The 217,691-nt window shown below is 37.5% G+C and overlaps 27 protein-coding genes and 2 long non-coding RNA genes across 58 annotated transcripts; 17 read left to right on the plus strand and 12 right to left on the minus strand.

Annotated features, from left to right (window-relative positions):
• Positions 1-2,561: 2,561 nt before the first annotated feature.
• Positions 2,562-4,374, plus strand: LOC139108715 (phosducin-like protein). Of its 2 annotated transcripts, none has more exons than XM_070667229.1 (4): positions 2,562-2,946; positions 3,110-3,374; positions 3,461-3,875; positions 3,946-4,374. In XM_070667229.1, the coding sequence occupies exons 2-4, from the start codon at positions 3,165-3,167 to the stop codon at positions 4,170-4,172; spliced, it is 852 nt and encodes a 283-aa protein (XP_070523330.1). In that variant the 5' UTR covers positions 2,562-2,946; positions 3,110-3,164; the 3' UTR covers positions 4,173-4,374. The 2 variants fall into 2 exon arrangements, with proteins under 2 accessions (XP_070523330.1, XP_070523331.1); XM_070667230.1 differs by having other exon boundaries at positions 2,587-2,673.
• Positions 4,363-6,029, minus strand: LOC139108709 (uncharacterized). The gene is made up of 4 exons (XM_070667218.1): positions 5,842-6,029; positions 5,611-5,691; positions 4,965-5,436; positions 4,363-4,902 (listed from the first exon to the last, which is right to left on the minus strand). Exons 1-4 carry the CDS (start codon positions 5,858-5,860, stop codon positions 4,383-4,385), a joined length of 1,092 nt encoding a protein of 363 aa, XP_070523319.1. The 5' UTR covers positions 5,861-6,029; the 3' UTR covers positions 4,363-4,382.
• A 120-nt stretch (positions 6,030-6,149) lies between these two features.
• On the minus strand, positions 6,150-9,287 carry LOC139108704 (synaptic vesicle glycoprotein 2C-like). The gene is made up of 11 exons (XM_070667207.1): positions 9,146-9,287; positions 8,848-8,904; positions 8,511-8,672; positions 8,248-8,410; positions 7,984-8,105; positions 7,674-7,912; positions 7,360-7,586; positions 7,071-7,288; positions 6,734-6,893; positions 6,534-6,661; positions 6,150-6,332 (listed from the first exon to the last, which is right to left on the minus strand). The coding sequence occupies exons 1-11, from the start codon at positions 9,147-9,149 to the stop codon at positions 6,277-6,279; spliced, it is 1,536 nt and encodes a 511-aa protein (XP_070523308.1). The 5' UTR covers positions 9,150-9,287; the 3' UTR covers positions 6,150-6,276.
• Positions 9,288-13,133: 3,846 nt separating this feature from the next.
• Lovit (loss of visual transmission) lies at positions 13,134-18,429 on the plus strand. Of its 3 annotated transcripts, none has more exons than XM_070667197.1 (10): positions 13,134-13,217; positions 13,502-13,662; positions 15,236-15,597; positions 15,659-15,991; positions 16,115-16,377; positions 16,537-16,794; positions 16,921-17,171; positions 17,246-17,359; positions 17,559-17,948; positions 18,034-18,429. In XM_070667197.1, the coding sequence occupies exons 4-10, from the start codon at positions 15,792-15,794 to the stop codon at positions 18,427-18,429; spliced, it is 1,872 nt and encodes a 623-aa protein (XP_070523298.1). In that variant the 5' UTR covers positions 13,134-13,217; positions 13,502-13,662; positions 15,236-15,597; positions 15,659-15,791. The 3 variants fall into 3 exon arrangements, with proteins under 3 accessions (XP_070523298.1, XP_070523296.1, XP_070523297.1); XM_070667195.1 differs by having other exon boundaries at positions 15,236-15,417; XM_070667196.1 differs by lacking the exon at positions 13,134-13,217 and adding an exon at positions 13,232-13,380 and having other exon boundaries at positions 15,236-15,417.
• A 266-nt stretch (positions 18,430-18,695) lies between these two features.
• On the minus strand, positions 18,696-23,897 carry LOC139108691 (tetratricopeptide repeat protein 21B). Of its 3 annotated transcripts, XM_070667184.1 has the most exons (11): positions 23,718-23,897; positions 23,543-23,645; positions 22,263-23,457; positions 21,917-22,171; positions 21,064-21,785; positions 20,651-20,967; positions 20,253-20,587; positions 19,982-20,189; positions 19,597-19,922; positions 19,028-19,421; positions 18,696-18,934 (listed from the first exon to the last, which is right to left on the minus strand). In XM_070667184.1, the coding sequence occupies exons 3-11, from the start codon at positions 23,406-23,408 to the stop codon at positions 18,696-18,698; spliced, it is 3,942 nt and encodes a 1,313-aa protein (XP_070523285.1). In that variant the 5' UTR covers positions 23,409-23,457; positions 23,543-23,645; positions 23,718-23,897. The 3 variants fall into 3 exon arrangements, with proteins under 3 accessions (XP_070523285.1, XP_070523286.1, XP_070523287.1); XM_070667185.1 differs by having other exon boundaries at positions 22,263-23,452; positions 23,543-23,897; XM_070667186.1 differs by having other exon boundaries at positions 19,597-19,910; positions 23,543-23,897.
• Positions 23,898-24,108: 211 nt separating this feature from the next.
• Positions 24,109-26,015, plus strand: LOC139108714 (JNK1/MAPK8-associated membrane protein). The gene is made up of 3 exons (XM_070667228.1): positions 24,109-25,070; positions 25,159-25,328; positions 25,394-26,015. Exons 1-3 carry the CDS (start codon positions 24,625-24,627, stop codon positions 25,684-25,686), a joined length of 909 nt encoding a protein of 302 aa, XP_070523329.1. The 5' UTR covers positions 24,109-24,624; the 3' UTR covers positions 25,687-26,015.
• Positions 26,002-30,146, minus strand: Cd98hc (CD98 heavy chain). The gene is made up of 9 exons (XM_070667199.1): positions 29,921-30,146; positions 28,767-29,142; positions 28,421-28,674; positions 28,221-28,346; positions 27,910-28,136; positions 27,658-27,838; positions 27,316-27,542; positions 26,526-26,675; positions 26,002-26,444 (listed from the first exon to the last, which is right to left on the minus strand). Exons 1-9 carry the CDS (start codon positions 30,044-30,046, stop codon positions 26,366-26,368), a joined length of 1,746 nt encoding a protein of 581 aa, XP_070523300.1. The 5' UTR covers positions 30,047-30,146; the 3' UTR covers positions 26,002-26,365.
• A 199-nt stretch (positions 30,147-30,345) lies between these two features.
• LOC139108703 (RING-type E3 ubiquitin-protein ligase PPIL2) lies at positions 30,346-33,330 on the plus strand. The gene is made up of 9 exons (XM_070667205.1): positions 30,346-30,524; positions 30,631-31,000; positions 31,106-31,271; positions 31,352-31,506; positions 31,581-31,704; positions 31,811-31,959; positions 32,084-32,235; positions 32,318-32,650; positions 32,735-33,330. Exons 1-9 carry the CDS (start codon positions 30,493-30,495, stop codon positions 32,826-32,828), a joined length of 1,575 nt encoding a protein of 524 aa, XP_070523306.1. The 5' UTR covers positions 30,346-30,492; the 3' UTR covers positions 32,829-33,330.
• A 298-nt stretch (positions 33,331-33,628) lies between these two features.
• On the plus strand, positions 33,629-52,021 carry Pax (paxillin). 5 transcript variants are annotated; one of them, XM_070667201.1, is made up of 11 exons: positions 33,629-33,807; positions 38,053-38,230; positions 41,519-41,682; positions 46,169-46,346; positions 46,515-46,647; positions 46,917-47,118; positions 48,646-48,936; positions 49,029-49,202; positions 49,564-49,794; positions 51,310-51,430; positions 51,509-52,021. In XM_070667201.1, exons 2-11 carry the CDS (start codon positions 38,143-38,145, stop codon positions 51,652-51,654), a joined length of 1,728 nt encoding a protein of 575 aa, XP_070523302.1. In that variant the 5' UTR covers positions 33,629-33,807; positions 38,053-38,142; the 3' UTR covers positions 51,655-52,021. The 5 variants fall into 5 exon arrangements, with proteins under 5 accessions (XP_070523302.1, XP_070523304.1, XP_070523301.1 ...); XM_070667202.1 differs by lacking the exons at positions 33,629-33,807; positions 38,053-38,230 and adding exons at positions 38,751-39,752; positions 40,118-40,405; XM_070667203.1 differs by lacking the exon at positions 38,053-38,230.
• A 484-nt stretch (positions 52,022-52,505) lies between these two features.
• Xbp1 (X box binding protein 1) lies at positions 52,506-55,993 on the minus strand. Its single transcript, XM_070667226.1, has 3 exons — positions 55,372-55,993; positions 54,318-54,851; positions 52,506-53,985 (listed from the first exon to the last, which is right to left on the minus strand). Exons 1-3 carry the CDS (start codon positions 55,644-55,646, stop codon positions 53,883-53,885), a joined length of 912 nt encoding a protein of 303 aa, XP_070523327.1. The 5' UTR covers positions 55,647-55,993; the 3' UTR covers positions 52,506-53,882.
• A 103-nt stretch (positions 55,994-56,096) lies between these two features.
• On the plus strand, positions 56,097-59,142 carry LOC139108695 (ATP-binding cassette sub-family F member 1). Its single transcript, XM_070667192.1, has 5 exons — positions 56,097-56,951; positions 57,118-57,343; positions 57,468-58,113; positions 58,206-58,384; positions 58,458-59,142. The coding sequence occupies exons 1-5, from the start codon at positions 56,557-56,559 to the stop codon at positions 58,950-58,952; spliced, it is 1,941 nt and encodes a 646-aa protein (XP_070523293.1). The 5' UTR covers positions 56,097-56,556; the 3' UTR covers positions 58,953-59,142.
• A 341-nt stretch (positions 59,143-59,483) lies between these two features.
• LOC139108717 (calcyclin-binding protein) lies at positions 59,484-61,398 on the plus strand. Its single transcript, XM_070667232.1, has 2 exons — positions 59,484-59,799; positions 60,083-61,398. The coding sequence occupies exons 1-2, from the start codon at positions 59,779-59,781 to the stop codon at positions 60,737-60,739; spliced, it is 678 nt and encodes a 225-aa protein (XP_070523333.1). The 5' UTR covers positions 59,484-59,778; the 3' UTR covers positions 60,740-61,398.
• On the minus strand, positions 61,388-67,477 carry Agpat1 (1-Acylglycerol-3-phosphate O-acyltransferase 1). Its single transcript, XM_070667231.1, has 4 exons — positions 67,218-67,477; positions 65,223-65,538; positions 64,968-65,133; positions 61,388-64,791 (listed from the first exon to the last, which is right to left on the minus strand). Exons 1-4 carry the CDS (start codon positions 67,400-67,402, stop codon positions 64,640-64,642), a joined length of 819 nt encoding a protein of 272 aa, XP_070523332.1. The 5' UTR covers positions 67,403-67,477; the 3' UTR covers positions 61,388-64,639.
• A 170-nt stretch (positions 67,478-67,647) lies between these two features.
• On the plus strand, positions 67,648-69,159 carry LOC139108724 (uncharacterized). Of its 2 annotated transcripts, none has more exons than XR_011546711.1 (3): positions 67,648-67,763; positions 68,075-68,202; positions 68,908-69,159. It is a non-coding gene; the product is annotated as an uncharacterized lncRNA (long non-coding RNA). The 2 variants fall into 2 exon arrangements; XR_011546712.1 differs by lacking the exon at positions 68,908-69,159 and adding an exon at positions 68,302-68,868.
• On the minus strand, positions 67,949-78,934 carry LOC139108723 (uncharacterized). 3 transcript variants are annotated; one of them, XR_011546710.1, is made up of 6 exons: positions 78,852-78,934; positions 70,053-70,304; positions 69,151-69,273; positions 68,731-68,868; positions 68,435-68,592; positions 67,949-68,029 (listed from the first exon to the last, which is right to left on the minus strand). It is a non-coding gene; the product is annotated as an uncharacterized lncRNA (long non-coding RNA). The 3 variants fall into 3 exon arrangements; XR_011546709.1 differs by lacking the exon at positions 78,852-78,934 and adding an exon at positions 70,548-70,631; XR_011546708.1 differs by lacking the exon at positions 78,852-78,934 and having other exon boundaries at positions 70,053-70,324.
• Positions 70,527-81,153, plus strand: LOC139108689 (uncharacterized). Of its 2 annotated transcripts, none has more exons than XM_070667178.1 (12): positions 70,527-70,666; positions 71,448-72,738; positions 72,870-73,090; positions 73,173-73,311; positions 73,411-73,632; positions 73,762-73,866; positions 76,619-78,356; positions 78,420-78,536; positions 78,629-78,824; positions 78,948-79,122; positions 79,336-80,488; positions 80,589-81,153. In XM_070667178.1, exons 2-11 carry the CDS (start codon positions 71,455-71,457, stop codon positions 79,396-79,398), a joined length of 4,260 nt encoding a protein of 1,419 aa, XP_070523279.1. In that variant the 5' UTR covers positions 70,527-70,666; positions 71,448-71,454; the 3' UTR covers positions 79,399-80,488; positions 80,589-81,153. The 2 variants fall into 2 exon arrangements, with proteins under 2 accessions (XP_070523279.1, XP_070523278.1); XM_070667177.1 differs by lacking the exon at positions 70,527-70,666 and adding an exon at positions 70,742-70,848.
• Positions 81,154-81,204: 51 nt separating this feature from the next.
• Positions 81,205-175,810, plus strand: LOC139108705 (uncharacterized). 4 transcript variants are annotated; one of them, XM_070667209.1, is made up of 14 exons: positions 81,205-81,345; positions 85,839-86,527; positions 86,962-87,044; positions 87,139-87,203; positions 87,488-87,537; positions 145,797-146,038; positions 146,165-146,211; positions 160,554-161,393; positions 164,916-165,059; positions 165,510-165,671; positions 166,324-166,500; positions 167,962-168,219; positions 171,208-171,464; positions 172,013-175,810. In XM_070667209.1, the coding sequence occupies exons 8-14, from the start codon at positions 161,111-161,113 to the stop codon at positions 172,247-172,249; spliced, it is 1,518 nt and encodes a 505-aa protein (XP_070523310.1). In that variant the 5' UTR covers positions 81,205-81,345; positions 85,839-86,527; positions 86,962-87,044; positions 87,139-87,203; positions 87,488-87,537; positions 145,797-146,038; positions 146,165-146,211; positions 160,554-161,110; the 3' UTR covers positions 172,250-175,810. The 4 variants fall into 4 exon arrangements, with proteins under 4 accessions (XP_070523310.1, XP_070523309.1, XP_070523311.1 ...); XM_070667208.1 differs by having other exon boundaries at positions 86,962-87,203; XM_070667210.1 differs by having other exon boundaries at positions 86,962-87,203; positions 167,962-168,102.
• Fmrfar (FMRFamide Receptor) lies at positions 81,951-120,244 on the minus strand. Of its 4 annotated transcripts, none has more exons than XM_070667212.1 (5): positions 118,016-120,244; positions 94,938-95,368; positions 91,442-91,710; positions 91,173-91,362; positions 81,951-85,397 (listed from the first exon to the last, which is right to left on the minus strand). In XM_070667212.1, the coding sequence occupies exons 2-5, from the start codon at positions 95,244-95,246 to the stop codon at positions 84,789-84,791; spliced, it is 1,377 nt and encodes a 458-aa protein (XP_070523313.1). In that variant the 5' UTR covers positions 95,247-95,368; positions 118,016-120,244; the 3' UTR covers positions 81,951-84,788. The 4 variants fall into 4 exon arrangements, with proteins under 4 accessions (XP_070523313.1, XP_070523315.1, XP_070523316.1 ...); XM_070667214.1 differs by having other exon boundaries at positions 118,004-120,244; XM_070667215.1 differs by having other exon boundaries at positions 81,951-85,379; positions 118,016-120,243.
• LOC139108708 (uncharacterized) lies at positions 96,223-145,134 on the plus strand. Of its 2 annotated transcripts, none has more exons than XM_070667216.1 (2): positions 96,223-96,923; positions 136,108-145,134. In XM_070667216.1, the coding sequence occupies exon 2, from the start codon at positions 136,151-136,153 to the stop codon at positions 137,270-137,272; it is 1,122 nt and encodes a 373-aa protein (XP_070523317.1). In that variant the 5' UTR covers positions 96,223-96,923; positions 136,108-136,150; the 3' UTR covers positions 137,273-145,134. The 2 variants fall into 2 exon arrangements, with proteins under 2 accessions (XP_070523317.1, XP_070523318.1); XM_070667217.1 differs by having other exon boundaries at positions 96,223-96,806.
• Positions 146,532-151,614, minus strand: LOC139108722 (putative gustatory receptor 28a). Its single transcript, XM_070667238.1, has 6 exons — positions 151,049-151,614; positions 150,449-150,856; positions 149,834-150,091; positions 149,575-149,643; positions 149,265-149,357; positions 146,532-147,757 (listed from the first exon to the last, which is right to left on the minus strand). Exons 1-6 carry the CDS (start codon positions 151,352-151,354, stop codon positions 147,707-147,709), a joined length of 1,185 nt encoding a protein of 394 aa, XP_070523339.1. The 5' UTR covers positions 151,355-151,614; the 3' UTR covers positions 146,532-147,706.
• On the minus strand, positions 157,910-159,842 carry LOC139108719 (thymidylate kinase). Its single transcript, XM_070667234.1, has 2 exons — positions 159,460-159,842; positions 157,910-159,169 (listed from the first exon to the last, which is right to left on the minus strand). The coding sequence occupies exons 1-2, from the start codon at positions 159,584-159,586 to the stop codon at positions 158,670-158,672; spliced, it is 627 nt and encodes a 208-aa protein (XP_070523335.1). The 5' UTR covers positions 159,587-159,842; the 3' UTR covers positions 157,910-158,669.
• A 187-nt stretch (positions 175,811-175,997) lies between the features above and the next one.
• Positions 175,998-178,109, plus strand: LOC139108721 (uncharacterized). The gene is made up of 3 exons (XM_070667237.1): positions 175,998-177,049; positions 177,314-177,840; positions 177,923-178,109. Exons 1-3 carry the CDS (start codon positions 176,359-176,361, stop codon positions 178,010-178,012), a joined length of 1,308 nt encoding a protein of 435 aa, XP_070523338.1. The 5' UTR covers positions 175,998-176,358; the 3' UTR covers positions 178,013-178,109.
• LOC139108696 (heat shock 70 kDa protein cognate 4) lies at positions 178,090-181,945 on the minus strand. 2 transcript variants are annotated; one of them, XM_070667193.1, is made up of 4 exons: positions 181,794-181,945; positions 181,145-181,390; positions 178,850-180,094; positions 178,090-178,756 (listed from the first exon to the last, which is right to left on the minus strand). In XM_070667193.1, exons 2-4 carry the CDS (start codon positions 181,347-181,349, stop codon positions 178,284-178,286), a joined length of 1,923 nt encoding a protein of 640 aa, XP_070523294.1. In that variant the 5' UTR covers positions 181,350-181,390; positions 181,794-181,945; the 3' UTR covers positions 178,090-178,283. The 2 variants fall into 2 exon arrangements, with proteins under 2 accessions (XP_070523294.1, XP_070523295.1); XM_070667194.1 differs by lacking the exon at positions 181,794-181,945 and having other exon boundaries at positions 181,145-181,787.
• A 590-nt stretch (positions 181,946-182,535) lies between these two features.
• Positions 182,536-187,327, plus strand: LOC139108693 (HEAT repeat-containing protein 6). 2 transcript variants are annotated; one of them, XM_070667187.1, is made up of 12 exons: positions 182,607-183,174; positions 183,268-183,516; positions 183,588-183,818; positions 183,899-184,724; positions 184,797-185,086; positions 185,168-185,509; positions 185,649-185,896; positions 185,978-186,197; positions 186,333-186,410; positions 186,492-186,698; positions 186,796-186,912; positions 186,999-187,327. In XM_070667187.1, exons 1-12 carry the CDS (start codon positions 182,998-183,000, stop codon positions 187,170-187,172), a joined length of 3,159 nt encoding a protein of 1,052 aa, XP_070523288.1. In that variant the 5' UTR covers positions 182,607-182,997; the 3' UTR covers positions 187,173-187,327. The 2 variants fall into 2 exon arrangements, with proteins under 2 accessions (XP_070523289.1, XP_070523288.1); XM_070667188.1 differs by lacking the exon at positions 186,999-187,327 and having other exon boundaries at positions 182,536-183,174; positions 186,779-186,892.
• On the minus strand, positions 187,324-188,811 carry LOC139108718 (PRKR-interacting protein 1 homolog). The gene is made up of 3 exons (XM_070667233.1): positions 188,588-188,811; positions 188,149-188,328; positions 187,324-188,078 (listed from the first exon to the last, which is right to left on the minus strand). Exons 1-3 carry the CDS (start codon positions 188,684-188,686, stop codon positions 187,704-187,706), a joined length of 654 nt encoding a protein of 217 aa, XP_070523334.1. The 5' UTR covers positions 188,687-188,811; the 3' UTR covers positions 187,324-187,703.
• Positions 188,812-188,986: 175 nt separating this feature from the next.
• LOC139108720 (uncharacterized) lies at positions 188,987-190,366 on the plus strand. The gene is made up of 3 exons (XM_070667236.1): positions 188,987-189,198; positions 189,402-189,667; positions 189,801-190,366. The coding sequence occupies exons 2-3, from the start codon at positions 189,423-189,425 to the stop codon at positions 190,096-190,098; spliced, it is 543 nt and encodes a 180-aa protein (XP_070523337.1). The 5' UTR covers positions 188,987-189,198; positions 189,402-189,422; the 3' UTR covers positions 190,099-190,366.
• Positions 190,367-191,255: 889 nt separating this feature from the next.
• Positions 191,256-194,693, plus strand: LOC139108711 (E3 ubiquitin-protein ligase MARCHF8). 4 transcript variants are annotated; one of them, XM_070667222.1, is made up of 6 exons: positions 191,256-191,692; positions 192,404-192,697; positions 193,294-193,385; positions 193,507-193,687; positions 193,766-194,031; positions 194,102-194,693. In XM_070667222.1, the coding sequence occupies exons 2-6, from the start codon at positions 192,581-192,583 to the stop codon at positions 194,361-194,363; spliced, it is 918 nt and encodes a 305-aa protein (XP_070523323.1). In that variant the 5' UTR covers positions 191,256-191,692; positions 192,404-192,580; the 3' UTR covers positions 194,364-194,693. The 4 variants fall into 4 exon arrangements, with proteins under 4 accessions (XP_070523323.1, XP_070523325.1, XP_070523324.1 ...); XM_070667224.1 differs by having other exon boundaries at positions 193,313-193,385; XM_070667223.1 differs by having other exon boundaries at positions 191,256-191,688.
• Positions 194,694-195,068: 375 nt separating this feature from the next.
• Mbd-r2 (MBD-R2) lies at positions 195,069-203,752 on the plus strand. Of its 5 annotated transcripts, none has more exons than XM_070667183.1 (17): positions 195,069-195,207; positions 196,918-197,413; positions 197,623-197,757; positions 197,878-197,904; positions 198,648-198,748; positions 198,910-198,995; positions 199,184-199,583; positions 199,679-199,793; positions 199,859-200,151; positions 200,493-201,215; positions 201,330-201,512; positions 201,633-201,713; positions 201,899-202,184; positions 202,270-202,407; positions 202,491-202,888; positions 202,997-203,248; positions 203,326-203,752. In XM_070667183.1, the coding sequence occupies exons 2-17, from the start codon at positions 196,929-196,931 to the stop codon at positions 203,448-203,450; spliced, it is 3,828 nt and encodes a 1,275-aa protein (XP_070523284.1). In that variant the 5' UTR covers positions 195,069-195,207; positions 196,918-196,928; the 3' UTR covers positions 203,451-203,752. The 5 variants fall into 5 exon arrangements, with proteins under 5 accessions (XP_070523284.1, XP_070523280.1, XP_070523282.1 ...); XM_070667179.1 differs by lacking the exon at positions 195,069-195,207 and adding an exon at positions 195,237-195,776; XM_070667181.1 differs by lacking the exon at positions 195,069-195,207 and adding an exon at positions 195,238-195,776 and having other exon boundaries at positions 201,330-201,461.
• Positions 203,753-204,070: 318 nt separating this feature from the next.
• Ctps (CTP synthase) lies at positions 204,071-208,303 on the plus strand. The gene is made up of 11 exons (XM_070667198.1): positions 204,071-204,309; positions 205,526-205,696; positions 205,777-205,862; positions 206,000-206,131; positions 206,215-206,379; positions 206,476-206,763; positions 206,855-206,943; positions 207,019-207,317; positions 207,412-207,519; positions 207,632-207,847; positions 207,940-208,303. Exons 1-11 carry the CDS (start codon positions 204,144-204,146, stop codon positions 208,029-208,031), a joined length of 1,812 nt encoding a protein of 603 aa, XP_070523299.1. The 5' UTR covers positions 204,071-204,143; the 3' UTR covers positions 208,032-208,303.
• The last annotated feature ends 9,388 nt before the right edge of the window (positions 208,304-217,691 follow it).

Below are 217,691 nucleotides of genomic sequence, written 5' to 3' on the forward strand. Positions count from 1 at the left end.
AATTAATATTCTTTAACAACTATCTCTTGATTATGCTAAGAAAGTGATAATGTCAATAAAGCGCAAACAAAATATATGACATACGTGATATTTTAATAAGATACTGTTGAATAACTACCGTGCTTTTAATCGAAGCATGTTCCTGATAACGCATGTATAAATAATATAAAGTATTTAACGTTATAAATTAAAACTTTTAAATTTAATATATATTCTTTACTACATTTCACATGAAAGCATTCACAGAGGCGTCTTTCTGTAAAAATCAATACTGTGGAGGTGTTGAAAGTAAAGAAAAAAAAAAAATTTATACGATTGGAAAACGCAAAATCGAACGCTAAGCACAGCTGCATCGTAAAGATAAGATAAGAAGTCTCGTGACGAAAATGAATGTAAAATTAGGGTATCGTCGTTAATACCTTTTAGTGTTTGATAAATTATTTTATAACACCAAATATATGTTACAAGGTGCATACATATTGCATTTAATTATTTACTAAATATCAATAAATTATTATTAGAAGAGCGCGATCTAAAAATTAAATATATTCAAATTTTAATATGTTGCATGCGGTATAAAAACGTTTACCTTGTAAATAATTAAAAGAATAGTTAAACTGCTGTTGTCAAATTAAGTAAATTTAAACCTTCTTTTTTTGTCGTCATAAAAACATCAAAAAACAAGTCGTAATTTATGCATTTGAACTTTTCTTAGGTCACTACATGTATATTTCTAGAGTTATCTATAAGATATCTTAAACTATAGAACAAGTCAATTTTTTTTTTGTAATCTTTTATAAATTATAAATAACTTTTGGAATTTTCCGGTGATTGTCACTTAAACGATTCAAATAATACATTCAAATGCACTCAAATAAAATAAATACTTATAAATGTAATTCAACTATCAATCGATTGACTTCTGCAACGTCATTTTAAACAAGTACGCTTAGCTGGAGCACGTTTATTCAATTGCTATCGATTAATAGAATCGAGTGCGTACACGTGCCAATATGCATTTCTCTAGCAGCAATGTGAAAGATATTGATCTCTTACTTCTAAAACTGGCGACGCCACATTACAAAAATTAAATTGAATCAGCTGTTCGCACATCATTAATTAGCATCGGCTGCAAGTTTCACTGCGTTCATACGGTTGCATTCCTAAATTTATTACAGTTCACGATAACGGAAAGAGGTCAGAAGATAAAACGGAACCCCCCAGCGAATCTAAAGATCATAATTTCGTAACGGATCGGTATTGCGTCTGAGTAGCGTTTATCCATTGATAAAGCGGCAATTATCGTCACGAATTGATTTTAAAGTTCCAAAACAATGAGTTGTGCAGAAAGTTGACCGGTCTATAACACTTCATCCTCGCATACGCATAATGTAATTATAAACATTCAATGGCGTTTGCGTCGCGCTAAATGATTAAAGAATGCTTTATCTAACTGTCACCGACACATCGTACTTACTGCATGTATTCAATTTGCATGTAACACCACACCATCGACCAGTTATTGACCCTTGAACGACAATTGGCCGATGCATCGCCCGAGTGTCGATCAGTGACTGCCGGACTAAATAAGCGAGTCGAATAAAAATGAACCGGATGTTTCGTATTACAACGAAGGGTCTAAAAGAATGTTCTGTCCAGCGATTGTGCTTATCAGTTCCTTTTCAAACATTGTTACGCAAGATGATTCATTGGCCTTTAAAGATCTATTCGACTCCCTACCTGAAACTTTCCACTTTGAAAGATAAGATAAATAAAAAGGGTTCGGAAATATATCTTATCCCGTCTCTATGAAATTCGAGTGAATTAAGAACTCGCGCGAGGCACGTAATGCAAAATTAGAAGAGCGAAACGGAGTCGCGCATTCATGCGGTTCGAACAATATACGCGAAATAATATTAACTCTATGAGTCAACTTAACAACTTGCGCTGAATGAAGATGACTTTAACTTGGCGTGGAAACACTATTTATACGTGCAGTGCATTATGCAACAAGTAGGAACATTTCGAGACGGTCTATTTACCCTGGAGCTAACCAGATGCAGATAAGTTATATACGTATATATACGTACATCTAATTGTCTTTCTGTGACTAACTTTACCACCTTTCAGCTGTTTCTTATTGTTCCGCCCATTATCGATTCGAGTGCTCATGACGATTTAATAATCCACCCAAACAGTTCGATTAAAATGCTTGATACTCGGGTCAGGATTGCAAAGGAAAAATAATAGATTAATAAACGACTCTGCATTTTTTTCATTTACTTCGACAAAGATTTAAAAGCCATTGATGTGACAAACTTATATTTGATTGCGACAAATTAAAGCCACTTGTCGATCAATTAATTGTTTAAACAAATTTCAACAAATTATTTATAGATTGTAAATTTTTCGCGGAAAAACTGTTGCTTATTGTACATTAGATTTTTATCAATTTTTTAAACCTGATAAATGTTTTAATTTATTTATTATTTATATAAAACTTTATTTTCTGAAATTGTTCGAATTTCTGTGAAACCGACAGTTAGCAGGTTGCGTTTTATCGACAAGAACTTGGACGAAGTTCCGCTATCGAACGTTAGTCGTCGTCGTGTCGACATTGTTATTATTAGGAAAATCGTACACAAGACGCCTGTAGATTTTTAGATTCTTTTTGTGAGTGCCAGGAAGTGTCTTTAAATCACTGTCACCACCGAAAAATATTAGCCAAACAAAATCGAAACGGAAATAATACTAAGAGCATATTAACTTAATGAGTGGAACACAATAAGAGTCTTCTTCCGAATTTTCTGTAACATATAAATACATGCAGCACGCAATTAAAAATTAGATTATTATATTAATTAATGTATGTTCTGGGAGAAGATCTCGAAGATCCGTACTACGCGAGTACCCAATTATATTTGTTGAAATTGTTTTTTTAATTCTGTAAGTTTGATGTCTTAAGAAATATATTTTTTTAATTGCACTACAAGCATTAACTAAGCTACTGATCGTGTATCTGATTATTGCCAATCACAAGACACTTCGTAAATGTATTAGTTTAAGGTATTAATTAATATTTATGATATTCTTTCTTTGTTACTTTAAGATCGAGGAACACATCTTAATTATTGCCGTGTAACCGACTCTCCAACTTTACGATCATGTCGACGTTGGAGGACAAAATTTTGGGAGAGAAATTGCACTACTACTGCAGCAGTTCTAGCGAAGATGAAGGGAATGATTCTGGCGAATCTGATAAAGAATGCGACAATGATGTGAAATATACCGATAATACGGCACGATATACCACGCCTTCGTATTCGGAATGGGACGGGACTTCTAGCAATACAGGACCTAAAGGCGTCATAAAAGTATAATAATTATATATCTATATTTCGAAATAATTATTACTTTTTATTTTTAATTTATTAATGTTAATTTAAATTATTATTAAAAGGATTGGCAACGATACAAGCAGCTAGAAGCCGAAAAGCGAGAAATGCAAGAAAAAGAAAAGCTGCAATTGATTAAGAAATTGAGTTTAACATGCCGCAGTGCTTTAGACGAAGAGAAAGAGAAACTGACCGAAACTGATCCGGAATTGGCGGATTTACTAACCGATGAATTTCTTCTAGAATATCAGAAACAAAGAATGAAAGAAATGTTCGCGAAAACGAAGAAACTTCACTTCGGAAAAGTTATCGATTTAGAAAATACAGATCAGTTTCTACAAGCCATTGATGAAGAAGACAAATCTGTGATTGTCGTCCTTCATATCTACGAAGATAATGCGGCTGGTTGCGAAGCTATGAATGGATGCTTAATATCTCTCGCGGAAGAATATCCTCACGTAAAATTTTGTAGAATCCTAGGTGTGTATAATTATTAAAAATGCACGGTGGTATTTTTTTACAATATATTTTGTTATTATTTCTCTTTCAGGTTCAATTGCAGGTCTCAGTAAACAGTTTAAAAAGTATGGTGTACCAACATTGTTAATATATAGAAACGGACAAGTAATAGGCAACTTTGTCCACATTACGGATCAATTAGGTGTTGATTTTTATTCGTCGGATGTGGAAACATTTCTTACCGAGCATGGGATTTTGGCTGACAAAAATTGCATACCGCTTATCGTTACGAAAAATAAAAATGGAAATTCCGAATAAGAATTATTCCATTTAAGACAATCCATTAATGTACTTTAATAAATCGAAATGACTTACTACAACTTACGCTATACACATTTATCAAATATTTATCAGATAATCAAATATAGAATATAAAGCAATTAAAAATACTTACTTAAATTAGACATATACATGTATGTATTTATATTATTTTAATTATTAAATTCTCCAATTACAACAATATATGTTCTATTTTATCTGGTCCAAAATGTACTTTTTTTTCTTTATCGCGTTGCAAAACTGTGAATACGTTATTAAAACCTGATCATATTCTGTATTCTTTAAATTATCATACAGCTTTTTTAAGTCTTCTTTTTGACGAATTTCATTCGTAACTATTTTTAACTTTTCTTCGACTGATTGATTTAATATTTTAAAGGCATCAATGGTGGTTGAGGTTTCTCTAAACATTCTAATTGTACAAGAAAGCTTTGTTATCTTTGCTTGTAACTCGGCAACTTGCGCCTGTAGTAACAAGTATCCTGTTTTTTCTAAATATGTTCTGCTCATAATCTCATATTTCAATTTATTCCATTTCTCAATTAAATTTATATATTTCAACAAGTCACTTTCATATTGCAGAATTAAATCGTCAATCTTATTCTTCCATTGTACTGCTGGAATGTTGCAATATTCCAAGAATTTGTTTTGCATCTTGATTTCACTATTCTTTGCTACTTCACTGGTATTTCCTCCTAAGGCTTCATATCTAATAACAAACATTAATATTATTTAATTGATAAAATCTTTTTTATATATTGACTTACTCACTTTATTATCATATCATGTATCATTTCTCGTAAAATTGTCTCAATACAACATTTTATTTCCAGTTTTTCATCAGCATTCAAGTCACAAGAAGGTAAATTAACAATTCCCAAAAGCACCAGCTTATCCTGCATATGATTACTTGAAGAAAGATGCATATACTTATCCAATTTGTGAAGCAAAAGCAAGGTTTGTAATTTACTAACTGTGCTCTTAGATAAAATATCTTTATCATTCAAGGATGCTTTCTTTATGCATTGATAAACAATATTAGCTTTAATATGTTCACTTATATTTTTTTCACATAACACCAGAGAGCTTATTGTTTTCTCAATTATACTTGTTTCCTGAGATATTGCAGTTCTGGTGCTATTTTTTATAGCACTGGAATGACTCTCTAAAAAACTATGTGACAAATCCACTCTGCCAATTAACCTACTACTCGAGTGAGAGTTTGCCGGAATACTGGAAATATCTAAAAAGTATTAAAATATAAGTTTGTAACATAGTATATGTAGAATTTTGTGTACATACCTAACATATAAATATGTAGACTTTAGGCAAACATAAAGTTTACTAATTAAATACTTTTTTTTTTAATTACATATGCTTTAATATAACTTTTTATAAATTAAAGTATATTACTTACCCGATATTTGATCGTGAAAGTCGTTAAAACGATTCATCTTGTTATTAAAAAATGTATTACTATTAAGATGTCTTGACGTTTCTATTGAAGAACGTAATAGTTCAAATAATAAGTAAAATAATAATTAAATTTGTTTCAGAATATGTTTTTAGTTGTGCGGTAATAGTTTTTGACTGTTTTGCACATACATTCAAAATAAATGTGTCGAGTTATAACCTATAAATTACTGACCGTTTAGACAGGAACACATATATGGAATAAGGGCCCATCAGTCATGGAACCGAAAAATAACATAGATATGACCGGTATTCATAGACGGTTCTTATATTTAAATTGTCATAAGTACAGTCTTCTTTTGTTTCTTGAAATAGAAACCGATTATGAATACCGGCGTAAGATGTGTGGCTAGGCCATATATGTATAGTATTATATATGTTGCTACTTCGGTTACCGTTAAAAAATTGTAATATGCCGTATAAATTCCGACTTGGCTACGCTCTGCGCATCACTTTCAGAAATAAGGTATGAAGATTGGCGTGTTATTTTTTTCCTTAAGAAATAAATTTATTAATAAATATAACAAGTTTTGTGAGAACAGAGAGAGTGGTCCACGGGACAGATTCTTTAGATCGTCCGAGCAAAATCGCGAGAAGTCTTCTCTCTTTGCTAATCCAAGGTCTCCTTTCCGGTCTTCGGCAACAGAAACGAGAGAAAACCGCAAGCTGAAAATCGACGATGTATCGCTGTATTTGTGTGAATTAATAAACCACACAATTAAATAATAACTACGGTAAATAGATAAAGTAATATAACTATTGCCTTTGATTCGTATTCGTAGAACACAAACGGCAATCAATTAATTTTTTTAGAAAAATAAAATCAGAGAAAATAAAATATTAATTGTTACTTCGCAAAGATCTTACCGAAGAGAAAAGCGGCGAACAATATGATGGGGATCACGCAGGCTAAATCTATGAGATAACCAAACACCAGGTTGCCAATCAAGGCACCTAGACGACCCATTGTCAGAGACAGAGCCGCGGCCATCACTCTGTAACGTGGTATCCAGATTAGCGAACCTCGAAATGGAAAAGCTGAAAGAGTTTAGTTTCAATTTGCTCACCTGAGATTCGTCGGAAACATGTCGACGATCACGCAGTAAACTAGAGAGATCCCGAGGGATGTGAGGGCTTCAAATACGCACGAGAGCACCAGATTCTGCGTCGAATTCACCACGTAATAAAAGCCCACCGTTACCGCGCCGGAGACCACCAGTGACACGACTAAAAGCGTACCATGAAGCGTTTAATTTTAATCGAAAACTAGCTGTGTAAGATTATTAGATTATGAATATTTAAATCTAAATAAACGTTTAGAGATCTAATTAAATTTTATATCGATAGAGCTTAATCTAGCTTTATTGTAATATATATTTTCAGATATCAAACGTCATCACTCACTCAAGAAGAACTTGGCACCCAGTTTATGTACGAAGAGGGGTAAAATGATTGAGCCAGGAATGCACGCGAGGCCAATGTATACGGTATGTAGATAAACGGAGGGTGCGATTATCGTGTCGCATCCGTAAGGGTCGAAGGAAGTGGTGTTGTCCGGTAGAGCAGACACTATGCACACCGACGTGGTATCACCAGGATTTTCATGCTCGAACTGTTCAAATCTGTCGAATACAATAGAAGCTGGGATTTAATTAGCACTAAATATATTTTATTGATCATTGACGAAATCTACCTGGTAAATAATTCCGGAAACCAGACCATCAGAGTATAATAGCTGCTGGTGAGTCCAAATTGAATAGCACAAGCGAGTGCGGTGTTACGCAAATAAGGCGGCTTGCACAATGCACTCGTCAAATCACGAATTTCAGCGAATAAGACTTTCAGATCTTTCCGCTTGTGCAGCTTAAGCGACCTAGTGCTTTTGTCCTGATGCTTTGTTTTTTCTTGCAAGCATTTTACCTAGAAATAAAAAACGTAATATAAAGTATGTAGAATAATTGTTTTTCATCAATTCTAGATCGGAAGAAAACATTAAACTAATTCTACCGGATACGTTTCTGGATCGGCACCAGTGTTTCTCGAGTAAATCCACTTGAACACTTCAAGAGCGGCATCGGTTTCGCCGCACTCTAACAGAAACTTCGGACTCTCAGGGAAAGCAAATAGCCACAGGCCGAGCATGAGTGATGGTAGAGCACAGAGCGCGACGAAGAGATTCCAAGATTTGAAGTAGAACGTCTCGCTCGTTATAAGGAAGTCCATGGGGATGATTAGCCATGCAATCACTGGAAATTACTTTAACGTGGATTTCGATTTCTTGGACTTGCGCTTCTTAAAGAAAAAGGAAATAACTTACGTGGTAAAACTATTACGCCGACCGTCCAGAACATTTCCATCCAGCAAAGAATGCGTTCGCGGAATTTCGTGGGCTGAAATTCACCGAGATATGGAAAGCAGATGCCCATGGCGCCGGTTACACTGTAATTATTAAAAATTTATTTAAATTAATATTAAAATTACATATGTGTATAAATGCTTTATATTTCTTTTATGTATTATCTACATGCGAGCATAAAATTAATTTTATTCTTTTTATTAGAATTTATCATGTCATACTTACGCAAAACCGTTGAAAAACCGGAAGACCAGAAACACCCAAAAATACTGAACAAACGAAGATATGATGCCCACGATGCCGTCCATTAACAGCGTAGCTATCAACACGATTTTTCTACCTTTCGTGTCAGCCAGGCATCCCCATATATACGATCCAATCAACATACCTGCAAAAGTATTTCAATAGTAAGTAAAAGTAAATCAGTATAAATTATTTTTGTTATAAATAAAATTGGCGGCGAGAAATAAAAAATGAGAAAGAAATACCTAGCATGGGAGAGGCAGTCAACCAGCCCTTTGCAGTAGAATCCATCTCTAGATCGCATTGCGCTGCCGGAAGTACGAACGAAAGTATCGTCACGCCGATTGCCGTATCCATATAAATTAAGCCGCAGACGGTCAACAGCATGTAATGAAACCGTCCAAAACCTAACACATAATTATAGATAATCGTAGTTTTTTAAAAATTTGATATATTTTTTAATAACGCTTGTGAATTATTATCAGACTTTTAAAACTTGGAATAAAATTACAGGATTAATTAATAGTTAGACACTTAGTTTTTTATATTAAATTTTAGACGTTTGTTTTACAAAAATCTTACCTGTTACGGTGATTGCATGCTCGAAGTCGGCTCCTCCGTCTGCCAGGAAATCGAGTCCTATAATTAAAAATGAAAAAAGATGTGAATAACTTTAAATTGAATTATCTTATGTTTTTAATTATAATTGAAATAGAAGTTATTTAAAAATATAATTACGAGATTTAACAAATTTTACAAAAGTCAAAATTAAATATTTGTTTATTTAATAATTAAATATTGTATTATTTATGTCACAATTTATATTTATGATATAATATGAATTTTATTACATTTTTTAAATAGGATAAATAAAATTTACCCATGGTCGCCGCTTAAATCGCTGGACGTTCTACAGATTCTCGCTCGTCGAAACTTCTCCTTCGTGGACGTCCCGTCGCAGTGCTGCCGCTTCCTGGTGATGCTCCTGCAGTTGCCACGATGTTGTCTTTGTCGAGGGCGACGCCCTGCGTTCATTGGTGAATAGTGAACACTAAAAATGGTATCCTGTCGGTGTCGTTACCGTGAATTTCACCCCTAATATGGGCTACCACCTCTAGGAAATATAGATCAGCTTACAACGATGTCAGTATTTACGAAGATCCTCTCTTTGTAAAGTTTTTGTCTCTGCGAAAAAAAAAGTGTACGGTCGATTAACAGCCACTTCGCGCGGTCGCGATCGGCCGAATGATCATGGACCATGAGTAGCATGTCGCACCTTGACTTCCGGAGTAAGCCTGAAGCTGATTTGAGATAAGATATCATCCGCCTCCGCAAGAAGAGGGGTTAATGAGAAGCCTTAGGAAGCTTTTTCTTAAAATGATAAAATACGCGAAAGAAAAAGTAAAACCTGTTTAAAATTATGTAAAAGAAGACTAGTAATCAAAATTTAAAAAAAAGGGAAAAGCTGACACAGTCAAATGGTAAGAAACGATAAGAAATTTTAGCATATCTAATAAGACTAATTAAAATTCAATATAATTAAACTAAATGTTAATTTAATATTAATTTTTATTTTAGTTATTTTAAATATATTATGTTTATCGATGATTCACGTCTTTAAGAATTAATTATTATTCAAGCTGAAGAGTTTGAATAAAGATCGAAGTTATACTTTGATAAACTTTCTATTGCATAATATATCAGTCAGTTTTTAATTGGTATTATAAAATATATTTTTCAATAATTTGCATATTTTCTTCTGATAAATTTTTTTTCTTTATTTTTGACAATAATTTTTAAATGCATTTGTGATAAACATGTATATCTAATGCAGAATGATTGCTATATTTATGACGTGAACTCGCAAACACGTAATTTATGATCCAAACACGCGGAAGTTGACGAGCACATCACTTATTTGATCGTTATTATTTCGTCGCAATTTCACGAGATAACGTCCCTTTATGAAATTGTGTCATGTGCGCAATATTTTATTACGTCACTAATTTGCTCGAGTTTTAGTCACGATAAGAGATAAGAGATCTACAGCATCACATGCTACCTAAAGTTGTCTGTCACGTTAATTTATTATTGCATATATGAATTATGAATATATTATTTATCAATCACATTAATAAATCCGCGGAGAATATTTTCTACTTTTTCCCGCCGTGCAATAAATTTGTTATTCATTTTTACTTTGAATCGTCCGTCTTTACTATTTTCTAAGCTTTTCCAAAACTGTAAACTTTAAGAATAATGTAAAATACATTGGTAAAATTAATTTCTTGATTTTATCCATTAACTCTCATATAGGTGTACTAATTATTCATATATTTTTCACAGGTCTAACGTTCTGTGCAGTACATTTTATCGCTGTACCAAGAGGACTATCATCTGAAAATCTGAAGTTAATTTCTTGTGGTTAAATACAGAAGATCCCTGATTTCAAGAATTAATGAGACTCTTCAAGATACGTCATAGAAAATCAGTGATGTCAAAGATATGTCATATCTCACATTGGGATTTGAAAAACCGTCATGAATATTCGAGAACGATAACGTGAACATTCACGAGCGATATAGAAAACGATTCAAAGGAAACGATACTCTACAATCTTACAGGTAATTTCATGAAATATTTAATGAAGTGATAGTAAAAGATTATTACACGAAATCTTATGTTTTATATAATTATAGGTAATTTTATTGTTGCACACGTTTTTCACGATTGGCACTGCAATTAAATATTATAGAATTATCAGAGCTTTACGAATTAAATCTTATAGATTAATAAAAATTCATTTTCAAGCTTTTTCAGTCAAATTAGAATATTACAACGTAATTAAAAAAAAATTATCTTTTAAGATGAAAAAGAGCTCACGGCAACAATTTTGCCTTACTGTAAGTTTGTTTTCGATTTTACTTTGCAAATATGACAGACCTTTTGCATCAACCTGATACCTTAATCATAACACATATCTCAAAGATATTTGTAATATCACGTTTAAAAAACGTGACCCGTCTTATCATAAAAACGCCATCGCGATGTTAAAAGGTCGTAAAACGCAGCTTGCGACTTTCTTAATTTCGACGTATTATTTGTTTCTGTCACGTGTTTTTTTTTTTTTTTTCTTGACAAACAGAATCGGTACGAACAGTATTATCTGGCAATCGACGACGGCCAATAGGGAAGTAATGGAAGCGGCCTACTTGTGTCTATTCATCACCCAGGTGATTAATCTTATGTTTTCTTGGAATTTTCCACGTGATAAGACCAATATGGAAACAGCGATTTGTTACCGTTACTCATCTCGTAAGTAAAAAATAATTGTAGGCACTTCCACGTTCTAAAAAGCAAAGGCGTCAGCGATTGCGTGACAAGATCAGTTCAATGTGCAACATATCTTTTATATAAATGATAACGCTCTACACTTGACCGGAACAAAATTTTACGTACGTAAATAACTGTCTAATCAAATCGGCAAGAAAGTTTCACAAATAAATTTAATCAAAATAATCTCACTTTAATTGTAGGAATTGAATTATTATCAGTTAAAATAAATTATATTATATATTCGTTATCGAACAAGTACGCGTTCTTTTGTGTTTAGAGTCGAACAGGTCGGTTAATTGTCGCTACCGATTGCGTACGATAAACTTACACCGACCTGCTCGCTTAATGAGATTCGACGTCCTCCCGATTTAAGTAAAAGGTGTCACCGAAAATGTAACGAGTTGTTGTTTACGAGATTAAAAAGGATAAACTGTCAATAATAAAGTAACTCAAGAATAAGAAATAAAGAAGTACGCGCGTTAAAGTTATATTTAAAATTTTTTTTTTCTATATAATTAAAAATGAGTCATATAGTTGTTATTTTATTATTCTATACATTGTTTAATTCAAAATCAGTATCTCAAAAAGATTTGGGGTTTAAAATAAAAATAAATTAAATCTTTGCTTAAAAGATAACAGAATAATTTTTTCTTAGCGTTATTGCTTAGCATATATGCCTTAGTGCGTTATTATTTTAATAGTATTATAAATTTAATTCTAAATAATTTATTTAATTTGTAATTAACCATAGCTCTTTTTACTTAATATTTTTTCTAAATTATAATCTTATAGACAAAACCATTTAAGCTATCTTATTTAAAAAAACAACATATTGAATATCTGTGTTTATGTACATTTTAAAATGTCTAATAATAATTATATTTGTAGGTATTTATAAAGCATCATTCTCAAGTTATGTTCATTATCGATAAATGGATATTGAGATTATAATCGTCTGTGTTGTCTAGATTTAATCGATTACGAAAGCCAATAACACGACGAGAACTCCTTTATTCGAGAATAATCCGATGAGTTCTGTCGTTCACTAATTGTACGATGATGTAATGCCGGGAAAACACAAAGTGGAATCGCAGTTATCAAAATCATTATCTTCGCAAGAAAGGATTCATTTGATTGTTGACATTAAATATTAAAGACGATTTTTAATCCGATCGAAAAAATTGCTGCTTCTCGATTTATCAGTTCGTTTGGTAAGTGATCAGTGTCATATTTCTTTTGACGATCTTTCAAATGTCTCTGATATCAAGAGACGTTGCGTAGTTACTTTTGATACTCTCTTAAAAACATTCTTAGCGATTTTTACTTTTAATTTAACAATATTTTAAAGAATTTGAATTATTATCTGCATGGCTATTATCGTGGAATTGTATTGTCTGGTAGAATGTTGATTAATTTTTTTTAATACGTTTATGATTAAATGTATAATTATAGTTTTTATCCAAATTTTATTATAAAATATTATAAAAAGTAAAAATAATGAACGGATACATTTCTCACCTTTCTCGGAAAGATGACGATGAAGAAAGGCCAGAGGTCGTCACGTTAAAGTACAACGTAAGCTGTTTGGGATCGGGAAGCGCAATATGTTTTCGAAGGTAAGAGCGGCTTCGACATTCACCACTTTCGGTGGCCGCGACCCTAACTGCCTTGAGTACGAAGCGATATTTACAATTAGACGAATATGGGCCAATAGCAGTAGGAATGCGCAGGGTCGACAATTGATTCTTTAGCGCCACAATAGATTCCTGAATGAGAAACGTACTAATTAATCACATTACATCATTAAATCTCTTGTTAATGAATCAATAAATACATAGTTAAAATATGATTATGGTACATTTTAATAAAATAGATAATACATTTTAATTATTATTTTCAGGGAGGATCTCTTAAAAATATCCGATGTGCTTTCTCGCAACAGCCCTGTGGAAGCGATTGGCGCGTACCGGGACACTCGGGATGCCTTAATTAGAACGAGTAAGGTACGATCGGCAACTATTAATTGCAACATTATTCACGTCGGCCAAATCGACACGACAGGTATTTCGATATGTGTACGCTTGTAAAGCACATCCTCCATTTGTTTCATTGAGACCGATCACGTTGAACTTTCCGACTCTCGATTAAACTCTTTGAAAATCATCTGACGACGTTTCGTCTCTTTGGAATCTCCGGATCTCGCTTCAGCCTTGACTTTCCATGATTTCTGTCATGATAAATCTCGTTGATACTTTTCCGTCGGTAGCCCATCAGAGATAACGCGTCCCCTCGAGTATTTAACACCGTTGACGATAACAACGGCGCGTCGACGACAATGAATATTGATCCCTCGCGGTTTAAAAGCGCGTGGAAAATAGCACCGTGTGCTAACGAAGCACTCCTCTGACGCGCGGACTCGCGGACGTAATTTCCTGCGAGGAAATTGTATCCTGCCGCACTCGTCTGTGTTCTTTTAAAAGACCGGGCGAGGGTGGTTTCAATCGGCTTCGCTCCGTCCTTCTAAGAAATAAACTCACATCTCGAACTGTATTACTTCCGAGAACAGAAAACGTGGATTGATTTTAGAAAATTATTTTGAAAATCTGTGGGGAGGAAACGTTGAAAGTCTAGGAATGAATTTTGCAAGAAAGAAAACGAGATCTTTATCGGTTTGAATTATAAAGCTTCTTTCGTGTACTCATATTGAGTGTTACGTGACATTAACTTGGTTTCAACATCTCAATTAGAATTAAAAAAAAAAATTAGAAATAAATTTTGAGAGAGTTAAATTATGTATGACATTAAAATTGCCGTAACTTACTAAATTTGAAGGATTTTTTTGAAGGTACGTAAAAGTTAAAGAAACAATTTGGAAGCTTACGAAGATTTAGTTTTATAGCGACGTTTTGCGCTCTAAGTAGAATTTAGGAGCCTAACACTGTTAAAGCTTCGCCCGAGGTATCGAATGTCAGCAGCCATGAAGACCTACAACGTGCGAAGCTTTCGTTGCGTGAACGGCCTTGGTCGAAGTTGCGTATTAGGCATAAACGATGTGTGTGATCGATACTGCGCCCCTATAAAACTCATTTATTTCCTTTTTTGTACCATCGTAATTTATTTAACGAGGGTGAGATACAGCAAGAAGGAAGGAAACGGAGAGGAAATAAATAGACCACCATGTTTGCTCGATTTGCTGAGACGTATCTACCGTTATACGCGGTAATCGGATTGTATGTACCGAGAAAGAACGAGAGAGAGGTTCCACCCCTTATTGGACATTGCGTAAACCTCCCGCTGTTACTATGAAGAAAAATGCAACAGCAAAGTCCAACAAATCTCAGATTTACTCGTCGAGACAAAATGATCACTCGTACTATACATTGGCGAGAAATCTTTCCCTTATTCAATTAGGAAAAAATTGTTTTAATATTTTTAACATTTTGGTTTAATAGTTTTAACATTTAATAATTTCTAGGTAATTTTTTATCAATTAAATCAATTTTGTGAAACTTGAGAGTTGCAAATTACATAAACATTAATCTACAGATTTTGTAAAAATTTTCTTAAGATTTTTTTAATTTTTTTATTTGAATGATTTATCTTGCCACATCTAACTAGAATTATTTTGTAATAGGTATACGAGAAGCTCATTTCGATGAGTGGAGAAACAGCAAGTCTCGCGAGAGACTCCTGAGATTGCGCGGGTATTTCTCGAGCTTTCGTCTGTGCTCGTTCCCGCGGCGAGCTTGCAGCGAGGGTCAGTCGTCCGTCGTCCGTCTGCGTCCGCGCTTTCTCACGATGTGGCCTTGTGGACGTGTAAATCATTCATATTGCTACCAAATTCAGCTAATAATCTAGAAATTAAAATCGAGAGTTTTTGTGCCGTCTCTTGTTCTTTAATTATTTAACAGACGATGTAACGCAATAAATAATGAAATATTTTCTAATTTAAAAAATCAATCTCATACATTGTGAAATATATAACACAATAAAATGGTTAGTCGTTATAAAGAATTAAAATCATATTTTGCAAATAATAGCAATATTTTTTTTACAGTTGGCAGTTATAATAGTCAACGAGGAAAAAGAAATTTGATCAGTGACACCTTTTAAACAATAATGCATCTTAAAATACTTAAGTATCTTACCGTTATATCACTCACTCTGTGTCGCAAAAAATAGAGTTGACCATGGTGGACAAACTACATGAATATGAGGGACTAATGGGAAGAATTCACGGGGTTCGTGATACTATTAAAGAGCGATGGAACGTGTGGAAAGAATGGAAAAACGGTTTGAATCTGGATCAAGGCTTAGAAGGATTGAAGCAGCACTTGCGCGGACCGCCCAAATTAGAGCGCACTTTGGACGATTATTCCCACATCTACAGGTGAAAAATTGCGCATAAGTTTCAATTTTAAATATTGATATTGTCAATTTATTTTTTTAAAGTATTTTACAATTTAATATTATACTAGATTAATTTATTTTATTTGTTTTTAACTAATCTTAGGAAGAAAAGCCGTGCCGAACTAGTAAGAGTGTCAGCGGCTGTAATGGGAATAGAGTTCTCGTACGCGGCAGAAACCGCTTTCGTCTCGCCGACGCTTCTTAAGATCGGTGTTGATCACCAGCACATGACATTAGTGTGGGCGTTAAGTCCCCTTGTCGGTTTTTTCGTGACGCCCATCCTTGGCAGCATGAGCGATCGCTGTAGACTCAAGTACGGCAGAAGACGACCCTTCATCTTCTTGTTAGCTCTCGGAGTTTTCATAGGCAAGCCGCGGATTTTATCACATTTCGTCATTTTACTTTATCAGTAATACTTTTCGCTTTTTAAAGAATTATTTACCGTTTTGTTAAAAGACGTTTCAGATGTTTTTATGACGTTATTTGAACGTCGAAAGATGACTAAAATTTTCGCCTTTTTTACAGGACTCATTTTGGTACCAAACGGTGAACATATTGGCTACATTTTTGGCGATGTGTCATTTCACACGAATGAAACAATCCCGCTTGGACATCGCACAACGGCGAAACTACCCGAAAAGGTAACACTTGAACCTATTGAAAGGGCTTCCTCGCACTCTTGGGGCATCTTTTTCACTATACTTGGCACAGTGTTGCTCGACTTCGACGCCGATGCCTGTCAGAGTCCGGCAAGGGCATATCTTCTCGATGTCACTGTACCTGGTAAATATCTAGATGTTTTTCAAGGCCGTATAAATTCCGTTTGAATCAAAATTTAATTAAAACTTGATTTAGTTTTAATTAACTCTAAGCAAATTTTCTGTTTGATTAACTTTAAGATATTTACAGAGGATCATGCCAAAGGTCTAAGCACATTCACCATAATGGCAGGTTTAGGAGGCTTTATGGGTTACGGTTTGGGTGGCATTAATTGGGATGCTACATCTCTCGGTATTATGCTGGGCGGACATGTTCACGCAACATTCACTTTCATTACGATTATTTTCGTCATATGTGTTATGTATACCATTACTAGCTTTAAGGAAATCCCTCTCGAATTGCTCGAACGAGATCAGTATCGAAAAATAGATGAGTCGAAGGTGAAGACAAAGATTGCTTCTATATAATACTTTCATTATTAATTTTATTTTAATAAAATTATTGTTGCGTTTAGGTTCAAGAAACCCAAGAAACAGAAAAACAAAATGAGTGTGAAAAAATTATTCCGGAATCAAAAATGTACGGCGCGCTCGATACTGAACATGAAACAGATTCTTTGCAAACGGAAGTAAGCTTAAACATTATTGCTATCTCTAAATTTAATCATATATAATTTTTTTACATGGCATTATTTGGGGAAAAAGGGGAGGGAATATTTTATACTTCAAAAAGTAAAAAAAATTTTTGAGGTTAATAAAATTTTTATTCTTTGATAAAAAAATATAAACATTTTTGCAAAATTATTAAGTAATAAATTTTTACTCCAGACGCAACCATCCGACCATCCCGAAGAATCAATTTCCGAAGCCACCCACGTCAATTACGGCTTTGACGATATCGAAAGTGAAACAAACCACAAGGCAACTCTTAAAGAATATCTGCTGTCTATCGTTTATATGCCGCGTAGTCTTCGTCTGGTGTGTTTAACAAATTTATTCTGTTGGATGGCACATGTATGCTATTCCCTATATTTTACGGATTTTGTGGGCGAGGCGGTGTTCGGCGGAAATCCACGGGCACCCTCAGACACTAATGAACGGCAACTCTACGAGGAGGGCGTGCGATTCGGATGCTGGGGCATGTCCATGTACTCGCTCTCTTGTTCGTGCTACTCACTGATCATCGAGAAGTTAATTCAGCGTTTCCGAGCGCGTAAAGTAAGTCTTGTTATATTTGATAATTAATATTAATATGTAATAGATATTCACGTTTATATATTTCAATATTTCTGTGTATATCCAGGTTTACATTTATGGGCTGCTCTTCTACAGTGCGGGCATGCTTCTAATGGCTTTAACGAAACATCCATTCGGCGTAATTATCTTCTCGTGGACCGCTGGTGTTATGTACTCTACGCTGTTTACCATGCCCTATTTGCTTGTGGCACATTATCATGCATCCTCAACCTTTGCCTTGACAACCGAAGGCGACGCGGTTTCTGGTGGTTTTGTACGCGGTCTAGGAACCGACGTTGCCATCGTATCTTCCATGGTATTCCTCGCCCAATTTTTGTTATCCTGCTGTCTGGGCACGATCGTCAGCCTCACAGGTAGTACCACAGCAGTGGTTTATGTCGCTAGTATTTTAGCAATGTGCGGTGCGGCCTCAGCCACACGTATTATGTACCTGGACCTGTAAATCTCGCTGGTCGATCAATCAAAATTTTAACTATAATCGCGTCTCAATAACTATTTATAAAACAATTTTAGAAAAAATTAAAATCATTATTATAAATTGCTAAATGTTTTAAAGATATACTATACAGATTAAATAATTATTTAAATATTTATTCGCTAAAAAACTAATGTACAATATCTTCATTAATTGAAAGTGGACGGATATGTATACAATATATAACGTAACAATTGATCAATATACGCTCAAGCTAAACTAATTCGGACGGTTTATGTGCGAAGATTGTTGATACATTTTTCCAAAATGTCTTTCCTGATCCTCGGATAATCGGAATTTAATTTTAGCACTTCGTTACACGCTTCGATCGCGTCGGCATAAGTTTTCGCCTTCAAACAGCAATAAGCCAGCTTATAACCGACTGACATTTTTGTTTTGCCGCCGCATTTCCAAGCCTGACCGTATCTCGCAGCCGCCTCGCGATAATTCTGATCTTTCTCGGCGATGTAGCCTGAAATTTGCAATAGAATTTTATAATTAAGATAAAAATGCCATTTACAAATTTTTTTATGTATTAATCTATAATTTTTAATCGTAATCTAACCAGATAGCTCGTGGGCTCGCACACAAGTAGCGTTATGTTGCAGCACTCGTTTTAACAACTCGTTCGCTAGTTCGTACTTGCTAGATTGCACATAAATATCCGCCAGCAACAGCCAACAACGCTCCAAGTATTCAGCATCCTCGAATGTCCAAACGTTTTTGCTAACGCGCTTCAAGTGATTCCGAGCGCGTGGAGTTTGCTTCAACAAGATATGTGCAGTAGCCATACCGAGAGCGGGTCCTACATGATCTCTTAAAGCATCCTGACTAGCCAAAGCAGTACAGTCTTGCAGAGCTTTCTCGATATTAGATTTCTGTTTAGTGGCTAATAAAAAGAAGTTGCTGAGCAGCTTATGAGTTAGTTCTTCGTGAGGACTGCCCTTAGGATTCAATTCCTACATTAATATATGTTTTATTTAAATACTTATTTATTCATTCTTCAAATAATTTTTAATTAAAATAATTTGATAAAAACTTATAAATTTTTTTTTTACAAATATAAGTAATTAAAAAATTGGATTAAATATATTTGTTGTAAGTAGTAAAAGATGATATTAATATTAAATGTACCTGAAGTAATCGATAAGCTGTTCTCAAAGCCATTGTCCTTGAATCCTGATATTCGGCGTCTTCATCATTGAAGGCCTCGTTTGACAAAGTAGTGTCGTCATCGGGGTCCAGACAGATTTCGATCATATTATAGATCGCCTGTTGACCCCACTCCGGATCGCGTCGTGCAAAGTTAAAATTCCGAAGAGCAGAATTCAATTTGCCCGTTCTCCAATCCAACAATCCGGCGCAGTAATAGAAGCCAGCTTCGACGTTTCCACTACCCATTGCGACTTGTGCACGCTGCAACCACTCGTCAAGATCGTCCATAGCGCCTACGACGTGAACTATGTCAATTTTGTATAAAAATATTTCAAACAAATAAGAAATTTGAAAAATGTAAAACCTGTTCTACGTGATACTTCTATTAATCTTGCCAGAGCGGTCCAATAAGTCGGTTGGCGTATCAGCAACTGTCGAAAATGAAATGCTGCAGTTTCGAAGTCCACTTTCCGGAATGCAAGATCTGCCATCATCACGGATGCAGCTTCGTTGTTAGGATCCGCATTCAACAAAATGGAACAATTTTGCGCACATCGATCTAAGTTGTTCATCTGTTAAATACATATTTACATTTATACAGGTATATAAAAAATTAATAATTATTATTATATTACCTGCATGTACAATTTCGCCAAAGAAAGTAAGGCATTCACGTCCGTTGGCTTATGAGCCAATGCCTCCTTATAATATACAATGGCTTCATCGTAATTGCGTAAAGTCGACGCATAATCAGCCATTGTTAGACAGATATTCGCTAACATATGCTTATGATCCGCGATGTCTGGTGAAACAGCCAGACGTTGTATATATCTATGTTGATTCTCTTTAGCTTCCTTTAAAGTTAGCAATGCTCCTCTAATGTTTCCCGATTTCTCCCGCACTTTGGCGAGTAGCAGCAACTCTTGTCCTCGCATTTCCAAGCTCAGGATGTCAGATTCGCCTCGCTTGTCTAAATATAAAAAATAAAATAAAATTTTATACGTAACATTAATTATAATATTAGCATATTTACCTTGCAACTCTTGCACTAAAGTGACTTCCGCCTTATCGTATTGTTTCATCTTCATATATAATTTTGCCAAATCTAATTTTAAAACAGCGCAATTATCTTGCTTTACCATATCTTTGTAATAACTGATTGCTTTCGCGTATTGATGCGCTTTGACAAGTGCCTTGCCCATTTTATTTGCGATGTCTGCCTTGTTAATCGGATTTTGCGAAAGTGCTTGCTCGTACGCCTCTATCGCTCTTTCGGGTTCCTGTATAGACATATAAGCGTTACCTAACATACTGTACGTCTTCGGTCCAGGACAATGCTCCACTAATTCTCTGAAAAGCATATATTAACGATATTTAACAACAATCTTCATCTCATTTACGTGAAAAATAATTTAAAATAAAATTGATAAAGATTTAATTTCTTACCTAAAACATTTTGCGAATGCCTGACGATCTTTTCTATAGTTTAAATTAATTTCAGCCAATCGAGTATGTGCCTGCAAATAATACGGTTGCTTTGGATGGATATTCTGTAAACAACTAATAGCATTTTCCAGTTCTCCTATGTCCAAATAAACCTCAGCAGTACCAATGGTGATTCTTCCAAGTTCAGGAGTGCCGGCGAGATTTATTTTCGCCTCGTCGACGAGCGCTAATGCCTCAGCAAACCGTCTTCCCTTACTATATGCCGCAATCAGCTCTAGATACAATGTCGCTCGATCTGATGTAGACATATCGGACTTTCTGTTTACGTTACCAGTCAATCCTGCCAGCGACATGGCTGTCTGGCAGCTCTTGATGCAATTCTGCAAATCACCAGCCTCTCGTTGCACCATGCCGATGATAAGATGATAAACTGGCTCGTCTCGAATTTTAAAATTGTAGCTCAGGCCAACCTCCAGGCTCTGCGAAGCAAGCTGATATTTTCCTTGGTATGCCAAGATTTGAGCCATTGTGAGATGAGCCTGTGCATTGGACGGTTCAACCGAGTCCAACAATTTCCTGAGTAAAACCAACGCACCCTCGTAGTCGCCGCTTTGCATTCTGGCCTTGCTGAGTAATAATAAAGCTATGCTAAAACCTGGACAGGCCTCCACTAACTGTTCTAACAAGCGAACACTCGGCTCCTTCTCCGTTACGATACCCAGCTTAAAAAATAAAACAGAATTAAACAAAGTTGATATAATTTTGTACTTCCGATATTATAATCTATTTATACATATATTTAATAATTATAAAATTTATTTGTTAATATGGACTTTCTTAAAAAAATAGTTACCTCATCGCTCATCGGAGACTTGTTTAGAGAATACATCAGACGCTGTTTCACAATTTCGAGGCATAAATCTGGTTTAAGCTCGCTGAGGTATTCGTAACCATAACGAAGTCCCTCGCAACTTTTCAATAAAACATTTGCCGCCGCGTCCAGATAACTAAGTGCCTTAGTGCTATTTTCCTTAAAAAATATTTTTGCAGATACGAACAATAGCTGCACATTTGTTGAATTCGGCTGTATTTCCATCATGATTTCCACCTATAAAATAATACGAGCACTCAATTAATCACTTTAATTAATTAAAAAATTCTCTAGAAGAATATACATATTTTTAAATATTTTTACTTACTTGTTGTCGTGCCTGATCCAGATCTTCCGCAGATCCTTCCAGCAACTGGCAGCGCGCTAGTCCCAAGAGCGCTGCAAAAGAAGACGGATCCGCGCGAATGGTATTCTTGTACCACCGCTCGGCGTCTTTGACGTTGCCCAGCGCAACGTACAAATCACCCAATTCCGTCATCAGTTCTGCACTGCTCGAAGTAGTCGCTTGCAGCATCTTTTCCGCTGATCGCGCCAACTCTAACAAAATCCCGTGATCCTGGAACGCGATACTGGAGAACAATCGCAAATTTTCAATCAACAGATACATGTTTTTTGGTTCAACAAGCAACAAGTTACGCAAAAACAGCTGTAATTGCGGTAAACCTTCGCTGGGATTGCCATCTCTGCACAAAGCCACGACCGAACTCGCTTTGATAGCATCCAAGTTATTTGACTCGATAGAGAGAATCCTGTTCACCATCTCCAGCACCTGTTCCCAATCCTTTGCTGCCAAAAGGCATTTCATTTTTTCTATTAATGGAAACGATTGCTTGGGGTAACGTACAATCAAGGAATTTAACATCATAATGGCTCCTGGGTAATCGCCGATGCGTTGTTTTATCTCCGCAGAGCCTAGTAACGCGTTTAAATTTCTCGGCTCTTCTTTTAAAACTAAATCAAAGGAATTTTCTGTCTTTGAGGTGTCTGATCGTAGACTGAGCTCCAGCCATCCCTTTACAAGTAAAACATTAATATTTGTCGGTTTCATTTTGCAAGCGCGGTCCACATACTCCTTAGCCTTGTCCGTTCTACGAGAGAGAAGTAACACTGACGCTGCTAGGCATAACGCGATACAGGATGCTTTCCTACGCTCCTCTCGAATCCTGTTCTCCATTTGAGTCATGGTGCTTCTTTCCACATCGTTATCGGCCAGAGCTACATTTTGTACAAGCAATGCCGGCAGTAAAAAATCCGCGTAGCTCAGTAAACTAGAGCTCTCTTTAATGGCTTCATGACTTTTGCCAACAAGAATATGTGCCAGGCAGAATAGCAGTTTCAGTCGCTCACTATTTGGATAAGCATCGCGTGCTTGTTTAGCGTGAGTCAACATGCCATTGTAATAATGCTGTCGGCAATGCCACTCGATCAAAGCTACGTGCTCCGCTTCATCCATTTTTACCTTTTCTTGTACCTTCTATCGCACTGGAATTTTTAAACCTATCCTAGAATAAAATATAATTTTTTTTTTTAATCTCATGTATACGTTTATCATTACGTACTTTTTATTATGTCATACACTGTACTTACGTTCACATTGTTCGGCTCCGAAAATGTCAGATTATATCCTCATGTTACGTTCAAAAATTGATCGTTGACATTTATGAAATTTTTTTGCTTATCTCGACGTATCCTGAATAAGATAATTTCCATTTATTCATACAATTTTTTACATACATATTGCCGATTGTACCGAAATAATTACGCGAGAACGACGAAAGCGAGACGAATAGGTTATATGTTTACAATTCCGTTGCCGTGGCAACTGGCACTCATTTGGCTCACATGGAACTTTAATTTTTACTCGTATAAATTTTTTTTTGCCACTAAACTTTATGGTTTTTCTTCTCAAAAAGTTAATTAATGTATTAATTTTCCGTGCACTGCGTTATAAATAAGTTTATTTAATTTTGAGTCGTACTACTGTCATTTTATTGACAGAGAAATGTGCATTTTGCGTGATAATCGCTCGTATGTAGTACCACAGTGTACCAGCAGATTCCGTCCTTTTCGCAAAAACTGACGGCAGCTGAATAGATGAAGAAATTGGGTTATGTTACAGTTGGATTATTCAAGAAAGTAGAGAATGATTAAAGTTAACACAATTTTATAAAAAGATCTTAATAATATAATATAAAGTGCAAGATCAAAACAAGCTATGTAATCTAAATAAAGTGCGTAAAGTGAACATTTTTATTGTTAAATGGAGGTACATAAAAATGAGAACACTTGACAGTACATGTTTGTGCTATTTAAATAAGGACAAGAAATTAATTTTATTATTTAGCATCTAGAAAGATTCTCTGATTAGCAAATAAAGATTATTTCGTAAATAAAAATTAATGAATAGTAGATGAAAGACGAATATATAAAATTTAAAATAGAAGAAAGAAGGTCTTAACCTTTATTTTCTGTTACTCGTAATATTTAATTTTGACGAAGTAAAAAAAAAAAAAAAATGAAAACAATAAGTATGTAGCATGAAAGCAGATGGAAAAAAAGAATAAAACAGAATTGCATAAAGATTCATAAAAGAACCTATTAAAATTATGTTGAAAACTTCGTTTTATCGGATGTTTTGAAAAGCTTTCTCAAAAAAGCAGTGTTACGCCATGAATACACTTGCACGGTGTCCAGGATTATACTGTGGGAGAGAACTGCTCGCAGATGGAAATTGGAGCGATTGTGGGGCTTGTCCGCGTGGTTTTCGTACCAACGCGTCGTCGGCATGCGAGCCCTGTGAGGACACTCCAATACCTTATGACTGGCTTTACCTAGGCTTCATGGCTTTATTAGCCTTAGTTCTACACTGGTTCTGCATTGATATGATTGCAATGCGCCGTAATATTCCTAAAGAAGTGATTGCCCTTCATCTGTCTGCATTATTTGAAGTAATCTTGGCATCTCTCATAGTTCTGCAATTAACAGATCCTATTGGATCATTCAATATTAGGTCTTGCAGAGCAAAAAATTTGTCAGATTGGTATACACTGTTGCATAATCCAAACCCAAATTATGAAGCCACCTTACACTGCACTCAAGAAGCAGTTTATCCATTGTTAGTATTATATAATAATACAAAGCTTTTAAAAATTGCAATATGTATACTATACATCTTTATTTTACATGGCTTTATAATTTTGCAGATACACCATGGTTTTTGTCTTCTATGGGTTAGGAATAATCCTTATGTTATTAATAAGACCACTAATAGCCAAGAAATTTTTGCCAAAGCAAGGCAAATTTTCGATTTATGCAGCGTTGTATTTTTATCCAATTCTTGCATTACTTCATGCCGTGGGAGGAGGTCTAATATGTACGTCGCATATATTCTTTAAATGCCACATGCTGATTGCTAATTGTATATTTTTATTTTTACAGATTACTCCTTTCCTTATATTACTATTATCTTGTCGGTGATCTCGAATGCGGCACATTTCGCGTTTAAATTAAACCAAACGGTAAAATCATTGCTCTTTAGCTCTATCTCGGACATAAAAAATGTAATAGTAATTTTGGGCCATTGGTTGTTGCACGGATACGGTATAATAGCAGTTGCGACTCTTCGCGAAATCAGCATCCATCCTGCAATGTTGGTCTTAGTTGTGTTACCTGCTCTATTTTATATTATAACTGCAAGATTTACCGATCCACACAAACTCCATATCGAATAAATCTTTCGACTAAATTTCATGTACGCTGAAAGACAGATATGACGACGCAACTAGTGAACGTGATTTTATTATAACGTGTTGTGCGTAGAATTACACATGTACCGCACGTATATACCGCGCCGGCCGGTTTGCCGATGACTGATTTCTCCCCCGTTATCTTACTCCCTTCTTCTGCCGCCTAGGGTTACGTACGATAGCCGCCGTCGCCGCAGAAAACGTCATATCTGCCTTTCGGTGTACATACAGTCTTTAAGATTAATATATTTCGACTGTGTATTGTCTAAGGAAAGCATCAGGAATAAATAACAAACTGAATTTAATGCTTGCTACATATATGCATTAATTTTTACTACATATACATTGAGACACACTTCTTTTTTGCTATACCAATACAATGTATGTACGTAAGTATACAGTATACATGATTAAAAAAAACTTTTTTTTCATACTTTGTTTCAATCTACGAACAAGATGATAAATGTATTTAAATAAATACACATAATTTCATATTTTTACAACTTTGAGTTTCTATGATTGCTATTACTTCGAATTTTAACAATGCAATTATAATTTTCAATTGTTTAAACAAAGCTTGATTTCCGCGAGTTTTGTATATTGAAGCAAAAAAGCACAATCGTATATAACCGATTGCTTTCACGATTGAGTCTTTCTAGACTGATTATGACTCTTTCGGGACAAATGTTAAAACCAGTGTGCTCTTTGGTGATATGGGCACAGCATTAGATGGTAATTTTGTTCTGTAAAAATGAAAAAGTTTCGATATTAAGTTACATTATTGAACATAAAACAGAAATTTTTATAAATTTGAAAATCCTTACTTTATTACTTCCTGGTCTTGCTTATAGTTTGGACTATGCGCAACTACATTGATTTCTTCCGATATCCGCGGTATTCCGGATAGATTTATAGTGGCTTGTTCCGTTCCTGTCTGATATGCCACAAGATATCCGGGATTGCCGCTTTTTAGCCTAAAAATTCAATTTACATATGTATTAATATATTTTAAAATTTTAATTAAGTATACTGCAAAACATTTTATAACTGTACAAATGTAAATTATATATAGCTGTTGGTTTTATTGCATACGGTTTTTATAACAAAACTAATCACGTTATATTAATACATTAACTCACCAACTCCTGTTACATATATTGAAGCGTGAAAAAGGGAAAATCAATTTTTGATTAGTTTATTGTATTTATTATATGCAAAACTTTAATATTTTATTGTAAAACCGTACAAGATGCAAATTAAATGATAGATGTGTGCCAAAAGTACCGTGAGAAAATACAGAATAAGATATTTGACTCGGCACAAAGTCACAATTGCGTGCGTAAGAATGAAAGAAATTATTCAATTAAAATCTATTAACTTCTTCAGTCATGTATATAAAGATAGTATATTGTTGATCTGTCTTAAATCAGATTATTTAGTTACAAACAATAAAAGTAATAATTTAAACGATTAATTTTCGAAATTATTTAATCGATAATTAATTGTTAATAATATACTGTGCCAATTTGTTAAACAACGCTTTTAAGAATGGTTTACGAGTAATATTAATCTCTAAAAAAATTATTTCTTTTTTTAAAAAATTACAAGACTCACCTCGCGTACACGAAGACAGTCCCGTTTACGATTCGGAGAGTCGTATTTCCATAAAGGAATGTTAGACTATTTCGAGCACTGGATAAGGTTGCAAATGCATCTTTCGCGGACGTGACATCCTCTAATCGTAAAATTGGTGTACCTGGTAGTAACATAGTCATCAGTACGATACTATCAGCGTTGTCTTTAGGCATTCGTTGCCTTAAAGAACGTTGTTTGCCATTCACCTAAAATTAATATAGAAATATATACAATATTATTTATAAAAGTAAGAATTACAATTTATTTAATTATAACGACTAGAGCAATTATAAAATCACGTAACAAAATTATTATACTTACGTTCCACGCAGGCCAGGGCGTAACAGCAAGCCATTGCGATATACTTCTACGCAAATCCGTCGCGTTTATGTTTGCATTGGCTGTCGTAAGAAAATGTGAACTCTGTGGTAAATCAATCGTTGTCTTATCGTTATAAACTTGCAAGATATCCGCGCCAATGTCATCTTGTAAAGTAAACAGCCTGTAAATAAAAAAAAAACGTCAGTTGATTCATGCTAATAGCATGCAAAGCTGCGATAAAAAAAAACATACCCTTTGCCAGCAGTTTCGTTGCGAACTATTTCTTGCCATATTGATAATACTGCAGCATTCTCCGAACGATCGCGCGTGTGAACGTGTACTAACGATTGGTAATTGCTTGACTCAACGGGAAGAATGCTTCTGGATTCATCATGTAAATCTGGATCCTCTGTTAGATACTGTGTGTTTGCCAATCGAAAACCGCTAATACCTAGTTTCAGCCAGTGAGTCAAAATATCCTTAAATAGCAAATAAGAGAATAAGATATGAATCAAGGCGGGATAAATCGGTCGGTTAAATTTAAAGGTGTAAAAAAAACCTACTCCGAATTCTTTCACCACTGCCGGGTTGTTGTAATTCAAATCGGGCTGCGACTTATTAAACTGATGAAGATAATACTGGCCCCTTTGCTCATTCCATTCCCATGCGGATCCACCATACGTGCTTAACTGTGAGAATTAAATTCATATACATCACCTTTTTGAAATTAGAAAATTATTTGTTGTAAGCAAGAATAACTAACCCAATTATTCGGAGGACTTGGTCTTCCTTTTCCACCATCTGTGCTGGTTATTCCATCAGCCCAGACATAATAGGACGTGAAAGGATCTTTCTTTTCTACAGACTGTTTAAACCATGGATGATCTACAGAAGAATAATTGGGATCCAATTCTAAAAAGATTTGTTGGCTCTTTTCCTGTGCTGCTTTAATGAAATTTTCCAAATTACTGGTATTTCCTAAATGTTCTTTGATGGCTTTAAAATCTACAGCCCCTCCTGTTGTAAACAAAAATTTTATTACAAATATCTATTATAATTAACATAATGTATCTTAAAAAAATTAATGTGTGACATTTGAGTTTGCATACCATTTGCACTTTCTTTTACCAAGGATGAAAGAGATATAGCACTGATATGTTGATTTTTCAATTCATCCAATATAGGTATTCGAGTTTCTAAATCAATAGTAATATCTGAGACATCCAATTCAACAATGGCACTCTCTTCCCATAATTTTTTAGGCTCAGGAGCAGAGCACTTTGGTGCCATTACTATAATGGCTATGGCACCACCCAACATAGCCAACCAAATCAACCAGAAAACGACAAATAAGGCCCATCTCAATCTCACCCAAAATGGATCATTTGCAAATTTCATCAGTTCTTCTTTTCCCATTCCAGAAAGCACTTCCTTTACTATCTCAATATCAATTTTAGCATCACCATTCTCTGAGATAAATTTTACCTATTAAAAAAGCATACATTCTAAAATAATTTGGTATATATAATACATATATTTATTTGGTATAAATATACATATGTTGGCTTATTAAAAAAAAAAATTGTTAATATATATTGCCATAAAACAATAAAAAATAAAATGTATATATTAATATTTCTGTTCACTGCATATTTGGCAGACATATTTTAGAATGAGTTAAAAGCCTTAAGTTACATAAATGATGCAATTTTCATGACACTTACATACTCCCTATTTAATTTAATAATAATTCACGATGTCGTGATTACAATATAATATTATTTCGCTACAGTTAAAAAAAATTTGATACAAAAATCGCGTTAAAATAATTCAGACTGTTAATCTATGAAAGCGTATAGTACAAAAGCTTCGGTCATTGTTCGTTCGAGACGATCGATCGTTTCAACGGCTTCAATAGCGAGAGAGGCGTGTCCATCGTGTATGTATAAATTGCCAAAAAATAAAATAAGATCTTCCATTATTCCGTCACGAAGTGACGTTTACAATTTAATCACGATTGCTCATAATAAGCTAGCAAAAAAATAATTAAATTTTTAAGTTTAATTTTGCGTGGGATCGCAAATAACCGAGCTTAACAAATCTAGATAAAAAAAAAAAATGTATATAACATTCAGTCTTCCCTACTCGAGTCCCGTATGGAAAAAAAAAGAAAAGAAATATTGCAGACTTGTCCGAGAAAAATCTGGCTATGCGAGTTCGGGATCTCGAAATTAAAGTTGAGAATTTATAAAAAGAATCTCACCTCGGTGGTCTTCTCATCCTTCTGGTCCTTTAGGTCTTTCTCGATTGCGATCTTCGCAGCGCTATCCTCTTTAAGCATTCGCTCCTGTGCATCCTGATCCAAATCCTCGCCGTTCTGCTTACCCATGATAACGATAACGGTGTTGGGATCGTTGACTTTAATCGTTACGTTCCGTAGCAAAGATGCAACCTCCTTTACTGACTTAAACGTAACTGCATATGGCCTTATGGCAATATGGCTGCGTAGCAACGATAGCGAACCGACCCGAACGCCTAAGCGTCAGAGCGGTACTTTTCTCAATTAAACGACAAACAAATGGAGTATCATGTTATAGCGATTGGTTTTGCCATGTTTGTTCAATTCAACATGAACCAATAGAAAGACAGAAGGTTGTAACAAGGTATAACAAGACAGTATTTCTTTATAAATGACTATTCGATGGATAAACCGTGAAACTGCGAGGCGAGACTCTCGTATCAAACATTCGGGAGATATACACTTCGTTTAGCTATTCATTCATTTATTTCCTACAATATTTTCTTGTTTAAAGCGTTTAATAGTGTTATTTCAAAATGGGGAAACGCCAGCATCAAAAGGATAAGATGTAAGTTGCATTATTATTTGCATAACCATTAAATGATTAAATTTATTAAAGTAGACTGTACTTTAAGATCTCTTGCCTTTTCTGACAAGCTTCTCTGTGCTTTCAGGTATTTAACATACACAGAGTGGACAACGTTATATGGTGGAAGAAAATCTGGGACAAATCTGGAAACAAGTGAAGAAAAGACATTTAGACGGTTGCCATATGATCATTGTTGCTTGTCTCTACAGCCTTTTGAACATCCTTATTGTGATCCACAAGGCAATGTCTTTGAACTAGAAGCTATTTTACAATACATAAAGCAGTATAAGCATAATCCTGTAACAGGAAAACCATTAGATGCAAAAAGCTTAATCAAATTGAATTTTTACAAGAATAAAGAAGATGAATATCAATGTCCTGTTCTTTTTAAATTGTTTACAAAACATTCACATATTGTTGCCATCAAAACTACAGGGAATGTACTTTCTTATGAGGTAAGTGTATAAAATATTAATTTTTATTAATTTATTTTACTATAAATAGTAATATTATATATATATATATTTTTTTTTTTACTCAAAAACAAATAATTTTTTTAGGCTGTTGAACAGTTAAATATAAAAACTGGAAATTGGAAAGATTTAATGAATGATGAACCATTTACACGCAAGGATATTATTACAATTCAGGATCCAAGTGATGCAATGAAATTCAATTTATCCACATTTCATCACATTAAAAATAATATAAGAGTTGAAGATGAAGGTAAGCTTTATAATTGTACAAATATTTGTTTTGTGGTTTTCTACTTTTGCAAATTATATTATTTATATAATTTTTTTCAGAGACTGTGAAAGAAAGAAATAATCCAAATGCAAAATTAAAAACTGTATCAGTGGAGACCAAGGAGATTCTGGCGGAATTGGAGAAAAATTATAAACCGACGAAAAGTGAAAAAGATGAGACTTCATCTATGCAGAAAGCTGACAAATTTAATGCGGTTTGTATTCTATTTATAAAAAGCTAATGAATATGACATAAGTAACATTATTTATTTATATTCTTACTATTTAGGCACATTATTCTACTGGTGCGGTTGCTGCGGGATTTACTTCAACAGTAATGCCAGCAGAGACTACTCATCAAGCAGCTATAATCTCGGAAGATTTGGTGCGGTATGAAAGAGTTAAGAAGAAAGGTATGTTAACATGGCTGCTTATGTCGCTTGAATTAATGAAAATTGAAATAATTCTTATAATTTCCTTATTTATTAATTTATTTAATTTTTTTTTTTTTTTACTTAGGATACGTAAGATTATTCACAAATTTTGGAGCTTTGAATCTTGAGTTACACTGCGATCTGGTTCCAAAAACCTGCGAAAATTTCATAAAGCACTCCCAGAATGGTTATTACGATGGCACGAAGTTCCATAGATCGATACGTAATTTTATGGCAAGTACATTAAATACGAAAGTTTAATTCAAATGCATTAAAAAATATTAAATTAGCACATTCTTAATTTTTTTTGTTTTAATTTCTTTATTTTGTGTACAATTAAAGTATTTTTTTTCTACAGATTCAAGGCGGTGATCCGACCAACACAGGCAACGGCGGGAAGTCTATTTGGGGTAAACCGTTTGAGGATGAATTTAAACCGAATTTGATTCATCAAGGCAGAGGAATTTTGTCCATGGCGAACTCTGGTCCAAACACTAACGGATCTCAGTTGTAAGTTTAAAGATGAAATAAAAAACTTACATTTTGCATAATTACTTTGTGACTTTTTTAAATAAATTTATTATTATTTTAGTTTCATCACATTTCGATCATGCAGACATCTCGATCGCAAACATACAGTCTTCGGGAAGATTGTCGGAGGGCTTGACACATTGAATGCGATGGAGAGAGTAGAAGTGGATAATAAAGATCGACCAATTGAAGATATAATTGTACAAAGTGTCCAAGTCTTTGTGGATCCTTTTCAGGAAGCTGACGATCAGCTGGCTACGGAACGAGTCGTCGAAGCAGAACGATTGGCTCAAGAAGCAAGCCAGAATAGATCGACAGATAAAACAGACAAGAATGACACACAGAAAATCTATCGATCGGGTATAGGCAAATATGTAAAACTAGAACAGAAAAAGTAAGAACTTTTACATTTTTTTGCGAATTAAAATTTATTAACTACTTTATTTGTTTAATTCCACGTTTTAATTAAATTTTTTAGATTGGATAAATGGGATGGAAACGCAGAGCCTGCTACGAAAAAGAAAAAGGTTAAATCCAAAATGTATGGAGATTTTTCTTCCTTCACCTTCTAATAAGTTATTGAAAAATTTCTTTTAATAAATGTACAAATAATAATTTAGTTTATTGAAATAGAAATGAGTACAAATGATATTATATTTCAATGAAATAGAATATCATTTGTATATAGGTAAAGCTAATTCTGACGGGTGTACAATCCAAAAAAAAAATTAAAAGCGTAAAAATATGTAAAAATTATACATAAGAAATAAAAATTTATAGCGTATATTTAAGAATATGAATATTATTCTCAATATTCAATTTTAAGTTTTAATCTAGTACTAGACATATCGAGATGATGCGGATTAAATGTTCGATAAATTTCTGTGCATCAACCTATATTGAATCAAGTTGAGTTTCTTGGTGCAAATAAAGTTACTCAACGTGTTTAATTTGTAACAAGAAGCTACCGAGAATAAGATTAATTTTTTCTTAATTTTTTATTCAACTAATTTCATAAATAATTAATTTTTTTGTTTATTTTTAGCTTACTCCACCTTAGTTCAAATCCATTATTATTACAGTAGAATATTTGTCCATATTACTGTCCACACTTATTTAAATAAACCATAAAGGAAAACTAGCACAAATACATTTAAAGAAATATAACAATTAGATTAAACTATTATAGCTAATCGGTTAAAAATATCTTTTATTTATTTGTGCTAGCTTTTTTAACATTTATTTAAATGCAGTGGCACAGTAATATGGACAATTACTTTATGTTATTTATGTTATTATAATTTTACAGAAAAATTACTGAGTTTTGCTCGGGGCTCCACGGCGTTTAGAGAGACCTCTGTCCGGTCGAAGACCGGAGGCTCCGGAGCCTCCATGTTTGACGTTTGCCGTGTGACGAGTCGGAGCAAAGTTGACCATCGTGCGACGGAAAGGCCGCGTTTTTTCGGCGACCAGTTCGCGAGAACGGCTGAGATCGCGGAGTTTCGTCGTGCAGAGACCGCGTCCTCCCGGCTCGCATCATGGACGATCTGGGTGAGTAAAACTACCGGAAAATCCCGGTCGAGTGCCGAGTTAACCTCCCGTAGGCGCGCCTGTCATAAGGACGACGCGACGCAGGGATGCTGCGAAACGTCGGTCCACGACGTTTGCAATCGCGTGAAACGACACTCGTGCTCGCCTAAACGCTGGACGTGCTTTCGTCGAGCGAAACACGCTCCTTCTTTGCGCGCGCCAAATGCAAATGCTGGAAACGAGATTACGTTTTCTCCCTCCGGTTTTTTCTTTTTTTTTATCGAGGATATCCGCAGTATCGGCGCATTCTTTTACATTCGTCGGACAGGAACGTTGATACTCATTAGCGTGCGAGCGCGCATTTGGCACCGTTACGTTGTCATCGGGAACATTGACAGCTCGAAACGCGCTTCCAATTTTGTTCGCCAAGTAGCGGTGTTGTTTTGTCTCACAGTCAATGTGTCGCTGCGTATACTGTCTTTCGATAATAAATGAATTTTAGGCAGGTTTAAATTGACGGCAAGGCTAAAATTTTTATATTACTTTCTTCTTTTTTTATCTGAAGAACAGATATATTTGTATCGTGGAAATAGGTATTCTCTATTATTGCTCATTTAGAACTGTAGTAAATTATATTTTTGCGCGTACGTTATTGCTCGCAATTAGTTAAATGGCTAAATAGGTAATTAACGAGTTTTATTCTAGAAAAAGCAGTATTTATTCGCGTGAATGGGGAGGAAAGTCGCGAAAGGCTGGAGGGGCACGGTCGCGATCGCGACTATTATCTTGGATTCCTATATGGTGAGAAGGTCTTGTTGCATCAGTGTTATGCCAGCTGTACATTAGCTTGTCACGTACTCGTTATGGTGCCGCGGCTCAGTGCGTTTACGTCTGAATATCTCGGAAAGGACATTAAGTTTTCAAACTTCGGTGACGCGAGCTATCATATGTCAAAAAAAATCTCGGATAAGCGGAAGAACTTCACGCCGATAACGCGGTACCTTGATAACGATAGCAATGTCAGCATACGGTGGATCGATAGGCCGCACTCGATAGCCGAGATATGTTTATTCTTATAATATTACTCCGCCATGAATAAATAGATTTTAATCTCGAGATTCGGTGTCTCTGAAAGCTGCGGGATCATATCGCGTACCGGGTTTCTCTTCCAGTTTTGCTCTTCGTCTCGATTCTTGCCTCTCGCGGCGTCGCGACGTCTCTCGTCTTTCTCCCTATGTCCACATTTGTCTTCCTTTCGCTGTCCAGTTTTCCCCTCTCTCTTATCTATCTATTTATTTGACTGACTTTTCTTAGCCGCGTCTCCTTTCTCCCTATCCGTTTCACCTCGCGTTACCTCCTCTTCCCTCCAGCGTGACGTTTTCTTTTCTATGAAAGCGGAGACAGCGGCGGGAACGAAAGAGGCCAAAAGAGACACTCCGTGACACTGGGGCGCGGGTGAGCGCCGGAAATATCCCCGCGCGTGGACGAACGTGTTCCTCGTCTTGCTCTTATTCGCCGGGATTCACCAAGCCGGCGGCACCGTCACCGAAGACCCGCAGCGTCGACGTCCGCGGTGCTCGTGGCAGTCACGACAAATTTTCCCGTCCCGGCGCGCCTTCTCCGCGACACGTCGGCGTGTCAATCTCGTTACTCCGCGACTCGCGCTTCCGCGAGAGATAGAATTGCATCGTTCGCGACTCCCAATTCCGGGATTAATCCACCGCGAAGACTTCTCGCTTCCGTGAAATCGTATAATCCCGATTGCTCTCCTAAGTGTTGTCCGATCTGGGTTGTTTTTCGTTCTTTCTTTCTCTCTCTTTCTCTCTCGCTTTTTTTTTTTTTTTTTTTTTTTTTTAATTAGCTTTAGTTGTCGTTTATTTGCGTTAATGAAGAAACGCGTTTCTTAAGTCGCAACTAAAGGAAAAGCCGCGACAGATATTCGCCCACCGTGCGAAGTGTGAAAAGGTCGCCACCCTCCGCGAGGTTCTCAACGAACAATCGAGCAGAATCGTGCTATTGACGTCGCATTATCGCAATTCGTAGATTCACTTGAAGAAAGCTCTGCGAGGTGATCCGAGTGAAATTTATGCGGTGTTTAAAATTAGTCTTGCGGTCCACTTGGACCTCACTAACACAGTTAAGGGTGTAGCTCTTCCGCTAAACCGTCGAGTAAATCATTTCGCTCAACACAGTGCTTCGGGACGCTTTATTCCTTCCTCGCGTTCTTATTTCTAAATACCCCGGAGTTCGTTGACCGGCTCGTGGTCGTAAAGGCTAATTAAAAAAAAATTATTCTAATCTCACGCACGGTCTTACGCGAATGAGAAATAAAAGTAGACGAAGCCACTCGCTGTTCACTTGTGACTTGTGACTTTGGGAAAGCTGCTCTCCCTATCGTGTTAACCCGTTAAATTAGCGTCAATTCACCGTCACGCGGCAACGAGCACCGTAATTAACTTCTCCCCCCCCCCGGGTTGCGGGAGGGACGCAGAACTTATGTCATCGTTTACTGGACAATCGCCACGTGAGTGAACACGTGCACGCGTACGCACGCGCATCTAATTCTTCCTACGCAAGCATAGAGCAAGAATGGCAATGGATAGGACGATGTACGGCAAAATGGAGCCAGGTGATATTTATCAGCCCTACAGGATCACTGTGAAGAAGGGCTTGCCTCCTGGATGTAAGTTTCTCAAACCTCGCACTCGTTCCGCAATAGCAATTTTCCTCCTCCCACCCCCCGCGAAAATAACTTCACGCTTTAATTGTAATACTACTAGTTGACTTTCCGTCTAAATAAACAGCTAAAAGACTACGTTGCTGTGAGCTTAGAATTAAAATGATCAACGAATAGAATTATAATATGATTTATTAATACTTCACTTTACGTTGCCAAGAAGGGGACGAATAGAATTATACTCGGCGGTGAAATATTGTGATTCGAGTCAAACTAAGTATCTTTTAATAACCGGGATATAAAAAAAAAATGGTACACGTATAACGCGACGTAAAAGAGCCAGTTTTTAAATGATTTGCACGCCGGAGAATATTATCTGCAACGCGGATAGATTACGTTCACCGCTTATCTCAGGCGTGATGCAATTAGACGTCCGGAGTATCTATCGACGTGGTGGTTTTCTCGATTGATCGGCTATCCGATCTCTTTAACGATCGATCACGCGAACGTCATACGAATTCAAGGTGAGCGCGAATGCGTAGGCTTCTCCTCTTCCTCGATTACTCCTCGGGGGATCCGCACCTCCATATGAGGTCAGGCTCGCGTGGTTTTCACCTACGCTTGCCTACCCGCGCTACAAATATGTACGAAGGCGCGATAAAAGAATCGCGCTCACTCAGGCCGGTTTAGATACCACGCGATACCAGTTATCAAGTAGCCGGTAAAACAAAAAAAAGAAATTAAAATTTTATTTGAGAGAAAAGGACCCGCCGTCGTTCGCGAGCACTTGGCAATGAACGTCTTTCGTAAAAAAAAAACAAAAAAAAAAACCCCTGGACTTTTCGATAGCTTCTTCTTGTTCCCGGTTCGTATATTCGGTTGGTCTGCACTAAACTCGTGTCGTTGGCGATAGAGTGGGAGGAATGAGATGATCTCACGTAACAGAAGTTTCGTAAGTGCGGCAATCGCAACAACAAGCACGTGGTGCCAGTTCCTCCTGGTCCTGCCAGACATTCGCAGTCCATCGATCATCCCACCGTCATCCTCGCGAATCATCTCGTTACGCTCTGCATTCGCGCACGTGCCCGCGTTGCTCCACGTGTCCAGTTTTAGTAGTACGGGTCGTCGATGATGAGTGGAGTCTGATAAAGCTAGACGCGAGCCTATTTCGTTCATCTGCGTCCGCGGCTCTTTGACCTCGCGACGATAAAGTCTCATTCGTTTAGAAGAAAATTACTCTAGCGTCGTTGTTTCGTTGTCGTTGCCGCGCTACTTCGTTCTTCATTGCAGGTGTAATCGAAGTATCGAGCGAGAGTTTAAACGCGTTAATTATACGATCCGCGAAAATCAGATCCGCGACTAGTCTGGAGCAAGATTAAGTGTCCAGCTGAAGAGAACGAATCTAGCTAGTTCTGCTCTAATTTGAGGTTTATTTTTACCTCGCTGCCGGCACAAGTTAGAGCACAACACTGACGCCGTGGTGGATTTAGTTCGCGCGTGATTTACAGAGAATCCAGACCGGGGACCGCGGTTATCGTTGTCGATAACGAACGGTGGATATTTTTAGCGAAATCTTTTTACCTGTTTAGATCTCGGCACCGCCGTCCTTACCTCCGTCCCTCTCCCGTCGTTTCGTAGAAGAAGTGCCGAGTGCGTGAGATTCTAAAAAGCACGGAAAAATGACGGACGTGATAAGGCCCGTTTCGCCGATTTCGCCGATTCGCCTGGCAACGATTCGCCGTCACGCGCGATGGGAACAATACGTTAGTAAGTACTGAGAAATTGACCCTAATTAAATTCTAATTCCGAGATTCCGCGCGTCCTCTTATTATCTAAACGCGACTTGTCAACAGTTCTCTTCAACATTTCTCTCTCTTACACATCCGCAGCCTCTTTTAATTTATCTTCCTCTGAATAATATAAATATTGTACAACGATTTGCAAAAATTAAGCCCGTCTTCCGTCACGTCGCTGCTGGTTTCGATCCGTCGGTATATTTTCCAAATAGTAAAGATTCAGAAATTTCAAAAATCAGCGTTCCTCGGATATCATTTCTTCTTCCGACATCTCGGCGTGCAGGTTCTGGTTCGCCTCTTAAAATAAATTAATTGATTTCTTTTTCGTTTCGCCGAGTTTCGCGTTAAACGTTACGCATCTGGCTGCGATTAGCCTAGCGAGTAAGTTCAAATTGATGGGAATTTGTGCTGCGGAAGAGTAATGAGGGGGGGAGGGGAAGCGGGAGCATCAATGATACATTTAACGCTGCGAGTTCCCTGTCCTCGCGGTTTTACGCAAGAGTCGCGCCGTCGTGCGTTACGCGCGATATTGATGTCCGGCTCGCGGTATGAATCAGCCGTGCAAAATAGATCTCGATAAGCTCGGCAGGCTCCGTGCCCAGCGCTCAAGTCCCATTCAGACGATTACCCAAGTCGTTCTCGCGAGGCGCAAAAAAAGAACGCGTTAGCGGAGAGCAAAACCTAGTCATATCGCGCGTCCAACACGCCTGGGGAAGTATGCGCTGATGTATTTAAACCAGTCGATTCGATTTTAAACAATTATTCTACTATTATTTTCTAAGATTTGCATATACCTGGCGTACATCATTAGCTGTGTTCGTCAGAGAAACTACATTTGCAACAATCGTAAAACTTGTGGATCTAATAGGCGTTTTTAGGTTCAGTAAATATTAAGAACATACGCCGATTGGATTCGCAATTTTTACAACAGCTGTGAAGTAGCTTTTCTTACCGAACTTGGACATCGTCGTGTTGAAGAAAAAAAAAAAGCGACGTGGAGAAATGATTTCTCCGGTTCTTGCCTTTGCGACTCGGAAAAGATGCTCGCGTTCTGGATCGAGATCTAAGAAGTAGCGAACGGGCTCGCGGGCCTCGATGGATCGTGCAAGAATGCCCCACTACGGTCTTAATGCCTGCTTAATGTCCTTCCTCCTCCAATCTTGCTCTTTCCTCTAGCCCGTGACTCGTGGTATCGCTTTCCTGCGCACTTCAATGACAATCAGTCGACGTTCCCGTGTGCGTCGTGTCGTTCGCACGCGTGTACCTATCTCGTTAAACACGTGTTGCTCTTCGGGAGTGCGTAAAAAGACCCAGGCGAGATCGTGAAAATTGTCGCGAGGCAAACGCACGAACGAGGAAAAATTTTAATTTTTATAGGCACTTTTCGAGATTTTTTTATTTATTTTTTTTTTAATTTTTTACGCGAAAATTACGGTACGATACTTGTATTTTAATGATTCTTATATTCGTTCGTACTTTTTATAATCCAAAAGGTAAACGATAACGAGACAGCGTCAACAACAATAATTGCAATCCAAGAATGTGTACACAATTGGCGCGATACGCGTTGAAACTCATGATAAATTTGATTAAGCTCGATAAACACTTTGCTGCTCTTATCAGCGTCTACAACGTGACGCCTAGAACGTCACAGTTAGCTTTGTTTCCTCACATTTCTTCTTCGGGGAATTAACTCACCGCTGTATTTCCAAGCTTAACGTTTCAGACGTTGTGTACTCATTCTTCCAGATTTCGAATTCTTTCGCTGGTTACGCCGTGAAACCTCCCATGCGAGTTTTTAAAGATTATTCTTCTCTTACATTTTTTACGCTTTTTTTAAATATATTTTTTCTTATAGTTACTCGATTGCTCAAACGGCGAGGACTCGCCGACGTCTCGGCCGCTCGTGAGAAAGAACCGCGTTGGGCTTCGTGAATTTTTCTTTCACTCGCGAATTCGCCGGCTCCTCGACTTTCGCGCTCTCTTCGCATTTTTGCGCGAGGTTCAACGTTCCTGAAATAGTGGGTGTGTCGGGTTCATCTCTCGCGGTCCGGTCTCGTCATGGAGACGACACGTGTAACCGAGGAGGAAAGCCTGTACCAGGTGTACAGCCACGAGAGAGCGTCCAACAACCTCGTTACTCTCGGTAAACGCATATTTTCTTGATAGTTAGACTCGAATGACGAGTTAGTCTTAGCGGGAGAAAACGAGTCGGCGGGGTCCGAAAGAAGTGCCCCGTCTCTCGAGTCGCTTAAGGAATTCTCTTCTCTTGTAAATGGAGAAAGTTCGGGCGAGACAAATCTTTTACCGTCGATGTGCCGCGCACAAAAAGTCCCGCTGTAAACGCAATTCGCGAAACGACGTGAATTTACAACAATGGGAATTCACGGCCTCCTTCGACCCATGTCGTAACGGACTTCACACGCCGGCTAGTGACTGATGAATGTTCTCGTTCGAGTATTTTTTTTTTTTTTTACATCAACTTTCCGCGAATTTTTCTCCGTGTAATCGGTATAAAAATATGTCATTAACTTAATTGAGACATAAATTGTATATTCGTCGAGAGCGCATTGTTTCTATTGCTTGGGTTAACTTCATATTCACATTCGCACGAATTATACAATGTTATATAATGTTAGAATGTTTGGCGGGCAAATAAGCTTTTCAAATTTTAAGTTAAATAAATTTAACGCGCGGTGGCAATCACGAGCCTCAAGGACGATAGTGAAGCGGTTGGGCATGGCGTCATCGCGAAACAATGTCGGGACATTTCCTTTTTTATATACAGCAGCTCGAAATTAAATAAGTGAACCTGATTGACCTAATAACGCAATATTATTTCGTGGAATAGTCTCAATCTTTATTAACTTATACGAAAATGGTTGATAGAAATTAGGAATTCTTTACATAAGAAATTAAATAATCCAATCTATTAACATTTTCGTTAAATATATCTGCAATGTTAAATTTCCCTTAATCGTGAATGTCGATATTAAAATATAAAACGTAACAATTCTGTTAATTATTCATACGTCAATCGCAAGAGACGGAGAAACCTGTTGCAAGAATCTATAGATTCAGCACATTCTTTTAAACAAAAATAAGCATCGACTCGAAATCGTAGAAGCGCCTTGATAAATGCAGATAAATTTCGAGGCGGCGTGAAACAATTTAATTTTTTTACGAAATAAATTTAAATAATTCGCTTGATCTGCCTGCAATTTTAATAACAAAACTAATCAATTCACTGTCTTTTTAGATGCGCTGCTGGCGGACCTACAGAATACCGTGTCGTCGGAAGGAACTCACGTCGGCGGAGGTAACGCGACACCCGGTTACGGATCGCTGAATGGTGCTCGCATCCACACAACCGCCGGTTATAGATCCTACGACAATCAAACATCGCCGCTGTCGTCGCAATCGGTATGTTCAGCCTTGCGATCGCGATCGGCATATTGCCTAGCCTTGCGATCGCAATTAGAGCACTAATAGACTGATGAGGACGCGGCCTCTCGCGCCCACATTCGTCTAATTCCAGAGATTTACATCGAAAAGCCTCTAGGCTCTGCATGTTCGATTATCTGCGAGCTGATCACGTAACGTGACGATCTGCGTCTTCTGCATCTTGCTGATCCGGCATGCAACATACAGACATGTTCCTTCGACTCAGATCAACCTTCAATATGTTATATTTTAAATCAAGTTAAAAGGCGGGTATTTTTATTCGGTAATTAAAATTTGTAGGACTCATATTGATAGTTGAGGGATAATGTCGCGACGTTGCGAGAACATTTTTGATGATAAGACAAGTACGGTGCTTCGCTGTAGTTTATCGATGAGCCGGGGAAGCTCGACCTGTTGCTGTTGAAACGTTGCTGAAGTCGTGGACGTGGTTCGCCAGATGGAGCCAAGTGGTCCGATAGCGGCTATTCTAAATCTTCGTGATTACCGCGAAGTATGAGCTGCCAACGCGACGCGACGTCAATGCCAAAGGCGTTTAATTAATTTTAATATACGCGCGATGCGAAAGGAAAGGAGATTCGCCTCGACAGAATTGACAATTGAGATCACGTTTTTTATCAAGCAATTAATATATCTTCGCTGCGCCGTAATTTTTATGTACCCCGCAACATGTAGGGCACTTCGAATGCTATACAAAATTAACTCTTTGGCACTAACGCCGCTTTGCGATTCCAGTCTACAAAACGTCTCGAAATAGAGCGATCCATCGTCATGGTCGCGAAAACGTGACACAGGGAGAATCCATAAATAAACGTCTTCGGCAACGGTTAATAACTGTCGATACGATATTTTGAGGACATCAGCGATAGTTCCGTCGATGTCTTTTGATCGTCCGTGGCTGGCTTTCACGGTCACAAATATCATTAATATGGACATTCGGGATCTAGATTAAGACTAACGTCTTTTTAGGATTTTTTTTTTTTTTTCTTACCAATGTGTATGTCAAGAGGTCTAAAGGGAAGTGTTAGAATGAATAGAAAGGAAGTGTTTAGAATTGTCGAGTCTATATTTTACGTGAATTTCCAACAATGCAGCATTATTGTTGAAGCACAATGTACGCAAGGCGCTTAATGTACTCGTCGGGTTGTTAATTTTATTTCATCCGGTCGCTATTTTCCCGCGCGCATTTTGCAGCTATGTAATATTACGTGGTATTACGCAATAATTTAATCAGCGGACGATCCGTGAATTATTTTTAGACCGCGACCGCTTAAATTTGTTTAGGCGCGGAACTGTTCGTATTACAATCGTGAAAATAGACCGCCAAAGATGTTGAAAGGGCCAAACTCGTGACGAGTAGAATTTCGATATCTTTCGAGCGTTAAACGCCGCTTGTTTTGAGAGGAGAAAAAAAAAAAGAGAAACTTTCCAGAGAGTCATAAAACACGCTCAGGAATAACTGTGACGCAATGACGGGGTTAAAATTAGAATCAATATCGCGTTTAAAATTGACTGTCCGAAGCATCTCTACGACGGTAACGCATCGGCGGAAAACGTGCGCGGCAAACGCGAAAATTGTCTATCGAAAGAGATTGTTGACTTACTTCTACACACTTGATTTTTATTCAAGAAGAAATTACGCGAAGACAAACGTTATAATTAAATTTAATTCGTTTGTTGTGAAGTAGAAAAAAAAATTGAGCTTTAACTGTCGCACAATTTTAGAAATCAACTTTAATTATAATTTTATTTGATGAACAACTGATAAATTTTTATTTTACACATAAATAATGAGCGTGAAATAACGTGAAATTTAAATTAAAATGTCGTGCAACACGATGTTACAGATAATATTCTGTGCGTAAAAAAAAGTTATACGGAACCAATGCGTAGTCGCGAGTTTTCCGCGACAAGAACATTCCCATCTGTTACATTCCCTGCCGATTTTATTGATTCTCGCTCGGCCTAGGACAAAGTAGCTTCTATTATTCATGATCTGCGGACTTGCACCGTGCTCCGGTTGTAAAATTTGCGATCGAACGCGGTCGAGCCGAGGCTATATACATATGCGTCGTTTCTCGCTGAATTACATTTTACGCGCAATAAAAAAGACAAAAGAAATAAATCCCCTGTATCCATCTTTAGCCCGGGAGCTCTGCCGCGACGAGTCGTGAGCTGCGTATTCATGAGTAAACATACGTGTTTTTACTCGCTTTTATCATTTTTTAACATTTTCTGTAAAGATAAAAAGCTCGCGTCTGTTAAAAGTGTTATCGAGGTGGAAGCAAATCGATTCCGATGTATTTTACAGTAGAAGCCTACGAAGTCTACGAGCTCTAGAACCATTTCTAGTTCTGCTTTTAGCTCGCTTTTATTTTTAATCGAGGAAAAACCCGTCATTATTTTTTTTAGATTGGAAAATATTATTTATTCACGTGACGTTTAATACCTTTTTTTTTTTTTTTAATTATTATTTATATATTATAGTAACAAATTGTATACTTTTGGAGCAATCACCTTTTTACATTTAAATTTGCGTTATGAAACTCGAGAAGAAAAAATTTACTCTGAAAGGAAAGAGCCTCGAGCATTAATTCACTTGTTTTACAACTGATGAGTTATGGAGCAGTTAAGAAATTTCCGACAGTTGTCTCCGCTGCATTTAACAAATCGCATTTGCATAAATCTTGCCCCGTTCACATTACTCTTCTCGGTACGTGTCGTTGCGGCGTCGATCTGTCATCAACTTTGTACTACAGTTGTCATTTTTGGATGTGACGCGATCACAAGCTTCGATACAGTCCGAGACCTATTTTTGCGTTGGCCAAGTAGACGAAATTATCAGTTAGCTTCGTACGTACACGATACGTACACGAAGTTTTAATGCAGTTTTATTGCAATCTATAAGTTCAAAATTTTTACAAAAAAAATTTCCAATAATTATTAGCGAAATAATTTTCTATTAATAATTATTGTTCTGTTAAAAATATCACGTGATATTTTTTATCGATAATTTAATAGTTACATCACGTGCGTATCGCGCGATGAATTCTGCTGACGCTGCATCGCGTTAATAATGATATCGTCGCCAAAATTTTCACGCTAAGCGTTGATACTCTGACATGTTTCTGCTGGCTTACCGCAGGATATATTTTTAGGCTGACAACTCAGCGTGTAACCTAGTTTCTGTCCAGCAGGATGCGCCATAATGCTGCTTTATTGCAAAAAGAAAAAGAAATAAAAAAAATATATATATATATTATAGTCGCACGGTAGTTCGGTAGTAAATCTCGTTTTTGTTCGCTTTCCAGAAATTTTATTGCAATTTGTCTATTATTTTTGGATGTTATTTGAAAGATCGTAATTTATTTGATATACAAGATTTTTCGAAAGCTGCTTGTTTCTGTATTACGATATACGATCTTAGAAAAGATTGAAAAATACATGTCGAAATTTAAATATAAATGTTTCAGTTGCAGCGAATTTATCGTACAAGAAAGATGTGGGAATCTAATCTCATATGTTTGAAATATAAATTAGATAACTGATATCTCACGCACTGGCAGTAATAATTATCAATGTCTCTCGGTTTAATAACCGGGCGAAATTAACCTGCATAAGTTGGCGATTTATTTTTATCAGGGAGATTATTGGAGGCTAATCTTAATTGCGCTACTTTCGTCACGCATCATTTACGAATCCTCTTCAGACTCGTAAGAACAGCAATTTATCGTTACGGTTACTTGCGTCTTGCATTTGGCTATTGATCAGCCTGACGTCAAGCGCCAGACTTAATTTTGATAAACAAATTCCCGACTCGACTTCTCGCGAGTTTCCAACTTTGCAATTGGAACGCTTTTGATTTTCTTATTAAAACGTAATATCTTTAATAGAATTAAATAAAACCCTTAACAGATTGAATTATAATTTATATTAACGAAATATCTCATTTACCGTCAAACGTCGATCGTTTTTAAGTAGAATTGAATCGATCGGGGATTTATTTTTAGGATACTTTACTATCGCAGTTAAAAGGAATCTAAAATTGACTCTGTCGGGACTAAAAACGCATGTTGTCCTGAACGTCGACGTCCCACACGCGCTGCATAATGATTCAAGTGACATCACGGTTCTAAATAATAATGCATTTTGCGGAAACTTGGCAGACCATTGCTGTTTGTCGATTAACAAGCCAAGAGCGCTTGGATAAACGCAGGAAGTCGCGCAATTGTCAACTTCGTTCGATACCGCTTATCCGAAAAAAGCTCTCTTAATTATTGCATTAATATTTTCAACTGCTTCATAATATTTTAATATTTCAGAACTTAATTTAAATTTTTAGGGCTCAAAATTAATAGAAATATCCTGCGCTTTTATATCCTTTGACGGATATATTTATAATGCGTGCTTTTAATCGCTTTATCGTGGCTTTTCCCGAATGTTGTAGCCTACTTATCAGAATCGCGAGGCGATAGAGGAAACCATGGGTAAAACTGGCGGCGCGTCTTACACCCAGCCCAGCACCGGGAACAAGATGCCTTCCCTCAATAACAATCTTTCCGAGCTGGACACCCTTCTGCAAGACTTGAGCAACGCGCGCTATAATGCCCACTATCAAGAACGAGGTTAATTATTTATACTTTTAATACTTATCCGAATGGTCAATTTCTTTCTTTCAAGAGTCGAGCTCTTTCTCGAACTTTTTCTTTTCGCGTGCCGCTAAACTTTTGACGAGAGATCAGAAACGGTTATGTAGAAGCTCTTCATCGTATACAATTGCTCAATAATTATAGACAGCCGCGCGTCCATGACAGGAGTAAACGGGGGTGCGACCAGCCCCATGCTTCGTTCTCCGAGTAGCATGTCAGCCTCTCGACCCACCGTCGACTCGTTGCTCGAGGAGCTAAGCACCGCAGTGCCTAATGGGTGAGCTTTTTATGTGTGCGCAAATTAATCTCGAAACGATATTAGAGCTGCATCTCGACCGAGCTGCTTTCGAACATTTAATTCATGCGGGTAATTGATTATTTCGGTGAGTTTACTTCTCGACGATAAACGTTCGATTATTCATGCCGTCGTAAAAAAAAAAAAAAAAAAAAAAATTGAACTCACCAACGATTGATACGGGGCTCTCGGTCCTCAAATAATTCGTATTTGATAAAACGAATTGTTATCCCTGCATCTCTCTCGAGCAGAGACTACCCCGCCGATGGAAAGGTGAGAGTCACCATACAAGAGACATCGACAGAGATACAGCCGGTCTACGACGGCTATCCCTCCAGCCAGCATGGTTCGCTGAGTCGAACCGAAGTTCACAGGAGTTACCCTAACGGTCATACCGCGAGTAACGCTACCAAGGAGCTGGATGACCTAATGGCTTCGCTTTCCGAATTTAAGGTATTCATTCATCTATCATTTAATCACATAATTGCGATACATAACGCGATTGACCCTTGCGGTGCGGCCGATATTTTTCGCGCTATTAATTGATTAATATATGTCACTTCTGAAAAAAAAAATTTAGAAATATTAAATAGCTTTTTTGGTGTTCATAAAGTTTTCAGCCTTTGTTCGTAGTCAATGAGCATGAGGAAATAAACTAGAATTTGTTGCTGGCTGAAAACTGAATGGACTCTTTTACGCATTTTTTTATGTTTAAACTCGTCGAAAGAGTTAGCGCGAATTGCTTTTCGTTTGCATTGTGTATATAACTATATAACACTCTGAAAGTAACATTCAAACATCTAGAAGATCTGTCTATCATTTCAAGACGTCTCTCCAATGTGTAGCGTGCGTTTCCTTTCCTCTAAAATTCTATATGCACACATATAAATGTATGCAACTAAAATCGTTCTATATTTGAGTAATCTGATAGGCAAACGGTCAAGGATACGCAATGTTTGCTTTCATTGCGCTTTTCATAGCCGGTGTGCTTCATAGCAGGCATTAGTTTGAGATGAGATTTTGAGCAAAACGAAAGTACGTATAAATTAAGTTATTAACATGAGTTTTCCAGTCCACCGTACGTAAACTCGTATGTAGCCGGGCGAAGAAAAAGGTACACCGGCTGTTTTACTGTCCCCCGACCGTTTGGCGGTTTGATTTACCGCGAAATCGGAAAACACCGGTGTGTTAAATCGACTCCTGCCCATTCTTGGTTCCCCTCGCTACGAAAATAACCACCTCGCCAGTACCGTGAGACTCCCGCTTACCAGAGTTGCGCTAGATATTCTTTCCCAACGTTCTCCCTCGTTTTCCGCGGTGGCAAAAGAAGGGAGACCAAAAAGACGAAGGCACGGAGAGGTGGGTCGGCACGATCCATTGGAATACCGGATCCGAAGCTTTCGACCAGTCTGCAAGCTCGCCCGTGGCGATCGACATCTCTTACTCCACCTCATCTATCTCGCCCGTGGGTCTTAATTTCTCTTCGCTCAACACCTCGCCGACCGGCACCCTTGACATTCCAACCTGACCCTTTGATTTTACCTTGCCCGTCAAATCAGCCACGCGATATTCAACCTTGGGCAGTTTTATCTCAATCACTCTTATTTACTCCAACGACTCCACACACGCACCTACGGATACAGACACGTGCGCGTTTGATTGATTAATTGATACAGATTCGAAAGAAATATACGGGAAATTATAGTCTTTTTTTTTTTTTTCGGGGGTTTTAGTGCGACGAGTGTAAATATGTTAGCTTTTTGACAATTTAAGACTGTTGAAATCTCGGGGAAAAAATTTAAGAAAGTATTTTTTATACTTAAATAATAGAATATCGAAGAAAAAATTTTTTTTTTTTTAATTTCTTTAATTCGGCTTAATCTATTCAACCATACGATTGAGATCGAATCGCACATTGGATTTAATTCCTATTTTTTAGATAAAGAATTGTCACTGAGATTTTTGCGCGTATCTTTACAGATTAATAGCGGCACTCATCAACATCAGACGATAACCGACTCTCCATACGCGAAGCCTAACAAGGCCACCAAGAGCTCGCAAAGTCCTTTGCCCGCTGAGGGCACGCAAACTCGCGTTCACATCACCGAGACTCACACGACCCATCTTTATCATCCAGGAGAAAGCCAACCTCTTAAACAGAATCAGTTAGATTCTATGCTTGGTAATCTCCAGGCCGACATGAGCCGCCAAGGAGTCAACACGACCCAGAAGGGATGCTGCAGCGCCTGCGAGAAACCCATCGTAGGCCAGGTAGCCCTCAGCCGTAGCTTAATTTCTGAAAATTAATTTATTTGAAATAATTTGATGATCTTCCTTAACTTAATAATGTTCTTGCTGCACAGGTGATCACGGCTTTAGGCAAGACATGGCATCCGGAACATTTCACATGCACCCATTGCAACCAGGAGTTGGGCACGCGAAATTTCTTTGAAAGAGAAGGTCATCCTTATTGCGAGACAGATTATCATAATTTGTTCTCGCCTCGTTGCGCTTATTGCAACGGGCCTATTCTTGATGTAAGGATCGCGACACTTTTGAGGGAAAGATTATAGGTCTCGTAGAGCTTTAAATGCTATCGAAATGAAGAATATCTCATAAAAAAACTTTTAATATTAAAAACTAATATAAATATCTGGTTTTCTCTTAAATTTTTTATTCTTTGGCATTAATCAGATATAAATTTAATATTCTTTAATATTTTTTTAGCTTAATAATATTTAATATTCTTTAAAGATATAAATTAAATATTCTTTAATTAAATTTTCAGAATAACAAATTATATATTTTAATTTAATAAAACTATATTCTTTCCCCAAATGTTTGAAGTATTTTATTTCGTAAGTTTGCTTGCGGATAGAAAAAACCGTTTTCTTCCAGAAATGCGTGACCGCCCTGGAGAAGACTTGGCATACCGAACACTTCTTCTGTGCTCAGTGCGGTAAGCAATTTGGCGAGGAGGGCTTCCACGAACGGGACGGTAAGCCATACTGTCGCGAAGACTATTTCGACATGTTTGCACCCAAGTGCGGCGGCTGTAACCGCGCTATCATGGAGAATTATATATCTGCGCTCAACAGTCAGTGGCATCCAGATTGCTTTGTCTGCAGGGTAAGTATTACGATCGTAAAATTTATTTGTCTTATTATCAAATTTTACTTTCAGCGTGAATTTCACGTCGTCGGCAGCATCGTCGTTTCCTTCATGCGTGCTATTTTAAATTCCTAAAAAATCGCCAAAAACAAATGTAAAAATGCAGTCAGACACGTTAAACTTTGACAATTACAGGATTGCAAGAAACCGGTTTCCGGGAAATCTTTCTATGCGATGGAGGGGAAGCCGGTGTGCCCCAAGTGTGTCGGGGTGGACGACGACGAAGAAGAGGAAGAGCAAGAGGCGTAAGGACGCTGGTCGATCCAATCGTCTCATGTTGTCGCGTCAATACCTCATGCTGAATTTCTTTGATATTATCGCCCAGTCACCCCCGTACGATATGCCCCTTGTATGCCCTCCGGCTCTATCAATGCGGAGCCAGCCCCTATTTAATTCCCCAACAGGTGATATAGCTTCGCACTGAGGATGATCGATAACGCAGAAACGCCGACTGTTCAAATTCACCATCGTCTCGATTCCGCATCGCAAAATACACACGTTAGAAATGCACTTTCCACGCACATCGGACACAATACCTCCCGCATTACAGGGCATACTTTCGGCAAGCACAAGTACGAGCTAGCTGCTTTAGTTTTCAAGCTCGCGCCTTGACATTGCACTGAGTTCTTGACAATGGAAATGAATTCTGTTGAGCAACGCGAATTAGTACTGTTGTGAAAAGTAAAGAAATAAACCGTTCCTCTCTGACCCCACTTCCATCTCCTTAAAAAAAAAAAAAAAAACCCCCAAAACAAAAAAATAAACACACACAACACTATGAGAGCGTCTAGGCTCACTTACACACACAGCGACTCGGAGACGCTGGGTCTTGTGACAATAGACGTGGAGAAAAGCCAAGCTGAATGCTATGAATGACGATTCCATCGTCACAAATGGATGTTTTAATTTTGTAGACTGTATAGTATAGCAGATGAATCGAAATGACTTTAAGAAGTTACCTTAGAAAATCTAAAACGATTAATTTCTTTCGATCGAAATGTTTTCGATCTTGTATTAAAGATTTTTTTATGATTAATTGTAATAGATAAATATATGGATATAAATGCTCCTTGTATATTAAGGGAGCTGATTAAGCTAGTCGAAAAATTTACATATTAATAATTCGATTTTTCTGAAAATGCTATACATTTTACCATTACTAATTGAAAAACAGTGTCTTAAAAATGACGATCTATAGTCATTTTTTATAATATTTAAACTCGTACAATTCTCGGATTTTTTTTTTTATTTCAATCAAGGTTGAAATATGAAACAAGAAATAATCGGATGTTTTTCAATTACTATTTTCTTGTAATTTTGAAGTTTATTTTATTTAAGTAATTTTTAAACATTTTTTCTTAATGACCTATCGTGGATTCCGTTATTTTATAAAAAAAATTGCAATTTTTTATTGTATATTAAATCTTTGATTTCTTTATATTTTTAAACACGTTTATGTTGTTTATTTTACAGGATTGCAGACAGAAGTTTCAGGGAGGCTCCTTTTTCGATCACGAAGGGTTGCCGTATTGCGAGACGCATTATCATGCCAAGAGAGGATCCTTGTGTGCAGGCTGTCACAAACCTATTACCGGTAAACATTATTAGATTTTTAAAAATTAGATTTTTAATAAAATTTTAATACATCTTGATTGCACATTACCTTTCACAGGTCGCTGCATAACAGCAATGTTCCGCAAATTCCACCCCGAGCACTTCGTATGTGCGTTTTGCTTAAAGCAATTGAACAAAGGCACGTTCAAAGAACAAAACGACAAGCCTTACTGCCACGGCTGTTTCGAAAAACTGTTTGGATAAATAATTCCCATTTTTGGAATTACTTTTTGTAACGTGACGAAACGAGAGAGATAATTGTTCCTCTCGGCGATATTTTATTACTCTTGACAAGATACGTATACGGCGTAAACACTTACTTCGATTGTCTGTATTAAAACACGAAACGAGGACTTACATTGCCTAAAGCCTTTTAGAATTTTTTTTTAATATTAACTAACGAATGATAATAATAAAATAAAAAAAAATTCTAAAGTTACATCTGAATAGACATAAATACATTTCCAATTTTAATTTCTCATTCTTCGATTAGTATCAAATAAATATTAATAAAGGATTAATTTACGAGTTTAATCGAAATATATACTTTCTTTTTTTTTTTCAAGTAAAATTTTCATCTTAAAAAATTAAGACACGCAACTTCTAATATGTACAGATTTCACAAATTGTTTTATTTAACTATTTAATTTTACGTAGTAAATTACATGGTAAAATGCACACGTTTCTCGAACTGTTTAGTTTGAGTTTGTCATGCCATTTGAAAATATGAAAAGGGTGCTATAGTTATTAATAATTTGTCGATAATATCTAGTAACATTTGTACAATCTTATAATTGCCGCGAAATAGCTCCTTAATGAATGCTCTTCCCGTTAGAAATATTTCATATATTTATAAAATATTTAAATAGTATTAATACAATAGTAAGTTTCTTCACATTATTACACAGTGCTAAATTTACACATGCTATCGTATCGCATCTTGTTGTACGAAGTAAGTGATTGAAAAAATTGTAAAAAATACGTAAGTTAAATTTGCGTCAATATGTGCAATGACGCTTTAGTAGCGTACGAAGTTGGAAAATGAAAGATATGTGTACGTATGTCATTAGCATGACCTCATTTAATTCTGTTGCACAGCGAAAATTGAAAAATCAATATACAGTATGTATAGACATGTATACATTAATAATAAAATTTCTTAAATAGGCGTCTGTGTAGGTGAATACGTGAAAAAAATGCATCAACTGTAGCTATGGAAAACTACTTGCGTATCTTTTTACAACATCAAATAAATTTAACAGAGTTTATAATTTTGTATATGCTTATAAAAATATATTCTTATAGCTAAAATTACTGGTATTAATGTTTTAATTTTGCAAGAAATTTGACATAACTAATGTCAATTAAGTTAGATAATATACATATGATAATGTGCTGTTATTTATTTGCAATGTTTAAAGCTCGCAACAAAAAGAAAACCAATTTATCTCGTTATAAATGCCTGAACCTAATTTTAATTTTAAATAACTAAAGCCTCTTGAATTATACTCTGTATATAATCATTATTTTAATAACAAAAGAATTCGATTGTTACAGATATAAATAATGCATATATTAAGAGTGAACTTAAGTACATAATTTTTTACAAAGTATTTACATAATTTTTATTCTGTCAAAAATTATATATTTTATTCAAATATATCATTATAAAACTAAATTACTCAATATTAATAAAAAAAAAGTACGAGAGTTTAGTCAATTTGCACGTTTCTGTCGAAAATTAATAATTCGTATGTCATATTAAAATAATTTTTAAAAGCCAGTTTCTCCTTTTCTTTTTAGCATTCTATGTTCATTTGACTTATTCCCCCTATTACAAACGTAACGGTTCAATATCAATCTGGCGCTTGCCTCAGCGGCACGCCTTATCCGAAACTGTCAGCCCAACGTCGGAAACAGCTCGGTGAAGCTCTCAGGCCAGAGGTCGAACAAGGCATCCGACACATGTGATTGTGGAGAATCATGGGACTCATATCCACCGTCCGACGAATTGGCACAGTCCAGGTGTTTTGCCGAAAAGATGCCGTAATTGTCGATGTCGCTTTTAGCAGGTGACATGGAATTGGTATACGTCGGCGAAAATTGCGTCGGGCAGGGCAAGTTAATGTCTGAGAAAGGAACTGTGAGATGCATGGCTTCGTCCGCAACCTGACTGACGACGTTGTTCTCGGTGCTGACCACCTCCTGCACGCACTCTTGAATCCCCACGTCGCCGTCATTTTCCTCACCCGGATACATAATAGTAATGGAATTAGTGGTTTCGTCATATGTACCGTAAATAGTGTCAAGATCTGACGCAGTCTCTGATTCCTGTTTAATTTCTGTCTCCATTTTGATAGATTCTGTGCTTTTTGTGTCGCAATCTGCAAGAAACCAATTAGATGTATCTTGCGGACACGAGGACGTAGGGTTTATGCCTCCACTGGCTCTATTGGTTTCCACATTTTCTGATGTCTGCCCCACCAATGCTTCTGTATAGTCAGATTTTTTAACGGGAGCTTCGTTGACGGACACCTGTGGAATGGAGCGCAATCGGCAGGTCATTAAAGGAGAACGACTAAATTATGAGGACGCGCGATTGCAGAGAAAATGAATAAAATATTCGGATTTTCTCAAAAGATTAGAATTTTCATCCACATCGCTTATGTAAGAATTCTGTTTTACTCCGGAATATTTCATCCATTTCTGCATCATATTCAATTTACAACATGTAAGTGTAGAGCAAATAAATTTAAAAAAAAATTGTTACTCGTTATTTGTGTAAAAGAAATAATGAAGAAAGTGCGTGAGAAATAGAAAACGTATTGCGAAACGAGGTGCTACAGACTGCAACTCTCAAAACTCACTTGTTCATTTGATCTATGAGGATTTGCCTCAGCCTCTGGGCTGACTTCTCGTAGGAGGCTCTCCGCCAGCTCTTCGAATCGTTCGGCGTCGGCGCTTTGGAAAGCGCTGAACAGCTCTTCAAAAGGAAGTAGAGGGTCAGAAATTTCAGTAACACGGTTGCTCGTGGTGTCCGTATCGGGCGCAATGCCGACTGTGCTGTCCCACCCTGCAGCAGAGGGTCATTGGGGGATACTGCAGATCCCAGCGAAGGTACAGCACCGTCGACACGAGTCCGACAAGTCGAGCAAATTGGTTGTTCCTGATCAGTGAGTGTGTTTCTCACTGCATCTCTCTCGTTTCTGAGCCTCTTATTCTCATTTAATAGCCATTCGTTCTGCGACGTCAACAGTTCGTTTTGTGACCTGAGCATTGTGCACTCCTGTGTAATCAGCTGATTCTTTTCCTTCTGTGTCTTTACCGTCTCCTCCAGCTCGTCCAATCTAGCCTTCTTGCGGTCCCGTGAAGTTTGAGCGGCCACACGATTTTTCAGTTTTCTGTCAAACAAACAAATCACCGTTAAATCCAGTAAAAAAAAAAAATTAAATAAATAAGCATAGTTAATTATTTTAATTCCAAACATAATTACAAAATCAGTACAATAATCAAAGTTAAAAAAAAAATTAAGATTTAATTTTTAATTCAATATTCAATTTTTTTTAATTGTTATTTAAAATAAAATTTAGATAAAATAATATTATAACGATTCCATTAAAAACTTTATTTTTTACTGCATGATGTAACATCGTTCCTTCTTTCATTACATCTTCGAGAAGCAATTTGTTTTTTCAAAAAAAAAAAAAAAGGCGAGACAGCTGTAGCAATATTACAATATTGCTTGTAACAATTACTCCGCCGACTTATCATTCGAAAAACATTGATAATCGGGTTTGTCGACACACGCAACAATTACATCATGCGATTGTGTTTACGTCAATGAGTCATCGGCGTGACACATGACAAGCTCGTAGTTTATCGTACGATAGGTAGTCCCCGTGAATTGGAATTTTCACTTACTTGCGCTGCAATTTTTCCTCCCAAGTGAGGTGGTCTAAACGTCGTTTCTTTCCGCGCGCACGGGTGTCCACGGGTTCAAGGAACGTCGTTACGTCGTGGTCGTCCTCCTCGCCGGAGACAGCAGCCGCCTTTCTGCCGTCCATTCTCGCCTTGTCCACCAGGATTGACGTAGTGAAATTGAGCTTCGACAGCGCGCTGCGCGACGAATCGCTCTTCGGGATTGCCTTCGACACTCCCTTAGGCAGCGTGATGATGACACTCTTCACGGAGCTCATAGTCCGCCATGCGATGCGACGCGGGGCGTCCCACTTTTTTGATGTCAAGTCTTGGCTTTTTTATACCGTGATCGTCTCTGACGTCCTCGCTCGAAACAGTCCGAATCTGTCTCGAGATTCTCAGATCCTGATATCCTAAGTAGGGCTGAAACCAAGTCGCACCCGGACGCTACCACCCAACGCGAGCGGCAGAGTTGACAATACTGACAGAACCGCGAACGGGTGACTGACGCAACAAACCGATTCTTGGGTACGCTTGAGTGCCGTGCGTCAAAGGACGTGTTGCCTTGGGATTGGACATGCATGAGGTACCCACACGCCAACCACCGTCGAACTGACTCTCCACTCCACCGTCGCTATCATTTCTTGAGTGTGATTTCACCGCTCGTAGCGGATTTTTTCGAAATTAAATTTTGTTAGTTTTTAAAACATCTGCTACGAGCCCGCCACCGGTCGGTTTTTTAGATCAAAATTAAATAAAATAAAGATAAAATATGGTAATACAAAATAAAAATATGATTAATTAAAGCAAAATTAAATAAAATTGAATAAAATACATGTAAACTATGTATGGTTAAACGATAAATCATACATTTTTAAATAAAATAAAATTAAGTTACGATAAAATACGCAAAATAAGATAAAAATTAAATTAAGTAAAATAAAAATGGAATTTATTGAATATTAACACGCCAGAGTACACAATCTAACTCGACTCTGACTCGACTCTGACGTCTCTGACTGACCCGATTTTAACTCTCGATGGATTAGTCACGGTCGTCACGTTTGCCATCTTCGCTGGATGTGCTGCGCACGCGGAAAAAGTGAGGTTAAATTAAGGGTTGAGGCGTGCGAGCAGCTGGCAAACGTACGTACAAGGCCGCTGTGGTGACGGACTTTGGCGTCAGCGATGTCGAGCAAGAGAAACAAGAACATGAGCAATGACACGGTCGAAAATGGAGCGGCCGATGACGTTGCTACCAAGATCGCGGATGTCGAGATCAACGAGGAAACCCCGAGCAAGAAGCTCACGCACAAGGAGAAAAAGAAGCTGAAAAAGCAGCAGGAGTATGAGCGCACAATGGAGATGCTGACAAGGGCGGGCGGTCAGGGCCACAGTGAACTCGAGTCGAATTTTACGATATCGCAAAGCCAGACGCAGCAGCGCGGTAACCAGCAGCTGGAGAATGCAGTTGACATCAAGGTGGAAAACTTCAGCATAGCAGCCAAGGGCAAGGAACTCTTCACCAATGCCAGCCTGCTCATAGCGCAGGGCAGGCGATACGGTCTCGTAGGACCGAATGGGTACGTTTTTGTAAAGCATCCGTCGTTTGAATAAATCATACTACCGCTCCTACATACGATCAGTTCGAGAAAACGTGTTACAAATAGCAATACGAACGTCAGCTTTCCCTCACAGATGTCTGCAATGAGTGGACTTTTATTTTGTAATACTCTTTTTTTATTTTAGCCATGGCAAGACAACTTTGCTTCGTCATATAGCCAAGAAAGCATTTAATATTCCACCTTCGATAGATGTTCTTTACTGTGAACAAGAAGTTATAGCGGATGACACTCCCGCTGTGGAAGTGGTGCTCAATGCTGATGTAAAGTGCAAAGAGCTTCAAAACGAATGCAAGAAGTTAGAAGAATTAACGGAACAGGGAGATACATCGGTACAGAACAGATTGCAAGAGGTAATTATTTTTATATTTATTTTTATATCTTTGCTTTATTATAAATTTTTTTCTTTTTTTTTTTTTAATATTTTAAAACTTATTTTTTAATTTATTTAAAGTATATATTGTACATTTTTTTCAGGTATATGACGAGTTAAAAGCCATCGGTGCGGATTCGGCGGAACCACGAGCCAGGCGGATTCTCGCTGGTTTAGGATTCAATCGTGCGATGCAAAATCGCGCAACAAAAAACTTTTCTGGCGGCTGGCGAATGCGAGTTTCGCTCGCAAGAGCACTCTTCTTGGAACCCACGTTACTGCTATTAGATGAGCCCACCAATCATTTAGATTTAAATGCAGTAATTTGGTTGGATAATTACTTACAAGGTTGGAAGAAGACTCTATTAGTTGTATCGCATGACCAGAGCTTCTTGGATAACGTATGCACAGATGTAATACATCTGGATCAGCAAAAGCTGTTTTACTACAAGGGAAATTATAGCATGTTTAAAAAAATGTACGTGCAGAAAAGAAAAGAAATGATAAAGGCATACGAGAAACAGGAAAAGCGTCTGAAAGATCTTAAAGCATCTGGTCAAAGTAAAAAGCAGGCCGAGAAGAAGCAAAAAGAAGCGCTTACGAGGAAGCAAGAAAAGAATCGAACAAAGATGCAGAAACAGGAAGAGGACACCGGACCTACAGAATTGTTACAGAAACCGAGGGAATACATAGTGAAATTTAGTTTTCCAGATCCACCGCCGTTGCAGCCTCCCATTCTCGGTCTTCAAAGTATGTAACTAGCTCTACTACGGAATATTCTGTTTTTAATATTTAATTATTCATTAAATATTAAATATTATTGTACATTAAATTTCTTGCAGACGTGTCATTCGGGTACGAAGGACAGAAACCGTTGTTCATCGACGCGGACTTCGGTATAGACTTGAGTTCCCGAGTAGCAATATTAGGTCCCAACGGCGTTGGCAAATCTACCTTTCTGAAATTATTAATGGGCGACATAACGCCTCAAACGGGAGAAATTACAAAGAATCACCGATTAGTAAGTGTGGGATCGTATATATTAAACATTAAACCCGTATAATTTCTTATTTAACTTATTTTATGTTTTACAGAGAATAGGAAGGTTCGACCAGCATTCTGGCGAGCATTTAACTGCCGAAGAGACGCCGGCGGAATATTTAATGCGACTTTTTGATCTTCCATACGAAAAGGCACGCAAGCAGCTGGGCACTTTTGGACTGAGTTCTCACGCGCACACTATCAAGATGAAGGATCTATCGGGCGGACAAAAGGCGCGCGTTGCGATGGCCGAGCTCTGTCTAAACGCGCCGGACGTGCTGATTTTGGACGAGCCGACGAATAATCTGGACATAGAATCCATTGACGCGCTAGCAGACGCCATCAACGAGTACAAGGGCGGTGTTATCATTGTCTCGCACGACGAACGGCTGATTCGAGACACGGAATGCTGCCTCTATGTGATCGAGAGTCAACAGATTAATGCTATCGACGGCGATTTCGACGACTACAGGAAAGAGCTACTCGAGAGCCTGGGAGAGGTCATCAATAATCCTAGCATAGCCGCGAATGCTGCCGTTTTACAATGATCGTCGACCAATTAGCGTAATTGACGCCTTGGTGGCCTGTAATAATGTTAATGCGATCTTTGGATCGCGACTGAAGCCTTCATTTAGGACGCCCGCTTGTCCTAAACCGCCAGATCCGAGTTTTGTATTATAAATATCATGCAGCCGAGTGTAAAAAAAAAAATAATAAATTGTTAACATCAGATTTAAATCAGTTATAATTTTTTAAATCCCTTCTTTTTTAATTTCATTAATACAAGACTGAATTATCTGATTATTAATTGTTTAACTGCTTTGCAATGTAATTTTTTTTTTTTTTATTAATAGTTTATTTGTTACCGACAAACTTTTCGTGCCTCTTTTTTTCTGCCTAATTACATATTTATTTTATAAAAAGTAATGCAGTTGCAAATGACAATATGAAGCACGTAATAAGTACTTTTCTAACATTTTTTTTAGAATAAATCGTATATATGTATGTGTAATAATTGGGTCTAAGGCGTTAACACGCATGTCTCTCCCTCAGCTGCACTTCCTGCACCTTTCTAACCTTTTTCCTTGTCTTTCCAATTCAAATTATACATTTCTGGCGCAGCTACAGAGAACATCTGAAGTACCCACGTCGCCAGCAGCCAGCGGTGTATGTATGTACACTACATCTCTACGATAATCCCGCTAGAAACTACTAGAAACATTCTGAAATATTGAAGCGATTGCATGGTCCACTCTTCAACTTCTTACAGCTTACAGTGAATTTTGGTCCACTGCGCTAGCAACAATCGTTGTGGCTTGGTATCGTAAAAATTCGTGAGACTGTATTAAATTCGGTAACGCTGTGAGATCAACAATGGCAACGAAAGCCGACGAGGTATAATATTTATCGTTATTATCAGCTTTCAGCTACATCTTTCTATATTTTATACACGTAACGCATGAGTGTCGACTTGACGCTTAAATTTTGGAGTAAAAAAAATATTAGAATAATTTGTTACAAAATATAAGTATAAAAGTTACTTTAAAAAAGTCTATTGCAAATTAAAATTTCGTATAAGATAGTAAGAAAAAAAAAGAGAAAGAAAAAATTCTGCAAATTAATTTCTTTGCTGAATTAAATATTTTATTAGGTAACCATTTGCTATCATTTTTCACAGATGAGATTAGACATAGAGGAACTTAACAGGCTACTTGAACAAGCCAGCAGACAACGAAGTAAAGATATATTAACGTTGGAAATTAGAAAACTGCAGACAGAATTAGCAAAGTTAGAAGAACAGAAAGATACACCTGCAAAGACAACAGCTGCCACACAAGCTCAGAAGTGTTATGAGGTGAAATTAAATAACTATGGATGGAACCAGACAAACACAACAATGAAGATTTATATAACATTAAACAATGTTCATCAGCTACCTAAAGAATCTATCGTTTGTAATTTTACAGAGAAATCTCTGGACCTCCGCGTATTTGGCTTAGAAAACAAAATTTACCACTTTCCAATCAATAATTTGTGTGCAGAAATTGATACTGATAAAAGTAACTTTAAAGTAAAAACTGATATGATCGTCGTATCTCTGGCAAAGAAGGTTGCCAAAGACTGGTCGCACGTCACGTTGGTAGAGAAGAGGATCAAGGATGCGAAATCACCGTCCATGCCCGAACTAGGCGAGGACAATGATCCCGGCGCTAGTTTGATGAATCTCATGAAGAAGATGTATCAAGACGGCGACGACGAAATGAAGAAAACCATAGCAAAAGCCTGGACCGAGAGCCAAGAGAAACAGAGAAATGGATCGACGTTGGACTCGTAATTTTAATATCAATTTAGTTATAATCTAAATCAGAGCTGTATAAGTAGTAAATACTTTGATAATCAATGACTAGATAATAACGATTATAAGTAATTGTAATCGTAATGATGAAATTTTTATAGCTCTGATCTAAATATGTTCCACGTATTTTTTTTTTTTTTTTTAATACGTTAAATTGTAATATAAATTTTAGAGTAAAGATACAAAAGATAAAAGTGTAGAGAGTCGTACATCCATTCTTTGCTGTAAAAAAATAAGCGACATTAATTAATTAGACATAATAATTAGAACAACTGTAAGTTGTTCTAAAATGGATAAAAACAGTTTTTTTAATAAATTTGCATTCTATGTTGCGCATTTATAATTAAAATATTGTAAATTAATAAGAATATTCATTTAAGTTTTACTTATTAATGTTAAAAACTATGTTTTAATATCATTTTTAATTGAAAAAAGTGTTTATAAAATAAATTATAATTGCAAATATTTTAATAAGAACTTGTTCAATGATGCATGTTCACATAGTTACATCGCTGCCGTAACACTCATATTGACATACTGGAATAATAAACGTGCTACTAATATTCGTATTTTAAAATATATCTACATTGAGTTCCATTGAAGGAACAAATTAAACGACACACCGCGATTAATTAAAATCAGGTATCTTTATTATTTACTCCTGCACTTTGCAAACCATTCTTAAACATACATGGTGATCATTTGAAATCGACATAGTATACAAAACGTTCTCGGTAAGTCCGACCAGTTGGATATTGCCTTACAGTAAGCAAATAAAGGTTTCGTATGACCTAGACTTCGTTGAATCCTGTTAGCTTAACGTTCATTAAGTGTTCGAATACCACGGTCAATAAATTTTATATTAACATTACATCATGACAAATGCACAGCCCAAGTACAAAATTCTTTAAAATAATAAGCTACGCTACGTTTGCATAACGTTGTTACTCGCAAAACAATATACTTGCAGTTAAAACAAAATTCAACTCTAACTCCTGCCTGATGATACATTGTATATCGTGAAGGCTGGTTTCGTCTGCAAATTGGCACTAAGAGACGACAAATCTTTGGTAAACGACATTCTCGTTAAATACAGCGTCTTTAAGATATATCTAAGTAATTATCAATTAATCGCAAATACTTCTCGCATATCTGCAATCGTTGCATAATTAAACGGTACATATTGACGGGGGTTTGTTAATGACTTATGCTATTCTCGAGAAGAAGGATAGACGTCGTGACGTAGACTCGAAAAGAAAAAGTTTTTTCAAGTTTTAAACTGCAAAAACTTTGCTCCAAATCCTCTATTTATTCACGCACGAAATACCATTCAATTACGCTAGAAATTGTATATTAAACGCAGCGTTCAACAGCATACGATTGAAAATTGTGCGCTTTCTTTTTATTAATCAGGAAGATAATACTAACGCGACCGATTCGAAAGCGTTCCGTTTACTCAATTGCAACTATATCCTCGATTAACACTTAGTCTTGAAATTCAAAATTCAAAAATCTTTCGGAAATTACGTTCCGGATATCAGTGTCGCAATGCTTTTAACACTATCAAAACGATTTTTTCGAAGTGATATCCGGCAAACGAGATTGTACGCTGAAAGGCAGATATTGCGACGGCAGCTAACGAACGTGACTTTATTATAACGTCGTGTGCGTCGAGTTTCACATGTTTCGCGTGTATATACCACGCCGGCTGGTTTGCCGATGACTAATTTCTCCCCCGTTATCTTACTCCTTGCATCCACCGCCTAGGATTACGTACGCTAGCCGCTGTCGCCGCAGAAAACGCCACATCTGCCCTTCGGTGTACATTTCGATTCACATTTTAGACATGATATAAAAAATATTCTTGCAGTTTAATCAGTATGACGAATACCTCGTAATATAGTAACACATAATAGCTGAAACGAGAAGAGTATACGGTCTTAGTCTATAAAAGTGATATTTAAAGAAATATATGTTTCGTTACACGAGCCGTTTATAACATATTACTTTCAAGCTTTTTTAAAACTCAAATGCATCCATTTAAAAGGTACGGCTGGTGAAGTTCAACTCTCAGCTAAATGGCTTAATAAAAACGGCTGCGGCATCGTTCGCATTATGCTAAGACTATTGTTGCGAGAAAAATGACATCTGATGCACAACATAAACGCGGTGCGGAAATCACGCAAATAATTGTATCATTATCATCATCGTTGCACATGAGATAGCTAAAACTAATGGATTTTATAAGTTTAAGCAAACGCTTTTGTAATGTCTTTGTTATAATAGAAATCAGACGTACGCTGAGAAATCCTAACAATGGTTCTTGGAAGAAAAATTCAAGCGCAGTTTGCGTCACGGTTTTGTCGCTAACAATTAAATTTTCTTTGGTACCTGATACCACTGATTTCGTTAAAACGTTAATAAATAAATTATTAGCGAAAAACCGTCACGTAAAGTACTTTAAACTGAACACAATTTGGAAAAGCGACAGAAGGTATTGCCTTAATATAAAATATCGTATTTTGTTCATATTACGAGTATAAGAAACTCGAGACAAGATGTTTTTACGAGAAAGTGCAATAGAACATTTGAAAAATACCCAAGGATTAAAGTTTAATGGAAAAAAATGACTAAGTGCCGATTACGACCGTTTTATCGCAATCACGATTAAAGCTGCGTTTACACTTATACTTATATTAGTCTTATACGGGTCATTGCATACAATTGGAAACTCGTTTTTTCCTTGTTTTATCAATTATTTACTAATCGTCTGCAATGAACCATATACGACTAATCGTATAAGTGTATGCGCAGACTTAGTTTTAAATAAAAATGTTTGTATGCGTAACATGAATATAAAGTGCTTCAGATACAAAAAATCTTGATACAATATCACTCGATTAAAATGCTACTTCTCTCTTTATCGCAATTATGAATAGTTATCGATTGATTATAATGACAAAAGTCGATACAGTAAAGAATTCACCTTGAACGTCAAAACTTCCTCCTTCTTTTGGGAAATTAAAACGCACGTCGCCTATAATTAATCATATGCACCTTAATCTCGTTACAGACAGTTGCATGGAAACGAGTGGAAGCATAAAATAGACGGGTGTAAGGGAATGTACAAGCGTATCTTACGTATAGCAAAATATACCTAATGGAATTTAGTGGTACAAACCGTTAAGTATAAACGTTAACAATGTTTCCATAATTTATGCAAAAATGCATTCTAACGAATCATATTTACATTCGTAACTCTACGAAAAGTCATGATACATATATATATATCGAAAGTTTACTTCCTTTTCTCGTCGCACCGATGCTAACGAGTACACCACGTACTCTGCTTAAGCAACGTCGTAAAATTATATCTACTCAATTAAGAGAATATTTAACTCTTCAACAATGCAACTTTTCCGACTGCGTACTCGTTTTACTATAATTTTTTTTTTCGTTTAAACCGCCAATTGTTAAATTAAAATGTTAATTTTTCGCGGCAATCAAATCAAACTTTTGCAAACAATATACTTGCACACTAATAATAATATCACTCAACTTAATTAGGTATACCGAAGAGCCGTCTACATTCTTGCGCGATTCGTCGCCATATAACAAATAAAAAAATTAAAAAAGACGGGAAGAATGTAGACGGACGTCGCTATTTCTAAAATTTGACGCTATTTGACCCCTCTGAGCTGGAGAGATAATTAAAGTACAAATTAAGGTGTTAAATAACAACGCAATGAAAAAAATCATTAGCTAATTGGACGCATAGTCTTTGATTCCTTCGCGGAGACTTATTCGCTAGTATCCTTGTAAAGAAGTAAGTTACGCACTCGTCCGTTAGAGTCTAATGATGACCGTTCAAAGTACGTCTTACCGGACAGGAAGGGACAATTGGATTTCACGACTTGTCGCGTGGAACACTTCGCTCATGGCGCTTCGTGTTTTCTCCATCAATTCCTCCACATCGTTCGTGTTGAGTCCTTCCGTTGAGATGGGCGGCAATGTTGTCACGAGAATGCGTCCTTTAATTAAGTTAACTATATTAAGCCATCTTTAACAATGTTCCGTAATTTTCGAGCAATCAAAAAGCCTGTTTTTGCAAATTGCTTTTTCTTAGAAATTATTTTATATTATTGTGATACTTATTATTAATATCGAGTTGTCGAATTAGGTACTTTCAGTAACTTGGCACACTCACCAGAATCAAATCTCTTTTCTTCCGCGGACAAGAAGTAATAAGAGGAGAATACAACTGGTAGTATAGGTAGCTGCGACCTGATTGCAACGTGGAAGGCACCCTTCTTAAATGGATGTATCTCGCCGGTGTTGTGTCTGGTACCCTCAGGAAATATCCACAGCTTAATCTGCAAATTAATATATTTCGTATATAAAAGAATATGAAAGAAAACGAGCGATTTGTGACAAAGAGGACCTAATATTCTCTTCCCTTTACCTTCTTCTCCGTGATCTCTTTCGTGGCGGCATTGAGGGCTGATCGCGCTTTCTCGGAGTTCATTCTGTCGATAAAGATCAGGCCGCAAAGCCAGGCGGCCAGGCCAACCGGCCACGCATAAAAAATTTCTTTTTTCGCGACGACAGTACACTTGTCCATCACCGGCCAAAAGTCAAACATGCCTAGGATGTCTAGTGAACTCTGGTGATTCGCCACGATGATGCAGGCTCGGTTTTTCTCCAAGTGTTCCTTTCCGCGCAATTCCCATCGCAGGCCCAGTAGAGTACTGATATGGTGGCATAGTGTCGACGCTAGTCTAAAAATAATGAAAGAAATGAAAAATAAAAAAGAGCATAAAAACAAAAAATATTTGAAAGGTTATTTGATGAATAACTAGCAATTCTTGTTTCTTCACAACTTTTTACGTAAGTTGTACACCTACTTGTGCTAAAAAATGCTTCAGAATGTGGACAAAACACTTTCTTTTTTTTTTTAAATAAAAAAACAAGTCCAGGTTCTAATTTAAATACAAACTGTTTTATTTGGTCGCTTTCTTTTATTCTTTCGACCTTTTAAAATTAAGTGTTTTTTTTTTAATTAAAAAAAAAATTGCGTTAGTATTTTAGAGCATTTAAAATAATAAACGAGTTACAAGAGAAAAACGAATATTCTTCAATAACTAGTTAGCCCTCTTTTATGATTTATTTTTGTAATATTGCGACGTATGTTTCTTTGCCTTTGTTCTCTTCCTAAATTTAATCTCACAGTCGGCGCGAGATTAAAGCGATAAAAATGCTTTTCGGGAACTTTGAACCGTTTACATGACGTTCTTTAGATTTACTATTGAGTTAAAATTTTGTAGAACTTTGTTCTATAAATTGTGTATTCGTCTTATATTAAGATCGTTGATTCATATGACTTACAAAGAGAAGACGGAGAAAATCACTTATAAAAAAATAGACGCAATTATTTTAATTTAATTATAATTAAAAATTAATTGAAATAATTTAATAATCCGAAAATTTTGTGTTAACATTAAAAAAAAATTGGTTACGTTATTCCCTTTATTTTAAATAAATGCAGGAAGCTCGACAAGAAAAATTTGTTTTAATAAATTCAACATTAAATTAGCCATAAATACAGCTATTAATTATTTTTTCTCTTTCGTTTTCATTAAAAAATATTAATATTGTATAAAAATGTTAACACAATAAACAAATAAAAATAATGATGCTTATGATAGCCAATGTTCCATCAAAATTTAAATGTCAGGATGCCGCAGTATCACGTAGCTTTCGAAAATAATTTAACAATTACTCCATTTAATTAATAATTACTACGATTGTTGATATATACAAATCCCGGTGATATTTAAATTGAACGCTGACATTTGACTTATAAAGTGGTAAACGGATATTACTATATTTAGAACCTTGATGGTTAGCAAATATCCAATGTCAACGAGCTAAATATAGGAATAGTTATTATCGGGATGGCCGGTCCCCGTTACCACAGCATCCCTCAATAATTAGTTTTCACAGGGTGAAATCCGCCGCGCCGGCACCGACGTAAGTGTTACTTGATCCGTGCACATTTATCATATTATTCTGACGGAGAGCCGTCATTGTTATGGGAAGCGACTCATTTTCTCCCATACGACATGGCCCGACGAGCTCAATCCTCCCTGCGTGTCCCCCTCCGGCCCCCGGAATTGTCGGTGCTCGTGATCGGTGCCCGCGGCAACAGCCACAAACACCGCCGGCACCATCACCGCCACCACCACCATTATCATCGCCACCCACCGAATAAGCCAGCCGGTCAATAAATTCCCGTAGCCGTCCCGGCGGTGGTCTCCATCGCGACGCACGTCAAGCCTCCGGAAAGGCCAAACGTGCGGAGGCGCCGGAGGTTGACTGGGACCTTTAAAGACCCAAAGAGAGAATCGAGCCAAAGCGCGATGTGCGGCGACATAACAATATTGATCGGTCTACTAACAGGAAATTCTTGACGTTGCCGGGTCGCAGCGAGAGTACGGGCATCACCAGGATTGCGTTCACCATCACAATGCCGTAGTACATGAGGAACTTGAAGTAGTAGCGGAAGGTGCGGCTGGTCTCGTATAGGAACGGCAACACGAGGATGAAGCCGACGAGAATTACCTCGAAACACGATGGAGCCATGTTCCGTGCACGGGAGAATACGGGCTTTTTTTTTCTATTCTTTTCTTTTCTTTTTCTTTTTTTTTTTTTTTCTTTCTTCTGCGACGATTACGCTCACGCGATTTTAACGCGGACTACCGGGTCCGTCGGCCGAGACCCCGACCGCGACGTACGCGAACACCACCGGGTGTCCCCTTGGAGCTGCCAGAGTGTGGCGACGTGACACGCTGCTGCGCAAACGAGCACTGCCGTCGTCATCCGGCGTCGAACATTAAACGCAGCCGCGCCGTTTCATAAAGGGGGAGCCCGAGAAGAGAGACCCTTGGTCGTTCTACCCCCTACTAACCCGCAACTCCCGGCACCCCCGGGCCTAACGACAAAGGTGAACGTGAATCCGAGTTATCACTTTTCATGAATTTTTTCTTATGCGAGTATTGTTCTATTGTATAAGTTTTTTTCACTTAGATGCCAATTAACCGCAAAGCAATTTTACAATGTACTGTAACATTGCTTTCTCTTTTTGCGCAAATATGTTAATGCACTTTTAATAAACTATAATTTCAATACTTACCGCCAACAAATTGATCGTAACACTAGTTTGATTGAACTCCAGGTTTCGATCACATTTGGCGACCAATTCAGATAAACCTGGAAAACAGAACGTTAATTACCTGTTATACAAACATTTTTCAGATGACTGTATGCAAAACGTTCGCGACGATCAATCGCGATCACAGCTGTATTACATGAAACGATTACGAAACTCTTTATCGGTCAAATATTTCGAAGACAATACATACGATAATAAGATACTCAGAAAGGTAAGATACTCGTAACTATACTTGGTACATAATCTAATAAAAAAATGTTGGTTCTATTTTTATCAATTTTTATAAGTGCATATTACTTTTTTATTACAGTTTACGTTATCATTAACTATCATTACATACAAATATTTATTACTTATTATCAAATGCAAACTCGATCGCGATTTTGAAGTCGAAGTTTGTAATAACGATTTTAATAAATATAAATTACATAAGAGATACTTACTGATGCGAGAAAATCTGAATAGAAAGTAGTTTTTTTTTTTTTCAAATATTATAAACCCAACTGTTGTCGATGATGTGAAGTGTGCATTCTAAGGTGAAGTATAATCTTTCTCGTATAAATTATGAAGATTAAAAGAAACGAGTCTACTCTGCAATTATCTAAAAAAAACAATTACGTTAGAATTTTTCTAAATTCAATTTCTTATTAAGAAAATGTAAGTATCATTATCTATGTAAAAATATTTAAATTTATTATTTTTAAACTTTTTTCAAACATGTTTTTTTATTGTTACTTACCAATATATTCATCTTGACTGCATTATTATCGATGTGTCATCATTGCACTTTGTTAAAAAATCCAAGGACTATTAATGATCATGCTTATCAGATATGAAAACTAACATTTCTAGCTTATCATCAATCTTATCAGACTTCCTGAAATACATAATAACTGATTAAAACACGTTATTTCAGATATTATGAAATATATCTATGGGGCCCAAAATACCTCGCTTTTAAAATAATATTAACTAAAAATATAAATAAACTTTAAATGGTATAATTCAAAAAATTGTAGGCTACACAAGGTGAAACCACTTGCCTGATAAAGAAATTAAGTCTTTATGTAAAGGACATTTTATTTATAATTACAATTACGACAAATGCGGTACGAAAAATTGGAAATTTGTAGAAATTCTTTATTATATGTATACTTACCACACTAAAATATTATATGTTATGTGCCGAGTCTGTAAAATCGATATAAAAGAAGCCCAACATGTTTCAGAATACCAGCAGGGAAACCCTTTATTCACTGCGTAAAATTCGCTCATAAATTGTCTGTGAAAAGAAAGAAGACCGACACTAATAGTTTCATATGCGATTATCTAAAAAAAAAATTGTTTTTACATTGTTCTAAAACGTTCCACGCTGTACTCGTCAATGTCGAGTGCAATTACTTTAAAACATCCTAAAGTAATATTTATGTAGCAAAAAATTTGGTAATTTTTTATATTTTTTTCTATTTAATTTGCTATCGATAATTTACAATAAGTAACAAGCGAAATTCTTTTGGAATTCTCTATATTAGAAGAATCCTCTATTCTCGTTATTTATTCTGTAATATTTGTATGTAAAAAAATATATACACTGTGAAGGCTTATCAGAGCAAGTCTAAAGTACAGGTTTCTAAATATAATGACTATTGATTAAATAAATAAAATGAAGCTCAACGCCTACAATTTTTATCGTTATGTAGAATCTCGTCAGAAAATAGGTTGGATTTCACGGTCGGTTTAACAATAAGAACAATTTAAGCCTGCTTAATTTTCTAAAAAAAAATATATATATATATAAAATCGAATGAGTTAATATTATAATTAAGTATTAGAAAGCAATGAATAAATTTTATTTATTAAAAAATTTTAAATAAAATATAAAAATTGTTCTCAATATTTTTTTTGCATTTGAATTATTTTATATCGCGTCGCAGCAACGTGTAGAAATTGTTTTACCTTTACCGCGACTAAAGTAACGCATACCTTTCGCGTATGTGTAATGCTATTGGAAATTCAAACCTTTTGTGGAAAAGTAAAAATACAGCGATTAATCAACACTACCATATAAAATCTGACGACCGTCCAGCGTGGATTCGGATTGACCTTCGCCCTTATGCACGTCGTCATTTTTAGTCGAACGTAATTGTATTTTGAACACCGATTCTTAAAGGTTTGCTTTCTTCAACTGTACCGGGCGCATTTGTCTAGAGGTTATCCTTTTCACGTTGCGTTAAAAGAAGAGATTGGAAGAGAAAAAGAGAATAAGACACGCAACCTCTGAGCTGGCGTGGCTGATCCGCTGATCCGTTGGCGCTGAAAGAACAAACTTAATGTAGAAAGACGAAACCCGAGATAAGAGGAAAAAATAAAAGTAAACCATAACAATTAATAGCGATAGATAGGCGGAACTGCTGAGTTGGTTCTGCATCTCTCGTCGTCGTGCATTCAAAAGTGTCAAACCACCTTTGTTCTTATTGCGTCTAAGTCATGAATAGTAGGAGATAGACCATTTCGTCGGGTTCACGAAGTTTACAGCCGATTCGAAACAATACATACCCGTCCTCTTCCGCAACGAGACGCAGGATTGCGCAAGACTCGGCTGTTTTTATAACAGAAAACAATTGTGAAAGACTAAGGACTTAGCATTCGCATGAGCGCCATATCGCGTTTTTAAGGTAAAGCATAATCGCAGGAAAAACATTGGATTGGCTGCTGAGACTCGGAAATTGCCGGAGCCATCCGGCAGTCCACGAGATCACAGTAAAGTAGTGAATCAGAGAGAGTTCAGAGTTAGTCTCAATCGCCTTGATACTCGTCGGTGTATCTTGTACTATTAGGAAGCAGATTAATTTTATTGGTAAGGCCTACAGGTGAAACCCTCGTGATCATTTCTTGCTCGCAGTCGCAGGGTCCTTTTTTACTTTGCGGAATTTGGGAACATCGCTTTATCTACCGGCTTAACCTATTTTCTGCGTAGCAACGTGTATTCGAGCTAGGAAAGAAAAAAAAAATATATATAGTCCACGTGCCGTCTTAGTTTCTAAACTTACTGAGAATAGCCAGACTTAATAAAAGAGTTAATTAAAATATTAATAAATAAAATATAAAAATAAAATAGAATTAATTTTAAAAAAATTAATAGACTATAAATTTTGCATGTCGACTTATTTTTATTAATTATTGCTTTGCCTCGTTTCTTTTATGAAGTACTTTTTGTTATTATTAAAAATTTTATTAAAAACTTTTCTAAGCTCTTATGAAAATTTGACAAAAGTTTTACTGATATATAGTAAACAGGATTCTATAGGATAGTAAACTAATAAGCATTTTTACATTTGTATAGTTAGTAAATTTCTTGTTCTAAAATTATATTAAGTACAACACCTTTTTTTTATGTTTTAAATAATTTAAATTTAATGTTATAATGGATAATTATAATAAAATTTTTTTTTACAGGTTAAAAATGACGAGAGAAAGAATAAATTTAGAAGAGGTAAAACTGATCTTACTCTCCTTATTGGTATCCAAGCGAGACCCTATGACAATACACCTTCTAGAGAAAGATTATTATGACATAGAAAAAAAATGTATACCGTATCGTGAATTTGGCTATTCCAATTTATTAAGCTTTCTCGAAAGTATGCCAGATCATTTTATTGTTAAGAATGAAAACAACAATTACTATGTGCAAGGAATTACACAAAAGAGCAAACATGTGAGCTCATTAGTAGCTCGGCAGAAGACAACCAATAACAAAAGATTTAGCTCACCTCGTTTATTTAAGACACCAGTTAATCATTTTCGTTCGAAATCACAGTTTAAGATATCATCTGAATTATTATATGACCTTATACAATTTATTAGTGAACATCCAAACGGTGTGAGTCTGCAAAAAATAGTAATGCTTGTACGGCAAAAATCACCACACACTGATGTTTCCATTCTGGAATTAAAGGCACAACTGCATGCGGTATCGCATAAGTTGTTTATAATTGAAGATACAATTTATCCAAACGAAGTATCGGTTTTGCCATCGAGAAACTTAAAGTCTCCTTCACCGTCGAGAAACTTAAAATCATCTTCACCGTCTAGAAACTTAAGATCACCTTTGACAACGAGAAACTCAAAGCCATTTTCAACCGCGCAAACATGCCCTGCTGGAACTGAGGATTATGATTATCTTGAGTATTTTAGTGAAGATAACGACTATGTTGATTATGTTAATCAATACCAAAGATATGTAGAAGAAAATGAGAAATCCACAACCAACTTTGCACAGTGTGCAAATTGGGAAAGGACCGACATGCTTAATCATAACAATGTGAATAGTGAAGATTCTACCATGATTAATAATAGGAACGTTAAAATTAAGTCACTCGATTTTGGGCAAATAATAAACGATAGGATAAAGTCACGATTAGAGAAATTGATGCAAAAATATTCTAATGGCATTTTATGTGCCGATCTGCCTAATCTGTACTTGGAGGAGTACAAGTTACCCCTGAGATACGCCGAGTTAGGTTTTTCTAGTGTACTCGAACTCACGTCTCACTTGCCAAATATTTTTTACGTAGCACCAACCAATGAGACTGACTTTATGTTACTAAGTGCAGACAAGAGGCCAGTAATTTCAAAGATTGAACCTATCAACATAACTTCGCTTAATCAATGTAATGAGTATAGTACAACAATGCAACTCGAAAACAGTAGTTCCAATAATGCCGAAAAGCCGCTTCCATTAAATATTGTACGTAAAAAATTATTTTTTTTAATTAAATGTTAATTAAATAATTTTTTTCTCATAAAAACTGCTAGAAAAATATTTACTAATTTTAATGCGACTTAATGATTTAATTATAAAAATTTATGTATTTGCAGTCTTCTTCTGTTGCTCAAGTCTTTGCTCCCAACGATGTAATGAATTATAATGATATCATCGGAAAAATATCGGTGACTGAATTAGTACAACAACATCAGAATAAAGATAACAAAGACATTTTTTTAGAAGGATATATTGTTGACGTGTTTCATTTAAACTTTTTTTGGATACATCTCCGAGAAAATAAAAAACTTTGTAGTGTAATGATGCAAGAACTATCGTAAGTATATAAGCAGTTGACTAATTTTTGCAATATTTTATATTCTAGCAGGAAAAATTAATTAAAAATTTTTTTCTTTCAGCGAGTTCTATAATTCTAATCGTAGTATGTATACCATTCCAAAGATAGCTTTAAAAAAAGACTTGAATTGTGCATGTATATATGGAAAGACGTGGCATCGAGCAATTATTAAGAATGTAAAACCAGATTTCAGAGTAACGGTTAGTATAAATGTAATATAAATAACCATGAGAAATAATAAAATAATTTTATAATTTGTAAAAAATTATTTTGATATATAATAATTATTTTTTCAACAGGTATTTTTTTACGATTTCGGTACTCTGAAAACGTATGCTCCCGAAGACGTATATTATTTGCACAAAAAATTTTGCAAGTTACCTGCTCAAGCAATACCTTGTACATTAAATAATATTAAACCAATTGTTGGCAATCGCTGGAAAAGAAGCGTAATTGAACAATTTCTCGATAAGATTGCCGACACTCTTTTAATTATATCTGTAATAGATATTGATCCTATGGTAAGATTGATTTCTTTATTTTTCAAAAATTAAACGTACATTTGTATTAAAAAAAATTTTAACATTAAATTATGTAAATTAATGTTATAAAATCACAAAATTTAATAAATTATTTAATTATTTTGATAGCACAACTCTATGATAGTGGATTTAATCGATACAAATGACGAAGATGTGGATGTGTGTATAAACAGCTGGTTAGTGCAGGAGAGACTAGCGCAATATGGTAAAACGGTGGGTATTACTGAATTAAAACATTATATGAGTTGCAATACTATTAAATTATCTGTGCCTATTTGGGAAATGCAGAGTGAAAGCGCAGTCCACAAAAACCTACGACATAGAAAACAAACGCATGATAAAAACACACACATATCCGAAAGCAAAGACATCGAAAACAAAATTGATAGATCTTTACATAACGTTCCGAAAAACAAAAGAGTGCTTTTAATGATGTTAAGGAATAAATCATCGAATGCTAAATCTTTGCACGTTAAATCTACATCTGCTAATTCTCTAGATGTTAAATGTTTAGATGATAAGCCTCTAGATACTACGTCTCAAGATACTAAGTCGCAATCGGAAGATTATTCGCCAAATAAAGAGTTGAAAACGTCAGATAGGAAATCTTTATTATTAGAAAAATTAAAAAAGTTAAAACGTCGGCAATCTACTTCTAACTTTAGCTTGTCCACATCCGACGAAAATAACAGTGAAAATAATACAAACGTGAATTCAAATAGGAAAGTAGAATCGCAGAATAACGGTGAAGATTGTAATCAAAACTTTCTAATGAATTTCAATGCGAGAAATTCTGATGACGAGTACGATACTAAACAAGATTTTGGGACATTTAGAAGTTTGTATGGTGGACATGGTTTCATGGAACCCCTTGATTGGTCAAAGATAAGAGACGAGCCTAATGCTCCTCACAGAGAAATTGTTGCAATGTCTAATAATTTAGATATATCAATTAGGGAATGTCAGAACGATGAAGAAGATAAATCAATATCGCACGATCGGAAAACTGAGGTATTCGGTAAACAATATTTTCTAAGCGTGGCCGGATTAGAAGAGGAAAGGTTTGTTCCTGAAAATAATATATATTATAACAATGAAAGTACATCTGATTTTATAAAAACGTTAAAAGACAAAACAAAACCTACTCATTTTGTTAAAGTAATGTTTAAACCACACAATATATTTGAAACGTTACATGATAATACAAATTCTGAAGATACATCAAATTTTAATAAGAGTATGGTTGATCAAAATGACGTAACTTTTTTACAGGAAATGGATCAAAAAGTAGACATAAATAATGAAAGGCACGAAACTAGAACCAATCAAAAAACGGAGAACAGAGATTCTAATACAAATTCGAAATCTATTACTTTTGATGCATCAGATAATATTAATAGAGAAAAGCCCGAACGTAATGTAAATATATCTGATATAAGTAACCAAATGTTCAATCTTAAATTCAAAACAATATTAGATAAGCTGAAGAGCAGAAAAATGAATTCCACTTCCGTTAACTTAAGCGAATCTTCTAGTAGTGATCTTATACCGTTGACGTCTCATTCTTCCACCAATTATTCCAGCGATATCTTATCCAGCTCATTAGATGAACATTCTAACGAATCTAATACTATGAACATAAATAATTGCAAAGAAATACCTCATTTAAATAAAGAACTCAACTCAACATCCGAGACGCCTAAAACTTTATCGGCAGATGAATTATATAATAATTTCGACGAAGCAAGAAATTCCATTGTTGGTTCTAATTTTGATGATGTAAAACAGTGTCAATTAAATCTGTCTTCGGAAGCTGAGTCTATTACGTCTTGTAATGTTGTTGATACGAAATTGCGTCAGTTGAGCGAGCTTTCCAATTCTGATTCTACTGCTTCATTTTCTAACGTTGATAATTCCGAATGTAAATTGAATACGACTCAGATAACATTGAATACTTCAAAATTCAAATTGCAACATATATTAAGAATTGCACAAAATATAGAAGATAATGTTAAACTGGATTCTGACGATCAAAGTTCTGATCGAGAAAGCTTAACAAATGATCAGCATGACCAAAATACGGGAGATAATGAATCTGTCATATCCGATTGTATGTCCGAAAAATGTAGTTTGAATAATGACGTGGACGAGTCTAAAATTCAAGTTTTTGACGACTGTGATATAGACTCTGATGCGAGTACGTGGGATGGTGTTTGCGCTACTGATGGTTTTTCTTTTTCCGATCAATCTAGTGAAGTAATGGAAAAATAATGAATCTTAAATAATAAGTTTAAAAATTTACTATTGTTACGAGAGAATCTTACATGCCACACAATCGGAAAAGTATCTTTTTTATTTTATTTTTTTCTTAAAAAAATGCGTTTTTGAATACTTTTTTATTGTAATAATTACAGGCATGTGTGAATAATAATAATTATATTCGAGACATTAATGAAGTATTATATAATTGTTAAAATTAATGTCATAATGTTGAACGATATATTTTTATGTTTCTAATGTTCTTAAAATGTTATTAATTATTTTTTTTTTTAGTAATATGGATATACAATGATATATACTGGTCACAATTGATACATAATTGTCTATGTAATTTTTTATTGTATATTAAGATATTAGCTCAGTTTAATTTTGGGAAAAATTAGAACCTTATGTGTTTCCGTAATATGTTTTATGTATCACTGTAGTCATTTTATCACACTGTAACAAATAAATTGAAATATATAAAACTATACGTGTGAAATTATTGCATTAGTTAACACAAAAACACTATGATCTCATAAAGTGAAAATTTTTCCCGTAATGATATCTAATTAAATCGATTGCTGTTTTTATCAGATGTTGAAAAATTGATATGCGAACATTAACTTATATTTCTCTAAAATTATTTTGATTTATGACATATATCACTTTATCTGATCTTTTTCTTTTTGCTTTTATTACTCAGGCTCCCGTCGATATGGCGAGTTTAATGAAGTATGTGGTAAACAGTGCAAATCAATTACCAATATATTGCTACGCAGAAGAGAACTTGATGCCTGAAAACTGTTGTAAAGCGACATTGAAAGAGGAGACAGCACCTTTGGTTACCATAGGACCAACGATTATGCACTATGAAAATCCTCAGCAAATGCCAGTGAAACCACCGCCAGGATTTGCTCCCATTGTCGAACAACATATTTCGTCAAATTTATCAAATAACACAAATTACATCGCTAGTTCAAACAAATTTTCTTTTACGGATTTGCCAAACGCTAAAGAGCCAGCCTTTAATGACGTGAAAATGACGACAAACCCGTTTCTCACTGACCAACAGTTTATTCCTAACGACAAACCGGTTGCTGAAGAGACGTACATGTCAGTTTGGAATGAGAACAAGAAATTACACACTACGATAAATGACATCTTATACGATTTGTTACACCATTCAAGACTTGCATTAGAGGAGCAGACTCATCTAAATAAAAGTTTGCAGATTATAAATGAGGTTTTAATGGAACAAAAAGCCGAATGTTTGATTACCATGAAAGGATCGAAGCCTGAAAACGAAATAACGACAAATGATGCTGCTTCCGCACAAAAAACATTTAATTTTAACAGTGAAGATTTCGCTAAGCGAGACCTTAGTATAAATACTTTTGCGACGTCGAATCCATTTAACGTGAATGCCCAAGCGGCAGATAATAGACCGCAGAATAATGCCACATTTTCTACCTACGGCTCGGACAATTTTGCTACCAAATCCAGCTGGGATCAATCTGACAAGCTTAATTCGCATTTGCAAATGTCTTCAACGACTTCAACACGCTTACCTGCGCCTTCGCCGTTTGTCAATGACATATCTTCAACTAATATCTTTTTTCCAAGTATCAATCGCGGAAACTCTGTAACGTCGATGCCTTCGTCGGATCTAACGAATACTAATATCTTCCAGACTTATTCGAATTGTCTCGAAAATATGACTCATCAGTTTGCCAATATGCTTAAGGACACAAATCCTTTTAAATATTCTGTAACCAAACCAGTGCAAGAGGCGCCAAAAGAACAAACGTCTCGTAGCTATAATGCGAGTATCTTACCGTACGTTTCGGCTAATAGTAATCCACACAACGTTCCAAATACCGAAACTACTAATGTTCACACAAAAACCAATTACACGCCAGTGGGACATGCCGGTGAAAATTATACCACGAAAATTGTATACGAATCCGGCCCGGTAATGTATAATACTCAGCAGAAACGAGTGGACGTAAATGCGAAGCAAAATGCATGCAATAACAATCTCGAAAACATTCAGAGCACTCAGTCCTTCGAATTAGGACAGGATAAGAAACTGACGTCGCAGCCTGCGAATAATATTGCTACTTCGTATACACAGCACAAAGTAACAAATCAAATGACGAAGGACAGCTCACAAGTTAACGAGAATTATATCACTAAGCAGCCAACACTTTACACTCAAGCCTCGCAACCGATAGTAAATAACGAATCGATTTATTATCAACAAAACAGTAACGCGAACAGTTTGCAATCTGTATTTTGGAATCTACATTTTTTAAATCCACCTACGTCAGAATATTGGACCCCCAATTTAAAGCCGAATAACATTCCACTATTAAATCGTAATGAAAACGTTGCATTTGGCACACCGACTACTGCATTTCGTCAAGATTGGAACTTTGATGGTAAGAACTCCATATTTCGAGAAATAAACCAGTCGCCTAATTCAAGCAATTTTATATTTGAAGGTAATCACGATAAAGAAAAATCAGTGGAACAAAAAGAAATGTATTCAAGCTCACAAAACAACCATTGGAATCCACCCGTTCAAAAAAAGGATGATTCTTTTATATTTAAAAAAATTGGTATGACACTTTTGTATATTTAACTAACCACGAAACATTTATCTTTCGACATTATATGTATATAGACTTAATTATTGATAATTTTTTCACAGATTCAGTTAAAAGTGTTACATTTATATTCAATATCGAAGATACTGGTTGGATGCTGACAAACGAGTTTGTACAAACTTTTACGAATTTCAAACTGGAATCTGTTTTATTTGCTTTGCTGGACAGGTTGAATATAAACGGTGTCTTCAAAGAAATCATGAGATCTGACTATCCAATGCAATTTTTACAATTAGACAGGTAAACTTGCAATTTTTTAATACTTACAATTATCATCTGCAGTCCCGACGACATAGTTCGAACTCTTAAAATTCATTCTTCATTCTTGTCAGTATTATTTATCCATAAATATCTTTATTCCAGATATCCTCTAATCGTTCCTCGTGACTCTGACAGGCGGATTATTTCCCTTCATTTGATTTCGTTGCAAAGCGCATTAATATTGCTGCACAAACTGAAAATAGTTTCACGTGAGGAGATAGAAAATGCATTCAAAAAGAATGAGTTTTTGGACGGCTCTGTTCTCTCCACTTTATGGGTGAGTTTTATTTGTAGTAGATTTTAATCAAATCGTAAGAATACAAATTATTATTTATTATAATGCACGCTTATATACGGAAATAAAAAATAATTTGAAAGGTATCTCTTTGTTACCGAACTAAATATTGAGTTTATTAATGAAAAATTTATAGAAATACTTTGTACTTAAATATATGAAACTTTCAATTAATTAATTTCTTTTATTTTTTAGACGTTGATCGTTGCTTACCGCGATTTGAGACGATGGATTAATATATACTCAAGTTATACATGAATGTTTGAACTTTATAATTTTCCTTTGACAAATACTCAAATTATTTTTAACGTCTTTTACTAGTATTTCATTTGATAGTTTGTCATTTTTTTTTATAAGAAATTACTATTAATTATAGAGAATAATGTAAAAATATATATATTTTTCTTTGATTTTTTATTTACTTTTTTCATGTTTATACGTAGCAAAGAAGAGCTATTTTTATGTTACCATTTAACGTCATTGCTGCTTTATACTTTAACTTGTGACACTAAATATTAATTTAAAATATTTAGTTGAAAATATGACGAGAGAGAAAAAGGAACTATTTGAATTTAGTGCGTAAATAAAAGCAATTATATTTTTTTTTTTTGCTGTATATTTTTCTTATGTAATTGATCATATAGTATTAAAGAAAAGGCTTAGTTCAGTGCAAAAGCAATTCAATTCTACATCTAATTATTTTTGTTTTTAGATAGGCACACACTTTTTAATTTTATTTGATTACTTTTGATAAATAATCAGTTATTAATTAGATTAGTTATACTTTTGGACCAAAGCCTTAAATAATAATTAAAATGATTGTAATTAAATAATGAGATATTTTTGTAATTAAATTGAAAGATATTTTTATAATTGCTGTTTGATTACAAAGTTTGTAAAAGGATACATAATATGTGCTTTGATATGATGGAAATAAAGGTACAAATGTATATTTTGTTAAAGAAAAAAGACTTACGATATGATTACATCTGCATACGTTCACGATCAAACATTGAATAGCTCAACAAAATTTCAGAGATTGTGAGTATAACAGTAGAGTCGAATTGTTCGACATATCTCGCGACCTACTCTCGATATGTCGAACGTGCATGTTCGCGAAAACTCCACGCATGCGCCGCGACTTCCGGAGATTGCATGTGCTCTGACTCCACTAACGGATTACTGCGGGTTATTGCGTACAACGTTCTATTACTTTCTACGACTTCTCCGTGGGATTTTCGTACTTTGAGATCAAGTTGTCCACTGTGTAACAATGGCCGAGGACGGGAAGCAATTAACAGGTTTGGCGAAACACTTTAACAGCCAAACTATGTACGGCCGGGCAAACGTGAGTAACTTAACCTTGAAACTTGTTAAATGATGCTCGGGTATTTCTTTGCTTAGACGTCTACGAATGGATTTTTTAAAGTCCACTACTTACTTTTTAGGTTACGAAGGCGACGTTAGCCAGTGTAGGACTGATCGCCTTGTACTTTATGACGAGATCGAAAAGTAAGAAGAGCTCGTAGCTTCTGAACGAGGTTGCAGTTGCAGTCGCATTATGTAATAACTATACACATGCCGTACAATATCTATAATATTCTTTAAATAAATGTAGTCGAAAGGTTCCTTAATCTCTTATTCCATATACAATTGCTTGTTAAAAATGTAACGTGTGATGCATATCATAATATTTCTGGTTGGTTTGATGTTCATTAATTATTTCAAGTGATTGAAATTACAGTAGAGAAGGAGTATTAAATTATTCAAATGTGCTTTGGCAGCAATAGTAATGTTTCTGTCTCACATTTACATAAGAATTTTGAGATAATTTTTGGTTATGTAGTTCATGTTTGATTACTTGAAACAACTAAAATTGTAATAAATTAAAGAAAATATAATAGAAAGATAAGTGAGATACATTTAATTTCTGTACAGGGAATAAATAACTTGTAGTTTACGCATTGATTGTGTGAATTAATTTTATGTACAATAAAGTTGATTTAAAGCACATTTGAGTGATAAGTATGGCGTACATTTACATGATTTGTATTTTCAGTTGATTAGATTGTAAAGAGGGCAACTAGTAGAGAACTACGTGAAAACAACAGATTTGTACAGTGTGCTTTAACAGCAATGGAAGAGATTGGCTGGAATAAATTCAAGAATCACAATTTTGATGCAATAACAGAAGATCTAGAATCGGTAAATCTCAGGTTTTTATTTAATTCTTTTATTTGAATTTTTTTCTATTTTGTCAAATATTATATGCACAAAGAGAAACACAAGGCTTTGATAACAATGGAAAAATTTTGGTTAGATTTTAGCATAAGTTGTATATTATTATCTTTATTTTCAGCCATTGTTTAGTATTAATTAATGATTTCTGTATCATATTTACAAGAGAATGTTGGAGATAGTAGTAGGATATGATTAATAGCAAGATGAACTTGTATAATATTTATCCAGATCATATGTATTAAGTATAGGAGTGTGTATATATATTTGCAGTGGACTCGATTGAATCTCCATGACTAGAATGGCGAATCTCTTTTGTCGTATAATTACGAGAGCGTTTTGTTTCCCTCTGTACTTAAATCTAGTTGCTTCTCCTTTCTCTTCAACAAGAGTATACTCAGGAGTCGTTAAAATTTAAAGTTAATTCTACAATATCTTATCCAGTATTTTTATCTTATTATATATTACATATAACTAGACATTAAATTATAAATTGAACAGTCTGTCATTATATTTTCTTACTAAGTCTTAAAAAGTTGTACACAAGCTGCAAATAATTCATTTCTGCATCGAAAAAAAAAAAAATAAAAAGATATTCTAAATAAATTAGTGAATAAGAAATATATTTACAATTTTCACATTAACATCTAGTTTTTAACGATTCCTGATTTTTAAAATATATCTGCTCGCGTTTATATGATAAATTTATTTTTTTGGTGCGAATATCACGCATTAATTATTATATTATCAACATAATTTAGAAAGCTAACTCTTTGATTTATAATTTTGTAACCTTATTTACACTAGCGTTAAAAATAGGTACATTTTTTTAGTTTGGATATATAGTTAACAGTTCTGACGGTCTTTTTAAAGTTTCTTCATATTCTTTTTATTTTACCTCAGTATTGTTCTTTATTTTAAATTTATACACATAATCGAAAGAAAATATGTACAGTATACACATCGTTGTTTCGTTTTATAAGAATAATTTTTTTTAATGTTCCTTGTTTGCTTAAAAAAATATAAAAAATTGAGTTGCTCTTTCGTTTTATTAAATATTTACGACATTTGATCAAGTACATAATTGATTTAATTAATTTCGAATTTTATTTGAAAACATTTACAAAATTATAAAACAAAGAGAGTTTATTTTTAAATAATTTTTTTACTTTATGATCCAAATAATGAAAACATGCTTTGTACGTTGATAAATGTCAGTTAAGATTGATCAGTATGTAAGTTTCAAAGATCAATAGTTCGAGAATGCAAGCTACGGATTTTTGTAGAGAGGACAAAAGTTCTCCTTAGGGAAATGTTGCGCTATTGGTTCCTGTACTTTTGACTTTGAAATTCGATTTATTTCCTTCGGGGAGCTTAGTACGTGACTGACATGTCGGAAGTTCGAGAAACGTTTCTCAATTCGCCAACAGTCTGCAATGAGTTTTAACTTCCGTCATGATTTTCAATTTAAACTTTTTGTTGGCTTATCATTCAAGATTATTGATCAAGTTTTATATTTTTACGTAAAATATCAAATATGCTTAGACAAATTTAAGCATTGAACAAATTGAATTGAATTAAATAAATGTAGGATTATAAGAAAGCAAATTATGAGAAGAAACGATTAATTGTAAGAGTATTTCATGGCAGAGAGTTAAAGAATTTGTTTGAAAAAACTAAAATTTAGCTTTTCAAATACTTAGTTGTGATTAAAATTTTTTATTTTTGAAGAAACTTTATATGGCTCGGAGAGGGTAATGTGAGCTTCAAGAAAATATGTATCTTGTTTAAATTCTTATCAAAAGTATAAATAGTCTACTTATATATACACTTGCTTTGAAACATAGCTATATGAATTATTCATAAGATTTTTTATTCTTTTTTTTTTTATTTTAAGAATTAGGATGAAATAAGATTTAATATCGAAATGGAATTATAATTTGGTAGTGATTTTTGCTCTCTTGCGAGAGTCTCATTCCTATTTTAATAAATATATGTATATGCGTAGATTAATTCCTTACACATAGAAAAATTTAAGTCTACTGTTATTAGACATTTAGTACATTTGTTAAGGTATTTAATACTAAAAACGAAAAACTTGTATTGAAAGATAAGAGATTTCTTGAAACAAAAATTTTTCCAATTGTCCTCATAATGTATTTGTTAAAAATGTAGAACTGTGGTATGAATTTTTGTTTTTAAGTTATTAGTACATATCTATTATGAGTTTTTTTTTTTTGCACGATATAATATTAGATTTGATATTTTATTTAACACATTACCTAACGCTTTTATCACGATAAAGAGAAGTCTCTTTTCATCAATCCAAGAATGTATCCTTAGATTAATGTAATCTATCAAGTTAATACCGCTACATGTCTTTGATAAATAACAAGGAAACTTACGTTCGAGGATCACGGCAACACTACGTAGGATAAACCCTCAAATGGAATCTCTGGATTAGGGCAATGCGATATGCTTTTCAATAATCAAAATTTTGAAAAGCCTCTTAGCTTTTTTTTTTAACTATTCTGACTTTTTTTTCTTACTTATATTCCGAGATATAAATAAAAAAAAATGTATAGAGTGCCCAAGATAGTGCCATTTGAGGGTTGACGTGATCCAGCGACTGCTTAAAACTATTAGATGTTACCCATTTATCAGCTTATTTCTCTAATATTCGACTAGAACGTTCTGAAGCAAGATAGAACTTTCGGAGAAAGATCATTGTTGTAAAATATTTGGTCTTTCTGAGCTCTTCCGCGGCAAAAAATGCGAGAACTGTTATATCTTTAACGATTCTCTTCCCTATATCGAAGTCGCGTCATCCCGCAGGATTACAGTATTCGTAAGAATTGGTCTGAGCTCTTCTCAAGGGTACAATAATATCGATTGTCCACTGCAGCGCTGAATCGTCCCGTCTTGTTTTTCCTATCGCCTTTCCATCTATTCTGATATTCAAGGCGTCGTAACTGTTAACTATAAAAACCGTATGCCGCGGGAATACATACGGAATTATCGTTTATATCGATTGTCCGTGTTGTTTGCCGATCGTTCGTTTCCTTTATTTTTATTCCGACTTTATCCTCTCTGATTTCCGGATTGTCTTGACATTCAGCTAAAATTCTCAGCAGGATTTCTAGAAAAGTAGGAAAAAAAAGAAAAAAAAAAAAGAAAGATAATTGCATTGACTTTCATAAAATAATCTGCCTATTCGTTCGGCTTCTTCCAAACGTCTTCTTGCTTCAATTTCGACTAGATAATATCCTAGAAACATTCAGAAAAATATTCGTTATATATCTTTTACGTCGCTTTGGTCCGTTTGGCATTCTTTTGATATTTCAACAGAGCTCTTCGATCACACGTCTAATTCTCAGTTAGTTTACTTAGAAAATGCAACGAGCGATTTTCTATAGCGTCGAGTCGTCGTTTTTCTTTCTCATTAAGCTGTTGCGACCGCTCGACGCTTTCGATATCACACTCGGGGTTCGCGCTGGGTTTTTTCCCGGATAATAAACGCGGGAGCCAGGACTGCTGGACTTTAGGCTCTGCCTGGTGCTTCCGTTCGACACGTGCATGTTGTTGTTCCAGGTGGTGGTGTTGGCACGGTTCAGGTGGCCGTGCCTGACCGAATTCCTCAGCTCGATGTTCGTCGTGTTAGTGATAACCGACTCGTCGTAGGTTTGAAATTCCGGGCTGTCCCTGCCGGGCACGAACAGCCTGGACGAGCAGAAGAGCTTGAGGAATATCCTCTTGAACTTCCGCCCGAAGATGACGTAGATGATGAAGTTGATGCTGCTGTTGATGGTCACCAGAAGATTGCCGGTTTGGACCATCCACTCTGGCGGGTCCGCGATGAAGGTCTCGTACGCGTTCGAGACCATCGGCATGATGTTGCAGATCAGGAACACGACCACGACGAACAGGAGCATCGTCGCCAGGCCGATCTCGCGACGTTGGTGACGCGAGAGCTGCTGCAAGTCCCTGTTCGCCTTTCGAACCTGAAAGCCAACATGCGTCTAATAACTATTATTACGAGATAAATCCTCATCTTCGTACGTTGTACGGGGAAACAGGAAAAAATTATTTATATTAAGCTGTAGCATTGATTAATCGGCGAGCACCGTGAGGTGTCCGCTAGGAATTTACAATATATTTAACTGCGACATGTTGAAAATAATAAATGTAACATTCGATGTATGATTTGATTTATAGCGCGTTAAATTTTCGTCATTAGCGAAAGTCGACGAACAAATGCAACAGATGGCACTACGTGCCGCGTTGCGACGGTGGCGACTGTACCCCTTTCCCCGCCATTTCGTCGCTAGCCGATGAACAACGCGACGTATATAATAGTTCATATAAATTCTGAATGTATCAGTGGAAGTATTGTACAGAATATTCGCAATGTAATTTCTTTTATAACGTGCTAAGTTTTTTGTGTTTTGCGATTAATGCAGGTTCGCACGGAGGGAGACGACCGACCAGGCAGGGTACGTACGCGTGATTCGGAATTCTGATGGCTTTTGTTTCCGTCCTATCCTCATTCCAATCCCGACAGCTGAGTCAGTTGGAGTCAGCTGAGTGCGTCGAACATCTTAGGAAGCAGAGCTCCTCATGCAAGGACGGAAAATAAGTCGTATCTCACGAACAGAGCCTCCGACCGACTTTAATTACTTTCCGCGATTAACGATCTAATCGCGAAGGGTACTTGCGAACATCGTTCATTCCTTCAAACGTAATTTATACGTACGTGTATTTATTCGCACGTTTGCTGCGCCGACAGCAGCTAGCGAGCGTAACTTTAAAGTCGTGTGCGTCGAGTTTTACATGTGCCCGCATACGTGTACCGCGCCGGCCGGTTGCCGATGACAGATTTCCCCTCGTTATCTCGTCCTCTGCCTTTGCCGTCTAGGATTACGTACGATAGCCGCTGTCGCCGCAGAAAACGCCATGTCTGTTCTTCGGGGTACACTAGTCGCCGTCGTCGAAGCAAACTTTATTTCTGCCTACTGGTGTATGTATGAGACTTGACGTGGACGAGAGCGACCTGCGTATCGAGTGCATTATACGGAGATGTATCCCGGCGTGACGTGACTTCCCCGATAGATGCTCTGGACGCGGAGAGAACCTCCCAAAAGTTATTAAAGTAAGTTCTATTTCTATTTCCGCGTTAATTATATGCGCATTTTTGAGGCTGCGGTCGTCATTCGCGAGCAATTAATTTCGGCCTTCGTCGATCAAGCTCCGAGCAAGTCGGAGCTCGAATATAATATCAATATAATATTCGGAAACAGTCTTTGCACAACGCGGTGCGTAGTGCGCGAGAGAGACAGAGATCGCGCGGGATAGAAAGAGATAGCTGCGTAAGTGTGGCGCGCGGTGTTCACGCGGCTAGCAGCCATCATGGTACGATGACGTCTTGATCATCGATCAAGCGCGCATTTCACGCATGTAGAGCAGGACGCGTAGTCAGGACAGATAGTTACGCGACTTATTCACGGTGTGCGTGTGCCGAAAAATAGCATACATTTACTGATCTGTAAGTATTACGACTAATCACAAACTTGCTTTGTGTTTCAGATAAGACTCGAGAAGAAAAACGAAGGTGCCGTCTTCGCCGACGTTTAATAAACGAACCACAGCTAGTTCGTTGGTTATGTATCGTGAGTGTCGTCTATAGTCGCGCGATTATAATTCAATATCCGCGTTTTTCGCGAGTGACTTGTGTGTTTTAATGGAGCGGATTCTTCATTCCAGCCCGACATTTCGAGAGGAGGAGGAGGCCTCGGAAAGGCATCCTGCTTCGGCGGAGCAACGTTCCGGTAAGGATTATTTTATATTCTCATTAAATTAAAATTTTTCTTTGCCAGATACTAGAATCGCTTTGTTTTATCGCTAACAATTAATAATAATAGAGCTCAAAGTTAGTAAAAAAATATTAATCTTGAAGAATTAAAATTTTTAGATGTTTTGTTCTGATAATATATAGCTTTGCTTTAAATTGTTTAATTGAAAAATAAATTTACTTGTAAAAAAAAAAAAAAAAAAACAGTCAACATTATTTCAAACGTTCCTCCAATTTAAATTTTCGCTTTGTTTGTTGCAGAATCATCCTGGTTGCGTTGCTGTAAAACTCCGCCGCTGCGCATCGAACCGGTGAGTTAAAAAAAATTTTTTACCGCATATTATACAATTCCTCATGAATCGACATTGTCGAGGAAGAGCACAACATATATGTGCAATGCGAATAAAATAATGCATAAGAATTTGCGCGTAACGGTTGATATTTTTGATGATGATTATTACGCCGCTTTTGCTTGTGAAATAAGCAATTATATCGGCGATTGCTTTTACTTAAATTAAATTAAATTAATTTAATAATTTGACGTTATTTTTTCGGGCATTATTAATATTGTCCCATCGTGCGACATAACGTTCATTTATTATGGTCATAAAAAAGACCATCTTTCTACATTTATTTTTCTTCGACACTAAATATTTCATCGCCTTTAGTATGAACAACTAAACCTCCGCTGAGAAGTATGCATTTAATGAGAGTAACCGGCGTTCTTTTAACGAGAATTACGATAGAGGAATACATTTATTTACTTGTCTCGCGAGGCTAATAATACGGAATTGCCGTATTATAAGTTCCGCAAAACTTTCGGGGCAGTTCCCTGACATTCAATTCCCTGGTGTCGTTTGACGGTATAATACGGTGACGAGTAGAAGGCCATGTTGATTCTCGGGTATAAAAGAAGAAAATCGATCGGCGCCTCAGAGAGAACGCGACTAATTACAGAGCCGATGAAGAGTTAATGAGCGGGATCCTGTTTTGTTGAGACGCGACGGAACAAGCAACGCAATTTCTCACGCAAACAGGGGAACTGCTGCGAAAGTTGAGACGAAAAACGCGATAGCCTTTTAAATTACTGAATTAAATTCGAGCTTTAACTAGACAAAGCCGAATATTTGCCGAAATTCGAAACGCCGTTGATTCAAAGTGAAATTCGGGTGGGCGATAAAAAAATTTCGAGAACAATGAAGTGTTTTGTATAGGTATAACTTAGCGCAAGTGCGAAACTTTATTTTTTTTCACTGCTTATCTTATCGTAGAAAACTACGCTTTTAGAAAGAACTTTTTATTTGATATTTTCTACGTGAAACTGTCGACGTACTTGTATTCGTCGTTATTAGAATGTTACTTGGCACCGGGATTTTCGCGATCATGTTCTCTGCAAAAGTGGGATGCGAGCGGGTCGCGAACAAGGGCGTTCGATTTGCGCAAAACTCTGAGCTTTGCATCCGCCGCGTATATTTCACGTTTGCATTTTCCCTCCCGGCGTTCCCATTCCGCGACTTCCAAAAATCGCCGTGCTCCGGGGAGCTACGCGGTAAGAAAGCGCTGAATAGACGCCAGACAGGTCGCGATATTTTACTACCGACCAAACAGGGCGGAACGTAAAAGAAGAACGCCCGGGATTCTCGCGGACGAGAATGATTAATCTCGGGATTTCGGCTCCGGATCCTCGGGATCGCGGCAACTTTCGACCGTACCGTAACAACGGCGCGCGGCTTATTCGAAATATCTCGCTGGGCAGATTGGAGAACCGTGGGATAAAAATACAACGGCACGCACGTTTCGACGGTGCTCGCATGACGATTGACGTGAAACGAGTAGGCACTGTTTGTGACACGTAATTTATAAGGTGATGGTGCGCGCGGTTCATAGAACAATCTCCATATTAATTATTTTCACAATATACCCCGACACATCAAACATAGTTTAAACCGTGCGGAAAGCTGTGCATGAAGGTACAACAGTTGCATTATGCCAGACGTCAGAATTAATTTGCCAAAATCGATAATAATTGCGTAACTGTAATAAACTGAAATGATTTCGAACGAGATTTAGATATGGTTTGCGTTGTGTACGACGCATTACTGTCACAACGAATTTCGATTTTTATTAAGCGATTAAATCAATTAACCACGCTGATAACACAAAAATAAAATAAGAGTAGGTACGTGAACATTTTTTGCATATACAATATTACAACTGTAGGAATAGATACTTTAAGTCGTAACGAATATCTTTAGCTGATGCGAACGTAAGCATTTATTTCGGCTCTTATTCTTTGTCAAAGTGTTAAGTCACGTCTGTCACTTGTAGAGTGGACGACTAGTGAGCTGTCTTGATCTTACAGATAATTATTTTAGAATATACTGCCGAGGGAACGTAAAAAGAAAAGAAAAAAAAACGTAATTTAACGCATCGTGAATTTAAAAATACCAGATTAAAAAAAAAAAAATTGCGAGCAAGTAGTTTTTATATTTAATTAATATAGTATATTAAAATCTGCTCATGGAGATTATTTTGCACGTGTTTGTCCCTTTCCTTCGATTGACGAAGTTGTTCGTTATGTACGCGTCTTGTCGCACTCAGCCGCGGTTTCTCAACGAGAAGAGAAACGCCGAGAGACCGCAACTTCGGAAGTAAGAATTTCGAGACGAGATTAAATGGCTTCCTTCCTTTGCCGCATGAGCATTCTCATCGGAAACGCGCTTTCACTCGCGGAAGTTATCCCGCGGAATATGTTGCTGGAAATCTCATCCTGATCCTGGAATTAAGAGCGAAGTTTGCAGACGCTAAAGTTTCACGATAAGAGAAAGCTGAAAATAGTTGTCTTTCGACGATCGGTGCTTTGTAATTGTAGAACCCTCTCGGTTGCGCGAGAAATCCAATTTGACCCTCATGGTTTAATCTTATCGCGCGGACGTTATATGCTCCGACATTATTTGAAAATAACATTGTACATGTCATTAAAAAAAAAAAAAGAAAAAGATAAGATAAAATAAATTGATTTCTATTCTACAAAAGTAATTTAAAGTTGCAAGGATGCAAGTCCTATAGTATTACGTTATCGTCGATAAAATTAAATCGCGAAAACTGCTTCGCGATATTTAACGCATGCCTTCGGTTCGAAATGTTTCACGTATTTTACCAAAGAAAAAGAAACGGGAGAAGGATGATATTGCTTGTGTCTGCAGCTGCAGTCGCGGTCCGTACAAGTGGCACGTGTGAGGCCAGCCATCCGTGAATTTCGCTGCCCTTATACGTGCCCGCGAATTCTAAGCATGTGCACGTATATCAAAGAGACTTATATACTCGGAGTAACTTTATTGGTTTCGCCGCCCGGGCTTATTATTCGTGCTTTTATGTCACGGCCGTTACGAGAACTTACTGCGGTATTAGCCTGACCACTTTCTCCAATGTCCGCCTCTTTGTCATGACTTATTGCGATTTTTCTAAAAAGAAATTTTAATAAAACGGGAGCGGGGCATCCTCGAAACGTTACTTCTATCGCTTCTATCTCTATACTGCTGACAAGCTGTTCAATACTTCACGTTTAATCCGGCTCGTGTTTTATTTTGGGTTTTGTCAACGTTTGTTTTTTTTTTTTTCGCCGCGTTTCCAATTCCAAATTTGATAATCACAGGCGACGTTCTTGCACAATGAAATAATAGACTGTTTTTTTTTATCCTAATGGTTTTTACCAGTTTATAATTACAATTTCAATGCATCTTTTTGTCACGCCTCCGTGCAAGTTTACATCCGGAGCGAATTAAATTGAAAATAAAATTTAGACACGTGCAAAATAATTCCCTACTTTTTTTTCTCTCTCTCTCACGAGGTACAGTACTGTTCCATAAAATTCAGTCGTCGCGCATATTGTACGGAATATTTTCCGGATATTTGACAACGTTGAGCTTTAACTTGTGTTACTCACCCGTCGGTAAATGGCCGTGTTAAAAATCACCAATACGACGAACGGAATCATGTAGTAGACGAAGAAGTACATCCAGTGAATGTAGAGAGTAACGTAATATACATTACTTCTTAATTCGGTTGGGTCGACGCAGTATATCGTGATGTTATACTCCCAGTGCTTCTCGCTGTACACCTCGATTTCCCAGAATCTAAATGAACGGTTTTACATTTATATTTGAAGGCTACAAATTGAAAGAAAGCACGAGCGACGTTAGATCGGTTACCCACTTAGGTAGATTGTAAATGAAGGCGACGATCACTATGACCAGCACCGCAACTTGAGCGCGTCCGTAAGTGCAGAACGATCTGGCTTTTAGCGGGTGGCAGACCGCGATGTATCTTTCTAAAGTCACCGTTAACGTCAGATACACCGTCACGAATTGCGCGATGCAAGCCAGCGGGTACAGGTATTTGATAGTTTTCGGGTAGATGATGAACTTGTACAGGAACAGGGCGCCTGAGTACGTGTAGATCGCCGGTAATCCGTAGATTAGTATCTGCAATGCATAATTTATGGATGTAATAATGTATACTAGGTATATACGTGTTATCCCGGGGTGTTATCTTGCCTCGAGTCCGGTCCCGATATAAAAAATGTCTACCGAATTCGAACGTAAATATCCGTCTCGGTTCCGTTAGTTGAGTACTGATTTGTGAAATATTAAAAATATCATTTATACCAGCTTTATTAAAACTAATTGCTTTTCTTTTTTATTAAATTTTTTTTCGCTGAAGAATTTTTATAATATAACTCACATTTTTATGTGATTGTTATTTATTGCAAGATGCAATTATTTTCATTTAGTGTTTTTGCGCCGGTGACGTTTGGTAAATGAATACGTAAATAGGTTGTTAGGAAGACGGAACACGAAGTCGGGAGAGTTCGGCGTCGAATAATTAATTAATAGCTGGGTTGGTTCGCGTAATGTCGCCTCGAGAGGGTTGACGGGATCCTGATCTTCATCCCGTCTCTTTTAAACCGGAAGATCTTGTTTACCGTGACTGCGTTAGTCTTGACTGCATTCGCGAAAATGCGAAACCGCGTAATATGTGGTGACTTATTTACATAAGCTCGACATGTGATCCGTATTATACTGCGACATTCTGGCAGGCCATGCGGTGACAGTAATTCTTTTCTCCCGGCGCGAATTAATATTGACAGGGTTACAAGGATGACGTAAAATTACATTATATAAAAACTCGATTTGCAATACCCGCTTTTCGTTGTATCCTTTGTTATTACAAGAAATTAGGATTTCCAATGAAAATTGGTTCTACTCGCGATATGAAATATTTTAGACTTTTATCACGAAATTCATTTAGTTTTCTTTATTAAATTTTTTTTTTTGAATTTTTGCACGTAGGCTATATCTTTTTAAATACGCGTGTGTATTTAATCATGGTTAACTACATCGTAATTTAATTTATCTTTAGCTAGAGACGGGATATACTATTTTTTTAGGAGACAATTTTAAAATTGAAATTTTTCGTATTTGACAATGCAAATTACAGAATTTTCCGTGATTGTTTCTTCAACGTTCATCGTGGCACGATCTCTTTTTTAACGTTTTGCTTCGGATTTATATAAAATTCGCTCAGTCGCGTAGATTGAGGTAAAAATGTTGTGGCACAGATAAAGATATAAATTACATGTTTAGAAAAATAGCTGAAATTATACGAGATGAACCCGGAAAGCGTGCTACTGGGCTATATTAAAGAGAATTTATTTTAATGAAAAGCTGAGCTATGTTGAAAATTTACGACTGCGTGAAACATAGGATTAAAGGTAAAATTAAAACGAGAGGTCTGCAACTGATTTCTACGACAAGGTATTCTGATCGGTGGCGAGTTTTACGAAAATTGAATTTCGATAATTAACACACGTTATCAGGCGTCATTAATCTTTTCGGGTCCTTAATAACTTCGTATGGCGCGGCAGAGATTAATTAATTGTCAAATTCGTATAACGAAGGCGGGTACTGTAGTTTTTGTATTTTTACTAACTGGTCGGTAAAAGGAATTAGTGTAAAGAATGTTAGAATTATTTAAAATAACCGAATAATAATTAAACTTACGAAATTAAATTTCTTAATAATAAACTTTGATAACGAACAAATTAATTTTGAGTTCGATATCTTAATTATATCTTTTGGCTTAATTTTTTCATTTTTTTTAAGTTATAAAGAAATTTATATTACTATGTTTATCATTCTGCAAATATTTTAATATTTAATATTGAGCTCGAAGATAATTCTTGAATGAAATTTCTATTAAAACAAAATGAAGAATATTTTGCAGTACGTTTCTAATTTTATTCACGGCATATTTTTTTATTTATAATTTCGTAACTATATGAACGTTGAAATAAACGTCACGTCGCTGTCCCGCTACTTTTTTTTTATCGCGCTTCCGGCATAACTCGGGAAATATCCCGTAAATTTGACAAAAAGGATTAAATGTGTTATATTAAATATTTAACGTATCGCTTTCAACGTGAGCAAGCCCGATTGTTTTAAGAGTCATTTTTAATAAAAGATAACGGTAACACGACGTCGCGATAAGCGTTTCGAAATGTACTGTTCTCAATGGGTTCGGGAACGACGCGACAGTGGGTGTTTTTCCTTTTTTTTTTTTTTAATTTTATCTGGTGCACATGATTGATTGGTAGTGGCCGAACGCGACGACGGTAAACGCTCGGTCATCCGATGGCAATTACGAGGCGTTCCGCGATCCTATTGAAAATCGTTTCTGGTCATGTGTGCCAATTAAACATTGATTTTCCGTTCGGCTGGTCGCAACGCGTCACACGCGGCAAACGAAATCGTGAAGAGAAAAATCGAGGTGTCTTTAAGTCATGCCAAATAAATATAAATATTCAAGAAGCGAGTACGCCTGAACGCGTATTATTTTTAATTGAATTTCATAAATAAATTTTGTGGGTATACATATGAAATATTCATTGCGTCGAAAACGTAAGAAGCCCCATTTTGATTTTACGTGTAACTGCATCCCGACGGCGAATAAATGATATTTAAACTTTCGCCTTGTTATTTCTCTCGAAAAGATTTCAGCGGTATTTTTCGGATGAATAATTAAAAAAATATTTTGACGAGTACGTGGGACGTTAATCTGCCTGATATACAAATGATACAAATTAATCCCGTGTGAAGTCTTTTATTTAACAAAGTGTTCTTTAAAGGCTTTTAAGAAAAACATTAATTTTGGTACAAGAAAAACTCTTTTATATTATTTCTCCGTAATAAGGGCGAAAAGTAGTTCGGCCGGCCCACTCAAGTGGCTGTTAACTTTGACCGTTTCTTTTACATTAAACGTGTAATATTCTGCAGCATTTTACGATACCCGTGCAATAATTTTACTGTGTAAAATAAAATTTAACTTTGCATTAAGGCGAATTCATAAAAATATTCACGGAGGTTAAACGTAATATCAGCACGGTTTTTTTAACGTAATTTTCAATTTCTTTAAAGTGCCAGGAAATAAAGCGTTCAAAAATTACAATTTTTTTTGCACTTATTAATTACTTTCGTTCTTTGAAGATAAATTCTTTTGGCTTTTTAAAATACGCCTTTTACACTTTGGTCATTTTTGTCTTCTAATTTTAAAATCGAAACATATGTTAGATTATTTTTTTTTTTGGCGTAAAAAAAAGTATTTTAAAAAATAATAATAAAATAAAGAAATAAAATAATTAAGAGGGACTTACCGCAATGACGATCAGTGCTGTGTCACATCTGGCCAGTCCAATTAGTAGGTAATTGATAGACGATTTCATTTGCGGCCGCGACAGAATAATCATCGAGATCGTATTGCCGAAAATTCCAAAGAGACCGATTAGGTTGACCAGTATACCGTAAATAATAAAGTCAGGCAGTCCGGGATTAACTTGCTGCATGCATCCGAAGGGCTTGTCGTCTGCACTGTTACTGAGATTGCTCAAGTTTCCCATGAATCCCCCAGCATCGTAATAAGTAGAAACGACCGTCGCCGTTGTCGTCGTCGAGCTTATTTCCATCGTTCACCAATTTTCTATCGCGTCCTGATTCTGTACCGTCCTTCGATTTTGTCTCACGTTACCATCTTCACCCTCGCAAGCTCCTTCAATTTTGGTCGAGTCTTCGCATTCTTCGAATTCACCTGCAAATTGATCAGATTTTTTATTATCAATCACTTGACTAGCAATCTGCGAAGCGGGAGAGAGAAAGAGAAAATTTAGTTAGATGTAGACTTTTAAAAAAGCAATTTTAAATGGTTATCTATCATCGTTTTTTATTATTACTTTTAACGATATTTATTGATAACAATAAAGGATATTATTAGTAACGTCAGCGATAATAGATTAAAAATTATTTCAGAAAATATTTGCACATTTAAGAATTAAAAGCAAATACATATTTCAGACTTCTGAAAATTTGTTTTGCTAAAAAGACGTGGATGTGATATACGCTAACGTATGCCATTCCTTTCGAATAGATTGCTTGAATCTCGAGATGTATTTCTGTTCCTACACATATGCGAAGACTTTGTTACTTAGATTTCCGATTTTCTCTCTCTTTCCGATCGGTTTCGTTTCTGTTAGGAAAGTAGGAGGAAAAAAGTTTGCTCGCTTCGGTCAAGATATCCGCGTCTGAAAGCTCGAGATCGCTAAAGTTTCTTTCGTGAAGGGCTGCAAGCTGTTTCGATGAACAAAAAGAAGTAACGAACCCTCGCGTTTGTTAACAAATGTCGACGACTCGTGCTCGCGTTGTTTTTTGGAGAATCGGAAAGCGAGCCAAGGTACCATAACGTCACTCCTCCCCGCTCGATTTATTTTGTCTTGTACTTTATTCCCAATCGTGTTCCGCGGAGAGAATCGGATCGGCTTTGTCGTTTTCCGCACGGAAAGCTCCGCGTAGATGCTTTTACGATGTATCGCTGTTTTACGGCGAACCGCGAGCCGCTTTGCCATCCGAAACCTTCGTGGTAGCGACTTCAATGACAGTAATCTGCGAGCTGAAAAGAAGGAAACATAGTTAGATGTTTTAAAAAGCAATTGCGTCTTCACGAACCTTCCTTTTTCACAAATTAACAGAGAGATTTATTTAAGCTGTTGTTAGAACAATGAGTTTGTCTAATAATATGAATAGCGAAATCACGAGCGGCGATCGCTCGTGATGTAAAAACATTTCCGGAAATATATATTATTAACATTATTTTCCATATTACTTTTACTATCTTTCTCAACGTTGTCCGTTTTCTATCATTTTAAGTTCTATTTTAGCGAGTGCGAGTTTATTATTACCGCCGGGGATAAAGGCGGGCAAACCATGTAGTTGCTCGATTATTAATCGCTCGCCGCAACGTTTACACGTGAATTTTCGCACATACCGGACTTGTTTGCAAACAGACATGCCCCGTGTTTATCGAGCCACGTAGACAGCGCGCGTTATAGAAAATCGACAAGGAATATCGTTAAAGCTTCCTCGCGTTCAGTGTATATCGAAATCCCCGACCTAGCTAGCTCGCGCCTTAGTGTTCCAATTATTGAGAGAGCCCTCGCTGCATCTCGCCCGAGCCCTTAACCTGCTATCAAAAGGTGCGTCTCCGTATCAACTGAATAGCCCACGTAAATTCGACGTCGATTAAAACGCGATTACGAAAACTTCGCGATTTTCTCGTAATTATCTTCGGTCCCGGTTGGAAAAGGTTAAACGTAAGTATTGAGCATTATCGAACGGCCGAAATAAATTGCCTCGTCGATTACACCGCGCTTACGCAAAGTAATTTATTTTTCTTTCTCGTTCCCTCTCTCCCGTGCTTTTTTTTTTAATTATTTTCGTAATTATATTCGTTATTTTCGTGGACGTTTGAACCGTTCGGCAAGTCCGCGGATATTGTATACATATAGATCGTAGATAGTAGACAAAAGCCGCTTACAAATACGAGCCGATTACTTCTTTTTCTGAGCTCGGCGATCGTAACGTGGTCACACGGCTTGGGTTAATGACGTTAAACGCGTAATTAAACGCTCGCTTCGAACACGTGTCCCGCGGTAATTTGTTAGACGCGCGTTTTACGCGTAATCACGGGGATAAAATTGCAAGACGCGAATCTCATTTTCAACGATCGTGACGGATTCGACGGGAGTGCGATTATGCGGTTCGCGACGCGTGCATTTACGCCCGTGTACGCGCCGCAGGTGTACACGTGCACGCAAGGGCGTCAAGGCGCACCTAGCGCACGGTACCGGTCCCATTGTCGGAGCGATTGATCTCGTCGGCGACGGGCACGTCCGCTCGATGCAGTCCTGCATGCGACGCAGCTGCATATCGGCAATTGCGGTCCACCCTACGTACTCGATTTCTGCACCACCGAATCGCGCACGGTTACGCTTCTCCGTCCTTCCGATCAAGCCCCGTTTCAATTTGCAACAACGTCCGTTTGCGAAAGGAACGGGTTAACAGAAACCTCTGTAAGGACGGCGAAACCTAAGCGAAAATTTTAAGCGAGCTAATTAATTAATTGATTTTATATAAAGATAGCACTCACAGGCATGTACTTTCGCGTTGTTTTTATGTGTTAAGCCAGTATTTTTCACATCGCTTTGATTAATCATTATTCAAATAATTTTTTAATTAATTTAAATGGGAATATTGAGAAACTTTTAATTGACTCCTTATACGGTTGCAAATTATCACAAAGGCAGGGCCTCTCCGTTCGCAAGAATAAATATTTTTTTGACGTTTGGACAGAATTCGATGATCAATCTCGCGGATATTGTCTGTAATCCGGGTATTTGACGTTCGGATCACGCCGACTTTGGAATTCAGGATCCAAACAAACAGCCTGGTTGTAAATTACTTGGGGCGCTGTTCGTGTGTCACTTAAAGATAAAAACCAATTTGGTCGGACTGATCCGCTCTCGCCGGGTGGCCGACGAGATTCTCGTAGATCAACTTATTTTTAAACGTTTCTCGCCGCGCGTACGCACATTAGACGTGCGAGGGGGAAAAAAAAAAAAAAAAAAGAAGCGATCTTGCAAAGTCGGCATCTTTCTCGCCGTCGTGCGTCGTCGGGAAATCGGGCTATCCTCATCTGCCTTTCGGTTTTGGCACGTGTCGACGTCTAGGAACGCCGAGATGGCTGGCCACCTCTCTGATAACGTTGCGTAATAGCGATATTTGCGCGCATCCAAACAGAAACGCGTGTAATTCGCACTTCGCACGGAACATCATCGCGCATGCTACCGTTTACACAGTAAAAAAAAAAATTTTGTGCTAAATTTAAACGCGTTTCACACGTCCCAACTTATCCACACGAATTTTTGTGTTAATTTAACGTAAGACCCACGTTAAAAAGGAAGACAAAAAAATTACGAGTAATTAACGCAAAATTACCACACAACTGCGTTAAAACTTTAACGTTAAACTTTCCGCGGAGAAAAATCTTAACGCAAATGCAAAATGTTTTTTTACCGTGCACGCTAAGACTTAAACGTGACGATTAAAAATAAATATATACCGTATTATTTTCATTCTCCGTGCGTAATATTCTTTTTAATTTAATATTATTAATATGTAATAATTGAATTTAATTGCGTATAACAAAAATTAAATAAAATAAGTAAAATTAAATATTATAGTAGTTACAATTTAGTTATATAAATTTTTATTTGTACGTTATTTTTTTTTTTTTTTCTATTTCTCGTGCACATTTACGAGAAGGAAGTAACAACGATATGTTCAACGACTATCTTAATCTCCGACATTTGTCCCTTCGGGCTAACACTACCGCATTTTTAGTGTAAGGTATTGCCAAGTCCCTTTCTCTCATTTCAAGACATTGTCGTAAGCTGGGCACAAACAGCACAATATGTGTTTTCCTCTTTATAAGAAAAAATCTCGTACTTGGTCTAACTTGTCTTTGACAAGACAAGCTCATTTAAATAACTTTTCGGGTCGCGTTTTGTCCTAGAATTTTTTTATTTTGATTTGTTTCTTTTTTCTTTTTTTTTTTTTTTGCTGCAGTACTATCAGAAGTGACATTTTGCCCTTTCGTGAAATCACTCTTCTTCGAACGAAACATCCTTTATGTAATGATATTGGAAGAACGATTTATACATACGTACAGTACATAACATATGTATGGCAAGAACCAAAATGATATTTCTGTATGAGGAAACTTTTAGATTACATCTTTTCGCTTCTCTCTTCGAACCGCAGCATTCGATGTAATTTTCTAACGGCAATTTGTACATTCTCGTATTTTTAGAAAGTTAGAATGCTCCGCAGATTTGTCCTTCCGTCTTTATTCCGAAATAAAATTACTCGGCCGGAAGTAAAGTCGCGTTGCATAACCAAAGGTAATCGTTCAAATGGTAACGAAATTTCCCTTTGAGACGGTATTTATTTTTGAAAAGGGTAATAAAATTTAAAAGCTGTTAGCTTGATTGTGCAAACGCTTCGTGTATCACACGTGATAATTAAATAAAATTAAATTAAATAAATTTAATTTTCTCCCGATACAGCCGAGCTCTAAAAATATCATCGGTGTGTACAATTGTATTGAAATACTTGTCTTTAAATTAATTTTTCCCGGGCGAGCAATGGATAAAGCTGCGAGAGATGCTAAGATACCCGCGTCCTGAATTCATTTCAAGGCTGATTTACAGGGAGCGTAAGTTAACGCGAAACATATCCCGCCGCAATTTGCGGCTCACGAGAGATGCATTTTTGTTTCGGGCGTGTCGCAGATTAATTCGGGGCTTTATTATTGCGGTAACGTATCCTTCTTTTTCTCTTTCGCCTCGTTAAGCACGAACTCCATGGTCGCGACTGGCAATCGCGATTTTTCGGCCGAGAAAATACGCTCGGGAGAACAACGACCGGCAATATATTCCTCCTGTTCTTTCACCGCGTAGCGTAACGTATTACTCTTGCTTTCCGTCCATTTTATTTCAATCGGGAGCAAAGTGGCGAGCCGAAATGTCAGGGGGCTCGTTAAAAATTGGCGCGTATACTCGTCGCGCGAGAACTTTTATTTATCAAGTGGGTTGCGCCGGTGTTACGCTCAGTTTCGTTGCCCCGCAAAGTGGAGCGGTCAGGAAATGAGATGGGATTAGTGTCAGTTGTAGGTAATAACGTTGAAGCGTGAACGAAGCAGTTGGTACCGACGTTACCGCTGCGGACATTACGGAAGAAAACGCAGTGTTTCCGCCCGGAATCCTATTCTGCTTCGCGTATTTGCATAATTACGTGACTCCCGTTCGCTGCGAGGCTGCACCGAAACGGCATCAATCTTGCCGTCGAGGCCGCGATCGTCTCTGAAATGGGATCGCGTTTCCCCGCCTCGTTACTCGGGACGAACAGAGAGGCTTCTCCACGTTGAGAGAAAAATTTAACATCGGCTGTAACCCAGTGACATTTTTTAAACCATAACTAAAGTTGATTCGACTGTTTCCACAGCCATAATCGTTGAGTAAACTGCGCTCATTCGTTAAAAATATCAGAAAATTATAGTTGAACTCAAAAGTATATTTTTCCCTGAAAGTAAAGAATAATTTCAACCAACGACGCGAATGTAGCGAAATTAAAAAAAATGCTTTTTGTAGTTTTATACCGTATAACAAATCAACGTGACAGTGTCTGTATATATTATACATTATAGATTATAAATTTTTTTTTTTTTTCTGGCGCGATGAGATACAGTAAAATGATGGAAAAGATTTATTGTGAGGGTGATAAGATTAACGCACCCACGTAGATTTACTTCAACCATTTGCATGGTCGTTAATCCTCGATTAGTCACACGAGAGGCAACCGGACGCTAATTACACTCGATATAATTTGCTAGCCGGGTGATTTTTTAAGACCATTTAGAAAAAAAAAAAAAATTATTACTTTATTTCTTCTCGAACTGCCTTACGAAGCACCGCGTTAAATCAAGTTCCTAATCCGCGTGGATTTTACTTGAATTCTCCTGGAATGTGCGCTCTATTTTTATTTTTAATTATTTTCCCGCGATTTTAATCAACCGGTAAATGATGGATGAATATTCTTACGTGGAAGCACTATTTTCTCAATGCTAGCCCCACCTACGCGTTAAATCAATTCATCATTTGTTATAATTACAAACCAGACATCTCTATCGCAACCAGCGACATTATTTTCGCGTTTTACACTTACCGCGTCTGATTGTTCTTACGAATGACCTGTTTCGGAGACAGTCGGAGGATAGTCATTTTTCAAAAACGTACACACGTCATTACCTTTCCAAATACACTTTTTTGGATATCTTTCGGTAAATTCATATTTCTCAATATTAATTTAATTTTTTTTTTTTCTGTTACAATTATTATTCTACAAATATAAAATATGAGATTCAAATTTCACCGAACGTTTTAACGAGACATTCCGACGAGCGTCTAGGGTTTGTTTTAATAAGTGTTATATGCTTTTGCACTTGAATAAATGTGTCAACATAGGCTGATCGCAAACACGTGTAGAAATTATTGAAACTCCATACGTTTCGAATTGATCATCACTGCTTTTGTGAAAGTCGTTTGTTACGAAATTGGCGGGTGGGCCACAAGGGAGCCTAAGATTGCGACAGTCCTACTGAGGGCTGCTTTTATTAATACGTTCTAATCACCCTCTATTCATACTGAAGTCAAATACACGGATTCATTAGGAGCGTCGACGTGTCGATGGACAATTTGATAAGATATTATCTCGCTTATTATTAATCTGATATGGACCTGATAATTTGCTCGGTTATATCAGCCAATCACGATTGAAGTATAAATTACATATCAGATACGATCAGATACGAAATTTATTTGTAATTAAAATTACACGGAAACACGAGGAAATATTTATTAACGTCTAATAAGATATTTAGAAAAGATATAAATTTTTATCAACATATATTTTAAATTTATTTAATTTTCGTATAATAATTAACAAAGAATAATATCTTTTTTTGGGACAAAAGAAGTGATTAAAATTTTCACTTCAGAATTTACAAATATTTTTCAAAAATAGAAATAATTTTTTTTTAAATATATTAATATCAACTTTGAATTTTATACGATATTGTAAGTTATAGCTTTAGTGAAAATAAAACGTTTGGCGCGTGGAAAACGTACAGAGTTTCTCTTGTAATATTATTATCGTCGGGCAATAGAAAATTCTTTCTATGTAGAAAGAGTGTGTACTTTGTATCAGCGACATGCGCGTTCACTCTTTGAGATCAATGTTTCCAACTATTGAGCTAGAGTATTGGTACTAACTATTGAAAGCATTCATTCGAGCGTAAATGTGGGCCGATAATTTAATATTATTATGTTCACGAGAAGTGGCGGCAATATTTGGACAACCTTCGTGGATTTACGTGAAATCGCTATTCCATTTGGGTCGGACAGGAAAATAAATGTACGTACAGGAAAACTCCATTCACCCGCTAAAATTTCAAGTCGGTCGATTTAAATTGAAGCCTCGAGCAACGGCTGAGAGGAATTAAACGAAACATATTTCTTTATTTATCATTATTCGCTAATCACATCGTTTTAGTTGATAAGCCGAGTAACTTAACAATAAGTGCTCTAATTAAAGAAGCCGGTAACTTTACTGTGATATTCATTTCGCGATTATTCAGATAGGGAAGTAAAGACTGATGGGAATTCGCTTTAAGAGTCAAGCGGAAAGGGCCTATCGTCGGTTCGGTAAAATGGTCAGCTGTCGCTTTCGTTACTGCCAACTCTCTAAAAATATGAGTAGCCTCTCTCTCTGCCGCGGTTGCTCTGAGTCAACTATAGGAACTCCTCGGCTAATTTTAACCGCCGAACACTGTCCGCCGAATGCTTGTTCGTCGCGAATCCGTCGCGAGCTTTGCGAGACCGCGCGTAGCCCTCGGGCGCTTTCGCGATACGCGGAGTGGACCACGCTCGAAAGTTTGCGATTCCCCACCGCACCCGTTTTCTCCCCGAAGAAAACGCAAGTTTCGGTCGTGGAAAATTAAGTTTGAATTAAGCCGGGGCTGGCACAAAAGAACCGGGAGTGGGGGGAAAAAAACAGTTTATTATTTGTTCCTGCATTTACTTAAACACATTGAGAGAAGTTTTATCCAATATCCTTGGCTGGGGCATTTCAATTGGAGAGTTTCAAGAACACCTTGAAAGCACCGTCGGTATAATGCACCGTGTAAGCGCAAAGAAAGTCTTTTCGTAAGATAAACTAATTTGGAAAGAGTTTGGGGAGGGAGTGAATCGTAACTTTTAATTGAAATAAGTTTTCTTTTGTAATCGATTGTCGTGTCGCGGGAAAACAGAGGAGTCGATCTGATCTTGATTGATGTCGATTCCGGTTGTAAACTCCCGCCAGAAAGGAGACGGATCGTTCGGCGAATGCAAAACCGATCTGTCCGATCCGATGCGGGGGATTCGGCAACGAAACTGGAGCGCGGGTATTAAATATAAAGACGAGAAATTAAGTAGTCGTCTAATGGCTCGATTAGCCTCTCCCTTTCTCGTTTCTCCGTGCGTGCAGTTGCTTGGCGCGAAATTAATGGCCAAGGAGATTAAGGTTCTTTTCTTTTTTTTTTTCTTTTTTTTTCTTTCGTTTTAACAGCCTTTTTATCTCGTTAACGCGCAGTATTTGTGAAGTGTTTTCCCGCAATATAAACTCTTTTTAAGTGGAGTCCAAGCGGTGCCAGGCCGAGTGTTTACCGAGCGGAAAATCAAGTGTCTCGGCGCCGTGGAAGGAAGTTATTTCTTAATAAATCGTAAAATAGAGAGATATAGGTCATACGCAGAGTAAACACAGAATATGTCTTGCAGTTTTTTTTTTTTTCAACGAAGGCGAAAGTACACATTCCATTTTCTGATTCATGCAATTTCCGTGTAATATCTATTCACGTCGTTTTTATATTATAGGACTAGAAAAAACGTCACGTATTTATCTATTAATAATCATTATAATAAAATTACGTATAGTTACCCGTAGAAAATAAGAAGTATGAATAAACTTTGTATACCGTACAATTTATAATTTTTTAAATTTAAATATCAAAAGCTCTCACAAAAAAAAATTATAACCTTTTTTTTTATTAGCTTAGCAAAGGGGAATTCATTATTGTAGATAGAATGTAGATCGGATAGGGATGGAGATATATTTGTTCCGAGTGATTGCATCTCGACAAACCTCAATTTTTTTCTCGTTGATTTCTTACCCATCCCATTTTCTCTAAATAAGTGCCGTGCCCTGCTATCTCCATCCTTTGTGAGATAATGGGATTATAGTACGAAAGATTACCGGTCATACAAACAGCTCGAGAAATGGGCTTTGCGTGACGTCAGTCGGCGAAACAACCGCCGTTTATTTCGTAACGCACCGTCGTACTGGCGATTGCCACCGCTCATTTGATAACTCGATGATTGAAGGGTCTTACGCATAATTTGATAAGCCTTTTTTTAGCGATTTAAATTAATCTTAATAAACAAGTCAGGTGACGCAAAAGGAAATTAATTTAAATGAAAAATTGACTCGAGATAAATTAATTTTTATCATACGTATAAACGACGCTTTGGGGCTTTTATAAAATTCTAGATTATTGCTGGAAGACTATGGATCGTTGTGTTCGCATTATAAATTTCTACGAGGCAATTTTGCGAATGCAGTAAATTTTTTCCAGCTAGTTGGTTAAATTTGTCGTGACACAAGTCGTGACTAGGAATACGGAAATGAAATTGGTCTGGGAAACCAATCGGCGATTAGTGTGGGAGTTCGAAGGATTTGTATTATAATGTGGCTCTCATGATCACTGAATTAATGATTAATGGTTTTCGCAGATGAGAACTATCGCGAGAGAAAGAATAAGAGCGAGAGATTTAAATTGCGTAACTCAATCAATGACACGGAGATAAAAATGATTTATCTTTATGTTTGAGAAATGATATTTTTCAGAAACGTACTTTCTATCGTGATAAAGAACATGAGGAAAAATTAGGTTCCTCGCTTAGATGTAAACTTGCAGTTGGTGAATTTTTATAAGGAAATTAGTTTGTTTGATAAGAAGTTTAACGTACACTTTATTTAATTAACATCTGTCCTAAAAATTAAGAAAGTCGGCTCCGAAATTATCTCACTCTTTATCGTCTTCTTGCTCGAGTTTGTGTCACCTTTGCACGTCGCAGACTCGTAATTTGGATAATGGTGTTTTTACGACGAATTAAAACGACGTGTTCTTTCCATTGCAACCATCGAGGCCAGTTTGCAAATGCAATTTGTAAGCGGAAACAACGAGACTTGCGGATAATATAAACTTCTTTTACGAGAAAGAAATGTTTTTGAGAGAATTATTAGATTATTTTGAGATAAATATTTTTTTCATTTAAAACTCATCGATTTAGATCGAGATTATTAAATCAGATATTTTATATCGGCGTGAAGTTATTTGACTGTTAAAGAAGGTATTTGTTCCGTTAATCTTCTCCGTTTCCGAGATTTTCTTCCACGCCTACTTACATTTCCTCTGCAACTTATGTTAGATATCTATCTTATCTTGTTAGTGAGTGCGGCAAGACGAATTTCTTACAGTCGAAGCGTAAAGAATACATATTTTCGAGAGAAGCGGAATCGCCAGCGGGGATTTTCTTCAAGGATGTATTGATCTTGAGAAAGTCTTTCAAAGTATTTATTAAAACTATAAGACCAACTTTTGCGGAGTAGGACCATGTACTGCGAATGAAACCGAAAAATTTGAACAATTAAAAAAAAAGATTGTAAAAAAACAATTTGCGGTATTGATAACATTTAATTTTTCTTATTAGTATGTAAAAATATTATTTATTATTTATTAGTTTTGATATAATATATATTATAGTGATTTATATTTTAAAAAGTAAGCTATTTAAAGACCTCAGTGGAAAAATTCGTCTTTCATTCGAAAAATGTAGTCTTTTCTACCTTGCAAATCTGATTTGTTCCGACTTACGGTTATGCGTTTACGTGAGTCTTTGTTTTCATATGTAGGTTCGTAATGAACATTCTTTTTCTCGTAATGTTTCAAACGAAACCTTTATCTCGCATCCTCCAAACGAAATAATAACTATCTCGATAAAACCATGCAAGTTCCGAGTAGAACGCCACCGCTACTGTTCGTCCTTTCAGTTAGGATTTCTCGAGATTTTCACCGGCAGATTGGAGATCGAGCAATTTAAGTTCTCAACGACGCCTCTGTATAATTTATCGTTTTGAACTTTTGAACTTAATTGAAGTTAAACTCGCGATTTCACCGCGGTTTTCCACGTAAAGAGACATGACAATTTCGGTATCACTTGTGAAAATCAGTGTTAATTTTTCGGGTTTTGGGGGTTTTTTTATTTTATTTTTTTTTATTATTAAAGTAATATGTTCTTAAATGAAGCAACAGTCTTTTTAGTCCGAGCTGGTTGTTATTAATATAGGAAAAGGTGTTTTAATTAAATTAAACGCACAGATTTTTTCGTTATTTCTAGTTTTCGAGTTGTATTTTCTTTGTTGTTTTATATTTTTTAGGCCCATAAACAATGTTAGGAGATAGAACAATTTGATTTTCATTTCTGTTAGAACGAACCTATTAGCTATGCAGATTTTAAGCCCAACACCAAATGGCATAGAGATTGAGTTATCCATATCACCAATAAGGAATCTCTCTAAATTGGACTCGTCTATTACGGATATAGCATTTCGAATTGAGATTTTGAGATATATTAGGCATCAAATACTATCGCTAGGTTTCATCGTAATTAGATTGTTATTTATATCTATAAAATAATTATTCGGCGAATTTTTCGCAGCGCCCTTTATCAAGAACAGAATATTTGCTTCAATAATTATATTATTTTTATTAAAATACTTTACATTTTGTCACTTCATGACATTAAAATGTTCTATTAAAATCGACGAAAAATTGATATAATTTTCATTTTGCATAACAATTCATTCATGTACTCGAATAATTATATTTTAGAGGAATTTGAACGAATTTCCAGCGGAATGTTGCGTCGGTAGGACGAAAACTACTATCATTTGTTCGTAAATCTAGAAAAATACTGTAGCGAGTAGCCATTATAAGAGCTAGTTTGCATAATATATACCAATATCCGCGATGCAAACAGGCGAGTATCTGCAAACACCGACGGTAAAAATTAAAAATTCAGGATCAATCAAGATTTTCGTTATCTTTCGCATAGGGATGCTTTCCTCTCGGCTATAAATGGAACACGGAGTTAACCTAAAGAGAATTCGCTTGCAAACTCGGTTTGTTTGCAATTTTAAGATGCGCATTTTTGAAATCACGAACGTAAATAGATAATTGGAGCTTATCGCGGGCTCGAGGGGAACTTCCGGCGAACGGAAATTTTAATACAAAAGCAAAATAAAAATTCAATGCCTCAAATTAAAACGGTCGTGGAAAGAAAAATATCTCGGAAGTGAGCGAGAGATAATGACTCTTATTAACCATTTACATTTTTTCCGCTCTCATATTTATAGTCTCATCTAACTTAGAAATTGAGTTTACGGCAAAGGATTGTTCCCGCGTCTGTATCTGATGACCACATTTTCCAGATGATGAGCACTCACTATGTAGAATTCGCATTTGTGAAGACGTAATATTATATCTATAGTATATATGTATATATAATAGCTGTCTGTATCACCGTAAAGACGAGTGAAATCCCCGGCGAAAGAAACGCACGAGTTATGATAGATAATATTTCTTTATCTCATACGCTTTATGCGCAAGTCGGATTAACCGTGGATAAAAACGGAGAAAAAGCGATTTTGCATTTGTAAAGTCTATACAAATCTCTCACATCCTTCTCAAACAAAATAAAAAAAAAATGTATATAGTATATAATTTTGCAAACTTTAAAGCATTTATTTTGTAGCGGCTTAGTAAGTATTCATTGCGCTTGACGACACGTCTAATTAGCTTTTCCTCGCGAAGTAAAAATTATTTGTTTCTTCCTCTAAATTACTGTTTCCGTTAAACTCTTACGGTTAGACGGGCGGCGTAAAAGCCCCGGAACGAGCAGGTTAACGGTCGCAATCTTGCTTGAAACGACGATGAATAATTTACGTGGCGCGGATGCTCGTTTGTGTTTTCGGCTGCGGTGACGCTACTTTAGCATTTAATCAAGCGAGAAAGCGCATTTTATCAGCAGCGCTCCGGCATTGTGCGCTGAGCGGCCTTATTCTTCCCTTAATCAACAGAAGACGTCGTTCTACTTATCTTTGCTTACTGCGATAGGTGCACGTCGCGCGTCAGACTTCTATACGAACAATACCGTCTTACGTTTCGCGATAAGAGCAACGTAGGGCAAAAGGGGATGAAAGGGCATAAACGTGCTCAAGATCCGCGGAGTTTCCTCGTTTTATAAAACGCGTTCATTTGAGCATAAAAGTATTGATACCGTTGTTATTACATTAGCATTTTTTCATTTACTACACGCTCCTTACAACGCAAATAGCGGCATTAAAGTTACAAAATGAATTAGATCCGCCGTCTCAGTTTATGCCAAATTTAATTGAACACCTTCATACATACATACATACCGTTAGCCGAGAGAATCTGATGTGCGAAAGACTTATTTGCGACCTCGATTTACGGCCTGGAAAATTCAAATTTAGAATGCAACGTTTCCACTTGCGACAGGAGGGAAGAAGTTCCTTTCAGTTGGCGGAAGGCGACGCGATCGTTACCTCGTTAGAATATTGTGATAGTGGATTGTATGGGAAGGGCTTTTAACTCCGGTCGGCTGTGAGAAACCGTGGCGCAAACCGCGATGCAAACCGCGCACCTCGGGGTGACATACGCGGCGATCAGACCGTTAACATCGCGAGGACCATTCATAGAGAACGACCGGAGGAGTATCGGGGGGTACTATGTGAAACGCGAGATAGTATGCAAGTGTAGCCCAGTTTACAGCAGTAACGTATTCCACTTCCAGATTTACGAGCGCCAGTCACGGTAGCTCACCGCAATCAGGACTGCATAAATCCGATGAAACGTTGATATTCTCATCGATTCGAATTAAGCGACTCGAAATCACCCGGCGTTGGAATTTTCATTTGATAAAAAAAAAAACTACGATATTTAATAGCCTTGACGCGTTTAATTTACAGAAGCGCGCGCTATATTTCTCATCGTTATCGCCGGGATTAGATTTAGCCTCCGAGCGTAAATTTCCAAACGCCGAGTGAAATCTTGCGGCTTGAAATTAGGATAATAGTGCATCAGTTATTGATATACAAGCGGGAATCTGCTTGCCGCTGGTTTATGAACCGCAAACTAGCCAGAAAGCGCAATAATTAAATGCGATTTGATAACGTAGACTCGTCCGGATTTGGTTCCCAGTCTAATTTATCCGATCTAATTTGTGTATAATATGTCAAAATTTAGATTTAAAATTATTTTGTGATTTTATTATTATTAGCTATTTGTTATCTGTGCCATCAAACGGTAATTAAAGTTTAGCCGCAGAAGTTTTACAACAAATTTATTGTTCAAAGCTTACAGTTCTGAATTATCGGACGTTCCCGTTGACCATATAACTTTTTTTTCCTTTTTTTTTCATTTATTTCATTTGCATATAACCACCGGGGAACTACAATTCATTTCTTTGTCCAAATTTACGAAAGGGAGCGACCCATCTATCTTTCCGGAAGTTTATTTTTACGTGTGAAACAAAGCCGGATATAATCTGACGTGCTTCTGGCGTTACAAAACTTCACGTCTATCTTGCCGCCGAGATAAAAGCGATGCATTTAGAGATTAATTCTTTTTGCAGAAATATTTTTTCGCCGGAACACCGTCACGAAACGGAATAATCTGGTTTCGCATGCATTTTATCTGCCGCGACGTACTGCGCCTTCTGCCTCGGTTATCGTTCATAATTTTTTTCGCCGGCCACACTTCTATTTTACAACGAAGAACGTCTTCTCGTATTCAAACGATAACAATTCTTGAGCACCGTTCTTGAGGCGCAATAGTGTGTGAAATTGTTCTCACTATATAAATGATAAGACGGTTGATTGCATCCCATTTTCCCCCGCGGACCGGCCATTTTCTCGACCATAAAAGTTCACCGGGCGATAGAGTGGGTGGGCAATGCGTTTACATTTTTTTTTTTCTTTTTTCTTTTTGATTGCGTCTATAACGCACAATGATTTTTCAGACGAATCGTTGCGTTCACCGAGTAATAAATTACACGTCAAAATGTTGTATAAGACAATTATTTACATGAGCATTTGTTTAAATTTAACAAAAGTAGCTGTAATTTAAAGTAGAATACCCTTTGAATCTCGCAAGTACAATAAAAAATGAACTATTAAACAAACTTTAAAAGAAAAAAAAAAAACACCTTACTCTCTTTCGTATTCCTCCTACTGTTGGAAAGTTTCTCGCAGGTGGAATTTTCCGTGCGATTCCTTCGTATTCATTATGTGCCGAATTAAATTATGTACGCAGCATTCATTTGCATTCTTCTTTGATAATTTCTAAACTCGTCATCTTAAACTTTACCCTAACACAATTCTAACAGAGTTATCTTTTTGGCTCGATACTTCCAACATAAATGTTGAAGAACAATCTGCATAAATGTTTGAGATTTTGGAACTTGTGATCATTAGCGTTGCAAATCTATATGAAAGTTTCTGAATTGCATTTAATTTTATATAAATAACGATAAATGTAATTTTAAGCGGCTCATATTTAAAATATTTGCTCGCGCTTTGCTTTCTAGCGTTAAAAATTTACAAACTGCTTTTAATAATGGAGCAAATAGAATATAATACATTTTATATTAATTCAGAACTATGAAACTTTGTAATAAAAAAAAAAAAGAAAGTCGATCGTTTGATAACAATTCGTCGGTTATGAAGCTTGTATGCATAGCGGCCCTGAATCATATACCCCCTTGTTGGTATCTGATATCCTTTATCCGCCGTCGCTTTTCTGAAAAATAGAAAAATCGAACGTGTTTGATAGATCCCGGGGAATAGACGAAAAAGAAAGAAGTTGATCGGTGAAAGGTTCGCTTCATAAAAAATATTACATCGAACGGTATTTTTTTTTGCTTTTGTTTAAATCTCAATTAAATCGCCGTTTCCCGGCGTTGTAATCGCGCATTCGCGCACTCATGTTCTCTCCATATAAATTCAGAAGTTTGACGGAAATCATTTGTCAGTGTCGGTGACGTATCTTTTACTCCGTAATTTTTTTTCTTCTTCTCCCCTCTCCCCCGCCCCCTCGCAGCAACTATTCTCTCTTCCACGTGAATTTTTCCGCGGACTGGTGATTTTTTAAATCGCTCGTATATCATTATGAATAGTAGCGGGAAAGCTCGATGCGACCTCGACAAGCTTCCAACTGCGAAAAGCTCTCTCCTGATTTGCATGCGCATAGTGACCATGAGATCTCAGTATTCTGGATATAGAATATAAAACAGTGATTTGCATATTAAACACTTTTCTGCAAATTTGAAACGTTTACAATTTTGAAAAATTTTAAGAACGCGCTTTAACAGATGTACGGTCGAACAGATCGACTTTCTTGCCCCAACGTGTCTCGTTTTTGCTCAACGCTCGTTTAGTCGATGGCGTATCGTACTTGAGCAATAGTTCGATATGAAAAAACAATGATATATATATCAGTATTGTAATTAGCATTGTTTAAGAAGAGAAAACTGCGAACGATCTTGTCTCCATGATTAATGAGCTGCGGAGTTTAATGAAAGTGTTTATGTTCTTTCGGTATAGACGAGGATTTAATGCAAAAATAATGAAAAATACGAAAGTGATATACGACGCGTGATTAAAGATAATAACGAGACAAAAATATTAATACGTTTCTCATTTTATTTCTTTGTGATAACTTTCGTTGTAAACTCGTCTCAATCACGGTCGGTTGTTTTTAAATTGTACGCGAACGAAAAACACGATGGTCAAAAGGAAGCCCGAAAGTATTTTGCATGTCTGAAAATCCTATCGATACGTACTTAATGGCTTTCATATGAACTGTTCTGTACAATTTTTAATTAAATTCAAATTTAATAAATTTTGTTCTGACTCGAATCAACGAAAAACGAGAACATCCCGTTTGAACTGCAATATCACGCTATTGTCTACGTTCCTATAACACACATGTCTATTTATAAATTTGACCAGCGCGAATAATACTTTTTATAAAATTCGATTTTTTACCTATGTCCTTTGGTAAACAAAAATTAATAATTACACTTTTGCTGCGTAAGTAACATAATTCCAACGTTAATTAAAAAAGGAACTAGCGTCGAAGTTGTTTTTATGTCGCGACGGACAACAAAACTCGAGGCAGGCGTAGCTTCGTAGAAATTGTTATTTTGTTTCCTCGCAGGTATTTATTTTAATTCGCGTATTTGCATTTTTATGAGGGAAAGAGCATGCGAATTTTTGCAAAAATTCACTGCCGACAGAAGCGCAATTAGTATAATCGTGAAGCGTAATACACTCCGGCGTGTTAACAAGGTCGGTTCAACGGGATTATCCGCGTTACGCGCAAAAAGACCTCTTTTTTTTATTGATATGTACCTATATTCGCGTGTGATCTTGCGGCGGATTCGCATTTGATGCCGGACACTTCGTAATGTGCCGGGTGATCGAGATAATCGGACTTTACCGGCGCGTGTTACAATGCGTTTGCATTAACGCACCCGGGTGGTACACGCTGCCGTGCTTTGCCGACGCTGTTTCACTGCGATTATCTTTCAGGCAAAAGCACGTTTAACGCGTATCAAAGAGACTACGAGGTGAATTATTAAAATCAATACACACGGGGATTTGCGAGAATATGTTCATACAGTATATAGGCCGATTTTGGAATATTGCAGCTTTGTGGTACATTGCGTATACTTCGGCAAATATGCCTGCGGGTCTATTTCGCGATATTTTAATAAATCGGAATCCTTCCGCGTTTAAAGGGTAAACGATCGCGTCCGCGTCTCGCTCCCTTATCTATTCTTTCAGTTGCGAATAATGTAACGAAATTAATTATCTCTCCTGCCGTTCGTTATAACGTTATCGGGACTCGCGCGTTTTCAGATGACGATGCACGTAGTGACATGAAAAATTTATTGCGCCATCGAGATATATGCGCGATGACGGTAAAACTCAATTATTTCATTGTGAAAACGCGCGCATCATGCGCGCGTATGGAGATAAACGCACATGAAAAGTTATTAGCGATAACTGGGAAACACGGCGATGTTTATCGATTCGTTTCCGATTTTATTCGAGTAAATGAATTGTTTATATCATTTTTAGAATTATGCTCAGTGAGTTATTTTTGTTAATGGGCAGTATTTCCCTTAAAAAAAACAGGTTATAGATTTTAATATTAAAATAAAAATTAAAATTAAAAATTAAAAATGATGATGACAATTTGTAAAGTACAACTTATAAGTGGATTCAACCTACCATCGGAAAAGGTTAATATTAATTACGGGCATAAATTACTGCAACTATTTCGAGCGTTTTGCGGCAGTCCTTCATTTAGTTTCCACTGTACTTGAAATAACGCACCATTATAAATAGGAAATTATATTTTCGTAACATTCGCTGATTATTAGATTATCTCGAAGTAAAATTAAAATAAATACGAAACGGTGGATGTTAGTTTACTTGCGAAGATTGATCGAAATTGCAAAAATAACAATTTTTAGAACTCGTGTAAAATAGTTTGATTAAATTTTACTGGAAAACTTTTAATCTGTTTTTTTTTTATTTTTTTTTTAGATTTTTTTTGTTTGTTCTAGATATTATTACTCATATCCTTATTGTAAAGTACTTTAGGATTTTTTTTTGTTATCTTTGATTGAATTAGGTCGACGCTTTTTTGAAAAGTTGCGAGCTCTGGAAAATCATTTTTCTTTGTTTTTACATTTAAATTAATTGCGGTAATTACTTGAACGGTGTTGTATGTAAATGCTGGTGGCGAATTACAAATTTTAGATTCGCGAGGGATATGTTCCTCTCAACTGTTTGAACTGTACGCCAAAGATATTCACCGAGTAATTCACCAAATTACGTAAACGCGCAATGAATAAATTTAAGCACGATCGTTGCGGTGAAAGCTCTTCGATGGTGCAATTGAAAGTTTCTTTGATTGAAGTACGTTTCTGCAACAATTCGCTCTCGCGAAGAATTAGTGACCGTCGTCTTTATCGAGTCCGATGCAACAGTTAATTTTGCGAAGCGCATTTTCGACCGTAGAAATAATCAAACCGATCATTACCGCGCAATGACTTTGACCATCTTCAACATTTATTAGAAATTACATCTAATTGAAATTGTATTTTCATAGTAAAAGTTTCGGGGGAAGAAAACCAATTTCGTAATTAATTAAAACTTTCCCTTTGATCTGTTTTAAAGGATTCGAGAAACTTTAACGCGCCGACGTCGTGTTAACTTTGTAACTCATTGTTAGCTAAATAATTCGATATAATATTCGAGTTAATTATATGTGTCGCAAAACTTTCGTCTTGGAGCGATTGTGCTCGCGAGAAAGTCGGGATAAAGGTCAGTCGGTGATTGCCAGATGATTCCGAGCGAAAGCCTAAGCTTCTCCAAGATATTCGCGAGCAGCAATCTTTTGTGTAGTTCAACAATCTTTGAAGTGTTCTCGTAGATGATTACTAACCGCGGAAGTCAGATTAAGAGGATTGCTCTAGTTTACATGTTTCCTTTGTTTCTAAGACGTTACAAAGGGAACGGGGCGAAGTGGCTTTCGATCGGAGAGAAGGGAGAAGCGCAAGAAAGACAGCAAAGTAGGGAGAAAAAGGTTTCCCTTGTGCCTTATAACGGGGTGAGATTTATAATCACGGATGTCGCTCCGGGGAACGATCGTAAAATGATTTTCATCGAGAGATCGATTTGTTACTCGTAAAATATCTCGTTTTGTGCGTCGACGAGCCGGAAAAAAAGAGAACTGTATGCGACGCGTGCGTTTCATTTCTAAAATGTCGTGTTAAAAACAGATTTATTGTGCTTCGAAATTTAGTATCAATATCCTGGGCCAGAACTAAACGGATATTTCTTTCGCGAGTCCGCACTTCCTCTGCGAAAGCATTGTTGGAAAATCAACGGTCAAATAAATTTTGTTTTATCACGTTACGCACGTTTTATTGTTTCGCGTATCTAATGTGCCCGGCGAAGCGCGTTTTCGAGATGACACGCCACGGTTTTTCATTATTTTGTTGTTCAATTAGCCACGGAAAGAAAATGAAAGCGGCCAGGTGTGTGATAAAGTGGACAAGTGAATTAATTCGCGCACTAGTTCACTGTCGTTTTAATGCAACAAAACAACCCCTCGTGTTGTCGCGTCCGAAATAAACAGTTAAATAAATAGCAATTAAAACGTATAAATCACCGTAAATGGCGATTGATTAAACTCGGCGGCTGCTACTTTCTGACACTTCCCTCCGCGCCATTATTCGTTTCGACTCGCGAAAGAAGCGCGAGAAAAACCACACGCGGCAGATATGTAATACTTAAAATAACCCAGACCATTGCTTGAGGGTTAATTAAAGCTCCAACGATGCACTTAGGTTTATCGATCCGATCATAAATATCGGTTGCATGAATGCTTCGGTCTTATTTGTACTGTAGCCGGCTATTTATATGGTAACTAGTCCGTGTCTCTCTCTCTCTCTCGCTGAAACTTAATAATCTAAAAGGGCCCACACGCAGTATAGGCATTATGAGCAATGAGACCTTAGAGATGTTGCTTTATTAGTGTCCCTAACATCCAAGTCGGACCATTGTCGATTATTTATGATCTAATTTACACCGTTAAATTGATCGATGGGCACACGAAGTACTTGGAGTAAACTAGTTCTATGATCGTGACATATTAAACTGTCATTTTTTTTTTATTCTTTTTACCGGACGTTTCGAATTTAAGACTCGGATTGAAGCCCGACACTTTGATTCTTTAGACGTGCTCGTTAATATTGAAATCAAACGTCAACGCTTGGTGATAATGAATTAAATTTAGTTAACTACGTTGATTTCAATTCGCGATACCGAACGACTTGCATTTGCGGTGGAACGTAATTTCATTTCGATGATTGTGGCCGGCTCTTTGATCAGATATTCAAGACCATGCCGTTTATACGAATGCTTCGTTACTTGTGTAATTTATCATTGTGTGCTTCTCTTGGCTTTCTCTTTTAACATTTGCCTCCTACCGTCATTCGGTTTATTACGCGATACGATCGGAATACATAAGTTCATACATGGAAATCATCGGTCTCTTTATCGTAATCGTAATTTATCACTCTGCTTGCTTTCGCCATTTTTCCCGCATCATAATTCAATCGTGCTCGCGACGTTTATTTCCCGAATTTTTCCTCATTACATCGTGCAGCTCGAAATCGCAATAAATCTCCTGAAAAGTTGCAGATTTTTGCGATCGCCCATTTTTCCGGGAAAGGTTATTCGAAGAGAACGTTTCTTCCACGTCACTTTTTCGTTACAGTTGCAATAACTGGCGCTATATTTAGATTCAATATCTCGCTTCATTATGTTGCACAAGCAAATATGAAATTGCGATAAAAATGCATTGAGTGTTCACGCATTTTGTAAAAATAGCAATAAGATTGAATTATAAATCCAATTTTCTTTAACATTTCGATGTGATTTGTTTGCTATTTATAAATTTAATATAACAAGTCAATGTAAATTAATTTTAGATTTAATATCAGAAGAGTTATTTTTCTAAATAGAGTCGCATAATTACATTTTTTTTTTTTGCATATTAATCGTGATTGCTTTGTGATTATTTTCATTTAAATATAACATATGCAAAATAATCGATATGAATATAATGTTACGCAAATAAGTTTTTTTTACACGCATATTGTACATACGTCACAATATTTTCACGAGAAAAACAAAGTTACGGATCGACAACTTGACAAGTGCTGTGTTAGAAAGGGTGACGTGAAAGAAACAGATGTTTGAGATGAGCTGCTTGTTTCGGCGTAAATTCTGATTTTCTACGAAATCCACAGATGACTCCTTACACATTATATTATATATATATATAGAGTGTCCTTAACGATAGACATCACATTACTCGTTAACCGTAGATTGCCGACGTCAAAATAATAATTCTAACGCGAAAATATTGAGGCTATTAATTCTTGAACGAGAGAAAAAAAATATTCGAATTTGATCTGTTAACTTTTCCATTAAGTTTTAATCACTTAGGAACATTTTAAAGGCCTTTTCACGGTGACGCTCAGTTTGACAAGCAACAATTAAAATTCATGTTTGTTTTATTTCTTTGAAAACTATAAGTCGCTAGATACCGCGATGATAGTAATTTCCAATTTATCGTACGGAAACGCGTCACGCGAATTATCAAAATATCCGTGTGAAACATGTCACGGACAAGTGACACGACAATAATATGCAGATATGTGAAATTAATTGTTGATCATTATTATGCGGTATAATTATTTCTACAGAGTTGACTGAATTGTGAAAGAGCTTTCCTTTGCGAATCATCTCAGGTGATACGGTGCAATTAATAAGGCGACTCGAAACACTTGTAAGGTGTCGGGTATTAAATTTTAATAAATAAATTATGAATCCGATGGCGCGTCTTGTTGCTCGTTTATAAAATTGCTGTCCCTGTTCACGAAACTATTAATAGCCGAATGTCACGTACGCGACGAAAGGGACGCGAGATCTCGATTGAGGGTTTCACCTGCATAATCACCTGTCGTTAGTCTCCTCGTCGATCATGCGACACTCGAACTCCATCGTCGCGTCATCTGGCATTCTCATTACCGTGAGTCGCGTGCCTGTCCGCTCGAGCATGAGAAATCAGATGTGTGTGCCTTACATCACTCCCACGACATCGAACTTAATCATAACTTTGTCCATCAAGGACAGGAAGAGATATATCGCGACACTGGCTGAGCCGAAAATTTGAGGAACGTCTCGCAAATTCCGTCCTCGATTATAGCGTTGATTTTTGTTCGTCGATGAGTCACTAGCTTTCTTCGAAGAGGGTTCCTCCGCGTTCCGATATTGTCCACAAACACGCCAATCACCGATCTGTATCACTTAATTCTATAACATTAGTTAGTCATCGCGCTTCGACAGTGAGTCATATACTTCCAGAATCTGTATTGATTTAATTCAGATCTACGATTGTACATACATTTCGAATCGATGAATGAACGAACTGATCTCGGTTTGTAAAAAAAAGTCCCAAAGTTTCGCTTAGTTTTAAATATTAATTTTTTTTTTTTTTTTTGCGAAAAAACTTTTTAATTAACTTATTTCTTCATTGTTGTATAGCGTAATCCACCTTAATGAAAAAAAAGAAAAAGATTTAATAATCCGAGGATTCTTGCAATTCTAAGAAAGGTTAAGCTTTAATTCTCAAAGAAGTTCCGAGTTTATCGTCTTTTAATTTAGGTGTCTCCGAGATACTGGTTCATTAATACACTTATTTCTTCCCGAATAAAGTACTGTTTTTACAGGAAAGAAAAAGGTGCGCGTTTGTCCGCGAAAGATACTTGTGGTTTCTTCAGGTTTTTCACTTGAAAAAGCTTTTGGGTTGATTCCTTTTTGGATTTCTTTCCTCAAAGTGTCTTCCTGGTAGTTATCATTTTCCGTCATTAACTTCCTTTTTCTTTATTGAAGAAATTAAAATAGCTTTACTGCTGAATAAGTAAGTGTACTAATAAGTCGATTTGCGTTGGTTGATGCCACTGATTTACGGTGGTCCTTATTCAATAACAATTGCGGTGGCTTTTATTAAATTCGCGTTAAATTAAATTACAGTTCGCGTCGCCTCTGGTAAAACCTAATAAAATTCTCAAGACTCTATTAATAGCACTTAATCCCCACGTTGCTTTATTTATTCTGTTAATAACCCCGCGGTTGTTAATGGTATTAACAATCCAAAGTTTGATCGAGATTGATTTCCACTTGCTGCTAATTTCGTAAGCGCACGTACATAAGCTCGAGTATGGTTACCGGTCATTAATAGTTTCGAACCATTATTAATCCCACTGTCATCAATCTCCTCGGCAGACAGGACCACTGATAATTAACCATTCAGAGAACACCACGCCGGTTATCAATCATATTAAATTCGTTAACGCGTCGTTGTTACATTATTCAAATCTGGCGAGCCTGCTCATTTATAACGTACGCTACGCGCTTCAATCGTTTATTAACAACGCCACCACTGAAACCTAGCGGTCTCTCTTGCGACAATTTATGCTTGGCTCTCATCATTCGCTTATTAGCCCTCGTTCATCAACTCCGTACACGTTAATGAGTTCGCCGTGATCGGCTCTCGGTTTACATGACGAGCACTGACGATTCGGATTTAAGATGTTTTAACGACGCACTGTTCATTAAATACTAAGCTCCTTTAAGAACGCGAGAGTCCGGTTTTTTTTGTGACGCTTACACGCGGCTTTTCGGAACTTTTCGCGCACTGTTCTCTGTAAAAGCTCCGGTCCGCGGTTCGCGGCACGATCTTGCCGCTTCGACGGGAGACGCAAAAGCAACAAGCGGTTTCGAGGCGCTCTCGCGGCGCACTGAAGTGCGTCTGGCCAGCCGGGAGAAGAGGATCGTCAGCGTCGCGACGCGCCGCGTCGCCTAGCGCCGTTACGGAACGGTCGCGAGTGCGCGACGAGAGTGACCCTGGCAGTGAGTGCCGCCTGCGCACTCACGTCCGGGTTGTTCCGGTCCTCTCGTCTTCGGTTGCTTTCTTTCCTCTCGATCACCAGCCCTCCGTTGCCCCCTTTACCCTTTGGGGTATCGCGCGACTTAAGCTCCGTCGAAAGCCACCCCCGTGCCCCTATCTCTTACGTTCGTACGTCCACGCGCGTCCGCCGTCCCATTCGTCTGGCTCGATCCCTGCTCTGTTCGTGCACACACTCTCAAAACGCGTCACAGCGCGATACAGTCTAAACTGAAAGAACGCAAACAGAAGCTATATTGGCGATTGACTCGGAAAATCTGTACAATAAGACACGAAGTCTATCTAGCAATGTTAGAATTTTTTTTAATTTTATTTTTTGCTGCGTTTTTTTTAGTATTTATTTGTGTATTTTTTTCCTCGCGGTTTTGCTTAAAAAGGGAGATGATAAGAATAATTAAAAAAGTTGGATAGATCAATTAAAGGAATTTATGACTAACATGAATCTGTAGGTATATGTCGGCGAATAAAACCGAGAAAAATACGTTCGCGTAATGATTTTATTCTGATAAATTTAAAATATTTGCAATATATTACACACAGAAAATTTCGTGAAAGACATTTTGTAACACTTTTATTATTCGAAAAATTCAATATTTAAAAAAAAATAGAAAATATGCTCAGCGTTATTTTTAACTTGCGCTTTTTTCGCCAAAGCGATACTGTTTTCTACACAGCTTTTTGTCGTTTTTCCGCCTTCCTCGTTTTGGTATCGTGCGTTCTCGCATTTTCTCTTTCAGCATTTTTTGGGCGCTCGTATTTCCACTTGTTGAAGTTTATTATACGAGCGCCAAGATACATCCCGCTTCAATGTATCCTTTTTACGATCAGTCCAATTTCGTTTGTTCTTCCCTTTGTCTTCTTATATGATACATCTTGGACGAGATACGTCGAGGTGATTTTTTTTTTTCTATTGCGTACAATTGTCCTTTCAATTTTGATTTTTTTTTTTTTTCCTTTCTTTAAAATCTTAATTTGTATAAACGAAAATATGTATTTAAAAAACAAATAGTAAATTAAAAAAATGCAATTAAATGAAGAAAATTAACGAATTAAACAATATACAAAGTATTAAACAAAAGTAATAACGATCGAAAATTTTACATTTATTATTTGGGCTACAAATAATGCGGCGGGATCGCTTTAAACGCGACTTGTTTTGGGAATTGTATCGAAAGTTTTATATAAGATTTTACACGTGTTTTCACCCGCATGCATTATTTATTACAAACTGATAAAGCAGCAATTTATGGCCCCTTTTGATCACGCACGCTCATACTTATTCCGACAAACTTTGACCCAGAATAACAAATAGATTTCTCCTCCTTCACGTTCTACCTTTCGTGTCCATCAATATGATAAACCATCTCTCAGAGGGCATGATGTAACGATTATCTTTACACGGCCCCGCTACAGCCACGAATTTATCCGCGCGTAAATCAAAATAAAATCCGAACTTTAGGCCGCAAGATCCGTCACGATCTCAACGGCTAATTCTGACTGTGATTTATCGTGGTACATCCTTTGACTGATCGCGATAAGCCTCGGCGCAGATTGTACACGATAAGATCGTCGGATTACAGGAGTCGTTCTGGTATTTATCGTAAATTGTTTTACGGCACCTCATGTGAGCGAGAAAGACGTAAAGGTGGCGTAGCGCACGTATATAGTTTAGCAAAAGTGGCGCGTGATATATAACCGATTAATATCCTCGGTTTTATCGAGGTTTTCACGCTGAAAATTAGCCTTATCGTAGTATCGATTTTAGTAACAGAGCTACGTGCTCCGCCAAGAGGAGATAGCGATGTAACTCTGTCACTCGTGGTTATAGATTAGTACAGCATCGATACGCGATGCGATAGGAAACGCATTTTCTCGATCGCGCATCTATCTCCGTAAAAGTATAATCGACGCTGACTTGAATGGAGACAGATACATAGTAATATATGGAAACGCAGTAAACAGACCAATATACGCACAGAAAGTACTTTGAAGTTATTTAAATTGGCACTCTCGACGTTTAGAAATAATAGAGAAATTTTTATTGAAAACGTATCTCCGGCAAAGAGACTCTTACGTCTCTTCAAATAAAAGTTCGTTATTCTTTCTGATTTCAGTTCGATGGTTGTTAATTAACGTAATGAATCGGGCGAAATTAATGGCAATAATTTTTGTTTTATTTTAATTTAAATATCTAAACGTAAAATTTAATTTATAGTTTCTTTTATTTTTTTTTACTTTTTTTTACTCTTAAACTTAATGAGCGAAGTCTTGATCGCATTATTTTTGTAACGATATAATGTGATTTTCTTAGCTTAATAAAAGGCGGTGATTGCGTTATTAATTATTATATTATAATAACATTAATTACGTTTTGAATAAACGTCGATCGGGCAACGAGTATTGACGAATCCGGCTTCGTAAGGATAGTAATTATTGTATTGCTCGTGAAACTAGATTAATTGCATTACAACATTGATCGGCATCAGCTAATGTAACCCACGCAGTTTTCTAGTCCTCGCGATTCAGATATCACGCAACGAGGCAAAATTACATTCAGGAATTATCTCGGCCAAAACGTTCGATGGAATTCATTTAAATATATTGCCAGAAGCTACGTAGCTAAATTAATTACCGTTAAATAGCATGATCTTGCCGCATTGTGCGAGTAACGAATGTAAAATGTCAATGAATAAATTAATTGATTAAAAAGGCTGTAATTATAAAAAGAAATTATAAATTTAAAGTAACGATAAAAATGTTAAAATCTTACGATTTATTTGTGATAAGGGCGTGAAATATAGGTTTTGCTATAAATTTAGCCTTTTCGCGCGATGGCACAGTTAATTCTGTTTGTACTTCAAACTCGCTGCGTTTCGTCAATCAATTTCTAATATGCGCAGTCATGCAATTTTACGGAGAATAGGGCACGGTACAGCAAATTGTACGGAAATTGCACATGATGATTAGCCGTAGTAATTGGATTAATTGCAATACGGATATTTAGTTGATTAATTCGCGCTATCCACGCAACTTTCGCCGTCTTCCTATTTTTGATTTGCCTAATTGCAATTAGGAAATCTTATTAATTCCGCATCTCAATATAGTTGTAATTGACGAGGCGCATATATTAGCTTATTAGGTAGCATAATTAATCAGATTATCCTCAAAGTCATTCGTTGCTGCCAGCACATTTGTATACATAATTAATGAGATTAGGCAACGAGGCTGCAGCTGCCGATACGTTTGCTCGCAAAAAGTTATTGCGCAATTTATCACCGAAAAAAAGTTATTACGAAAATTATTACGGGAGTACAAATTGCGAGAAAGTTGCACGTAACAATTCGCGGGAGGGACGATCTTCTTCCGATGATTTATTCGTTACGGCTGTCGAAAGGCCACCCTGGAATCTCACAGTTTTCAGACACACACAACGCCGTAGTTTCTCGATACTTTAAAAATTGCCGAACTCTTGAAATTGACACGGGTCCGCGGGCAGTTAATTATTTTACAACAGTTGAAAACTTGTAAAAAAAAAAGAACGCAAAAAGTTCTTCTTTCGTTATTGGTTATATTATCAACAATGTTCCACACTTCCGAGACACTACTTTTTTATTTTTATATAACTATAGCAAAGCAGAAAGAAAGAAAATTGACTCGATGGAACTTTAGCAAAAGTGAGTAACTTAAGAATTGTCTTATATCGCGGGAGTAGCCGAAGATTAGGGATGATTGGTCGATAACGTACAATTTCTTAACTGCGACCTTTTCTCCGGCGAATTTCCCATTTACGAGAAGCGCGACAAGAGACTCGAAAAATTTTTCGACGAATTACAGAGATCGAATTCTCTGGCGGGTCGTTGAAGTTTCTTTAACAGGGTCAAAGCAAAGAGAAATGCTTTTGAAATGTATCGCTTTATTTTTTATTAGGGATCCTCGGCTTGCCCTATTATTCCCAAGTTATAATTTTACATTCAGCCCTTTGCATAACTTGATAATCTCCCGAGCGGATAAATGTGTATATTTTACTTTAAATTAAAGACCGCGGGAAATATATTAGAAGCTTTAAAATGTATCGACTTTGAAACTTTAAAATATATCGAGAATGCAACGAATGATATACGTGTATACACAAAGGAAACCGAATGTCTCTCGCCGAATAAATACGGTTCCTCCGTTTTTCGAGGGGGTGAAAAGGGGTGAGTTTTCTCGAAATCGCATGACGCCATTCGTATCGTTGCCGTCGGTTCAATCGAATTCCTTGGAGAAGCTCGAGGAATTGTATTTTCTCTCGTACGGAACGAAATGCCACATACAAGTTTAGAAGATTTACGTCGCGCAGCGTAATTTTGAAAAGATTATGTCGCGATATAAAAAAGTACTTTCGTTGTTCAATCATGATTCCACGATTTACACGCCTATAAATATAACAAAAAAAGAAAGTAAAATATCATATTTTTTATTTATTTATATATTTAATATACTCTGCTTTAATTCCTTTTATCTTTAACATCTATCATTTTTAATACGTATCCTTTTAATTTACATATTTCAGTAAATCTGTTAAATTAATGCCACTTTTGATTGCGTCATTTTGGGTACATTTGAAAAGTTTAATTTTAATTATATACATAATATAAAATTAATATTTATTGTTTGTACGAAAATAATTTAATATAAATTAATTATGACGCTACGTTCTGTATATAACAGTTTTCGCTTGTTGGGTATTGTTTTGAATAATTGTCCATCAAATAGCGAGCTATCTACGTAGTATAATAGTAGTACCGTACCTTCTCGGCGTATGTAATTTTCTCAGTCGGTCGATTCCAACTTCTTCATTGCTTACGTATATATCTTTCACGTGTCGGTACATAGGCATGAAGACTGCAGCACGATGAACCGTTTGCATAGATATCGTTCGCTTAGGATCGTCGATTAATCAATTTTACGGGACGTATATTCAAGACAATACTATGAAACAGGGCCTCTGAATAATTCGAAGCCGCCGTGAATCCAATCGTTTTAACGAGGCCGGTACCAGGAATCGCTCCCGTAGCTGTTAAAATTAAAGTTTTTTCTCCCGCATCGTCCTCTTAAATGACCAAATCAAATGGCCGTTGGTGCCCGCAATTCTCGGTACCCGTAAATCTCGTTTGTTTTTTCGGAATGCAGCCGGGTTTTCTTCGAGAATCGACTATAAATATGCAGCCAGACGTATCGCGATCACGCATTGCTCGTGCGCTAAACGAGAAGATGAAGGATGATCCGTCATCGCCGCGGGCGGATGCTGAGCATTACTTTAACGACGTCTGAGTATCGCGTCTCTCAAACCAACGGCAGCGAGATGAGAAACAATCACGCCGCACATTTTATTTAGACGGAAATATTTCTTGATTTATTAAACAAACACCTGACATATGCACGTTTTATCAATCGTTTGTTAGTGCGCTCTTTTTTTTTTTTTTTTTTTGTATTTTTATTGAACGCCGCTCCGTCGAAAAGATTTCTAAACCTTGAATCTACTATTAAACCTGTGTTTTAAATTCATACGTTTAAAAAGAGAACGGGAGATCGCGCGGAAATGAAGGTTGCAGAAAGCGAGGTGGAATTTCGCTTTAGATATTGCGCAAAAATCAATCTGCCGATAATGGTATCGAGCTTTGGGCAATTTGCGTCATACGCGCGCGATGTCGACGTGTCAATGAAGTAGAGGCAATCTACGGTGAAGTGAAGCTTGTTAAAGCACTCGCAAACGTTAATCATATTTCGTGGCAATGCGCAAATCAACGATCGGTCATTTTAATCTCACCGCGCCGGGCCGGGAGGAAAGTTCAGCTCAGGATGTAATTTTATATCGCATTATTGAGGAAGCTGAGAGGTTTTCAATGTATTCTGCATACGGCGACTTATTTCCCTTAAGATAATATTGAAGCGCTGTGACGGAGAAGAGTCTGATACTCGTCCATCATGCGATGGGGCTTTCAAGCTTACCCGATGACAAACTTTGTAATTTAAGGCAGCTGCTGAATGTACACGTAACTAGAAACTTAAACCGATAGCGAACGAACTTAAATTTTAGGCTTAAGTTTGGTATTGAATGACGCGGCGATAGTGCCCGTTTAAATAGCTGAGAAATTCGCTCGAAAAAGCGTAGCTCGTCCCGAAAGTCTCGGACGATGAGCAATTTAATTTTCGAAAGGCAGCGACAGCCTGTGCACAAGTATGACGCCAATATTTTCACGACCGCAGTACATTATTTACGCGAAAGTTTGACTTCGTATATATGCGACAGGAACTGCTCGAGAATACTTGGCGGCTAAAGTTGCATGCAATTTTCTCACGCAATAAATCGCGAAATGTTTTTCCACCGAAGTTTAATAATCGATCGCCGGGGAAATACATATACGGGGTGTCTAATCGCTGATAATTTAAAAATAACCGTAATTAATTTTTTAAAAGTTTGATAGATTATTAATATTGGTTCATCGATATTCAATGTTAATATCTTGACGATTAAATGTTTGAAAATTTCGTCGAGTTCGCTTAGGTTGAACAAAAAGCTCAGGTGCTTTATGAATTAATATCAATTAATATATTTATTGCAATTAAATTTACGTGGAACGTAAAACAAGCCTTTTAATTCGTTTATTGTTTGATTGTCTATCGCTTTCAAAACACCCTGTGTACACGATTGCTAGCACGTAGAATCCTACTCACAGTCAGTTGTGTCTTCGTGAATCATGGGCTCACCAGCCAAAGCGGAGCCAGAACCCAGACATTCGGGTGCCAACAACGAAATCCATAAGTAGTACCAGCATCTCTGACCTTTCTCTCTATTCTAGCCGTAAGGGGTTTTATCTCGGCTTGTAGAAAGTTTGCGAGAATAGAAATGCGGAGGAGTACTCACGTTTAATCCCGCGAACAATCCCGGGTTTGATGACATCTATTCATATAAATAATCTGACGCTTTAAACTTAGATTTTATATATATACGGAAAAATTAAGTTTTAATAATTATAGCTCAGAATTATTATTTATTAAAATATTAATAATTTTTGATTCTGGAAAAACTTTATGTTGGAATTTATAGATATGCATTTTTACGAATAGAAGTAGAGTTCTAGATTTTTTTTTTTTAATTTATAAACAGAACAAGCTGCTTATCTGATTTGCGATAATACCATTACCAGGTCCAGTAGAAAATTATGTGAACGATTTTGCGCGATTGATATTTCTTTCGCGGCAGGTATACGCGCAACGTGCGCTTCGACGGAATACCAATCGTATTCCGTTGATGTTTTCTCCTCGAAGAAGCTCCGCATTTTTCTACCCGGTTCATTCGCATTATTCTAAAGTGAGAACGACATTCTTCATCTGCGCGATTCCCATACGCGTTGTATGTCTTTCATCTACTTTCGTTTTATCTTTCGAAAAAAATATTACATGGTCTCTGTTATCTCGTTATTTTTATACAGGTTGTTGCTTTTGTAAACTATTGGTAAGAAATTAAAATTAAAAATGGAAAGCTTATAAATAATTTAATAAAGTTTTCGATCGTTATTGAGAAAATAAAAATTAAAGGCGGATAACATCTGTAATAAAATTTATTATTAAAAGAATTCGATGTTAAAATTTACATTATTTTATTTCGTTCTATTTCACGATTATTACTTATTAAAAGTTTAATAACTACATTTTTTCTTTCTATTTTTTTTTTTTTTTGCTAAATTAATAACGCAAAAGAAATTTAAATTTTACATGAGACGTTTTACATTCGTTTAAGTAATTTTACATGCAACGTATATTTTTTCTTTGTATCAGCTAAATCTTTTTTAAAAGCTGTGACATAAAACCTGCCGGATTTAATCTCCACATATGTCTCACTTGGCAAGAACTTTCTTAATCTAAGAAGGATCGCGAACGACTTATTTTCCTTTTATAATTACACAAAAGTCCAGCGAATGTACATGAATGTGTCAAAGGGGACAGTTTATTGTACAGGAAGTACGTTATGTCTCATTTTGTCCTCGAAGATATAAAAAATGCAAAGCTTTTACGGTGGCTTGTATACATTTAAATTACGAATTTACATTTTGCATGTAAAACATGCAAATCAACAGGCATACAAAAGGTTACATATGCAAACGATTTTATATCTTAATGCGCACGTGTATCGATAGATTATGTTATTACGCGTATACGTATGTAACTACGAATGGACATTTTGTACAACAAATTTTATTTTATTCTTAAATACGAAAAGGAAGTTTAAAAAAAATACGAAGATTTGAAAATCATCCTGGTTTACCGTAACTCAATGTTTCGTTCGAAGGTTGAGACCCTTATTCGAGAGTCATATGTCGTATTCTTAAATCTACCTAACGACTAAGGCAATTTTCTTTATATTTGGTCCATTTTCGAAGAGAGAACACGTGCGGTGGATGATAGGCATCGAAATGAAGTTTTTTCGTGCGTGTCTTTCGCTTTTTTTTTTCCGCTCGCGTGGATAAGAATGGAGAGATATTAAACCATATTTTATTTAGATGAGGGCCATCAATGTCATGCCACCTGCAGTTACGCAAAACTGCGCGATCGGACCACCGTCTATACAGTCGGGTGCATTCACGTGAAATCGAAACGTCCGTATCGCTTTTGTAAAGCCTCAGTAAAGTGAAAACAGCTCGAGAAAGGAAATACTATCGTAGAGTATCTTCGCGTTTGCTATTTTTATTTTCGTTTGAAGTATATTTGAAATAATTTAATAACATATTTTTAAATAAAAAGCTATTTGGGCACGTATTAAATATTTTTTGTAGAAATAAATTAATTTATCTGCAACAAATTTGTATCTTAATCTTTTTATATTATATTACGACTTTGTTTCTTTTTTCAAACAATTTTATTTGAAAGTTGTCTAAAAATAAAAGTCGTAAAATTTTGCAGAAAAATTGATGCAGAGAATGTGAACACTAACAAATAATAAATGTAAAAAATCAGATTTATAGAAAGGTTGGAAAACGATAAGTACGGGACGGGTTACGTTTGAAATTTGTTTACCTAAGTCGGTCAAAAGCTTTAGAGCCAATTCTGGCTTTTACCCTTATTCAGAAAGTGAACAGTATAGAGAGGACGGATAAAAGCTAGCTTAATAGCACTGTAGCGTTCTAGGCAAAGTGATATCAATTACATTTCGATATCGTAACCGAAGGATATAACTTATTTTTTGTGTCAAGGCCTTTCAGAATAAAAGACGAATCGGATTCTGAATTACACGAGTTCCGTGAATCTTTTTCTTAAAATAATTTTCTTCCAATAATAAAAGTCGAAGAGTTACTTTTTTTTAATTTGGATATTTTAAATTTAAATAACAACGAAAAAAAAATAGTACAATTATATTTTATTACTATATAATAACATTTTACTTACGAATGAAATAGTTTCCTTCTTCATAAGAAAGATAGCTAGTCCGCCTTGCAAACAAGCGAGTAATCGAGTACGGTAATGAAAGCCGCAGATGCGTCTCCGAGGTGCTGTGCATTCTCGTTTACGGGATATCGATCACAGTTTCGCTGATATGATAACGAGCGGCTTCCTCCAGTCCCGTGAGTCCTTCGCCCTTTCTCACTCGGAGGCCCGCGAGCGATGATGAGGTAACGTGATAACGCGGCTGGATACGATAGACAACTATCGACTCGCGAAACATATAACGAAGGGAAACCAATACCCCGATTTCTTGACTCGAATAGTTTCCCGGTTGCACGTTACGCAACACGCTCTCCAGCACATTTTGTTTCATTCCGTTACGCCGTGGCTACCGGTGTGGAAATCTAATGCGATTTTAGTGTTACCTGCGACAAGTTGGCCGGCCACAAGGTCGTTAGTTCCATTAAGTTCTTGATCAATGCGTGAGGGCCCTTTGGTTCTCCCTCTTTGTTCGACAACTTTTCCGATTATAACGAGCTAAATATGAACGTCGGGAATATTACGACCATCTGACTCGGCAGAATTATAGCATACGTTTTCTTAACGGTCGTGAAATTTCTTGAAGCTCTTCATTCCCTTGAACTTTCAAACAAGTTCGCTCCGATAGAGTTCGGAACTGAATATTTATCACTCTTCGAATTGTAGTAGCGCAGCAAAAATTAAGACATATGTACGTATACGTGCGTATATATGTTTGTTAAAAATGTATATGTAATATTCGTAGCTGATAAGATTATGACGGTGTTTTGCCGAGGATTTAATGTTACACTAATTAAATCTGATTGTGGCGACAAATTAAGTTTTGTAATTGACGCGACGTGATCGCTTTTGTTAATTCCATTAGTTGATTAAACTAATCCTTTGTATATGTTGCAAACTTTGCGCATAGGTGTGCGGCACAGTCGCGTTGTACGATCTACTAATACGTCGTTACAACGGCGCATTAATTAAATCTCGAAGTAACAGTTAATTTACAGAATCGCGTAAGTTGTCGGCGGATTATCGTAAATACTAATTAAAGAGTTGCCTCGTTAACTTCTCGAAAAGTTTTAGCTTTTACATTCTTTAAACACAATATATCGAGCACATTATTGTGAATTAATATCGCGGATGAAAGCTGCAAAGGCTCTGATTTACTCGCGAAATACAAATTTACATGCAAAACGATGCACGTAATTACGTGCAGTAGGCACAAACGTAACATTTTACAATCAAAGGCATATTAGCAAAATGATTATTAAAGTTACTGAACGCTTACAAATGTATATTGTAAAAATATCCGAAGTAGAAGTTACTTTATCAATTTTTTTTTCTGTTAGACATCGAGAAAAAAATTTTCTAAATTAATTAAATATATATATATATTTTTTTTTCTTTTAATTCTTGCTTTCGATTAAAGCTAGTTTCTTATTTGTTGTAAATTAAAAACATTAGCATGAGGGAACAGAGAGCTGTTGTCTATCGCGTTAGCGTACGCAACTTCCTGTCGCCAGTAGTACAGATCCGTTTAAGGCCGAACTTGGTAGATGCAATTAAAGCTGGACTACTATGCCCGGTGTAAGCACGTTCTCGCGCAAAGTAGGGAATACAACCGAGGGACCGTCGGTGGCACTTCACAATCAATTTATGTTTGTTTACCGCGACGCCGGCCGCATTGCGGAGCGAATAAAGTAAAGTAAAATCGAATATTCCCCAGTTGGCGGCATTTCTCATCGACGGGCAGCTTAATGTAGACGGATAAGGCGATACAGCACATTTGATTCACATTCGAAAATACGGCCAAACACGTTGCGTTACACTAACTTTCCCACCCACATGTAACACCGAAACGGACAGGCTGTTCAGAATAACTAGCATGAAACACATTTACCAAGTTGAATGTGCTCGAGCTCACTCCAATTAGATTAAAATCCGCCGCGTGTGCACGCGCGATTTAATTTGTTTTTCGATGGCCGGGGATTAATCGTGACGAAAAATAATAATTTATAACATATAACTTACATTTTGAGCAGTAATATTCGATACGGCAATCAATTCAAATTTAATTTGTTCACAAATTTCACTGAATATTTATCGTTTGCATATTTTTTTAAAACAACAGATTAATATTAATATAAGTTGATTTCGAATTGCAAGTTATTTCTAATAATTTTATTATAACTGTAATTATTTTATCTTAAAAAGTTGGTGCGTTACGCAATTTCACTTTTTTTTTCTTTTCTTACAAATTAATTCATGTGTAATGCATCAACTTTTTTAGATAGGAGACTAGAACAAACCAGGTTTTTTTTTTAATTTAGTAAAACATTTTTTGGACAGGTTTTTTTTGAAAATAAAAATTAAATTATATTGAAAAATAGCGCGCGCATGGTTTGTTCTAGTATAATAAATATAACATTGACAAAATAAAATATAAAATATGAAAAATATCAAACGTTTTATCGGTCCACACTTTTAAGAAAACATCTTTCAAGTCGACACACTTGAAATAAATAATTAACTTTTTAACGTGCTTTAATTAATGATACAGAATTCAGTATATAGAATAATACCGAGAAATGCATGTATGTGTCATTTATGAAATTCCGCTTTCCTCATTACACGACAAAGTTTAGTGGCTTGACAAGTAGTCTCATTTTGGAAGTTGACAATGCTACACGTCTACACAGCTATTACATAGCGGTGCATTTAATAACGAAATATTTCCTTCCCAACAATCCGCTTCCACGCAGTATTATGAACAGGCTTGGAATTAAGAATTACTCTAATTTTCAATGATTAAAATTTGTTTTTTTTTTTTCCCCTTTTTTTTCTTTGAGTGCAGAAATATACTTTGATTGTAAAACCTCACAGACAAAGTTAAATTCAATCACTTAAGTAAGAGGGCTATATTTATTGCACTTTGTGTCCGGATTTGTCCCCGTGGACGTCACTATTGGAAGCTCGTAGTCACAAAATGACTCTAATTTACCGTACGCTTTTTTTCACGTCGCGAATTTTTAACAACCGTAACGGCAACAGGAGAACGGACCGAGATCTGGGCGACGGCCAATAAGCGAGAATAAATTCAGCGACAGTCGACCGTGAATGCGACGAAAAAATAAATCGCGAGTGCGATCCGCGACGTTCGCTAATTTTACATGCTGGCGCCGGAATGCCCGTCAATTTGTAGCCTCGAGCCCGGTAAAAAGAACAATGATCGCGGCGTGGAAAGGAAATTTTTCTTCGACGGAGCTGCGTAAAATTTTAGTATTTTAACATTTTTTTTAAAAACAAATTCAGATCGACGCTGTGTTTCAATTTCAATTACCTTCACAGCTTTGAAAACTGTAGGAAGTAATTTTCAAGTTAAATCTGATCTATTTTTTATACAACATAAATTAAATTTTTAATTAGTGTTTTTTTTAATAAAATTTCTACGAATTCGTAATTTCTTTTCAATTTTTATATAATTAAAAATTATACATATTTTGATAAGTACTCGGGTTTTAGATTGAAATCACAAATTCGTATCCGTTTCGCGCTCAGGTGGGCAGAATTTCGTCATCGCGAACACGCTAATGATCTTTTCATTGCATGAATCGAGCATTCTAGTCGGTGAAAATATAAAATGCAGTGCGTGGCGATCGTAAATAACATGCGGACATTTACGTGCTGGTAAGACGGTCGGAATGGGATTTATAGACTTTCAACTTACTCGTTTCTATTACTACCAGCTTGGAGATAACAATATAACTAGCGTACAATGACCATTACTTGTCGCTGCTATCGCAGTAAATTTCGCCAATTCTCCAGGGCTGTTTTTAGTTCATTGTATATTCGACGAACGTGCCCGGATGTCATCTCGGTACAGAAAGGCGATAGCATCCTGCCCATTGACTTCGTCGCGCCGTTAGCATTTTAGAATGCATTTGTATGCACCTGGCGCATCGCAGAAAATGGAAAAGGGAGACGGGCGAATCCGTAATGATTTTTCAGTAAATAAACTCGCCGCATCGGCTATTAAAATAGCTACTTTAATTAACTCTTTAGAAACGAGCCCCGCGTCCGGAATCCTAATCGGAAAGAAATTCTGCAAGGAGGAAGTTATTAAAATGCCCTCCGGATATAAATAATGTGGGAAATAATATCGCGTCTGGGAACTGCATATTTATGGAGTATAATGGGTTATTTAAATCGATCGGTACTCAACATCTTTTCCGACAAATGCGTCATGAAATAGCCGAGAAGGATCTAATTCTAGACATTACGCGTAATAAATTTCCGTCGAGTTTAGTTTAGTTTGAGTCATTAGCACTTTAAACTGCATTTGCATGCAGCCGGTGTGACACGAGAAATCAAGAAGTAACTAACTGTGTACTAAGGACAATTTCTGCGAAGAAATTTACGGCATATCGAACGAAGGGATAAAAACATTAGCTTCAAGAAAGTGCAAAATTTTGTTTTATAAAATCTCTAAGTACACTTTTTAACAGCGTTTTGAGAACGGCTAATTACGTTTTAATTCTTGAGGAGCGTATTCGCAGATTGCAATATGAATTTTTTTTTGACGTGCAATTTTTTTCCCTGACGGCTAATTAAACAAACAGTTACGTTTGCGATCGAGTTTTCAGATTATGCTGCAAAAAAGCGGGCGTGTTTTTTCTCATAGATTCTGGGACGCAAATTTTTATTCGCGGCCGCCACGTGTTTAAATTAAACTCGGCCAACGTGAGACACATCACTAAGAGTTTCGTTACTCTTTCCTTGTCGACCACTGCGTGAAAGATCCTCCGAAGGATTTTTTTTCGGTTGATCCTCGTAATATTAAGTAATCGACTGAACAAGTTCTCGGTTTATTTGAACGTCGCGTATGCATCAGCGGAAAAGAAATCCGAGTTTTCAAGCCACGCTGCTAATTAATAAGAAATTAAATAATAATAATATTAATAATTACACTTAACTTAAACTTAACTTAAACTTTTAAGCGTATTAATTTTATGTCTTTTCTTTTCACAAGTAAGGGATCATAAATAACGGGACTGTTTGTAGCGCGAGCCGTGTTTTGCGGCTTTTATGAAGATTAACCGTCGAAAGTTTCTTTATTCGGCGTGTGAAACTTGGCGGTTTGTACCCGTCGGCCGTAAAAGAGCAAGCGACATGTCTTTGCGTAATTATCGCGCATTATTTTTACGTTGAAAACTAGCGCATTTCATTTTGCATATTTCACTGAGATTTATTCCACCGCCGCGTAAAACTTGATGACGACGTTGCACCCCGGAGTTTTGTATTATTTCGCGCGATGTTCTTTTCGTGTTGTTGTCCACGTGAACTACAGTTTAATACTGCCAGTGGATCTTGGAAACTCAGACCGGACGGTCACTTGGATGGAAATATTACTTTTATCTAACGCGCGTTTCAAAATTCAGAGACGGTCTTTCGAAACTCCCGACGTGCCACGTGTCTCGTATGCAGAGAATAACCCGGGAAGAAAATGTCACCCTGGCAAATGCAACAGTAACGGCTCGCTTACAAATTGAAACATTTTTAGTATAAATGTTACCCTTTCGCCCGCGCGTATTAGACGGGAACGAAACCCTGGGCTTCAAAAGTTTAAAATATGAACGAAAAACACTCGTTCCCGGGAATCGTAGGAGGTGGGAGATCGCCCCGGTTGCATGCGATATTAAAAAACACGCGTTTCGCGTCACGCGGAGTAGCTCGTGGGTGAAAATTACGCGAAAATAAACTCATCTTTCGGCATTTTTTTTCCGTCGCAATTAAAAGCTTCCTTGAAAAGATTGTCCCGAACCTCATTTTCTAACGAAATCTATCTGAGATTAGCAATAAAACCAGAAGTTTTACTGTTGGCTCTTGGCTCCGAGCTGTCTGACCTGATTGAGGGAACTTTTTGAAATCGAATACCGGAAGGCAACGATTTGCGGTTCGTTGGTTATTTGGCATATTAAATAAATTCAACGTTGTTGAATAAATTAGTTTTTCGGTTAATAAAAATTGTTGAATAAAATATGGGGAGGAAATAAAGTAAACGACTATGTAGTAACAAGTAAATTCGATTGAGCAAACGATCCTAGGAATTAACTAACAGAGGCAACTGATTACCGTTATGAAAGCTATTCATCAGCCACCTTGACGGCGATAAGTATATTGGATCGCATAATCGGATCCTGCATCGGATTAGAATCGAGCGAGATGATGGGTAAAACGGGGTTACGCGCTTCACGGAAAAACAGATGTTTCTGATTAGCAATAATTGTTCTCCGCCGACGTTCTCATTAATTTAAGTATTAATAGGTTGACAAACATCCAAGAAACGTTGGACTTTATAACGAGTCAACAGCTTTAATTTTTTTTTTTTCTCCCACAATTTATGAAACCAATTAATTAATCTTTGCGATGTGAAAAAGGTTAGTCGAAGAAGTGGCTAAAGATTTCCATTCACGATAAATGTAAGGTCAAGCCTTTACAATTTATTAAATATGTATATATCAAAGAATATCGAGTCTTCTCTTCGCTACGCAAAAGTACGTGCTTGTGAAACTTTATATTTCGGGTAATTAATTGAAATTTATACGAAAGTTTTGCGTCTGTCCGTATAGCTTCTATTTCGATAAAACGAGGAAAAATAACCGCACAGTTGACATGCCTGTTAACGGGGTTCGTGTGTTACCGGACATACCGAAGTCGTCGGTTCTCGGCGGCGACAACTTTGTCAAAAAAATGATCGAAGCCTACGAGATGAAGGCAAGATGGTCCAACGAGAATAATCGGATAAGTGTGGAGAAGTCTACTTCGAGTCCTGCGATATGCAACGCGTCCGGCTCACAATGTCGCAGCAGCTTCAAGAAAATACCCAAGATCGCGTCTCGGCACGGAATGCACGAAATTGAAGACGACGGCGTCAAGTGGTCTTCGGAAAATGACGGAGCCGAAATTTTGGAAGTCTGGCTGGGATCTTCTCCCAAGATCAATATGTACAGCTCCGTAGACGAACTGTCGACGGATGTGCAATGCAGTACCTCGCGAAGAAATAAAATGTGGAAGCTAATAAGGAAGAATCAAAAGCAAGATAAAACGAAGAATGAATTAATGATTTGCTCAAGTCCTTTGGAGAAAAACAAATATTTGGACACCGAAGATTCTTTCGACGACGTTTCAACAAGCTCCTACGACTCTAGCTCGAGCAATAGCAACAGCTACAAAAAGCTACAAGACGACTTGTACAGCTTCGATAACGACCAGCAAACTTTGCCGTACGAGGATCGGCCAATTGAGATGGCTCTAACCGAGAAGCTGTCTCAAAATAAACCGCTGCAAAAATTCAAGTCTGCGTTTACCACGAAATGGATGCACTGCAAGAAGGCCTGGAAAAAATCAACCGAGAAATCAAGCGATCGTAATTCCGAGTCGCAATTTGTATTTTCGTTCCCTTCCTCGCAAAAATCCTGGCGTCCCGGGCCGACTTTTGAGACTTTCGGTTACAAGAAAAGCGGCTGCTTTAACGTCAAAGCTTGTTCGAAGGACTCTCACATGGTTTTGACTGAAGTGCCCCGCGAAGAGTTCGCGAGTGGTTTCGGATTCTCGGATTCCGTTCCGTGGAAAACTCGGCGTGACACGGCCGGCCCGTCGAAAGAAAATCACGCGAACGTTGAATCTTCGAGGTTAAAAGACCCCTGCGGGTACCCGACTCTCGTCAAGCACCCTTGCCTCACGCGGAACGGGATCTTCAAACACCCTTTCGTCCCGGGGACAAAGCTGGATTAAGGCACGGTAGAGGAGACGAAGATGAGGAGGATAAGATGCGACGCGAAGGAGCGTGAATTTGATACGCGTGAATTGGAATTTTAGCCAAGCCTCTCGTGCCTCGAGTCGAGCAGAGCATCTTGTACTCCAAAATATCTGACCGAGTCGCTTAGTTTCTAAATTATAACGACATATTAATGATAAATTAAATTTTAATAACTAATTAATAATAATACAGAAAGATAACATATTTTTTTATATTAAAAAATTATTAACTCATTAAATTTTAATATAAGAAATAATTATTATTACTTTGAAAGAGTTAAATGAAAGAATAATTTAATAATTAATTACAATTAATAAAACATATACATGTATATATTTAGATCGTGTAAATCAATGCCGGGACTTGATAGACTCGTTTCTTACCAAACGTCGTCGCCCGCTAATAATGTTCTTACGTCATGCAATTTTAACACGGATTTTCTATCTGCCGTGCACGATCTTAATCTATACTTGCAGACAAAGCCTTGCGCCGCACCGTTACTTTCATCGTAAATCCGAAAAACCTAAGATTCTCCATGTCGCGGGCGAAATCACGGGCGATCGAAAAGAGTTTAGATGTTTGGAGGGCCATCCGCGACTCTTCTCGCGAACTTGACGACGGATAAAATTGTCCGAGTTACGATCTAACTTGACCAGAGCGCTAGGTAGTAATCCATTGAAATTACAATCGAGCTTCTTACAATCGAACGCTGGCCCTTGAGGACAAATTTACAGCCGTTTGCCAATTATTTATGACTCAACGTTCGCGTCGTCGTTTAAATCCGGAAATTGATTTTGTTGCATTAGTATCTTTATTAGGTACTTCGATTTATGCCCGGCTTGCAGCATCAATTAGCGAAACGGTCGACAGATGATTATCGAGCTAGTTACGTCGTCCATTCGTTTTAATATTTCGATACCATTTGACACTGTAAATATTGTTACTACGCAAGAGAAGACCGATTTAATGAGAATTTTGACTGTAATTTAACTCACTGATATATTTATATATTTATTAATGTCTATTTTTTTGCAACGATACTCGACATGGTTGAATTTTATTCAAACGTAACTTGTCAATAATAATTTCTTCCCACTGCTTTGTAATGTAATACCGATTTCGACGCGAGATTATTGTTGAATAAAATTCTCGAGCGATAAGCGAATATGTTAATTGAAAATATAATTAACAAGGTTAAAAGTTTGTTCGTTAATAATTTGTACACTCGTTTTTCTTCTTCTTCTTTTTTTTTCAAATATCGGCATGAGACTTAAAAAGACGTTCGGAAAGTAGAAGTTAAGTTACAACGCAATTATGTCTTTTGCAAATTTTTACAAGCCACAGCAGAATTATATTTATATTTATATATTTTTTTTATAATGTTTGAATATTTCTTTAAAATAATCTTTTTATTTCTTGCGTTGAGAAAGAGATAAAAAGGATTTGACATTCGCGAATAATTCCATTTATTCGTCCGTTTCTTTCTCGTCGAAATCGGTAAATTCCAATACGATGGGTTCATGATACCGCGAGTATCCTGTTCGTTTTCTTGCGAAATGACACGACGATTCTTTCGCGGACAAAGCGACGCGAAGAGGCGATATCATGTAATCCTCATCCTTATTGACGAAGATACTTTTGCCCCGAGTCTCTCGCATTTCTCGCGGAAATGCTGAAAGAGATCTCGCGCGGCGGCAAAGTATTTGTTGTGTTGTATAATAGCGATTTCGCGCCTCTTGATACGGAGCTAACGTCCCGCTTACTGCTGTTAAAAATTACGCATTTGACATGATATTATATACTTCATACTTTGTGTTCGAGAAATATTAGCATGTAAAAGAAACACCTTGCCCGATTTCGAAATTTTAAATCACCTCTCGGATGCAGATCCTTCGATTATCTCCTTTATCGTCGTAATTCGCAAATAACGCTTGACGCAAACGTTCCTCTGGAATTGCAATCGCTCGTGGGTATTGTATGAATTTCAATTTTGAAGTCGCACGGCGGTCTCGAGGAACGTTCTAAGTCAACCGGGGGATTATTGGGCATCTCGTGTGCTCCAGACCTTTTATTATCTCGTCGGATGTGTTTATCCAGGACTAATGATACGCGCGTAAACGTGTCGCGCGCTATAACACGTCGATGGAATGGAAGTTTCGCCGATGGCGTGCGCCGCGATGGAATTTATTTATACTTTAACGATCAATTTGCATGAGATTCGCACCGTAGCGCTTGCGACGAAGGTCATTCGGCATGACAAACGCGGTGGGATAAAGATATGTTTGTCTGGCGGAGATTTTCTATAATGTAGCGGAAATTGTACGAAACGACGCACCGAGAGGCGTTATCGTCACGGCTTTGCAGAATCACATAAAATTTTCTCGGGAGAAGCCATTCCACTTCACAGAAACGGCCGCCGTTTAAGTTTTGTGGCGCGAGGCGTCGTTACTCTTTTAATTCTTAAACAACAAATACACTTCGGAATTATTAAATGATATGAAATCGATAATACTACAAAAATGCTCGTGCAGCATTTTTGTAGTATTATCGATTTCACTGATATTTATTAGTTTGGTTTTTTTAAAACTTTAATTAAAGACGATTATTAAATTACTTGAAAACGTTTCTTATGGCGTTGGTACTAGTCAGAAAGAATTATCTGAAATTAATTGACAAAATTCTAGTATTTATTTCTTGTCGAGGAACGTTGTGAGACGTGTAATTGCTCGTGCAGCATCATCGATAATTGTAATATGTCGTTAGCGTAAACTGACAATTACTGTCGCGCGGTATCAGTATAACAAGCGGCGAACTCGGGAATTTCATTATTGTCTACCTATCCCGTCTCATTAAATTCAATTAACTCTTAAACCACGACGCATTTGTTCACCTCGCTCTTTGCCCTCTGCATTCAGCTTCGTTCCCGAATTCGTTTCAAATTGTATTGAATTCGTTGGATCTTTTACCGCGTTTGTTCGCGCTATAACTATCGCGGACCTAGGATCCGTAAAAAATTGGCGATTTGAGGATTGACAGGAATTTGCTTGTTTTACATTTTTGATCTCCCCAATTCAGGATTTACCTAAAAACCTCTTACGTTCCCGTTCCTCCCGTCTCCGTTCACTCTCATTCATAAATATGCAGTTTTCAATCAGGGATTATAAAATAAATAACGAACGGTCCCTTTTTTTACAGAAATTAATTAAATTTAAAATAATATATTACGACGAAATGTATTTCAACACACGTCGCAAAATTTAGAACGTCGGGTTTCAAAGAATGTAAAGCGAGAGAAATGCTAATTGTGAAAAAAAAGTATTAATTATTGTTGCAATAATGTCGCTCTTCTGCGCAATTCGAAATTCAGGCTTTAAAAAAAAAAGAAAAAAAGCATTTTCCCGATTCACTCTCGCAGCATCCAGCTGGGGTAGCACGCTTGATCGTTTCGTGACGTAGGTGGTGGCGTTTGCAGTTTTCCACCCACGTTAAAAAACGGTCAATGACGTAAGTACATCTATTGAAACTCGCCCACACGTGTCCACATGCGATGATCTCCGGGGATATACTCTTTTATGGATTCCTCAATCAATTTTGCTCCCAGGGCTCAGTCTTTTTATCATAGAACATATGGAAAACGAAATTTCCATTCGCTAGAAGACATTTTAACGTCTAAATACCGAAAGACGTCGATAAATTTTCTAGGATAGGTCAGTCTTCATATCTCACGGCGAAAATATTGGTGATCGATATCACGGCGATTCTTTTCGGAAATAAAGTGTGTCGGACAAGGAAATCGCAGTGATAAGCGTGATAAGCCGCGTTTGAACTTTAACGGTAGGAAAGATCCTATTACTCGGGCATTTAGAGAAAAAGTCGAAGGAGATTTACGACTCGCCAAGCCCGCGAATCTCCTCGGGATTTAGGATTTTACTGTTTACGCTATTTAGACGCCGCGGGCGACAGGTCCCATTATCGAGATGGCGAGTTAACAAACTCACTTAACCGAGTTAACATCGAACTCCGCGTTTCTTCCGCAAATCAACGCAAATTAATCACGGCAAAGCCAGACGGTGGAAGCCGCAAAAGCCACCATCCAGTATTACGTTTTAAATATTATTAAATATTAATCGAGTATTTCAAATTGCGCGAACCAGCCCGCTAAATTCTCACGACTTGACTTTTTACGTAACTCGATTTTTTATTTATCTCGGCGTATAATGCGAAATATTTGCCATTGGTTCACGTAATGATTTCTTTTCTCTCTCTATTTTATCGCGCGATCAGAATAGCCATTGCGTGCAGAGATGGGCGAGAGATCGCGTGCATCTGCTCGGGCGGGAACAACGTCGGCGGAAGCCGGCGAAAGGGGGTAATTTTCCGGAACGATGGTGTGGAAAATAGATGCATCGCGGTAACGTTGCCGACTGCCGACGACGGCGATTTTCCCATTCCCTTTTATTTTCCCTCAACGCCGGCCGTTGCTCGTAATATCACCGACGCGTGGGGCGTCACGTTTTCCCGTCGCCGGAGCAAAGTACGGCTTGGTCACTGAGCGCCTTGGTAACTGAGAAATAAGATTGGATAACGCGCGAAAAGTGGGATTATTATATCTTCTTAAACGTTCTTAGAATAACGGGGATAACTGAAAAGCTACTGCAAAATTTTCAAGTGCTGCGCGAGAAACATAATCCCCTCGGGGACGTGAGTTATTACATTTTTTTTTGTGGCTGTGCGTACTCGTCTCCTTGCGAAAATGCACTTTCACAAGAGGAAAAGGCACGAGATTTCTCCCATTTTTTTTTCTCTTTTTTTTTTTCTCCCTTTTGAAAACGTACACAGAGTCTTTAATATTACGCTACCTACGTTTTATCATTGTTCCACATATTCTCCCATTTTTTTTTTGTCTTTCTTTTGTACCGAATGTTTCCACAAAGAGAAAATTGAGGCATTGTCAATAACGTCAAAAATTTATCCAACCATTCTTGAATGGCATGCTCAAAAGCAATAATAATCCAGGTATTATTTGACGGAGTCACATGTGCGTAAAACGTAATACATTGTTTTTACAGTATAATAAATTGATGAAAAGAAAAAGTACCGTTTAGCGCAGGAAGAGGAAGAGAAAATGAAAACGTCTGCTTTTTGATAAATAAATTCTATTTTATTAAAAATTCTGATAAAGTGCTATTTTTATAAAAGGCAACTTTTGAATACAAATTATATAAAGAGAATAAAACTTTGAATTATTTTTTGCGAGCACATTAATTATTTATATTACTTTAACATTATAATTTTCGTTATAAATAGGAAATTTTTTTTAGTAGACATAGCCTTTCTAATACAATCACGTGTGAATATTTTATCTCTAACATTTCCGTATCGTTCACTTCGAAGCCTCTGATTATCTTTCCGCAAAGAAGATGAAGTAATAGTATGCAAATTCGATGATGCGAAATTGACACGGTTAGAAAGAAGCGGCGTCGAAAACGTCAGTAAAACACTTCGTTTGCATTTTCCCGCAGTTTTTACCGAGCCATCATATTATTCTTAAATAATATATTTTACCATGCCGCAAGATATTGTTAAGAATATTAGATACTTATGAATATTCCTTCGTCAAGAATATTTTTGAAATATTTAAATGTTTTTTTCTTTACAACACTTTAGCAGCATTGTCTTAGTGGCTTGTATAAATAAAGAAAATTAAATTTTTTTATTACTTATTAAAAAAACATTTAATTAATTTCAAAAATAATTGACTGGTTTATTGAAAGAAAAAAGAACTGACGTTTAAGCGCATTACATTTTTACACACTTGTATATTTTCTCGGGATAAGGAAAAATATATTTTAAAGGGGAACATTTTCAGTATTGTTTAGAAAATTTAGTAAAGCACTTTTGATATAGAAAGGATCTCTTTGATCACGTCGATTCTCGACGTTTTCTGATACGGTATATAATTTGTTTTATTCTCATTTACAGTAATGCCAGCGTACAGTTCTATATTGTTCCGCAGCTTTGACATACCTAATCCAATAAAATTTGCATCCAAGCTAGAATTTAGATGACGAGAATATTGTTTGCAGCGGTTCGCCGTGTTTCCCTCGGTGTTTTTGATACGAGAATTAGCTTTTCTCATCAGCGGAATTTCCCCTAATAAGAAGAGCGTGTGATATATTTTCGCGACGTGTTCTTTGACAATTCCGTCATTAATTTAACTCGATACGAAATTATCATACTTTGTTATCAGAGAGAAAAAGAGAAATGGATTAAACTTAATTTTGTTTCCCTGGCTTTCTTTCGTAGTCTGTTCATTTCGTCATCAAAACTCAAATATTAAAAGTATTTCAAAATCTAAAGAAAAGCTTTTGTAACGCAGCTTACGCTATTCTTTTCCAGTTTCTTTCTATAGAAATCTACGTGCTCGCTTCGTCGATGTATATCATATTCTCTCTGCTTCACGCGTTGATGCAAACTTATCAAATTTTGCAAGAGCGTTACACTGAAAGATATGAAATATGTAAAGGAAAATATGTCAGAAATGTTAGATTGTCGGGCTTTATATTTTTCCACGATTTTAATATTTCAATTTCTCATTTTCTATCGTTTCTCTTTCTTTTTCGTACATCTTGTTTGTTGAAGAAAAAGAAAGAAGGAAAGAAAGAAAAAAGAATTTGTTTGTTTGAGCGAGAATTATTTCACCTAGCGGAAAGAAAAGGATAGGGAAGCACTCGTTACTGATAAATGTGGAAACGGTGGGCAATGGCAACGCGGAAACAGAAGTGGGAAATGAATATTGTTAAAATCCGGAAAATGATGTTTCAGCTTTTTCTCCTTCTTCGGTTTTTGAACGATTGCAGCTATCCGTTCGCTATTTATCAATGTCCAGATCTTTGCCGCTTGTGAACAACGGGAAGTCGATCGACGGTCGTTCCAAGTCCCTCGTGTACGATTGCGAAATTGGTTCCTTTCGCGTTGGTTCCGACGTAAACTAATAAAATATGTCGGTGTCGACGGTGTCAACAGCTTCGATAAAATAAAATTCAGCTTGCCGACTTTATAAATGATAGTCTATCGCACGGCAAAGCTTCTTTCATGATACACGACTCGCACGTGCTCTGGATTTTATACATTGTAATTGTACAGGGGTGATTAATGCGACGTTTTCTTTAATTATGTTAATTAATAACGCGCGATATACCAAGTACATTATAATATTTAATTAATTTTTTTAGAAGAATTTGCCGCTTTAATAATATAATTTAATAATATAATTATATATATTATTGTACATAATTATGAAGCAGAGAACTATCGTGGTATTTTTCTGGGACTTTCCCCGTAACGTTCTAATGTGTAGAAATTTTCGTACTAAGATAATCGTATCTGAGATACCTCCGGAAATTCTCGGGGGCGTTATGAACGAGCCTTGATTACTGTAAAGGAACTTACAATTAGGGATACTATGTTTTTACAGCACGGCTGAACTTTGCATCTCGCGAAAATTCGCAACTCTGTTAATCGCGCGAACAACTGTAATTATAAATAATTATACCTCGGCATATAATAACGTGTAATATATTCTGTTTTAAACAATTATTTACGAAGCAATCAAACATCATGTAATAACAAAATTATTTTAAATAACACATAAAAAAATAATAATTAATGTAAAATAATACTAGTTATTAAATAATGGCATGATAAATACTCTTTATCATATTTTATTTAATAGTTCTCTTTGTTATTCGCAATGCAGATATTATTTTGTGGCATTCTATGCGATTACAAAATCTCATATAACCGCGTAGGAATCTCTCAAATTGCGCAGTTACGTTAAACAATTTTCCCGATCGATAGACAAATCGGCCATAATTTGAGCGCGCGAGATTAACAATTGACCCGAGGCGAAGTCAATTCTTCGCATACAATACTTTGCAATTTATGAAATTGTTAATTTACTTCGCATCAGCATGGAACATGGCGCTGTAACACGCAAATAAAAGTAGCTGATAGTAAGTACATTGAAAGGCAGATATGGCATTTACTACAACGAGCGGCGACTGTAGTAAGCCGCGTTCTCTCTCAGTCCTCTGTAACCGGTGCTCCGTATCACATCCACGCGCGCGCTTCGTGTGAGATTCGACGCACACCACGCCAAGGTCACGTACGCTAGCCGCCGTCGCAGCACCACGAATGCCATTCCTGACGGTGAGTGTACAACGCGATGCGTAGGGCGCGAGAGAGACAGAGATAGCGCGGGATAGAAAGAGATAGCTGCGTAAGTGTGGCGCGCGGTGTTCACGCGGCTGGCAGCCATCATGATACGATGACGTCTTGATCATCGATCAAGCGCGCATTTCACGCATGTAGAGCAGAACGCGTCGTCAACAAATGTAGTTACGCGCACTTATTTAAGGTCTGCGTGTACCGAAAAATAGCATACATTTACTGACCTGTAAGTATTACGACTAACAACAAACTTGCTTTGTGTTTCAGATAAGGCCCGAGAGGATAAACGGAAGTGCCGTCGTCGCCGACATGTAATAAACAAACTGCAGTCGGTTCGTTGGTTATGTTTCGCGAGTGTCGTCTATAGTCGCGCGATTATATTTCAATATCCGCGTTTTTCGCGAGTGACCAGTGTGTTTTAATGGAGCGGATTCTTCATTCCGGCCCGACATTTCGAGAGGAGGAGGAGGCCTCGGAAAGGCATCCTGCTTCGGCGGAGCAACGTTTCGGTGAGCATAATTTTTTATTTGATTAAATTATTTAATTTTTTGTCGTAAATTTCCCCCCTTCTTTTTTTTTCTTGATGGAAATAATTCTGAACGTTTTTATAATTTATATTTATTTATTTGTTACAGTGTCGTGGCTGCGTTGCTGATTAACTCCGCCGCTGCGCATCAAATTGGTAAGTCAGTAACATATTATATTTTTATAACGGACGAAACAATTTACCGATTTGAAATAGCTCTAATTTCGGATTTAATGAATCAATTGCACGTGAAGATATCGGGTGGGAAAACGGTTGAAAGAATCGAAAGTTGACTAAACTGACCATGGAATTTAGAGGAATTTTTCCGAGGTCAAAGAATTCTTTTTCACGCTCGATCATATAAAAGCACTCGTGGAATCTGTCAGGCTTCTATGAGTACCCACGATTTCTCGTTGAAATTGTAAAAATACCTCGGCCTATTCCGTAAACTTTGCGTTTGCCTGCCATTTTAACAAGCCTGAGTGAGGAGTTAACGTTCTCGAAAAAAATTCAAGCTAGTCGTAAGCAGTAGCGGGATCGTATTTCCACTTTCAATTGACTTTTAAAGTGCTCTTTTACGCATCGTCCAAAACCCCCACGGTGAAATATAACTCAATAATAATTATCATAACTAAATTAATTAGTTGACGTTAACAATTACAAAATAAACTGTCGGAATGGTTAATGAATAATAGCAGTAATTAAGTCACGAATAAATTACCATTCATTAAACGGGAAACGACGACTCTTTTGATCGCGATCGTTTCAATTACTTAACGATGTATTAAACGGATCAGTTTATCACGATTTATTTTGCTTGTCGCGATGAGGACCTTTCGAAAATTTAATGTAAAGAAGCAAAGATTGCTGATTAAAAACAATATTATTGAAGCTATTTTCAGGTATTACATTTTTAATCTCGTAATATTATTAATTATTTTTTTTTTACACATTATTTATGTTAAATTATATAACATTCGCGATCAACTTTAACTTCGGTTGTTTAATTCCGCGCTATCTACGCGTGGCGGTTTTCAAAATTCATCTCACACGTGTTTGAGAAACGTGGCTCCTTTTAAGCATTAAATTCAAAAGAGACTGTTGTAATCAGCGACGGGGGGCACTTCGTATGTAAATGCTGTTGCGCGCGGCCTCACTGTCGCAGCGCATAATCGCGTTACTACTAGGCGAAGCGAAAGTAGTTTAAAGCGGATGTAGTCGGACTCCCGAGAACGTATCGGAAACGAAGAGATTGGACAAGTTTTAATGAAATGTTATTTTATTAATCTCACCGAACACAATGACGTCTGAGAGACGTCATCTCGTTTAAGGCACCGACGTCTCAAGCGTGACGGAAACTGAACGAACAATATTTCTCGAACGCATTAAGATACGTTTTGTTCACGAGACTCGTTTGACGTGAAAAAATAGATGCAAAGTTACCGCTAATGGTATCGCAAAGCACATAAATGCAGCTTTATCTCATTCGCGTATATTTATTTAATTTGGTATTACTTTAAGATCGATTTGAAATAAATATCTCTTACTTGTGTCGATTCGACAATAAAATACACGTTAGAACGTACGTTAGGAATTTATACCTAAAAATACGGAGCTCCTGCGATTTCTCTCACTTTTATCGCCGGTAATCTCATTGAAGTTGCAGCAGTATAACTAGATACGTGGTCATCAGCGACGCGATCTGAAAGCAATATCGATCACATAATGATTTTCCAATATTCGAATAAAATACGGGTTGAACGCTCGATATACATTTGAATAAATAAACCGTACTGTATAAATCGCTACGTTTATTGTTATGCTGCTATACTTGCGATCTTATACTACGTCATTTCGCACCATTTAAGACTGCGATTCCTTGCTAAAATGCGTGCGAAGCATCTATAAACACGTCACGTGCACAACTGCAATGGTAATCCGGATAGAACCAATGATCATCAGTTTCGGAACAATTTGCCGCGAGAAAATCGAGGTCTTAAAGCAGAAATTTAGGGAGCTCCGAGGATCGGATGCTCAAAATTATGCGCTCTCGTACGCTCGTAGTACCAGTAAAGTTTTGCGCGAATACCGATTTCTCTCTCGAACGTACTATTCTGAATGCACCCGAGCCTCGTTCAGTTTGCGGGAATCGCGAGATCGAGAAAGCGCGGTCACGCCAACATTAATCCCTTTCAAGTATCAAACTCGGTCTAATTAATTAAGCCCTGTTACATCGTGCGTTTGTAAGTAAGAACGATTTGCTCCAGCAGCGACATTTATTCGCGGTGCACGCTTATTGATTGCAAATACAGGAACGAATGCAACTAACCATTGTTAAATATGCCACGCGATCCGCATCACCGTTGCACGGCAATTAATAAAAATATTTATACACACGGCTCGATGTAGTTGTTATTTTATACGCGCATTCGCGATATTTCAATTTAAAACTATATTAAGGTCGCTATTAATTTAGATTCTGATATTAATTCCTAACATTTATTTTCCTCCCGTTCTCTGTAAATCGTTATTTCCACCGCGTTTGCGTATTTTTTTTTTTTTTTTCCGCGGAAAATATCGCGTCGCGGCGCTTTAATTATCCCGATTGCACCGCGGCCTGGAAAACGCGCGTTCTTCTTTAAGTCGCCGGGACGCGAGGCGTGTTTAATTTTCCACGAAATCACTCGGATAATTCAGCAATTTTGAAATCTCGCCGCGACGATTTACGTTCGCTCGTAATACCTGGACGAGGCACGCGAAGGCTTTAATGTCTCGTTGTTATTAATCCTTTAATCCTGCGACGTACGCATGCCGTATACGCGCACCTACCGTCGTTCAGCCGATTTCAAACTCGCGCGAGTTGAAATTCGAGGGACGGATCGCGGGATTATTCGCCACATACTTGCGCGATTGTTCTCGCGGGCGCGGCATGCTTGAAATATAATCCGTCTAATCGAAATTCTCGCGTAATTCGCAATAAGAAGCATGTAGCTACCAGGCGTTGTTTAAATACGGATCGCTAACTTGATTAATTAACCCTCAACTGGGTCACGGTAACTCGGGACGATTTTTCGGGGGGTAAGCGATATTCCCAGTGATAATTTTGAGGGACATGTAATCAAAGGGTTCGAGCTTGCAATTTGATAATTTAAATATTTACAAAGCCCTAAAAATGTATAATTAAAATAGATGTTGTATGAATTTCTTACCGAACGTAGCAACGGTAGATTCACGTAAAAGCATCCGCCAGCGGAGAACTTTAGCTTCCGGTTTAGAAATTGCAACGACAACTCGACGCTACCCTGCGTTCAGAGAGAAGTCGTCTTTATGTAGATTACCAGCAGATTGTATTAAAATAATTGTTATATAGAGATACAACGGGGATACTAAGGAGGCTTTGAGGATATAAATGAAATCACAATTACACCAGAGAGAATTACATTCGCTAGATAGAGAACTTGATTTCTAACCGAAGAAATAATGGCGCCAAGTAAAACGGTTTAATCTTTATTCACTTACTTCGTCTACTTCGAATCTCTTCATCAATCTCACTTGCCACTCGATCATAATCGGCCCGATGCAGTTAGCCTGAAATAAATAAATCTCATTGTCGCAGTTTTTTTTTTAATTAAAAAATACATCCATGTCAATTATAAATTTTCAAATTTTCTCCTGGAGGAAAGTTACATTGAAAATTTATAACAGGCACGTACTAAATTGCCATCGTCATTAAAACGTACGGAAACGGTTCCGCCTCGCGTCTGTAGAAACGTTTTACCTGTGATGAGGCGAAGTCGCAGGCGATGTGAAGTAATATCATCTGAACGATAAACGCTACTAGCCAGAGACACAGGCAACCGATCAGCGGCCACGATTCCGTCTTCCACTCTTTTACGATCATCCATTCGATTATGAAATATATGTTGCTGATGGTGTGCAAGCTTAGGCTGCCCAGCCAAAAGAGCAGCGACCACGAGTATAACGACTCCAAGCTTTCCCCGGCGATCATTAAATCGTTATGCAGATTCAGGATTATCTTTTGCGAAAGAAATAAAACTATTAGAATCTTACCCATCGGTTTTACTCTAATACGCATTTTGTGAACGTTATAATTTTTTTTTTTATCTTAAATTGCTAAAATAATTAACTCTACTTATTAAATTAAAAAAAAATTTAGTTTTAAAGCACTCGCTTAATTATCACGTTTTGCACCTTTTTTCTTATTTTATCTCCGGCGGAGTTAATCGATTTGGTAAATAAACGGCTCAATAACGTCATTATCTAATCGATCTGGCAAATAATTGGTTCGGTTACGTCATTGCTTAATCGATGTGACAAATAAGCGGCTCTGTGCCGTTATTAAAAAGAACGAGGAAGCGTAGATAAATAAAACCCTGACCTGTTTGCTAACGAACGTCTTGCCCACCGTCGGCGAAAACGGTAGATTTTTTATCGCGATCATGTTGAGGTGATGAAACCGTTGACCTAAGAAAATGGCAATCGCCATGAATTTATAGATAGCGACCGACGTGCCAACGTAGGGTAGCATGTATCCCATATTATACGTCCAGCTCTCCATAAAGGCGTACATTCCGAAACGATTAATTGCAGTCCAGATAAGCGTGTTTACGATCACGAGAACCCACGCGACGATTGCAGTTCGCATTTCTTTCCGCGGGTAGCCCAGTCGTCGTACGTAATCGTCATAATCTTGCAGCGCATTCCAAATCTTAACGAAGCTGCTCCTCGTGAACGTTACTAAGATCAGCTCGTACAAAACCACACTGTAGTTGATGATCACCTGCACAGTTCGATTTTTATCACTGGTTAGTGAATTTAAACGCTTTTTTAACTTTACGTTAAAAAAAAAGTTTAGCACAAAAGCTGATTTCTTATACAAAAATTTAATAGAGAAATACTAGATTTAATTAAGAAAAAAAAAAATTTGTTGGGAGTGACTTTGTGGGATTTTAATGAACTTTTTTTTACTGACCTTCGTGTTCTCCGTACCCCCGAGAGTCGAAGTTTCCCTCTTGACGCCTATAAACCTAATGACTACTTGGAACAGTGTGTAGCTGTAGAAAATAGTAGCAATCACAGTGAAAATTAGGCTCGACGGGACCAGGCGGTCCTGCGAGAAGCTGTAGGGTGCAAAACCGAACACTCGCACGACGCAGGTCATCGGCCAAACGGCTTTGTAAAGAGGCGAGTCCGCGCCGCGTAGCTTACTGAGCGCCTGCTTCTTCTTCACTTTAGCGAATATGTTCTCCACGTCGAAAGGGACTGTTTGTAACTCCATAGCTGCGGGAGAATCGATCGGCAGTTTGAAATCAACAAAGTCTAGCGAGCATGAGGCTCTTGATGTGGTCTTCGACTAACAAGGTAGGGTTTACACCTGTCTACAAAACGCAGATAATTATCGGCCGCGATATCATCGTTTGCATTTGACGAACTCAAACACAACGGGGGACAAGGACGCGTTTTAGAGACGAGGGTTTATTTGAACAGATTGATCATTAAATTAATACGATAATATGAATAATAATTGAAAGGAATATAGTAGAATAAAGTAGAAATATATTGAAACAAAAAGAACACAGATAAATCTGCTGACGTTCGATTTTTCCCATCGCTAGAATTTCATCGTGACGCCGGCTTTTCGTACATATAAATTTGTTAAAGTTAATTATTTGTTCAAATCGATTAGTACGACGAGCCGGATCGAAAAGGGGGTTGGCAATTGCGGGGAGGGGTTGATAACGTGGCATTCAATCAGATCCACCTTCAATTTCGTGAGTAAATATTGAATCAACCAAGTCCTGAAAAGTCTGCTCGCTTTTGCTTAGTATCCCGGAAATCACCGCGCTCATCGATCAGTTGCGTTGTCCTAGAAAACTTGAAGTCGCGAGACAACGTGGAGCAGTACGATAAATAGAAACGGCGAAGGAAGAAAGCGCAAAAAAACGGCGCAGAAATCGCAACGAAATGGCGTAAGGTCTGAGAAGGAAATCTGGTTTGCTTCCCTCCCCGTCTCTCTCAAAGCGCAGTCGTTCGCGCGATAAAACCAACCGTTACATTCGACAATCTCGCGCATTCCTTCGGCCTTACTCCGGAAGTCGAGCTCGAATTTTAACGAGGCCCGTCAGCTATTCCGGAACTGTCGTAAAGCTCAAACTTCGCGATTTTGACGTCAATTTTCTGAAGTAAAAATAAAATAAAAGAAAAAAAAAAAAAAGCAACGAGTAAAACAAGACAGACGAAGCGAGTAGAAAGATTTACGTAATCTCAAAAGTAATAAATATTCGCGCAACATTCAGCATCCTTCTAGCGCGGGCGGTTATTTCAGAAGCTCGATGCATTTACTGGGATTCATCCCTCGCGGTAGCCGTAAATCATCGCGCGAATTTCGAAAACTTTTGGGAGGGATGTCTCGGCGGCATCCGCGGGATACTCACTTCAGATCGAGCTCTCGGATGCACATTGATTATTCCGGACGACGTCGCGTAGATGACTATGGGGGTCTCGACGTGCCAAAGCGTCACGATAATGCGGGATTAGAGCTACTCGCGTAAACACAGGCGCGAGACGGGCGGGCAAACACAATGTACGCGTGTGAATGCCGGCATTAAATATTATTCCACGTCGGTCGCGAATGAATAATTGAACAGCCAGGAAGAATAACAGGTGGAGAGAAAGTGCCGGTCGAAGCGGATGCGCTCGTAGATAGCTGTAATTGTGTTGCACGGAGAGGCGGCCTGTTTGTATTCAAGGCCCCGTCGTACCGATTTTAATGCACGGGATGCACTCCATTTCCCCGCGATTTCCCACGAAGCTCTCGTGACACGCGAAAAGCATGGATGTACATTTGTACAAATAGCTTACGTCGCAATAAAGCGGCACCCGAGAAAATAAAAAAAATCCTTTCGCGAACAGGGGTGCGAGTACCCGTTATCGATTTATGTATTTCAATTATGAGGTAATCTCGCATTTGCTTTAAAAATTATAATATCGTAATTGGAAGGGGATCTTGATTTTTTTTTTTCGTTTTCTCGAAACGTTACAATTTTTTTTTAATTTTCCATTACTTTACTTACATCGCATCGACTAAGAAATACTTTAAAATTGCTTTATTTGTAATATAAAATATATAAAACTGATACATTAATTTTATGTCTCAAGATATACGTAAAAAGAAGTAGATCGGCTAGGAAGAATGTCGTTTAAAGGTTGTAATTACAAAAAAAAAAAAAAAATTAAACAAGTAGCGATCGGTTGTTTTTGCAGCAATTATTCGCCGTTAGAATTTGCCAATACGTGTGCGTTAAGAGAAAAAAAAGTGCGTTTTGGTATGACGTGAAATAACAGCGCGGTGGACATGTTAATGCGACGAGTGGAACGATCAAATTATAATACAGACATATATATTCAACGTGGATGAATGACGTGAAGGCGTCGAATGTAGGTGAGCATAATAAACGCGAATAAATAACGCGGCATTAGACGGGAGAAAATCTAGGGTACCGAGCCATCTCGTTCGGACAACGCTCCCGAGCAATGTAATTTAACGCCGACGATATGCGGGCAAGTGCTCGAAACAGCGGGAGGAACGAAATGTATTTTCGCATATTTCTCCGGCAAGAAAGTGATGAGACCAAATTCCGAGTTTGAAAATAACGCGAACGACGCGGATAAATTCCATACGCGGCCCGCCGTACACTTTTATCAAGCCATTCCTTTTGTTTTCATTTCCACAAGTGCAAATAATGAATGGTAATTAAGTAATTATTTGGACAATGGAAATATCGGCGCGCTGCCAATTACCGATGTTTGACAATTACTGATGTTTGAGTAGCGTTCGATCGATTGTGACAAATGTTATGAACAAATGTAACGTGAGCGAGAATGATTTTCTCTCGGCAGCAAAAGTAGATTTCAAGGAACATTCGGTAAAATGCCAAGTGTAATAGTTTGAGAAGTAACAATTAACAGAATCAAGTAATGAGTCTCTTAATTTAGGTAGACATGTGCTACTGAGCGCTTTCCTTGATCCCGTCACTGTTTATATTTTACGGAAAAGTTTAATAGGAAAAAAAAAAAAAGAAATTAGTGACCGGAAGAATAAAGCGGCGATTACCCTCGTTACAACTCGCCGTTCCCGTTTCTCATGTAATTAGAGAAGAAGAACGAAAAGAACTTGGCGACAAGGCAACCGAGTGCCAAGAATAGTCTACGTATTAAGAGAATACACATATCACGTATTAAGAGCAATAAAGTCGCGGCCATTAAAGCGCTCGGTGATCTCGGAACAAAATGCGAGAGCATTATCTCGCGTCGCAACCCCTTCGCGAACTAGAATTTAGCCTAGTCATGAACAGATTGGCTGCAACATTTTTTTTTTTTATAAATAAATTATATTTTTTAATGGCACACAGTTCTGGTCGCTTTATCTCGTTTTGTTTATATTTTAAAATCTAATGCATCAATTTTTAAGAATTTTTACAATCAATACGCTAGATATTAAAGAAAAAAAAAAAATATGTTAGATATTGAAAAATAATATGATAGGTATAATATTTAAAAATAATAGAATAAAATAGTTTTCTGTGCTTAAACGTGACCAGATTCATTGAAAAAATAAAAAATCCCCGGAAAAAAAAGAGTGTTGTAACCGATCTGTCCGCGACTGCACAAGTGACGGTGAAATCTCGAATCAAACGAAACGGGCGTGTGATTTATCTGTCAAACGCGGTTTTTTTTTGCGGAACAAACGCGAACGGTTGGTCCGTCAAAAAGCTCCGTCCTCAATGGACCGAACCTGTCGCGTTCCAGCCGCAATCCTCCGAAAATTTCCTGCTACGTCACGTTTGTTCGAGCAAGTCGGAATGCTCTCGACGTCATGTACCATGGCAATGCAGCCGTTCTAGAGTGATCAAAGGCGATCTGAGATGTACGAGAGATCCTCCACGTCCCTTCGACGGGCATCTCCCTCGAGAGGCTTTCGAATCGATCGAAGAGCACGCACACGTGCTGTCTCATTTATGTCCTGTTCATAATTATAAACTATAAAAGACAGACGCTTTTAATAAAATTTAAAATATCGAAGTCCGATCATCAAAATTAGTAACGTAAACCACGGATTTTTCATATGAAAGGTAATTTTATCCGTCAAACGCGAACTTGTAAAACGTGAAATAAATTCGTTCTGAAAATTCGCGGAGTCTTCAGAATTACTCTCGCGCTCAGGCGGCCTTTGAAAAATTTCGAAATACCTCCTGTAATAAACAGAAGCTCGCGTTTCAAAGACTTAATTATCTCGCGAGGAACTATCGGAAATATTCATCGCGGGTGGGTATGTAAAAGAAATCGGGGTACGTAGGTGCCGGTGGCACGTCGAAGAAGCTTGATGGAAGCTAAAGGAGAGCGATCTCATTAACGCTGATCTTTAGTAAACGAGCTTTCGGGTCGATTGCTTCTCGGAAATTAGTTGTAACGCGAAAAAGAACACGAGAACGGCGGTGTCTGTCAGCATGTTCGTCACGTTTGTCTCTTGCCTGATGCGTCACAGTCGAAATCTGCAGAAATGACTGTTTTAATCCTGAAACCAGAAAAGTCGTCGAATTGAATAATCTTTTTAAAGTCGCGATTGAGACTTAGCAAATGAGTCGAGGTAAAAGGGTTTCGATTGCAAGAAAAAGAACCTGCTGACAAGATCGCATGACAAAACTCGATTACACGAAAACCCTCGCGGGGAAGCAAACTCGAGCGATGAATCAACGTCGCGGGGAAAAGAAGACGTTAGTCCGACGTCGGCGAGGCCTCCAGAGGTCGTCGACACAGAGGCCGATCGAAGGTTTAAGGAGTACCGAACTTGAGATCCGCGACGATGCGAGCGTGTTGAATTGCAAGCACAATGATAAAGATAACCGGGTATCAAGCGATCGATTGGACTTCCGGAAGTCGACAATGTCGCGTGGCAACAAGTGCCGAATGTCGATTCGGTGAAGGAGTCAAACGCGATAGCAGTCTCCGCGACGTAAAGGTAGAATTTCAAGATAGAATTTCGAGGTAGAATTTGAACGAATGCGTCGAATGTTTCTCGCGGAAGTCGCTGAAGCGACGTCTCGTCAACGTTGAAGAGTCCCGGGATAACGACGGCGAACCGGGGTAGAAACGGTCCAGGTCCGATTGGATGAAACGGCGCGCAACGTCGTTTGTCTTCGACACGTCTGACTTAGCGAGAACTATGACTACTAGTTCCGCCAGCAATAACAATAGCGCGGTACAATCAATCGGAAGAAGTCACTCGTGCAAGACGGAAGTGTCTTCGCTATAAGACTTCGGAGAAATTAATGGCGACCCTAACAATAGTTTACAGAGAACGAATATATTTACAGATGCATTAAAAAAAAAAAATATTACCAGACAATTATAATGTTACGAGTACTACATTTTTATAATTATAATATAAAAATGTAATATCTATAATAATTTATTAATAGTATACTTTGTATGGAGAAAGAGGAAACTCCTCTCGAGAAGAATTGTTTCTGCTCGCAGCCGAGCAATATAGAATTTGCAGTTCAGGCGAAAGTTAATAGTTTTCCCAGCAATTCGCGAAATCGCGTTCCCGCCCACGTGGAAAATTACATCGTCCCGGAAACATCAATTCAGACTTGAGGCCCCATTGTGCACTTCCGGATTTCTTCGCCGGATGCAATTTCCGCGGGTCGTGTTTCCGCACGAAACAAAGTTGCGCAGCCGGTCCGAGTGACTCGTAACAGAAGGAAAACGCGAATCCCTCTTGAATAATACTTGTGTACACCCGGCGCACATCGCTGCACATGAGCGATGTCGAGGGATTAATGGCTTGTCGTCACAGAGGGCCGTAATAATTCACAGCCACAGCCGAGGGATGGTGAAACATTATTAAAGCGATAGATTACCTAGCGCTTCGAATTAGGCAGGAAAGAAAACGATTTTCGATTTAGCGTTATTCCATTTTTACAAAAAAGAATTAAATTAAAAAATTAAAAGACATTGTAGTTTTTGATGCCGAACGAATTTGAGCCCTTTTTTTATTCAACTCTCGCATTCGAAGGGTCAGGGATAAAAAAAAATTCGTTAACTACTGAGAAACATCAAGTTCTGAACTATGCTAATTAGAATCGACCTTTGCGATCTGGGGCACCCTTCGGCGAACGACGTAGATCGATCACCACCTACTCGGATTTTTTTGCGTCATGTTATCAAACTGTACACACTTTAATATCGTGTAACCTTTGCGCATATCCTCTTAAACAGTACACTCGTATGAAGATATTTAATGCGCCTGCTTCTGCACGAAAGACATCATTACACTCGGCGTATAGACGAGATGCAATTTATCATCGTGCAACTCACCAACCGTCGTGCTCAACATAATCGATTTCCGTTGCCGTACTCACTCGGGCATTGTAGATCACGAGTATTCTCCGGATAGGTAAAGCACACTTTCGTCGACTATAACTCAAAATAAAATATTATTTTTGTGTTCTTACAAACCGCGTGAATATATAAAAAATAACAAAAAAATTGGAACACACATAAAATAAAGCATGAATTATGAATTAACCAGAAGATAAAAGAAAAAGTAGTCATTACAATCACTTCTGACGTTAATTATAAAATTGTCCAAATAAATTCAAGCCTTAAAAGCCTAAATTTTAAGTATTAGCGTAAAAAAAATTACTTACAATCCTCTTTCTTTTTTTTTTTTCCATATTTCTTTTATTAATAAATTGCAATAAATATAACTTTTACATTATGAGGGATTCGTGTAATGAAAAAGATTTAGCGATTATAAAATTTATATGCATTTAAAAGTGTGAAAATTTTTATTTTACACTTGACTTATATTATTATGCAAATATAGAATTTCTTTTCATATTTTTACAATCTAAATAGTTTTGTAGTTTTTGTAGGTTTATTTATGATACAATACTAACGTGGTTGAACATCAATCATGCCCCGAGGACAAAATGTATTTCTTCGCGACACGTAAAAATGTACACATGCGTTTGAAATATGTGATTCGGTTTAGAAATATCTGGCGAGTATTTTACTGAGATCAAATCGTGTGATGAAACCTTTCTTGAATACGTTAATAAATAATAATACATTTCTCGATAAAAGCCATATTGCATTATAATATTATGTCATAGTATTTATAGTAAAACAGAAAAAAAAAAGTTTCGTTCTCATATATTGCACAGTTTCGCATATAAATATTTACAAAATTAGTAATTTCGAGACAATTTTAACTTTCACCTGGCTACTTAAAAATATATGTATCTGTTCTTCAACTTTTTTGTTTCAATTTCAACACTATAATATTCCCTAGCTACAATTTTCATTAAATAACAACATAAATTACAATTCTGTTGATCTATAGGCACTGAGTTTAGTTACTTTAACATAATCAAATATCAAAATAAAACCATTTACTTAAGGAATGACATATATATATGTATATTAATTAATAGTTCATAAAAAGTAATAAAAAAATATCAGAATTACTAATATAGTAATTCTTGTTCGAGACGATAATGTGAAGACACAGAAAGTTGTCGGTATTTTTAATCGCCTAGCAGTTCTATGTTACGATATTGAACTTCTTGAATAATAGACATTGTTTTCTTCAATATTTCCTTATGCACGGTCAATTCATCTTGATCGGCGTTTATGACGATCCAAGTATTGTCCTTTAATTTCTCATAATTGGCGTTGACTTGCTGCTGAAACTCGTTGTGTTCAAACCTCTCCTTGCCCCAGTCGCTACGCTGTTCCTGGTGTCCCTTAGACACCTTGAGTAGCATTACACAGTCCGGTTTAGGGAGACCTAGATCAGGTGCCTGGCACCAGGTGAGACTTCTACCAGTATTAGCTGCCGTATACACAGCACCAGATGCTGCGTACCTGTCTATCACTAGAGTAGTGCCCGATTGAAGCGTTTTCTCCATGTCCTCCTTGCATTCCCAGCGGTTAGCAGAAAACAACAAATGAACTGCCTCCGGTGGCATGTTAATTTCTTTTGATAAGAAACTATTTATTATGGCGCCAATGTGAGTCTTCCTGTCTGCAAAAAAACGTTTCTTTCATTTCAGAACTTACACTTGATGCAATTTTTATTAGATTCTATCGCTTTTTACATTCAACATTTACAAGTATAAAAAATAACAGTAATAATAATAATATTACAATAATATAACATAATATTAATATTAATAGTAATAATTATATTCCAAATTAAACAAATAAACTTTCTAAGCTATTTTTGAACATCTTTCGATAACATACGAATCCACGTGGATTAGCAGTGAGAGAATCTTTTCCCGCGCAAACCTAGTTTCACAACACGCGACTTACTTGGAAACGCTCCAGTCTTCGCAGGGATCCGGAGATCATTTAAAGCCTTGATCAGCATCTTCACTTGGGTCGACTTACCGGCGCGATCGCAACCCTCCAGAACTATTAATGCCCCACGTTTATACATGTTAAATTAAGTGTCGGACCTCGGACTGAGACAATACTGGAACAGAAGCAGCTGAGAACAACAGCTGATGGCTATATATAAAACAGTCGTCAGCTGTATCTGTTCGCTACACCCATCTAGCGGCTGAAAACCGCGGCTGCTTCTCTTTCAGGGATATCAGTTATCTTATCGTTAGCACCTAAAAGTAAGAGTACCGCATTTTTTTTCGTCCTTTTCTTCGGTCGGTGAACGCGTGCCAACGCGTGCAATATTTAAAAAATATTATTTATTTAATTGTCAATGAGATACATTTTATAAAAAGTAAAAAACAAATTATAAACTTTTTATTTTGTTTTTATTTTTTGTAATACTTGTAGTAAAATTTCTGCAAGAGAAACGCAAATACTTTTAACAAATACAGTTAATTGATTTAAACATATTAATATATATTATAATATACATAGTGGAAATGCTGTCGGCTATTGTTTAAGTTATGACACGTGAAAACTATTTCAATCAGCTCTGAGTGCGGCGCCGTGTAGTCTCGAAAGAGAAAGGAAACGGACTTGGAGTATCAGCCGAATAAATAGTTAATTATATAATAGTTTCCGTAAAGCAAAATTTAATATCTTTAAATACATATAAACAGACCAATTAAGAAGCCGGAATCGAATTCAGCGTACGGGCAATCCTTCGTGACCGGCAGAGATCGACGGAGTCTTCTATCTCGTGATCGCGCGATCACGTTGCCGCGGATATCTTGACGAGTGCGACGGAAATCTTACGCGATCTGCCAATTTCGTCCGCGAACGCGGGTTCCGGTCTTCAAGACAATACGAAACGAGATAAAATATAAATGACGATAATGTCAGCCGAAAAGGAAACGATAAATTCACCGAAAGGGATCGAGTTTTCAAAGTAACTTATACTACTCGACAAAATCTTTATATTATCGTCGAAGCTGATTTTTCTTTCCGTCTTTTTGCAGAGAAAAGGCTCACGGTGACTAACCCCATGCTCCCGATCGACGTAGACCGTCAGCGCGGCGAAGCGCAAGGGCCGACCGACGCTCCGCAGTGGAACAGCCGCGCGCAGATGCGACTCGCTCTCACCCCGCGAGGGTCGTTCAGTGAACGAGGCGAAGCGGCTCCGAGCAGTCCCGAAACGATCGGCGTTTTCTTCAGTGCGGTGGTGGTGCGGTGTCTAGGAACTGTGCGAGCCAAAAAAAGAAAAAAAAAAAAAAAGAAAAAGAAAGAAGATACAAGTTCCGCGAACCCTTCGAGCGACACCCAACGCTCGGGGCCTTATCGCTGGCGGGTCCCGCCAGTGGTAGTAGCGCACATTACGCCGACAGGCCGGAGATAAAGTAATCGCGCGTAGACGGCCGCGCGACAAACGCGACGCAAGGAGGTTCTCCCTGGAGCATCGACGGCGCGGGGGTGCGCCGGGGTGGTCGGCGGGCGGGAGGGGCGAGCAGGCGACGGGGAAGGATGTCGATGCGCCGTCGGTGGTCGGTTTCGGGGGTTGACTCGCGCCGCGGGGGCGATGAGCGCGCTTCCCTCCGCCCTGAGACTGACCTCCTGCTGCTGCTGCTGCTGCTGGCTCCTGCTGGGCTGCCTCGTCGTCTTGCTGATACCTGCGCCCTGCACCAGCTACGACACGCCGCAGCCGGGGGCGAACCGGACGCGAGAACGGTCGGCAGGTGATGACGCCGCGGGGCGCGATTTCAGCTATCTCGACGACGACGCCGAGGTCTACGAGGACGAGCGGATGTCCACCGGCAATGGCGACCTCGACGACGACTGGTTCGATAGGAATATCACCGCAGGTGAGTTTGGCTAATCGATAAAGAGTAAATGCACCGCACTGGAAGAAGAATGTAGTTACCTTCGGCCTCGATTATTAATTTTAGAATATTTTTAACCACCCAGTATAGTTTGATTATATTTGCAATTTGAAATATTCTAAAATTATAGTCGAGATCCGAAAGTGATATATATTTTTCTTTTTCAGTACGTATTTTCAAAAAGATCGTTGTAAATCAACTATATTTGTCGCTAAAAGTATTATAACATTATAGCGGGGACCAAGAATAATTATACCATGATTCCTATTACTGTGGTAATTGTCAATTATTATAAATCTAAAAGATTAAACACTATGCCAAGTCATTATCTGGCACAACATTTAAATTTATAATTCCAAGATGATTCTCAACTACTAGGACATTATAGTAACTCGTATCGTTAGTATAACAATTTCTCCGTGTAATTTTGATAATGCAGGAGTATTTTCTAAGTGTCTTTGTCGAAATGTCGACCAGAATTTCTATTTAAACGGCGGAAATAATACGTAAGCATTGAATTTATAAAGCGTGAAAGCGGCAGTCAGTGATTACAGTATCGGACGTTTTGGGGAAAAAAGACTTGGCAGTCAATATCTGCAGGATAGCTCGATAATAGCATTGTGATGATGCTATTATCTATGTAATGTCGGTGAAGATGAAATCGCCTAGACGTTAAAGATCTTTTAAAAGAAATTGCTCGAGTACAGCGTATCCTTGATGAGTAAATTTTGTATCTTTTTTAAAGTCTAAAAAAGTATCTGGAATAATATTATTAGTAAATAATAATTAAATATAATAAAATAAAAATTAAATATTATTACAACAATCTGATTAATCTCTATTAAAAGGCATTCGTAAAATATAAAAATATTAGTTTAAACATAATTTAAAAAATTAAAAATAATTTGTAAAAATATAAATAAGAATAATAAAATTAAATTAAATAAAGGCATGAAAAAAAAAACCAAAAAAAAAAAAATAAAACGTTGAGAGGTAACAGACAAGTTAATTGCAGGTGCGCATGTTTAATCAATAATTAGGATAATTTGTAATCACAACATATTCGCCTTAGACACGATAACGCTCCATTTCCACGTAAGACAATAACGATCGAACAAAGGCGATATACCTCAAAGCTCTCCCTGCTCACACCTGCTCCGCAATGTGCAAACACTTTCGTTGGAAATGTTCACCCATTAAAGCACGAACTTCTATTATCAAATGTGCATAGTCTCGAATGTAATTAAATTAATTTAATAAGTATTTAAACATATTTATAATCCCTAATTATAATCTTGCAAACTTATCAATTTCCTGTAGAAGTATACAATTTAATTTTTCAAGTAAATAAAATCCTCTTTTGTGCTAATAGTATTTAAGCCACTTGGAATTGTAGGAACAATATATCTTCGTGGAATCAACTTTTTAAGTCGATAGCAATAAGTATTTCTATACGATAAAAAAAATAATTATATTAGTATTTCATTATTTCAATTAATTAATTAATAATTAGTTATTTGATAAAGCAGTATTTATTCTTTGTTAAAATTACATGAAATTGAATCAGTATTTTTATTAAATAATGTGCTAACTTTTGCGTGTTTTCTACCGGTATAATAAAAATATCAAGTTGGCATAGTTTAGTTTTTTTTCTCTTATTTTTTTCCGATTTTTTTAATAAATTATATAACTATTACTTAACTTCGTTATTAATAAACTTATTTTATTTATTTATATTATATATTATGCATTCTATTTATATACAACTTTATTTATTAATTATTTAATAACTTACGCTATTCCCACATTGTAAAAAGAATGAGAAGTTAGCGCACGCGTCGGTTTGAGCACGGAGGAAGCGCATTTCTCTTGATTTTCGCGCCAAGCATGTCGCCGGTATTGATTTTAATGGATGCTGCAAGCTCTGCTTGCTCTCCAGGTCTGCGTGTGTCAATTGAGCCACACATTGTACCGACGTGCGTTTTCTTTCGCAAGTGCACTGTCGACATAAATTCTTTCCTTCGCCTCTTCATTCGCAGCACCGCGTCTTTCGAGAATACACGATCGGCGCGACTAATTGTCACGTAAAAATAGAATTAAATACCACAAGAAGTCACTGCCTGCCACAGCATTTAAATTTATAATTCCAAGATGATCTACAGCTAATTTGACGCGGCAGTATTTATTCTTATTATGGTATAAAATTTTTTTTCGCTTAATTTTAACTTGGCCAACGTTAATCCGGAATAATTTTAACGACTGGGACGCATGATTTCTTAATTGTGCTCGATATAGCCGGCACGCGCCGATCCATCGGGCCGTCATTAAAACTTTCCGTTGTGCTGCACGGCGGTATCACGCGAATCGAAAATTCTCGCTCGATGCGGGAGGAGCGATAAGGCGCACGCGACGTACGTCGTGCAATGAACTTTGATCAGCATGAAATTAAATGCGACCTGCTAAAGAAATTCCAGCCGAGGCCGCGCATTTTCCGCCAGAACGAGGAGCGCGCGATCGTTGCTGACTACGCCGCACAAACGGCCCCTTTATCCGCGAGACAATGAGTTCTGTAATATTGAAATCTCTGCAGCTGCATGTGTCCGTCGCGCCGCTAAATGGCATGAGGCACGTTTATCACGTACGACAACTGTCGTTGTCGCTGAATGATTTGTACGTTGATCCAAGCGCACAAAGTGGCAGGAGAAAAAAACCTATTGAGCGGTCAACAAAAATAGAAACATTAATTCTGTGTAACTTAAAAAAAATATTCCTGTTGATTATATAATGCTGTTATTAATAAAATATAAATTAATTCAATAATATATTAATCAATAAAAAATAAAAAAATTATTTAACGAAGTATTAACGGAGTAATTAGATGCTGGATTTGAAGATTAAAGAGAAAAGCTCCAGCTGGTTCGTAAGCTCGTATTTGTAATAAAAAAATTGATATTGTTAATATCTTAATTGAAATTTGAAGTTAATTTATAATGGGATAGTTACTTTAATTTGACTTACTTCGGTTTAAATGTAGCCAGGAAATATATATTGCGTTTTCGGAAATTGATTAGGAAATTTATGACAGTTTATGTATCGCCGCGGTGCCACGTTGCAGTGTGAAAGCGTGCCAAAGAGAGTTAACAATTATCGCCTGGCCTACCTGCTGCGAAACCAATAGAGGACAGATAATGTTGTTACAATAGCCTGGCGGTGAACTCGTAACAAATAAATTGGCACGTTGCCAATTAAATCTATATGCGAACGTATCCACGATTGAACTGGTAAATAGCAGTATAGTTATAAGTTTTAGAGCAGCAAATGAATAAGAAGATATTTAATTAAATTAATAAGAAGATAATTAATTTAATCAATGTGTTTTGATATAAAATAATATTTGGAGCAATAAATAAATTAAAAAAAAAAAAGAAAAAAAATTAAATAATGTAACTTGACATGAAATAATATTCAGAGCAGTAGTTTAAATAATCGCGTGGCTGTTTGCAGAAAAAGGACGGTACTTGGACTCGCCTTGCGACGTCGCGTGCAATCCCGAGCTGCAGCACGTGTTCTGCGATTCAATCACCGGTCGCTGCGAGTGCGAGAAGTTCTATCCCGTTCGCCTCGGACCCACCAAGGGATGTGCCAAACGTATGTAAACGCTAGCAGCTAGTTACCCCTCGTCGAGCCTAACAAGTAGGTCGTTCCGATATCATAACTTCCATGGTAACGGTCGGTGAAAATAAATGCTCGCGCGTTCCTGATGGCCTGAATGAAGTCCGACGACATGAAAAGACTTTGTGCACTCGTTTATTTTACACAACGGCCGAGCTGTAAATGAATTTCTAAAACGAAATGCGCCTTCGCCTCTGAATCGAAACGCCGAGAAATTCAGGGAAATCGCAAAGGCAAACGTTACGTTTCAAGATACTCGATATAAAAATCTTGGACCCACCGAGTTAAAGGTACCGGGATTTGATCGGCGGCAAAAGGATTGAGTCTATCATATATTTAGAGGGGCGGGACTCTGATTAAATTTCCGTTGAATAAAAGATCGGCATCTGAATAAGTAAATGCAAGCAATCGATTCTTGCTTTTCAGCCAAAAAACTTGGAGAACAATGCTTCTACCGTGCGACGTGCACCTACGCGGATCAACATTCGACGTGCACACAGGTCCAGCACAATGCGGTGTGCGACTGCGAGGAGGGATACCACAGAGTCGCTCTGTCTAGGCCTAACAAAAAAGTTTTCTGCGCGGAGGGTATGTTAATTAATTTTGATAATTGTCCGTGTTATCCAGCCGAGACTTCTGCAGGGCTTTGATAAACCGTGATCTTTAAATTTAAACTATGTTATCCCAAAATTCATTATCACTACGCTTATTTTATTGTATATAAAATTAAAACTAACGTTAAATTTATTTGTCGAAAATTAATTACCATTGTCTGTTTCATTGCATAAAAAATTCAAATTAACGTTTATCGTGTTTACATTTAATTTATACAGCCAATTAAAACAAGAGAAACATAATCGTGTTAACGTTTAATTTATTTGTCAGCCTAGAATTAATTACTATCGTTCGTTTTATTATATGCATATAAAAATATAATTAAGGTTTAGCGTGTTAATATTTAATTTATTACACCGATTGCAATGAGAGAAAAGTTTATTATTATTCTTAATCTCAATTATAATTTTATGGTGTTCTTGACGAATTAATACAGCTAATTCAATCATTATTATATTGAAAACAATTAGAAATATCATAAAATTGTAGTTGAAACGAAATTTTCCCTCTCGTAAATGCCGGGCTGAAATTGCTGTTGAGGCGAGGCTTGGGCAAATATATTTTGATATCGATCCACGGCAGGTCGCCACGTCCTCCTTTAATTCGTCGTAATCTGACCCGATAGATCTGGTGCTGATAACTACGGACCTTCCGACTCTGCTCTGCATAGCGTCGGGGATAGCCATCTTCACAGCGATGATATGCTTCGTGCTCAAATTATTCAGCCGGGCGAGGTATTCAAGGCCGCGGCATTACGCCAATGCCAATCATGCGCCACCCATGCTGTTTTCCAGTGATACGGGTAAGTGATAACCAATTAACCCCGCGGTGCTCCACGAAAGAGCGGTTCCGCAAGTCGGGGAAGTTACAGGGACAAGTTGAGTCGTCATCTGCGATTGGAAATAGACGAGCTGAAAATTAGCTCTAGATCACTGAAACAAATATAGTTAATGTTGGATTCAACTGTAATTTTATAATTTCTTTTAATGAACTTAATTATATTTATATATATATATATATATAAATATATAATTAACTCGATAAAATTTATTGTTGGAAATAGCAGAAAATTATGATTGACGAATGACTGTGCTATAATTGATGTAACATCACGGGCGGCTATTTAAATAATTTATTTATCTAAAAAATTAGATTATTTTAACGAACACGCTGTCATAATCTTGCGTAAGACGATTAAATCATCCCTTTCAAATCGAAAACGTTTATTCTGACTAAAAAAAAAAAAAAAATCTGGAATCAGTCTACTGTAAACCATTACGCGGAATTAATACCTCACTTGCAAGATCGTGATTTAATACTTTCATATTTAAAAAATGACAGATTACGTGAAATTTATGAGTACAGAAATCACAAGTCACTATTGTTATTTGGAGTAAAATGTAGGCAGGTTACTTGTATAATTTTCGCGAAGCTGTATCACTTAGTGTTTAGCTTTCACATTAAACGCGCAAATTCGATAATAATAATCCTCTCCCTTTGTAGAGAACCTACTTTCGCTTCTGCGAAATCAATAGGAGATATCTATATATCGATACGGCGCATAGCATATTCCAAAGAGAGGTATCTATTCTCGTCTCGCTTCGTTACCCTACGTCGTCACACGTCAAACTGCATTTCAGAGTCAGACGCAACGAGGAAATGAGATTTTAAAAAGAGCCCACCCCTCCCTCCCTCTTAAAAAAAATACGTACAAAGCGCCGCATTTCTTTGTATACGAGATAAAAAGTTAAACATTGTTCTCGGTTGAAGTAACATAGTAAAAAGAATCATTTCCGCAATCGCAAACGAGCTCCTTCAACGATGACGATTCGTGAATATCTTATAAAAAAAAGGTATCGACGTGTGCACCCACGGCTTCACTTTCGTTCCAAACGAAAACGGTTTCTGCAACGTTATTCTTACATAACAGCCTGTTATGTGGGCGAATATCGAGTTGTTCCAAGTAAAGTATCGCTATATCGGCGTGCAATATGTAACGCGTAGTAACTCAAGGAGCCCCCAAGGAGAACAGGAAGTCAGAATAGCATCGTCGCGTATGCGGCGATTAACAGTGTCTCCCGGAATAACCCAGGAAAGTTTTTCAGACAACTGATAAGCCTATCAGGGCGAAACATCCAAGGGAAAGGTCCTCTCTCTCTCTCGAAAACCGTAGAAATGTCGGGTGTAACTTCTACCAGCTTAGAATTGTGCTCTGTATGCTTTTGTTAAACATACGGTGTACATATAAAAATGTATTTTGCAGGGATACCATTGACGCTGCACGGACGGCCGTCGTCGAGATCGAGCCAGCGGAGCAGCAGCGCCGGGCCTCTGAGTTGTGCGTTCACCAGGAGGCCCAGCAGTGGCGGCAGCCGCGGACCCTTGGTACCAGCGTCGAGAGCAGGTGCGGCACGGGCCGCCGCTATCTTGCTTATATCGTGTCACCTGCAGGCGACCAAGGACGGCAACAAGCACCGACGTACCCTTAGTGACGTGGCCGAGGGATCGACCGACGGCCTCGGTAGACGATCTCGTCTCTTTCTCTCTGTCTCTGTCTGTTTCTTTCTCTTTTCTGCCTCTCTGTCTGCTGTCTGGGTGTCTCACGTCCCGTCGTACGATTACGTCCCGTGCCACTCTTTCGACGTTCGCTCCTCGTCTTCCTAGCTGCTTATCGATCTACTTTAAGTAGCCGTGAGATCCGATTCAGATTTGCGTCCGTGGCTCGTGTGTGAGTGGCACAGACACGACACTAAGAACACGCCCGACCTCGCCGGGGAACACTGTTACCGGTATATCATTATTGCCGTGTTCATTCACACTAACGTCGTCCCACCAGGGTAGACTCATGTGTTCTCGACGTCACCACATGTACAACTATTATCTAGTTCTCTCTCTCTTTCTCTTCTGTCCTTCCATTCTTTCTCTCTGTCTCTCTTCGCATATACTTCTCCTTTAATCTTTTACACTTCCTCTATGTTCGTCAATGCAATTTGCTTCTTGTGCTGGCAACGGTGGTCTAATTGTGAAAGGAAGATTCTTTATGGCGTCGGTCGATGACCGACGATGCTTCATGCCGAATCGTATAGTTGACTATAACTAAGATTTCCATGGTCCGAATCGAATCGATATCAAGTCAGAATTGAGTAATTAACCAAAAGAAATGTTAAATACAACGCAATTAACTTTATTGCCGTTGTAAATAAAATATTTATTGATTAATTACTCAGTTCCGACTCAACTCTGATTTAATTCGCACCCTCGATGGAAACTCAGTCATAGTCACTGGCTGTGTTCAGTAGAAATGCTACTTTTGTAATTGCTGTAAAACGTCTGATCCTAATTAGTGCGTGCTTTTAGATTCAGCCGAAATTAAGAGCATACACTAATTAAACTCGCGATTTTTACAGGAACTTCAAAGCAGTTTTTTCTGCTGATCACAACCACTGTCGCTGTTGCTGTTACATGGTCGTGGTAATTAGCTGTTGTCGATGGCTGTTTTAGCTCTTGGTAATTTCGTTTGTATGTCCACCATGCGTTTTACTCGCTGGACAAGTTTAACAGTCGGCCACGTTTAATAGTGCGTGAACACGTTAAGACAAACTTCGCAGCTTTGGATACGATAAGTAACTCTATTCTTGTTAATTGCATTTAACCCTTCAATAGACAAAATTTAAAACATAAAAATATGTTTAAAATGTAAATTACACATCAATTTTTTTTTTACTTTTATTAACAATAAATAATTTTTTTTGCATCAAAATAAGTTTAAAAGTCTGAGGTCTAAAAAGTACCTCACACGTTTACTGAAGGGTTAATTATTTCTACATTATTGTGATATCACTATCATTCACTGTTCATGAATTTCTGCAAATGCTGATAACTATATGTCTACAATGATGAAAGAATAACTGAATGCAATTAACAAGAATCGTATTGATATATGTTTTCATACATGTGTTAGTACGATTCGCATGGTGTTCTTTTCTTCTGAAACTGTGAAATGAAAGTGTGCTTCCTTGGCTGCCAGCGTCTTAGCTGAAATAATTAATAAATAAATTGTTATATATATATATAAAAAAAAATAACTCTCAAAAAAAATCGTACAAGTCAGCAGGTCTGCGTTTTCATTTAAAAAAAAAAGAAAAAAACTATAAAGTTACGAATAAATGCATTATAAGTGTGTTACGAGATAGCAAGATAGCAGCGGCCGATTTCGTTGCTCGTTTACAAGTGAATCTTTTCTGGTAAGGGGTAGAGAGACACGAAATCCTTACGCACTAGCTAGCTCGCTGCACACGCACATTTTACACATAAACACACACGCGTGCGTGCACATAAATATATCGCGTCGACAAAAAGTATAATCAGGGAGTAAATCCCAGATACGCACAGTACACTATCAATTAGATTATATAAATTTATCCTAATCTTATCTAATTAAATAATTTAATTAATGATATCTGTTTTACACTGTGCGCATTTGAGACACTCCCCAATCAGGGATCAGTTTTTCGGTAGATATTACGATCTATAAAGCTGTTTTTTATATTACATTAATAGGAGAGATTATATTAATTTACATTACATTAATAATAAATTACACATAGTTAACAATTTAAATTTTTTTTATCGAAAAACTAAATCCCTGTACACTAAAATAATATATATACAATTAGTATTTTTTTAGATTAGTTTGCTTTGGCAGCTTACGCATTTTCTATGTCAAAAAACTTGCTTTTCGGATATATGTATCGTCGTGAAAATGCATCGCGATGAAGACTTTGCATCATCTCCCTTGCATCACCTATTCATAATCGCATTGCTCCTATCGATTAAACACACATTTAAATTTCAGTATAATACAATAACACATGCACAAAACATAAATTTTATTTTAAATAAAGATTATATTATTGATTTATAAATTATTCTTCCGCATGGCATCTTTCTAATTAAATATCTTTAATGTTTGCAAAAGTACAACGTTACTTTTCCGCGTTAAACTCAATTTATACATGCACGTGTTATTATTTTACAAAATACATTTTGATACACATATAGAATTAAAACAACAATAGTATACTTATTTCATAGACATATCTAGCGTCTTTTTCAAATAAGATTTAGCATGTATATTTAAGTTTTCCTTTTTGAGAATTTTAAAATACAAACGCGTAATTATAATATTTAATATTTGCTTCTTATTTGTAAAAAAATGTTACTTTCATCTTTATTCATGTATATTTACTTCATTATCGCATGTCATTTCCTCGGAAATTTTTATTCCCCTTGCTTCATCGAATATTTTATCGCGTTGACTGAGGTATCGCAAGAATATATTACAATTTCGCACTTGAAAATTGCAGTTTTAGATAGCTCGAATTAGAGATTATTCATTACAATATATACATTTTTGTGCTTCCTTTTTTATTATATTACATTTCTCTTGGCGTAGAAGATAGAGTTTTCGGAGAATTGTCTACAACGTTGTCTCTCTTTTTTTACATAGGTTCCCGCCGTCCTAGCTTAGCATCGGTTCATAGTTCGACGTCCTCATCCCGCAGTTATAGCGCGCGTCGCCTCGAGAAGGAGCGGAATGACAAAGAGCAACGACAAGCGCTCCAGGAACTTCGGATAGCAAAGCAACGGGAGCAGCTACAGCAGCAACAGCAACAGGTGGTGCCAACCCCTAGCCCTAGGACTCCTCATTCCACAGATGAGTTGCTGCCTTCGGTCGAAGAGGGGAAGGAAGTCTTTTACAACGAGGTAAGTCTCCCTCTTTATAATCTTTATCATATTCTTTTAAATCATCCTCTCTTCTAAGCTATCTTCTTCATCGTCTTCTTCTTCGTCATCTGTTTTTTTAATCATCTTTTTTATTACTTTTTTCTAAATCATCTTCTCTCTCTTAGATCCAACGTCACCATCAGCCTTCATTAATGGCGACCTAACACCGGGGAGTATTGAAAATAAACTCCATCACTTCATCAAATTCGTACTTAATCCTTGAATGAAACACTGGATTGTAATAACCCAATTTAGTCCTCAAACGTTAGAATTTCTTGAAGCTTTTTTTTCGTTTCTCTTCAAATATTCCTACCATTTTAAATAATAGAAAATACAGCGACTAAAATAGTGTGTTGTTATCAATATCGCAATAATCATTTTGCAACGTTAAAATTTTTAGGCAATCTTTCTGTAAATTGCCAGATTTAATTCTAAATTTATTATATTCTACATCTACATATATACACTAAACAGCGATTGCTTCGATAGTTAATTGAATTGTACACAACAATCGTTTAAATTTGCAGCAGGTACCGACGACATCCGACGTATCAGACATCATCCCGATAACGACGACGACGATGACGACGATGACGACGACGGTGACGACGACGGTGACGACGACGACGACGTTAACAACGGCGATAACCACTTCCAATGCAAGCACAACTCGAATAGGCGAGACCGCGCCTATAGCAACGCCAACCACCGTCTTCGGCACGAACATTGCACCACGGGCTTCCGACGACATTTTTCAAGTCTAGTCCTTGTCAAGCGTAACAGCGTCTCGTGGCAAAATCGACGGACTCTCAATTTATTAACGACCTTTTTACTACGAACAAGAGCCAGCAACCGTAACGACATCACGATAAAAGCGCGTGCTTAAAAAACGCAGGATCGCAATTGCGATAAAATACGAAACTAATATTATAGATATAAATGCACAAATATCGAGAATAAATAAACCCGTATTTTGTTCGCGTTAAAAAGTCAGTTCACGACGAATGATGTGTAAAAGTTATTTACAGAAAAAGTAACTTCTTTTAAACGGCAGTTATATTAAATACCTTAAACATTAATATTTTTTTTCAATATAAAGTACTATAATTTACATTAACTCAAAATAATTTTAAAAAATATATATTATGTTTAACCCAACTCAATATAATTTGTTGCATAATTTAAAAATTTTCAATTAATTCTCTTGGTTTTTTCACGCGACGTGCAATATTGGAAATCGATGCTTCGCAACTGACTTCGTAATACGGACAAAGTACATTAATGCAGATACAGGGCACTTTCTGGATGAATGTACTTGGGCACAAGTGTACTTAACGAATTAGAAGGCGGTGACATAACATATTTTTACTCGTTACTTGCACAGATAAGAATTTATAAGCGCGGTTGGAAAAAAAAGAAAGGTGGGAGATTTACTAGACAATTAAACGCAGTGATATAATAACGAATCTTGTTGCATGTCTTGATAAGTACAAACGGGCGTACTGAAAGTGCTTATATATCTATGTGAGTGCGAGAAAATTTACGTTTAATGTGCAGAGAATTCAAAGTCGACGTGATATATTCTGGAAGTCAGCCGAGTAAGAAGCGTTTCAGTGCTTTAAAATAATTCGAGTGAGTGTTACATTTTTCAAGGAAATATCGACCTGACAAGCTACAAATATATTTACTGGGTTAATGAGTTTCTTTAGCATTTAAAAAAGTTCAGTTTATTTCATACAACTGCGCGATCTTAAAAAACTCGACGAAGAGTGCTTTTCAGAATTAATTATTTCGAAAAGACATAATATTTATACCAAAAATCCAATTAATTATTTCGATATAAATAATTTGCCTTACATGTAATTTGCATATTACGTAGTTAACTTCATATCAGAACATGACAAAAGCATTGATTCGCATAGCATACATTGTTACTATAAAAATGCATTGTAAAGTTCTCTTTTTATAATTCTTACGATGTGAATATAGTCGTACTTCATTCCGAATACAATAAGAATTACTCGAATTCATCAAGGTGAGCTGCATCTCGTCCCATAAAAGTTTCGATCAAATCTCTCTTTTCGACGACAATATATCTGTTCAATAATTACGACGAGTAATCGCCGATACGATCGTCTAAGTTGAACTGCAGTAAAACTCGTATACGAGCTCGTAAAATTGTTCGTCGGAATACGATTACATATCAGCAGGTCCTAAGGCACTACTCCGTACGATTCCGATCGGACAAGATTACTGCATCGTACTTTCTAATAATCCCCTTATTGAAAAAAAAGCACGACACAATGAGAAAGCTATTGAAGGGTCTATCTCGAGCGGATCGAGGCTAAATATACTTCTATATCCTTGAATAAAGCGATAACCAAAACGTAATCTCCCGCCCGGACTTTAAGAAATGACAAAACCAGGTTTACAATAGGTGCAGCAATAAGAAATTGACTGGCGACGTCCAAATTTGAAAAGAAAAAAAAATTGAGCATGAATGGTTAGGTAATTTCTTACGTCTTGAAACTTATTACACCATTGTAGACCTGGGCTCATGCGTTTTTAAATACCGTGATACATAAAAGTACATAAACAATATATTTTAAGACGCAAGAAAAGCGATAAATTACAATTGAGAACTTAAGCGATCATTTTATCTTTGGATATTTAATCCTTGGCTCTTATTACTTATTGTACTTTACGTCTTAAGCTTTACTATTAAGTACTTTTATATGTCACGGTTCTAAAAGCCATAAAAATGACGTCGCGTAACTGCTATTGCAGTTCATCCAAGGAGAACAAGAAGTCAAAATAATATGAATATCACGTGAAATTAATGTTATTTAAACTTTTTGTTGTCCCTGGGTAGTAACCTCGCTTTGCTAATTAAGGCGGCGTGCGATACCGGGCGATCCTTTTTCCCTCCCAGCGCATGTACATTCTTTTAATTTGCCGTTCTCGCAAGGGTAAAAAATCAATGGACGTCATTCGTTCGTATATTTCACAGCGCGATTACCTTTTATACCTCTAGCCAAACGCAGCGAAATATTTATACGTAGGTATTGCATACTGTAGTAAATTTATTGCAATTAAAACTGTGTTCCGTAAAGCACATACGCGCTTTATGGTACGCAGCTTAAATCACCTTTATTTGTACACTTTTATCGAGCGCCGTATAAAAGAGCAAGCAAACCAAACGAAGAACTCGATTATGCATGAATTTCTATTTTATTAACGAGTAAATCTCAGATGCGCATAATTTAAAACGAACCCTATCATTCAGATAATATAAATTTATCTTAACGCTACCTAACTAACAAGCAATCTAATTAGTGGTGTCTGTTTCATTCTGCGCATCTGGGACGTTTTCACGACGGAGATTTTATTTTCAAAATTTCACGTCCGAAAATTTCTTAACGACTCGATGAAACTGTGCGATTCTTTCCATTGCGTTATGTTTCGCAATCGTTTACAGACATTGGCTGCGTCCATCAGAAGTAGTGCTTTTGCAACTGTTGTGAAATATGTGATTCTAATTAGCACGTGCTTTTAGATTCAGCCAAGATTAGACGCACGCGCTAATCGAATTCGCAATTTTTTAAACAGCTGCGAAACGACTTTTTCTATTGACTTAGCCATTAATCGTAAGTTAATATAATCGATCAGCGCATTTCGATATCATACCACGAGCCTTTCACAAATGCAATCTCTGGTTACTAAACTCACGTAAAATATAAAGTGTAATTATATGAAATCATTAAGAGACGTTATATATGCGCAATCATACGTTTGTAATAAAGATTTACGAGTTAGCGAGAAAGCCGTAAATCTATTATAACAATACGTATATCAACATTCTCGTGTTCGGATAATTTACGCTGCCTTTCCCAAAGTAAATATAATAAATGGAATAAAAAAAAAAGGGGGGGAGACGTAATGAAAAAGCATTGAGAGATGCTCTTAAACGCTGCATAGGCATACGTATGTACTTTACACGCAAAAAATTCATGTACACGCGACACAGAAGTAAAGTTATCTTATGCATAATTGTGTTCGGCAACGATCGCACCTGGTTATTAGGCTCGGTCGCAGCCGATCGATCTATTATCACTAAGGCAGAAGAAGGAGTGAGAGGAAGAGTATGAACTTATATCACGTAACGCAGCCCGCATTTTTCCGAAATATTACAATACTCGACTTGCCGCCTGATTTATAAAGATCGATGTACAACGTTATCGTTTTATCCCGATTTTAACTGTTTACTGTATCATAAGATTGTAATATAGTCGTTGGGCCAAATAAAGCTCGTTTTTTCGACATAAGCACACACGTGGATGTGGGTTTATGTATTTCAAACTTTTGACGCTAAAACAGAAAACATTTTTTTTTTATTCTTTGCGTTGAAAGTTTTTATTAGAGGCACTGCAAAATATCGCCAAGCTGCTGGTAAAGCTTGAAGAAGGTCAACTCAAAATTTTTATCGCTTTGCGAAGCTCAGTGCATTATTAATATACAGCCGCTTCTCCCCTTTGTCCGAGAAGGTCCATTTAATTTACTTAAAACCGCGTCAAGAGGCCACTTGCCATACTAATGACACGCAATCTGAACTTTATTAATATTGCACAAGTAATATAACGTCCTTTATTCTACATGAAACAGCAAAAACGGCCTACCACACTTTGTCAAAGTGCTTCACATTACTTCCAAAATCACATCGTTGCTTTCTTTTTTTTCTAAAACACTTTAAGACATATTAATGTGACATTTACGAGGTGTATCAATATGATAATTTACCGCATTAATTGCTCTCAAATTGTGACGTGTTAATTAAAATTAAGCAAAGTAGCTGGAAAAAAAACAGAGAACGGAAATGGAGGAGGAGATCCGTGTGCAAGTGGAGGACAACTCGGCTTCGATAGAGCACAGCTTACGCCCGATATCGTACACCGCTTGGATTCTGGGGGTCGGCGTTGCACATCCTCGAGAGTGTCCTAGGGCCGCCACGGTGATTTTACGTGTGATCCACTTGGCTGTGTGCACCGTCATCGTGGCTTACGGTGCTATAGACTTCTTTACATTCGGCAGTGTTTTTAAGAGCGACATATTCAAGATCATGTACTACATGAATAAAGTAATGTGCTACGTGTCGGCGTATTATTATGTTTGCCACGGGCTCATCAAGTATGGCAAGTGGCCGGAGCTGATGGACAAGATGAAGGAGTTGGACCAGAAGATCAGGAGGGAAACACCCATGAGTGACCGACCGGTGAAGAACGTCGAAGCGTTGGCTATTCTTGCAACTCTTGCCTGCGGCCCGTTTTCTTTAATTGTGCACGCTTTGTATTATTACTTCACGCATCCCGAAGACATCTTCGCGTCCGACCTGCTGCTCTATTACACAATAGCTCAGTCACTAATCAACAGCTTTGTCTTCGATATTGTCGTTTACGTACTCCACCACAGATTCCAGACGATAAATGAACTAATAAGTCAACTAGACGAGCTTTTTGGAGCACCTTGGATCGCGCTTAAGATTAGGCGCATCAGAGAATTGCACACCGGTAGGCTTTAAACGGCATTCTGTTTAAACGATACAACGTTTTTAAAAAAAGTTGACACGCGTCGTTCTTCATTCAGAATTTTAATAAATTTATAAAATAATATAAAAATAAAATTTGATTTTTATAAAATATTAATTAATTACATTTATCTTTAATAAAATATTTAATAATTAAAACATTTATACGTATATTAAAATAAAAAAAAATAACGATAATATAACAATACCAAGACGCAGTTCAGTCGTTCAAGTTTCATTTCCGCAGGTATTTGTGACCTAGTGATTATGGTGAACGACATCTACGGCTTCCAGCTTCTCCTCTGCTCGGCAAATTGCTTTACGATGGTGGTGGCCACACTCTTCAGAATCTACATGGGCGTCGTAGAGAAGAACTACGCTTTTATGCTAATCAACAACATCCTCTGGATCCTGTACTCCGCACAATTCGGCCTGATGTGCTGGGTCTGCACCCTCGCGCGCCAAGAATCCGACCGGACCGGTATAATCATATACACAATCGTACTGAGCTGCAAGCCCTTAAACTCTTGCAAACCAATTCAGTCAAGCCTGGAAGTCTCGACGGCCTTGGAAGGCCCGGACGGCGAACGAAACTCCAATTGCAGCAGCAACTATAATCTGAACCACGTGGTGATGGAAAATCTTTTGCGCAAAAATCTAGATCGAGATTGCGTCCGTAACGAGGTCAACGACTTTTCTATTCAGCTACAGCAGCACCGAGTAGCCTTCACCGCTTGCGATTTCTTCGAAATGAACAACGCTCTGCTCAGCGGTGTAAGTGAGCAAAACTTAACAATTTTACAGAAAAAAAAAACATCTTGCTAAGACTGTTAACTAAAATAAACGTACTTTTCAGTTTGTTGGAGTGATCACCACTTATCTAATAATTCTCGTACAGTTTTATCGACCGGAAAACTCAGACGCGCAGTTTAACAAAAAACGTTGAATGAAATAAAACCATCATGGTAAGAATAATTAAAAATACAATAATTTTTTTTTAATCAAATATTTAATCTTAATAAATATTTAATGTAACAAACTTATTACTATATAATACTATGCAATTATATTAAAATAACGCAGTTTATAAAATCATCAGAAAATAAATATTTTTACAGTGGTAAAGTGATATAAGAGCACTTTAATTCGCAAGTGACGACACACATTATTCAATGGTGTTAAAGCTGTGCAAAAAAAAAACGAGTGTGTCTTTTAATTTAATCGACTTCCTCGATAGTTGGTCCACCGGCACCACCAGGATTAGATCCCGCGCCACCAGGAAAACCACCGGGCACTCCGCCGCTCTGATACAATTTCTTGACGATCGGGTTGCAAATAGCCTCCAGCTCTTTCTGCTTGTCGGCAAACTCTTCTTTCTCTGCCAGCTGATTAGCGTCCAGCCAGGAAATAATTTCGTTGCACTTAGAGAGAACTTTCTCCTTATCAGACGCGTCAATTTTGTCTTTAACTTTGTCGTCTTCAATCGTGCTCTTCATATTGAAACAGTACGACTCGAGGGCGTTCTTAGCGGAAATTCTCTCTCGCTGCTGCTCGTCCTCTGATCGATACGTCTCGGCTTCGTTTACCATTCTCTCTATGTCCTCTTTCGACAAGCGACCCTTGTCGTTGGTAATTGTGATTTTATTTTCCTTGCCCGTTGTCTTTTCGATTGCCGAAACGTTCAATATGCCTGCAAAGAAAAAAAAAAAAATTACAGGAAACATTTCTTACATAATCGACGAGCAGCATATTATATTAAAAATATGCAACATTTTCAACTTACCATTAGCGTCGATATCAAAGGTGACTTCAATCTGCGGGACGCCCCTAGGCGCCGGAGGTATACCCGTCAGCTCGAACTTGCCAAGAATATTGTTGTCCTTCGTCATAGCTCTCTCGCCTTCGTAGACCTGAATGAGCACTCCCGGCTGATTGTCGGAGTACGTAGTAAACGTCTGAGTTTGTTTCGTTGGTATGGTCGTGTTTCTTTTAATCAAGGTGGTCATAACGCCGCCGGCAGTTTCGATACCTAACGACAGCGGAGTCACGTCCAGCAGTAGTAAATCCTGGACCGCTTCAGACTTGTCGCCGTGCAAAATCGCTGCTTGAACCGCGGCGCCGTACGCGACGGCCTCGTCCGGGTTGATAGATTTGTTTAGCTCTTTGCCGTTAAAGAAATCTTGAAGCAACTTTTGAATTTTTGGTATCCTCGTGGAACCGCCGACTAGAACAATACTGTGAACCTGAGCCTTGTCCATCTTCGCGTCCCTGAGCGCTTTTTCTACTGGTTCAAGAGTGCTCCTGAATAGATCCGCACAGAGTTCTTCGAAACGAGCCCTGGTGATCGACGTGTAAAAATCGATGCCCTCGAAGAGCGAATCAATTTCGATGCTCGCTTGCGTCGACGAGCTCAGTGTCCTCTTCGCTCTCTCGCAGGCGGTCCTCAGGCGCCGCAGAGCTCTTTTGCTGGTGCTCAGGTCCTTCTTATATTTCCTCTTAAATTCCTGCACGAAGTGGTTCACCATACGGTTGTCGAAATCCTCGCCGCCTAAGTGCGTGTCGCCGGCGGTGGACTTCACCTCAAAAATGCCGTCTTCGATGGTCAAAATCGACACGTCAAAAGTGCCGCCACCCAGATCGAAAATCAGAACGTTCTTCTCACCCGCTGCCTTCTTATCAAGCCCGTAGGCTATCGCAGCGGCCGTCGGCTCGTTTATTATCCTGAGAACGTTTAAGCCGGCAATCGCACCAGCGTCTTTCGTCGCCTGTCTCTGAGAATCGTTGAAGTAGGCCGGTACGGTGATAACGGCGTCCACAATGGTTTTCCCCAGGTACGCCTCCGCAGTTTCCTTCATCTTCGTTAGAACCATCGAGGATACTTCTTCGGGGAAGAAGGTTTTCATCTCGCCCTTGTAGGACACTTTGATCTTTGGCTTGCTACCATCGTTAACCACCGTGAACGGCCAGTGTTTCATGTCGCTCTGCACCGTCGCATCGTCGAAACGACGACCGATCAATCGCTTTGCATCTTTAAAAAAATATAATAAAAGATAAAAAGGTAAGTTCATAGCTTCAATAGTATCGTTTCTAGCATGCGGTGCAATGAAATGAAGAGGATCCTGTAGATTGTAGTGTAAGTAAAGAAACGAAGTGTTAAATTATTGTTAAGTCGGGAAGCAAATTTTTTACTCCGTCAACATAAAGATAACTCAAAGATAATTGTGTGAAAAAAAATCGGATAGCTTTAAATCAAACTATATATGTATGTGTATATGCAACACATTTTAAAATAATTATGCTAAGATTAAAAAAAGTTTTAAGTACCTTTAAATATAAATATAAATAATAGTTTTCATTATAAAGTAATATTCGTTTACTTTACATGTTTAAAATCTTTAACTTCTTTAAAATAAAAATAGAGCCAAGAGCTTTTCTTTTCGACGGTGAGCGACGAGCGTGTCGCGTGAGTCACTTTAATTTATGATTCAACCGTAAATCCGCGCGGCAACTGGCACAAACAAATTGGGATTACATAAAACCGCAATATATAAATGTCGCTCGGCTGTAATGCAAAGAACAGGCGCGGTCGGGGAAAGAGGAGTAATTGCGTACATAAAAAACGAACGTGTAACATAAAGACATGCGCGCCGGGCAAGGTCACTGCCGGCTGCGGTAAAAACGCGTTTCGAGAGAATTCAACTTCTCAGCACGGAAAGTTTTCGCGTTCGATCGATCTTGAAGTCGAATATAATGCACGAACACTTGGTGCAAATTTAAGCGACTGATGCAGCGATACACGTCGGTGTATTCAAATCAATAAGAGAGCGGCGCAGAAAATTGCGTCTCGTCGCGAGGCGAGACCTTTCAACGTGATTACGACGTTAAAAAAGCGCGACGCTTATCAGACTGGCGATCACGATTAAACTGGAAGTTAACCAGTCGAAAAAAAAGAAAAAAAAGAGCGTTGATATCTCGATCTTCATTAGTAGAAGTAGCCTCTAATAGTGTGTTGTTTCAGGGTTAATCATAATCTCCTCCGCGATAAGAGCTTTTGGCAGAAAGAAAACTTAGAACTTACCAAAGATGGTGTTGCTAGGGTTCATGGCAACCTGGTTCTTGGCTGCATCGCCGATAAGCCGCTCGGTGTCGGTGAAGGCCACATAGCTCGGCGTAGTTCGATTTCCCTGATCGTTGGCGATGATCTCGACCTTCCCGTGCTGGAAAACACCTACGCACGAGTACGTGGTGCCCAGGTCGATCCCGACTGCCGGTGCTTTCGACATTCTGTCTGTTCCTCTCGCTCCTCCTCAATGAATTGTAGTCGCTGTAAAACAATCCGATGCGTGACAAACGGGACAAAAGAAGAACAAAAGAAGAACAATTTTATTTGCGAGCAATTTCATTCTTTCGAATTGATCACTGCACGAACGTTATCGAAACGCGTAAAATATTTCTTAAAGATTATTGTATATTTTATTTTGTCTCAAAGCTACGTGTATGAGAGGTTAGGTTAAGTTAGATCACTTTCTTTTTTTTTTGTATAATTATTTCCCGGGATTAATTACACTTCATGCATGATAATAAACGTACGTTCTGTTTCAGATTAAAGAGCACAAGTAATAAACGGTAATAAATAAGTAATAAAAAAGGAGAGTTTGCCTGAAAATTTTCAATCCAATTCACTTTTGATCGATGCATGATTCCGATTGTTTTATTTCAACACTCACCTTGCAATAGCAAGTGGCAAAACTATCCAACGCAACGATTCAATTCGCTGACACTTGACGATAACTCGCGTCCTTTGAATGAAACACTTCACTCGATCGCGCTTCTTGCAAAACTGACGCGGCGGGTTCGCGCTGCGCTTTTAATACACCGAATCGCCCGCTTCGGGAAACTTCGACGGATGACCAATCGGAACGCACATTCGCGCGTCCTCGAGATGTTTCCATTGACGAGCGCAGCCGAGCCGTGGGCGCAAAAAGGACAGGCGAATGGAAAGAACAAAAACGGAGCGAGACGTGGGCTGCGCTGGAAGCGTCACGAATGTTAGAAGATTCACTGCTATTATTAGCGCTGCGCTCAATCCTGGGTTCACGTTTCAAGTGTCGACGAAGCGAGAGTTTTCTTTTCACGAAATTGACTCGATAATTGGAGATTGTTCGCACAACATCTGGAAGTTGCGCGTTTTTTCGAACGCAATCACAAAAGAGAAGAACCAACTTCTGGTTTAATAAACTTTGATTCATTAAAAATGAAATTAATTTTCATCTTTAGTTCGATAGGTGCTTAAGACAATTTGAATTTATTCTAAGATTTTTTTGGTTTCAAACATTTTTTTTCTACTTTTTTGCCTTCTTTATATGTGTGTTAGTAAGTTTTTTAGTTGGGGAGCATTTAGGAAAGATTGTGAAATACTATATAATCTATTTATAAATTATCGTAAAATATTCCAAGCGATTCTAATTTCAACTTTATTGAATTCAGAATAAAAATAGCCGTCGTAAATATAAATATTTAAATACATCTTCAACGATGCCATCTGTACAAAACAGCCGCAAGTTCGACGACACTAATGTTTTACCAGCAACTATTTTATTAATTCTTTACCAGTTATACAGATTCTTTTTTTTTTTTTTTTTTGAAAAATAAGAAATACAAGGGATGAAACTTCGGGAGCTAGCCCATGTAGTTTCTTATACATATTCTTACATTAGAACCTTTCGACGGTTCCGTTTATTGGGCCGATTTATCACCTTCTCGCGGCGGAATCCTTCTATTGGACTCTAGCAATCCTGTTTTACCTTCGTGCATGCAAAAATGCACGTGTCGCGTAACAATGTACATAGACAAATTATAGTACAAATTAATTGTTGAACTTACTCGTGCTGTCCTAGATAACAAAATTATGTAATATATATAAATGTAATCATGGCCTCGTTACACGTTAATCGCACAATTGGTGATACCACGGCACATTTTTTTTCGTTAATCGAGAGACTGCTTTCGTTAACCAGTACGAAGCTCAGCGACAAAAAGCAGATCAACGTATATCTAAACGATCTCAACGAATTGGATTACAGATGCCTCGATATTGCAAACAACGATGTAAGAGACGTCTTATTTTTAATACCACAGAACTACTAACTGCATATCAAATTATTTTATTGTTGGCCTGCTAACGTTTTAATATATTTTTAGGCAGTATTATTGTTGGTGAATCAACTTTGCGCGACAGTTCTACCTACAGAAACATCTCTGGTTCGAAACGTTTGTAAATTCTTGTATAATTTGACTCAAAGCAACATCAAGCTGCTTGGCCGAACATTTGCAACTTGCAAACGTTGGATTTTAGAGGCATTGGAATTTTCTGATTCACTGGCACAAGTCAATGTGTTAATTGTCATAAAAAGTTTTTTACATTTTGGATACTTTGACGACATTAATCACGTTAGTATATATCTCTCTAAATTAGTTATTAAATGGAATTGTTATATCATTAAAACTACTTTATATTTCAGCATGTACGTATGCTACTCAGAGATAAGGGCTTATTAATGAAGTACTTAAATCCACTATGTAATCCATGGTCTGAAATCAATTTCCATGCACTTGGATGCCTAGAAGAAATTGTGGTGAACAAAAGTAGTTATTGTTTATCAGATGAATTTACATGTTTGATAAAAGATATAGTTTTCAAGATTTTGTCACTCCTACCATACCACAATAATGATAAACTTTATTATAGTAAAGTAGGTATTATAATTTTTATACAATTTCTAAATATATTTTGTTACACTTATATATATTTCATTGAGTTATGTATTTACAGATTATAAATTTATGCCTGCACATTTTGCACTGTATGATTTTCGAAAAAATGATTCCTAGTTCTCCTGACTTTGTTGGTGAGACATTGGGAGTTGTGCAAGCATTTCTGTTTTATGGCATCAAAGGCTACTTGGTCACGAGGCCGCAATTACTTCGTCCAGCCGCAATGAATCTCCCAGAACGTGTTCACGTAGTTCCTAAGTGCAAGAATTTTAAAAATCACAAAGCGAGATCTAAAAAGACACTGATTAAGAAAGCTACGTCTGACGCGGGAGCTAATGTTCCACCAGAACACACAGGCATTTCCAAATACTCTAGCGATTCAGATACTTCAGATACAGAAATTAATAATTCGATTCATGCTGATTCTAAAGTAAGACTAGGTGCTGTACGTTTACTGCAGACTCTCATAGAAATTACGCAGAGTAGAGAGATTTTTGGATACTGGCCGCAAATCGTAGCCACGGGCTCACGAAACGATGCACGAGTACTAACAAGGAGTATACTAGTCGAACCCGTATCTAAAGTACGACAAAACGTATTGAGTATATTAACTGAACTACTGATAGATGCTAAACCGTTTTTGATACACGCTGAAGACACCAATCATACTTCTTTCATCACATTTTTTGGCACAGTCTGTTTGATGGTCAAAGAATTGCATTTTACATTGTCATTAATTTTGCTCGCTGAAAAAAATATAGCTGTATTAACGCACGCGTTAAAGTGCACGGCAGCTCTTGTGCAGGGTACACCGTACGAACGACTAAAACCGGGTTTGGCTACTAAATTAGTTAGGAATTGTAAGCCGCATATATTTCACAAAGGTATATCTTTATTATATCATACAATTTTTAATTTCTTATTGTCTTTAAAATATATTTTTTTTTTTTTTTTAGATCCGACTGTACGAGTTGCGGCCTTGTCCATCTTCGAAGCCTTTGCCTCAAATGAGTTTATTACTCAAGAAATATTGAACATATTAGCTAAGCAGACTATAGGTGAAATAGATTCGGGAAAATCACAGTCAGATACTGCTTCTATAAGCGATATCGGAACGGAAGAAGAGGAAATAGATATCGAAGACATCGAAAATTCAACAAATAGTCGTAACGAAATAACATCGATATCCAAAGATGAAAGTGTTTGTCTGTTAGTTCGTATTTGCTTAGAAAATATATCCAATAAGGTACTATATGATTTACAGTTAAAGCTTTTTGTAATTAACAGTCAAATTGGAGAATTTAATTTTATGTTTATTCTATTTTAGTCGGTTAATACACCTGTACGACTTCAGTCTTTAAAACTCGTGGGGAGGCTAGCATTTAATACGGGAAGCCTCGTGTATCCTCATTTAGAAAAAGTGACCACAACTTTGATTTCAATTATGGGAGAGTCAGAAAGTCAAGTGGTGCTGCATGCATGTCGAGTTTTAGAAATTATATCCGGCTGTCTCGCAAATACTGAGACTTATCACAATAACGGCATATTATTTTGGAATATTATATTTGAATCTATGATATCACTTGCTCAAACATCGCAAGCCATATTACGAGAAGCTGCTTGTGACTGTCTTGGCAGCATTAGTGGAAATGTATTCACGCAATTATCGGTAAAATTAAAAAAAAATAATTCAATTTTTTACTTTTTTTAAACAATTACATTTTAATTATTTATTTAAAAATAGGATATTTATAGGAATAAAATTTTTTATGTACTTTTTAATATTTTTCTCATGTTTTCTTTTACAGAGGCAAAAAATTATATTAATAATTACCATATTATTTGGAGCAGTTCGTGATGAGGAAAGTGCTGTAAGGGCAGCAGGCTTACGTGCGTTAGGAATGTTAGTAACTTTATCGGCTTTGGAACATGATACCGGCTTTCTCATGGATTTGGCTGATACAGTTTGTTCAGCTTTTGAGGATAAAAATCTTGGTGTTCGTGTGAAAAGCGCTTGGGCATTAGCAAATTTGTGTGACTGTCTTTCCAGGCAAAAGTTTGTATTTTTTAACTTTTCTCCCCTTTTTTGACTTGGTTTTTATAGCATTAATTTTATCTATATATATTTTTTTTTTAGACAGCACGAAGATGTAGAACCACTTCTTTTGGAAGATTTATTACCTAAATTGTATCATGTGAGCGTTATAGCTGCGAAAGATAATGATAAAGTGAAGTGTAATGCTGTAAGAGCAATTGGAACGATTTTATATTTATGTCCACGGAAATGCATACTTTCCGATACGACATTAGGCCTGGATGCACTTATTAAATGTGCCATTTTAGGAAACGATATGAAAGTAAGAAAATCTTAACAAGTATAAATAATTCTTATAATTATAAGTAATATTAATATATATATACAATAATTATTGTACTGCAATAAACAAATCTTTTGGTTTATTATAATAAAAATCTTTTATTTATTACATTAGGTACGGTGGAATGCCTGCCGAGCCTTAGGATTAGTTTTGAGTCACGATCCAGATGCCATATTGCCGCCTTCTTGGAAAGTACGTATTTAAAAAAAAAAGTTATTAATAAATTTATTCATATTTTATTTAAATGTATAAAGGCAGATGTTTTTTCTTTAGGAGCAGGTATTTCCAGAACTTTGTACTTTAATATGTAACAGTCCCAATTTTAAAGTACGCACAAACGCCGCATGGGCACTTTCTTCATGTAACTATTATGGCAAGTATATAATAACGTTATGGAAAAGTATCGTATTAGCATTTGAAAATGCCCAACATGTCCCAAGTTACGTTGAATATCCGCATCGAGATGCACTAATTCAGCAAGTAAGAGTGCTTTTTAAAATTATTCTTGTCATTAACATAAATTATACATTTATATTTTTTTATTATTATTATTTAACAAGTGAAATATATTTTCCAGTTGTGCCTTACTCTTGGTCGAGTCGCTGCGTGTACTGAGAAATCCGATTTGCAAAGTCTCTGGATTGAAATTGGCGATCATGTAGACGAAATTTCCAATTTTATGAAGCAGTTTCAAGTATAGCATAAAATATAGCAACTAAATTAATATTGCATAAATTAATGTTTTATTTTTTATTTCTACACATTGAACTTTTGTTATAGGAGACTGTTTTGCCTGAAAAATTAGGAGATTTAATTAAAGCAAAAGCCCAGCTGGAACAACATGCCAGAAACGCAAGTTCTATTGAAGAACGACAGATCGCTCAATCTTTAGCAAATATATTTGAGAGAACTAATCGCTATGACAATCTAGACGATATTACACCTACGATATAGATTTATAGGCGACCAAATTTTAACGGACAAATGCGAATACGCGTCCGTACAGCGTCCGTGTAGTGTTCCGAATTTCCTCGAACAGATACAAAATGAATATGTATGAACGTGCCCTTATACCACTAAAATTATTAAGAATAAAATAATACGATGTATTTTCCATGTTTTAATCGCAAATAATATTACAAATTATATTTATGTATGTATATATATGTACGCTGGAAGGTAGATATGGCATTGGCTGCGCCGTAAGTAGCTAGCGAACGTAACTTTAAAGTCGTGTGCGTCGAGTTTCACATGTGCCGCATATATGTACCGCGCCGGCCGGTTGCCGATGACTGATTTCCCCCCGTTCTTTCATTCCCTGTCTCTGCCGTCTAGAGTTACGTACGATAGCCGCAGAAAACGCCGTATCTACTCTTCGGTGTATAATACATGTATACATATACTATGTATGTGCTATACAATCTCACTCTTAACAAAAAAAAAACAAGAATTAATATTTTATATTACGTGATATTAATGCACATATCACGTGCCATTTGCACTTGATACTTCCGACGGTGTCGTTAATATATCGTTTTGATTTTCTTTTGCAGATAACGATTCCTTTTCTGTTGCTTTTACTTCTTCACTTTCATCTGCAGATATATTTTTAGAACATGCATGATTTGTTTCTGTCATTTCACTACCTTCTGTAGTGTTAGCTTTTTCGTCCTCATCTGAACTGGTTTCGTTTTGGTTCTCATTTACACTGTTGTTACTCTCTTTTTTACCTCTCATGCGTTTTTTCAGCTTACGTCCTTGCTTCTTTTTTAATCTTTTAGCGCGTTTTTTTGCTGTTGCTTCTTCTGTCAGTCTTTTATTTTCTTCCATTTTTTTATGATATTCCTCATCTAAGAGTTCCTACAAGAAAAATATAATTTTTCGAAAAAAGTTCATAAACAATCTTGTATAAATCTTTTACAGTAATTACCTTATGTGCTTTTTCTTGAATAAATTTTTGTCGCGCATATTCTTTACGTCGTAAATGTCTGTACACATGAAACTCTCCACTACCTGCTCCAGCACTACTACCCATTACATTGCGAACAAATTCTGGAACTGAAGGCGTATTTTTAGCCTTTGGTCGTTCCGGCAATATAATGGGCTTGTCCTACGGAATTAAAAAGTACAGATTACAACAAATAAAATAACAATTTCATGCTTACTGCTTTACAAGCTTTGTGCTACTTTCCAGTCACACCAAAACTCAGATAACTTTCACCCACAGTGTTATTCTTTGTTGCTTAATAAAGTTGTTGAAAAAAGACAGAATGGTATTACAAATAAGTTATCTGAATTTTGATGCAAACAGACAGTAACTAATCGACGAGGCGGCTTCGGCTACTTGGATTTCTAACACCAACACTCACCACGTTCTTCATAAGTTTCATTAATTTTAATCTTTGCAGGTCCACGGCCGTTTTTGGCACTACAGGCTTCTCCTCGTCCTTCTCCTTATCGTCCGACATTTTCTCGATTTTTTAACGTGAAAAATTAAATTAATTTAATCAGACAAATCTCTCGTGAGTTTCGCGTTTCTATTCTCATGGGTGTTTATGAATTTGCAGAAATTGCAGGTTATTGTCTCGGTAGACCTCGTTGATGCACTCAACGAGCACTTACATCTGATTGGAACATTCTTTAAGATCTGAAAATATTTATCAATCAGATGCAAGAGCAGTTGTTTGCTGAACGCACCCAATGAGTTCCGAGGAATTCGTTTTTATCCAATCAAATTTATTGGTTATCTTGATTCGGATTTTCACTGATCTGCGTACTGAAGATGGTCGCAAGGTCATCCAAGCGTTCATCGTTTGTGAGAGAACAGCTGAGCATTTTGTCGGCGAAGGCAGGGATCAAAGATACTGATATAATTGTTATGAATTACGTGTGTGTTGCACGTGTGATTCCTGTCAACGACGAGCCTGCTATTCACTAATTAACCACGAAAATTTTGAGTTACAGAAACACATACTTGCAGGTATACCTATATGCATTTTCATCGCTAGTTATAATACAACATTTTTTTTAATGAATATACAGCATAAGTAGCCGGTTTTTTAAATGAATAATTCAAGAGTTATTATGAATAAAGGTTAATCTATACACTTGTTCTTACAGAGCATTGAAAGAAGAAATCAAGTTGTAGAATTTAAAAGCACTAATCATTTTTTTAAATTTTAGGTGATACATAAGAATATCTACATGGCCCATTCTACTTCAGTGGACTTAACGATGGATGAGTCAGTCATAGAAGTTACCTCTCCTGTACCTATTCCAATAGATTTTATTGACTTGACTAAAGATTCACCAATTGAGTCACTCAGGTTATCACGCAAGAGAAGAGTTGAAGATCCATCTTCTAGCCATAGTGTGGTTGATAGACCAGACCAGAATTGCAGAAGAGCTTTGTCTCCAATACTTTTAGGAAACACTTCAAATACTAAAAGGTTTGTGCATGTCTTGTGCATTTTTTATATCTATTCAACATTTATTTAATATTATTAATAAAAAATAAATTATTTTATAATAGTTTCAACTATGTTAAAATCATGTTCTTAGTAGATGTTATCTTATATTTAGAAAATATGGAAAGAAAAAAAAAGAAACCAGCAACTCACAAAATGAAGTTTCAACCCTTGACATTAGCAACCAAGAAGAGAATAAGACATACAGTATTGAGACAGATAATGGAGAATTAAGAGTACTTAGTTGTCCGGTATGTTTAAAACTGTTAAGTACACATTTGAAGCCTATTTCGACTTTTTGTGGACATATTTTTTGTACGGAGTGTTTAAGTAATGCTATTAAAAAGTATCGCAAATGTCCAATTTGTAACACATCTGTAACATTAAAGTCATGCCATCGTATATATCTTTAACTGCTATTGGCAACTATTAAAAATGATTCCATTACTTTCTACGTTTAAGCGCATTTAACATTTGATATATTAAAATTATTGTTTAAACTTTATTCGTACAATAAAAATTATTATAAGTTTATTTCTGACTATACAGATTTGAATTTATGATATTTATATAAGTAAATGGATTAGATACAGAGTTTGATCATTTATATATATATTTTTTTAGTTTTAAATGTAAAAACTTGTAATAGCTAACTCTCAAATAAAGCACTCGACCACGAAATCATTTTCGAAAGTTAAAATCACTTTTTATAAAAAAAAAAACATTAAGTAGATATGTTATTTTTTAATGTTTAATTTATTGATTGAAAGAAAATGCTTCAAAATTAATACATTAAGTTTCTAGGTATCTGCGAAAAGGAATTAAGTAGCTAAAATGTGCCATTTGTGGGTTAAATGAGTCTTTTAACTGTAAAAAAAAAAACTTATTTGATATGCTTAAATATTCAAATGAAAAGTTCTGAAATAATGTGTTCACAAATATAAGCTGTGGAAACTACGTAAAGTTTACAACGTACGTACATACGTGATACATTGCTAATAAAATTTTCATGGAGCAAAAAAACCGAAAAACGTTAATGTTTTATGTAACGTAACGGTTTTGTTAAACAAAGTATTATGTAAGAATAAAGTGTAGTATTTATAGTATATAAGGTAAAATAAGTACTGTACGAGAATGTAAAGCATATTATGTATTTTGCGAGAAAAATTACAGTACTGTCAATTATCTCTCACGGCTGGATCGATTGCCCGCGCTATAAATAGCGAACCAAGTTGAAATTTCGTAAATAGCCCCTTGATTCAAGCTATAATCCGCGAAACCCCACAAGGAGAGAGGAAGCATTATCACAATTGAACAGCTAATAATCAAAAGCTCCCACGTGATATCGGCGATAACTTATTGCGGCAGTCGTGTATTTAATCTCCGCGACGTGGACGGCGACCGGGATTTAAAATAGCGCGCTATTATTGGCGAGACGTTACCGGCGGCTTGCATTGGTTTGATCGCGTCCAAGGCCGTGCCTACGTCACGCGTGTCGCCATCCAGCGGACCAGATAGGGGTGATCGAGCGCGCGGACACGGGCCGTGCGTATTTAGGTACGGGAGGGAAGGGTGCCGCGAAAAATTGCGAGATGTGGAGAGCGTGCGGCTCAGTCGTTTCGCGATCCCACGCGTTGAGCATCGGCAGCGCGTTTCCGCGTCAGGGAACTCGCGGCTAGACGTCCGAGCGGACGGACGGACGGGACGCACAACACAACACGCGCGCGCGCGCGCGGGCGCACGCGGAATCGAGGGAGAGATTACGAGAGAGAGAAAGAGAGAGCAGTCCTCTTCTCCCCGTGTCGTGTCATTGACTCAGGGGCGAAGTGTCAAAATCTGCCTGTGCCCGTCTGCTGCCGTCTCCTCCTGGCTTCCCGCCCATCCCCCGCGACGCCGAAGTAATATTAAAACTGCCGCCGCGGGTGCAATCTCGCTGCCCGCCGGGTATTCTCGTCACTTCGCTTGCGGAAGACGCGACCGAGGACAAACACGGCCGACACGGAGTACGTATGTATCAGTGACATATCGGTGTACGCTTTGTTTTCCTTTTCCTCGCCTGCCTCTTCTTCCCGCAGCGTCCACACGGGGAATCCGCGGCCCCTGACGACGAAGAGCGTCTTTCTCTTTTGCTTTTTTCGCACGAAACGAAATGCGCGATTTACGACGCAACGCTAGCCCTCCGCTGGATCTTGCTTGCTTTTCCAATAACGCCCCGCGAGGCTGCCAATTTTCCCGAGAGAAAACCCAGCATTTAACCTTTTACGGGAACGCCATTAGATGTATCGCGCTGACACGGCCGCGATTATGCTCGAGTTTGTCTTTAATTCGTTAGAAGACTCGCCCGAGTAGACCGCTTTCATCTGAAGTATTTATTCTGTCGCTAAATAGCTTGCAACAGCATGCTGGCAGACATACTGGGGAAATGCATACACAAACACACAGGCGCGCGCGTGTGCGTGTAAAAGTTGTTCCTGCAAGTAGATTATTACATAATTATGTAAAGAAGTTGCATTTGGTTTCTTCGGGTATATCGCGTGCATGTGCATGTACATATACATATACATATATATACGTGTGCGTGTGCATAACGTACATGTGCATACATATATATATATGTGTATATATATAATACTTTTGTATAGCATATGTGAAATAACATCATATACGCTATTTATAGATCTGTTTATAACGTTATAACACTTGTACGTTTGATTCCAGGCTGTGCGTTTTAATGCTGAAAGTTGGATGATGCGCGAAATGTGCGCGGCGAGCTTTTAATCGGAAAGAGACTTGAGATTGACAAGACGCTACCAAAACTCAACGTATTAATCATGTATCCGAGATATATTTAATCAAGTCTAATTGTTATCACACATTTGACGAGGGTGGAGAGTAATGCCGGTTCATCAGATTAATGTTAATCCGCCTGATTGGCAACCACCGCTGTCGATTGCTCCGTCTAACAACACGAGTCCCACTGGTGGAGAAACTCTGTCAGAATGGATACCACAGGTGACTGTTTCTAAGCTGGGAATTAATTAGCATGCAATATTTAATTAAATTTTTTTTAAGTTTTTATTAACGAAACACTTTTCATTGTATCTATTTACTTTTCACAAATTACGGAATTTTTTTTTGTGAAATTTTCTTTTATAAAAATGTTAGTTTTTTTTAATTTATTAAATTAAATTTTTTTAAATTACTGTCATAGCCGTAAAATAATATTTTTGAGGTAGTTTTAAGTAAACTTTGATAAAATTTTGGAGACTTTTATTCTTCAAAAAAATAAACCGAGGAGTCTGTAATTTGTAGAAGTTAATGGGAATGCATGTATGCTGTGTTCAAAAAATAAAGATTGACGAATAAATTTTTTGGTTTTTATTGATGCAACATTGCTAAAGCATAATATAAACATAATATAAATCGCAGCATTAAAAAAAAAACAAATTATTTTTAGACATTATAATTTTATGTCAATGTGATAATTATTAATGCTTCATGATAACATTATCTGAAAAGTACTTGTAAACATATTATATAGAAAGATAAGGGAGTTCTTTGATAATGACCTCTTCTCGCCGTGACTCACAGAAGTATACTTATTTCAGAATTTTGCTTTCGGCACAGTAGTTACTATTATACCAGATGATTGTCACTCGTCCGTAAGCACATTATCTTCTACCAACCATGATATTTGCAGGTAAATGGACTGTAGTAACATCATGTATGTATCATCATCATGTATATTACTTTCATATCATTAATAATTGTCTTTATCATTTTTATTTCATTATGAATAAGCTTACACGTTTTGTAAATAGGATCTGTCATTGCGAGGGTGAAGAAGGCGCTCCTCTGTTAGCGCCTTGCTATTGCAGTGGTAGCCTGCGCTACGTGCATCAAGCTTGTCTTCAACAATGGATAAAAGCCTCCGATACGCGCGCTTGCGAATTGTGCAAGTTCACATTTATCATGCATGCCAAGACAAAACCATTCTGTGAGGTAGGCAAACTCGTTCAATTTGTAGGAAAATACCTTTCAACACATTTCAATTATAAATGAGATGTAACATCTTTGCAGTGGGAAAAGCTTGAGATGTCCGCGTTGGAGGTGCGAAAATTATGGTGCGCCGTTGCTTTTCACGCCGTGGCCGCGCTCTGCGTGGCATGGTCTTTATACGTGCTCGTTGAACGATCCGTCGAGGAGGCCCGTCGCGGATTCGTCGACTGGTCTTTCTGGACCAAGTTAATAGTCGTCGTAATCGGTTCTACCGGCGGATTAGTTTTTATGTATATTCAATGCAAAGCGTATGTTACATTATGCAGAAAGTGGCGAGCATTTAATAGGTAGGTACTTGGAAGGCTTCACCTTTGCGTATTTAGGGGGCCTCGAATCGATCACGTTTGTCTGTTCTAGGGTGATATTTATTCAAAATGCTCCTGAGAAAGTGGTGCTTCCTTCCTCACCCACGGATTCTTTAAGAGAAGTCACCCTACCCCTAAAGGACCCAACTGCCTCGATGGCCGAGCTCAACCGCACCTTATTACCCCGTACCATAGACCCTCCATGTGCCTCGCAGATGGCGAAGCCCGACTCTGTCCCGCCACCGCAGAGGCACGATGCTCAACTGAAACTTTACGTATTTGACAAACTGTCTTCTTCGGAGGACAATCTATAATACATCAAAGGTGGAAATGATTATTGAAAGAAAAGGTGGCCAGCCGAAAGTTTTCTCCCGATACGGGATAAACGGCGCGTCCTCGAATGATTTTTAGACTATACACGATTTCGCAGCTCGGAGCGGAATTTATCCCTGCCGAAGTCGTCAAAATATCCGCCCTCATGCAGCACCTTTTTTTTCCTCCGAAACTTAGTACTTCGATGCTTACAGTGTTGACAAGTGAGATAGAGACGGAAGTGTGCAGCCTCGAAAAATGCTGACGCTTTCTTATGTACATAATTATTGTATCTGTGATGTTATTAAATAAACTTTACCATATTTAAACGAGCCCTTGCAGCATCTTGCAGTAATTCGCATTTAGTCTGTTTCTTATCAAGCAACGACATTGCAAGCATCCCGTTCTTAGAGATTATCAATAATTATTTATAATGTATAAAAAATGTATTATTTTTTTTATGTTTTAGTTATATTTTAATCGTTTTATTTTTTATTCTGTATAGAGTATAAACCATTGTAGACGATGGAGAATTACAGGAACCGTGAAGACCGGCGGAGGCTTGGGACGCGGTCAGAGTTTTGTGAAGACGTCGGTGACGCGAACGCCACTGGATCGAGTCGCAGCGACATCGGAGATTCCGGCTGCTCGATGCTGCCGTATCGATCGGTTGATCAGTGTCGCGCGTGTAGCCGAAACGTTTGGTCGTGCGGTCGTTCTGCGGGCGTTTTCACAGCGGCATCCGCCGCAAAGTACCGAGCACGGCTCGCGTACAAAGCGGTGACGAGAAATAACGGGCGAGACAGAAAGAGAGAGAGGATTCGCGCATCCCGCGCGCGCGAGGCGGTAAGGTCGTGCTCCACGCGGAGCGGCGTGTGAGTGTGTGTGTGTGTGGTACGCGCGCGCGTCCGCGCGTGTATTTGCCTGCTTGTGTGCGTATCGACGAGCGTCCGCACGCGGAAACCGCGCACGTTTTTCGTTCCCGGTGTCCGCGCGGTGTGGCACGGCTCGCGAGAGCGTGAACGCCGCCGCTATGTAGCAGCCGGGCGGTGTGTAAATGAAGTGGCGGCGTATACCGCGCTCGCGTGCCGTGGGGAGGGTATCGCCCGCCGCCGCGGCGGGGACGGGGGCAACGGGAATGGCGCGCAAATGCTGCGTGCGTAGCTGCAGGGCGGACGTGCGGGAGGCGCGCGCTCGAGGACTGCCGCTGCACAAGTTCCCCAAGGACGCCGCGCTGCGGGACAGGTGGTTGGCCAGCGGTGGCTTCGACGGCGGCTTCAGGCCGACGCCAGGCCAGGTCGTCTGCCACAAGCATTTCAAACGTGCAGACTACGAGGCCGCGCGGGGCGGTCACAAGCTCCTGCTCAAGAGGGGCAGCGTGCCGACGGTTTTCGCGGACTATGACGATCATCCCGGTACGTGTGTGTGTGCGTATGCCTGTGTACATGCGTGCAGTGGACGGGGATGGGACGGCCCGGTCCAGTCCATCCGTCCGCACGCCCGGTGCTGCGAGAGCGAAGTGCACATCGCACGTTAAAACGCAACGTAGTTGCGTCGCCTTCGCGTGACTCCCCTCGCCCCTTTTCGTCCCTGCTCCGCTTCGCCGCGTGTCCTCCTCGCGCCTCTCACCTCCTGCCCTCCCCCAAACCTCCATTCGCCGTCCCTCCTCGTCGCGTGTTCAATGTGTATGACTGTAGGAGCGCCAGGCTTACGAGTCCGAGGGAACGTGTCACGTCGCGCCGGTCTTATGCCGGTAGCTCGACAATCTCGTTGTTTTCCTTCTCCCTTTCGCAAAGTGGCACATCGATGTTGACACCGTCCCTCGCCGGCGACTGACGAGACGGAACCGGGCGGTCCGCGACGTCCGGACGTCCGCTGGTGGTGTTACTTTTCATAGCGAAGGCATGACATCAGTAATCGCGAATACTTTTTCCGCATACGCCGCTGCTTTTATCGCTGAAACTGTTGAAAAACTTTCGGACGGTCGATGCTTTTATTAGCAAATACACGCGTTCGTATTGTTCTAGCATGGGAAAAGTGAACATACAGTTGGAAATGCCAAGTACAGTTTTTTCCACGTTGCAATGAACAATGACATTTCTTTAAAAATGGCTAATTTTATTAAGTCTACTCACTTTATCTTTGAGCTCTTGAAAAATTTTTTGTTTTGTCAAGAGTACTTGAAGTATTATGTAATCAAAGACTTTTTATATGCTGTACTGTATACTGTTCTTTTCTTTATTTGGTTCAGGTAGAAGAGTATCAACTTGCACCCAGCTGAATTTATTAAGCGGTTGTTAATGATATGTGTGATTACTGAATCTATTGCCTTTGCTGTGTATTGTAAATTTAAAAAGATATTTGGAATTAGGTCTAAAAAAAAACTAAATTTTAATTAGAAATATACTCATGCATTTTGTTTTTATATAAATTGCTGTTTAATTTAAAATCGATTTTAAATTTATTAGTTAAAGAAAAAAATTTATTATAAGAAATTTTTAAGATGATAAAGATTCTTATCAATGTTATTTATTATTAAACGTTTTACTTTTTCAGATCCTGTTATTATGTCAGTAAAGTCCTCTACATCCTATGCTCAAGAAGATTTAGACCTGATCAACTCAGAAATACTAAACTTGGAACATTCTGCTTCACCGTTGTTATCCGAGGCGAGAACACCCAAATCTGATAGTTGCGGCGAGACATGTTATTCTAGACCCGAATCGTCAGCAGATTCCTTAAATCTCCCCGACAGTTCAGAGGCAACGGATAATGAATACAAAATGGTACACTTGAAAGAAGAAAGTAAAACACCTGTGAAGGATAAATCGACTGAGAATTCGGATAATAAAATTAATTCAGTGATGATACAGCTTGGCATTGTCGAACCAGAAACAGCAATGAAGACAGGAACCAAAGATTTAAAGGAAGGTTTAAAATTGTCTGCCAACAAAGAATTTGACAAGTCTGAAGAGTTAAAACCGAAAAATCGTGGTGATTTGAAATTTTTTCCTGGTGCCAAATTAGAAGCGAAAGATTTTAACGATCAGTGGCAAGTATTGTCGAGTATAATCTCGATAAAAAATTTTTTCTTTCTCTTTATTTTGTAAAAAAGTTATTTTATAATGCAGAAGATGTTTAACGAAATGCTTAAACTATGAATTACACATTACACAATTACACATTGAAGAATTATGCTACTAAAAGTTCAGATAAAATATATATATGTATATTAATATTTATTCTGGTGATATTCTGTAGGTATTCAGCCAAAGTAGTAGAAACAGATTGGGTTGATAGGGAGGTCTTGATTCACTTTGACAAATGGAGTTCGAGATTTGACGAATGGATACCAATGGATAGCTCCAGACTTCGTATATTGCAAACTCCACAAAAGTAAGTTCTCAAATTTAATTAAAAAAGTCACAAAACATCAAACGCGAATTTTGTGGACTATGTCATTTATCTTTCTCAAAAACCGAAAAATCTTAAACAAATTTATTTCGTGTCTTAAAGCGATCAGACTTGGATTCCGCCACCCCCGTAAGTGAAAACTATTGTTAACGAACATAGTTTTAGCAGTAGATAGTAGCAGTAGGGGTTTCATTATTTTTGTATGTCTGCGCGTTGTATTAACAAGAATCTAACACGGAAATTGTTAACTCAAAACTCTCGCGATTATTTTTTTGCAAGGGTGATAAAGAGCATCGGCTCCGGGTGTATCGACGATACATATTTATTGCGTACGCCTACTTTGGTTTTTTCATGCTTGCATAAACAAAAATATATGATAAAAGTACAATTTATCATTGCAGTTAACAAAATGGAACAGAAATCTTGGACATCTTACTTTACTTATTTAACATTACTCAATGTGATGCAATACTAATTATACCTACTGTGTATTCTGTACATTGCTCGTCACAAAGAAGCATTGTATAATCACCCTGTCACATCCTTAGCTAATTTTGTGTTAATTTTATATTTACGACTCTTGCAAAACGTGTAATATTTATATCGAAAATGTTGCTAAATCTATTTTTCGAGTGCAGGGTCACCGAAACAATTGCACTTTTGACCATCTGAAGAGCCCGGAGTTAAACTCAGGGGAGAGGGGAGAAAGGGGAGAATTGTGAAACCCCAACAGTGCGAAACGCGTATTTTTCTTCCCTCTCCCCCTCTCCAACCCCTACTTTTCTGTCTGTTTCGTTGAACCCCACGCGCACGTTGTGTACAACATACGTTCTGCGTTTCGCGTGTGTAATGCGAAGATTTCGCACCTACAGGGAAACGAAGATGCGGGAGTTCACCGTCGGTGAGCGGATACTGGCTACGTGGGCGGACGGCAAAAAATATCCAGCCAAAGTTAGCGCGGTCCTGACGAATGGTAAGCAATCTAACCTAACCCCTAGCCGCGAGCTAAAAAGGCTAGATTGTGGTTTCCATAGATTTTGACGTTTGCCTCTTCGAAGACAAGCCTGTAGACTTAACGGTTTATCCCGTCCTCGATGGCGTACGTGAGTGATCTTAAATGAATACTTTCTGCAGATAGGTACAACGTGCTGTTCGATGATGGATATGCGAAGATCGTCAAGTCATCGAAAATGACCAAAATCGCCGAAACTCCGATTAAGGTACGGATTCCAATATTGAGGTTATATTGTTGTTTCTTAAGTTATCTAAAGGAACTCTACCTGAATTAGAATAGCGAACTAGTGCTTTAATACTGAATTTGAAAATGCCTTGTATTATTTCTCAATTATTATTTTAACTTGTCATAATAGTAAAAAAAATTATTTTTTTTTTATTTTTATATAAATAGCAATTGAATGAAGTGGATAGTTACATCGGCAGCAAACAAGAGAGAAGGGATAAGAAACGAAAGCATACAATTATGGAGTTATTTAACACACACTCAAGAAGGCGCAATAAGCATGATGCTGATAAAACACCAAAAAAGGAGGAGACTGTTGTTAAAGAAAGTAGTGAATCCTCTATAGAAAGTAAGATTGAACTGGATGGTACCTTATATGGTCCCTGTTATGATCCAGGAACTGATTTGTTGAGAGGTTTTGAAAGCACTGCAAAGATTAAATCCTATTCAAAGAAAGGCAAGAAGGATGTGCCAAAAAATGATATAGAGCCTGAGGAGAATGTTGGTCCTGAATGGATTGATGGAGAACCACAAGGAACAGAATCTTATATTGTAGATGGTAATGATGGTGAGTTAGCATAACCTTTTGAAAAAGAAATTCTTGCATTTTGTAAATACGTTATAATCAATATTTTAACATAACATAAAAATTTATTATTTTAGGGCCACGGCGATCTATAATAGTACCAGACAAAAGATTGCCTCCTGGCTGGGAGAAACATTTTACACAGAGAAAAACGGGCACGTCTGCTGGGAAATGGGACGTCTTGTTTATACAGTAAGATTCTTTTTTTTATAATAGTATTAAATAAAACCCATGTGTAATTTAATTTTCTTTTAAAGCAAGCAAACTGGGAAGAAGTTTAGATCGAGAAACGATATCAGGGTATTTATGGAGAACCAAGGACAATACGATTTTGATCCCGACAAGTTCGATTTTTGCATACATCGTAGAAAGCGAAATCACACGAATCGTGTTAAACAAGAAGTTACACCAGAGGCACCGAAAAAAATTAAAACTTTATTGCCTAAAATAAAAACGTCCACACCTGACGGTACATTACTTACCACGGTGACGAATAGTATCGATTCTCCACCTATTGTTTCGACGCCTACTACATCTACTACAGATGGTGGTAAGATTCTTGTTATATATTAAATTTTAATTCCAATTATATTTTAATCTTTACAATATGTTTTTTACATTCCGTTAACTTGCCAGAGATGATATATTGTAAGTATTCGTAGATACATATTTTTTGTACAAATATAATTTTTTGAAAAAATATGGTTATACAGGGTGTTTGAAATAAAGTTTTGCTCCCGAAAATCTTATCTCAAACATCCTGTATATGCTTTACTAAAAATTGATACTTTGTTAATTATTTAAATTAAGTATCTTATGTCGTAAATATTGTTTTAATATAATAGAACCCTGTGAATACATTATTATACAATTTAATATTTTTTTGAACAGCCGTTTTTATTGGACTTCGTGGTGGACTTCGCGTAGAAATGGAGGACAGCGCTTACAAGTGTCCCAAAGAAGGATGCAACAAAAATTTTCGAAAGGAAAATTTGCTGCAGATGCATATTAAGCATTACCATCCTGAATATTCTAAATTTTTGGGTTCTACACCAAAAGTTGAAGATTTGGCTTATGCAAGAACTATCGGTGAATCTATAGAAGATATAATTCCCAAAAAAACTTCGACGTTTTTGGAAAAAATAAATAAATCGGCAAAGAAAAAATCTCTTCCCGAAAAGTCATCGTCTTTATCAGTACTCAATACTGTGCAACCAACGTCTCCGTCAATATCTGGACCGATAATGGCAGAAGAAGAAGAACTTGATCAGTCTGAAAAGTGTAATAATTTACAGAAAGAAGATATGAAGATTGAAACAATGTCACCAATATCTAATCACAGTATGGAGATCGACGACGATATTGAAAGGAAGAGAGAAAATACTTGCGCATTGTCTCCTGGTACGCTATTCGATATGAAAATAAAAGAGGAAAAAGCACAGGGCGGCATTAAAACATTGTTGCCTGTAAGACCGCCAGTTACAATATCGGAGCAAAGAATCGATAGGATAAAATCTTTGGATGAAATGACACACGGTGAACGCGTAAAGAGTCAGAAAAGGCGGCAGCTTATCGAACATGTAGATGTACCAGTTAAATCAAAGAGACGACACGGTAAGCTTTTATGTTTTTCTAAAAAAATTTTTTTTAAGACAAGTTTTATATTTCATTAACTTATGAAAAAGAAAAAAAAAAGAATTATACTACGTTGAATATTTTTTTGGATAGGTATGTCAGATCTTCCCGATAGTTTCGGTGACTTAGATGATAGCGCTATGGATATTGAAGGACCTACAGCGCTTATGTACAGATATAGTCATAGAAAATCCGATTCAAAAAGTGACGATAATAGCCAGAATAGTAAGTGCGGATATTTTGCCGTACCTTACAAAGCGAAATGTTACAGAAACGGTTATTTTATTTTTTACGCTTTTTTTTCTAATTTAATGCAGTTACATATGTTGTATGAGTAGCATTCTTTAAAACAAGATATCTTATATTTACTATTGTACTATTTCTGTTGTTTCTTAGGCCAGTTAAATGATTTGCGTATTGATAAAACTGACCCCTTAAAAGGGGATGCAGTTAAATCAGATATTAATAATGATGAAGGTATATTATTTATTTTTTTAATCTTTTATCGATTTTGTTTCATGATTTCACGTACGGCTGCCTTTATTTTCGTTCTATTATTTTATGCGCTCGCAAGAAACACTTGATATTTGATAGCGTATCCTCTGCTTACTGTAAAGTTATTAATATAAATTTTTAATGTATAATGTGATGATTTATCGCAGAAAGTGAAGGAGTAATGATGATGATAAACGGCGAACTAGTAAAGGTGGAGCAACTTCGAAGAGAAGAAATAATAAATTGTACATGTGGCTTTATGGAAGAGGACGGTTTGATGATACAGTGTGATCTTTGTCTGTGTTGGCAACACGGTCACTGCAATTTTATTGAGAGGGAAAAGGATGTTCCCGAGAAATACATTTGTTACATATGTCGAAATCCATATCGACTACGGCCATCTAAAAAATATTATCACGATCAGGATTGGATTAAAGAAGGAAAATTGCTAAGGTAATTTTATTACATTTATATTTGAGTTTTTGAGAGCCTGAGAGCCATTCCTGAAAGTGAATATTCATACATCTTTAATTTGCAGCTTGTCCAATCGAACTCGAAACCAGTATAAAATAAATCAAAGGACAGCAATGTTAAAACGTTCTTATGATTTAGTTGCTGCACTTTTACAAATACAACAACTTCTTCACAGTTTACGTGTAAAAATCAATGTGGCGCAGTAAGTTAAATATATGCCTGCTTGGAAGAATATACGTTCGTTTTGTGATTATTGTAACTAATAATTTATTTTAATTTTTATAGAAAAAAAGATCATCCGAAACTGTATCTTTGGGCTAAGAATTGGGAGAAAATGGATATACCAAAAATAGATATGGAGCCAGTACCAGTGATGGAAATAACCAAAGCACCAAGTTTTCCCGATACAAGTGTGGAGGTACCGCGACGCGTTGAAACGAAACCGGATATCAAGTTACCTGTAAAAGACGATCAAGATGCGAAGTCGATTGCTTCCGATTCGGAATTGATGAAAATTTTGGAAGAAGATAGCACGCCTTCCGATGAATCCAGAATTATCAATAAGAAAGAAGGCTCGATAAATTCGAAGGATAATCATATACTTCTAGATGCATTGACAAGTGGTAACTCGGACATAAAAGAGAAAGATCTTGCCACGTCTAACATTAAAATAGAGAGTTCAGGTACAGTAATCCAATAAAGTAAAAAAAAAAATTTAGTTCGTATTTTAATTGATAGAATTTTAACACAAATAAATAGCCATGTTATATATTAATAACATTTTTGTGCAGATTTGTTACCTGAGAAAACTATTATCGATAATCCAGCCTCTGACAGCCTCAATTCTGAATCGCTTATTGATAACGTTCAACGAGGCTCTAACACAATTAAAAATGACGTTTCCGCGTTTCCGCAACCATTTATACCGGAGCCGGAGGCGCCAATTGATCCAGCTGAGTGTCGAATGCGATTGTTAGAGCACATCGAACATTTTCAGAATCATATTGATTCAAGATTAACATCCATAGAAGCGCAAGTTTTTGGTATGTACCTAAAAAGCATTGAGGAAACTAATATCGCGATGTGTTCAGTAGATATTTAATATATATGTTATTTGCAGCTTTAGAAGCAATGGATCCGGATGAGCTTGTATCGGATCCGCTTGTTCAACCCCGTACTAAACAGACTGTACAAATGCTGCTTCGTGATTTAAATACAGTTCGAAAACTGGCAGCATTATGTTGAAGTCGTAGCTGTCGAAAAATTAGAACATAATTTATAATATTCTTACATATGTAAATAGATGTAGATAATGAATAGACGTGTAGTATAAACAGGTAATATTTTTCTTCGATATATTACGAACACAGATAATTGTTCTTTTATATTTAGAATAAAATTTAATTGTTCAAAATAACTGTTAAAAAAAATTAAATCCATGCGGCGATATTTTTGGTTTTTATTTAAAAAGTTATATATTTTCAGTAGAATAAAAATGTAAATAGAATGACATTTCGTACGAATAAATGAAACTAATGCAATCATTATTTTCAGATGTTGCCTATTGAGACTTAACGTTCGATTAAAAAAAAAAAAAAAAGAATTTTAGCAAATGTTTAGCGATTCTCATTGTGATTGGTTTCTGCTTGTATACGTTATAGATCCAACAAGAAACTGAAACGAAGAGCCAATCGTGTCGAGGACTCGATATAATTACCATAGTTGCTTTTTAAGTCGACGATCAGCGCCATTTGTCCGCAGCCGCTTCTCGCATTGGCCATTCGAAAACTCCATACGGTTTAATTCACTCCCTTCATTCGTTTTTCGTGGTTTCCGCCGCGTAGCATTCAGTTCGCTTCGAAATACGGAAGCGTAAGGACGCGTGTTGGCGCGCGAATAAACCTTTTGCCTCTTGCACGTGGTAGACGTCTCGTCGTCATGAAATATATTTTAGTAACCGGCGGCGTCATCAGCGGTGTCGGCAAGGGTGTGATCGCCAGCTCGTTCGGCACAATCCTGAAGCACTGTAACATCCGCGTGACGTCAATCAAAATCGATCCCTATATCAACATCGACGCCGGGACGTTTTCGCCCTACGAGCATGGTGAGCATCGATCTAAATAAAAATCAGCGGGATCGAGAACCTCGCTCCGATTTTCCTCCCGTTGCCGCGACCGACGGGGTGTCTTAATGACTCGGGTCCCTCGCCTTTTCGCATCTTCTCTCGTCCGAATTATGCCGGGTTGACGGGAAATCGTCGACTGTCGTGTCGATTTTACCGCGATCGCGCCAGGTTGAATTCGAATGGCTTCGCCGGCGCTGAAACTCGTTCACTCGCCGGAGTCTTCGTCGTTAACGAAGTAGGGGAGTCAATAGACGCGCCGGTTAAAGAAAACCTGACACGTGGTTATATGACGAAATCGCGGGAAAATCGAGCGAATCGGTTTACTGTAGCGGCGAAAGTCTACTCGAGCCATGCCACATACGTCGTATCGCCATTTTCTACGTTATTGCTCCCGATGATTAAGGCTCGTCCATCCAGACGAGCCGCGGAGTGTAACGCAACGCGCGGAGGACATTTTTCAGCGAACGCAAAATATCGTGACGATATTATATTGCGACGTTGAGTTATTCCGCGTTCACCGAGCTGATTTTAGAGCTACTTGTCCCTTTATTCTGCGAAAACGTCTGTAAGACGACTCTGTCTAGACTCCGATTAGCTCTAGTCGACGATTTAATAATTAATTAATTAAATAATCGGTGGAGTCGCGCGAAACACATTCGGTTAATTCGCCCGGTTTAATTCCTTTTCCATATATCAACTAAATAATAATTTAATAATAATAATAAAAGAAGCTAGAAAAAATGCAATTAAAAATTGTAATAATTTTGCATGCAAACTTTTTGTTATTAGGTTTATGTTTGAAATTGGGTTGATTTTTTAAATTATTTATTGTTACATTAGTTAAAGATTTAAATAAGATTATTACTAAAATTGTTTTTTTTTTTTTTTATTGAATTAAACAAAGTTTGATAATATTTAACATTTTTTAAAACAATATATCTTTTGTATGTACGTCTTAATTAAATTAATAACGCTTACACTAGCAGTTATGTATATCAGCTTGTTAAGGTTTCTGATTTCCAATGTAACATAATGCGCATTATCTATCTTATAAATCTACCAATTGTATAATTCTCTGAAGAAAAACATCTTATGTTACTGGTTTCCTATAGACGGTTTTGCTTGTAATTCTGCACCATTCTTTTTTTCAAATACATATACACTTATGGAATTTTTTTTTCTTACTGTAAAACAGGTGAGGTTTATGTGCTCGATGATGGCGGGGAAGTAGATCTCGATTTGGGGAATTACGAGCGTTTCCTGGACATCACTCTTCACAAAGATAATAATATAACAACTGGAAAAATTTATCAGTATGTTATTACGAAAGAGAGACGAGGAGATTACCTAGGAAAAACAGTACAAGGTAACCGATCTATTTATAATGTCACAGATGTTTAATGAAACCAAGTTATGTAAATTAATAAAGAGATATCTTCTTTTTAGTGGTGCCTCATATCACTGATGCTATTCAGGAATGGGTAGAGAAAATCGCAAATCAATCTGTGACAGAAGATGGAGCTAAACCAGAGGTGCTATTAACAATAAATTATTATAATTATATGCAATTAAATATTTGTATAAAATAATTTAAATTCTAGAACATAAATTCGTGAAATATTTTTTACATTGTAATATAATTATTATAATTGATGATGATTTCTTATAGGTTTGCATAGTGGAGCTTGGTGGCACAATAGGAGATATAGAGGGGATGCCGTTTGTGGAAGCATTTAGACAATTTCAATTTAGAGTAAAAAAGGAAAACTTTTGCGTTGCTCATGTGTCTTTGGTGCCACAGGTATGTGTTACATATTTCAGGATTTTTTTTTCTTTAACAATTTTTTCTAAGCAATTATAAAAGTAGTATAAATTATTTCATAGCCAAAATCAACGGGTGAACCTAAGACTAAACCAACACAATCTAGTGTTAGGGAGCTGCGAGGATTAGGTTTATCGCCCGATCTTATAGTTTGTAGATCTGAAAAGCCTATTGGTTGTTCCGTTAAAGAAAAAATTTCGAATTTTTGCCACGTAGCGCCGGAACAGGTAATTATTATAAAATATCTACCTTTGTATTATAATATTATTGCAGTACGTGAAATAAAACGATTTTAATGTATCTATATTGTACAATTTGATCAGGTCATAACTATTCACGATTTGACCTCTATATATCGAGTACCACTTCTCATGGAATATCAAGGTGTCATAGAGTTCCTCAATGATCGATTGCAACTAAATATTGGGGTACCGCGTCCACGCTACTTCATGCGAAAATGGCGAGACTTGGCTGAACGAGTGGATCATTTACGAAAGGATGTTAATATCGCTCTTGTGGGTAAATACACGAAACTTGAGGACTCTTATGCTTCCGTTACGAAAGCATTGCAACACGCTGCTATCGAGGCCGGATATAAATTGAATTTGACGGTAGAGTGTCGCAATTATTAAAGTATATTATATAAGTGTAGATCATCATGTATAATAATCATGTATGTATATCATTGGATTATTTTTGCAGTTTATAGAAGCTGCTAATTTAGAACAAGTTACGCTATTGGAGGATCCAGTATTGTATCATGAAGCCTGGCAACAACTTTGTAAAAGCAAGTATGTTCATAATTTTTAATCGTATAAGATTACATTATTTTTAATAGAAAATTAAAATATATTCCTTGCGTTTAGCGGCGTTATTGTACCGGGTGGTTTTGGAAAAAGAGGAATGGAAGGAAAAATGAAAGCTTGCGAGTGGTGCAGAACAAATGATAAGCCGTTTCTCGGGATTTGCCTGGGTTTGCAAGCAGCGGTCATTGAGTTTGCGCGGAATGTTTTGCACCTTGAAACGGCAAACACTACAGAAATCGATCCAGATACTCATATTCCTGTAGTGATAGATATGCCAGAACATACTCAAGGTATAATGGGTGGAACAATGAGGCTCGGCAAGCGACAAACACGATTTTACAACAATAATTCTATTTTAAGTAAGTAGTAAGAACTGATATTGAGTTTATTATTTTTTTTTTTTCTATACATTTTTTGATACATTTTTTTTATTTGCAATTGCTTATTTTTCAGAGAAATTGTATGATAATAAAGATGTTATAGAGGAAAGGCACAGGCACAGGTATGAGATTAATCCAACTTATGTAAACGACTTAGAAGCAGCTGGTTTAAAATTCGTAGGTAAGTTAAATCTTGTTAATGTCTTGATAAAATTATAATCTTTCGTAAATATATGTAATCTTGATTATATATTATAATATGAAACAAAAATGTAATTTTGATATTCTTATAGGCCGTGACGACGATGAAAATATACGAATGGAAATTGCTGAATTGGAAGGACATAGTTATTACGTAGCTACTCAGTTTCATCCTGAATATCTGTCAAGGCCGTTAAAACCGTCACCACCATTTCTCGGTTTAATTTTAGCCAGCGTTGGCAAACTGCAGCATTACCTAGCACGAGGATGTAAATTTTCACCGCGTCAATTGAGCGACAACGAGTCCGGTAACAAATCGAGCAATAAAAAAAAAATAAAAATTAATATTAAATTAATTTACATGAAAATTCTACAATTAACATATTTGTATGATTTACAGATGACGATTATGTGTTAGAAGAAATGACGAAACTGCAGTTGTCCAATGGTGCAAGCAGAAGTGGTAGCAATACATCTGTTCTTAACGATTAGAATGGAGTTTTACATTCCAAATTTTGATTTATTTCAATATGTAATTGGTCATACTTTTATTGGATATTTTCTTTGTTATATAATTAACAATTAAAAAATTGAGTATGTTAGCGAATGTATTATTAGCTCGATAACTAATATTTGATAAAAGTCTCGAGTGTCAAATCTATTAAATACATTAATTTTATATTTTGTATAAATTAAGTTAAATTTTAATAAAAATAAATTGTACATATTTAACAATAAAGGAATATTAATGTTGCTTTTTAAAATTTGTAATTGTAACAGCAAATTTTAAAAAGAAAATTAACTAAAATGTCTATAAATTTTAAATTAAAAAAATATAATTTTAATGCTTACAGATGTTGTAAAAATAATAATTTAATGTTAACAACTGTTGTAAAAATGATGAATTTACAACAGTTGCACAGCATCTTTTTTCTAGTCTGTAAATAAACGAAGACGTATTATGCAATAAATACATAAAAAATTGAATCGCGTGTGCATATTCCTTGTGCATACGCGTTATGCGTTATGCTAGTATATGTGCTCGCGACTTCTGAATTTTTTTTCTATTGAATAGCGCGAAATAAATGAACAATTCAAAGCTTTCAGTCTGCCAACATTAAAGTTACGGCGTCACTCTCATTATTCACTCTTGTGGCTCTTCTTACCGTCTCACTGGCGAAAATTCTGTTGGCAGCATTGGAAATTAACCGTCGCCAATTTGATCGAAGAGCTAGGTTGAAACGGGCTGAATGCTCGTACGCGGTTGCGGCTGTCGTCGTTTTACGTAAGTATTCGCGAGTGCTGTTGAACGAAATATTGCGGGTGAAGCATTGAATCGACAGCCGTTTCGTTTCGGATCGCTGGAGCTTGCCGTCGCGTCGATTTCTGTGGGCGCGAGTGAGGGAGGGTGAGGGAGTGCAAAGTGGTTAGTGCTCCATCAAGATTTCAGGCTCCGGGATGACGAAGGATTCGGCAATCTCGGGACAACTGGAGGCCGCGAGAAGGAGAGGACGACTAGGATGACTGGGACGACTGGGATGGCTGAGATGACTGGGATGGCTAGGATAACTGGGATGACTGCGACGACTGCAACGACTGGTGAGTACAAGATTACTTTAGACTCTTGTTAAAATGTAACTGTTGTACGGCGCGGCTGCGTCTCGCTCTCTTGAGAAGAGAGAAACGGAGCGATATCGCTCGTAGAAAGCTAACTGCGTTCAGCAGAAAATACCTCTCTGATGCTGTCAAGATTTGTACATACATTTGATTAACGCGTGTCCCTTAACTAGGTCAAGGTATAACGCTCCGATTCCTCTGATCGGATGCACGATTTTTATTTGAGTAATTCATTCTACCGGACGCCGGAGTTTGCAAACGCGCGCGCGCTTTCCTGTTCGTTTCTGCAAGTAGTTCTTTCGTGCGCCATCGGAGGGCGACAGTGATCAGTATTCCGCACTTCGCGTCGTTACGAGAAAAAAAAAACTGGCGACGCGAACTAACAGAGAATTAAATCACGCGACGTTCGCTCGGGGCCTGATTCAGCAAGTATCGCAAACTGCGTCGCTCGCACCGAGAAATGTAAGTGAAATAATTAGAATGTCGTCTCTACTTTTTTTTACTCGTGAGGTTATTGAAACACGTATCTTACGGGTGAGGTACGTCGCTTATGGCGAGGTCGTCTTCTTCGCTACAGATTTTTATTACGTTATCACGTCTACCCCTAGCTTCGTCCCTCCTTGCCCCTCGTTTTTTTATTTCAATTTTATCTTTATCCCTTCCCGTCAACTTCTTTCGCCTATTTTCCGCGTGAATTTATTATTTATAAAGGCGAGAGTGCACATTCTCTTCCCCTCCTTTCCCTCCGGGCGCGTTTCGTCCTTCGTAGCCAGCGGCCCCACTGCGCGAGTAAAAAAAAACGCACTCTCTCCCCCCATTCCCTTTCCTCCCCCCCGCGTGTATTAAATATCCTGCAATAACAGTAATTACGGTTACGGTGCCTCGCAAAATTGCGCTTACTCCCCGCGCCGCGCGCGATCTTACGGCCAGCCGGATGTCACGTGGTCGGTGCCGTACGCCGATTCCGGAGCGAATTGAGCTCGCGATCGCCCCCGGAGAATCTCCTCGAGCGGCCGCGGTATCCTCGTTTATCTTTTCCTCCCCCTTCGACGTTTCGCAGCACCGCGAAAGTATCTCTCTCTCTCTTCCTCTTCTGCCTCGCCGATGTAATTACGTCTAAACGCACGGTGTTACGTTTTTAAATGAAGAGACACGTCGAAATTAAGCCGCTTTTATGTGCGCATCAAGGAGAATGTATATGAGTAGCAATTATATGACGTAATTGTAAGCGAATAATGTCTTAGGGAGGAAAGAGGGCATGAGAGCGTCATTATTCGCGTCGGCGCTTGTTCTGTGCCGGGGATGCACATTGATAGAAAAATGTAGTATCTTTTGGACGCAGCTGTGATTTTGCGACAATGTTTCTGACGATAAATGTGGTTAAATTAATTATAAATATGATGGAATTAATTATATACGTAATTGAATGGGATAGTGCATCAATCATATAACTGAGTAAATTCTAAAAATAATTATAAATATAATTTATAATTAAATAAATTATTGAATCAATTATACAATAAGTAATAATTCAGTTTATCATATTTATCGTCGGAAATGTAACGAAATTTTAGTCGTCGGGTCTGAAAGTACCCGTACCTTTCTCCTAGGGTGGGATAAAAAAAGGGCTCGGCCGCATTGACAAGAGCAATAAGCGTTTTTTATTCCGGTGGCGATAAGTCTTGGACGTTTCGCCTATCGAGATAGCACGGGCCTCACTTAACCGTGGCATGCGGTGTATATTGATTGTTAAATGTATTCCTTATTTAATGATGCTGATTAGATTAGTGTAAAAGGCCCAAGATTATATCTAGAGTGGGAACATCTGTTCGCGTTTTCTGGCTGCAATTGCGCGTTCGCTGTGACTCGCGCGATTAATTTTTATCTCGACCAGCGTATTTACTCAGAGAACACGCGAATTACATGGATCCGCGTATATACACCGACAGTAAAATAGAGTTAGGTCTCAACTGTAATTTTACATTTATAATTAATAAGTGTAACTGCTTCAACGATTTTAATAGTAAGAATAATCGCGTCGATTATATTTTTAACGAGAATTATTTGGAAATTATCAATGCCTTATTAATTTCAAATATTACATTATTTATTATCGAGAAACCATTTTTTTTTTAAAGACTGACATTCGCGAAGTTTAAATTAAAAAAATAATTTAACGGTATATATATACCAAGTGTCTCCCTGTGTGTGTAACGTATCATATCACGTGTTGTATCGATCATATTAAATTCTGCATAACTTTATTCTGGGATAGGCCTCGTAGTGACATTATTGCTTCCTTTTGCGCGTATCTCTCTTTTTTCCCCCCTCGTCAAAAGCATAGCTAATATCTTTATACTATTATTCATTTATTGGCCGCGTTAAAAAGTCATTATCGCCGCACGGCCGGCAAGACGTCTTCGAAAATCGAATCGGTCCGCGCTCTCGTTTTTCGGCGCGCTTTTATCGCGCGTTATAAAACCAATCGGCCGCGCGGATAATCGAATGACTGGCGGCGGAAAGCCGGCGGAAGAGCGTGAAACTCGTGAATCGGCTCGGAGAAGTCGTCTAGGCCAGATGTCGGGCGTTTGAGGGGAAGAAAAAAAATAAATAAAAAATATATCAAAGCGTATTCGAGCAAAGGAGTAAAAAAAAAGAGGATCAAGACGCAAGGAGGGGGAGGGGGCGGGTGGCGATAGGGAGGAAAAGGGAGAGAAAAGGATCGGCGAGAAGCGGTGTGTGCATGCGCTTAATCGATAATCACCGGCAAGTGGTTTCGTCCGAAAAGGGTGCGGTGGATACATCTGCGAGGTATCATCAGCGCCGCGTTACAAAAGGCCGATCCATCATCGGGCCGACAATCCAAATTCGAAATTGGCCGGCCGGTTCTCCGGCGCGACTCCGCGCGCGTGCAATTACAATGGAGATTAAAAACAGTCTAAACAACAGGCGAACGTACTGCAGCGGCACGGTCCGGTCCTCGTAAAACCGCTATAAACTTAGTTCCGCGGTGCAAATCTACGATCGCACGAAGTAGAAATATCAAAACGGAATTAAAATAGAATTGTCTCGGCTGACGAACCTTGTCGTAGTTTGCAGACGTCGAAATAAGCGTGAGAAAAAATAGAAAAAAAAAATAAAAATCCGTCGATTAATGAGAACGATTTTCCTTTAGTCCTCTGCCGCTGTGTTTCGAGCTTCAGGCGATCGTAGCCTGACGGTCTCTTGGCGCGTGAATTATTTCGCGACTTTCCGCGCACTTTTATTTGTTTCCCTCGCGGTGCTAGTGTTGAGGGACATTGTGTAACGCATAGCGTGCCACGCGAGACCGCGCCGTGTTGTAATCCCGCCGTAGCGGAGCACGCGATTTTCTGCTTACGCGCCCGACTGCTGAAATATCAACGCCGGGCTGTTCATTGAGCACGTGGTATGTCAGATCGTCCGCTCGCGATAGAAGAGTTGCCTTCGCGGTTCGAGCGTAATAATAGGATGTAACGTCAACGCCACGTTTCAACATCTCGTTGAGCTTTCGGATTAATTCTGTATTGGAACACTGGATCAGAGTAGCCCAGCGAGACAATTAAACGTTTGGAACTTTTTTCAAGTTGTTGAAAGGATTACGTATTTTTATATGTTCGGCGTGTTTATTGAAAAGGGGAAATTATTTAAAATTAATTGATTTAATCTCGATGTACATGCAAAATATAAAAGTAAAGGAAGAAATGCCCTCGCGTATTATAATTACGCTCGATTTGAAAATTTTATCGCGCCTTAATAATTCAGTCGCGAGCAGGGCAGACACTGGCATGCTAAAAACTTGCCGATGCACCCGGCGCCTTAAATGTCCGCGTTATTACGTAATGCGCGTGAAATATGGAATAGAAACCGGGGCCGATTGTTGGGCCTCGTTCCCCGGAAAGCCGGTGCGGATAATCGTGATAATGAAAGTAATCTAAAGCAGATCGATTTTTTTTTTTTTCACATTTGAATTCCACATAATAAAGTTTGCTTTTTAATTTTACCGCGCACTTCTCTAAGTCGGGTTTAAATAGCGTAAAGGAGAGGATTTTTCTCTTTTTCTTTTTGCACGGCGAGAGAACGAGACGCGGTGTAAATGTAATGCTCGCACCGAGAGAGAAAGAAAAACAAGAGAAAGGGAGAGAAAGGTGGGAAAGGATTACGGTGCGTCAACGGCGATGACTGAACGGGCCGTAATCGCTGTGCCGATCTAATATTTCGAATAGTTCGCATTTACAATGGGCTTTATTGGCGGGAAAACTGAGGGGGTATTTTGAGCAGGCGGGACATCCATCACGGGGTGTCAACGCGATTGTCTTCCGCGGTGGTTGCCACGGGAAAGTATTGACGTCGGGGTGAGGGGGAAGGGAGGGGGAGGGCGGCGAAAAGGGGCCTGCGCGCGACCACCGAAATGCGGCGGCCGGCGCGGAAATGAATAAATGTCGTTAAAGTAATTAAAATCGGGTGCCGGGTGTTCCCGCGATCTCGAAATAGCGGCCCAAGTTCTCTCCCCCGTCCCTCTCGCCCTCTCGAGCGCGCGGCGATATCGATTCGCGCCCGTGTCTCGCCGAGGATGACGCGTCGTGATACAGCGGTGGACAGTATTACTTCGGCCGACGAATTTATCCGGACGACACGGCGCCCCGGCCTCGCCATTGTGTCGTATTTAAATGAGCTTTCTAATGTATTTAGCTTGAATACCGCGTGCGGCGAAAACTACTACCCCGCGTGTGTTCGCAGAGCGGCATTTTGCTGCCGCCTCCGCCGGCGGTGTCAGCAAGAAGATCGTTCTCGGCATAACTCGGCTTTTCACGATGTAATCTAACAAGTAAATCTGACAAATTTATTCTTAGCAGTTTAGCGTTAGAATAAAGTCCGACGAGGAGTCCGAAGCCGTATTTTCGCGACGCCGTCGTTGGTCGAGCTCCTCTCCGCGACTCTTTCTTCCGTTTCTTTCTTTTTTTTTTTTTTAATTTTTTTATTATTATTTTTTTCTTTTTTATCATCACTCGTGGATTAATGGAGAATCGGATTTGCCGGGCATTCATTTCGTCCTGCCGCGGCGCTATGTCTTATGCACGAGATAATGCGTGGCGCGGGCATGCGCGCCGCAATTTGTGTATCTATCGCAATGTGTATCTATCGCGTCTGAATGTGCTAAAATAATAACGAGAAATTGCGAGGCCGCGAGTGTGGCTGCGTTCGCAGGGGGAAACGCCGACGTATAATCGAGGCGCACCCTCTCTCCCGGCTATCTGTTTTATTTATCCGATAACACGCCATTATGGGCGAATCGTGAATGCGGCTGTGCCGGTAACGATTGGCTATTTATAATAACACGTGGCATACGGGTAATTAGTTGCGCGCAGGCCGCAGTGAAAAACCGAACGCGGGTATCGGTATCGGGGAAAAATTACCGTCGTTTTTCATCGCGCCTTTGTTTACTCTATTTGGACTTTCATCACCTTTTCCTCCCTCCCTCCCCCCCTTGCCGCCGTCGCGCGGCTTCCGCCTGTTCAAGACGCGCTCCCAATCGCGGCGCGTTTCCATTCCGCAATTAAATCCCGCACTCGGACGACTTTACCCGCGATTGATTTTTTTAATCTTAACCGCACGAGAGGGGCTCCCGCAAATAGGCCAGTACTTATATAGCGCGCCAGATGAGGCGATCATAAAAAGATGGGCCCCTTCGATAACTTTCGCGTTCGATCTCGCCACGCTCCCGTTCGACGCTTTCAGCGCGGAAAAATATCGTCAGCACTTTGTTTTTTTTTTTTTTTTCTTTTTCTATTAAGTGTCGTTAAAATTTGCGTCAATTAGAATCTCCGCTTAGTTTAGCAAAAGACGATTCAGGCAACATTTTGAATGGCGCCGCGTTTTGATGCGGAGAACCGACTTGGCAGGCAACGAAAAAGAAATTACGCGGTCGGTGCTGTTTAATTCGGACGGCTATTCGATCGGAGAAGATTACGCCGGGATTTCGTAGGGCAGGGAGGCACAGATATGGCGGCCTCGGATAAAGGGGGGGTGGGAAGGCGGCTGGGCGGCTGGAAAGTCTTGTCCATTGTGTCGGGACCTGTACAATGCTTATCGACGGTGATTGCTTCATTGCGGACCGGCGCGGGGGATGCTGGATGTAAGGGCGTGATGCGTACACCGGCGCGGCCCGGCGTTATCGGGTTATCGGCCGTAATGCACACGCACGCCGACCACCTTTCTACTGGGTTAACATTTCAATCTGGAAAATGTAAACCGTCCCTCCCCCGATCCCGCGATCTTCCCCTCCGGCCGGCGATCTCTCTCCGTCGACACTCCGGCTCGTTTGCATATCGCCCGGCTTTGTTGTTCTCGCCCGGCGAACGGACAAATTTGACCACGCCGGGCCGCCGATTGATTCTGCGATTGTGATTCCAACAGCCCGCGTGTGTTGGCGCGAAATTAAAACGCCGGCCCGCGATATTCCGCCGCTTCGTGGCAATCGATATTCATCCGCGGCGGGAATTATCCAACGATGAAAACGTGTACCGTTAAGAGAGGGAGGGAGGAAATACGGCGAGCGTGAACATCGAAAAGAGCGATCGAGCCTGTCTCGATGCAAGTCCTGCGGGGTCTGCTCGAGCGCGTCGAGATGCGCCGCGTGTATTCTTTGCGCGAGACGAACAAAAATCCGTCCATGCGCGGTCCTCCTTTTTTTTTTCTTTTTACTCTCTTTTTTTTTTTTTCTCTCCCCCGTCCGCCTTTCGCAACGGCAGCGAGGGCCACCCTCCGCCCTCCCTTTCTCCATATAGGCGTGTAACGACGATGCGCAAACAATGACGAGGGTTACGTAACAGCTATGCACGATGCAAACACACCGTGTTGCGCTAAGCGCGTATCTGTGGCGGGGTGGGCAGCGAGCGGTAACAGGGACTAACGCCGGCGACGGCGGCGACGTCCAGGACGAACAATGCGTATCACACGGCGGCCTGTCTGAAAACGCCCGGCGCCCGTTCGTGCCGAACCTCGCGCCAAGCGCGGGCAAGAGGCGCGCGATATCGGCGTGCTTTCGAAAAACAGACCGGAGAGAATGAGGGTGAGAAGAGCGGGGGAGCGAAGAAGCGGTACGCGTGCGATGTCGAGCGTAATATAAATTTTCGACGGCCCGAAACTCGCCGGAGAATAGATTAGAGATCGTTGAAGAATAGTTTAATCGCGTGGCGTTATTTTAGCTTTAGATTTCGTTAACGTTAATCAGTCTGCTGCTTGGTTTTTTTTTTTTTTTTTTTTTTTAGAGGTACATATGTCAATGTGGGTGTTTATTGTTACAGCTGCTTTGGTACGAGTGCTTGCTGTTAACGTATTTTGTAACTTAATTTACTAAAATAATACTCTTGTAATTACAACGGAAATTCTCTGAAAAAATTAATTTGGGGTGGGCAATTTTTGTACAATCAGCGAATGCTGTGATAATCAATCCATACGGCAGGCGCAGAATTTATAATTTTAATTCATACCGCTACACATAAATTTTGCGTATAACAGGCAATATTCTACCGCGTAAGTACAGAGATCAGCGATAAGCTTCGGTTGCGACACTTATGCGCTTTTTTTCTTTCTTTCTTTTTTTTTTTTTTCACGTAATAACGCTCTCCTCGGGCAACGCCCGGTTCTCGGAGAGCGCGTATCTTCTCGGTGGTAGCGCCGAACGAGAAATTAGCCAGCCAGGTTTCTTAACGATTCAGTGGAGCACAGAGCCACGGAATTTCATCGGCGGCCGCAGAGCAAGAGGCGATCGCACTTCCACGAGCGAGCGCATCGATGTAGAGACACACGGCGCCGGGATTGTCCTTCATTACGCACGAAGGAAAGTGCAGTCATCGGCGCGCATACCCGTAGGTATGCACACACAGAGGCATTAGCTCCCCCAAAGCCCAGCCGGTATTAATTCCACTAATTGGACGTGGTTTGGGTCGCGGCAAACATCGGTCCCCTGCCGATCGCCCTTCCCCCTTGCCTTCTCTCTGCCCCCCCTCGACTTGTCCGAGCGCGCGGCTCGATCTCGTGATCGATCGTCCTCCCGCAAGACAAAAGACGATTCTTACTCCGCTCCGAACGAGTCCCGGCTTTAATCCCCCCCCTCCCCCTCCTTGCAAATAGCGGGTGAACCGCGATTCATCATACTCGCGGCGGTCCCGGAGTTGCGGGAGTATCAGTTCGCGAACTTGCGCGGCGTAAATCTTTTTTGAATTATCGGCGAGCCGGCGAGTCTATCTCGGCGTTATTAGATCGCGCGGACGATGCAATTACGAAATAAAATCGATCGTGTTTGATTTTCGCGGAAGACGTTGAATGCTCAAGTCGAATTTCTTTACACCGCGTGCAACAGAAGTGATTTTAGATTCAGCCGGAATCGCAAGGTAGCTTTTTCAGCTGAACGCAACGAATGATTCTCGCGAGTATGAAGAAAATTAGCATACGACGACGACGTATTATCGTTGGGAACTTCGCGTCGGCATCCTGGGCTTGTGAACAACGGTA

Source organism: Cardiocondyla obscurior, linkage group LG15 (assembly GCF_019399895.1).
Source record: "Cardiocondyla obscurior isolate alpha-2009 linkage group LG15, Cobs3.1, whole genome shotgun sequence".
NCBI lineage: Eukaryota > Metazoa > Arthropoda > Insecta > Hymenoptera > Formicidae > Cardiocondyla > Cardiocondyla obscurior.

Bases quoted from the DNA above. Each gene is read 5' to 3' on its own strand.
- LOC139108718 (XM_070667233.1), bottom strand. From the start codon at position 188,686: ATGTCGGACGATAAGGAGAAGGACGAGGAGAAGCCTGTAGTGCCAAAA. The intron at 188,329-188,587 runs GTGAGTGTTGGT...TTAATTCCGTAG, and splicing joins TGAAACTTATGAAGAACGTG to GACAAGCCCATTATATTGCC. The intron at 188,079-188,148 runs GTAATTACTGTA...TTTTTCTTGTAG, and splicing joins TTCAAGAAAAAGCACATAAG to GAACTCTTAGATGAGGAATA.
- LOC139108689 (XM_070667178.1), top strand. From the start codon at position 71,455: ATGACGAGAGAAAGAATAAATTTAGAAGAGGTAAAACTGATCTTACTC. The intron at 73,633-73,761 runs GTAAGATTGATT...TTATTTTGATAG, and splicing joins TAATAGATATTGATCCTATG to CACAACTCTATGATAGTGGA. The intron at 78,537-78,628 runs GTATGACACTTT...ATTTTTTCACAG, and splicing joins TTTTATATTTAAAAAAATTG to ATTCAGTTAAAAGTGTTACA.
- LOC139108715 (XM_070667229.1), top strand. From the start codon at position 3,165: ATGTCGACGTTGGAGGACAAAATTTTGGGAGAGAAATTGCACTACTAC. The intron at 3,375-3,460 runs GTATAATAATTA...TATTATTAAAAG, and splicing joins GACCTAAAGGCGTCATAAAA to GATTGGCAACGATACAAGCA. The intron at 3,876-3,945 runs GTGTGTATAATT...TTTCTCTTTCAG, and splicing joins AAAATTTTGTAGAATCCTAG to GTTCAATTGCAGGTCTCAGT.
- LOC139108711 (XM_070667222.1), top strand. From the start codon at position 192,581: ATGCCGGTTCATCAGATTAATGTTAATCCGCCTGATTGGCAACCACCG. The intron at 193,386-193,506 runs GTAAATGGACTG...TTTTGTAAATAG, and splicing joins ACCAACCATGATATTTGCAG to GATCTGTCATTGCGAGGGTG. The intron at 194,032-194,101 runs GTAGGTACTTGG...TGTCTGTTCTAG, and splicing joins AAGTGGCGAGCATTTAATAG to GGTGATATTTATTCAAAATG.
- Mbd-r2 (XM_070667179.1), top strand. From the start codon at position 195,419: ATGAAGTGGCGGCGTATACCGCGCTCGCGTGCCGTGGGGAGGGTATCG. The intron at 198,749-198,909 runs GTAAGCAATCTA...TACTTTCTGCAG, and splicing joins TAGCGCGGTCCTGACGAATG to ATAGGTACAACGTGCTGTTC. The intron at 202,889-202,996 runs GTACAGTAATCC...ATTTTTGTGCAG, and splicing joins CATTAAAATAGAGAGTTCAG to ATTTGTTACCTGAGAAAACT.
- Lovit (XM_070667197.1), top strand. From the start codon at position 15,792: ATGGTGGACAAACTACATGAATATGAGGGACTAATGGGAAGAATTCAC. The intron at 16,378-16,536 runs GCAAGCCGCGGA...CCTTTTTTACAG, and splicing joins AGCTCTCGGAGTTTTCATAG to GACTCATTTTGGTACCAAAC. The intron at 16,795-16,920 runs GTAAATATCTAG...AGATATTTACAG, and splicing joins TCTCGATGTCACTGTACCTG to AGGATCATGCCAAAGGTCTA.
- LOC139108719 (XM_070667234.1), bottom strand. From the start codon at position 159,586: ATGTATAAACGTGGGGCATTAATAGTTCTGGAGGGTTGCGATCGCGCC. The intron at 159,170-159,459 runs GTAAGTCGCGTG...GTTTTTTTGCAG, and splicing joins GAAGACTGGAGCGTTTCCAA to ACAGGAAGACTCACATTGGC.
- LOC139108704 (XM_070667207.1), bottom strand. The intron at 8,673-8,847 runs GTAAGATTTTTG...ATTATGTGTTAG, and splicing joins GCATGCAATCACCGTAACAG to GTTTTGGACGGTTTCATTAC. The intron at 7,587-7,673 runs GTAGAATTAGTT...TTTTATTTCTAG, and splicing joins CCGATCCAGAAACGTATCCG to GTAAAATGCTTGCAAGAAAA.
- LOC139108720 (XM_070667236.1), top strand. From the start codon at position 189,423: ATGGCCCATTCTACTTCAGTGGACTTAACGATGGATGAGTCAGTCATA. The intron at 189,668-189,800 runs GTTTGTGCATGT...TCTTATATTTAG, and splicing joins AACACTTCAAATACTAAAAG to AAAATATGGAAAGAAAAAAA.
- Ctps (XM_070667198.1), top strand. From the start codon at position 204,144: ATGAAATATATTTTAGTAACCGGCGGCGTCATCAGCGGTGTCGGCAAG. The intron at 206,132-206,214 runs GTATGTGTTACA...ATTATTTCATAG, and splicing joins ATGTGTCTTTGGTGCCACAG to CCAAAATCAACGGGTGAACC. The intron at 206,944-207,018 runs GTATGTTCATAA...CCTTGCGTTTAG, and splicing joins CAACAACTTTGTAAAAGCAA to CGGCGTTATTGTACCGGGTG.
- Cd98hc (XM_070667199.1), bottom strand. From the start codon at position 30,046: ATGGGTAAGCAGAACGGCGAGGATTTGGATCAGGATGCACAGGAGCGA. The intron at 27,839-27,909 runs GTATGTTTTTTT...TTTTATTTACAG, and splicing joins AACGAAACTGCTGGCAAAGG to GCTGTTTACTTTACAAGATG. The intron at 26,445-26,525 runs GTAAGGATTTTC...TCATTTTTACAG, and splicing joins CAAGACCAGGAAGTAATAAA to AACAAAATTACCATCTAATG.
- LOC139108721 (XM_070667237.1), top strand. From the start codon at position 176,359: ATGGAGGAGGAGATCCGTGTGCAAGTGGAGGACAACTCGGCTTCGATA. The intron at 177,050-177,313 runs GTAGGCTTTAAA...TCATTTCCGCAG, and splicing joins CATCAGAGAATTGCACACCG to GTATTTGTGACCTAGTGATT. The intron at 177,841-177,922 runs GTAAGTGAGCAA...CGTACTTTTCAG, and splicing joins ACAACGCTCTGCTCAGCGGT to TTTGTTGGAGTGATCACCAC.
- Xbp1 (XM_070667226.1), bottom strand. From the start codon at position 55,646: ATGAGCTCCGTGAAGAGTGTCATCATCACGCTGCCTAAGGGAGTGTCG. The intron at 54,852-55,371 runs GTAAGTGAAAAT...TTTGTTTGACAG, and splicing joins GAGGAAAAATTGCAGCGCAA to AAAACTGAAAAATCGTGTGG. The intron at 53,986-54,317 runs GTGAGTTTTGAG...TCCATTCCACAG, and splicing joins CTCATAGATCAAATGAACAA to GTGTCCGTCAACGAAGCTCC.
- LOC139108703 (XM_070667205.1), top strand. From the start codon at position 30,493: ATGGGGAAACGCCAGCATCAAAAGGATAAGAT. The intron at 30,525-30,630 runs GTAAGTTGCATT...CTGTGCTTTCAG, and splicing joins CAGCATCAAAAGGATAAGAT to GTATTTAACATACACAGAGT. The intron at 32,236-32,317 runs GTAAGTTTAAAG...TTATTATTTTAG, and splicing joins AACACTAACGGATCTCAGTT to TTTCATCACATTTCGATCAT.
- Pax (XM_070667200.1), top strand. From the start codon at position 36,376: ATGGCAATGGATAGGACGATGTACGGCAAAATGGAGCCAGGTGATATT. The intron at 47,119-48,645 runs GTATTCATTCAT...GTATCTTTACAG, and splicing joins CTTCGCTTTCCGAATTTAAG to ATTAATAGCGGCACTCATCA. The intron at 51,431-51,508 runs GTAAACATTATT...TACCTTTCACAG, and splicing joins CTGTCACAAACCTATTACCG to GTCGCTGCATAACAGCAATG.
- LOC139108722 (XM_070667238.1), bottom strand. From the start codon at position 151,354: ATGGAGTTACAAACAGTCCCTTTCGACGTGGAGAACATATTCGCTAAA. The intron at 150,092-150,448 runs GTTTTATTTATC...CTTTCGCAAAAG, and splicing joins TCGTTAGCAAACAGGTCAGG to ATAATCCTGAATCTGCATAA. The intron at 149,644-149,833 runs GTAAAACGTTTC...TATTTATTTCAG, and splicing joins GCGACTTCGCCTCATCACAG to GCTAACTGCATCGGGCCGAT.
- LOC139108693 (XM_070667187.1), top strand. From the start codon at position 182,998: ATGGCCTCGTTACACGTTAATCGCACAATTGGTGATACCACGGCACAT. The intron at 186,411-186,491 runs GTACGTATTTAA...TTTTTTCTTTAG, and splicing joins TATTGCCGCCTTCTTGGAAA to GAGCAGGTATTTCCAGAACT. The intron at 186,699-186,795 runs GTAAGAGTGCTT...TATATTTTCCAG, and splicing joins GAGATGCACTAATTCAGCAA to TTGTGCCTTACTCTTGGTCG.
- Agpat1 (XM_070667231.1), bottom strand. From the start codon at position 67,402: ATGGCTCCATCGTGTTTCGAGGTAATTCTCGTCGGCTTCATCCTCGTG. The intron at 65,539-67,217 runs GTTAGTAGACCG...CATTATTTTTAG, and splicing joins GGCAACGTCAAGAATTTCCT to ACTAGCGTCGACACTATGCC. The intron at 65,134-65,222 runs GTAAAGGGAAGA...ATTAATTTGCAG, and splicing joins AAGAGATCACGGAGAAGAAG to ATTAAGCTGTGGATATTTCC.
- Fmrfar (XM_070667212.1), bottom strand. From the start codon at position 95,246: ATGGAAATAAGCTCGACGACGACAACGGCGACGGTCGTTTCTACTTAT. The intron at 91,711-94,937 runs GTAAGTCCCTCT...TATGCATTGCAG, and splicing joins CAGCACTGATCGTCATTGCG to ATACTAATCTACGGATTACC. The intron at 85,398-91,172 runs GTGAGTAACACA...AATAGTTATTAG, and splicing joins ACACGGCCATTTACCGACGG to ACGCATGTTGGCTTTCAGGT.
- LOC139108695 (XM_070667192.1), top strand. From the start codon at position 56,557: ATGTCGAGCAAGAGAAACAAGAACATGAGCAATGACACGGTCGAAAAT. The intron at 56,952-57,117 runs GTACGTTTTTGT...TTTTTATTTTAG, and splicing joins GGTCTCGTAGGACCGAATGG to CCATGGCAAGACAACTTTGC. The intron at 58,385-58,457 runs GTAAGTGTGGGA...TATGTTTTACAG, and splicing joins TTACAAAGAATCACCGATTA to AGAATAGGAAGGTTCGACCA.
- LOC139108691 (XM_070667184.1), bottom strand. From the start codon at position 23,408: ATGGATGAAGCGGAGCACGTAGCTTTGATCGAGTGGCATTGCCGACAG. The intron at 20,968-21,063 runs GTAAGAAATTAA...TATGCTTTTCAG, and splicing joins GCATTCGCAAAATGTTTTAG to AGAATTAGTGGAGCATTGTC. The intron at 20,588-20,650 runs GTAAATATGCTA...TTTTATATTTAG, and splicing joins TTTAGTGCAAGAGTTGCAAG to ACAAGCGAGGCGAATCTGAC.
- LOC139108696 (XM_070667193.1), bottom strand. From the start codon at position 181,349: ATGTCGAAAGCACCGGCAGTCGGGATCGACCTGGGCACCACGTACTCG. The intron at 180,095-181,144 runs GTAAGTTCTAAG...ATTTTTTTAAAG, and splicing joins CCCTAGCAACACCATCTTTG to ATGCAAAGCGATTGATCGGT. The intron at 178,757-178,849 runs GTAAGTTGAAAA...TTTTCTTTGCAG, and splicing joins CTTTGATATCGACGCTAATG to GCATATTGAACGTTTCGGCA.
- LOC139108709 (XM_070667218.1), bottom strand. The intron at 5,437-5,610 runs GTAAGTAATATA...AATACTTTTTAG, and splicing joins CTTTCACGATCAAATATCGG to ATATTTCCAGTATTCCGGCA. The intron at 4,903-4,964 runs GTGAGTAAGTCA...GTTTGTTATTAG, and splicing joins ATACATGATATGATAATAAA to ATATGAAGCCTTAGGAGGAA.
- LOC139108708 (XM_070667216.1), top strand. From the start codon at position 136,151: ATGCCTGTTAACGGGGTTCGTGTGTTACCGGACATACCGAAGTCGTCG.
- LOC139108714 (XM_070667228.1), top strand. From the start codon at position 24,625: ATGAATACACTTGCACGGTGTCCAGGATTATACTGTGGGAGAGAACTG. The intron at 25,071-25,158 runs GTTAGTATTATA...ATAATTTTGCAG, and splicing joins CAAGAAGCAGTTTATCCATT to ATACACCATGGTTTTTGTCT. The intron at 25,329-25,393 runs GTACGTCGCATA...TTATTTTTACAG, and splicing joins CGTGGGAGGAGGTCTAATAT to ATTACTCCTTTCCTTATATT.
- LOC139108717 (XM_070667232.1), top strand. From the start codon at position 59,779: ATGGCAACGAAAGCCGACGAG. The intron at 59,800-60,082 runs GTATAATATTTA...CATTTTTCACAG, and splicing joins TGGCAACGAAAGCCGACGAG to ATGAGATTAGACATAGAGGA.
- LOC139108705 (XM_070667208.1), top strand. From the start codon at position 161,111: ATGAGCGCGCTTCCCTCCGCCCTGAGACTGACCTCCTGCTGCTGCTGC. The intron at 165,672-166,323 runs GTATGTTAATTA...CTGACCCGATAG, and splicing joins AAAAGTTTTCTGCGCGGAGG to ATCTGGTGCTGATAACTACG. The intron at 171,465-172,012 runs GTAAGTCTCCCT...TTAAATTTGCAG, and splicing joins AGGAAGTCTTTTACAACGAG to CAGGTACCGACGACATCCGA.